The 243,793-nt window shown below is 36.3% G+C and overlaps 34 protein-coding genes, 1 non-coding gene and 1 pseudogene across 37 annotated transcripts; 21 read left to right on the top strand and 15 right to left on the bottom strand.

Moving 5' to 3' along the window:
* Positions 1–2,224: 2,224 nt before the first annotated feature.
* On the top strand, positions 2,225–2,737 carry LOC148830170 (olfactory receptor 52K1-like; the record flags this gene model as incomplete). Its single annotated transcript, XM_088921863.1, has 1 exon — positions 2,225–2,737. A coding segment is annotated over one exon (513 nt), but the record flags the coding sequence as incomplete, so codon positions are not given.
* Positions 2,738–9,458: 6,721 nt separating this feature from the next.
* On the top strand, positions 9,459–10,424 carry LOC148830171 (olfactory receptor 52K1-like). The gene has a single exon (XM_088922177.1). It carries the CDS (start codon positions 9,459–9,461, stop codon positions 10,422–10,424), a length of 966 nt encoding a protein of 321 aa, XP_088778303.1.
* Positions 10,425–16,155: 5,731 nt separating this feature from the next.
* LOC148830172 (olfactory receptor 52E8-like) lies at positions 16,156–17,139 on the top strand. The gene has a single exon (XM_088922129.1). The coding sequence runs from the start codon at positions 16,156–16,158 to the stop codon at positions 17,137–17,139; it is 984 nt and encodes a 327-aa protein (XP_088778255.1).
* A 1,992-nt stretch (positions 17,140–19,131) lies between these two features.
* On the top strand, positions 19,132–20,115 carry LOC148830173 (olfactory receptor 52Z1-like). The gene has a single exon (XM_088921886.1). The coding sequence runs from the start codon at positions 19,132–19,134 to the stop codon at positions 20,113–20,115; it is 984 nt and encodes a 327-aa protein (XP_088778012.1).
* A 2,508-nt stretch (positions 20,116–22,623) lies between these two features.
* Positions 22,624–23,628, top strand: LOC148830174 (olfactory receptor 52E8-like). Its single transcript, XM_088921891.1, has one exon. It carries the CDS (start codon positions 22,624–22,626, stop codon positions 23,626–23,628), a length of 1,005 nt encoding a protein of 334 aa, XP_088778017.1.
* Positions 23,629–27,093: 3,465 nt separating this feature from the next.
* LOC148830175 (olfactory receptor 52E8-like) lies at positions 27,094–28,077 on the top strand. The gene has a single exon (XM_088921905.1). The coding sequence runs from the start codon at positions 27,094–27,096 to the stop codon at positions 28,075–28,077; it is 984 nt and encodes a 327-aa protein (XP_088778031.1).
* Positions 28,078–35,082: 7,005 nt separating this feature from the next.
* On the top strand, positions 35,083–36,060 carry LOC148830176 (olfactory receptor 52E8-like). Its single transcript, XM_088921916.1, has one exon. It carries the CDS (start codon positions 35,083–35,085, stop codon positions 36,058–36,060), a length of 978 nt encoding a protein of 325 aa, XP_088778042.1.
* A 2,732-nt stretch (positions 36,061–38,792) lies between these two features.
* Positions 38,793–39,803, top strand: LOC148830177 (olfactory receptor 52K1-like). Its single transcript, XM_088921919.1, has one exon. The coding sequence runs from the start codon at positions 38,820–38,822 to the stop codon at positions 39,801–39,803; it is 984 nt and encodes a 327-aa protein (XP_088778045.1). The 5' UTR covers positions 38,793–38,819.
* Positions 39,804–48,249: 8,446 nt separating this feature from the next.
* Positions 48,250–49,233, top strand: LOC148830178 (olfactory receptor 52K1-like). The gene has a single exon (XM_088922337.1). The coding sequence runs from the start codon at positions 48,250–48,252 to the stop codon at positions 49,231–49,233; it is 984 nt and encodes a 327-aa protein (XP_088778463.1).
* A 3,354-nt stretch (positions 49,234–52,587) lies between these two features.
* Positions 52,588–53,580, top strand: LOC148830179 (olfactory receptor 52K1-like). Its single transcript, XM_088921925.1, has one exon. The coding sequence runs from the start codon at positions 52,588–52,590 to the stop codon at positions 53,578–53,580; it is 993 nt and encodes a 330-aa protein (XP_088778051.1).
* A 10,898-nt stretch (positions 53,581–64,478) lies between these two features.
* On the top strand, positions 64,479–65,471 carry LOC148830180 (olfactory receptor 52K1-like). Its single transcript, XM_088921927.1, has one exon. The coding sequence runs from the start codon at positions 64,479–64,481 to the stop codon at positions 65,469–65,471; it is 993 nt and encodes a 330-aa protein (XP_088778053.1).
* A 4,822-nt stretch (positions 65,472–70,293) lies between these two features.
* On the top strand, positions 70,294–71,241 carry LOC148830181 (olfactory receptor 52K1-like). Its single transcript, XM_088922297.1, has one exon. The coding sequence runs from the start codon at positions 70,294–70,296 to the stop codon at positions 71,239–71,241; it is 948 nt and encodes a 315-aa protein (XP_088778423.1).
* A 1,754-nt stretch (positions 71,242–72,995) lies between these two features.
* LOC148830182 (olfactory receptor 52L1-like) lies at positions 72,996–77,245 on the top strand. Its single transcript, XM_088921929.1, has 5 exons — positions 72,996–73,029; positions 73,372–73,427; positions 73,620–73,717; positions 74,027–74,624; positions 76,190–77,245. The coding sequence occupies exons 1-5, from the start codon at positions 72,996–72,998 to the stop codon at positions 77,243–77,245; spliced, it is 1,842 nt and encodes a 613-aa protein (XP_088778055.1).
* Positions 75,187–75,258, top strand: trnac-gca (transfer RNA cysteine (anticodon GCA)). Its single transcript has one exon. It is a non-coding gene; the product is annotated as a tRNA-Cys (tRNA).
* A 10,410-nt stretch (positions 77,246–87,655) lies between the features above and the next one.
* LOC148830184 (olfactory receptor 51E2-like) lies at positions 87,656–88,663 on the top strand. Its single transcript, XM_088921936.1, has one exon. It carries the CDS (start codon positions 87,656–87,658, stop codon positions 88,661–88,663), a length of 1,008 nt encoding a protein of 335 aa, XP_088778062.1.
* A 3,928-nt stretch (positions 88,664–92,591) lies between these two features.
* Positions 92,592–93,548, top strand: LOC148830185 (olfactory receptor 52L1-like). Its single transcript, XM_088921939.1, has one exon. It carries the CDS (start codon positions 92,592–92,594, stop codon positions 93,546–93,548), a length of 957 nt encoding a protein of 318 aa, XP_088778065.1.
* A 4,162-nt stretch (positions 93,549–97,710) lies between these two features.
* On the top strand, positions 97,711–99,735 carry LOC148830186 (olfactory receptor 52K1-like). Its single transcript, XM_088921923.1, has 2 exons — positions 97,711–97,922; positions 98,534–99,735. Exon 2 carries the CDS (start codon positions 98,569–98,571, stop codon positions 99,538–99,540), a length of 972 nt encoding a protein of 323 aa, XP_088778049.1. The 5' UTR covers positions 97,711–97,922; positions 98,534–98,568; the 3' UTR covers positions 99,541–99,735.
* A 2,943-nt stretch (positions 99,736–102,678) lies between these two features.
* LOC148830187 (olfactory receptor 52K1-like) lies at positions 102,679–104,412 on the top strand. Its single transcript, XM_088921945.1, has 2 exons — positions 102,679–102,756; positions 103,434–104,412. The coding sequence occupies exons 1-2, from the start codon at positions 102,719–102,721 to the stop codon at positions 104,410–104,412; spliced, it is 1,017 nt and encodes a 338-aa protein (XP_088778071.1). The 5' UTR covers positions 102,679–102,718.
* Positions 104,413–109,184: 4,772 nt separating this feature from the next.
* On the top strand, positions 109,185–110,150 carry LOC148830188 (olfactory receptor 52K1-like). The gene has a single exon (XM_088921949.1). It carries the CDS (start codon positions 109,185–109,187, stop codon positions 110,148–110,150), a length of 966 nt encoding a protein of 321 aa, XP_088778075.1.
* Positions 110,151–112,311: 2,161 nt separating this feature from the next.
* On the bottom strand, positions 112,312–113,322 carry LOC148830189 (olfactory receptor 52K1-like). Its single transcript, XM_088922024.1, has one exon. It carries the CDS (start codon positions 113,320–113,322, stop codon positions 112,312–112,314), a length of 1,011 nt encoding a protein of 336 aa, XP_088778150.1.
* Positions 113,323–121,000: 7,678 nt separating this feature from the next.
* LOC148830190 (olfactory receptor 52Z1-like) lies at positions 121,001–122,011 on the bottom strand. The gene has a single exon (XM_088922230.1). It carries the CDS (start codon positions 122,009–122,011, stop codon positions 121,001–121,003), a length of 1,011 nt encoding a protein of 336 aa, XP_088778356.1.
* A 3,581-nt stretch (positions 122,012–125,592) lies between these two features.
* Positions 125,593–126,570, bottom strand: LOC148830191 (olfactory receptor 52K1-like). The gene has a single exon (XM_088921953.1). It carries the CDS (start codon positions 126,568–126,570, stop codon positions 125,593–125,595), a length of 978 nt encoding a protein of 325 aa, XP_088778079.1.
* A 1,594-nt stretch (positions 126,571–128,164) lies between these two features.
* On the bottom strand, positions 128,165–129,175 carry LOC148830192 (olfactory receptor 52K1-like). The gene has a single exon (XM_088922141.1). The coding sequence runs from the start codon at positions 129,173–129,175 to the stop codon at positions 128,165–128,167; it is 1,011 nt and encodes a 336-aa protein (XP_088778267.1).
* A 2,922-nt stretch (positions 129,176–132,097) lies between these two features.
* LOC148830193 (olfactory receptor 52K1-like) lies at positions 132,098–133,108 on the bottom strand. Its single transcript, XM_088922169.1, has one exon. The coding sequence runs from the start codon at positions 133,106–133,108 to the stop codon at positions 132,098–132,100; it is 1,011 nt and encodes a 336-aa protein (XP_088778295.1).
* Positions 133,109–135,760: 2,652 nt separating this feature from the next.
* On the bottom strand, positions 135,761–136,771 carry LOC148830194 (olfactory receptor 52K1-like). Its single transcript, XM_088922242.1, has one exon. It carries the CDS (start codon positions 136,769–136,771, stop codon positions 135,761–135,763), a length of 1,011 nt encoding a protein of 336 aa, XP_088778368.1.
* A 3,798-nt stretch (positions 136,772–140,569) lies between these two features.
* Positions 140,570–141,580, top strand: LOC148830195 (olfactory receptor 52E8-like). The gene has a single exon (XM_088921954.1). The coding sequence runs from the start codon at positions 140,570–140,572 to the stop codon at positions 141,578–141,580; it is 1,011 nt and encodes a 336-aa protein (XP_088778080.1).
* A 3,661-nt stretch (positions 141,581–145,241) lies between these two features.
* On the top strand, positions 145,242–146,228 carry LOC148830196 (olfactory receptor 52E4-like). The gene has a single exon (XM_088921960.1). It carries the CDS (start codon positions 145,242–145,244, stop codon positions 146,226–146,228), a length of 987 nt encoding a protein of 328 aa, XP_088778086.1.
* Positions 146,229–152,132: 5,904 nt separating this feature from the next.
* LOC148830197 (olfactory receptor 52E4-like) lies at positions 152,133–153,074 on the bottom strand (annotated as a pseudogene).
* Positions 153,075–156,973: 3,899 nt separating this feature from the next.
* LOC148830198 (olfactory receptor 52E4-like) lies at positions 156,974–157,936 on the bottom strand. Its single transcript, XM_088921968.1, has one exon. The coding sequence runs from the start codon at positions 157,934–157,936 to the stop codon at positions 156,974–156,976; it is 963 nt and encodes a 320-aa protein (XP_088778094.1).
* A 4,349-nt stretch (positions 157,937–162,285) lies between these two features.
* On the bottom strand, positions 162,286–163,248 carry LOC148830199 (olfactory receptor 52D1-like). The gene has a single exon (XM_088922518.1). It carries the CDS (start codon positions 163,246–163,248, stop codon positions 162,286–162,288), a length of 963 nt encoding a protein of 320 aa, XP_088778644.1.
* A 3,000-nt stretch (positions 163,249–166,248) lies between these two features.
* Positions 166,249–167,217, bottom strand: LOC148830200 (olfactory receptor 52E8-like). The gene has a single exon (XM_088921972.1). It carries the CDS (start codon positions 167,215–167,217, stop codon positions 166,249–166,251), a length of 969 nt encoding a protein of 322 aa, XP_088778098.1.
* A 3,322-nt stretch (positions 167,218–170,539) lies between these two features.
* LOC148830201 (olfactory receptor 52E4-like) lies at positions 170,540–171,505 on the bottom strand. The gene has a single exon (XM_088922462.1). It carries the CDS (start codon positions 171,503–171,505, stop codon positions 170,540–170,542), a length of 966 nt encoding a protein of 321 aa, XP_088778588.1.
* A 4,364-nt stretch (positions 171,506–175,869) lies between these two features.
* LOC148830202 (olfactory receptor 52E4-like) lies at positions 175,870–176,835 on the bottom strand. Its single transcript, XM_088922428.1, has one exon. The coding sequence runs from the start codon at positions 176,833–176,835 to the stop codon at positions 175,870–175,872; it is 966 nt and encodes a 321-aa protein (XP_088778554.1).
* Positions 176,836–179,853: 3,018 nt separating this feature from the next.
* On the bottom strand, positions 179,854–181,024 carry LOC148830203 (olfactory receptor 52B2-like). The gene is made up of 2 exons (XM_088921974.1): positions 181,012–181,024; positions 179,854–180,838 (listed from the first exon to the last, which is right to left on the bottom strand). The coding sequence occupies exon 2, from the start codon at positions 180,808–180,810 to the stop codon at positions 179,854–179,856; it is 957 nt and encodes a 318-aa protein (XP_088778100.1). The 5' UTR covers positions 180,811–180,838; positions 181,012–181,024.
* Positions 181,025–183,703: 2,679 nt separating this feature from the next.
* Positions 183,704–184,669, bottom strand: LOC148830204 (olfactory receptor 52E4-like). Its single transcript, XM_088921596.1, has one exon. The coding sequence runs from the start codon at positions 184,667–184,669 to the stop codon at positions 183,704–183,706; it is 966 nt and encodes a 321-aa protein (XP_088777722.1).
* Positions 184,670–186,753: 2,084 nt separating this feature from the next.
* Positions 186,754–238,244, bottom strand: arrb1 (arrestin, beta 1). 3 transcript variants are annotated; one of them, XM_088920953.1, is made up of 17 exons: positions 237,736–238,192; positions 221,074–221,148; positions 206,365–206,395; positions 203,206–203,266; positions 202,619–202,663; positions 200,606–200,802; positions 200,024–200,083; positions 198,971–199,038; positions 196,778–196,913; positions 196,147–196,231; positions 195,715–195,787; positions 194,939–195,076; positions 194,712–194,795; positions 194,325–194,348; positions 192,106–192,176; positions 191,461–191,512; positions 186,757–190,093 (listed from the first exon to the last, which is right to left on the bottom strand). In XM_088920953.1, exons 1-17 carry the CDS (start codon positions 237,753–237,755, stop codon positions 189,982–189,984), a joined length of 1,332 nt encoding a protein of 443 aa, XP_088777079.1. In that variant the 5' UTR covers positions 237,756–238,192; the 3' UTR covers positions 186,757–189,981. The 3 variants fall into 3 exon arrangements, with proteins under 3 accessions (XP_088777077.1, XP_088777078.1, XP_088777079.1); XM_088920951.1 differs by lacking the exon at positions 191,461–191,512 and having other exon boundaries at positions 186,754–190,093; XM_088920952.1 differs by lacking the exons at positions 191,461–191,512; positions 221,074–221,148 and having other exon boundaries at positions 186,754–190,093; positions 237,736–238,244.
* Between the last annotated feature and the right edge of the window lie 5,549 nt (positions 238,245–243,793).

A 243,793-nucleotide genomic window follows, 5' to 3' on the forward strand; every position in this document is an offset into this window, starting at 1 on the left:
AATATAAAATTCAAAATTAATTTGCCTGTGATTAAAAACATGGATAGGTAAAAAACACAAGAAGTCACAGCGATGCCCAAGGACTAAGACTGATAGCTACTGTTGCAGTATAAACTCGTGAACTAAACATATGCATTAACAGTCTTATTACTTCCTTTTCTGGATTTCTAATTTACTCATATAAGAGTAAAGAGTCTGTTAGCAGTTCAATTCATTATATTTTCTATCTGTATTTAGGTAGAAATCCCAGACAATTTAGCTTATGTAATGATGTAACCTTGCTCAATGTACAGTCTTTATCAAACAAAGCTTTCTTTCTTGATGACTTCTCCCCCTGATATTTTTTTTTTAATGATGGCAGTGGGGCATTACGCGGGGGCATGTTCAGTGTGGAGACGGAGCCCTTTGCTAAAAGTGACGCGTTGCCTTGTCTACTGCATCCAGTTAATTTTGGATGAGCCACATCTGTGGGAGCTGGTTAAGAACACACTGAACACTTCCCCGGAGGGACCAGCTAGCAGGACCGCAGTCCAGAGTTTCTGGTGGCTGAGAGAGTACGTGGGAGAACAGCTCTCCTATATGCAAGGCTCAGCTGGGAGAGAGAGCCGGGACGAAGCAGGACCAAAGCAACAGTCCCAGAGGGGATTGTGGAGAGAGAGAGTGTAAGGCCATCTTTTTTGGGGTCTCCTGCCCCACCGTGAGTACTCACCAGGACAGGCTGAGAATTCAGGCCTCGCTCTGTTCTACTTCAGCCTGAGCTCCACTGTTCAATGTGGCTCTTTTTTTAGTCCGTTCTGGACCCCAATGTCACAAACGTTTTTTTCCTTTTTTTAAAAAATCCTTTCCTCCCACCAGTGCCTCTGCCCCCTCAAACAGGGCAACGACTTCTCCTGAAGTTTGCAGTGGCTCCTTCAAACCCTCACTGTTACACCAGCCTTTTTAAAGCTATACCCCCCTTTCTGATGATGTCCCATTTTTGTTAAATTACAAAGGAGTTATACTGTATATAATTTTAAAGTTTAAATGTGATCGTCAAAACTTGCTCAGAATGTAACTGATGAAATTAAACTATGTTGACTGCATAATTATTCATCAAAATATGACATTATACTGTGTGATGAGGTTGAATACTTTGCACAGCATTCTAATTCAGTCTTTAATTGCAATTAAACAATAAAAGTATTTAAATTATTAACTCACTGTTTGTGTAATATTAGTTATATAATCACAGATTTATAATATTCACAAACTCTTCACAAAGACTGCTATCTTGTCAATTATAATTTTCAATAAGTGTAACTGTTCAAAAAAGATATGTGGAAACATGACCTAGTTAACATAGCTTCCTCTGGCTACCAGCTTAAATAGCTAGTGATGGCTAGACACATGAAATGTTACAGTTTGCACCACATTGCTAGGCTTGAGTAGGTAAATTAAATTAGGATAAATAAATTAGGATTTATAGCTCTAAAAAAAGTGAGGCAGAGCTTTGAAATGAAACAGGAATGAATGAATACTGGGTGTCATGGTGGCCCAGTGCTTGCAAGGATGGGCTCTGGTTTCTCCATCACCCTGTGTTGGATACTGTCAATGGAAAGCATGGTAATACATGGTAAAACCAACAACGTAATTTTAAATTATGATTATAGTTATAAATATGAAATAATTATGAAATATGGAATCTGGGACCCTTAGCTCCAGGACGGAACTGGCAACCAACCCCCTAAAGGACAGGGGGGGCACACAGATCTGGGAGACGGCCCTCCAAGCAGGCCAGCTAAAGCCCAGACCACTGTGCGGAGCATCTGCCCGGGGAACAGGAGATCGGCTCCCAGACAGGCCAGCAGGGAAGACAGGATAGTGGAAAAATAAAACAGAATGGAAAAAAGTGCAGAGATTAAACTAAAAGAGGGTTAAAATAACAATGGTGTATCACCTTTGATCCGGCCTTCAATAGAGAAATTGAGTAATAAGTAGGGAATGGAATAATTGGTAATTAAGTACAGATCACGTGAGGGGAATTCAGTTTATGCAGCAAGCCCTGGAGAATCGTGAGCCCTCATGAGAATGTGACAGTTTCCCAGGGAAACCGCTAGATGAGAGATGTCATAATGGGCACGATCAGGACACGAAAAAATCATTTTAATGAATTGCTTGGATTATAATTAATTATTTGATGCCAGCATATTCTGTTTTTCTTTACACATCCGTTTAAATCCATTTCATTCTGGTTATTATCATCCTCGCTGGTTATCTCTCTTACTGTTCCTTCAATGTCATTGATCATTGTTTCTGTGAACACATGGCCCTGGTAAGTTTGGCCTGTGGAAGCACGGCTGTAAATAGTATTGTGGGGTTGACCACAATTTTCTGTGTAACAACACTTGACTGTGTGATTATGGTTGTCTCTTATGTCAAAATTTTCATTTTGGTCTTTAACACAGCATCAGGAAAATCTTCCCGAAAAGCAATTCATACCTGTATTACCCACATAATAGTCATGTGTGTGTCTTACTTCTGTGCTATGACAGCTTTTTTTGTATATAGGATTAAAAATTCTCTCTCTCCCAATGTCCGTGTATTAATAAGTACAATGTATTTACTTTTTCCCAGCTGTTTCAATCCAATTATTTATGGCATCAGAACAAAAGAGATAAGAGAGCAGATACTCAAACTAATTAAAAGAACACAAATAGCACAGACCTCTGTTAAAGTGTCAAGTGTGACTCACAACTGACATGGAGGAATGATGAACACTTTATTGTTAATAATAGAAATATACTGATTCAGCATGAATAATTTCACATGATTAATTATTTTTAATTGCATGGTGATACAGTCATATAAAAACTGAGAAGTACAGTATGTTAGCAATGTCCTTCCAACATCGACTGCAACAGTCCAAAAATTCTGTACCTGCTTTTATATCATCTTTAACAAATGCATTTAAAACTCAATAATTATTTTTTATTTATTTTTGGTCTTATTTTCTTCATTTGAATTTTTTTTATTTTTGTACAAGACCAGGATTAACTGTATTCTTGCTTAATTTAGGTCTGATGACATTTTCCAAAATGGAACATTCTGTCAGGATTTCACACTGTAGTACTTTCAGCTGGGTCCTTAATCACTGGTGATCATTGATGCATGTTATTGATCTGCTTCATTGTTTAGATGTCTTTCTGTATTTTTCTCCTTGGTTTAAAAAATACCCTGAATAAATTTTGTTTTAAATAACTTCAGACACTTGGAGCAATTTGGTTTGGACATGGTTTTGTCTGCTGGATTCAGACCCTATATAATAAAATAATAATATAATATAATTCTCCTAATGCCTCAGTTATTACTAATGTCATGATATCCAATCCTTTTACAATCTGTCGTGAAACCAGCCCTCTCTCCCCTTTGTTATTTGATATTTTTATTGAACTATTAGCCTTAGCAATTAGACAATCTGATTACATTACTGTTATCACTGTTGTACATACTGTACCAAATACAAAATTAGTACTGTATATATACTAATGATACTTTACTTTATTTACAAAATCCTAATACTATGAGGTACCGTTTAGGACATTATTCAAACTTTACCTCTCATACACAAACAAATTGCTCTCACATACACACAAAATGCTCTCTCTATTTTACATCTCACATACACACAAAATGCTCTCACATTAACTAGTTTTACCTCTCACGTACACAAAAAACACAAAACATCTGTATGTGACTCAGTATTGTGCTGCAAAATAAAAATAATATTAAATAAGAAAAATACCTCAGTGGTCCCAAGTTATTACAATCTCAGTTCTCACATGTCTCATGGAAAAGGATAAGAACAAAAATTATAAGAAAGAGAATTTAGATAAAGCAGAGGAGCAGGGCAACTGGTTGAGAGTGAAGGGAGTAAGTAGATTTAATTTACTAGTCAGTTATTGTGCCAAATAAAAATTATATCACAGTACAGTAATGCTTCATTTTTAATAGTGATATGCAATAATTTAATTATAGAGGGCAACAATGTTTTTTTTAAGTTTTCAGTACTCATTTTCAGTTACTACCAGTAATTACTAGCACTATTTCTTAATCAGTTAATAGTTATAACAAAAAATACTACAGAAATGCTTGTTTTGCTAGTCACAGAACCATACCCTATTTTTCCTATAAGGTTTTAAATTGCATATTTGTTAACTTACAAGTATAGGTACCTCAAGGTACTGAACCCTCACAAATTCTGAGATTTTACTGTATACATTTTCCTACATGTAGTGTAGGGGTTTTGTGCATGTACTGGGACAATTATTAATTGTAGCAGTAAATCACAAAATGATTCTTCGATGGGTATTATAAAATCGACCTTGCAGAAAAACTCAGCAATGCACACACATGGATACTAATACACGAGAATAAATTTATTAATACATAAAATGTGCATATAAACATAACAGATTTTAACGTGAGGGTAAGCAGAATACAAAAGTATACAAAACTCAATCACGAAAAGTTATAAATACCAAGTGATACATACATTCAGTATACGATTCATTTATACTGTTTCGTTAATTAGCTTTTTGATTAAAACTTCTACACTTCATACTCAAAAGCAAGTACATCACTCATATGAATTAAATTGACATCAACTGGGATTGAGATAACAATTGAATTCTCAAGCTGTAATGCAGAATGTTGAATACTCATCCAATCTCTGTGGATTCGTATCTCCCGCGGACACAAAGGAACAGCAACAGGCTGTTGCTGCGTCCAATCAGCGTCCTCTGGCCCGGTGCCAGCAAATCCTGCTGTGGCTGGAGGTGTGGGGGAAGGAGGGAGAGATTCCTGCTGCGGCGCGCTGGCAGTGAATCTCTGAAGACCTGGCTAGTTAGTCCTGGAGCATTCCTGCTCCATACTGAAGCCCGCGGTCGTTACAATATCATTCAGTTCTGTGTTTCATTGTGTAACAATGTGGGAGTGGGAGGAGCCGCAGTGAACACTGGTAAAAGTTGATACCCCATCTGAGGGGGCTGAAGCACCAGTGTGAGGCTAAAAACACAAAAAGGAAAAAGAAAAACACACGGCTTTGTACAGCAGCATCCAGGCTGGACTGTCCCTACTTAGCAAGGTCCAGCCTGGGGAAAAGGAACCGCTTGGGACAGCAGTATAAATCCAGTCTGGATCCCACTAAATAGGGATAATCCAGACTGGATTTATTTTATTATTTAGTTTATTTTAACTACATCTCCCATGAGCATTTGCTGTCTGGTTTTTTTTGGAAAGAATTAACATGCCCTTTTTAACTACATTCCCCATGAACACTTGCAAGGTTTAAGTTAAAAACAATAAACAGGATATGATTGAAAAAACATACTGTAAGTTTGTTACTTAAAGTATGTGTAAACTTGTTTATTTATTACTTAAACATAGGTAATCATTAACCACCAAACCCGGGCAGGACCAGCTGGACCCATGTTTTTGGGCAGTTTCCCAATGAGCCTTCTTCTACTCAGCTTTTTCTCATGTCATTTTGCAATAATCTATTTCTTCTCTGATTGATTCACTTCTTAATTCCATTTCCTCTCAAATATTATTTTTTTTGCACATTTTAGAACTCAGTGATATAAATTAATTTTAATTAATTATTACTGTTGAGAACTACTGTATGTTGCTTTTGTGTCAACCGTGTTACCCTCATTTCAGCTATGGTACTTTTACATGTATTTGTCTGCAATAAATAATATTTTCATTACATCTACCTGGGTTGTATGACACAAAAGGGATATTATCTAATTTTCTCAAATTGATGAAAATTTTCCTTTTAAATGTGTCTTTTGTGAGAAAACGGTAGTACCACAATGTTTGTTTTTGTGAATTCATATTTAATAGATGTTTAATCCAGGTTCCTTTTTTAGATAAGAACAAACAAAAGAACTTTTTACAAAAGTAAAATTAGGTCAAAGGAATAAACATGTATGATATTCAATGAGGAGAGAGCATTGGCATTAATTTCCCTGCCAGCTGTTGGCAGAAAGCTGTCAAATTGCTTGAGAGGTGTCTTTATCATGTCAATTGACCTGTTACTTTTTGTCAATGGACAACAGGTCAGTGATCTACAGTATACCTACCATATCTAAAAGGGGAAATACGGGTGGATCTCTGCAATATAGTGAACAGTGTGATGATGCCTTTCCCCAAGAAGTTTAGTTAGTGTTTTAAGTTAGCAACACAGAAATTTATAAAAATAGACCTGTTTTAAACTACCAATGCCTGTTTAGTTAATGTCTGTGTTATAACATTCTGGGTTTTAACCAGTCCCGTAAAGATACATTGAGCACCACAGGTTCTCTTTAAAGTGCATTAATCACACTTTCATCACAATGCCTTTCAAACTACGGATGTTTAAAATACCACTATTTGTGATTTATTTCAGAAAACTTTATTTAAATAACATCTATTAGTTAATTGCATTTTTAGATGAGATCAGATCACTTTAATAGCCATATATAATTTCTTGCATTAAGAATTTGTCTTTTTGCACACCCCAGCTTGTTCTCCATGAGACACACAGGCAGACAGACAGGGAGAGTGAAGCTTGGGGTCAGAGGACAAAGTCAGACATTTATACGGCGCCCCTGGAGCAGCTGGGGTTAAGGGCCTTGCTCAGGGGCCCAACAGAGTAGGATTTCTCTGCTGGCCACTGGATTTGAACCAACAATTTCCAACCACAGGCGCAGATCCTTAGCCACAGTGCCACCGAAACCTTAGCTGTTTGTTTATGCACAGTTACACACATGCTAGAATATGACATAACAGCAGTGTACATCAGTGACTCTCTGAAGACCTAGTTAGTCCTGCTTGAACTTACAGAGTTTGTGCACATGAAAAATGACTGCGGGTCCGAGCAAGTTAGACGGGACGTCTAGAACTCTTTAGACGGGAAGAAGACCGGTTCGTTCCCGATGTAGCGCTAGTCCTGAATCCTGAGATTCAGCTGTCGACAGTTCCGACCGTAGTTCACTCGTTGATCAGGCGAACGTTCGTGGTGGGGTACCGGCGGTTCACGAGGCTTGCTGCTGGGCTAACCTAACCTCGGGTGGATCCATTGGTTACGCGTGGGCGACCTCCTGTCTCGACGCTTAGAACAAAGTAAAGTCCTGGCACTTTGACACACTGGCCGTCACGTGATTGTCCGAGATGAGTCTGAGAATGTCCTGGAGGGGCGCTCTGGGCTCTTTGTTGCCTCTTTTATCTGGAGCAACTACGGTCGTTCATTGGTTAAAAGTTTCGTGGGCATTCGAGACCCAAGTGAGGTTACCCTGCCCTACCAGTTCCTGATTGGCTGATCAAGGTAGAGGATGAATAACAATGCTCTCTGACCTTAGGATTATAAACACCTTGGGATGAGATTCTCCCTTGGAATCTCCCAGACAGAAAGGCGCCAGAGATGACCATTCGTTAGGGTGGCTGGAGAATCTCAGCCCTAGGAGTCGTTCCTTATCAGGAAACTCTATCAGGCAGAAAAACACCTTAAATCTGAACCACATAGAATGGCCTCTCTGTGTCCAGCACCACAGAGATGAGGGAGAGAGAGACTAGCAAGGGGACAACAAACTTAATTCCTGTATTATTAATAAGCATTGCCGCTACAGTAGGAATACATAGACAAATGATGCATGAGGTGAAATGCACGCAACAAAAATGCAAAAAGAGGCATTCGCATAAGATACACAATGTATAAATACACACCCGAAGACGGCTCCATAGCCAAAACATTGTGTTTATTTCCTTTATTAAACTTTACTTGTTCCTTTGCATGTTTTGTAATTTTGTTTTTGTGAATAAAAATAATAGTGATTTAAAATTTTGCATACTGTAATATAAGGTTAAAAATTAATAAAAGGCTAAACAGTATACAACTTAAACTCTATAATTGGAACAGGCTTGTCCCTCAGCTTTGACCAGGATTCAAAACCAGGCGTTTTCGGGCAACAGTTCAACTGCTACCACAGGCCAAGCGGTTTTACAAAGTAGAGCAGTCCAATCAAAAAAAAAAATGGTGTGTTACGGCGATGTGCATTGCAAAGTGACATAGTATCTGGCACACATTCTGAATGACTGAGTGTGTAGTAAAAGTCAGTGATGATTCTGATTCGATAAGCTGGGTGAATTTGGTTTTGTCTGTTGTTATCCTTTCCAAATTTCAGTTATGATCTTCCATGACAACATAATGACTATGTACAGTTGATTCCTCAAAACAGACATTTATACATGTCAAATCCCGAGCAGACATTAAGCTTGAACAGGAAGTGATCATCATCTCATTTCCTGCACCTTTTAAGGTGGAAATCTACCTTTGTATATTGAAGTCTGCAGATCTATTCGGCCTTTGTCTGTTGTCTCTAGCTCAGGAGTGCTAAACTGGAAAAGTTTTTGACTCTCTTTAAATTGAATTAAATCTACGTGTTATAGACCAGGGGAAATTACTGCATTTGTTCAGTCAAGATACAAGTTCAAACTGAAAAATTAAAAGAACTATCATTGGTTCTCATACCTAAATAATGCAAACACCTAAGGGAGCTTTAATTTTCCTCTAAAATCTAATAATCTGTCTCAATAGATTGATTAGCATTCAGTTTATAGATTTGTGTTCCTGTCTGAGGCCTCCTGTTGCTGATCTAAGAATTATTACCTCATATACTGTATGACTGTTAAGGTTTATTTTTAACAGCATGCTAGTGCCTCATCAAGGGAATTTGAGAAAGGCATTTAAGATACAGTAGCTACTGAAGAAGTTGTATTAAAGTAACAACAAATGGTGAGTTCTATTGCTCTTTATCATTAATATTGTCAATGATGTCTCTGCTGCAGTTATTCCACACAACTACTGGATCTCACATACAATTCTACTAACAATATACAGATAGTAAAAATGATTGTTTCATTATTTTTAATATATTTAATGTTTCTGATATTTAACTCATATCAGTTTAATATGTCTAATATGAAAATATTATATCAGCATTGAAGTACAGTATGATTAAATGCTATTGGAAGATAATTAAACCTGCATACTGTAGGGTGTGCTTTTTTCATCTATCATATGATTTCTTTATTTTTTTATTTTGTTGACGCATACAGTATGTGTTGAATTATTCTTGTAGTTCTTTGAAGACTAAAGACATAAAGGATTTACTATACTTTCATGGGATAAAATATTCATTTATCTATTGATTTATATTATTATTATTCTGAACTGTGTAACAGATTAATGTAATTTCTATTTCTGTTTGCCACTCAGAATTATAGAAAGTATAATATATTGTGCCATCACATTCTCATCTTAAATGTTTAGCTTCAAATGATCATTGTTTGACAGCTGGTTATAATCTGTATTAAATGTAATAATGGAAGTGTTCTCTGATTTGCAGGTGAATGTGTTATTTGGAATCTTCAGCACTGAGATGCAGGATTACTCAGGTGGAAATATATCCCACACCGAATTTCTTTTAATGGGATTTTATGAACTTAAACAGCATAGATGGCTTCTTTTCTTCCCTTTCTTCCTGATGTTCATGTTGTCTAGTATTGCTAACTCAATTCTTATATTTGTCATTAAAACGCAAAGGAGTTTACACTCTCCAATGTGTGTTTTAATAGGTGCCATGGCCTGTGTAGACTTGAGTCTGCCAGTATTTATTGTTCCCAAAATGATATTTAGCTTCTTATTTAACTGGGATGGTATTTCGCTACTGGGGTGTCTGGTGCAAATGTTTTTCATTCATTTTGTTGGCTCATTCCAATCATCAATTCTCCTTTGGATGTCTTTGGATCGGTATGCAGCCATATGTATTCCTTTGCGCTATAATGATTACCTGAATATTTCTAGCTCTCTAAAATTTGTTCTTGCAGCTATTGTTAGAAATGGAACATTTGCTGTTATTGTTGATATCCTTGCAGGAAATCTTTCTTTCTGCTCCTCAAATGCCATTAATCATTGTTTCTGTGAACACATGGCCCTGGTAGGACTGGCCTGTGGAAATACAATTGTGAACAATGTTGTAGGTTTGTTAGCAGTTTTTTGTGTTACAACCCTTGACTGTTTGTTCATGGTTATTTCATATGTCAAAATCTTCATTTCAGTCTTTAAAACGGCATCAGGAAAGTCTTTCCACAAAGCAATCCACACCTGTACTACCCACATTATAGTCATGTGTGTGACTTACTTCTGTGCCATGACAGCTTTTGTTTCATATCGGATTCCGAATTCAATCCCTCCTGACATTCGTATCATAATTAGCACAATGTATCTACTTTTCCCCAGCTGTTTTAATCCAATTATTTACGGAATCAGAACAAAAGAGATAAGGGAGCAGATACTCAAACTGGTAGGAAGGACAAAATTTGCTCAAATATCTGTTAAAGCTTAAAGTGTGATTCACAATTAACACAAAAAAGGGGGGGGTGGGTGATGGACTTAACATAAAATTATTTGATATTATTAATACTGTATGTTTAAAACTGCACGTGCTGCATATAATGTAAATATATTTTTGAAAAATGAAACTATTGAAAATTATTTTTATAAGTATGCTTTCAAAACGTTTAATAAAACACAACTGATCAAACTGCATTTTCTTTGCTTTTTAAGAGATCAGGTTAAGTTCTGTAGACTTGCTTAATTCAGGTATGACATTTTTCAAAATGTTACAAAGGTTTGCCATGTGTACATACTGAAGTATCTGTTCATTAACTCAAATCACATTTTAGTATAACAATCACAATGCAATCTTCTCTGAAAAATAGTTTTTCTTGCATTTCAGTGGAAATCTACTTTTTCTTACCTGAATATAATATTGTATGCCAAACCTTGTGCAATATTGTGCCTGACGTTTGGATGTCGCTGGCTGTAGTTCATTGTGAGCCATTAAAATAGAGACATGACATTATTTTTGCTACATAGTTTTTATTTATGTTTGATGTATTACGTTAATTTCAGCATGGCAGATACTTTTGGTTATTTTTGTTTTATTGCACTGTACAGATGATGTACCATGAAAAACACTATGTAAAATAAAGGTATGTATTATTATTCCTTTAGATTTTAATGTATCTGTTTTTCCCTTTATAAAAGATAGTTCAGTATCACTTTTTTTATTTGAGGCTACATTTTGCAAAACATTCTTTAACCACAATACATTATCAATTTGTATACTGTAGCGCCACGTGGGGTGCTTTTGCCACGCGCACGCAAGGCGGACTGAGAACAGCACCTGGGGGCGGAACTACGGGACTGTACGTAGTGGGACGGAGGCTGGGAGACGGCCTCTTCCCTTCTGTGTCTGTGCTGGCGTAGGTGCAGCGCTGTAACCCCTGTCCCTGTGTGTGTAGCCTTCCCCGGTTCCGGTTAATAAATATGGTGTTTAATCCCTTATCCCGAGTCCTATGCCTGCTCCATTCCGCGCTGAAGCCCGCGGTCATTACAATATCATTCAGTTCTGTGTTTCATCGTGTAACAATGTGGGAGTGGGAGGAGCAGCAGCGAACACTGGTAAAAGTGGATGCCCCGTCTGAGGGGGTGGAAGCACTAGTGTGAGGCTAAGAACACAAAAAGGAAAAAGAAAAGTGCACCGCTTTGTACAGCAGCGTCCAGGCTGGACTGTCCCTACTTAGCAAGGTCCAGGCTGGGGAAAAGGAACTGCTTGGGACAACAGTATCCAGTCTGGATTATCCCTATTTAGCGGGATCCAGACTGGAAGAAGAGGAGCGTAGGGCGAAAACTGAACACATCCCCACATATCCTCCCCTCATGAGGGAGGCCACTCACCCCTCTGAAAAACAAACCAAGGGAGGGAGGGTGGAAAAAGTTTTAAAAAAAGAAAACGGAAAGAGAAAACTAACAAACGCCGCCTTACTGCAGGCTCCAGGCCAAAATAATGGGTGGGACAGCGGAGGAAAGTTTCCGCCTGGTGAGATACACGGTAGGACAGGAGAAAAGGAAAGGAAAATAAAATGAAGGAAAAATGTGGACACAGCTCTCTCTCCACAGTCCCTTCTGGTGCTTTTGCTGGAAGGTTCTCCCCTTGCGGGGGTCTACACGTCCCTCATCGAGGTGTTCAGCGTGTCTTAAAGGGCCCCCACAGCTGCAGCTCATCCTTAACTAGCCAGGGCAGCTGTGGTTGCTAAGGCAACGTGTCACCCTCAATCCAGGGCTCCACCTCCACACTGCACATGCCCCCAGGTAATGCCCCTAATACAGTAAACCCTCAGTTCAATGGACTAATCAGGGAGAAGGGGTGTTCGTATTGCTTAAATAACTGTTACGTTACAAAAGATGTTTTCAAGGCCCAAAACACACTACTATATGAGAAAAAAAACATTTACTGAGATGTTGAGCATGTTTAAGCAGTTAGAGGAAGGGGGGAGGCAAGGAAGCTGTTCTGGCTTGTGAGGAAGTTTTGTTGCCTTTTTTATTTTTATGGCAGGTGTGCTGTTCACTGAGGGTAGGAATAGCAGGGTGAATAGGAGGAGAGGAGAGAGAGAGGGGCTGCTCATATATGATTTCAGGAGGTAAGAGAGTGAACACTTGTCTCTCTTGACAGAGGGATAAAAGGCAGAAAAGAAGGGCTTGAGGAGAAAGGTCAAGGAGCACAGGAACAGTCCATTTTTGGAAGGCGCAGGTTGCTATAATACAGTACATACTGTATACAGTATGCGTATGCATTCTGGATTTTTTGACATACAGTATTTTTAACTATTGCAATCAACACAATCAATAACAATTGTTCCTGTGCCTTTTTATTTTATATTTTATTTTTTCAGAAATATATTAGATCTTTATTTCATGTGTCATAAATATACAGTAAAGTATTTAAAACACAAACAACACTCACTGTAAGGAATTCAAATACCTCTAGGGCACCATTGATACAGTATTCTTGAATTAACTACATTCCCCATGAACACTTGCAAGGTTCAAATAAAAAATCATTTATCTGTTTGAATTTTTCTAACTGCATTTATAACTGCCTTTGTTATGTCCATAAATCTATCCAGGACATTTTGATTCTATCGGTAATGCCTAAGGCAGTGTCTAATCAATGGTGGTACTGTACCTAAATAAAATATATTTCTCAATAGTAATAATGGTACTGGTGTCACAGGTGTATTATGTACAGTATACTGGCATGGTCCTTTAGAGAGCGCTCTGACACTTTTGTATTTTAGTTTTTTCACTTACACCTGTCCCTGGTTTTCCCAGTCACTTCCCGGTTATACTGTCCACATAGGGTCCTAAACAACGCACTTTACGGGAGTCAGGACCGGCTCCCGTGACACCATTTAAAATTCAGACCTCCTCTGAGGTCAGTACAGGTCAGCATTATTCAAGTTCTGAATAGTTTGGCTCTAGAGTGTGTACTTAAGAAGAAGATTGTATGACCTGAAATGTTATCAGGTCATCTGAAAAATCCAAATATGTTCAAATTCACTCATTTGGTATGCAGTATAGTATTATTAGGTGAGCTACACAAAATTGGGCCTGTGTAGAAAAACGCCCCAATATGTGAATACAATTTCCAGAGAAGAAAGGAGTGACCTGTGCAGAATATCCACATGGTATAGTATTTCAGGGAAATTTTAGCCATTGCTCTCTCTCCTCAGTTTTTATATTATTACTGCACATTCCCCATTATTCTTTGGGGAATGTGGTTCAGGCAAGAACCCCTGTCTTTTTTCCATTTGCCACTTTCCACTGTGCTATAGTATCATTTAAAAGATTCAAGGCTACATGTATAGTGGCAATCTTACCTACAGGTACATCTTGCCACCATGGGCTGAAATGGCTGGAGATCTGCAATAGAAACTTCAGAATTTGAAATGTCAAAAGACAGGCCTTCCTATATATAAAGGTGGTTTACAAGGCCTGAGCACATTGAAACTCACACTGGGCTGAAGACTGCAAGACAAGGAGTCCTGATTCAACAAAACTCTTCTCACATTGTTCAGTTCAGTTCAAGCTTTATCATCTCCTGGGGGGAAACTTGTTTTATGGCACAGCCCATTACAACGATACAAGGACAGAAAACATTACACTTATGTTAGACAGTTATACAGTACACAAAAAACATGCTGTACAACAACCCAGCACCAGCTTACAGTCTGCTCAGCCTTTATATCCCAAACGTACAATATTTCCACCCACGTGAAAATGTGGTTTTATAACCCTTCACTATTTATCTTTTATTTTAGGAAAATGAAATAAGATATTTTAGCATTTATACCAATGTTCTCCTACAAAAATTAAAGTACCGAAAACTACGGATAGTGCTACACCACCCACTGATACTGATTTCTCTATACCGGTTGAACTGAATGCTTATTATGAACCACCGGTGCCACTGTGCCCAGCCGCTGATGACCTGTCAATGGAAAGAAATATACTCTAGGTGCCCCTAAGGGCTGTGTGCTTCCCCCCCCCCCACTGTATTCCTTGTTTACCCACAATTGTGAGGCCACACACAGCTCCAACTCCATTTACAAGTATGCTGATGACACTACCATCTTTGGCCAAATCACCAGTCATGATGAGACGGCCTACAGGGATGAGGTCAGGAACCTGGTGGAGTGGTGCCTTGACAATAATATCTCCCTCAATGTCAGCAAAACCGAAGAGCTGGTCATCGATTTTAGAAAACAGGGTGGGGACCACACCCCTCTTCACATCAATGGGGTTGCTGCAGAGATGGTTAGCAGCTTTATTTTCCTGGGCACCTTCATTACTAATGATTTAACGTGGTCCCAGAATGTAACTGGAGCTACAAAGAAAGCACAACAACGCCTTTTTCTTTTTACAGGACAGGTGCGAGTGAGAGTGTGCTCACATGTGGTTTTACAGTGTGGCTTGGCAGCAGCTCATTTTCAGACCAGAAAGCGTTACAGGGGGTGATCAGGTCAGCCCAGTCCATCATTGGAGTACAGCTCCTCTCTATTGTGGACATTTTTATAACTCACTGTCTCAGGAAGACTGAAGGTATCGCTAAGGATACCAGTCATCCTGGTTCCTCACTTTTCTCTCCCCTTCCCTCTGGTAAGTGATATAGGAGCATAAAGGCACAAACCTCCAGATTCAGAGACAGTTTCTTCCTCTAAACTGTCAGATTACTGAACTCTACCCCTGATGTTTTTTTCTCTTCTCACACTGCTCTTGTGACTTGTTTTTTTAAGTTGTATGTTATAGAACATGCTACTGCTGTTCTGTGTTTATGTTTTGATGTTTCCTTAAAATATTAAATTGGTTTACTATTACCCAAGCAGCCAGCTACAGACTGTTGTGAGGTCTCTAATGGGTCTCACATTGAGCTATTTATTATAATGGTAGTGTTACAATATTTTTGTAATTATGTAAGCACTAGCTCTGGCACAAGACTTGTGTTCTTGTTATTATTGTTAAGGATTATTTTTAACACCATGCTCGCACCTTATCAAGGGAATATGACACAGGGATTTAAGAGTAGCTGCTGCGAGGCCTGGATTAAAGTAAACTGAGACGGTGAGTTGTATTGGTCCTTATCGTTAATATTATTGTTGTTGCAGTTATTTCACAGAATTAATGAAAATCATCTACTAAAACAAATTTACAAATGTAAGCACAGACATTTTGGTTTTCAGTCTTTCCTTAGGTAAATGCTTATTAAATGAAAACAAATTCTTTAGGAATGAAGCATGACTAGAAGTTGTGGGAAGGTGTGTAAATATATTATGGAGTGTAGTTCTCCATGACAATATATCTTCGTGTATATTTTGAGTTTGTTGTTAGCACGTGTTGAAACATTCTTACATTCTTTTATAATTCTAATGAGATCACCTGTGGCACTTTCACAGGATGAAGATTCGCATATTAATTTTTTTACTTTGGACCATGAATAATGAATCTTATTTTCACCTTAATTTTAATATAAAAATTATTTCAGATTTCCAGAATTTTCACTTATTTCAACTGCATTGGCATATACATGGTTTAAACATGTGGAGTCATATGCTATTTATTTGCCTATAAAATGTACAAGAATCTGGTATAGATTGTTAGTAATCAATGGAAATGTCTCTGATTTCCAGGTGAACTGGTTTTTTGGAAACTCCAACTCTGAAATCACAGCGGACATGCAGGGATATCAAGGTGGAAATTTTTCCCACACTGAATTTCTCTTAATTGGATTTCATGAACTTAAAGAGCAACGTTGGCTCCTGTTCTTCCCTTTCTTTCTCATGTTCATGTTGTCTACTGTCGCAAACTCAGCTCTTATATTTGTCATTACAGCACAGAGGAGTCTGCACTCTCCGATGTGCGTTTTAATAGGAGCCATGGCATGTGTAGATCTGAGTCTGCCAGTATTTTTTGTTCCGAAAATGCTGCTGAGTTTCTTATTTAACTGGGATGCTATCTCTCTACTGGGATGTTTGGTGCAAATGTTTTTCATTCATTTTGTTGGTTCGTTCCAATCCTCCATTCTCCTCTGGATGGCTCTGGATCGGTATGCTGCTATATGCATTCCTCTGCGCTATAATGAATACACAAACACTTCTACTTCCCTAAAGTTTATTGTTGCAGCAGTTCTTAGAAATGGTATTTTCATTCTGGTTATTGTCATCCTTGCTGGTAATCTGCCTTACTACTCCTCCAATGTCATTGATCACTGTTTCTGTGAACACATGGCCCTAGTAAGTGTAGCCTATGGAAGCACAGTCATTAACAGCAGTGTAGGATTAGGTGCTGTTTTCTGTGTAACAACTCTTGATTTTGTCTGCATTGTTGTTTCATATGGCAAAATCTTCATTTCAGTCTTTAAAACCACTACAGGAAAATCCTCTCGCAAAGCAATTCACACCTGTACTACTCACATAATAGTTATGTGTGTGACTTACTTTTCTGCCATGACAGCATTTTTTACTTATAGGGTTAAGAATTCAATCTCTCCTAACATCCGTGTACTTATCAGTACAATGTATTTACTTTTCCCCAGTTGTTTTAATCCAATTATTTATGGCATCAGAACAAAAGAGATAAGAGAGCAAATACTCAAACTACTTAAAAGAACTAAACTTGAGCAAACCTCTTTTAAAGTGTCAAGTGTGATGCAAAACTAAGAAGTTAAATAAGGGAGGAGGATAGACTCCATATTATTAATTATGAGACGTTGACTGATTCGATATGATATTATTTGATATAGTTAAAATCTTTTTTAATTGCATGGAAATATGGAAATATTGTGCTTCATAAATGCTTAATAAATTGCATGTATTCAAAACATGTTTTATCACATTTATGATTTAAAAATAATCAAGAATGTATATTAATTGGCTGTGTAAGAGATCGGCAATAGTTGTAGAACAGTTGGTAATATGTCATTTTTAAAAATATTGACAAACTTTTATCAAACTTTCATGCAATAGTTTCTGCTGAAAAATAAAATGAATAAAGCTTCAAGAGAAACATATCAATCCATAATGTATGCATATTTTTAGAGTATATACATAATCTTAGATATTGCTTACATATTTTTGGTATCAATTTAATTTTTGATCATCCATGACTGATCATGACACACTACAGTGGCCTTGTTGCATAAGCACTAATACACCTCATTATAGAGAAAACTGATGTTTAGGTGGTGAGCTGATTTCAAATGTTGAATGTTAAGCCTAATGAAAATCCCACAAAATTTTTCAAATTATTGTCAAATCCACAGAATGACTTTTAACTGGATAAAGCACAAACCCATTGATCACAAAAAAAAACGTCTTCACTCTCTTACTGGGGAAATTATGAGATCTATCATTAGGTCTTGGTGACCTCTGAAAGAGAATTTAATCAAGGTGGCTTCAGTGGGATCAGATGTGAAATCTGAGCCACCACTGATGTAATATACACTGATACTTTTAGAATTTATCTGAAATATTGCACAAGGCTAAAACTTGTCCTCCAATTATAAAACTGTTTAATAATCACCATCCCAGATGCTACTTAATATGTAAGACATACTGAAGGCAGATGTTGGATATCTTATTGCTCTTACCAATTGGATGATAATTTGCTAATCATCAAAATTTCTTTTTAAATAGAAGGATTATTATTCAGTTTGTGAACCTGTTTCTCAGAGGTGTTCTGTAAGGTCTTACCTTGATGACTTAAGAATTGTTACCTCATGTATTATTGTTAAGGATTATTTTTAACACCATGCTAATACCTCATCAAGGGAATATAGAAAGGGGATTTAAGAGCAGCTACTGTAAGAGCTGGATTAAAGCACAATCAAAGAAGACAAAGAAAAGAAGGACTTCCTTTTGAGATGGTGAGTCATTAAATGTGTCATTGCAGCTGTGGTCATAATATTTTACTTAATACTGGAAAATCGTATAGACTTGTACCAACCTGTTCTATAAAGATATTCATGGGATCTAATGGCGTGATTTCTTCTGCATTGCTTACATCTGTGTTTATATTTTAGTGCTGTATTTGTGTAGAATTATTCTTACATTTTTCAGGGATATAAAGGCATTAACTCAAAATAAAAATATTCACAATTTTTTTTCATAGATTCATGTAATTTACACTTTTATCTGAGGTTTGGAGTATTATTTTATCTGACCTTCACATTTCAAGAATTATGCAAAATGGTGCTATTATCTTTTAATACATTTAATAAAATGTCTGGATTTTTATTTCACTTTGACATTATAGAGTATTTTGTGTTGATGAGTGGCAACAAATCTCAGTTAAATATGTCATGGTTCCATGCTGTAAGACAATAAAATGTGAAAAAGTCAGGGGGGTGAATACTTTTGCAAGACATTGTATTTTGTATCATGAGAGGATGATAAATAAATATGATAAAAATAAAAAATGAATATATCTTTCTTTCCTTTTCATTTTTATGTAAGGATACTTTTATTTTAATATTTACAGAATGTTGACTCAGTTTAACTGTGCGATCAAATACAATGCATAAAATTAATTGCTTATTATTTTCCTTCTTGCTTATTATTGTACATAAAATGGCAGTAATAGTAATTTAAGTTTTCTCTGATTTCCAGGTGAATGTATTATTTGGCAATTCCAGCATTAAAATTGCAGCAGGAATGCAGGAACGCCAAGGTGGAAATATTTCCCACAGCGAATTTCTTTTCATTGGATTTCATGAACTTAAAGAACACAGATGGGTTTTATTCTTCCCTTTCTTTCTGATGTTCCTGCTGTCTACTGCTGCTAACTCACTTCTTATATTTGTTATTAAAACACAAAGGAGTTTACACTCTCCAATGTGTGTCTTAATAGGCCTCATGGCATTAGTCGATCTGAGTTTGCCAGTATTTTTTGTCCCTAAAATGCTATTAACCTTCTTATTTAACTGGAATGGTATTTCTTTACTAGGCTGTCTGGTCCAAATGTTTTTTGTTCATTTTGTTGGCTCATTTCAATCATCCATTCTCCTCTGGATGGCTCTGGATCGGTATGCTGCCATATGCATTCCACTGCACTATAATGACTACATGAGCCCTTCTTCTTCTGCTAAATTTGTTATAGCTGCTGTTCTCAGAAACGGTATTTTCATCCTGAATATTGTCATTTTTGCTGGTAATCTCTCTTATTGTTCATCAAATGCCATTGATCATTGTTTCTGTGAACACATGGCATTAGTAAGTTTGGCTTGTGGAAATACTATCATAAACAATGTTTTTGGGCTGGTCACTGTTTTCTGTGTCACAACCCTAGACTTCATGTTTATTGTTGTTTCATATGCCAAAATATTCATCTCAGTATTTAAAACAGCATCAGGAAAATCTTCCCAAAAAGCAATCCACACCTGCACTACCCACATAATAGTCATGTTTGTGTCTTACTTCTGTGCCATGACAGCATTTCTTGCATACAGGATTAAGAATTCAATCCCTCCAAACCTTCGTGTCTTAATTAGCACAATGTATTTACTTTTTCCCAGTTGTTTCAATCCAATTATTTATGGTATCAGAACAAAAGAGATAAGAGAGCAGATATTCAAATTAATTAAAAGAACTGAACTTGCTCACACCTCGATTAATGTATCAAGTGTGATGCACATCTAATATGGAAAACATGGGTAAATGATGAACTCCATACTTGTCACGATTATAGTTCCCCCTCCTTAAGGGTGCTCCAGCCCTTTCACTTAGACTTTATTCTGTGCACCTGTTTCCTATTCCCAGCCCACCTTAAAAGCCAGGCGCTGACGCTCATCCGGGCTCCGCATCTGATTTCCGTATCGTGCGAGTCCAGGACCTGGAAGCACCTGGTCCCGTTAAGGTTTTAACCTCGGTTCCCGTTCCTGTTCCCTGTCCGCCGGTTCCGGCCCGGCCTTCGTGTTTTAATTCCGCGTTTTGATGGATCTCCTGGTTTTGGACTTACCTTTCTGTTTTGGATACTCTCTAAGGACTACTCTTTTGGATTGTTCGCCTCGGCCGCACCTCCCCCGTGCACCAGCGCACTTTGGACACGCCCCCTTGTCTTCAGCCCCGTATTCCTGCATGACGTTTCCCCAGTGTTTCCCCACTTCGTCGGATTGTGTCGTCCGCATAGGGTCCGGAAAGAACTGTTCGTTACAATACTATAATAAATGTAATTGTAAACCTATTCAGCATCCAATCATTTAATATAATTCCAATGTCTCTTTTAATTGTGTGAAAATATATTTAGTATGTGCTTTTTACAATGCTGAACAAAGTGCAACAGTTTAAAATATCTTTTTGAATCACCTTGTATGTAAATGCACCAAATGCATTTAAAACTCAAGACTTCATTTGTTTGTTTGCTTGTATAGGATGTTGTATGAGGCCAAGAATACATCCAGTAATTCAGTTAGGAGGACAAGCTTTTTTCCGAGCTTTCACACTGAGAATCAAATATATTAAGCTTCTAAATAAACACGACACACCATGTTAGTGTTTTTACAAAACAAACATACAGATTTGATTTTAGACATGGATTCAATGATTTTGGCATCGATCTGTAGAATGGAGTCAGGTGATAAAATGATGAAACCTGTCAAGCCTGGTAAAATTCAAACAAAAAACATTTTTATTATATTTATTATAATTTATTACTTAATATACTTATTTTGTCAAAATATGTTTTTTATAGAAATAGGAAATACCTTAAATAGACCGAGTGGGCGAATTCAGAATTAATTATTATGGATTAATTGATTAATTAATAATTAATCCATGATTAATAATGAACCAATATCATTGATACTGTATGTCATTTAGAACATAAATGGAAAATTGATAAATAGGACATAAAATGATAAATGGATATGGTTGATATTGAATAATATCTCCAAATAATGTGACAAGGTAATTATCTAAATACTGTAATACCAACAAGAGAAGAGTATGCTACGGTATACAGTAGCTAGCAAGTAACTAGTGTAGCATTTTTTTTTTTACTTCAAACATTTCTATCCTAAGTTTAAGCACCCTTCTGTATTTATATTTGGTTATTTTGCTTATGTTCAGTATACTCAAAATCTTTATTGTTATTAACAAATAATTATGTCTCACCCACCAGTATCCACTGGGGTTCTAAATAGTGGCATGATTAGCATGTTTTTATAGCATGGTTCTCATAGTTGTCCTATCAAATATCTTCTACTTCTAGATGAGGATGCAGTCTTCAAAACACACACTCACATTGTCAAAACCCGAGTTCACATTAAAGTAGCTAATTTCACGGTCCCCTCACTAGACTGTGTGCCAATATCTATGCATGAATGACACCTGGGCCTGGTAGGTGTCTGCCTGATCTGAATCCAGCTCAGGAGTGCTGGACTCTCTTTAGATTCATCTAACAAGATGCAGGTATCTAATGTTTTTCTGTGATGGGCTGATCAATTGTTTTTCATTAAGAATGAATTGTGCCTCACCTTCATGATGAAAACATTATTACTGTACCTCGTGTATTATTGTTAAGGATTATTTTTAACACCAGGCTAGTACCTCATCAGGGGAATATAGGAAAGGGATTTAAGAGTAGCTACTGCAAGAGCTGGATTACAACACAGTCAAAGAAGACACTATGACAAGAAAACAGATAGAATAAAGGTTTCCTTTTGACTTGGTGAGTTATTAATATGGTATTGATGTTGTGGTTCCAGTTATTTCATAAAAATAAATATCATATATACTGTATACTATCTGTAGCAAAATCTGAAACTGCTCAAAGAGTAATTAACTATGATTAAAAGCAATCGGAAGATGTAGTATATTAAGATACTGACAGTGTTTGTTTTACATTATCTACTGTACCTAATATGTTTTTTATAATAAAATAATTTATACATTATTTAAGTTATATTGAATTCTGATTTTATAGCAGATAAATAAAGATTTAACTTCTGTTTAATATTTAGCTTTTTTTCAAAATTGTGTGAAACTGTGCCATTATATCTGCAGCCCAAGTATCCATTTGCAAATGTTCATTGTTTGCCAGTTGTTCTTTATAACACAAATTAAATGGGATCAATAGTAATCAATGGAAGTGTTCTCCAATTTCAGGTGAATGTACTATTTGCAGACTGCACTGAAATCGCAGCAGGGATGCAGGGATTCCAAGGTGGAAATTTCTCCCACACTGAATTTCTTTTAATAGGATTTTATGAACTTGAAGAGCAACGATGGCTCCTGTTCTTCCCTTTCTTACTGATGTTCATGTTGTCTACTGTTGCAAACTCAGCTCTTATATTTGTCATCAAAACACAGAGGAGTCTGCACTCTCCGATGTGTGTTTTAATAGGAGCCATGGCATTTGTAGACCTGAGCATGCCAACGCTTTTCATCCCCAAAATGTTGTTAAGCTTCTTATTCAACTGGAATGGTATCTCTCTACTGGGCTGTCTGATCCAAATGTTTTTTGTTCATTTTGTTGGCTCATTTCAATCATCCATTCTCCTCTGGATGGCTCTTGATCGGTATGCTGCCATATGCATTCCTCTGCGCTATAATGACTTCATGAACCTTTCTAATTTTCTAAAGTTTACTGTTGTAACTATTCTCAGAAATTGTACCTTTGTTGTGATAGTTGTCATCCTTGCTGGTAACCTTCCTTATTGCTCCTCAAATGTCATTGATCACTGTTTCTGTGAGCACATGGCGCTGGTAAGTGTGGCCTGTGGAAGCACAGTCACAAATAGCATTGTGGGGTTGGTAGCGGTTTTCTGTATAACAACTGTTGATTGTGTGTGTATTGTTATTTCATATGTCAAAATTTTTTATTCTATCTTTATAAAAGCATCAGGAAAATCTTCCCGAAAGGCAATCCACACATGTACTACACATATAATAGTCATGTGTGTGAGTTATACCTGTACCATTACGGCCTACTTATCGTACAGAGTTAAGAACTCTATCCCCCCAAACATTCGTGTCTTAATTAGTATAATACACATTCTCATTCCCTGTTGTTTCAATCCAATTATTTACGGTCTCAGAACAAAAGAGATTAGAGAACAGCTAGTGAAACTTGTTCAGGCTCCAAGAATTGGTCAGACCTCTGTTAAAGTGTCCAGTGTAACATACGATTTACATGAAAAGACTGGGGAATGAGGGACTTCATCTTATTAACATCATTTATATTTGTTATTCAATATGAAATTATTTGATGAAATTATTTGAAGAGAATTGTCTTTAAGAAATGTGTGAGTATAATGTAAAAAAAGTATAGTGTAAAAGAAAACACACCATGAAAACTTCAGTAAAATACCCCTGACAGAGTATCTGTACTAACAGTATGACTGTGTTTTAGAGAAATATGAACTGTAGACTTTCCTTATAATCCAAGCAACATTTTCAAACATTTCAACTCAGTAGTCTAATATTCACACCATGGAAACAGACACATGAAGACAAAACCATTAATTCCTTAAAATTAATTTGTATTGCATATGTCCACTGTTGCTACATCATTAAGTTACTGAATGCATTTTGTGAGAAATTAATCTTTTAAATGAGACTGGTAGATAATTTATAAAGAGGAAATATACTCTTTTAAAAACTTGTGTTTAAGAATTAGTTTTCTCATTTTGTCTATCATCTTTACAGTTTGTACACTGAAAATAAAATTAAGAAAAATATTCAGTACAATGTGCTTATGTACTGTAGTTCAGGTGGGCAGCTGCGTCAGCATGCGTAGGCTGCAAAGGAACAAGTAACATGTTTATTCCATGTTGAAAAAAAGAAGAAAGAAAACACAATGTTCCGGCCGTGGAGCCTTCTTCAGGTGTGAGAAAGACAAGGCAGTAAGCAAAGGTAATACTTACTTGTAGAGGTCAGGGACATAGCCAGTGTCGGAAGCCAAGAACCGTTCTTCTACCCAGCCGACAAAAATATTGGCATAGCTGGGTCCCATTCTGGTGCCCATGGCAACTCCACTCACCTGTTGGTAAAAAAAGGTTATTGTATATAATACAGCATAATACAGCATTTATTTAATCTAATTTATTTCTTTTAAAATAAAGTGTATTGCTGTATATCTATCAATTTACTGTATAATTTAGCCTGTCAATAAACTACTGTTCTCTAGTGTGCTACATTTTCTTACTATTATTTTTTCTTTTTGTTTGAACTGCTTTAAGCATAAAAGGCATACCAAAATGTTGTTAATTATTATTAATAATATTATTTAATGTTTGATTTGCTGTCATATGTATTTGTTTCAAGCTGCAGAATATATGACAACACTGAACCAGGAAACTGTAGACTACTGTATATAGACTGACTTGTGTTATTAGTAAAGTCATGAAAATATAAGTGGTCAAATATAAAAATAATTATATAAAACACAACAGTGGAATTTTAAGAGATAGACAAAATTTGATTTAGAGTGGAAAATATTTAGTTAACTTGCTAATTTTTTTAACAAACCCCAAAAGACAGGAGATAACAGTAGACCATATAAGATTACATATTTAGATGTAGAAAAAATCTGATAATGTCACTTATGAAAGTTAGGTTTTCAAATTAAAAGATTAAGAAAGCAAGAAACATTTTAAGGAGAACTTGTTACGCCTCCCGGCATCCCCCCACAGGCTGCCATGGAAACGGTCCATGCTGGAAGGTCAGAGCTCCTGGAATTGCTTTGCAGACATGCCCTGCCCAGGTGCAGAGTTCAGTAACATCTTACATCAGATAGTGCTCGTGCATGGCTACTGTATGTCATTCTGCCTTGAAGCTGGGCTCTTCCAAACCTGGTTTCTGGTTTCTGGCTGTTGGCCTGCCTCTCTCCCGCCTGTCCTGTTCAGTCAGTCCAGCTCTGCCCTGATCCAATTTCCATGGCAGCCTGGGTCTGGATCTCAGCCCCCGTCAGCACAGGCGGGGCGGGTGTCTGTGTGTGTAGGAGGGTGTGGCGCTGCGTCCGGCTGAGGGTGCGACTCAGCTGCTCTGAGACTTGTGATTGGGTTCTTCCTGTGCCCCGAACCGAACCCCTACCACCTGGCACGCAGAGTAACAGAACTAGTTTTAATTTGAAATCTTTCATTAGTTTCAGTAAACATGGAGGAGGTTGCTATTTAACTATCTCAAGTATTAAACAGGAAAAACACATGCAAAGTTCCAACCAAGGCAACTTGTTGGTTCAATAGAGGATTCATTTAAGCAAAAAAAAAATCAGCTGAATTAAACCAGGATCCCTAGGACTAGAATTGGGGACCCCTAGTATACAGAAAATTCAGAAGATTTATATGAAGGGAATTAACTGTATGCTTTGGGTCCCCTGCAACCCTGAACTGGATGAAGCAGTTAGAAAATGGATGGATTAAATCTACTGTATGTTGAAGCTTTGTAACATCTCCTTCAGAAAATTGTATTAATTTCCGGTTACAAAAAAGATATTAACTCTAGAAGGATTTCAAAGAGGAACAGAGCTAAATAGTTTGTTATATCCCTAATGCTATGCATTTGTCAGGAGCAGGGATCCTAGATCCAGTTCCTGGGAGATCTAATGTCTTTTGATTTTTGTCATTTTACAGTATATTAGTGATCTATAGTAATTAACTGCATAACTACATAATTTTATATACTACTTAAAACTAGGCTCAAAGGTGATATTACCTTTTCTGAACTAATTATAAGATCCCTCTTATAAACTCTGATCTATCACATAACATGTTTTTATTTAATTTATAATTTAATCATTACACTTGCTCAACTTTAGATTACAAGGATGGGCTTTGTCCTCTAAATACAAAACTAGTGCACAGTATAAACTGCAGGCTACGTTTGAGTATCTAATGGTTCTCTGTTATGGGCTGACAATTTGTTTTTCAGTAAAATCTTATTGTGCTTTTCCTTTGTGTTGTAATTATTGTTACCTCATTTATTACTGTTAGATTTATTTTTAACACCACCTTAGTACTGTAACTCATCAAGGGAATATGGGAAAGGGATTTAAGAGTAGCTACTTCAAGAGCTGGATTAAACTACATACAATCACAGCAGACAGAAGAAAAGTTTCTTCTTGACCCGGTGAGTCATTAATATTGTTATGGATGCTGTGGCTACAGTTATGATATTCCATAAAAACATTGGAACTCAAGTACACTTGCACCAACTAATATAAGGACAAAGATATTTGTTTTCTTTCTTTTACCTACTGTATATTAGGATCATCTAAATTGAAACTATACAGTCAGTAAGAAATTATGATTTTGGAAGTTATTCCACGATAAAAACTGTTCATCTGTGTTTTTTTTAATTTTTGAAAATGTGTTGAAATATTCCAGTATTCTAGATTAAAATGTAATGATGAGATTACATACTGTACAACAAAAAATGTATTGATCTACATTGTATTTCTAAATATGTGACAGACAGATGTTATCTTCACTTACAGTATACAGTATCTGAGCTATAGTACTGTATATCAGGCTGAAATCTCACTTTCAAATGATCATTGTTTACAAACTGTCCTTTATATCCTATATTAAATGTTATTAAAAGTAATTTAAGCAAGTGTGCTCTGATTTCCAGGTGAATGTGTTATTTCGAAACTCCAGGATTGAAATTGCAACAGGGATGCAGGGATTCCAAGGCGGAAATTTCTCCCACACTGAATTTCTTTTTATTGGATTTTACGGACTTAAAGACCAGCGGTGGCTCCTGTTCTTCCCTTTCTTCCTCATGTTCATGTTGTCTACTGCTGCTAACTCAATTATTATATTTGTCATTAAAACACAAAGGAGTCTGCACTCTCCGATGTGTGTTTTGATAGGAGCCATGGCCTGTGTGGACCTGAGCATGCCAACAATTTTCCTACCTAAAATGCTGTTAGGCTTCTTATTGAACTGGGATGATATTTCTCTACTGGGATGTCTGGTCCAAATGTTTTTACTTCATTTTGTTGGCTCGTTCCAATCCTCCATTCTCCTTTGGATGGCTTTGGATCGGTATGCTGCCATATGTATTCCGCTCCACTATAATGACTACATGAACATTTCTAATTCTGTTAAATTCATTATTGCAACTTTTCTCAGAAATGGCATATTTGTTGTGATTACTGTTGTTCTTGCTGGTAATCTCCCTTACTGCTCCTCAAATCTCATTGATCACTGTTTCTGTGAACACATGGCCCTGGTAAATTTGGCTTGTGGAAGCACTTTGATAAACAATATTTTTGGGCTGGTTGCAGTTTTTTGTGTAATAACTGTTGATTGTATTTGTATTGTTATTTCATATGCTAAAATTTTTTATTCTATTTTTATAAAGGACTCAGGAAAATCTTCAAAAAAAGCAATCCACACATGTACTACCCATATAATAGTCATGTGTGTGAGTTATATCTGCACTATTTTTGCATATTTAGCTTATAGAATTAAGAATTCTTTACCTCCCAATATTCTCATTTTAATTAGTATTATACACATACTTATTCCATGTTGTTGCAATCCAATTATTTATGGCCTCAGAACAAAAGAGATCCGAGAGCATATAGTGAAATTATTTCAGAGTTCAAAATTTCCTAAAACCTCCGTTAAAGTGGCCAGTGTATCAAAGATCTAACCTGAAAAGAAAAGGGAATTAGGAATTAATATGATTGATACTGCTACTGATTCCTATTTCAAGATGAAATTATGTAATATACAGTAATACTATAATACAATTTTTTAATAAAATGTGTAAAACATTTGTATAATGTTAAATGAATAAAATTTCACTGCCAAAACCTTATCCTTATTAATCATTTTATTCCTTATTTTAACTTTTTATCAGCTTACGTTTACAGGATAAACCTATTCATTAGCTTTCTGAGAGCAAGATAGACTACTGTAGATTTTCTTAAACAAGTAGCATTGTGAAATTTCTGTTAATATATTTAGGAGTCATTCCATTGCTATTGAGATTGGGGAAAAAAACAACTTTCCGTTGCTTATACAGTAATTTGTTGTATTATGTTTTTTGTTCTTCAAATTTCATCATATGCATTTCACAAGAACTTAGTCTTGGGTACAGTGTTTCAGGCTATCTTTGATCAAAGATCATTGCCTTGTTTTTCGTATTACTCCACTTTAAATTTATGAAAATGTTGTAAGTAGTTTAAAATACTAAGTTTTTTAACTTGCTCATAAAATCTATAGTCTTTCAAGTTCCTTCTGAGAAATTAAAATGAAAAAAAAAACACAGGTCTGGAGCATCTAATTATTTGTTATTTCCATACATGAGAAACTGGTATTTTTCAAATAGGGATTAGGAGTCAATTTTTGCTAAATTGTAGGTTTTCCGGTATAATAACTTTCACCTTATATATTTTAAGTATACATTTCTCTGAAGCAAACATACTCACATTCACACTCAGACAGAAAGTATATTTCTACATATACTCCAAAATATATTTTTTGAATGTCCACATGTGTTTAGGTCTGTGCATTCTAAACATGTATATTCCTTTTCTCTCCAAGTTGTTTTATAGATGATGACTGAGGTTGGAGGTATCAAGTGCTGCTGCTGACTGCTTATTGCACAGAGCCTTTGTGGCAGCTCTGTGCGATCCTTGAATTCTGGTCCTTAGCTAAAGAACCTGGAGATTGACACCACTGATGTTAGTGAGGTGTGAGTGTGTTTAGTGGGGAAACAGGGGAAACAGGGAGGGGGGACAGAAATGGTGCATGATAATTTTTGTTCTGTTTCTGGAAATGTATATCTAATAAAGATAATTCACAAAAAAACTTGTTTAACAATGTGTTAACATTTTCTGCCACCTTTGATTGCAGTTTTATTTACAGATCATACCTGGAAATTATAATTAATATCCTCCTACTCCTAAAAGGATCTGACTTAAACCCCATTGAAAACCTTTTGGGTGAGCTCAGGAGGAGAGTCCACAAGCAAGGACCAAGGTCTCTGAAGGATCTGGAGAGATTCTGTATGGAGGAATGGTCTCAGATCCCTTTATACCTGCAATTTCCCTCACGGGATCAATAAAGTATCTATCTATCTTATATGTGTTCTCCCACATCATCCAGCATTATAAGAGAAGACTCCGTGCTGTTATCTTGACAAAGTGGTGCACAAAGTATTAAATGCAGGGGTGCCTTTGAATTCCTTTCCTTTGAATAATTTTACCTCACTGCAAAGTTAGATTTCTCTCATATTTTCAGTGTAAGATCAAGCTGATAAACAACAAAGACATTTTTTCATAGCCTTTTTAGCTCATCTTTACCAAGGGTGCCAATAATTCTGGAGGGCACTGTACAGGTATAAAAGGGATGCAAAACTGGGGATAACTATTTCACAGGAATCTGGGCGACCTTTACAAAGTGTACACCTGTTCTGGATGATCAGCAGCACTGGCCAGTGGCCCCCCCTAGTCCCCACCCTGGCTACTGTTCCCATCCTGCCCTTCGCCGCGTACTTTAGCTGGGCGCCGTTTGGCCGCAAGACCAGGTGAGGGCGCCACACTGCTCCCACCTGAGACATCTGGAGTCCTGCAGACGTCGAATAACTTGGTTACATCACATACAAAATCCTCCAGGCCCCGCGGCACCTGGCAAGTGTGCCCAGTGAGGCGAGGTGGAGTCTGGAGGTCTTTCCCCACAGCTCCCCCACCGGGCTGGTGAAATCTGGACCTAGCTGCTCCCAGGGCTCCTCTTCTCCCTCCTGTTCCAGTGCCCCCCTCGAGCCCTGAAGGGAGCCAGGCAGTCTCGGTGGCTAAGGCTAAAGAAATTATTAACTTTGATTACATATTAAAATATCATTTTTTTTAATAGACTTGCATTATATTTAAATTAATCCTCATCTTACATATTTAGTCTCAAATGTTCATTGTTTATTGTTTTGCAAATAATGTAGTATTTAAATTGTAATATAAAATATATAAAATAATATTATAATAATTAATGGAAATGGTAAGTAATGACATATCAGCTGTTCTCTGATTTCCAGGTGAATGTGTTATTTAGGAACTACAGTACTAAAATTGCAGCAGGGATGCAGGGATATCAAGGTGGAAATTTTTCCCACGCTGAATTTCTCTTAGTTGGATTTTATGAACTTAAAGAACAGCGGTGGACCCTTTCTTTCTGATGTTCCTGCTGTCTACTGTTTCTAATTCAATTCTTATTTATGTTATTAAAACACAAATGATTTTAAACTCTCCATTGTGTATTTTAATAGGAGCCATGGCATGTGTAGACCTGGGTATGCCAACTATTTTCATCTCTAAAATTTATCGTACAGAGTTAAGAATTCTATGCCCTTCGATAACCATGTCTTAATTAGTATTAATACACATTCTCATTCCCTGTTGTTTCAATCCAATTATTTACGGCCTCAAAACAAAAGAGATTGGAGAGCAGATAGTGAAACTTGTTCAGGCTCCAAGAATTGGTCAGACTTCTGTTAAAGTGTCCAGTGTAACATACGATTTACATGAAAAGACTGGGGAATGAGGGACTTCATCTTATTAACATCATTTATATTTGTTATTCAATATGAAATTATTTGATGAAATTATTTGGAGAGAATTGTCTTTAAGAAATGTGTGAGTATAATGTAAAACTAAATTTAAATCAAGAAAACACACCATGCTAGCACCAAACTAGTTCAGAGTCCAAAAATTGTTAAAACCTCCGTTAAGAGTCCAGTGTAGCATAGTGCTACAGTAGCATACTGTATAACAATAAGGTAGTAGTAAAGGTTTATTCCATGCTAATAAAAGAAGAAAGGAACCATGCTCCACAGCCGAAATGTTGTGTTTCTTTTCTTCCCACTTCAGCATGGAATAAACCTATTACTTGTTCCTTTGCAGCCTACGCATGCTGACGCAGCTCCCTACCTGAACTACAATAAGGTAATGAGGAGATTGATTCTGCATCAGATAGACATAATTAATGATTCAAGAAGAAAATGACAAATATGACAATGTTTTAATAAAATGTAATATTAAATTGAAATCCAAAAATAAAACAATAGGAAATATTTTTTTTATTAAACTATTAATTAGTCCTGCATTTATAGGGTCAACCTATTTATTATGTGGCTTCCATGAACCAGGATAAGGTATAAGTTTCCTTAATTCAAATACAGTGTAACATTTTTAAAAATTATTTTAATTGTTTTCATGGAATCAGAAATGCCATGCCATTTCCCTACAACCCCTCAGAATCGCAAACTCTAAACTATCATCAAAAGCCTTTGTCATTGCTGTCAGTAGTCACTAAGTGGTCTCATTGTTAATTTATGAAGAATTTGTCATAAAGAATATTCAAGTTTTTAATATTTGAACACTGAAATTTAAATGAAAAAAAAATGTGTGCTGTATTCTGTTCATGTCTTAAGTGTCCAGTTATAGGCATTCAGAGCCACAATTCTATATTATTTTCTTAAGAAATAAATAGTTAATATAATTTTAAGTATCACCTAAAAATCTTGCTGGAAAGTGGCTCTTTAGAAAAAATATATATACAGCTCACCATGCAAATTTTGTGGACACATCATTACACACAACATATTAACTAAATATTTTTTTTTGGAATGTCCAAATGTGTTCAGATTTTTTGAAACAGATTTTGTCTTCTTCGTCCCCCTGTAGTTTTACTAAGTGATAACTTGGGGGGGGGATGTTGGAGGCGTGAAGTGCTGCTGCAGTAATAGCTCAGCAATCTTTGATTCATGGTCTTTTCCTTCTATTAGATAGTTTGTGAACTTGTATGTGCAGTTAGAGCACAGAGGTAGAGTAATATCCCCATACAATGGAAGTGTAAATGTGTGGCTGTCTCCACACCTTACACTAGAAGACTGCTTAAAGAGTCTGGTTAGCAGAGACCTGGTACTCCAGGCTGTAATGCACATTGTGGTGTTCTAGCACAGTAAGGGAACTTGTCAGCTCTTTACTGTGTCCTTGACAATTCTTGAAATCCTCCTTGTTAGCTAACACATACAATTAGATGCTTTAAAACATCAACATCTTAAACACTATGAGGAAAAATAGTCAAAATAATTTAGTAAGCTGTGTAGTTAGGAGGTTTAAGGAAATGGAAGCTACTTAAATTCAGTATCAGACCTTTCCCAAATTAATAGACTTGCTAAAACAGAATGACAATATAAAAAGACCTCTATAAGGTCTTTGCAATAAATAATTTAAATTCAAACTGTTAAATGCATAGTTAAAAAGTATAGAACATATTTGGAATGTTTTCATATGTATGTCCAAAATTAAAAATCAGGAAATATTTATAACTACAGTATGGCAGCCATTAAAAGCTCATCATTTGGGATGAAATAGGTTAATTGAGGTGATTTCTACAAGCACAGCAGTTTCAAACATCAGGTGGGCTGAAGCAGGCATACAGTAGCTGCTACAGGAACAGCAGTAGTTGCCATGGTGGTAAGGGTGGGATAAATTGTAGCAGCTGCACTGTGACAATACTATCTGAAACACAAATCTGCTCAGCTTTTTAGTGCCATATAGAATATACCCCAGGATTCCTATCTTTCTAACCCGATTTCTTTCTGTTATTATTGAAATGTCACAAATACTGTACTTTCTGTTTATTTTTTCTGCTTTGATGCACTGTGTAGTATGGAGAGGCAATAATAATTGTTCTTATAAAAAACTCATTCTTTTCCAGATTCCTCAGCAAGAGATGACAGACTCACAAACAATTTCCCCGTATAGAAAACAGCTTCTGATTCTCACTGGGGTAATAAGGGATTCTGTGGAAAAGACACTTTAATGCATACTGTTAGAACTTTGTATTCACCTGACCAGGTGAATGCATATCTCCTAGGAGGTGCAAATCAAGAAGATTGACTTTAAGCAATCAGACAGATGCCAACTAGGTCAAGAAATGTTATATGCTCAGACACAATATACACAAAGGAGTGATAAATACGGGAAATTAGGTGATCTTACAGTACTTTACTTACAGTAATATTTGCTTTGGGTTGAGAAATTGTGGTTGTGTCCATTGTGATCACCGTTAGTTTTAAAATGTTATAGACTAAAACACCAATATTTATTCCATCTGTCCATCCATTTTCTAACTGCATTATCCAATACTGAGTCCAAAGCCTATCCTAACAAGTTACAGGTGCAAGACAAGATACACCTTGAACGGGATCCAAGTCCATTGCAGGGCTCACACACACAGACATGCACACACTCACTAAAGACCAGTTTTCACAGAATGTCTACTAGTATGTCTGGACTGTGGGAGGCAACTGGAGCACCCAGAGGAAACCCACACAATCATTAGGAGAACATAGAAACTCCACGCAGAGAGCTGAATGGAGGGCCACTAATATTTATTTTGGTTATTTTATTTTTTTCAATTCATTATTTTATTTTAGGAATACATTTGTCTGTAATAAGATCATCAGTGCAGATATTAGGAATAAAAGATTTCCTTAGGTCTATTTTTCTAACAACCCTCTCTTAGAAATGGACATCTGTCTGCATTCACAATACAGTAAGATCTTCTGCAAAGGTCTTTCTCAACAGACATAAAGTTTATGCTCCTGTAAATCTGTGTACTGTTCATGTAAGGTCATGTGGGGTCTGAGATAATTGTAAGAGATGTGGAGAGGTTATTCTAATCCACCAGTAGGTCTTACTGCTTTGACCTCTAAAAGATGTTGCAATTCAATTCATGGAGCTTTAGTTAAGTGTCCTAATCGACACTCACTTGCTTAACTTTTATACTGTAAGACTAAGTCTAAAAACTAAAATGATTTTATAATTTGAATTGGAATTAATAGCTCCTACTACGGTGGTAATTTCTAGTTGCATTTCTTTCTGAATTCACTGTGTAACTTTTTGATTGCTGTCCAGTGTTTCTGTGTGCTGTTCATGTAAGGTCTTATCTGGTGACTTAAGAACTGTTATCTCAGGTATAATTATGAGGATTATTTTTAAAACCATGCTAGTACCTCATCAGGGGAATAATGGAAAGGGATTTAAGAGTTGCTACTGCAAGAGCTGGATTAAAACACAATCAAAGACAAGAGACAGAAGAAGGGTTTCCTTTTTACATGGTAAGCTGTCGTTAAAATTGTTATTGATGTTGGGGTTAATATTATTTCACAGAAACACTGGAACTCGTATACACTATTACCAACAATATTGGATTATCATTTATTTTTTCCCTCTTCACCTTAATTATATACAGTATGTTATAAGTATCTAGGGTCAAAATTATACTGTAAGTATGTAAACTGATGGGGTTATTTTACTTTGCAATTTCTTTTCATTTGTGTTTCAATAATGATTTAAAACACTCTAACAGTTTTTCAAAGCTTAATGATATAAATAAATGATTTTCTATGATTTTCTATGATATTTATTTAGCATTCTAAATATGTGACAGACCATTGTCCTTTTCATTTCATTAGAATTTCTAAAATAATTCTGACAAAATGAAAAAAAATACTAAAAGTTTAGTCCTGAATACTGTTTACTTTGATGTAATTCATATACTGTATAAAATCATAGTAATAATAATTAAAGTGTTCTCTGATTTTTAGGTGAATGTTTTATTTGGAATGTCCAGCACTGAAAACACAGCAGAGATGCAACAATATCAAGGTGGAAATTTTTCCCACACTGATTTTTTTTTTACTGGATTTTATGGACTTGAAGACCAGCGATGGCCCCTGTTCTTCCCTTTCATACTGATGTTCATGTTGTCTACATTTGCTAATTCAGTTCTAATATTTGTTATTAAAACACAAAAGAGTTTACACTCTCCAATGTGTGTTTTAATAGGCGCCATGGCATGTGTAGACCTGGGTATGCCAACAGTTTTCATCCCTAAAATGCTGTTAGGCTTCCTATTTAACTGGGATAGTATTTCTCTACTGGGATGTCTGGTCCAAATGTTTTTCATTCATTTTGTTGGCTCGTTCCAAACATCCATTCTCCTTTGCATGGCTCTGGATCGGTATGCTGCCATATGCATTCCTCTGCGCTACAATGACTACATGAACATTCCTAATTCTATTAAATTTATTGTGGCAACGGTTGTCAGGAACGGCACATTTGTTGTGATTGTTGTCATTCTTGCTGGTAATCTCCCTTACTGCTCCTCAAATCTCATTGATCACTGTTTCTGTGAACACATGGCCCTGGTAAGTTTGGCCTGTGGAAGCACGGTATTAAATAGTGTTTTTGGGCTGGTAGCAGTTTTCTGCGTAATAACTGTTGACTGTATTTGTATTGTTGTTTCATATGTCAAAATTTTCTACTCTGTATTTAAATCAGGAAAATCTTCAAGAAAAGCAATTCATACTTGTACTACCCATATAATCGTTATGTGTGTAACTTATACCTGCACCATGACAGCATTCCTGTCTTACAGGATCAGGAATTCACTTTCTCCCAATGTACGTGTCCTGATCAGTATAATGTATATGTTTCTTCCCCGTTGCTTCAATCCATTTATTTATGGCATCAGAACAAAAGAGATAAGAGAACAGCTGTTGAAATTGTTTCAAAGTCCAAAAATTATTCATTCCTCTGTGACAGTGTCAAGTGTAATAAGTAAATAAGTTAGGAGGAATTTAGGATATTATTAATATCATTAATGGCAGTGATTTAACATGAAATTTTGATATAAAGTTTTTTTTTTTCAAAAATTAATGCATGCAGAAATTGTTAGAGAAAGTGCATGCATTCAGAAATTGTTAGAGAAAGTGCATGCATTCAGAAATTGTTAGAGAAATTGAAATTAGGATCAAGCATGCAAACCAAAATTTTATAAAATTGCTCCTGTTAGAGGGTCTTGCATTTACTGTACAGCCGGAATCTTTTTTTATTGTGTGGCTTTCAAGGGCCTTGACTGGAAAACTGTATAAATTAAAATATATATATATATTTTTAATAGGTCTAGAGTGGCTGGTTATGGCCCCAAAGAGCCACAGTCCTGACTAAAGTACTTAAGTTATCACTGTACATTGTTGCATATATATATATATTTTAATTTATGAATTAAGTGAAATCTGAAATATATGGTTCTTCAGGAATATCACTGGCCACCACATAAATATTTATTTTTAAAATATAAACACAATCACAGACTGAAACACTTAACCAAACGTTTTCTTTAACATTAATTAAATATCCTGGGTAATTACCAGAAATCATCTAGAAATAAAGACTAGCTTTAAAAGGTTCATTAATCTCCTTTGTCTGTGTATCAGAGAGACAGAGAAACTCTGCTAAGTCAGAGAACACTTCTGAAATGTTATTAATGTGACTGTTACCTGGAAATACAGTAAATGGATCTGCTGTGTCCTTATGTTTGCACAAGAATCAAATCATGGCTTTTTCAGATGTAGCATATTTGACATGAAAACAATTTTTTAAAACATATAGAATTACAGAAAATATATAATAATAGATTTAACAATCTTTAGGAAATAAAATACTGTAGATGTATATGTATTTTCCTTCCACAGTCCAAAGACACAGGAGTTATTGAAAGTGGATGAAGTGAATGAGTAACTTGATTTGCTAATGGATTATTATACTGTAGATATCCATATTATACTGTGGATGTCAGGAAAATATAAAGACTATTAATATTAATATTAATATTTTATATTTACATTATAGAAATTTTAATTATATTAATATTAATTACTATTAAGTAGGAGTTAATACAAATTATAAAATAACTCAGACAATGATGAAAACTTATATTTGTGAAACTCATCCATTTTTAATATCAGCCATTCACTAAACGTGGTAATACTGAAATGAGTGCAGACTGAATACTGACAACTTTCGATCCAACGAAAAAAGCTCAACATCCTAGCAGCTGGACGAGGGTTAGCCCGGGCTCAGCAGTTCAGGAGTCGTATAGAAACCTATGCCCTCAGGCAGTGTCGTGGGGCGACCTGGTGCTAGGCAGGTCTCAGGACATCTGAACATCAATGCTGAACGAAGAGAAATGAGTGACTAGGAAATATATAGCCCCAGAAAGAGAGACACCGGAAGGAGAGCAAAGCACAGGAAACTAGGGACAGGATAGAGTAGGAGTGCCCTCTGGCTGCAGAGGGCGTGACACAGACATCTCACATTTCACATTATAACCTTTTTAGATCAAACAACAGAGTCATCACATCCCCTGTCTCTCTCATTCTTCCTGCACTTCATTATAGTTAGCTTAGCTACTTCCAGGAAAAATAGCCCGTTGTTGTTAGATTTCCCCTTTTGGGGTACTTAGGTGAACACTATGTCAGAGTACTCTATGTCATGGTTTGCAAAAATGTCCATGAGAGTCTCAGGCAGTGGCTTTAATCAATTGTGGGCAATATGTGAAGCAATAGAACACTGTTTCCCCCTGGAAAAAAAGAAGCACTTTTCTTCATTAAACCATTCAAACAACTTCAATACTGGGGAGACTACACCAATTTCCTGGTAGACGTTTGTGACCTCTGACCTGTGACTGGGGATGCACTTTAATTGAAGCGGCTCAGAAAGTGAGATCCACTGTACAACAGTCTTAATCAAAATTCATCACTCTTTACCTTTAAGATGTAAGGCTAGGACTTGCTCCTAGAGTATGCAAGTTTAAAAAATGGTTTATAGCCACCAAACTAGATGCTATTGTCAGGTACCCAGTGGCTCTCATTGATGGGATGCTAGTTTGTTTATCATTATAATTACTTTCTGTATAGATTGATTAACATGTAAGCTGTAGGCCTGTGTTTTTGTGTCTTGGTCCTGTGAGGCCTTACCTTGGTGACCTAAGAAATATTACCTGTATTACTATTAAGGATTATTTTTACACCATGCTAGTACCTCATCAGGGGAATATGGGAAAGGGATTTAAGAGTAGTTTTACAAGACTATGCTGGATTAAAATATGATCAAAAACAAGAGACACAAGAAGGCTTCTTTGTGAAAGAGTGAGTTGTATTACTCTCTGTCATGAACATTGTTACTGATGTTGTGGCTATTCCATGAAGTTTGTCTTATTACTGTAGGTTTAATTTGCAGGTGGTTTGATTTATTCTTTGTTTTGTCTGTTTGATATATTCTTTTTTGAGCTCTAATGAAGTACTGTTTGCTCACTAATGGTATTGTATCACTTATCTAGTTATGTTGTAACTCGTGTTAATATTTTAATGTTCATATGGGTTCATTCGGTTCATTTGTGTATTGAGATATTGTGTCACTGCTGCTCATTTCAAGATGTAAGGTGGTATTAGACCTTGATTTTATTACATAATGTCCTTTTTATAACTAATCACTTTTTTCATTTATTGCCAGATAAATGTGATGTTTGAAAACTGGAATCAACATGCAGGGATACCAAGGTGAAAACTTTTCTCACACAAATTTTTTTTTGATTGGGTTTTCAACACTTAATGAACAGAGATGGCTGCTTTTCTTCCCTTTCTTCCTGATGTTTGCCTTGTCTGTTGCAGCCAATTCAATTTTGATATTTGTTATTAAGAAACAAAGAAGTTTACACTCTCCAATGTGTGTTTTAATTGGTGTCACATCCGTTGTCAACCTGTTTCTGACCACGTCTTTCATCCCTAGAATGTTGTTAAGCTTTTTATTTAACTGGCATGATATTTCACTGATTGGTTGTCTGACCCAAATGTTTTTTATTAACTTCACTGGTTCATTCCAGTCATCCATTCTCCTCCTGATGGCTGTAGATCGCTATGTCGCCATATGCATTCCATTGCACTATAGTGATTATATAAACACTTCTAATTGCCTAAAATTTTTTTGTGCATCTTTTATCAGAAGTGCTTTTTGCTTTGTGGTCCTTTGTTTCCTTGATGGCAGGCTCTCTTACTGTAACTCAAATGTCATCGATCATTGCTTCTGTGAGCATATGGCCCTGGTGGGACTGGCCTGTGGAAGCACAGCAATCAATGGCATTGTAGGACTGTTAATAATTATTTTCATAACAATTCTGGACTGGATATTAGTCATGGTATCTTATGTCAAAATCTTTATTTCTGTTTTTTTAAAAGACTCTGGGAAGTCATCCCGTAAAGCAATCCATACCTGTACTACCCATTTAATAGTCTTGTGCTTGTCTTACATGTATGTTGTATTATCCACTGTTTCATATAGGATTGGCAATGTAATGTCTCCTAACGTTCGTGTCTTCTTGAGTTTAATGTATCTACTTTTTCCCAGCTGTTTTCATCCAATTATTTATGGCTTCAGGACAAAGGAGATATGGGAACATATAATAAATTTACTAAGAAATATCAAGATCACTCCATTCTCGGTTAAAGTGTCAAATGTAACTCAAAAATAATTTATTGTAAGAATGTAAGTATCTCATTTTTTATTAAAAATATAAGTGTTTTTAAATAAAAATTATCTGAAACAATATTTTTCTTCTTTATGCTTTAATCTTACTGTATATATTATGATTTGTTCTACTGTTTTTCATTTAAATTTTCAATAAAGTGAAAATTGTATACTCATTTATTTAATTATGATTACATTTTCAAAACTTCAATCTATCATACAAACCTAGAGTAGTATCTAGAGTATTCATGTCATAAAACACAGATATGTTTTATGTTTTTCCTATTATGTAAAACAGTTTATTGTATTATATCTGCTTTCTGTTAGTAATTCATTAAAAATCAAATAATCAAAAATTGTGCATTAAAACCTTTTGTCTTTGTTTTTTTCATTAGAACTGGTTACTCCTACTTTACTGTGCTGAGTGAATGATACAAAATTACATTAACTTTTGGATGTTATTGCTCTGTAGACCATTTCATAAAAATGTTTTAATGAACATTTTAAATGATAATTGATTGTAATTGTAATTGATTCTGTAAGTGTTCTGACTTTCAGATAGTCATTCCTAAGGACATTTTAATTACTACACTCAGTGTTAGTATTTCCCTTAGAGGAAAAATATGTTGCATGGCTTTAAAATGTGAAGATTCACTTTGACCATATAGTCTTCATCACAGCACACACACAAACTGAGGGACGGCAGGTCACCTCGTAATAATCACTTTACTAAAAAACTAACTGATGTTAATATACACATATCTTGGTGATTCAGTTTGTCAGTGCTCAGGGATACAGAGTGTTTTTCTACTAATTCTTTTATATGCTCCTAGTAAAATTACATTACCATTTATTTGGTATTAGTGAATATAGAACATGCTTTTTACAGTTATAAGCTTCATATTTATTAATTCTGTATTGAGTTTTGTCATGTTCTGCCACAACTATCCTCAAAAAATATTATCAGAATTGTATTACCTAGAAAATATCCCTCGTATACATTTTCTTCTGTTATGATGAAAGTATAAAAGAAGAATATATAAGAAAAAAATTGAAATAGAAATCCTGTGGCTCTAGAATCACAGCAGATGATGAATTAAAATGTCTTTTAGGCAACACTTTAGATCATACGCCTTAACTACTTTATGCCGCTGCAGCTACTGTACTGTAAACTGTGCATCATCACAATACAACTTTACTACACAGTTTATTGTAAAATTATGAGAGACCCCACCCTAAGACAAGAATTATGATGCTATGACCCTTGAACATGAAGACTGTTACTTTGGCATCAATAGGCTGGACACAATTTTCCTTAGCAAACCCTAATGGTTCCTTAATCAACACAAACTGATATACTGTACTGTAAAACAGGATTTAAATATTGTCTACACTAAAGGAGTCTGTCCATTTATTTAAGTTATAAAACTGTGTTAATTTATTTGTTATTATAATTTCTTTCTGAATGGACTGAATAACATTCAGGTTGGTCTTACAGTGTGTTGTTCATGTAAGATCTTGCCTTGCTTACAGTTCCCAAATGGGAATTTGGGAAAAGAGTTTTGTAGCTTTTACAGACAAGACTGGATTAAAGTGTCATCAAAGACAAGAAACAGAAGAAATCCTTCTTATGAAACGGAGAGTTGCATTTCCATTTGTCATGAATGTTGTTATGGATGCAGTGGCTATTCAACAAAGCTAGTGAAACCCAGATTAATTTCCACTGTCCAATCTAAAATTAATTTGATTTTTGGCCTCCTTATCTGATCCCATTCTATCTACAAACATTTCTAATGAAGTGGTATTTGCAAATACAGCGATTTGCTCATTTGCTAATACAGTATATGTTAAAATGTTAAATGTCACTTAATGTGCTTATGTTGTAATGGTGTTATATTTATAATGATATAAATACTGTATAATCAAACCCATTTAATATACTGTGAATGCACAAACATGCAAATTGTTCTCCTGTTAGGTTATTATGCGATTCTACCAACAACACTGAAATAATTGACTTGTGATCAGTTAATATATAGTATGAAACTTTTATGCTGTTTTTAGAATTTTAAGCTTCATATTGTATATATTGATTGTCTAATGAGTACTGTGATATTTTGCCATTTTCCCCCCAATATCCATGTCCTAATAAGCCTATTATATTTACGTAGTTAATATCAGAATTTAGTTAAAATTAGAATAACTGACAGTAGTTAAGGCGTATGATCTAAAGATTTGCTCCTACAGTTTTCACGTTAAAAAAATGGTTTATAGTCACCAACTACATGCTACTGTCAGGAACCCAATGGCTCTTATTGATGGGATGCTAGTTTGTTTATCATTATAATTACTTTCTGTATAGATTGATTAACATGTAGGTGTCATGATTGTAAGCCCCTCCTCTTATGGACGCTCTGGCTTTTTCTTGTTCGTCTTGATTTTTTGCACCTGCCTCCTCTTCCAGCCCCTCCATACAAAAGCCAGATGCTCCCACTATTCCAGGCTCAGCTTTGGAAGATGGATGCCCGGAATCCCGCCTACCAGTGAGTCCAGGAGAGGCTCAACGGCATAGGCTTCGCAACGATGTCCTGACCATCTGGGTCTGGGGCTGGGAGCTCCAACCCCTCCAGCGTGCACCCACAGCAGGGTCGCAGAACAGCAGCATCAGATGAAAAGGAGGTATGTCAGATCCCACATGGTGAAGCCACCTGAAATCGATGTTCAGGATTGCGTCTGGATACGAAGACCCAGTCAGGAGCACAAGCTCCAGTCTTTTTGGTCTTCTCCTTTACAGGTTACAGAGCAGTTGGGTCCCATCACATTCCGTCACATTTTCCACTTTTCTTTTCCGTAACTCACTTTTAGCGGGAAAGTCCACATCATACGTTTTGTGTGCAGTTTTGAAATGTTGTTCTATATTTCCCTTTTTCGCGTAGATGCTAGCTTTGCAGATTTGAACGCGAAAGTACAAAAAAATAATCATGCTCCCATTCCTTGTGGTAATGGTAAGTTTTTGGTCTCTTAGCTTCATCATTTTCACTCCAACACTACAACTATCAAATAGGCAATCAAACTTATGAAACTGCTGACGAATTTGTCACGGCCAGTCTGCTTCACTCCAATATGCACTGTAGCGAATGTGGGGTTCGTGCGGCAATAACCAAGAAAACATTCTTAGGTAGCACACACAACACTCTCTATTTAGGGAGCTCCTGACTCCTTTTCTTCAGTGTCAGACAGCACTCAGGGAAGAGACCTTTACAACCCGTTCAACAAGGGTCAAACACATACAAGGGCGAAAAAATGTATGACATTACATGCACAGATCAGAATAAATTTTTAGACTATCGAAAAAAGTAAATAGTCAACCATTTATTTTTTGCCAAACATTCCTGCGATCGATCGACTATCAAGCACTCCACGATCGACTGGTAGATCATGATCGACTGATTGGGCACTCCTGATCTAAATCAACAAATAAGCAATTGTCTTATAATTACTAAACATGTCCGGCACATCCTCTACATTTGCAATAGAAACTGTCTGCTGGGGAGTTTATAGTGATCCACCAGCAGGCATTCATGCCTTCTGACCTCTTACAGAGGATGCGCTTCAAATGAGTTTCATATCAGTGACAAAAGGGAATGAGATCTGGAGCCACAGCTGTCTTACTGTCACGCCCTCATCCCACCACATTCTCACACGGAAGCGCAATCGCGCCAATTACACTCCAGCCCCGAGCACTTCTGTCAAATGACACCGCTCCTGCCAATCAGCCAACCATGACACTACATCAATCAGCGCACCTTCTCCTTCGCACAAAACTTAAACCCTCCAGAACCCTCTGCTCTTTGCCCGGTATTGGTCAATCTTTGGAGCTCCTATCTTGCCATAGTTTACTAAACATTCTCCGTGCTTTTCTCGTTACGAACCGTGGAACATGCCTTTGACCACGTCTTTCGCCTAGCCCCCTCCTGGATTGGAAGCCTACTCATTACTCTTCACGATACGAACCACAGAACTTCCCTTTGACCACGTCTCATGTCTAGCCCTCATTTACTCTGGAAGCTACCTTCTTGTCTCTTAACCCCCTAAGGTACCGCACAGGGTCCATCCTCCCGTTTGCATAGCGGGTCATTCATGACACTTAGTCATCACTCAGAACACAATGCTCTGCAAGCTGAAGCTTGGGCCTTATCTTTGAATTACAAAGCTGGTATATAAAATGAAAATGGATTTCTCAATGCACTGATTAAGATTCGTGGGCCTCTGCTCCCATTGAAATTTCACAAGATGTCATGCCGTGCCACCCTCACAATTCCTACCTTGTTTATTACTACAAAGAATTATTTTTAACTGTGTTGTAGGACGTCATCTGGGACTATGATAAAGAGATTTAAGAGCAGCTCTTGCAAGATCAAAAACAAGAGACAGGAGAAGGGTGTCCATATGAAACAGTGAGTTACTCTGACTATGCTCATTGTTACTGATGCTATGGTTATTATATTTATATGATATATGAAGAATATTTGATTATTCTTTTTTTAATTCTTTATATACACCTCACCAGAAACCATTATACCTACAGTGACTTCTGATGCAGTGTGATTGGAAAATGCATTACCTCACTGATGGCAGCGTGTTCCACTATGATATTTGTTATCTGGTTATGTTGTAACTAAAGTTAATATGGTCAATATTAGAATATATTATACTAATTGATAACCAATTAATTGGTCAATATTATACTATTAACAAAGGTTTTAATTCTTGAGTTTACCAGAATGCATACTGATATCCTACTAAACCTTTATATGCTCCTAATAATATCATGGACAAAACCATTGATTTGGAATGATTCAAGTTATGACATTTGGATTTTTAAAATGCGTATTCCTATGAAATTCTATAAAGTACTGTATGTGATACAACAGTCAATGTTTACCAATATTTTCATTTTGATTAAATTGAATATAATTAATATACTGTAATGAATAGAAGTGTTCTCTGATTTCCAGGAAATCAACATGCAGAGATACCAAGGTGGAAATATTTCTCACTCTGAATTTTTTTTAATTGGATTTTCAGGACTTAAAGAACACAGATGGCTGCTTTTTTTCCCTTTCTTCCTGATGTTTGCCTTGTCTGTTGTGGCCAACGCACTTCTAATATTTGTTGTTAAGACACAAAGGAGTTTACATTCTCCAATGTGTGTTTTAATTGGTGCCACACCAGTTATAAACCTGTTTCTGACCATGTCTTTCATGTCAAGAATGTTGCTAAGCTTTTCATTTAAAAAAGCTGATTAAACAAAAAATAATTTGTTCATATAATGTGTAGTAAACTGAAACATATCTCTTATGAGCTACCAAATATATTAGAAAGCAAACATAATTCTTGTATTTCTCACTTTTAATACATTTACAGTACATGTTCCCATACTCATCATTAATCTGTCATGACAACTCACTGTGGTTTCTATTCATGACATGAAGATCAACATATCTTTTTCTACCTATTTTAATTTATTTTCATTTTATTTATTTTCCTCTATTCTATGTGCTTTCTGCTGATACTTTGTTTTCTTGCATTGCAGTGGATATTAAAATGTGTCTTTGCTCTTAATTTCTGTCAGATGTTTTTTTTTATCGAGCAATAAAAGGTTATAGAAAAGAACTGAGCTACCAGCACCTATTGCTACTATGTTGGTTCATTCATGTATTAAACAACCTCTTTAAAAAGTTGCAGTATTGTTTTTTCTCTGCATCCTTTATACATTAAAATGTACCTTCACTGTAATCACACCTTCCAAAAAATCACTGCTCCTCTTGTATTTTTCAGAGAAAATATTCAATGTTCTGTGAATTAAAAATATTCAGACTATTTTTCTTAAAGTAAAGATGAAGTGAATTTTTAGTTTAAAAAAATTCAAGCACCAGCAACACAAGACTTCTTTCAGAAGGGCTCCATTAAATGCCACTGTTTGTTGGGGTGAGCAAGGCCCTTAGACAAGCCTGAAAAAGGATGGGAGAGGGTCCAAGAACTCAGCTGATAGAAAATTAACATGTTATGATTTTATGTTATGTTATGATGTTATGTTATAACATAACATAATATCAGTATGTTATGTTATAACATCATAACAAATCAGCAGCTCTTGCTGCTTCCAGTAAGTTCACGTGTTGCCAACATCTTTTTTAATGGGGTTTTAGGTCAACTTGGTGATAAACCCACCCTCCTCTGTGGCCAGACTAGCATACATCAACCTGGATGGGCACCTCCTTCTGTCAGCAACACAGTACAATGTAACTTAAACCAGAATTGATATCACTTATGGACGGCAAATGATGAGCTACGGTAGACAACAATTCTAACTCCTACAAAATGGCAAAATACAATTCACAGCAGGGGCTCCAAAACCTTTAAAAACTGAAAATGTGTCACATTTAGGAAATGTATTTTACACGCACGCGTTTAGTTACCAGGTTTGTCACTTCATGCAAACTCACTGTGGTATCATTTAATGAAATAAAGATCAATAATAATTTGCCTACTGATCCTTAAATAATAACTTTTTCTTTTATATGTGCTTTTTGCTAATACTTTTGATCCATTTCAAGTGACATTTAACTTTGTCTCTGCCCTAAATTTCAGTTGTGCATATATTAAATAGATAATTGCAAAAAATAAAATAGATAAGCAAGTGGATAAACAGTGAGAGAGATTTTAAATTGTTGATTTTAATACTTTCATGTAATTAAATAAGCCTGTAAAAATCCTTTCCCTTCTGCATAATACTGTATGTAACTACAAAACCCTCAGCCCCAACACAGTCTAGCGCCAATAACAGTCACCCTCAATATACAGTCCAACTTAAATTTAAAAAAAAAACTTCTACACGGTCAAACATCTCACTTCCACGTCTCACATTACAACCTTTTTAAATCAAATAACTCTTCTTCAAAAAAGGAAATAAAAAGTTGGAAACCACCTGTCTACCATGCTTACATCAGCTTCTAGTCTTGCACAGTGCACAACATGTCCCTTACCGGAACACTCCAATCTGATAAGAGAGTCTGTAAGAAACTCCATCTTTACCCTGGACAGCACTAACACCCTAAACAGAGTCATCACATCCCCTGTCTCCCTCTTCTTCCTGCACTTCACTATTGCTAGCTTAGCTACTTCCAGGAAAAATAGCCAGTTGTTGTTATATTTCCCCTTTTGGGGTACTCAGGTATGTCAGAGTACTCTATGTCATGGTTTGCAAAAATGTCCATGAGTGTCTCAGGCAGTGGCTTCAATTGATCTCGGGCAGTATGTGAACCAATAGAACACTGTTTCTCTCTAAAAAAAGGAGCACTTTTCTTCATTAAACCATGCAAACAACTGTAAGAATACTGGCAACACTACACCAATCTCCTGGTTGACTTTGGTGACCTCTGACCTGTGACTGGGGATGCACTTTAACTGAAGCAGCCAGAAAGTGAGATCCACTGTACAACAGTCTTATTCAAAACTCATCACACTCTACCTTTAAGATGTAAGGCTAGGACTTGCTCCTACAGTATACAAGTTTAAAAAATGGTTTCCAATAGTCACCAAACTAGATGCTATTGTCAGGTACCCAGTGGCTCTCATTGATGGGATGCTAGTTTGCTTATCATTATAATTACTTTCTGTATAGATTGATTAACATATAGGCTGTAGGCCTGTGTTTTTGTGTCTTGGTCCTGTGAGGCCTTACCTTGGTGACCTAAGAAATATTACCTGTATTACTGTTAAGGATTATTTTTACACCATGCTAGTACCTCATCAGGGGAATATGGGAAAGGGATTTAAGAGTAGTCTTACAAGACTATGCTGGATTAAAATATGATCAAAAACACAAGACACAAGAAGGCTTCTTTGTGAAAGAGTGAGTTGTATTACTCTCTGTCATGAACATTGTTACTGATGTTGTGGCTATTCAACAAAGTTTGTCTTACTAGGTTTAATTTGCGGGTGGCAATACTATCTTATTTGATTTATTCTTTGTTTTGTCTGTTTGATACATTCTTTGTTGAGCTCTTATGAAATACACTTTGCTCACTAATGGTATTGTATCACTTATCTAGTTATGTTGTAACTGATGTTAGTATATTCAAAAGCTGTTAATGTAATGTGTGGTGGTGTGTTATTATGTCCACCATGATCCCAGTAAAGTCAGTGAAACAAGCAATGGTCAGGAAAAAGTGAATATATAAATTGTTTTTTTTACAGTTTTAATGTTCATATGGATTCATTGAGTTCATTTGTGTATTGAGATATTGTGTCACTGCTGCTCGTTTCAAGATGTAAGGTGGTATCAGACTTTGATTTTTTTACATAATATCCTTTTGTCACAGATCACTCTTTTCATTTATTCACAGATAAATGTGATATTTTAAAACTTCAGGACTGGAATCAACATGCAGGAATACCAAGTTGGAAACTTTTCTCACACAAATTTTTTTTTAATTGGGTTTTCAACACTTAACGAACACAGATGGTTGCTTTTTTTCCCTTTCTTCCTGATGTTTGCCTTGTCTGTTGCGGCCAATTCAATTTTGATATTTGTTGTTAAGACACAAAGGAGTTTACACTCTCCGATGTGTGTTTTAATAGGTGCCACATCCGTTGTCAACCTGTTTCTGACCGTGTCTTTCATGCCAAGAATGTTGATAAGCTTTTTATTTAACTGGAATGGTATTTCTCTGTTGGAGTGTCTGGTCCAAATGTTTTTTATTAACTTCACTGGTTCATTCCAGTCATCTATTCTCCTCCTGATGGCTATAGATCGCTGTGTCGCCGTATGCTTTCCACTGCACTATAGTGATTATATAAACACTTCTAATTGCCTAAAATTTTTTGTTGCATCTTTTATCAGAAGTGCTTTTTCCTTTGTGGTTATTTCTTTCCTTGATGGCAATCTCTCTTACTGTAACTCAAATGTCATGGATCGTTGCTTCTGTGAGCATATGGCCATGATGGGACTGGCCTGTGGAGACACTACAATCAATGGCATTGTAGGACTGTTAATAATTCTTTTTCTAACAATTTTTGACTGGATTTTAGTTGTTGTATCTTATGTCAAAATCTTTGCTTCTGTTTTTTTAAAAGACTCTGGGAAGTCATCCCGTAAAGCAATCCATACCTGTACTACCCATTTAATAGTCTTGTGCTTGTCTTACATGTATTATATATTAGCCACTATTTCATATCTGATTGGCAATGCAATGCCTCCTAATATCCGTGCCTTCTTGAGTTTAATGTATCTAGTTTTTCCCAGCTGTTTTCATCCAATTATTTATGGCTTCAGGACAAAGGAGATATGGAAACATATAATAAAAATACCCAAAAATGTGAAGGTCACTCCATTCTCGGTTAAAGTGTCAAGTGTAACTCGAAAATAATTTATTGTGAGAATGTAAGTCTTTAATTTTTCATTAAAATATACTGTAAGTGAAATTAAATGATTTGAGACTATTTCTCCTTCCTTCCTTCTTTATGCTTATAATCTTACTGTACATACTATGCTTTGTTCTACAGTTTGCCACTTAATCTTTCAATAAAGTGAAAAATGGTATATATATTTGTTTAATTATGATTTCACTTTCCAAACTTTTCACTATCATACAAATCTAGAGAAGTATACAGATACGTTTTGTGCCTATTTATATGTTAAACACAGTTTATTGTATTATATCTGGAATTCATTATAAAAAATAAAAATTGTGCATTAAAACATTTTTTTTGTTTTTATGAGACTTGATTATTCCTACTGTGCTGTACCTGCCAAGTGAATTATATAAAATTACATGAACTTTTGGATGTTATTGCTGCTCTATACATTAATTCATAAAAATGTTTTTACTGCTTTAAAATTCCTGTTACAAAATTGGCTTTTCCCTTTATGTTTGTCATTTCATATAAAAAAAAAACAAAGAATGTTGCTCATAAGTTCAGGGATGGATACAAACCATACAAGTCAGTTATATAACCTTTAATAATGTGTCAAGGACTTGCTTGTAGAATCTAAAGTTTTCTGATGAACATTATAAATGATAATTGATTGTAATTGTAATTGATTCTGTAAGTGTTCTGACTTTCACATAGTCATTCCTAAGGACATTTTAATTCCTACTTTAATTTTCCATTAAAGGAAAAATGTTGTGTAGCGCTCTCGGGTTCATGTGGGTATGCACCCTCGCCGCTGCCGCCTCACGTCGGCCCCCCCACAACCAATGGGGACTCGAACTCAGGCCTTCGGAGTCACTCAACAGGGACCCAGCCACTTGAGCTAAGGGGAAATCTCCAGTCAGCCCAACGGCTGCGGTCCATGCTATTCACAGGGAAGGGCGGTGACGTCACAACCTGCAAGGGTGGCCGTATGCGTTACACTTGCATGGCTTTAAAATGTGCAGATTCACTGTGACCATATACTGTAGTCTTCACCACAGGATCAAGTAAAGGTTTATTCCATGCTGAAAAGAGAAGAAAGGGAACACAACGTTTTGGCTGTGGAGTTTCTTTTTTCTTATTTTTTTCCCACAAAAAATGCTGTTTTGTTTCTTTGTAACCCACATAAGCATTTCTATGCATTAGACACAATCAATTTGTGTGCCGGCAGTCTTTTACTCTGTCTATCTGATGTGGAAATATTGAGTCCTGGCTTTATGTTATCAGGACGGGTTCATAAGAGACCAGCTAGCAGAGCACACGAATAACATAAAAGTCCGAGAAAGACTGCTGACAACACTCGATGACCTCACGCTGAACAAGGCAATTCAAATAGTGTTTCAAACCAGCCCAGAGTGGCTCGCACAAGACGCAGGAGTGCTACACATGCGGAAGCAGCGTGCATCTCCTCCCAGGCGCTACGGGAATTGCAGTTCACCCTCTCACGCCACCAGGGCTCAGAACTGCCCTGTGTTAACAATGCGGCACGTACAATCACTTTGCTAAGGTCTGCCGTTTAGCGCAGGATTGGCACTCAACCTGTCGTTGAGGCCAAGGCTGCCCCATCCGGCAAGGGGCTATCTGCTCTAGTGGGAGAGCAACCCATAGCCCCTTCTCCACGGCCAGCCAGGGTCCTGTCCAGACCAGCCTGGCGTAAAGACTTTGTTACTGACTTTCAATTGCTTTTATTGTGGTTGCCGGTCTAACTTCCAGCAGTCCTATTTACTGTCTGGAAAAACTGTGTTTTTTTCGTTTTCTGAAGGGTGGGAGGGGGGGTGTTATGTCGCACACAGCGTCGGCGACATACTGTAACATGCCTTGGTGGGATTCCGCAGTTCTGTGTCGGTTAAGAGTTATGCACAATAAAGAGCAGACATCTGTGAAACCTGTCCGCCTTAGTCCCTGGGTTTCTGCTGTGTAACAATGTGTGTTATTATTTCTTATGTCAAAATGTTCATTTCTGTTTTTTCATAGACTCTACAAAACCATCTGAGGAAAAATCCATACCTGTACTACCCATTTAATTGTCTAGTTCTTCAGTTATGTCTGTGCATTGGTAGCATTGCTTTCATAAAAGGATGAGAACACTCTCTCACAATATCTGCACCCTGAATAGTAGGAGATGCTATGCAACATCATTAATTCTCATGATATTTCATGAAGTGAGAGTAGAAAAACGTCTCTTCTAAGCATGTCACATAAATATATAAAATAAGACTCATCAAATATATCTTCCTCTCCTGCCTCTACATTTACAATACTCTCTCCCTGCCCAGGAGATTATTGTGATCCACACACAAGCCTTCATGACCTCTGGCACATCAGTTGAGTGTGGCTGCAATACGAAATGAAAATGGGATTTCGAGCCACAACTATCTAAATTAACAAAAAAGGAATTGTCCTAAAATTAGTAAACATGTCTGCACATCCTCTACATTTACAATAGTTATTGTCTGCTGGGGAGTTTATAGTGATCCGCCAGCAGGCTTCTGACCTCTGAAAGAGGATGTGCTTAACCTGAGTTTCATCAGTGACAAAACGGAATGAGATCTTGAGCCACAGCTGTCTTAGTCATCACTCAGAACACAATGCTCTGCAAGCTGAGGCTTGGGCCTTATGTTTGAATTGCAAAACTGGTACTGTATATAAAAAACATAGCCTCTTACATACACTAAACGGCTCTCACAGAAGGCTGTGAGAAATGCTGAGTATTCGATTTTGTTCATGAAAATGGATTTCTCAATGCACTGATTAAGATTCGTGGGCCTCTGCTCCCATTGAAACTTTACAAGATGTCATGCCGTGCCACCCTCACAATTCCTACCTTGTTTATTACTACAAAGAATTATTTTTAACTGTGTTGTAGGACGTCATCTGGGACTATGATAAAGAGATTTAAGAGCAGCTCTTGCAAGATCAAAAACAAGAGACAGGAGAAGGGTGTCCATATGAAACAGTGAGTTACTCTGACTATGCTCACTGTTACTGATGCTATGGTTATTATATTTATATGATATATGAAGAATATTTGATTATTCTTTTTTTAATTCTTTATATACACCTCACCAGAAACCATTATACCTACAGTGACTTCTGATGCAGTGTGATTGGAAAATGCATTACCTCACTGATGGCAGCGTGTTCCACTATGATATTTGTTATCTGGTTATGTTGTAACTAAAGTTAATATGGTCAATATTAGAATATATTATACTAATTGATAACCAATTAATTGGTAAGTATTATACTATTAACAAAGGTATTGATTCTGCTAAATTGAAGTGTTCTCTGATTTCCAGGAAATCAACATGCAGAGATACCAAGGTGGAAATATTTCTCACTCTGAATTTTTTTTAATTGGATTTTCAGGACTTAAAGAACACAGATGGCTGCTTTTTTTCCCTTTCTTCCTGATGTTTGCCTTGTCTGTTGTGGCCAACGCACTTCTAATATTTGTTGTTAAGACACAAAGGAGTTTACATTCTCCAATGTGTGTTTTAATTGGTGCCACATCAGTTATAAACCTGTTTCTGACCATGTCTTTCATGCCAAGAATGTTGCTAAGCTTTTTATTTAACTGGAATGGTATTTCTCTGTTGGGGTGTCTTGTCCAAATGTTTTTTATTAATTTTATTGGCACATTCCAGTCATCTATTCTCCTCCTGATGGCTATAGATCGCTATGTTGCCATATGCATTCCATTGCGTTATAACGACTATTTGAACACTCCTAATTGTTTTAAATTTGTAATCGCATCACTTCTCAGAAGTACCATTTTCTTTGTGGTTGTTGCTTTCCTTGATGGCAGTCTGTCTTACTGTAACTCGAATATCATCGATCATTGCTTCTGTGAACACATGGCTCTGGTGGGACTGGCGTGTGGAAGCACATTGATAAACAACATTTTTGGACTCCTAATAATTTTTCTCATTACAGTTTTTGATTGGGTGTGTGTTTTTATTTCTTATGTGAAAATTTTCATTTCTGTCTTCTTTAAAGCCTCTGGAAAATCTTCTCGAAAAGCAATTCATACCTGCACTACACATATTATAGTCTTATTCTTGAATTACATATATGTCATGATAGCATTGCTTTCATATAGAATTGGGAATTCACTTTCTCCCAACATCCGTGTTCTCATTAGTATAATGTATCTACTTTTCCCCAGCTGTTTTCATCCAATTATTTATGGATTCAAAACTAAAGACATAAGAGAACAGATACTGAAAGCACTTAAAAGTGTCAGGAATAATCAGGTCTCCGTTAAAATGACCGATGTAATGTACAACCAACCTAAATAACATTCTGCAATTTCCCTCATGGGATCAATAAAGTATCTATCTATCTTATGAAAACAGATGGATCTTTTCTTTAACAAAAAAAATTAAGTACAGTTTTTCTGCTTTGGTACATATACATTTGAATACATTAAAACCCTGGTTTGCATGTGTTATATGTACATTTAATGAAAAAAAATCTATATTTATATCGGTCTGCAATTTGATTTATGTCATAAGTTTCAGACATTTAATTTAAAAAGAAATACCAACAGAAAGAAAATGTTGGTTTGATCCTGATGACTATTATAGAGGAACAAAATATGTACAGAGTATTTCTCATGACTCACCTAGGTGAGAGAATAGCATCCTGTCTGTTGGGAAGTGAAATTAGCTCCAGGGCCTGCACTGTGAAACTGTTTGCATGATTAAGGTCTTGTAATAAAGAGTGAGCTACTGAAAGACTGTATGATCTCCTTTTAACTCATATGTTCATCTTATCACTTTTACAGTATTTACCTCCTTATGTTTGTTTCCTAATAAACAGTACATATCTCTGTATCACTGGCTTACTCAATCTAATATTTATGTTATGAAGATAAAGAATATGAGGCACAAACACTGAAATGTTAAACTTATTTAAATTGTCACATTAATAATACTGAGACACTAAGTGCAGAATCCTTAGATTTGCTGCTGGGAAGAACACTCTTCATAATCCTGCGTTCAAGAAAATCATTATAATGTATTTTAATAGTATTTTGACATGGTGCAAAATATGCCCACAATAAATCTTTTATTGTTTCTGCACAACTGTCTTATTTATTATAATTGTGTAAAACTTGTTTGTTAGTGTTGCATTAGTTAGTAGTACTAGCTATTGATTACCTATGTTAAAATATTGTTACATCAAATTACACCTGGGGTAATTCTGGCTGTCAGGTAAATACAGATCTTGATTATTCCTCATAAGTATCTGTATCTGAGAACTCATGAGACCACTCTTAATAAAACAAAATTGTTGTTGTCCTTGAGCTCAAGAGGGTAACTTTCTTTAAAAGTGTAATTTAAAAAACTAGATCTGAATGAAGTGTGTAAATGCAGCAGTGTGCCACAGCTGATTACAATTAAATAAGTATAGTGAACATTCGTGACAGGGTCCATGGTGATTTCTGAGACTGGTGATGCAGAAATACAAAGAATCAAGGTGGGGACATTATTTCCCTGATGTATCGCATTATCCCATCTCAGCAGTATTCATTATTTACTCACTCACACAAAAATCCTTTATTCTCTAAAGAATCCATGTTCATACTGTGGCTTTCAGAAACATTTTATTTTCAGCACATCTAAGCAGCCGCCATAGAGTTTGTCAGATATAACTGCAGAAAATGTCTCTGTCTCAACCCCCATCTCCCTGAGGTGTTATTGTATTTTGCTAGAATAAAAAAAGCACAATTGCATATCAATTAGAACTCTCTTGATCTCTGTTTAACCACCATGAAAAAAATAAAAATATGCGCAAGCACATTTTTACCATGTGGCAGAAAGCTAATCACATATAAGTAACTTGAATCTAAAACATCCATAAATATAAAAAAACCTTCAAATTGTTTCAGACTGTATCAAGAAAATAAAGAAGCCCCATTGATCTTACTATACATCCAGAAATACTGTACCATAAAAATCAGCAGGCCTAATATAATAACTAATATACATTTTATTTATAAGTCCAGATCTCAGTTTTGAAAATCACTAAAAGAGCATTTTGTCCATGTTAACTACAGTGACAAAGAACAATACAGGGAGGATACAGCTGCCCACCAGCCACTAGAGCCTTTCTTATCAGACTCGAAATGAGCAACAGAACAAAGACACACAGTGTTTCCAGGGTTGTGTAAACCTTCTGCCTCTAGCCGCCTAATATTATTTACTAAATAAATGGATATACTGTATATTAATGCAGGCTTCTAAAATACTGATCATTCTGCTGAACGAACTCTTATATTAAAACTCTAGGCACCACTGCAATATTTAAGACACTACAGTTGTCAGCCAGTACATTACTACAGTACTTGTACTGTATATTATCCAGGGAATACAGAAGGGACTGAACGCTAGCTCTTGTGATGTTATAATACAGTATGAACCAATGAAACACTGAAGGATACCCTCTAAAAGATATATCACACCTACTTTACCCCTTATTACCCTTTTGTGTCCCAGTAAACACCTCTTGCCTTCTATTCACTGCTTTCTCCAGTAATTTATGTTGTCAGGAAAAGGAAAATGCTGTCGTTTTGTCCGAACATTTCACACCTAGTATTCGAGTGTGTGCGTTGCTGAGTTATTCCGCAAGGTCCGTTTAATAATAGCCATCAAAGAATTGTAGTGGCAAGGCTTATTAAAATACAGAAATAAAGTTTTCTGCTCCCTTGCCAGTCCCTCTCTCCTTTATCTCAGTGGTGCCTTATACAGAGGCCATTCCATTAGGTTCACATCTAAGGTGTTTTTCTAGCTGATAGAGTGTCCTGATAAGGAACAGCTCCCCAATTCCTGAGATTCTCCAGAAACCTTAACAAATGTCATTTCGGTGCCTAAAAGTCTGAGATTCCAAGGGAAAGTGTTATTCAAAGTTGGTTTACAACTCTAAGGTCAGAGGGCATGGTTACTCATCATCAGCCCATCAGGAACTAGTAGGGCAGGTTAACCCCACGTGGGTCTCTGATGCCCTTGAAACTTTCAACCAATGAATGACCTGCAGTTCCTCCAGGTAAAAACAGGCAACACAGAGCGCCTGGGAACGGTTCCGGAGGGCAGAACAGTTGGGAAGTGCAGAACAGTTCCCAAGGGAACACAGTTCCCAAGCACAGGACATTCTCGCAGCGCGCCTGCTGGACATTCAGCATCAGGGCTCCTCCTAAACATCCTCAGACTCAGCCTGGACCACCACATAATGGCCAGTATGTCCGAGTGCCAGAACTTTCCTTTGTTCTAAGAGTCAAGAGCGGAGGTTGCCAGCGCGTAACCAAAGGATCCACCCGAGGCTAGCACCAGCAGCAAGCCTCGTGAACAGGTCGGAACTGTGGACAGCTGAATCAGTATTCAGAACTAGCGCTTCATCAGGAACGAACCAGTCCTCTTCCTGACCTGCTGGGACCCACAGTCACTTTTCTCCAGTGCACAAACTCTGCTAGTTTCAGTCAGCACCAACTAACGAGTCTTCAGTGAGCACGTTGCAAGCCGCGCCAAGCACTGCGCTCCTTTCTTTCCTTCTGACTAGAACACAATTAAATTGCAGCCAAAGAATAGATATCTCTATCCACATACTTCCCGTTTCCTTCTATACTGGTTGAAAAACGTTTTTCACTGTGTTTTTTTTATTGTACCACTACAAGCATGGCCAACCTCTGAAGCTTCAGCCCGTGTCATGATAGTCATCCCTCCTCTTAAGGGCGCTCCGACCCTTTTGTATTTTTCTTTATTACGTGCACCTGCCCCCTGTTTTGTCGGTCACTATTTAAGCCTGGTACTCTGGCTCAGCATTGGCAGATGGACACCTGGAACCCTGCCGGGTTCAGGAGAGACCCGTTGGCATAGGCTTCATCATGGCCTCCTGACCAGCTGACTCCGGGGCTCGGAGTGCCTGGCCTTGTTACCCTGGTTTTATTCTCTGTTCCTGTTCGGATTTTAGTGTCTTTTCTTGGATGGATCCCCAGTTCCTGGACTCAGAACCCCGGATTTCCCCCTTGGACTGTCTGGATTTGTTTGCCTGCGCCATGCCCCCCCAGGCACCAGATCACCACCATCACGCCACCCTGTCTGTCATCCCGTCCTGCTCCTGCTTCCATCCTGATCCTCTATGTCCATGGTTCTCAAACTATGGTACCCCCAGGTGGTATGCCATATGACCCTGGAAATTTGTTGTGTGCATTGAAAAATTGGGATGGTTTTCATATTTTCTATTTTAATAAAATTAATTTGTGTCAAATACGAAGCCTACGTACTACGATACAGCACATGCTAATACTTGAGGGGACACAGGAGCTATTATTTAATTCTATACCATTGTATAGGAATGCATGCTACGGATGTACTGTAAGTGACCAATTGTATAAGTTTTCTCCAGCAAATAGGAAGGTAGGAGAATGTGTGTGATTTTGGAAAAATGCCAATGTTGTAAGCACAGGAAAGCGTGATGGATAACAGAAAAATATTTAAGAACTGTTCGAGGTTAATTTGAGAAAAATACACTGAGCGTCTGTGTTTTGCTCCCATGCACATGAAATAATTTCTTTTAACTTCTGAGACTGACTCCTGAAATGGAAAAGGGGAAAAATGCGGGCTTGCAGATTTGGTAAAGCAGGTAAGCCCCACTCTATTTGTGAAGAACTATTTGTTTACCGTTGGCTAAAGAGCTGACACTTATTATGTGTGGAGAAAAAGCTGCTAAACAGCTCGACCTGGTGCCCCCTTCGAAAGACGCTGTCACTCACAGAATTATTGATATGGCAGATGATGTCAAAAGTACGCTGATAGAGCGCGTTAAGATGAGCAGAGTCTTTTCACTGCAATTAGATGACTCTGTAGATGTCGTTGATTTAGCCAATTTACTCATTTACGTAAGACATGAGTTGGAGGTAATGTCCCATGAGGACTTTCTGTTCTGTAAGCCGCTACCAACAGGATCTACAGGAGAGCACATATTTCAGCTTCTGAATGAATTTATCGAAGAGAATTGCATAGACTGGATAAAATGCGTCGCAGTTTGTACAGACGGTGCTAGGGCAATGACAAGCCGACACAAAGATGTAGTTTCACGAATTAGAGAGGTTGTTCCAGATATGAAGTGGACGCACTGCAGCATCCAACGCAAGGCCTTGGCTGTCAAGAAAATGCCTGAAGATCTAAAATCTGTTGGATTGCTGTGAATTGTATGAAGGCTAGACCAATTAATTCACATCCGCTTTGCTCAACTAAACAGGCTCACCCCTCTCACTGAAATGGTGCTTTATTATTATTATCATATTTATTATGTGCGTATGTGAGTGTGTGCACGCACGTGTGCTCATGTTGGTCAATGAGATTTTCTGGGGTTCCTATGAGAGGATGACTTGTAGGTGGTACTTGAATGCTTTGGTTTGATCGGGGGTGGTACTTGGTCCAAAAAGTTTGAGAACCACTGCTCTACGTCTTTTCCCTGTTGTCCTTCTCCACTTACTTCCAGATTATACCGTCTGTATAGGGTCCTGAACTACATTTCACGTTACACCCTGTGCAATAAGACAGGTTAAAATAAGACAGGAGGTTACACTTAACATACTTAATCCTCTCCTTCATCAGGGATTTTAAAAGGAGGAATGCTTGACCCCACCTTTTCCAACATTAGCCTGCATTCTTTCAGCAACAGAATCACTCTTCAGACTCTGTATTCTTTTTTCTCAGAGCTATTGATAGGAGAAAAAGAAATGATCACTACAACAAGTCTGTCTCCTGAAGAATCTGCCATTCAGAGTTTGGATGTGATTCACCATTAGGCTCGGATAAAGTATGTGTGATCTTTTAGCACCAGATCATTTGTATTGGACTTACTACCCAGCAAGTCAGGTGTGTGGCCTGGTGACTCTGATGCAGCCTGACTAGTTCTCTGAACCTCCATTCTCTTGTCTTAATTTTTAAAGGCAGTGAATGTGCCCCTCTTTTAGATGTGGGAATGTGCCAACTAAAACACTTCATCATTTCAAAACAATCTAAAAACCACATAGCCCCAGCCCTTAATATAAAACCCAAAGATAATCTTCTCTCAGAGTTTTGAGCAACATTTACACTCCAACATGTGAAGATAAATCATGGATAAATGTAGTTATTTGTACATTTAATTTTCTATAGTAACTAATACATCAGCTAAACATTTGTTTCTGTGCCTGTGTTTTGAGTTTTAAAAATGTTGTCAGATTTCCAGGAGGATATTCCAACTCTGACCAGTACAGTTAAAAAAGACAAGAAAAAGCAAACATGTCAAGCAAGCTAAAATATAGGAAAGAGAAAAGGCACTTACTCTCACTTTCTAGCACACTGCTCACACGCACTTCAAATGCATACATCAGTAGGCATCTCTAACAGACAGATAAACAGATAAACATATACATTTCTGAGTGACATTTTTAAGTTGTGTCAAGACAAAATGTACATAAATGTGTGAAAGTTCAGAAGCCAAATTTTTAAAACGCAGATATACAGTAGGTAATATGTGACAAGAGGCCATTCAAACCCACCTTGCAAATAAAGGTTTTTCATAAACGTAGCAAAAGGTGCATTTAATGAATTTTATAGTAAATAGATTCATTAGTCCTGTAAACCTCTTCACATTTTTAGGAACCTTTTGTCACAGTTCACATGTTATTTGGTAACATGTTGTATTACTTAAATGTATTTGTGACTCATCTTGTGTTTATCAGTTACACAAGTCTCCATTGTGGTAAGATTTGCCAATCTGATACACTTAATGTAACAAAACATTACAATTCTGCACTGGCCCATGTGTGTTAATTAACTCAGCCAGAAGTAGCCAGCCAGCAGACGCTGCGTCACCCGGGGAAAACACAGGGGACTGAAGGTGGACATTAGAATACAGCAGGAGGAAACTAAAGGGTTTCCTTTGTAAATTGTATCAGTCCTCTTTTCCCCCTCAAGTCTGTGTCCCAGTAAACACCACATTCCAGGAAAAAGAAAGAGCTGAAAGGTTAAAACTGTCCAGTCTAAATATTTAAATAACAAGAAACAACAGACACAGATCATTTTCTATGCTCTACAACAGTCAGTGACTGAGCATGATTAAATCTTGTTTCAACCTGGTACTGTACAACATAAACATACACAGTATATTTTGAAAACATCACTTGAGCTTTATTTTAATTTGCTCACAATTTTTGTACATTGTAATCGATAGTTTAAGATACAGTATCTGCTTCCTTCAGAGTTGTGGATTTATTACATAATATAAATACAGCCAAATCATCTGTGTCACACTTGAAGCTATTATTTCCATCATGACAGTAAATGCTACAAATTCCGCTATTATATTTTAAGAAGCTGGAATTATAATTTTTCAGAGTTATGGCAAATAATTCATTTTGTAGTATGCCTTCCTTGCATTTTCACTAAATACTTTGTACTTAAAGGGCTACTGTGAGACATCTGGCAAAACACAAAAAAGCAGGTCTGTACCCTGGCTGAGATGCCAGTGGATCTCATCACACTCACATGTGAAGAGATATCAATCAACCTGCACAGCATTTTCAAAATGTGTTAGGAAACCGGGGCTCCTCGAAAACACTTATGCAGAGATAAAGAGAGCTAGCAGACGCAACACAGAAGGCAGAATGTCAGAGGAAGACCAGTATTCAAGAGCTGTGAGGAAAAAGCAAACTGTTAAATGACTGATTAATATCTGGCCATTTTACACTTTAAAAAATTAAGTTTTATCTATCATAGTTCTATCATACTTAAATAAACTAAGCACTTTTGTATTATACTCTGTATTATGGTTTTGTTTTGATAATAAGGACACAAATCAACGACTATCTGCAATTAAGAAGGGTTTTGGCATTAAAGAATGGGTGTGCAAATTTAACTGAATAATCTTTTCATTCAGTGCAGAAAACATGAAGCCTTTTATTTTTCAATTATTTGCAAAGAAGAGAATAAATTTAATTTAACTATTAATTTATTAAATGTAACTGCAACATTTTATTTAGGTAACAGATGTCTGGAATCAGAAATATCGACAGTATATCAAAATCAGAAAACAATTATTTTTCAAGATGAAGCAATTGTTGTTTTTTTTTTGTCAAAATTATAGGTAGCGTGTTATGTGGGCTTCAGTAGACCACTATAATGTTATGTGTGCCAAAATGATTTTTTGTGAGTGTGTACCTCAGTCTGATCATACTTTTCAACTATTTTGTGATTTTCTGTGAGTACTATAAGGGAACAGACACAGTAATCTACAAGACACCTTACTGATACATGCCCCCAGAGCCAGTTTCAGCCTGGAATTTTCTCCCTTTAAACATCTTGTCATATCTCTTCAGCGGAACTGTCATGGATGTCGGAAGGGACGAACCGTGGAATGGCAGGAGAGCGTAAAAAGACCCGATGCGAAGCAGCGGAAAGGGGAGTTAGCCCGGGCTCAGCAGTGCAAAGAGTTCTGGAAATGCCGTATAGAAACCTATGACTTCAGGCTACGGACGGAGCGGCTACCTAGTGCTAGGCGGGTCTCAGGACATCCGAACGTCAATGCTGAGCGAGGTGAATTAGAGACCCGGAAATATATAGCCCCAGAGAGAGAGACACCGGAAGGACAGCAGAGCACAGGAAGCAAGGGACAGGACAGAGTAGGAGCGCCCTCTGGCTGTAGAGGGTGTGACAGGAACATAGCAGAAGCCTTGTTTAAGTCTTAAATTGAAGCTCACCCCTTTGGCATTAAGAGTAAATAATCAAATTTCTTTTATCTCTTAATGTGTCCACTCAGCAGACAAAATATACAGAAACAAACAGCAGGGATTTTGTTTTATGTCTTCAAAGATTTTTTTTTGGGTGCCTGCCAAACAGCTTTCTGTAGGCCCTGCCCTAGGTTTCTACTAGCTTGGATAAAAAATCAAGACAAATTGACGAATTTGAAAAAATTCTACAAAGAATTCTCCCATTGCCTTGGGGCTACGAATGACTGAAAATACAATGAATGACAGCGTTTTCCACCAATCAGACCAGCTTTTTCAAGGCGGTCAGTTTCAAAATTCAGTTGCAACAGTTAATACCTTTCAGCTTCCTCCAAGTATGGAGATGAGTAAGGTAAGCCTGTTGGATATATTTCTGATCTTGCGGATGCCTTGAACAAGGTAAAAACATGGGATATATATTTATTTTTGTTGCTGGTTTAAGTTTTTGCAGTCATGTTTTGCTGGATTATTGATTACTTAACTACGCACTTTGGAAATTTTGCTTCAAATTCAAATTTGCTGAAGTGTGTCATCAGATAAAAAGTGTTATTGTGATCAATAGCCTTGGTGTACTTTGGTTCTGAAAACGGTTTTGTGAAGCTCCGGTTGTCTATTTCCGATTGATATAAGGTTTTCTGAAAAAGATTTTTGGGTTTTGTTGGTGACATATTGTGAAATGTGATTTGGTTCCCATTTATAGCACTTGGGTGCCTTGGTGGGATTCTGCAGTTCTGTGTCGGTTAAGAGTTATGCACAATAAAGAGCAGACATCTGTGAAACCTGTCCGCCTTAGTCCCTGGGTTTCTGCAGTGTAACAATGTGTGTTATTATTTCAAAATGTTCATTTCTGATTTTTGATTGACTCTACAAAACCATCACAGAAACCATCACCTTTGCAGCCTACGCATCCTGACGCAGCTACCCACCTGAACTACTACCCATTTAATTGTCTAGTTCTTCAGTTACAGTATGTCTGTGCATTGGTAGCATTGCTTTCATAAAAGGATGAGAACACTCTCTCACAATATCTGCACTCTGAATAGTAGGAGATGCTATGCAACATCATTAATTCTCGTGATATTTCAAGTAAAGAAGTGAGAGTAGAAAAATGTGTGTTCTAAGCATGTCAGATAAATATATAAAATAAGACGCATCAAATATATCTTCCTCTCCTGCCTCTACATTTACAATACTTTCTCCCTGCCCAGGAGGTTATTGTGATCCACACACAAGCCTTCATGACCTCTGGCACAGAATTCACATCAGTTGAGTGTGGTTGCAATGAGAAATGAAAATGGGATTTCGAGCCACAACTATCTAAATCAACAAAAAATCAATTGTCTTAAAATTACTAAACAAGTCCTGCACATCCTCTACATTTACAATAGTAATTGTCTGCTGGGGAGTTTATAGTGATCCGCCAGCAGGCTTCTGACCTCTGAAAGAGGATGTGCTTCACCTGAGTTTCATCAGTGACAAAACGGAATGAGATCTTGAGCCACAGCTGTCTTAGTCATCACTCAGAACACAATGCTCTGCAAGCTGAGGCTTGGGCCTTATCTTTGAATTAAAAAACTGGTACTGTATATAAAAAACATAGCCTCTTACATACACTAAACGGCTCTCACAGAAGGCTGTGAGAAATGCTGAGTATTCGATTTTGTTCATGAAAATGGATTTCTCAATGCACTGATTAAGATTCGTGGGCCTCTGCTCCCATTGAAATTTTACAAGATGTCATGCCGTGCCACCCTCACAATTCCTACCTTGTTTATTACTACAAAGAATTATTTTTAACTGTGTTGTAGCACGTCATCTGGGACTATGATAAAGAGATTTAAGAGCAGCTCTTGCAAGATCAAAAACAAGAGACAGGAGAAGGGTGTCCATATCAAACAGTGAGTTACTCTGACTATGCTCATTGTTACTGATGCTATGGTTATTATATTTATATGATATATGAAGAATATTTGATTATTCTTTTTTTTATATACACCTCACCAGAAACCATTATATCTGCAGTGACTTCTGATGCAGTGTGATTGGAAAATGCATTACCTCACTGATGGCAGCATGTTCCACTATGATATCTGTTATCTGGTTATGTTGTAACTAAAGTTAATATGGTCAATATTAGAATATATTATACTAATTGATAACCAATTAATTAGTAAATATTATACTATTAACAAAGGTTTTGATTCTTGAGTTTACCAGAATGCATACTGAAATCCTGCTAAATCTTTATATGCTCCTAATAAAATCATGGACAAAACCATTGATTTGGAATGATTCAAATTATGACAGTTGGATTTTTAAATCCAATACAGCAGTCAATATTTACCAATATTTTCATTTTGATTAAATTAAATATAATTAATGTAATTAATAGAAGTGTTCTCTGATTTCCAGGAAATCAACATGCAGAGATACCAAGGTGGAAATATTTCTCACTCTGAATTTTTTTTAATTGGATTTTCAGGACTTAAAGAACACAGATGGCTGCTTTTTTTTCCTTTCTTCCTGATGTTTGCCTTGTCTGTTGTGGCCAATTCGATTTTGATATTTGTTATTAAGACACAAAGGAGTTTACACTCTCCAATGTGTGTTTTAATTGGTGCCACATCAGTTATAAACCTGTTTCTGACCATGTCTTTCATGCCAAGAATGTTGCTAAGCTTTTTATTTAACTGGAATGATATTTCACTGACCGGTTGTCTGACCCAAATGTTTTTTATTAACTTCACTGGTTCATTCCAGTCATCCATTCTCCTCCTGATGGCTATAGATCGCTATGTTGCCATATGCATTCCATTGCGTTATAACGACTATTTGAACACTTCTAATTGTTTTAAATTTGTAATCGCATCACTTCTCAGAAGTGCCATTTTCTTTGTGGTTGTTGCTTTCCTTGATGGCAGTCTGTCTTACTGTAACTCGAATATCATCGATCATTGCTTCTGTGAACACATGGCTCTGGTGGGACTGGCGTGTGGAAGCACATTGATAAACAACATTTTTGGACTCCTAATAATTTTTCTCATTACAGTTTTTGATTGGGTGTGTGTTTTTATTTCTTATGTGAAAATTTTCATTTCTGTCTTCTTTAAAGCCTCTGGAAAATCTTCTCGAAAAGCAATTCATACCTGCACTACACATATTATAGTCTTATTCTTGAATTACATATATGTCATGATAGCATTGCTTTCATATAGAATTGGGAATTCACTTTCTCCCAACATCCGTGTTCTCATTAGTATAATGTATCTACTTTTCCCCAGCTGTTTTCATCCAATTATTTATGGATTCAAAACTAAAGACATAAGAGAACAGATACTGAAAGCATTTAAAAGTATCAGGAATAACCAGGTTTCTGTTAAAATGACTGATGTAATGTACAACCAACCTAAATAACATTATGAATACAGCTGGATCTTTTCTTTAACAATATTAGTGCCTCAAATTGGAAAAAAATTAAATTACATTAAATTTAAAAGGAAATACCAACAGAAAGAAAATGTTAAAAGTTTTCAAGTATAAATGGAAGATCTCTGTGTTCACTGACAAGTGCTGTGTTGTGTGAAATGATGTTTTTTCAGTGCTCCAGGACCTACTGTAGTCATAGTACAGAAACAATAAGTTTAGAAGTTTGGTTTGATCCTGATGACTATGATAGAAAAACAAAATATGTACAGAGTATTTCTCATGACTCACCTACAGTAGGTGAGAGAATAGCAGCCTGTCTGTTGGGAAGTGAAATTAGCTCCAGGGCCTGCACTGTGAAACTGTTTGCATGATTAAGGTCTTGTAATAAAGAGTGAGCTACTGAAAGACTGCATGATCTCCTTTTAACTCATATGTTCATCTTACTACTTTTATAGTATTTACCTCCTAATGTTAATAAATAGCACATATCACTGGCTGGCTCAATCTAATATTTATGTTATGAAGATAAAGAATATAAGGCACAAACACTGAAATTTTAAACTTATTTAAATTGTCACATTAATAATACTGAGGCACTAAGTGCAGAATCCTTAGATTTGCTGCTGGGAAGAATACTCTTCATAATCCTGTGTTCAAGAAAATCATTAAAATGTATTTTAATAGTATTTTGACATGGTGCAAAATATGCCTACAATAAATCTTTTGCCTCTGCACAACTGTGTTGTTTATTATAATTGTGTAAAACATGTTTGCTGGTGTTGCATTAGTTAATAGTACTAGCTATTGATTACCTATGTTAAAATATTGATTCATCAAATTACACCTGGTGTAATTCTGGCTGTCAGGTAAATACAGATCTTGATTATTCCTCATAAGTATCTGTATCTGAGAACTCATGAGACCACTTTTAAATTAACACAATTGTTATTGTTCTTGAGCTTGAAAGAGGTTAACTTTCTTTAAAAGTGTAATTTAAAAAACTAGATCTGAATGAAGTGTGTAAATGCAGCAGTGTGCCACAGCTGATTACAATTAAATAAGTATAGTGAACATTCGTGACAGGGTCCATGGTGATTTCTGAGACTGGTGATGCAGAAATACAAAGAATCAAGGTGGGGACATTATTTCCCTGATGTATCGCATTATCCCATCTCAGCAGTATTCATTATTCAATCTCTCACACAAAAATCCTTTGTTCTCACAAGAATCCATGTTCATACTGTGGCTTTCAGAAACATTTTATTTTCAGCACATCTAAGCAGCCGCCATAGAGTTTGTCAGATATAACTGCAGAAAATGTCACATTGTGTCACACAACAGTTCAGAAAAATATCTGATCTGTCTCTACTCCCATCTCCCCTTATCTGAGGTGTTATTGTATTTTGCTGGAATAAAAAAAGCACAATTTCATATCCATTAGCACTCTCTTGATCTCTGTTTAACCACCATGAAAAAAATAAAAATATGCACAAGCACATTTTTACCATGTGGCAGAAATCTAATCACATATAAGTAACTTGAATCTAAAACATCCATAAATAAAAAAAACTTCAAATTGCTTCAGACTGTATCAAGAAAATAAAGAAACCCCATTGATCTTACTGTACATACAGAAATACTGTACATTAAAAACTTGACAAATAATTCATTTTGTAGTATGCCTTCCTTGCATTTTCACTAAATACTTTGTACTTAAAGGGCTGCTGTGAGACATCTGGCAACACACAAAAAGCAGGTCTGTACCCTGGCTGAGATGCCAGTGGATCTCATCACACTCACATGTGAAGAGATATCAATAAACCTGCACAGCATTTTCAAAATGTGTTAGGAAACTGGGGCTCCTCGAAAACACTTATGCAGAGAACTAGCAGACACAACACAGAAGGCAGAATGTCAGAGGAAGACCAATATTCAAGAGCTGTGTACAAAAAGCAAACTGATAAATATCTGGCCATTTTACACTTATTTATCTATCGTTTTTACCTTTTTTAAAAAGTTTTATCTACTGTATCATAGCTCTATCATACTTAAATAAACTAAATACTTTTGTATTATACTCTGTATTATGGTTTTGTTTTGATAATAAGGACACAAATTATACACAAAAAAACAGCAGGAATTTTTTTTCTGACTTCAAAGATTTTTTGGGGTGGCCTGTCAAACAGCTTTTTGTAGGCCCTGCGCTAGGTGTCTACTAGCTTGGATAAAAAATCAAGACAAGTTGACGAATTTGAAAATATTCTACAAAATTTTCTACCATCGCCTCAGGGCTACGAATGGCTGAAAATACAATGAATGACAGCGTTTTCCACCAATCAGACCAGCTTTTTCAAGGCGGTCAGTTTCAAAATTCAGTTGCAACAGCCAATACCTTTCAGCTTCCTCCAAGTATGGAGATGAGTAAGGTAAGCCTCTTGGATATATTTCTGATCTTGCGGATGCCTTGAACAAGGTAAAAACACGGGATATATATATATATTTTTGTTGCTGGTTTAAGTTTTTGCAGTCATGTTTTTGCTGGGTTATTGATTACTAATCGACGCACTTTGGAAATTTGCTGAAGTGCTTCATCAGATAAAAAGTGTTATTGTGATCAATAGCCTTGGTGTACTTTGGTTCTGAAAATGGTTTTGTGAAGCTCCGGTTGTCTATTTCCGATTGATATAAGGTTTTCTGAAAAAGATTTTTGGGTTTTGTTGGACGACATACTGTGAAATGTGATGTTCGTCCTCAGTAAATATTGACTTAGTGTGTCAAGCGCTCCGTCCCTTGGGCAGTTCCGGGGGACATTAATGGACATTAATTAATAATTAATTAATTAATTATTTTTCAAAAAGTTAAACTGTGTTGTGTCACAGAAATGAGAAGCAAACTTTGTCCCAGCTGTCCTGGCCCCTACAGGGAAGGCAGTTCCAGTGCACACCCATTTATGTTTTTAATTTAAAATCGACAGCTTTGCTACATACAGCTAAGCTGGAAACATGGTTTTTTTTCATGTCTTGGGAGAATGAGGCAGTGTAGGCAGACACCTCCAAATCTTCGAGCCACTCAACATTTAACATGTCACAGACAGCAACACCCTGTATTGGTGATTCAGCACGAACTGGAAGATAAACTCCTCTCTCATCAACAGTACCAAATACCTGTGAGAGCCTTGGGAAACCAAAGGGATAGCCGTTTTGCTGAGAGCAGAGAGAGCTCTGCTGGCCTATCCTACCCTTGGCAGCTGTTGTCTGTCATTGCTTGAGAAATCCCAGTCAAACCTGGATAGTGATATGAACCAGGCTTGAACCCATGATCATAGATCTCAGCCTGCAACCTTACCAGTTGTTCTTCTTGAAAGGGCCCCAGTCTTTATATGCTGTATACTGTATCCGTCTTGGCTAACAGGACTACTTCTAAGTCAACACCATGCTACCAGCTCTGGGTTCTGGTTGGTAACTTCACTCATAACTGCTCATCAGGCCAGCGGTTGTCCTTGTTTCTAAGTCTTACACTGTAACTTACTCTCTGGGCAGTAAACTACTTCAATGAAATGACAACAGCAGTATCTGGGAAAGGGACTTGAACCCACAACCCACCAGTTATGAGTCTGTATACTTACCCATTATGTTACACAGTACATGTGGCCCTTGTTAGTTGGCCCTCTTCGTATGTTAGCCCTATCATTGAAGACCTCATTGGTCTGTCCTTTACATTATGCCTGGTTTAAAGCAGGTCACAACAATAAAGAGCTCTAGAGAACATTTGGGGATTTAGGTCTACTGAACTACAGTCAGACAGATTAATTGTTTTCATGCACAAGCATTTGTACACAGGTTAGTGGGAAGTGAAGCAAATAAGCTGACATCTGTTGTTGGAATTGATTATTTCCTTCGCTTTGGACATTTGTGTTTTGTTTTACCATTTTGAGCATTGCTAACGATACACTGCTGTAAGTTACTGCAGCTTTTCCTGGCCTCATGATGGAACAAGAAAATAAGAGTCCAGAAAGAATTCTTTTCAGGTCATGAAACATAAAAAAATATTTCCGGCAGTGCTACATAAGGTGATTCACTAGTATGCCTTGGATAGCTTCCACAGAGGATGCATTTAGTGTTGTTTAAGTGGGAAACAAAGGGGAAAGATCATAACTCATACCTGTCTTAATGAACACTCCACTAACAGCTCCAAAAACTAAGGCTGGGACTCATCCTTGAATAAAAAAAATGTTTATAATAAAAAACTGATTTGGTGTATTTCTCAATTAGCTTTCTCAATCTGTGGGCCTCTGCTTCTCTGTGAATTTGATACAGAGTCTTGCCTTGTTACTTTATGATACATTATGTCATTCATTACTGTTATTTTTAGCATCGTACTAGAAGTTCATCAAGGGAATCTGGGAAAGGGATAAGAGTACCTCTGGTAAGACATGTCTGGATTAAACTGTGATCAAAGGCAAAAGACAGAAGAGGGGTTTTCTTATGAAACAGTGAGTTTTATTGATTTGCTGAACACTGTTTATTCATTTGCAGCATACGATAAGGAAATTAATTTATTGAATCTTTTGTCTCCTTATTATATATTTCTTTCCTTATATTTTATTGACATCAATATCTAAAGAAGTACTCATGTTCACTGACTAATCATAATATTTGCCTTTTTTGCTATTTTAAATTTCATGATGTATATTATACTTTTGTATCACTGGTATGCACCATTGTTGATTATAAATTATTTTTACCTATAATGGAAATAATCTAATTCCCAGAAAATTCTTATATTTAAAATCTCCAGGTCTGGAATCGAGATGCAAGGACATCAAGATGGAAACTCTTCTTACAATTATTTTTTTTTAATTGGATTTTCTGGACTTAAAGAACACAGATGGCTGCTTTTCTTCCCTTTCTTTCTGTTGTTTCTGTTATCTCTTGTGGCCAACTCACTTCTAATATTTGTTATTAAGACACAAACAAGTTTACACTCTCCAATGTGTGTTTTAATTGGTGCCACATCAGTTGTAAACCTGTTTCTGATTATGTCTTTCATGCCTAGAATGTTGTTAAGCTTTTTATTGAACTGGAATGCCATTTCTCTGTTGGGGTGTCTGGTCCAAATGTTTTTTATTAATTTCATTGGCACATTTCAAACATCTATCATCCTCCTAATGGCTATAGATCGCTATGTTGCCATATGCATTCCACTGCGCTATAATGACTATTTGAATACTGCAAATTGTGTTAAATTTGTTTTTGCATCACTTATCAGAAATGGCTCATTTCTTGTGGTTATTGCCTTCCTTGATGGCAATCTCTCCTACTGTAAATCAAATATCATAGATCATTGTTTCTGTGAGCACATGGCCCTGGTGGGCCTGGCTTGTGGAAATACAGTAATAAACAGTATTGTAGGTTTGCTAATAATATCTTTTATAACAGTTGTTGATGGGTTGTGTGTTATTATTTCGTATGTCAAAATTTTCATTTCTGTTTTTTTGAGGGGCTCTGGAAAATCCTCCCGAAAAGCAATCCATACCTGTACTACTCACATCATAGTCTTAGTCTTGAATTACTTCTCTGCATTGCTCGCATTACTTTCATATAGGGTTGGGAACAATCTCTCTCCCAATATCCGTGTCCTGATTAGTATATTATATCTGCTTTTTCCCAGTTGTGTACACCCAATTATTTATGGCTTCAAAACTAAAGACATAAGAGAACATTTACTTAGACTTCTTCAAACTACAAAAATGTCTTAATTGTCTACAAGTGTACCAAGGGTAATGTACAGCAAGTTTTAGGAAGAATAGACAAAGAAAGGATTCCATCTGTGTACATCAACAGTGTGATTCAAAATGAAATCTCAAGAAAGACCTTCAGAATAACTATAGCTCCAGCATATAGTTGTAAGTAAATGTAAACTTTTTTGACAGAAAAAAAACAGAAGTACAATTAAAATATTTGAAAAGGCAATACATTTTTATTTAGTACTTTTAAGAAATGTTTTTCATTGTATTCAGTTTTGATGATTGTAGCTGATCTGTCATATAAGCTCACTACAGTGTCTATTCAAGACATGAAGCTGAGTTTGCCTGCTCTTCTAAAACAATTTCTTGTAATATGTAAATTATATTGATATTAAACTTTGTCATTTAAATTCTGTCTTGTTTATCTTGGCTAAGGATTATATTTAACACCATGCTAGTACCTCATCAAGGGATTATGGAAAAGAGATTTAAGAGTAGATCTTGCAAGACTAGAATGGAATCAATTTCAATTCAAGTTGGTATTTTTACTAATAAGGTCAAGGTAAGGCTCTGTTGGTAAAGTCATGAAGAGGTTGCAGCTGAAATAGAATCATCTAGTTGAACTACACAACTCATCTTCAAGACAGAACAGAGAGCATCATTAAAACAGCATATTTATTTAAATGTGCCATGATTGTGTGAAACTTTAAAAGTATGACAATTGAATGCATCATCCCTGAAATCAGAACTATATCTTGATTGATGAGGTCAGCAGTTCTATTTTTCTAGTTGAACCACATAATAATACTAACAATACAAACTTTGTTTGTGCACTTACTGTAGGAATATCTACAAATTGTAAAACAGTTTCCTTTAAAAAACAATCCCAACCAGGCAATAAACTGTTTGAGTACAATATAAATATGTTTCTGTCTAGCACAGTATCTATCGTGCTCTTTACCGACTCCCTGATCAGCACACACACTTGCTAACCATTAAATTTCAGTAAACCCAGGTGAACCTGCAGTTCTGCTCTCCTCTTCCTTCCCTCTCCAAAAAGCCTTAGCTGATGACCTGTCGCATAGTAATTTATGCTTTTCTACCACATAAGGGTTATCCCTTTCTGTATGGCTATTTACTTGAAGTAGAAGTGTAGAGGCAGATTATTTTAGAGACATCTTTTCTAGTCTCTTTCCCAGAAGGTGTGAGCAGATCTGATACTTAAAAGACCTGTTCAGTTGTAGTTAAAGATATTTAAATGCACCTCTGCTTCAAGCCAAGAGTCACATCTTTGCCAGATCACAAAGTTTGCCAGTTTCCAGCCTTCACTTTTCTGTTGCCATAAAAGGACCTAGAGAATGTACTAGAGATGATAGGTACTGTACAAATCAACTTTCATGTCATCCATGTCCTGACAGAACATTATTCCAGGCAGTACATGTTCTGCCATTGAGGACTTTAATGACAAAACCCTACAAGAGTCGTGTTTGTTGAGAAAGCAGGTGTCAGAAATACTAAACAGGGCTCATGATAACCAAAGCTGTTCCACATTTCTCATGTCCATATTGATCCTACAGTACATTACTTACTGCAGAGATTTAACAGTGTAAGTGGTCTTAGGACCCCCGTTGTATAACATGATCTAACACAGGGTAGTGTGCCATGCTCCAGTAATATTCGTATTCTACAGAAATACTAAATCCTTATGAAAAAATAAATTTCCCTTCTAGAATGACCATTACTGTCAAGTTAATGTTAAGACTAAGATGGCAGCGCGCATGGACGCAGTGGCTGATCGGGGTCTGGAAAAAACGGAGCAAAATGTTGTCCCAGTGTTAAATGTTGTCACTTGTCCAATTTTTTCAAACGTTTACGCTCGCCTGACCCTGCTGGGAATTGAAATATGCTGCAAGGACTTCCCACTGAGTATTCTCATGGAGAGGCTGAAGGAGAAGCTGAATAGCCTTGGCTGACGGGACAGCAGTGAGACCTGGTGCAGGTGTCCGAATGAGGAGGCGGCAAAAGCAGTGTGAAAGAAATCAGAAATGAGGCAAGAGGGCTGGAATCTGTTGCAGGCTAAAAGCCAACCCTAACAGTCTGGCTCTCCCGTCAATTTTTCTTTCCAACGTCCATTCTCTGTAGAACAAGCTGGACTACCTAAGATTGCAACAGGCTGCTCAGCGAGATATGAAGGAATGGTGCGTCTTTATTTTTACTGAAACAAGTCTAAAGGACAATATTTTGGATGCGACCATTCAGCTAGATGGACTGACTTTCTTCAGCGCAGACAGCAAAGTTTCAGAGAAAAGTTTCCCTACTATTTACCAAGGGAATTTACTATGGTTATTATCGTGACTGTGTACATCCCACCCAACGCTGACTCCAAATAGGCGCTGCGAGTCCTATACGGGGCCATCAGCAATCTGCAAACTGCTCATCCTGACGACTTTGACATTGTTGTCGCCGACTTCAATCACGCAGATCTTAAGTCAGTTCTCCCTAAATGTTATCAATATGTTAACTTTGCAACCAGAGGGTTGAACACACTAGACTTAGTTTATACAAAGATCTGTGACGCATACAAAGCTGTCCCCGCAAGGGTTACTCTGACCACATCTCTATTATGCTAATCCATGCATACAGACCGCTGCTCAAATGGGGCAAACCAGTTGTGAAACAGATCAGAGTATGGCCAGATGGAGCCATCTCAACATTACAGGACTGATTTGAGCACACAGACTGGAATATGTTCAGGGAGGCTAATACCTATGAGCATTTGAGCATTTCATCAATTTAGAGGAGTGCAGTATGCAGCATCTCCGACTGGCTACATCAGTAAGTGTATAGATAACGTCACTGTTTCCAAATCCACCATCACACGGGCCAACCAGAAGCCATGGCTGACTGCAGAGGTCCACATACTGCTGAGAACCCGTGATGCTGCATTCAGATCAGGAGACAAGGCAGCCCTCAGGACTGCGAGGGCCAACCTGTCCCGTGCCATCAGGGAGGCAAAGCGCACCTATGCACAAAAAATCCATGACCCCTTCCTGGACACCAGAGACAGGCAGCGCATGTGGCAGGGCATCCAGGCCATTACTGATTATAGGACTACCCCACGTATCAGTGACGGTGATGCCTCCCTCCCAGATGTGCTGAACAACTACTATGTATGGTTTGAAGCAATTAACCTTGTGCCTGTGAGGAAAACCACACTTCCTCCTGACGATCAGGTGCTTTGCCTGTCTGCAGCTGATGTAAGGAGGACACTAGCCAAAGTTAATCCATGTAAGGCTGCTAGACTCAGTAATATACCTGGTCACGTGCTCAAGGAATGTGCAGTACAGCTAGCCGACGTCTTCACAGATATTCTTAATATCTCCTTGTGTCAGGCGGTAAATCCACCACTATTATACCACTGCTGAAGAAGTCAGCTGTGTCCTGCCTCAATGGCACTCACACCAATTATCATGAAGTGCTTTGAGAGGCTAGTCATGAGCCACATCAAGTCCAGCATCCCTACCCCCTCTGGACCCACTTCAGTTTGTATACCGCCCCTACTGGTCTACTGATGATGCTATATCTCTTTCCCTTCACCTGGCCCTGTCCCACCTGGATAAGAAAGACTCTAATACTGTTCACTGACTTCAGTTCAGCATTTAATACAATCATCCCCCAGAAGCTGACAGAAGCTGTTACACTTTTAATAAAATCAATTAAGTTATTGAGGTGTTCACAGAGTCGAACTGTTGGCAGAAATATTGGGCAGTTAAACAGTATTACATGGTTTACTGTGCAAAATCATGGATTTTAATCTCTGCGAAATACTGAACTGACACAAGAATGTCTTTTAATTTTAAAAAGTTTCAAAATCCCAACTGGTAACAAAGTTCATATCCGAACATGGAGACACCCTAAGTGTGGCCCTGCTGGTGACATTATGGTAATCAACCAGTAGGGGGTATAGCTCAGTGGTAGAGCATTTAACTGCAGATCAAGAGGTCCCCGGTCCAAATCCGGGTGCCCCCTCTCCACTCCCCCAATGTAGCTTTTTTCTGCAATTTCCCTCATGAGATCAATAAAGTATCTATCTAGTTCTTAGTGAATTCTGATCTTAGACGGAGGACATGCTTCTGCAAAGTGTCTGAGATCTTGAGCCATGCAGAATATTATGCAACACCATCAGTTTCGAATGCTAAGACTGCCTTGTTTTTTTTAATTTAAAACAATGAAATTCTCAATAGATTAATTATAGGTTAAGGGCCTGTGTATCCATGCAGTTCTACACAGGTTTATCCTTTAATGCCTTAAGAATTGTTATCTTGTTTGTCTTGGCTAAGGATTATTTTTAACACCCTGCTAGTACCTCATCAAGGGATTATGGGAAAGGGATTTAAGAGAAGATCTAAGACTAGAATGGGATAAAGTATGATCCTGGACGAAAAAGTAAAGAATGCGTTCCTTATGAAACTGAGTTCTATTTTGTACTTTGCATTTTGCTGTTGATGAGGTAACATTTGGAATGCCGAAATGAATATAATTTGAATTGGTCTTTGTCTTGCCTATTTACACCTTGCTTGAAAGCATTTTATTTGTAGTGTGATGTTATGAAGTGATATTTGAAAATGCGTTCAGTCACTAATGGTGTTATACTAAAATGTATGTTTACTTTAATGTTTTGTTAGTGATGTAATTGAATTCAGACTTTCGTAATGTAGTTTGTAATTGGTCAAGGACATGTAGTGGTGTCCTGCTATTCTTTTCTGTTCTTCTTGTAAAATCACTAAGAGGACCATTGATTGTTGATTAGTAAATATGACAGATTAATGTTGGTTTTACAGTTTACATTTACCTATTGTTTGTCTGTGTATTGTGATTTTATGTCACTGTTATACTCTTCAAGATGTAAATTGGTCTCGGAATCTTACTCATAACTAAATATCTTTTTTACCTTTAACAGACTTATTTTCTCATTCTGACGTACGTAGCTGTGATGTTTAAAAGCTCCAGTTCTGGATTTAAGATGCATCAAGGTGGAAATTTTTCTCACACTGAATTTTTGTTAATTGGATTTTCTGGACTTAATGAACACAGATGGCTGCTTTTCTTCCCTTTTTGTTTCTTGTTTGTCTTATCTGTTGTGGCCAACTCACTTCTAATATACATTATTAAAACTCAAAGGAGTTTACACTCTCCAATGTATGTTTTAGTAGGTGCTGCGGCATTTGTGTACTTGTTTCTGACCATGTCTTTCATCCCTAGAATGTTGTTAAGCTTTTTATTGAACTGGAATGCCATTTCTCTGTTGGAGTGTCTGGTCCAAATGTTTTTTATTAATTTTATTGGCACATTCCAAACATCCATTCTCCTCCTGATGGCTGTAGATCGCTATGTTGCCATATGCATTCCATTGCACTATAGTGATTATATAAACACTCCTAATTGTTTTAAATTTGTGATAGTATCTCTTGTCAGAAATGGCATTTTCTTTGTGGTTATTGCCTTTCTCGATGGCAGGCTCTCTTACTGTAACTCAAATGTCATAGATCATTGTTTCTGTGAGCACATGGCCCTGGTGGGGCTGGCCTGTGGAAGCACAGTACTAAATAACATTGTAGGACTCCTAATAATTTTTTGTATAACAGTTCTTGATTGGATGTGTGTTCTTGCTTCTTATGTCAAAATTTTCATTTCTGTTTTTCTGAGGGACTCAGGTAAATCATCCAGGAAAGCAGTCCACACCTGCACTACCCATATTATGTTCTTGTTCTTAATTTACATCTGTGCATTTGTAGCATTGCTTTCATATAGAATAGGGAATTCACTTTCTCCAAATATCCGTGTCTTAATCAGTATATTGTATCTACTTTTCCCCAGCTGTTTGCATCCAATCATTTATGGCTTTAGAACTAAAGACATAAGAGTCCACATAGTGAAATTTTTTTGTCAAAGTCAGACACTAGCTCACATTGCTGTAAAGGTTTCAAGTGGAACATCACAGCACATCATAGCTTAGAATGTATGAGAAATTGTGAATTTAGGTTTATATTGAAATGGCTACAAAAATATTCAATAAATTAAAGAAAATCATGTATTCATCAGTTTTAGTAATATATGTTTGAATCTAGTTATTTACTGTCCCATTTTGTAAGAGGTGAAGATGACTCTTGGCTTTCCTAATATATAGTACAAGGACATTTTGAGAAATTCCCACATTACACTCACTGTAGTAACTGTTGATTCCCACCTATTTTATCCGTCATCAGAAAGTCAAGTATCCTGGTAAGAATGGGAGCATATTGAAAGCATAGTGTTAAATCCAGGTGGACTGGGAACACAGCACACTGTATACCTCACCCAGGACTCCAGCCTTTGCTGAATAAAATATATGTGTTCTCTTTGCAGTTTGTTGATTTAGAGCATTTTAAATTTTGGATTGGCTTTTAATTTCCATCATGTTCTTGTTGTTTCCCAAAAAATGCTTGTAAACCTCTTAAGCCCCAGGTGTTAGCAGTAATTTTTTTTTTCTGGTTATTGGTTTGGCTGATTCATAAAGAGACTCCAGAGCTGTCAGCTACCTGGATTTTGCCTTAGACGTTTTACAAATTTAACTGGAAAAAAAGGTGTTGAGCTAAACCTGCAATAAGTCTAGAGCATGTTATTCAGCCCTTGTTGTAAATAAGTCTAAATCAAATACCATGAACTTTAGTAAAGTCTTTTATTGTGGCAGGCATTAAAGCAGGCTGAGAAATGAAGATTTTTTAATGCAGAATTTATTTGTCCCTGTACACAGACCATTTAGACTTAAGACATCAGTAATTATTGGCTGATTATTAATGACACAGTTTGGATTTTATTTTTAAATGTGAAGTTCATGTTAACAAGTCATTATATTACAACAGCAAGCCCTTGTGTGCTAATTAACACAGCGTATTGGTTAACCAACAAATTCTGTATCAACCATGGAATAAAGAAGGGACTGCACTCTAGAACTTGTTGGTGTTACAATACTGTATGAGCTACTGAGAGGAAAAAAAGGTTTTACTGTGAATGCACAATAATACATCTGTCTACCTTTACCCCTATTTTACCCTTTTCATCTTTGTATCCCAGTGTATGCCTGTGCATTCTCTACAATAACTGATTTTTCTAATTACTTATTCCATCAGAATAAATAAAATGCTCAGGTTACTAAGAAATACATTTATTTTATCTGTTAATTGTTTTGAATAGTGTAATCAACTGTTTAATTGTGCTTATTACACAGATGTTATGAGCACTGGTTATTGATCGTCTAGCTTAAAATACAGTACCATGTGGCAATATAAAATTAACCTTCATGTAAATTTGGTGTAATCTTGGATCCAGAGACACTTAAGGATTCTATTTGTACATTTTGTTTATAATAAATTTTTGCAACCCCTAGTCTGAGCCATGCACTGTATTTATTAAAAACATTATCTCTGAAATAAAATAAATATATAGGAAATTTGTTTCTGACCTTGATTATTGTAGGTTTTTGCTTTAATTATCCACAGACGTCCTCAGAACGGCAGATCTTTGTCCATATATAGTAGTTACATGTGCTGAACATATTTAATATTACAAACAAGGCCATTTGTCTTAGATAGATGAGATAGGTGAGGTACTTTTGGAATCTAATATTATGAAATCTGAATGATCTATACAAAAAAATGTAAGAATGTGATAAGGTCAGACAATACGACAGCTTGCTGTCTCCCAGAAAGAGAATGAACTAGATTTTCTGGTTGCCTAACACCCTAGACTTTAAAATATGAAAATATTTTTACACTGGACAAAAGTAAAACATCTCCAGCCCCTACCTTGAGGTTAGCTTAGTAACATTTAATATAACATCCACTTTTTCACTGTCACTAGATGGCACTAAATGCTTTTTAACTTAGAAAGCATGAATTCTAGGTGAATATTTTACAGAGATCAAAGCATTCGTTTTGAATTGTTCAGATTATAGGAAGTATTATATATGCTACAAGACAATACAATTTTAATAGATGAAAAAAGTTTTTATAATTGAGTTCATGTCTTATCAGATTAACTTTTGATTCAGCTGCTGTGTCTAAGAGGTATAACTTTATTCATTAGTATAACGGGTATTATAAAACGGACAGTTCCTGTCCTGAAATCTGATTGGCTTCGTTTTCGAAGCCATGCTATATTCTCTGATATACGCACCCCCCGGAAGGAATTTTGACTTTTTACTGTGTGATAAAGAAATATCAATGTGCTGACTGATAAATAACTGTCAATCAAATAAATCACATAGGTTTTCAAAGACTACTTCTTAGAGCGGATAGGAAAGCTTGGATTCTCAGGTATTTGAAGTATGTATATTCTGTAGCTCTCTCTGTTGCGCTGTTGAGGATCCTTGTGAGTTTTTGTGCTCTTGTTGAATGATAGTGTCGCCTAGTTTAAATCATTATAATTCTTAGAAATGATCAAACGCACAGTTAAAAGCAAGGGAGATTATGTCAGTTATAGTTAAAGCATGAGTTTGCTACAGCGTTACTGGAAACCCAATTTTAATGACAAAGCGCTGGAGTGATATCCTGGCAGGCACCGAGACCAGCACCAGTGGGAGCACTTCCGCAGTGAAAAAGAAAATGCCTGACAAACTAGGGACTGGACAGTTTTTCAATGCTTGTACGATCAATGGAAATGTTCAAATAAATGTGCTAAAGAAATAAACAAAAAAGTAATTTATTCCTTTATCATATTGGCTAGCTAATATCCTCTCTTTGCTAGTTAATGTTACTTATTAACTAGGGGCGGAGTGGTGGCTCTGTGGCTCAGGATCTGTGGCTGGTAGGTTGCCGGTTCAAATCCCATGGCTGGCAGAGGAATCCTACTCCGTTGGGCCCCTGAGCCAGGCCCTTAACCCCACCTATTCCAGTCGTATATATGGCTGACCATGCTCTTTGACCTCAAGCTTCTCTCCCTGTCTGTGTGTCTCATGGGGAGCAAGTTTAGGTATGCAAAAAGACTAATTCCTAATGCAAGAAATTGTATATGGCTAATAAAGTGATCTTATCTTATGCCTGATGGACTATATTCTCAGGAAGAGGGATGTAAACAACTTAATTTTCATGTTAAATAATGTTTTAATTAAAGTTCATTCTATACAGCAATTGGATATATATTTGGGGACCGTTTTATAAAAGCAATAAGGCACTCGAGGCCTGTGCTATATCGTGAATATAGTGTAAGAGGACCAGAGGAAGGGTATCCAGGACAGGAACGATCTGCTCACTATACTTGACTTAGACCTGACCAAGATGGCCGCTAAGAGAAACCAGCTGACCCGCAGATGGAAAGGGCTCAGTCTGAAAGGCAACGAGACGCAGATGGGTCTCATCAGGAAACAAAATATATATGCCCCGGAAACAGCGAACCAACGTGGAAGCCAGTAGGTGAATGCGTTTTGGAGGAGATAGTGGTGTTTGGTTGGTATGGATAAAGATTTAAGGACAACGGATTTACAGAATAAATAAAGGATAACGGTATACGGTTTGTGATTTGGACTCGGCATGGATTTGTGGGATTTTATGGACTTTTGGAACACGGACTGAATAAGGATAGAGAAAACGGATTGCGGACTGGTTTGGAAGACGGACAAACAAAAGAAAAGGTGAAAACTTCACGAAAATAAAAGAAGAGTGTGTGGTGTGAGTACTTTCGTATTTAGTACATAAGCCTATTCCCCCGGAGGCACCACAATTGGTGGAGGATGCGGGCAACCAGCTGATCGGGACTAATACTTGTGGAAATAAAAAGTGGACTTTTTTTTTCTCTTCTCTCTCGGTTTGGGTGTGAACTCTCGCTAAGAACAATGGAACAATTGATACAACAATTGTCCCAAGCCACCCTAACCCAGTTCCAGGCTTTAAAGGGACAACAAGAAGCCATACAGGCACAGCAGGAGGCTAATAAAATTCAAACGGAGACGAATCAACGAATTATAGAAGAGCAGAATTTGGTAAGAGAGGAATTGCAAAGATTAGGAGAAGAAATTAGACGGTCCTCAGTAACAGGGAGAGAACCCAGTAAGATGGAAGAAATTGGGCTTCAAAAGATGACAGAGCTCGATGATGTGGAAGCATATTTAACCACTTTTGAGAGAACAGCTGCCAGGAATGCATGGCCCAGAGAGCAATGGGCAGGGAGAGTAGCGCCTTATTTAACTGGGGAAGCCCAAAAGGCTTATTATGATTTAAAAAAAGAGGATGCTGAGAACTATGAAACTCTATAAAAGGAGATTTTGGTGAGTTTAGGGGTAACCACGGAGATACGAGCAGTCCGGTTCCATAACTGGAAGTATCAAATAGACAAGCCCACTAGATCTCAGATGTTTGACCTGGTACATCTGGCAAAGAAATGGCTTCAGCCAGAAGAACTAAACTCGGGGCAAGTGGTAGAAAGAGTAGTATTGGACCACTTTGTGAGGAATCTGCCTGTTCACTTGAAAAGAAAAGTGAGTGATGGGGATCCCCAGACCTTAGACCAAGCGGTTGATTTAGTGGACCGACAGCATGCCACAGAAGCCTTGATTAAGGAAGAGAGAGGGGAATTTCGAAGAGAGGAGAGGAGGAAACCTGAGAGTTCAGGAAATGGAATGAAGTTTCAGTCACTAAAGTACAGGGACCATCGAGGTCCTCCACAATTGAAGACATCTTTTCAGGAAAGATCGGTTCATAGGCCCCGACCATGAAAATAGTCCCGTAGATGTTTTAAGTGTCATGAAGAGGGACATTTGGCCAGTAATTGTCCCAACTGGGGTGAACCTATGCAAGTGGACACCAGAGAGGAAGCCAAGTGCAACTACCTCACGGCAAGCATCCCGTCCTGTGAGGCTCCCCACATTGCTAAAATCAAGATAGGGGAAAAGCCTGTCGAGGCCCTGTTAGACTCTGGAAGTATGGTGACCCTGGTGACCTCTACAGCACTACCTGAAGGAACCAAGGTCAGGGGATACCTATTACGTGCATTCATGGGGAAACTAAGGTGTATCCAACTGTGAAAGTTTCCATCACTACAGAAATAGGAATGTATAGTTCGACTGTAGGGGTGGTTGAACAATTGCCTTACCCTGTGGTGTTGGGACGTGACTGTCCCCACTTTCTCCAAATTTTGAATACTGTCCAGTTGGCTAGGCAAGATCCACTCCCCTGTCCAGGAGATTCAGACGATAACACAGATTCCCCTGGAGAGGCGGACCAACCAGGAGAAGGCTCTGAACTTGGAGATGAGTTCTTAAATATGGATTTACCGGATTGGATGCCACCTGAACATCGAGGTAGGTTCGGAACGGCCCAGTTGGAAGATGGGAATTTAAGACATGCATGGGGACATGTGAGAAAAATTGAGGGGGAGTTGTGTAATAATAATAGTCCCCTGGATTACCCTTATTTTATGGTAAAAGACAATCTCCTCTATCAGGTGCAGAAGAGGGGACAAGAAGAAGTGGAGCAACTCCTCATTCCCCGAGCCTACCAGTCGAAACTCCTCAACTCGGCCAATAGCCACCTCTTGGGAGGACACCTGGGCGTGAAGAAAACGGCTGAAAGACTACTTTCTCAATTTTTCTGGCCCGGAATATACAAGGCTATCGAGAGATATTGTCGGGAATGCCCAGCATGTCAGAAAACTGCCCCACGATCTTATTATAAAAACCCTCTGATTCCCCTCCCAATAATAGATACTCCTTTTGAGCGGATTGGGATAGACTTAGTGGGACCCCTGATTAAAACTACAAAGGGACATCAGTATATACTGGTAATAGTCGACTATGCCACGAGGTACCCCGAGGCCATTCCTCTGAGGGCAGCTATGGCCAAAAACATAGCTAGAGAGCTAGTGCACATTTTCTCTAGAGTGGGAATCCCTAAGGAGATCTTAACCGATCAAGGGACTCCTTTTATGTCAAAGGTCATGCAAGACCTAAGTAAGCTTTTGGGTATTCATCAAATCAGAACCTCAGTTTATCACCTGCAAACAGACGGACTAGTGGAGCGCTTTAATAAAACCCTGAAAAGCATGCTGGGAAAGGCCATGCAAAAGGATGACAAAAATTGGGATCAATTGCTTCCTTATCTAATGTTTGCTATCCGAGAAGTACCGCAGGCCTCGACTGGGTTCTCTCCTTTTGAGTTATTATACGCTCGGAGACCACGGGGATTATTAGACCTGGTCAAAGAGCCCTGGGAGCATCAACCTTCACCATTACAGACTGTCATTGAACATGTGGAACAAATGAGGGAAAGAATCAACATTGTTGTTCCCATTGTGAAGGAAAATCTGGAGAAGGCCCAGTCGCAGCAACAGCAGATTTATGATCGGGGAGCTATAGTGCGAGAATTTCAGCCAGGTGACAAAGTATTGCTATTGGTCCCGACCCTGGAATGTAAATTCTTGGCCTCCTGGCAGGGGCCTTATGAGGTGGTGGAAAAAATGGGTCCTGTCACTTATAAAGTTAAGCAACCTGACAAACGACGACAGCATCAAATCTACCATGTGAATTTACTAAAGAGATGGCATGGTGCAGAAGTTCTGCTCACCCACTTCTCCCCTGACCCTTTGGAAGAAGAAACGGGTGCCGTCGCCGTGGGGGACCTGGCTCTGGCGCAGAAGCAAGAATTACAAGAGTTCCTGTTGCAAAACAAAGATTTTTTTTCCCAAAGTCCTGGTCGAACCCCTCTAATTCAACATAAGATTATCACGGAACCAGGAAAAAGGGTAAGGCTGGCCCCCTATCGAGTACCTAAAGCCAAAAGGAAACTAATTAAGGAAGAGGTAGAAAAAATGTTAAGAATGGGGATCATAGAAGAATCCCATAGCGAGTGGGCTAGTCCCATCGTACTGATACCCAAGCCAGACGGAACTATTAGGTTCTATAATAACTTCAAAAGATTAAATGAGATCTCGCTGTTTGACACATACCCTATGCCTCGTATAGATGAGCTAATCGAGCGATTAGGTAACGCCCGATATATCAGTACGCTAGACCTTACGAAGGGATATTGGCAAGTACCCCTAGCCGAAGAAGCTAAAGCCAAGACCGCGTTTGCCACCCCGGAGGGGCTATACCAGTATCGGGTCCTTCCGTTTGGTTTACATGGCACTCCTGCTACGTTTCAGCGATTAATGGACCGAATACTCAGCCCTCATCGAGATTTTGCGGCTGCCTACCTAGATGACGTCGTAATTCATAGCACGACTTGGGAACAACACCTACTACACTTGGGAGCAGTAACGGGAGCTTTGCGAGAAGCAGGATTAACCGCTAATCCAAGCAAATGTTGTCTAGGGACCCAGGAAGCCAATTATCTCGGTTATACGATTGGGAGGGGAATGATCATGCCATAAGAACAGAAGATGCAGTTAATTAGAAACTGGCCTAAACCTTCTACAAAGAAGCAAATAAGAACGTTTTTGGGATTAGCAAATTACTATCGTCAGTTCATTTCAGGATTTACCTCCATTGCCGCCCCATTGCACGACTTAACAAAGGCGAGTTGCCCTGAAAAAATAAAATGGACAGAAAGGGAAGAGAGGGCCTTTCAAGAACTAAAAAGGACTTTATCATCTCAACCGGTCTTACAGGTACCTAATTTTAACAAAACATTCATGGTACAAACTGATGCATCTGACACTGGGATTGGAGCCATACTGTCGCAAGAAGTTGAAGGATTGGAGCACCCCATTTTGTATATTAGCCCTAAATTAAGCCCGGCGGAAAAACATTATTCCACAATCGAAAAATAATGTCTTGCGATAAAATGGGCCCTGGATTATTTAAGATATTATTTATTGGGAAGACGATTTATCTTGTATACTGACCATGCGCCACTAACCTGGTTGTTAAGGAACATGGACAAAAATGATCGGATTACGCGATGGGGCCTTAGTCTCCAGAGGTTTCAGTTCCAAACGGTTTATAGACCGGGAAGAAAACAAGGTAATGTCGATGCCCTCTCGCGAATGCATTGTTTCTTTTCCAGACAGCCCGAGGATGGGGCTGATCTCAGGGGGAGGGTATGTAAGAGGACCAGAGGAAGGGTCATCCAGGACAGGTATTTTAGGAACGATCTGCTCACTATACTTGACTTAGACCTGACCAAGATGGCCGCTAAGAGAAACCAGCTGACCCGCAGATGGAAAGGGCTCAGTCTGAAAGGCAACGAGACGCAGGTGGGTCTCATCAGGAAACAAAATATATATGCCCCGGAAACAGCGAACCGGTGCGGAAGCCAGTAGGTGAATGCGTTTTGGAGGAGATAGTGGCGTGGATTTGTGGGATTTTACGGACTTTTGGAACACGGACTGAATAAGGATAGAGAAAACGGATTGCGGACTGGTTTGGAAGACGGACGGACGAACGAAAGAAAAGGCGAAAACTTCACGAAAATAAAAGAGTGTGTGGTGTGAGTACTTTCGTATTTAGTACATAAGCCTATTCCCCCAGAGGCACCACAATAGTCACAGTTAAAAGGGTTGCTGAGTGCAGTGCAACATTATCTAGCACAGAGGTGTGCAGCTCCTGTCCTTAAAACTATTTAATAGCATTTTTAAATGACAGTTTATCAATTTTCTTCTCTGAGTTTTTGCACGAGAACAGATTTATTTTCCATTTTCTTGAGCATACAGTAACCTATAGCTCATTACCTGTGCTGTTTATTTTGGAGGTGATTGTACAGTACTGTATATCAACAAACCAGTAGAGGTAGTGAGTAATCCTCAACATTTCCCTCCCAATACTTGCAACTCAAAACACTACTCATCATTGCACTGTCTTCCCCTAGTGGTATGAAATAAATAAATATTGCATCACAAGCTGGACCCCTTCTGTGCCTCTTCCTTACATATGCTTTTCTCTGATACAGAAAAGCAGTGAAGAGCCTTCCAAAGAGCTTCCCCTTCCCCTGCTCCAGTACTAATTAAGATCCATATAATAGCGCCTCCATGCCAAAGAGATGAAGTTGATTCACAAGCAGGGCTCGATGACCTCTGACCACTGACAGCTTATGCATTTCAGTGGTGGAAGTCAGACATTCAGAATTTAAAATCAAAAACCAGGCCTTAAATTTGAATTAACAAATGATGATCCAAAACATCCTGTTGCAAGCTAATGTCTTGCACCTTGTGGCTATTGCAGATGGGCCGATTATTTGTTGTGTGAGATAATGTGGTTCTTAACAGACTGATTAACTGTGTTTTCTATGGGCCTGTGCTTCCATGGGAATTGTGCATGTAAGTTGATGCCTTGTGCAGGAATTCCTAGACCCACACCTGCTGCTTTAGTCACCTTACTTGATATAAAAAGAGATTAATTTGATCTATTTATTTTTCATGCCAAAACATGGTGTACTGTAAATCGTCTTTTAACCATTGTATATTATAAGTAATTTAAATATCTAAAACTACCAACTATTTCAGTAGAGAAAAAGAATAAAGGTTCCATTCAAACAACTTTTCTTTTTAGTTCGATGATTCAATTCAGTTAAGTAAAGAGCTGAGCTGGAACAATAACCAGGAGGTGTATGGATCCACTGCAACAGGGTTGGGAACCCCTGCCTTCATGCTCTAAGAATTGTTGCCTCATCTGCTACTGTTAAGGATTATTTTTAACATCATGCTAGTACCTCATCGAGGGAGTATGGGAAGGGGATTTAAGAGTAGCTACTGCAAGAGCTGGATTAAAGAGCAGAGGAAAGAGACAAAAGAGGGTTTCCATACCAAACTGTGAGCTGCCTTACCCTATATCTTTATTACGGTAAAATTGATTTTTGAATAGAATAAGAATGGTCTTTTTAAACTTTCTTAGTATATTTTTTAATTGATCATTCTATCATTAATATTCTATTATTATTAGATTAATATTGAAAGATACAGTATTTTTTTATTTTTCTGCCTGTGTTCCTCTACAGTATTTTATTGGATTATACTTTTATGCCATAGAAGTATTCATATCTTCCATAATAGCGTAAAATTAAAACAATGATACAGTGTATGTTGTGCTTTCCTATTGAAAAAATTGTGATTTTGTGTTAGCTTTGTACCACTTCTACAGTATATATGATTGATGTGTGTAACCATGACTTAATGATAAAGTCAGAAATGCTTATTAAGTCTGAAACAGGGGTCCAAAGTCCCCTCTTCGGTTCTAAAGAACAACAATCCAGCAGGTTGCAATTAAATCTCTAATTTCTAATGAAACTTGGAAATTTGGAACGGTTCTATTAATTGAACAGATTAATTGACCTATAACTGGTGCAAATCTGTAGAAAAGATTACCTATTTTAGACTGAGAAGAGCTTTCTTGGACCAGGCTTATGTATAATCTTACAGAAATTGGAATGATTAATTAATTTGTTCTGACCCCAGGAAACTGATGTTTGAAAACTCCAGCACTGGGATCAACATGCAGGCATACCAAAGTGGAAACTTTTCTCATACTGAATTTGTTTTAAATGGATTTTCGGGTCTTAAAGAAAACAGATGGCTGCTTTTCTTCCCTTTCTTTCTGTTGTTTGTTTTGTCTACATTTGCCAACTCAGCTCTTATATTTGTCATTAAAACACAAAGGAGTTTACACTCTCCGATGTGCGTTTTAATAGGAGCCATGGCATTTGTAGACCTGAGCCTGCCAGTATTTTTTGTCCCAAAAATGCTGTTAGGTTTTTTATTCAATTGGGATGGTATTTCATTTCTGGGGTGTCTGGTCCAAATGTTTTTTCTGCTTTTTGTTGGCACGTTCCAATCATCCATTCTCCTCTGGATGGCTCTCGATCGATATGCTGCCATATGCATTCCTCTGCGCTACAATGACTACCTGAACACTTCTACTTGCCTAAAATTGATCATTACAGCTGTTCTCAGAAATGGCATGTTTGTCGTGATTGTTGTTGTCCTTGCTGGTAATCTCTCCTACTGTACTTCCAATGTCATTGATCACTGTTTCTGTGAACACATGGCCCTGGTAGGGTTGGCCTGTGGAAGCACATTGATAAACAGTGTTTTTGGGTTGGTGGCAGTTTTTTGCATAACAACTGTTGACTGTATTTGTATTGTTATTTCATATGTAAAAATATTTTACTCTGTATTTAAATCAGGAAAGTCTTCCCGAAAGGCAATCCATACTTGTACTACCCATATAATCGTCATGTGTGTAACTTATACCTGTACCATGACAGCATTCCTGTCTTACAGGATCAGGAATTCACTCTCTCCCAATATACGTGTCCTAACTAGTATAATGTATATACTTCTTCCCAGCTGTTTCAACCCAATCATTTATGGCATTAGAACAAAAGAAATAAGAGAACAGTTAACGAAACTAGTTTGGAGTTCCAAAATCACCAGAGCTTCTGTTAAAGTGTCAAGTGTAACATGCAAGTAACAAGGATAATATTATAATCAATAATGTAATCGAGAGTATGGATGTGAAACCTGGCTTACTCATTCTGGCCTCCCTAATTATCGCCCTTTTTCAACTGATCTACGGAGTGGTGGGGTTTCTGGAGCATATTGTGCGTGTTACATTTCAGTATTGGAAGAAATAGGTTCCTTACCCTTGTGAACTTTGAGATCCTTTGGGGTGAAATATGTTGTATGCTATTTATTATTATTAATAATATTTATACTTCTCAACTTGATTACCTTGCAATGATGGTTTGGAAGAATGGGAAGTAACCATGATGGCAAAAGAAGTCCTAGTAATTTAATAAATGCAGGACCATACCAGGAAACATGAGAGCAAGGAAGAACAGACAGCATCAGAAGTGATGCTGTGAGAGAGCTGCTCTTTTCAACCAGAGCTGTAATTAACTTTATCTAGATAATATGAATGTTGAAAGAATACCAGACTCTCAGCTTTATTATAGAAGTGATATTGCTGTATTGCTAAATTTGGGAATTGTTGGCTAATTAGTTTTTCTCCTATTTTGATGGTTTGTGTAGAAAAAAAGGGGTTCCCATTAATTTGTGAGCATCTTAGTCCTGGTTAGAATCCATTCTGTTTATTACGATGCGGGCTCCCTCCATATAAATCATTAGGGAACAAAGTTGTTTTGTTTCAGATTATAAGAATATAATGAATCTGTAAATGGCTGAAACTCAATGAATTGTACAGTTTTTGTAACCTTTGTTTGCATTGTATCTGTTGTATGTTGAGCTGTCTTATGTGTAAATTATAGTTAATAAATTATGGGTAATAACACACATGCTCAGTAGTTATTATTTATTAGTACTATACAAATGAATGCCATTTACAGACAGGCTAAAGAATGAAATCTTTTTAGTCTTGAACACAGAAAACTATATTGGGGATTAAAATACTTAAAGGCACTGATATTGTCAATCCAGTGAGCTTCTTCTGAACCAATTGTAAAGCACAAACATGAGAAACAAGCATAAAAACGACTGTATGAGGAGGTGCTTAATACTGAGAACAGGGGGCACTTTTTACACAAAGGTTTTGGAAGTCTGGAACAAGCTAACCAGGAATGTTGTCGAAAGTTGACGCTCTGTTTTTCAGGAAACAGATGGATCCAATGGAGCACTGGATCAATTATATTCTATTAACCAAATGATCTGTGGAAAAATGACCTTTTCCACCTTAGATCATCACTTTTCATAAAGTATGCTGAAAAGCTGCCCATTCTTGTCTTGACCTTACACATCACCTACTGGACTGTATGCTGTAGGTATCTGTAGAATTGTATAAATTGGGACCTTTAACTTTTTATTAAGAGTTTATGTACTGAAACAGACAGTTCTACTCTGCAGTGTTGTATTATGATAGGGGATATGCAATGGTTGTTATTAATCATAGGTCATTTTTTTGTATAATTTTATATCCTATCACAATGCTGCAAAGAACCATTTGAAGAGACAAGTTGTTACAATGCTACATTCTGTTTGGTCAGTCAGTGTTCCAACATATAGAAATGATTGGAACTACGTAAGCAAAACTGCTGGAATACACATTACATTGATGGACCAATAAGCATGCATTGACATACAAACTAAGAATGGATCGTGAAATATTCTACTACGCTATTTATGCCCTATAAAAATACATTATCCATACTTATTGTAATGGCTGTCAGTCACTTTACTAATGATACAAAGCTAAAAATATAACCAAACAATGTTATATATTTATATTGAAAGGTAAATTGTTAAAACATCTTTACATACAACTTTAAAAAGTACAAAGTTTTATGGTTTCTCTTTTTATTAAGGATCTATAAACAGAGTCATATCTAGCTGGTTATTATGTCAGTTAGTTGATTATTGTGGATAAAAGCCTTGATGTTATGGGGCTGCGGTGCGGTGGATCTGCGCCTGTGGCTGGAAGATTGCTGGTTCATATCCTGTGGCCAGCAGAGGAATCCTACTCCGTTGGGGCCCTGTGCAAGGCCCTTAACCCCACCTGCTCCAGGGGCGCCGGATAAATGGCTGAACCTTCGCTCTGACCCCAAGCTTCTCTGTATGTCTCATGGAGAGCAGGCTGCAGTATGCGAAAAGACAAATTCCTAATGCAGGAAATTGTATATGGCTAATAAAGTGATCTTATGTCCTCAGGTGCTTTATTGCTTTGGTTAGTGGGTCTTACGAAACTGTCAATTCTATATGAGGATATACTGAACCTTTAACTGAGTTTCAGAGCAGGGATCTGGAAGGATCTATTGCTAGAGCGTGAAGGAAGGGATTTCAGAGGAGAGAAGATCTTAATGTGGACGCCATGCTATACGAGGCATTACACTGAGGTACTACTAGGCCATTAAAGATTGCTTTTTGAAAAGCAATTTTCAAAAGAGTGAAAGATTCCACCATGGTTTATATAATCAAGACTTCCTAAAAGTCTCCTTCAGTTAAACTGATGGAGCTATTTCTAACTTACCAACTGATGTGTTATACGGTGAGTTTGCATATACTGCCTGTGTTTGTATGATACTGTATATATACTGTATAAAGACCCTTAGGATTATTCTGAATTAAAAGCACTAACTGTAATGTTATAACTTTTTTTATTAGTTGTAGTATGATTTAGTGCAATTGGTATACAAATTTTGTGGCTGTCGAAGGGCATATTTTTAATCTTTGCAGGTCCCTTATGTATCAATATGCATGTACACATACAACATATCTAAGTCTATTGCTATAATGAGTTACTGTGCAACGTATGACCCTGTTCTCCTGTGGCTGAGCACCAATGATGGAGGTACAGAGAGAGACTCGTCAAGGGAAAAGGAAGATGGATTTAAAAGTAGCACTAGAAAAGTTGAGATCCGTGTTTTATTTAAAGCAAGACAAGGACAAATGGATTCCTGTTGAAACAGCGAGGTAATATTGTTTAATATCTTATATGCACATTGATACAATTGATACAAGCAGGACTACTTGTTGCATGTTTGTATATTTTAAGTATTTAACTAATCAATAGGACAACTGTCAGTGTTGCATTTCTTTTTGAGTAATCATTTGTATTTGTTTAAAACAAAATGAATGGAAAAAATACGTTTCTCCTTCAGTAAGTAATTCAAACATGAGGGTGCCCATATAATAATTTAACAACATATTAAATATTTAATGCTTGCTTTGGGTCTCTATTTTTTATATTTTCCAAGGGGATTTTTTAAGGTTCCTCTATGTTTAAAAATATTACACTGTATGTTACCTAATAGTTTCATATCTGTGAAGATTTCCCTCACATTCTTTTTGCTCTTTTATTTTAGAGCAAAATGAAACCAATATCCATCTTAACATGTTAAAGATTTGCTTATTGAGTATCGTTGAGAGTTAATTCTCTTGTACAGAACACCACTTTATCCATTCTGCTTTATTCCTGTCGATACCTTAACACTATTTTAACACATCTACTTAGGCTTAATAAACTTGTTGCTGATGCACTGTCTATTACTGCCTGACTAAATCCTGAGCACGTTTGTATATAGCTAATATTCATCAAATAAATTACTATCTTTGGCTGGTTGTTGCTTAAATACCAAAACAACCAAATATTTTAAGTGCACCTCACCAGATATAAGCAGGATGTAAAAGATGTGTAAGGAAAGAGTGTGTACATCAGATTTATGGGTATAAGACTTCCTGTGGAAGGGTTTAATTGAGAGCTGCATCATTACTGTATGTGAGTATTAGGCAAAACTTATTTCTGTGCTCCACTGTTCTGTTTTTTCTTTCTTTTTACTTTTCACTGCAGAACTAACCTTTACACTGACTTTGTCAACTGTTAAAAGAATATTTTATTTTGATTTTCCAGGTAATTGCCGTGTTTTCATCTATAACACTGGAGTAAAAAAATGCAGGAATATCGACCTGGAAATGTGTCTCACACGAACTTTGTATTAGTCGGTTTTTCTGGACTTAAAGAAAACAGACGATTCCTCTTTATTCCTTTTTTCCTGATGTTTCTGTTGTCTCTTGTTGCCAACTCAGTCCTGATTTTTGTCATTATAACTCACAGGACACTACACACCCCCATGCATGTTTTGATCAGTAGTATTGCATGTGTAGATCTCATCTGGCCAATTGTAATTACCCCCAAAATGTTGCTGAGCTTTTTACTTGATTGGAATGAGATTTCTCTCATGGGTTGCCTATCTCAAATGTTTTTTGTAAATTTTATCGGAGGATTGCAATCATCTATCCTGATGGGGATGGCTTTAGATCGCTATGTTGCTATTTGTAATCCACTACGGTACAATGACTATGTGAATATTTCTTCTTTCTTCAAGCTATTCACTGTAGTTATTTTGAGAAATCTCATTTTCAATGTGATTGTTGTAATCTTAGCTGGTTCCCATTTCTTTTGCTTGTCTAATGTCATTGATCACTGTTTCTGTGAACACATGGCTCTGGTATACTTGGCCTGTGGAAGCACCACTAAGAACAGCGTTGCTGGACTGGTAGCAAGTTTCTGCATAACAAGTGTTGACTGTTTGTGCATCATTGTGTCGTATGTGAGAATTTTCTGGGCTGTTTTCAAAACTGCATCAGTAAAATCATGCCAAAAAGCCATCCACACCTGTGGCACTCATCTAATTGTCATCAGTGTGTCTTACATCTGTGCCATGACAGCATTTCTTACATACAGGATTGAAAACTCCATGACATCCAATATTCGTGTTTTCATTAGTATAATGTATATACTTTTCCCTGGTTGTTTTAATCCAATTATTTATGGGATCAGGACAAAGGAAATAAGAGAGCAGATACTGAAAATGTATAAATGCAGAAGAATGGTCTTGCTGCAATGAACTCTCATATCAAAATGTATATACAAATGTGATGATGGTGGTTATTATTATTATTATTATTATTATTTATTATTATTATTATTATTATTATTATTATTGACCATAGATTATTCAGAGTTCTGTACAGTAGCTTCAATCATAACCTTTTCCTTACTTTAGTATAACTGCAAATCCATCAGCTTGGACTAAATATAGTTTATACTGTATATAATTTGCATTCTTTACATATTTTTGAGAGAGTTGTCTTGAAGACAAGAAAATTATGAAGAAAATTATCTGTTCATTGTTTTACTTGAAAATTGATCATTTGTGCAGTACATTTAGACTAGAGGAACTGGTATACTCTGAATATAGTAGATATAAAAAATTATATACATTGTATCAAAGAAAACTTGTCATTGGTAATTGATGATAAATCTCTTCACTCTGAAGATTCACGTCTCCCTCCCATCATCTCAATTTCCTTTAGTATTTTCATATCAACCAATGTCAAGAATAATTCAGTGCACAGACTAAACCTGAAATAAAGTTAAGTTCTCTTGCTGCATAAATTTATACAGTGTTATCATTTTCAGTACTGAGAGCTCTAGATATAGTACATCATTGATTACTTTTACATTGATAGCTTTTACAATTTTACACGGTAGCTTTATGGAAATCTGAGATGGTCACTAATAAATCACACGTCTTATGACACAATTTATTATTGTCACCCTGTAAATGTGTATGATACCACTAGAATCAACCTGTTAACAACTTTGCTCAGAATTTCATAAGAATTTCATTAGATGATAATTTTGCACTTTCAACAGTGTGATGAAATGAGGGTTGTGGTCATCTGTTCAGGTTCATAAGTAGGCAGGACTTGAAAGAAGAAATCTCTTTGGGCAAATTACAGTTAAAAACAATAAATCTTTATTTTACAGATAAAAATGAAACATCATTCACTTCAGTCTTGTGGGTATATTCTTCAAACATTACCTCTATGTCGTGCATCTCAATAAAATAAAAAGAAGCCACAAAACAAAAAAAGTTGTTGCTGTGACCATCGCGGTCCCGCGCGGGCTCGTGCCCTCCGCCGCCCGTTCCGTCCCGCAGCACCTGGGGTGCGAACCCGGGTCTCCGGTGTAACACAACAAGGAACCAGCCACATGAGCTAAAGGAGACCTCCCTCAGCCCAGGCAGCTGAGGTCCCTGCTACGCGCAGTGAGGGCGCTGACGTCACCATATCCGAACCAGCTCCGCTACATTGCCAACACAGAAAAATATTTACACTCAAATTTAGAAAAATAAATCTAGCCATTTTTCTCCCTAAAAATATAGATCCAATCTTGCCTTCTTAGCAGTAAAAAAAAAAAGTGCCTCAGACATGGGTCTTCATTTATTCCTTTTCTTAATAGTTGTTAATCCTCATTTTTTAATTAAAAAAACAAACTGTGTGTGTTTATTAAGCCTGTTTTGTCTTACTCCTTTTCACATCCTCTTTCAGCCTCTTCTAAAGAGTGGCTTTTTTTCTTTTTAGTACTTCTCTGTTCTTACCTTGTGCTTCCTTTCTTTTTTTGCCATGGTTTAATTTAATACCAAAACTTTATTTTTCCTTTTTCCTTCCAACAAGTTCTCTTTGTCCTTTTCCAAAATCGAAAACCTCTGTTGCCTTCCCTGATTCTATCTCCAGACAGTTGAGCTTCTGCTGAATCTGTGTCAGCTCAAGGGCCAGAGTGAGCCGCTTTGAGAAAATACTTCAGTAAGCAGGGTACCTTCTACTCTGGCATCTGTGGGTTCAATTTACTGTACAATATAGAGCCAGAGATAAGATCATTTTATTGGCCATATACAACTTCTTGCATTAGGAATTTGTCTTTTCACATACCCCAGCTTGCTCTCCATGAGAGACACAGACAGGGAGAGAGATTTATACAGCACCCCTAGAGCAGTTGGAATTAAGGGCCTTGCTTAGAGGCCCAAGGGAGTAGGATTCCTCTGCCAGCTGCAGGATTTGAACTGGCAACCTTCCAGCCACAGGTACAGATCCTTAGCCACAGAGCCACTGCTCCGCCTTGTATATATGTCAGGTAGGTTGGACCTCACCTATGTCTTGTTCATAGTCTGACATCACAGCAGTATTCTACCATCCATTCTGCCATCTTAATCCAATCGAAAGTCTCAGTGAAAACTGACACTCTTCTTAAAGAACCTGCCGCTCAGTACAGCGCCCCTAGTGGCATCAAAATAGATGTTAAAAAATGATGTGCAGTGAGTAAACTGGCCTTTTATTAAATTGGTAGCTGTTGCCTGCCCTGGCCAGACCAGGACCTGTGAGACATTGAGACTGTGGATCAGGTTGAGTTGTGTGGCTTGTGGTGTGTGAATGACAGCGTTAAGTGGGGTTTCTTTACAGAAATAAAGACACGTTCACTCATGGCTGGAGAGACTCCATTTTGTCATCTTTTACTTTAATACCCAAGAGCATGTATGGAATGGGGGGGGGGGGGGTTCTGCTCTGGCTGTGAGCTGCAGTAGGAGTAAACAAGGGTGACCTTAGTAAGTGATCTGTTTACTATCTGAGTTCATTATTTTCCCTTTCACACTGTGCCTGGGGCCCAGAGAAGGACTGCTAGCCTTGGTAACCTGTTTCCACTGAAATCACTACTTTCATCACCATATATACAACCTCTAATTAAGAAACAAACAAATGTAACATCACTCTAGGAATTTAAAAGTGATTTAAGAGGAGTTTTATGAAGAGAGAGCACAGCTTGAATTTGGAATTGTGAGTTATCTCCTAACTTTAAGTAGCCTTAACATTTATTATTAATACTGTAAGTTATTTCAGCTACCCTTGTTCGTATGACTGTTTTCACATGCATAAAAACTATTGTTTTGTATTTAACTGTTTTTCTATTTGTCATCCACTTACAGAGCCTATTTAAAATGTACATCTGTAGAATGTCAGAAAAAAACTTATCTGTAAACACAAAGCAGTGTTCTGTACGTACTCATTGCATTATCACCAAAATAAAATTTGTTACACTGCTTACCACTGCTTACAAATGGTAACAAATGAATAGAAAATACTTAAAGAGCATGACAGATGTATTTTAAAAAGACAAAATGTTTATATTGTGGCAAAACAAATGAAAATGTAATAGCTATTTGCACTCATGAAACAGCACAACTTGTTTTATTTGTGAATCACTTATGCACTGTACAGATTAGCAAGCATTTTTTGCAAAGATCTTGTTAGGAAGTGTGTAAGATATAATTAATGAGAAAGGAATATTATTAACTATCTATACATGTCAATTGCAACCTATTCAAAGACAGTCTGGACCAGGATACAAGTATGTGAACAGCTGAAGAATGGAGAATCATTTATTTAAAGGTAAAACTAGATCAACAACAAAATGCATGTGTGCAATGTTCTACTGTTTGATCATGTCTTTATTATAAAAGTTATAACTTTATAACCAGAAAAAAAGGGGCGGTGTGGTGGCTCTGGATCTGCACCTATGGCTGGAAGGTTGCTGGTTCAAATCCCACAGCTGCCAGAGGAATCCTACTCCACTGGGCCCCTGAGCAAGGCCCTTAACCCCAACTGCTCCAGGGGTGCTGTATAAGTGGCTGATCCTGTGCTCTGACACCCAGCTTCTCTCCCTGTCTGTGTGTCTCATGGAGAGCAAGCTGAAGTATGCAGAAAGACAAATTCCTAATGCAAGAAATTGAATAGGGCTAATAAAGTAATGTTTTTTTATAGTTTTACACTGAGAAACTCCAAAGAAAGTTGTTACATGGCTGAATACCAAGTGCATGCTTATGGCCCACAAACCTGTGCAGTGAGAAGTAGTGGTTAGGGCTCTAGACTCCTGACCTGGAGGGCCATTGACTAAAACACCAGTTCTTGGCACTACTGCTATAACCTTAAGTAAGGTTTCCTTTACTGTAGAAATGGGAACTCTGTCATGGCCAGAGAGAACCCAGCGTGTCATCTTTTGCTTTAATACCATAGAGGGTGCATGGAATGAGGGGGGGGGGTCTGCTCGGGCTCTGAGCTGGAGTAAGAGTATACAAGGGTGACCTTCGTTGTGTCTCTGTCCGCTCCAGCGCTCTGTTTAGTAGCTGAGTTCATTGCTTTCCTTTCACACTGTGCCTGGAGCCCAGGGAAGGACTGCTAGCCTTGGTAACCTGTTTCATCCTCAGAGCCCACTGAAATGACTACTTTCTTTACCATATACTGCAAGACTAAACAGCCCAGCCTCTAATTAAGAAGCAAACATAACCGCCTCTCTAATATAATATCACTCTGGGAATTAAAAAGTGATTTAAGAGGAGCTTTATGAAGAGATGAAGAGAGGAGCACGGCTTGCATTTGGAATTGTGAGTTATCTTCTAACTTTAAATAGCCTTAACATTTATCATTCATTAGTTATTTCAGCTATCTTTGTAAGTATGTTTTCAGATGCACAAAAACTATTATGTCTTCTTTTTAACTTTGTTTTTTGTCTTTCACTTACAAAGCCTATTTAAGATGTACACTACATCGGCAGAACAATTTTTTTTATCTGTAAACCTAAAGCAGTGCATTGTACATATTCATTGCATTATCAACAAAATCAATTTTATTAAGTTTTATAGATGCATTTGTTTAAAAATAATAAATGTGTGTATTTTTACAAAATTGATGTAAAATTAATCGTTCTTTGTACTCATGGAACAGCACAAATACTTTTATTTGTGAATCAGTTATGTGCTGAGCAGATTAGCAAGTATTTTTGCAAATTGTTAGGAATATAACCAATAAGAAGGATATTATCAACTATTTGTACTGTACATGTCAATTGCAACTGTCCACGACAGTCTGGATCAGGAAACAGCTATACAAACATCTGAAGACTGGAGAGTCATAATTACAGGCAATCAAGACTAACAATAAGATGCAATTGTGCAATGTTCAATATTAAAATCATATCTTTTTTTTATTCTTACAGGATACTTACAGTACAAACTCCAAAGAAAGTTCCACATGGCGGAATATCAGAACCAAAATAATTCTCACACCGAATTTGTATTTCTTGCATTTACTGGCCTTAAAGAATACAGGCGATTACTGTTTATCCCTTTCTTCGTGACACTGGTGTCTTCTCTTGTGGGCAACACCCTGCTGATTTTCATTATCGGAACACAGAGAAGTTTACACTCTCCTATGTATGTTTTGATAGCTGCCATCGCGTGTGTAGATCTTAGTGTGCCGATAGTGTTTGTTCCTAAAATGTTACTCGGCTTTTTATTTGACTGGAATGAAATTTCTCTGTCTGGATGTTTGGTTCAAATGTTTTTTATATATTTCATAAGCTCTTTCCAGTCCACTATTCTGCTCTGGATGTCCTTGGACCGCTATGTTGCCATATGTATTCCTCTGCGCTACAGTGACTACATGAATAACTCCACCATATTTAAACTATTCATGGCAGGTCTTTTGAGAAATGGTTTGCTAATTTTGCTTATTGTTGTTCTAGCTAGTCCACTGAATTTTTGCTCATCCAATGTTATCAATCACTGTTTTTGTGAGCACATGGCTCTGGTGAACTTGGCTTGTGGCGATACGACCAGAAACAGCATTGTGGGATTAATTGCAATCTTGTGCATGCCAAGCATTGACTTTGTGTTCATTGTTCTCTCCTACATCAAAATATTCTGTGTGGTTTTGAAAACAGCTTCAGGAACGTCCCACCAAAAAGCCATCCACACATGTGGCACACATCTTATAGTCATAGGCACATGTTATGTCTTTACTATGATGCCATTATTGGCTTATAGAATTAAGAATTCAATTCCCACTGATGTCCGTGTCCTGTTAAGTGTAATGTATCTGCTTTTTCCCAGTTTTTTTAACCCTATCGTGTATGGTGTCAGGACAAAAGAAATAAAAGTACAGATTCTGAAAATATTTCAACGTGGAAGACTTGCTCCAGTAACTTTTGAACTGTCAAAGTAATGGGTTAATGAATGTGATAGCTGTAGGTCTATAATGGTTTTAGTTATTTTTGCATAATGAAATAATTTGCATTTAAATATCAAGCACATTGCATGAAGCACAAGACATTTATAGGTTAGTATGGTATTGAAGTCATCAATGAAATAACATAAACACTGTACTGCATGCTTGTACAATAAACATTTTTATCTTTTATTTCAAGGTTTTAATAAACTAAAATACTGTATCACCATGTGAAAATTTGACTTAGTTTTCACTGTATATTTATTTGTAGTGATATAACAGAGTACTAGTCTGGCTGACATACCATACAAAATGACATATTTTACTTAGTCAAAGTTACTTCTAACAACTTTTGTAGATCACTTGTCTGTACTTTAATTTCAAGAAATGTTCATATGCTAAAGACCTTACAATTTCTCTCTCAAACTTGTAGATTGAAAAGAGTAAAAACAAGGAGGTAGTTTTGACACACACTACTTTACTTTTTTCTTTCTTTTTCACTCACCTACAGTATTCACCTTGTCTTTTTAAAAGTTACATTATCACTTATTTTATGAAGCAAGTTCTCCATGTTCCACAAGAAGCTGCTTTCGAGTTGTAGTATTAGACCCCACATGTTTTGTTTTTTTAATACTGTACATTGCGGAGTCTATTTCTCTATTCTGTGAATTTTTCACATGGGCATGTTGTACCATACGTTTTTTGGGCAGTGTGGACCAATGGCAAAGTCACCCTTAAGACATTGTTCAGAAACAGATGAACAACAAAACGAGTTGTGGTCATTTATTTAAAAAAAGCAGCAGGATGTTGGGAACAAAGGTGAAAACTGATGTAGGAATCACAAAACTATTTACAAGCAAAATACACATAATCGAAAAATAATTGTCAGATTAAATAAGCACAAGAAACCATACTGTAAACTTACCTGAAGGCCAACAGGTTTCATGATTTTAATACACTTATTCACAGCTGTCTCGATATTCTTGATTTAAGGCCCAGATACCTTTTCTTACCTGGTTCTTTGAACTCACTTCCTTTAATCCATATGAGGCAGACAGGTAAGCAATTTGACAATACATCAATCTCTTACAAATTTCAAAATATATACATATTAAACTGTTCAAAGGTGACATTCACAGTTTCATGGTAAAATAACAGCCCTCTAATACTTGGGGTTTCCCCTGTCCATTTTACTGGGTTCTTGTCTCAAGAATAAATACTAACCTTACATCTGTTTATGACCAATATACAGTGGCAATGCTCTATCTCACCTCTGTACTAAAAACTACAGATTTGTTGTTTGTATCATTGAACAATGTGGCTATACTGAAACAAGCCGAGCATACTATAGTACAGTCTAGTACTCACTACTGATGAAGACTCTACTGACGAAACATGGTGTTTTTCCTTTATATTTTTCAAGATGGAATTGTTCTTTACTTGTTCCTTTGTAGCCAATATACTGTATGCACAGTGTATAGTATAAAAAAGAGTCTTAATATTAAAAATCAAGATACAAATACAAAAAAACTAATACAGTACAAGAAGCAAGAACATTATGATTCGTCTGGCAAAACTCAGAAGTACATGTTTAAACATTTAAATAGTGTTATTGCTATGAACTAAAGATAAACCAATTTGTAGCAGTTGTGACAGCACTTGAGGAAAGGAAAAACAGGCATGCTCATGGCCCACAAACCTGAGCAGAGAGGAGTAGTGGGTAGGGCACTAGACTCCTGAGGGTCATTGACTGACACACCAGTTTTGGGCACTACTGATATAACCTTGAGTACAGTACTTCATCCATATTGCTGTAGAAATGGGAACTGATTATTGTAGAAATGGGTCCAAATGTAAAAAACAGATCATTGTAAGCTCTGTAAGTGAACCCTGATAGAAGTGCCAGCAAAGTTAATAATAATTGCTATATTCTTTGCAGCTTTATTGTATAGTCTTGGTAGGCGCTAAAGTTTCTGGCAGAACACTTCTCATAAGGCCATCAGTTGTCTGTGTACACTATGAGTTTGCCTAAGAGTGAGAAGGTGTGACACTCAAACAGTCTTTGTATTCTCGGGAGAGCAGATCTGGCAGGAGGGAGACCAGTCTCTCTTGAGAGAAGGCAAGAGGACACCCCTGAATAAGTGGACTTGAGGACATTCTTAAAGGCAGCAGATTTGTTCGTTTTAGGAATGTAAAAAGTAACCATTTAGCCCTTTAGATGTGAGAAAGGGATTCACTTACATTTCTCAGGCACACTAAAGAAATGAACAGATTTTATTTGATCATTACATTACTCCAAAATAATGAGTATGTTTTGTTTGATCACCTGGAGTGATTGTTAGAATACCTTTAATGCTCAATTATTTGATGTCTGAGGACTCTGAATACTCTGTGTACTCATTGTGAGCAACCTCATAAATAAACCAACTGTTATGCCACCTAGAATCACAGAAGACTAATTGTAGAAATCCAAGATGGTCACTGATAAATCACGTCTTAACATACAATTAATTATAGTTACCCTGTAACTGTGCACGGTACAACTAGAATTAACTTGATAACATTTTGCTGAGAACATTGATTAGAAGTTCTCAATTTCACATGGTAATGTTACATTGCGAATGTAACATTTTAAAATGATTGGCACTGGGCCTGTTGATGTACAGTACATTGAGTACTGACCCTTTTATTAAATTGGTAGCTGTTGTCTGACCAGACCAGGATCTGTGAGACATTGAGACTGTGGATCAGGTTGTGTTGTGTGGCTTATGGTGTGAGAATGACAGTGTAAGTGGGGTTTCTTTACAGAAATAAAGGCAGGTTGTCTCATGGCCAGAGAAACCCCATTGTATCATCTTTAGCTTTAATACCCAAGAAAGTGTATGGAGGGGGGTCTGCTCAGGCTCTGGGCTGGTGTAGGAGTAAACAAGGGTGACCTTCGTCAGTGTCTTATGTCTGCGCCACTACTGTTTACCAGCTGAGTTCATTATTTTCCTTTCACACTGTGCCTGGGGCTCACGCCTTGGTAACCTGTTTCATCCTCAGAGTCCACTGAAATGATTACCTTCATCACCATATACTGCAAGACTAAACAACCCAGCATCTCATTAAGAAGCAAACATAACCACATTACTGTGGGAATTCAAAACTGATATAAGTGGAATTTTAAGAAGAAATGGATGATAGCAAAACAGAGGAGTACGGCTTGCATTTGTGAGTTATCTTATTACTGTAAATAGTATTACCTCTTGTTGCAGTTATTCTTATTAGTGTGATTGTTTTCACATGTACAAAATGCACTTGATGAAACAAATTTATATGTGTTCTTTTTACTTGTTGGTTTTTATCTTCAACTTATAAAGCTTATAAGCTTTGTACATCTTCCGAATGACACCATTTTTATCTGTAAAACTAAAATAGCATAAAAAACATTTTTAGCAAACTCAAAGTTTTTACTGCACTGTTTATACCAGGAATAATAATAAAATGAGCAAGAAAGCCTAAAAGAGTTTGCAGACTTATTTATTTTAAAATAATTACATATTTTTATTTTGAAATATTAAATCTAAATATAACAGCAATTTGTACTCAAGAAACAGGACACATACTTGAAATTGTGATTGGATTTTTTTATTGTTGGAAACCATTCTTTCCACTATATGTGTAACAGAAGTGTATAACAATATAACCAATGAGTAAAGAATATTATCAGCTCTTTATCCGTGTGACCAAATCCAAAAACAAAAAAATCCAATCACTGGTTTTAAGCAGTCATTCAACTCTACTGTAGGTTTTTAGAGTCATCTTTAAAAACACACACACAAAAGAATGACAACAAACAACAAATTGCTGGTGTATAATAAAGTGATCGTAACTTATTTTTTTTCCAGGTCTCACTTCAAAGAAGATTTCCATATGGCAGAATACGGAACTGTAAATAATTCTCACACAGAATTTGTTTTTAATGCATTTACTGGACTTAAAGAACACAGGAGATTACTGTTTATCCCTTTCTTCCTGACACTGGTGTCTTCTCTTGTGGGCAACACCCTGCTGATTTTCATTATCAGAACACAGAGAAGTTTACATTCTCCTATGTATGTTTTGATAGCTGCCATCGCGTGTGTAGACCTTAGTGTGCCGATAGTGTTTGTTCCTAAAATGCTACTCGGCTTTTTATTTGACTGGAATGAAATATCTCTGGCTGGTTGCCTGCTTCAAATGTTTATTATATATTTCATAAGCTCTTTCCAGTCCACTATTCTGCTCTGGATGTCCTTGGACCGCTATGTTGCCATATGTATTCCTCTGCGCTACAGTGACTACATGAATAACTCCACCATTTTTAAACTCTTTTTGGCTGCTGTTTTGAGAAATGGCTCATTTGTTTTGATTGTAGTCATCCTAGCTAGTCGTCTGAACTTTTGCTCATCCAATGTTATTGATCATTGCTTTTGTGAGCACATGGCTCTGGTGAACTTGGCTTGTGGCGATACGACCAGGAACAGCATTGTGGGATTGACTGCAGTCTTCTGCATACCAAGTATTGATGTTGTGTTCATAGTAATCTCCTACATCAATATTTTCTTTGTAGTTTCAAAAATGGCCTCAGGAAAGTCTCGTCAAAAAGCCATCCACACTTGTGGCACACATCTTATAGTCATAGGCACATCTTATGTCTTTACTATGATGCCATTGCTGGCTTACAGGATTAAGAGTTCAATGTCTACTGACATCCGTGTCCTGTTAAGTATAATGTATGTTCTTTTCCCCAGCTTTTTTAATCCTATAATTTATGGTATCAGAACAAAAGAAATAAAAGAGCAGATTCTGAAAATATTTCAGAAGAGCTCTTCCATCATCGATTAAACTGTCAAAATAATATAATAATGAACCTGAAAACTTTGGGACTACAATTGTAATTATATTTACATGTTCTGTAAATTTCATGACATCATTCCAATGTAATGCTGTGCGATGCACTTTTTATCAGTTTGTGCTCAAATATTTAATGAAACTTCAAATGGAGCCTTTTCATTTATGCTATTGAAAAATGCCCACTTTATTTTGATTTAAGATGATTTAACATACCACGAGTTTTAGAAGCCTTGAATTAAAATGGCAAGTTCAACACAGCCCTGCGGAGTTCTTGGTCCTTGGATCAATTAAGCAATGGCACTTCTTTGAGGTGTAAGCAGGATCTGCTATATTTGTGTGGGGTTTTCCAGAAGTTTCAGTTTCCACCAATCTTTCAAAGACATGCTGGCTACTGTAGGTCAGTTTCTGTCCCTAATTAGTCCATGTGTGTTTGTGTGTGTGTGCGCATTGGCATCCACTGCATGGTATTGGTCACGCCTTCCATCTTATGCTTCTGGATGAGGTTGCTAATCCCTTACCCTTTTTTACTTCAAGAATTCTCTCCAAGACTGAAGATTCTGAATAACTAAACACTGGTAGAGGATGCTGTCACTGTACTTTCCTCAGATTTCAGGTTCTAATGTTACCATTTTCTACTTCCTTCTTGGTACAATCAATTCATGCGAACGTCCTTATTATCACTCACCTGCCGGTTGTGTTTCTGTTTGCACCGCTAAGCTTGTGCAGCATCTCAGCTCTCCTTTCTGCACTCAGGTGCCCAGTGCAGTGACAGACTCCCCATGGGAACTACTTCTTTAAAATGCACAGCACCTAGTAGAGCCTGTTTTTTTCGGTGTGAATGTTATTTTTTTAAGGAAGATTAATATGATAAGAGCATTGTAGAACCCAGGACACAGGGTCAGAGGGTTATAAATTCAACTTTTCTTGTGGTAAGAAAATAAACAAAGTCAAAATAAAAGCAAAGCTATTCTACTGTCAATTCTCTAGTGTTCTTAAGATGTGTATAATTTGCTCATTTAAAATGTACTGTTCTAATGTTTTACACATTCTAAACCAAGGAGCTGTACAAATCATTAATTTTTAATTCATGATTTTTTAAAGTTTAACAATTAAAAAGATTGTGTGCTAATTTTCAGACTCCCTTATCAAAGCATTAGCTGAATGTCTTTATAAAATATTATGCTTCAGAAATTTACATGAAAGTGATTTTCTAAACGCAGGTAACTTAGACTGGAGTAAAATAGTTTTTGTTTTACTTGTCTTTGAATCACGTCTTTGCAGCTGAGATGGTATTGATCCAACTACTCTACCAGCACAAACAAAAAAGACCTGAGCTGTCAAACATTCATATCAAGACACTTATGAAAATGCCAGCCGATATATTGCAGACAAAAATTCAATATAAACAGTTCGAATACACAGCAATAAAGCTGATTAAAAAATTAGCTTTTAACAAATTTGCAAAGCAAATCTGGAGAATTTAAAAATGACATACATGGAAACCTACAGTACAGTAAGAACCAAGGATTTCCCTTTCAGCACACCTAATCTTCCATTCAATTATTTTCTTTTCTGAATACATTTGATTTACTGGGGTGTGAGTACAACTGTTATAAGGAGTGCAAACTCTTAAATGCTTTAAAAACCTTTGTTTTTTGAGCAGTCTTATCTGAATAAATTAAAATGCCTGTAACTGTAGTGTAATTGTGCATGAACCATTAAAAATGCTTAGTTAAATGGTTGACCACTAACAAGTCTAGTATAAATATAATATAAATCCCCCTTTAATATAAATATACATTTTAAATATAAAACCCCCTTTTATGACTTTTTACATTATTCAATTGTGAAAATCAGTCCCAACTTTTTTTTTGGGGGGGGGGTTTAAATTTACATTCCTGGTTATTAGTAAGGGTAAAAAATAGTACTACATTAATTTCTGGAGCGTTTAGAGGCTTATGCTGAGAGCAGAGTATCATGACCCCTGAAGCGAAAGATGACACTACAGTATACTGTACTTCAAATAGTTTTCTGTCCCCTGCTAATTAGCAGTAGAGGTCTGGTGTGTGCTTTTTAGGAGACTTCTGTGGGTGTTAAACAACAACCAACTCCTCCAGACTCTTCTGCCTTTTAACTTTTTCAGCCACATACACAGGGCCTGCATTCCTGTGCCAGACAGGGAACCACATTTACTGTAACTGTCTTACCCAGTGATCCAGTGGTAGGGTTTCAGTCACTTAAATTTATATTGAATTTGCACTGACGTATTTTGATTTCAGTTCGGTTAGATTCTAATTGTGATAAATGAGCAAACAAATACAGAGCGATACTTTTGCATTACCTTGCCTGGCTAAGAAATGACAGCACTGGCAGAAGATCAAGATCAGAACCTGAGAAAGGATTCCCAAAACACTAATGTGGAGCTTAAAGTGAATCAGTTCGGCTGAATAGTTTCACAGGAAGCAAGTAGAATGTATGCCCATAGTGTGGAATGAACAAAAAGAGTAAAATGATGCAGGCATTTGGTTTGTGTGATCAAGTACATTTGGATTGTGTTGAATAAATAAAATAGATTAAATAGGTTATGGAGATTTGGATATGTTTTGGAGTAGCACCGATAGAGAATGAACACATTGAGAAGCCCTTCTGATGAAGGTGATGGAACACAAGTCAGCGTACAGGTGATAATTAGCCAGTGAAACCTAGCTTGCTTGTGTTTCGAACTCTGTGGTGGGCAGTGGAAGATACTGCCATGACACAGAAGAGTAGTCTTAACTGATCTTACACAGAAGTAGGAATGGAATAGCAGTTATCAACTGCTAACTGCTGAAGTTTTCTAGAAATTAATGGATAAGGACGGATTCTTAGTGGAACGCCCAAAAGAAGAGGAAATATCATTCACTAATGGAAACTTGGGGATGAGAAAGATTCAAGGGCCAACACCACACCAGTTGGACATTGATGGAGTGGAGAGGGTAAGGAAGAGTAAATTAAGTGGTAGGTCCCATCACTGAACAAGGAGGCAGAAAAAAGGGTGAGCGAGAGAATGGAATTGGTGGGATCAGGAGAAGAGAGACTGGTGGGGTGGGAAGCCTGAAAGAAAAGAACAGGCAGCATGTCAGGTGCAGAAACAATTTGGTGACATGCAGGTTGAAATGTTGCTTTCTTTGAGAAAAGTCAAGAAAGCAGCTCTGGCCCTGGCTTGTAGAAAGCTAAAATAGCAAAGGTATGGTCTGAAACTGAAACACCAAAAGCTAGAAAAGGTGTGCACAGTGTTGTGGGTAGATTAGTGCAAGTTTCCTTCCTAACTTCTATTAAGTACCTACACAAGTATTTTACTGATCATTTCTAAACATGCATTTTAAAAATAATATGGTGAGTTTGGGGTGTTGTCATACTAAAGTGTAGAACAGTTGAGCTTATTAATTCATGTTTTAAAAGTGATACACTGAAAGTGGAGGTATATCTGTGATACGAGCCTTGAGAAGGCATTTTAAAAGGACAAAGTACCCAAAGTGAAGCTTTACTAAAATAAGACTCACAATTAGATTATACAAGGTACTATGGGTATGTTATGCTTGAGAAAACTGTAACAAAAGCAATGAGTCCAAAGTTATAATGTGGTAAAGGGACATTAGATATACTGTATATGCATATTCCAGATAAAAGATAGTTTTAGAAATCAGATAGCATTTATTAAATGTTTTGTATAAGAATACTGTTGGTACAGGGTCTTGAGCCTGACAAATAGTAAGCTGCATTTGGAGTAGTTATACCTATACTTCATAGCAGATCAGTATTCTTTAATTAAGTAGAAATACACGGGTCATAAACAGAATTCTATCAAGGGAATAGGGAAAGAGATTTAAGATGTGCTGCTGCTAGAAAGTAATTAAAACACAACATACAGGGAGCGAAGTAAGGATTCCCTGTTGCAATAGTGAGTTCGTGTTATCTTTTTTCTTGTGTGGTAAATTTTATGGATGTCACATTTCCTATTTTATGGCTATACTTTAAGAATAGGATAAATAGTACTTGTATACTGTATATAAAAAAAATGTTCTTGCTATCTTTTGTTCAAGGTGTCATTTAATTTTAATTAAAAATGTTGATATGAAAATTGCAATATATTGTATTAGCAGCACAGCTTTGGATGGTTACACAGTGCACATGACAATAAAGGTTTAAATACTGTACAGCAGTGATCTATTGATGTGTAGTTGCAACATAAAATGGTTTATATAAATATTTTGTGAAATTATGTGTTGATATATCTGAAACCTATAATTCCCTCCAAAAGTTTGTGAATTATAATTTAGGTATTTTGCACTGTAAAATTAGTACTGTTGCTGTGGCATGGTATACTTAAACTTATTGATGCAATAATTTAAAATAATATTCATTGAATTAAAATATTAATTGATGTCAATGGAATTCACCTAGACTAGTCTTAGTCATCTTGTGCATTTTTATGCAATTTTTACATTCCTTTAAACTATGAACTGGTGTATTATTGGTTATAACAAAAGTAAAGGGATGACATTTCAGGCAGTATCTGAAATTAACATAAACACATTCAAATTTTCCACATACAGTGCATGATCGTGCCATGGTGGCAGTTGTTTTCCTAAGAAAATTTTAAGCATTGAAATGAAAAGCTTGACTTTCAGATAATGTTCATTTTGTGCTTTCAATGTAAATTAATGGTTCATGCATGTTTTCTAGGTGAATGTGGTATTCATGTTCCATCTCTGGAAGTGAACATGCAAGAATATCAAGAAGGAAATGTGTCTCACAAGGAGTTTATTTTAATGGGATTTTCAGGACTTAAAGGGCACAGACAATTCCTTTTCATCCCTTTCCTACTGCTTTTCCTGTTGTCATTGTTTGGTAACTCACTTCTTATTATCTCTATTAAAACACGAAGGACTTTACATACTCCCATGTATATGTTCATATGTGCTACAGCATGTGTAGACCTGACTTTGCCCATTTTATTTGTCCCTAAAATGCTACTTGGTTTTTTGTTTGACTGGAATAAAATTTCTCTGCTAGGCTGTTTGGTTCAAATGTTCTTTGTTCATTTTTTCGGTTCGTTCCAATCCACTGTTCTCCTCTGGATGGCTCTGGATCGTTATGTCGCCATATGTATTCCACTGCGCTATAATGACTACATAAATAGCTCTGCTTTCTTCAAATTATCTGCCATAGCTCTTCTGAGAAATGGGTCTTTGGTTCTGGTTGTTGTAATTCTAGCTGGTTCACTTTCATTTTGCTTGACGAATGTCATTGATCATTGCTTTTGTGAGCACATGGCTCTTGTAAGCTTGGCTTGTGGAAACACAGCCAGGAACAGTGTAATGGGGCTGCTTGCAGTATTCTGTGTAGCCATTGTTGATGGTGTGTTCATCGCCATTTCATACGTCAAAATTTTCTTGGCTGTTTCAAATACAGCCTCAGGAAAATCCCGCCAGAAAGCAATCCACACTTGTGGAACTCAATTAATGGTCATAAGCGTGTCTTATATCTTTGCCATGACAGCATTTCTTGCATACAGGATTAAGAACTCCCTCCATCCTGATGTTCATGTCTTAATAAGTATCATGTATCTTCTCTTCCCCAGCTGTTTCCATCCAATTATTTACGGTATCAGAACAAAAGAGATAAGAGAGCAGATGCTGAATATACTTCAGTACGGAAAAATTGTACCTATCTCTGTTGAACCTTAAAATAAAATGGAACATTAAAAAAGTGGCCTCTTTTGTAGATGTCATAAGCACTGGGTGCATCAAAATGGCATACTGTACTCTGCCTTAAGTAAATCGAGCAGGAAATAATTTAAAATTATGTGATAAAAAATTAAGAAAATGCTTATTTGTACTTTACATAATTTGTTACCCCTTTACATAGCAAATGCACACTAAGATTAAGATGTGTGATTCCTTTCATTATTTTTTGTCGTTGTTGTAGTTTCAACACACCACAGGTGAAGTCAGACTTGGCTTCAAATATTTAACATAGATTTTTCTAATCAGAGTCTGCAAAAGTAAACATATTTTTCCCTTTATTTTGGCAGTTAATTCACACAACAAGACCAAATTAATGCCGCATGGTAGGTTTATATCAGACACTGTAAGTTTTTTACAATAGGTATCAGTATTTTCACATCCTTGTAAATACAGTACAGTAGGTGTGAACAGGAGATTCCAGAGCCTGAGATTTCACCAGGGATATTAATGGTGATGCCTGAGATCATTATCCCTCTCCTTCCAAACTCCTCTTCATAAAAATTGCATCCAATTGCTGTCCTGTGTCCTTACCCTTTAGATTTATTGTTTGAAGTATTAGAAAAGATCCCCTATTGTTTGCATTAAAAAAAATGTGAAAATATAACTTTTTGGATTTAATTTGAATATCCTCCTTCCAGTAGCAGTATCCACACCGGAAGTCACAATATCTATGAATATACAAAACACAGAGATCGGCCTCAGGAGTATGGGTGTATATTTTACCATGTGATTTTTAAATTATATCACTAGAAACATTTAAGCTTTTTTATTATTTAACTATTGTTTCACCCTTTAATTTACTGCACAATCTTCTGTGTGATGTGCCAACACACATGTCAAAAAGCTGTATAAGGTAATGGCAACTCCCCTTCACCACCACCAATGTGCAGCCCCACCTGGATGATGCAATGGCAGCCAAAGTGCGCCTGTATGCTCACCACACATCATCTTAATGAAGCCAGTTCATAGATGGGGATCATTAGGAGGCCATGATTGGTAAAGTCCAAAGAGAAAATTGACCAGGACACTGGGGTCCAATTTCCTGTGACTGTGGGGAAAGAGTGCATGCTATTCCAGTAGGACTGCAACTGTTGCAAAGCCCACAGGAACCCAAATAAGCAACATACATAATGGCGCATCTTAGCCAATATTCTCACAACAATAGGGCTCAGAAGTCAAAGCTGTGGAAGCTGCAAAGCTAAAAAGGGACTAAAAAGAGATTAATTAAATGCTGAAAAGTAAAAACTGGGATGTTAGAGCACATAATAGTTCAGATGTGGGGCCTTCTTCAAATCTCAGAAGGCTTTACGGACGAAACCTGCTACAGTATGTTGAACTGACAATAAAACCAAGAACTATCCTGTTTATTTGTGTTTCTATCACTGCATCTCTTGATCTGAGATGTAAATGCAGCTGGGCTACCAGAACTGTCAGTCTTCCACATGAAATTCCTTATACAGTTTCTTAACAGCAGTAGAAATCTATGAAACAAACCAAAACCTCATGCATCCACCCTTATATAGCAGTTTTCTTCCCTTCATGACATGAAAATGCAACTCCCCTGGGAAATCTTGTTGGATTAATATGGTTTTAGAGGAATATTAAGTACTTCGATTCATTGAGAATTTTTATTTGAGTACTGCATTCATATGAACGTAACTGTAATAACTAAATATATTAATAACAGTTAACAGAATAGTATCTTTATTAATTAACAGCAGATATTCTATATGAGAACTGTACAGGATAATGTGATTAATCAGGTTAGGGTGACTTATATTAGAAAAGCATATACTGCTATTGGAAGATGTTTTATAAGCCTGTCTCAGAACTGATAAAAACACTGATCAGGAGATACAAAGTATTGATTGTTCAGTTTTCTACTGTAAATTCAGATTCAGATTTTAGAACTGAGGCTTAAGATGAAGGTTCCAGATTTATTTTTTTTCCTTAAAAAATCAAAACAAAAATCAATTAAATAGAAACATTTGAAACCCAGGCAACATCTCTCTTATAATAAATATACATAGCATTTTTAGGGCAAAAACTGTATTTCATGAGTAATACTATTTTATGGGTGATTTTTTTTCTTATTACATATTTACTTCGTTATACTTGCTACATTGATTGAAATTACATTGGATTTGGTCTTTAGCATTGTTTTCAGAATCTGATCTCTTATCTCTTTTGTTCTGACACCGTAAATAACTGGATTGAAGCAACAGGGAAATACAACATATATCACACTGATCAGAACATGAACATCAGGAGGAACTGATTTCCCAAACCTATATGCTATAAAGGAGCACATGGCTAAGGTATATGATACAAGAATGACTATTAAGTGAGTCCCACAGGTGTGCATTGCCTTATGGCAAGATTTACCTGATGCCGCTTTGAAGACAACAGAGAAAATTTTAAAGTAAGAAAAGAATATGAACAGCAGGTCAAGACCTGGAATACAAAAGACAACAAGCAAGCCCATTATACTGTTCTTTGTTGTGCTCCCACAAGCCAACCCTACCAGCGCCATATGTTCACAATAGCAGTGCTCAATCACATTGGACAGACAATAGGAGAGAGACCCAGCTAGGATGACAATGAGAGAAATTAAAAGGCCACTTCTTATGAGGGCGGCAACAGACAGCTTAAGGAAAGTGGACTTGTTAATGTAGTCATTGTATCGTAATGGGTTGCAGATGGCGACATATCGATCCAACGCCATCACCAGGAGAATGGTGGATTCGAATGAGCTTACGAAATGAATGAAAAACATTTGTACCAGGCAGCCTAATAAGGAGATTTCATTCCAGTCAAACAAAAAGTTTAACAGCATTTTCGGGATGAACAGCACTGGTAAACTCAGATCAACAATTGCTATGGCACCAATTAAAACATACATAGGTGAATGCAAACCAGAGCCAGTTTTAATTATGAAAATGATAGTTGAGTTTCCAATGACAGCAACAATAAGCATTATAATGAAAGGGATGGACAAAAATCTCCTGTTCTCATAAAAGCCAGGGAATCCTATTAAAATGAAATCCGTATGAGATGTATTCTCTGCTGCATGTCCTTGCATATTCTCTCCAGAAATTCTATCTTCCACCATATGGTCACTGCAAAAGGGAAACTTTATGTGAGGTTGGAACTTGTTAGATTCTCATTACACAGATTCTTAAACATGCTAAGAAAGGATTTGCACTGCCTGGACTGTAATAAAGACTGCTCTTGTCTATGTTATGCCTTATTAGCTGCTTGTACATACTATAAAAACATAAGTGGCCCTTCCAGCTTGTTTCATAGTTAGTTCTTGATGCAAGGATGTTTTTCAGCTGTCGTAAAGAAAGTCAGAGTATCAGCTTCAACAACAGGAATGGGTACTCTTTTTCGTACTATCACAATAAATAGATGTCTCCTGTTATCAGTTTTAAATTGACTTTAACATACAATGATTATAGGTGATTAACATTTTGGTAATAGAGCAGTAAAATAATGGATATTGCACCACACATAGAGCTGGACTTGTTTTCTAATAAATATATTAGAAGGAGTCTATTGGCAATGAATTAAGAGTTTAGTTGCCCATATTTTGAAGTAAGGTTACTTTTCCTTTATGTAAGAATTTTGCAGAATCATGTAAGTGATTAATAGAGATTTTTGCTAAACCTATTCTGAAATGAAGGCTATGTTTGCATACAGTATGTAAAAACCTGACAACTATCATAATATGTACAGTACCTAAGACACTATTACTTGATGATTATACATGATTCACTATAAGCTTTTGCACTAAATAACAACTGCATAATAAAAGCTTAACACTTATTGCTTAAACTAAAGTGTTACCAAAACATTTGCAAACTACACATTAAAATAAATTAGGAACGTGGGAATCCAGACGTAAGAATCAATAGCTTTGATGAGTTTAAACAATTCCTACCTTAGGCCAGAAAGCATAATTGAATTCTTAAGTCTTACCTCGCAGCTAAAGAAGATAAAACTTTCTATAGAGTTGTTATGTGTTTTAACTCCCTAGAGCTGTTAGATACAAGGCTGTATAAAGATGGACCTACTGTATTAAAAGGACATTCTCTTCCCTGCACAAATCTGATAATACTCACAGTTTTATGGGTGGAACGCGTCCTTCGTTGTCTTTTACATTGACTCTTGTTGTTCTTTAACTCACTCTGTATGTAGCCTCTTTAAAAAGGCTTTTTCTATTCCCCTTGGGTTTGCAGTCTTCATTTCTGCTTGTTAATTAAGGACAAATTATCATCCGCTTCCCATAACTCTTAAATCAAACAATCCTGGCACCTGCCTAATAAGCAGCCTTAGTTCACTTACAACCTAATAAAGTTTCGAAAGTTGATGGAATATTTGTTACTGAGAAAATGCATTGTTGCTTTAGATGTTGAGAAATGAAATAATTCATGGATTCTTAGGCATACAGGAAGACAACCCATTTCAGTCTGAGCTGTTCAAGGATAATGCCGTACCTACAGAAAAAAGTGTGTTCCAGAAATATTTTCTATATTAATCTACTGGGAAATAACACTGTAGACAGCACTTTTTAACCCTTATCTGGTAAGTTATATTTCATATACATGGTGCAGGAAGTCCACTTCATTATACATACAGTATAATGGATGGATGAGTCCACTTTACATTATAGTGATAAGGCTATTTAAATAATCTTTCTGTGACCTTGAATAAACAATAACTAATTTGAACAATATGCCACATGTCCGGAGCTTTTAACACAAACCAGGAGATCATAAATTGGGGCCACTTCGATACTTCTAGTGATTACTGTTCAGGTATCTCAGTGTCTGAAGACACACAGACCACCACATTAGGTAAGATGGCTGTAGCTGCAGGTCATAGTCAATCACAAGAGATGATCAACCAATGAGGAACTGAGTGGAGTGGAGCACTAAACCTAATGACATCACAACCAATCACCAGCTGTAATAGCTGGCTTCTAAAAGGTATTGTAAAATCATGTTCAGGTGGGTAGCTGTGTCAGCATGCGTAGGCTGCAAAGGAACAATAATAGGTTTATTCCATGCTGAAAAAAAGAAGAAAGTTCTCTTTCTTCTTTTTTTCAGCATGGAATAAACCTATTACTTGTTCCATTGTAATATCATGTTTACTCACTTTCTCTACCCCAGTCTATCATGTGAAACTTGGCTGAAGAATTAGCCAAGTTCCAATAAAGGAACTTTATTTCAAGACACGAAGCCAAGAGAGAGAGAGTGAGTCGGTATGTAACCATAATTATGCCCTGGATTTTCTCTACACAAATGAAATCTTATGTTGAGCTAGTCACTTGTAAATGATCAATTTGAATCGACACAATTGGATCTTTTTTCAGCAGCCTGTACATCAAAGCACATTCCGTAATAGTGCTACATCTATTCTCTGTGTCTGCATAACTTAACTGCTCCTGAGCCAAACTCTGTGCCCAAGCTGTTAGAAAGCCCAGCCCAGCTAGCACCACAGTAAACAGGGATTTGTTCCCAAGAAGCTGTCTTTGGCAATGAGTCTAAGCAATGCTCTTCCTCTCTCTGCTCCTTGGGACATCCCTGAGCACTGAGCCAGCTGCAGGAGATTGGACACCTGTTACAAAACCATCCCACCTCCATCTCTGCACAGGAATTTTAAAACTGCTGATTGAATTTCTTGGCCACCATGTTCAGATGAATAAAAGACTGATATTCTTGATTGAGGTTTTACTTGTCTTTAAGAATAAGGAGTTCTGGATGATGTGTGTGTGAGGCTGATTTAATATACTTGGCAGACTATAACAAATTTTATAATTGATGTATGTTTAACCCTTAAGGTAAGTTGTGTTTTTGTCCCTGAAAGACTGATAAGAAATTTGCATCAAGGCAGATTGATTCTTGTATATAATATTACTCTTGTTGGTTTACTATGCATGTTCTTTTGCTGTATTAATAAATCCTATAATACTGTATATTGTATAAATTAAACCATCTCATCACTACAGTGTGCAATTTTGATTCCCATCTGCTCAAATCCCAATGATTGACAATATGAACATTGCTGATGGGAACCCTGAAATGTTCTTTTTTTAGAAAAAGAATGACTGGATCTTGGCAAAAACTGAACTGCTGACTTACATTCTTGAAAGGGTTTCTGACCTTCTCTGTGTACAACCCGCCTGTAATTGATAAAAAAAAAGTGCTTCTGGCACTATTTCACTCTCATAGCTTAAAGAGACAAGGGTGAGAATTCTGATTAAAGGAAAATTCAACATGTGATTTTTATGTTGTTACGACCCCAAGTGTCTAGGGGAAAAGGGGTGTAACATTTAGGATAATTCTTTTGGAAGCAGGTGGGTTTTGGTGAGGGACGAGGAAGCGTGATAACAAGGGTAAGGAACTAGAGTGGTGCCAAAGAAAAGAAAATAACAAACAAAATGGAGCTGGCTAGGACAGTGAGGGAAAGCTAATCTGACTACAAAAGAAAACCCGAAACACATGGTCTTCGGCGTCTTCAACACCCTAGCTAACCTGCACTGACTACCCAAAACCATACAAGACAAACGGCACTCACCCGTACTAAACTAGTGTACTAATACAAAATCAACTAAGTGTGTAAGTGTACCCAACAACCTAAACTAACCTTATATACAAAAGTTCACACAAAAACACAGGTGAACCAGGAATACAAATAAGGGAAAACAAGAGTAATCAACAGGATCAGCGTACAAAAGAACACAAAAGTTGAACATGTAACACGTTAGGGCAAGGTAATGGAAAAACAAGGATGAACACACAAACAAACGAAAATACAAAGAAACTAACAAAAAAAACAACAAAACAACAAAGCCAAAGCTATACGAAAATACACACACACAAAGCAAAACAAACCAACAAACGAAGCCGAAGCAATAACCAGAAGCGAAGCAAAGCGATAACCAAAACCAAACGGGACCGAAGTCAAACGAAAGGCCTTTTCTTCCTGAAAGCCTCCATGTTATATAGTGAATAAAATGAGTTCTGATTGGCTGAGGGCTGATTGATGGTGACATCATATTGAAACAGTGGTGTGATGGTTGGCCAATGGGGAAGGGAGAACAATCAAGGGTCAGCAGTGTGGACATAACAGAAAAAACACACAGAACACACACTGGGACGTAACATATGTACTCATGTTGTGTGTTACATGCCAAACTGTCTTGAAATTCATATACTGGTAAAGAAATTTTAATGCTTGCACACACTGTGGATATTACAGTATGTAGTAAGTGCTACAGTATGTGTGAGGCAGGAAGAAATACGACTGTACACACAGAGAATAAAGGAAGAATAAAAAAGGAGAAATAATGGAGAAGGCAAAATCAAAATGCATCCTGGGCCAATCTTAAGAACATACTGTAAGTAAGGTTGCAAATGAAAAAAAAACATGTGGTCCATTAAGATTCCAGAATTTCCCATAGCTCTCTAAATTTAAAGAACTATGTTCCTCCATTTACTCTAATCATTTCATCCCTGTATGTACACTTTAGGAAAATCCATTTCTTCCTGCATTCTTTTGATCTTGGTTCAGGATGCTTAGGCAAGGAAATAACAACCATCTGGTTTCAAAGGCTACATTAAGCAAACTGATATATGGTTCCTGTGGCTCTGTACGTGCAGTATATTAAGATATCCACCATCCAGCAAATGTTCTGTAGATGAAAGGAGAGCTGTTGTTGCTGTCTGTTTTTCAGCTGGAAAATATGCACTATACATTTTGACATTTTATGAAAGACATTTACAGTACATTTCAGCCAGTCACGTGGGTAAGCTTGCATATTGTACTTTGCCAAATCATTGTCATTTCTAATGCTTTGTACAAAATAAACTGTAGAATGTGTAAGGTGGTTATACAGTACAGTGCGTAATCATTAACACAAACAAATCACCTTTCTTTTTTACTTCAAGGAAAGCACTATTTAATGAATTTACCAATTACAACCATTTTCTGATGAAATGACTAACTTTATAGCTAGAACTTGGATTTGGATCACAGCCCCAATTCATAAAGTTTCAATTGTGTCTTTGTTACTGCATTTTGAAGGCTATACCTGTACTGTATGTGCATCTGCATTTGTGTGTGTAGGGAGTGGCAGAATGGCTTCATCTGCTAATTACATTGTCTAGGCTATCCTTTGTCCTCTAAAACCGGACTACCTGAGGGACCACATTCTGCTGAGATAATTAATGATGTGTGCAGGACTCTTTTATTTTCTCAGAAAGCAAGCTGGCTCACTAATTAATAGCAGGACAGTTTTCATTGCCCACATAAAGGTGGATCTGTCTGAGTTTGTTTTGTTATAGCTCTAGTCTGTCAACACACTCCTATATTTCTATTTTCAGATGCCCATGTTTATTTTACATAAATATAGTATATTAACAGCATTGGCCATAAACATTAGTATACTAGATATACAGTACCCTATTTTTTATTTGAAACTTTTTACCCTAATGCTCTATTGAAATACCTGCAAGTCTTTAGGATTCCCTTAAAAATATATATCTTTCCGAAACATAAGAAATGCTTTATATTTCAGTTTTGTTTCAGTAGTGTTTGGGGCACCTATCAAACCAACTGATTTAAATGGACCAAAGGGCCTCCTCTGGTTTTTTTTGCTTATTTTTTCTTACTGACCAGTTACAGCACAACACTTAAACAAGATAATAATGCAATTGTTACTGTTTGTAATATACTGTACACAATTATGTATTTTTAAAAATAAATTAATTCTAAATATTCACTTGTAATGGAATTAAAATAGCAAAAATTGTATTTAATATTCAATACAAAATATTATTACACTATTCATAAATAAAATATAATTATTGTATTAAGTGATATTATAACCAAATTGATTATTTTAAAAGGAGTGTAAATTCTTGCTCTTCTTTTGTCTTTAAATAATGTATAAAGTACGGTGAAATTGCTTTTTACAGCACAAATTGTTAGTGCAGGTAATGTGTATATACAGACAACACTGTTCAGGATCCTAGGAAAACTTTAAAAGGGAAAAATTGCCAAGAAGAAATGTATTCCACACTAAGTATTAAAAAGTATATCACTGCTCATGGACTACAAATTGCACAGTTCAGCCATCACATCTGTAGAGGGTGCTAGTCACATAAATATGGATTTATTATTATATTTCAAGATTTCTTATGTTTAGTAGTTAAATTCATCATGTTTATGCCACTACATTTTTAAACACTACATTAAATGCCAAAGATGTTGAGAAATGTATGATTTTTTATTTACAGTTTTTCAGACCTGCCAGATTGATAATTGATGGGCTCCTTCGTACAGACAGAACAGAGACAGCAGATGCACTACAAGCTCACCGACACTGACAGAGCCGCAGAAGTGTCTTTTTTTGCTTGATGCTGTCTTTAAGACTGCACAAATGACAAAATACTAATAAAAGATGGACATGGGGTCCATATCTAACCTATACCATACATGTCATACCTCAGCCAACAGCAAGCAAGTCCATTATGCTGCTCTTTGCTGTGGTTTCACAGGCAGTGTGTTCATAATAACAGTAGTCAATAATGCTGGACAGGCTAAAAGAGAGCCAGCCTGGATGGCAATTAAAAAAAGAAAAAATGCTGCTGTTTCCTATGGCAGCAGCTATAGACACTTTCAGGAAAGTTGACATGTTAATCTAGCCGTTGTATTGTAACAGGTTGCATATGGCAACATATCAATTTATAGCTATCACCAGAAGGATGGCACACTCAAGCATGTGAATGATGAAGAACATCTGTACATCAGGCAAGAACATTACGCAACCCCACGACAAAATGTTGGCTGTGTCAAACAGAAGTTAGGCACAAATACCACTGGCAGACTTAGATCCACCACAGCTAAGGCACTGATTAAATAAAATCTATAATGTAACCTGTGTGAGATGTCTGTCCTCATTATGCTGGTCAGGTTTTAAATCTTCTGCAGAAGTCAAAATTGAGTGAACCTAGATATACAGTAATTGTTCAAATTTTTTAAGTTTTATAGGCATGACCATAATAACATTACTAATTCAACTCTTCAACTGACTGTTTTATAACGAACAAAATGAGGTTTCCAAAACTTCACAGGACATCCTGGGCTTCACTACAAAGCCTTACACCCTGCTGCCTTTAAGGTATTTTTTATTTTCAGCTCATTTATGTTCTGAATATCATGGTACTATAACACGACATTGGTCATAGATAAAGAAGATGTATTTATCTTCATCATTAAACAGCAGATATTCAGCAACAGGCTTTTACTGTTAGTGTACTACAGGTATATTCTGCACAAGCAACGGTGTGTCAAACACATTAAGAACAAAAAATTAATAAATGAAAAAACACATATAATAACTACAATAGTTAGGTATGGAAACTCACAAACTGTTCCTGTTAAGAGATTCTTTATTAACCTGTAATAGAAGTGGTATATACAGTACACTGATTAGGAGAAAAATTACACTTTGCACAATAGTCTTATATAAGCTTTAGAAAATAGGTTTTAAGATGAACCTTTCAATTCTGGCATATTTTGGTTTGCCTAGTACCAAAATAATTAAATGAAAACATCCTTGGGAGAATCAATAATCTTTCAACACAATTTTGTATAAAGCTATTCTCAAAGGAGGCTCTAAAGCAACAGAACTGACTATTTCAACACAAGCAAAGATTTGAAGACTTGACTTTCAAAACTAGATTATACACAAATATTTTCCTTTTCTATATCGTATATATTTACTGTGTTATACTTTCTACTTTAGTAGAAATAACATTTGATTTTCTTAACCCCAGTGTTTTCAGAATCTGATCTCTTATCTCCTTTGTTCTGGCGCCATAGATAACTGGATTGAAGCAACATGGAAAGATAACGTACATCACACTGATCAGATTGTGAATATCAGCAGGAAGTGATTTCCCAAACCTATACGCAAGAAAAGAGCACAATGCTAAGACATAAGACACAAGGATGACTATTACATGAGTACCACAGGTGTGCATCCCCTTTTGGAATGATTTACCTGATGCAGCCTTGAAGACTACAAAGAAAATGTTAAGATAAGAGAAGCATATGAACAGAAAATCAAGACCTGGAATACAAACAATAGCAAGCAAGCCTATTATACTGTTCTTTGCTGTGTTTCCACAAGCCAACCCAACTAGAACCATGTGTTCGCAATAGCAGTGCTCAATCACATTGGACAGACAATAGGAGAGAGACCCAGCTAGGATGACAATGAGAGAAACTAAAATGCCATTTCTAAAGAGGGCGGCAACAGACAGTTTAAGGAAAGTGGACTTGTTAATGTAGTCATTGTATCGTAAGGGGTTACATATGGCGACATATCGATCCAACGCCATAACCATCAGAACAGTCGATCCAAATGAATTTATAAAATGAATGAAAAACATTTGTAATAGGCAACCTAATAAGGAGATTTCATTCAAGTCAAACAAGAAACTAAACAGCACTTTTGGAACAAATAGCAAAGGTAAAATAAGATTCACTGTTGCTAAGCAACTTATCAAAACATACATAGGTGCGTGTAAGGTGGGTCCAGTTTTAATGACAAAAATGATGGTGGAGTTTCCAACAACAGCTACAAAAAACATGAAAAAGAAAGGGATAGACAGAAATCTCCTGTGCTCATAAAATCCTGGAAATCCTATTAAAATGAAATTTGTATGGGATATGTTTCCAGTTACATGTCCCTGCAAGTTCACTCCAGTGCTCCTGTTGTCCACCATTCGGTCCCTGCAAAATAGAAACTGTTAGCAATCTAGTTAAATAAATAGAGGTTTCCGTAATAGTGTGATTACTGTATGTAACTGTTTCATTAGTTCTGTTTTAGTGTTCTAAAATTAACTTAAAACACCTGCAAACATCACATCTGTAGTAAAAAAAACCTCAAATATCCAAACCAATACATTGATAGCCTTGGAAATTGTTTACATTACATTTTCTATTACAATTATTCCCACTCTAGCAGAGAAACGACTTTGATTCTTCATTTGAACAGCAAAAACATTCTGTAGAACCGTTAGTAACACTGCTCGTTAGAGATAAAAGTAAATCAAAGATACACTTTATATTTGTCACTGCTGATAATACTCACAGTGTTCTGACTGGAAAGCGTCCTTCACTGTCTTCCATTGGCTTTACTCTAACCTACACTGTACTGCATCACATTTTTATTACTTTTCCTTTTTCCCTTGGGTTTGTTGTTTGATTTTGCTCCTGAGAATGACAAATCATCAGTCTATCCCCATATGTTTTGCATCAAAACAATAAATCCAGCAGCCATATTGCCCTGCAACTCACAACTGGCAACCCACTAAAGCTAAGCAGGTATGAGCCTGGCCACTACCTGGATGGGAGACCACCTGGGGAAAACTAAGGTTGCTGCTGGAAGAGGTGTTAGTGGGGCCAGCAGGGGGTGCTCACCCTCTGGTCCATGTGGGTCCTAATGATGGGGATGATATATTGTAAACAGGCGCTGTCCTTTGGATGAGCTGTAAAACCGAGGTCCTGACTCTCGGTGATCATTAAAAATCCCAGGCTGTTTCTTGAAAAGAGTAGGGGTGTAACCCTGGCATCCTGGCCAAATTTCCCTTTGGCCCTTACCAATCCTAATAATCCCCATCTATGAACTGGCTTCATCACCCTGCTCTCCTCCCCACTGATAGCTGATGTGTGGTGAGCGTTCTGGCGCACTATGGCTGCCGTTGCATCATCCAGGTGGATGTTGCACATTGGTGGTGGTGGAGGGGATCCCCATTACCTGTGAAGTGCTTTGAGTGGAGTGTCCAGAAAAGCTCTATATAAGTGTAAGCAATTATTATTATTATTAAATCACATGCTTGGCTTTAATGGCTTTGCAATATTTCACGTTTCTGCTTGTTTCATTCTCAAACGTTCATGGTACAGTATGTATCTAATTAGCAAATGAAGGCACGGACTAGACATGCAGGAGGAAAATTGATCTCAGTAGTAGATTTCTGTTGTTGCTCATGTAGAAATGTGTTCTACAAAATATTGACAGGAACTTGTGTGAGAATCTCAATTGTGGAGGAACCTCTCCATGAGATTTATATGCACTTTTGGTTGTGGGCATAATGTGGTATTGGTATACCTGGCACACAGGCTTGAAATTTTCTACACACTGACAGTGACTAAGATTTAGCTACTCCGGGCATGACTTTGGCAAATCAGTGTAATTTCTTATATTTTGAAGAACCCGTACAACATAATTTGTAGGTTTTTCTGAGCTGGCTATAGATAAATTTAAATAAATATAGATACATTTTCTGAACCAGAAAGTATATGCCCATAGCTAGTCACCTTAAATTAACAGAATTCTACAGAACATGTGTCTTTGTTAGTGCATTTTGAAGGCAATGTGTACAGTACATCTGCTTTTGTGTGTGTGGCAGAAAAGCTTCATCAGCTAATTATGTTGTCTAGGCTATCCTTTGTCCTCTAAAACCGTAACACCCGAGGGACCACATTCTGTTGAGATAATTAATGATGTGCACAGGAAGATTTTCTCAAATTAGTGAGTCAGCAAACTCACTCTCACTAATTAGTAACAGGACAGTGTCCAGATAACTCAAAGGTGGATCTGTCAGTATCAGAGACATCAGGTTTTTCTTGTTATAGCTCCAATCTGTCAACACATGCCTACTTTATGTTGAGATTTCAGTTGCCCATGCTTATCTGACATATGTTTACTTATGTAAGATGTTAAGTTGTTATAAGCTATTATTAATAAGCTATTGTATATTAAGCTATAGTATATTAACTAACAAGAATGTATCTGATGGTCTGTGGGAACCTTTAGCATATCACTCTGAGACGACAACCTTCTCTTGTTATCTCCATTTATTCAAAAGAAACAAAAAAACTTAATCAAAAATATGTTTATTATTGAAATGTATGGAATCCTATTATTTTCAAAAAAGCTTCTTGCTAAATATCAACCTAACGTTCTGAAAGTGGCAAACTATTCCAAATTCACAACAAAATCCGTGCATCAAAAGTACATGACAAGACTATAGTACAATCATACTGGTAAAAATAAAAAAACAACTACTGGAATAACAATATTATACAGGAGATGTGTCCACTTAACACTGGCTATGCACTGGTTACATTCATTGACACTGTTTTACATTGTATTGCTTATGTACAGTATATTATTTTTAAAATTTAGGAAAATGTTTTTACAAAGGTTTGACTTTTACAGGTCTTTCGAAATAGATAAAATATTCCAATTGTGTTTTGATTTACATGCAATCATTCTTTGCAAAACATTAATTATTCCTGTCTTTGATGTAATCTGAAACATGGAAGTATTATGGAACAAAACTCTGAATATAATGAAATAAGATGCAAAATAAAGACGGCTCCAATATACAAGAAACAATATCGTACAAAAACATTGGATCTATACAATGGCAAAATAATGACATGGTTTCAAAGGAAGAATACTTTCGATTTTTGTACATATAATATAATATAATAATATAATATGAGAAACTTTTAATGTTGTTTTTCTTTTAGCTTCTATTATAGCTTGTATTATAGTTACTATTATAATGGCTATTATGTAATGAATAATCAAAAGGACAAAGAAATTGCTCATTACGTCACACATTTTTAGTGGAGGTAGGTATATACAGTATACAGACAGCACTGTCCAGGATCCTAGAAAAACTTTATCAGGTAAAGATACTAAAAAGAAACTAATTCTAGAGAGAATATTACAATGTCTATGATAATTGACCATATAGTTCTTTTTATAGATCATAGATTTTTCTGGAGATTTCAACATTGGTTTCAAGAGTGATTACTAATTAAGTCCTTCATGTTTATTAATGCCGCTAACATTAATTTTGTTAATGTCTGTTATAAAATGGCTGTTTTGTTGAGATTTTTTTTTAAATTTTGAAATTAAATGAAGTTGCCAAACTGATAATTGCCTTGACGCTTCTTCAATAGTAAAAATGGCACTGCAGGACACTCAACAAGCTGCAGAGGTGTCTGATGTGAGACAAAATAAAAAGACCCAGTTGTGTTTGTTGTTCTTTCTTCCTGCAGACTTTCAAAGTCTTACTAACCCATATGGTGTGTTTAAGCAGTCTGTATGGAAGAAAGCAAAATATGCAGTTATTGCATTGGCAAACCTGTGCTAAACTTCCCTTTCACAGTGCTTTGTCAAACAATAATAAAAATGTCATTTTTATTCAGTTTTACAGCTGAATAACATACCACAACTTTATTCATTCATAATAATTAACATCATTAAATTACTTTTATAATGTTTTCATCAATTTATGCTTACTACTGCAAATGAAATAAAATTAGATTTCTTCCTTTTCACTGTTTTCAGAATCTCTTCTCTTATCTCCTTTGTTCTGACACCATAGATAACTGGATTGAAACAAGAGGGAAAGATAACGTACATCACACTAATCAAATTGTGAACATCAGGAGAAACCACATCTCTGAACCGGTACACAAGGAAAGAGCCTATCGCTAAACTGTATGACAAAAGAATGACAATTAAATGAGTACCACATGTGTGAACTGCTTTTTGCCGAGATTTGCCTGATGCTGCCTTCAAAACAGCACAGAAAATTGTGCAATAGGAATAACAGATGAACATGAGGTCTGAACCTAAAATGCAAATAATAGCAAGCAGGCCTATTATACTGTTCTGTGTTGTGTTTCCACAGGCCAAATTTACCAGCACCATGTGTTCACAATAGCAGTGCTCAATAACATTGGACAGGCAAAAGGAGAGTGAACCAGCCTGGATGACAATGAGAGAAATAAAAAGGCCATTTCTAATGACAACAGCGATGGACACTTTCAGGAAAGTTGACATGTTGATGTAGTCGTTGTACCGTAATGGGTTGCAGATGGCAACATATCGATCTATAGCCATTACCAGAAGGATGGCAGACTCCAGTGAGGCGAGCATGTGAATGAGGAACATCTGTACCAGGCAACCCAGCAACGAAATGCTGTTCCAGTCAAACAGAAAGTTCAACAGCATTTTAGGCACAAATAGCACTGGCAGAGTCAGGTCCACCACTGCTAAGGCACCAATTAAAATGTACATGGGCGACTGTAGCCCTGATCCTCTTTTAAGTACAGAAATTAACACAGAGTTTCCAACTGTAGCCACAACAAACATTATTAAGAAAGGGACGGACAGGAAGCGCCTATGTTGGAAAAATCCCGGGAATCCTTTGAAAATGAAGTCTGTGTGAGATGTGTTTCCTTCCAAGGGTCCCTGCATGCTCAATCCAGTGCTACTAGCTTTCATCACAATCCATCTGTGCAATGGAAGATATTACGAAAAAAACATGTTATGCAATTTTAAGCATTAAAAAAGCACTTAAGTTCTACATTGATTTGGAGTTTTAAAATTGTAATTTATTAGTATCATATATAATAATAAGACATTAGAAAATTAATGCTAGAATATATTTGCATTAGGTATTCCAATGCAGATTATTTTAACAGCTCTTTAAGGCTTTTGTTTTGTATGCTTTTCCCCTAAATGAAAAGATCCCATTGTAAAAATGTTATTCTTTGTCTGAAAGCCTTAATACTCACAGCATATATGTAAAGCCCCTTGCTCTTAAATGTGCGTGCTTTAACTTGTACTGTCAGGACACAACCTTAAATGCCTTTCATAATCCCCTGAGTTGCACTGTATTTCTGCTTCTTAATTAATAAGAATATATCAACAGTATTGCATAACTAATACAACAAATAAGCAAACCTGACAGTACTGATACCGTATAATAAAAGCTGCAGTAAAAGCTGATTATTTTTTGCTTGTTTTGTCTAGAAAAGCTATGGAATCGTAAGTCTCTTTCTACATGTGGTTGAGAAACCAGAGCAAAAAAGAGAATCTGGGTTATTATCTCAAATACTTGGGTGCTGAAATTAATGGAGTGAAGTATCTAATTTTATGTTTTACTTCCCCCAATCCCAATCTTTTAATCATGATTCTTAGGATAATTCTTGATTAGGATATCTACGGTAAATTCTGCCATTCGGTGGATTCCAAGGTATAAGTGTTAAAAATATATATAAAATGTATTGGGTTTGTCATTAATAGTATTGCTAATTGAACTACTCAGCTGTTGCCTCCGGATCTAACCGAGTCAATACGAAAAACAACTCAAGACTTCCTGAGTTTAGACCTCCTCATTAGACCTCTGAAGATTTTTTATCATCTCTTTTTTGTTTTGAATTTTACATTTCTATAGTACAACTTCGTTGGTCACAGTTAAAGGAAAATATTGGTGTTACACGTTAAAAAGCAGATATTCTGCAACAAGCTTAATACAATCAAGATGAATATTTTCTGTCATTTTCTGAATTTACTAATTTCTAGATTGCCGGCACATTAATTTCTTCGTGTGTCACTTCATGAATATTCTACACAAGCTGCAATGAGTCAAACAAATCAATCCACAAAAAGTACACAAATCAGAAATTACAATGTACATGTATAATTACTATTTGTAGAGCTTCAATGTCACGAGTTGTTGCTTTCAAAAAGTATTATATTAATGCATTATTACTGATGAATATACTGTATATATTGGGAGAAAAATTACAGTTTTCACAGTACTCTTTAAAGAGGATTCCAGGTTAGAAAATATAGATATAATATTCAATTTTTTGTCATATCTGGTTTTGCTTTCTATCAGGATAATGAAATCACAACATTTAGATTGAAAATCCTTGAGAAAATCAATAATCTTTTAATTAAATTTTAAATGTTTCTCTCAATGGGTTCTAAAGCAACAGAATTGTCTAATTCATCATGAACAAAGCTTGCAAGATACAGTGTGAATATTTGGTTTACATTATGTTTATTGTGTTATAGATGCTACTTTGGAGGAAATTACATCTGATTTTGTCCACCTCACTGTTCTCAGAATCTGATCTCTAATTTCTTTTGTTCTGACACCATAGATTACCGGATTGAAACAAGATGGAAAAATAATATACATCACACTGATGAGATTGTGTACATCAGGAGGAACTGATTTCCCAAACCTATATGCAATAAAAGAGCACAGAGCTAAAGTATATGATACAACAATGACTATTAAATGTGTAATACAGGTGTGCATTGCCTTTTGACAAGATTTACCTGATCCTGTTTTGAAAACTTCAGAGAAAATTTTTAGGTAAGAGAAGCATATAAACAGAAAATCAAGACCTGCAATGCACACAATGCCAATCAAGCCCATTATACTGTTCTTTGCTGTGCTCCCACATGCCAACCCTACCAGCGCCATGTGTTCACAATAGCAGTGCTCAATCACATTGGACAGACAATAGGAGAGAGACCCAGCTAGGATGACAACAATAGAAACAAAAATGCCACTTCTTATGATTGCAGCAGCAGACAGTCTAAGGAAAGTGGACGTGTTAATGTAGTCATTATATCGTAACGGCTTACAGATGGCGACATATCGATCCAATGCCATCACCAGCAGAATGGTGGATTCGAAAGAGTTTACAAAATGAATGAAAAACATTTGTACCAGGCAGCCTAATAAGGAGATTTCAGTCCAGTCAAACAAAAAGTTTAACAACATTTTCGGCACGAAGAACACAGGCAAAATAAGATTTACGATGGCTAAGGTATTTATCAAAACGTACATAGGTGAGTGCAGAGCAGATCCAGTTTTAATTACGAAAATGATAGTGGAGTTTCCAGCAATAGCAAAAAGGAACATTACAAAGAAAGGGATGGACAATAATCTCCTGTGCTGATAAATTCCGGGAAATCCTATTAAAATAAAATCCACATAGGATGTGTTTCCAGCTGCATGTCCCTGCAAGTTCACTCCAGTGCTTCTGATGTCCACCATTCCGTCCCTGCAAAAAGGAAACATTTCACATCTAGTGGAATAAACTATTGGAAATAACACTAGTGGTGCTAGCATTAATATGTAACTGTTTGATTATCTCTGCTTAAATATTCTAAAATCTGAAGACAGCAATATTTCACAAAAAGAATCCAAAGCTATACATCAATAGCTTTCAAAATGGTTATGCTACACTTTACTTTACAGTTATTCCTACTGTCGAAGTGCAGTAGACTTTGATCTTTAATTTGTATATCACAAACCTTCTGAAGACCTGTTACAAACACCACTGAAAACAAATGGAAATGTATAAAAGATTTGCACCTCCCTGCTCAAAGCTGATAATACTCACAGTGTTCTGACTGGAAAACGTCCTTAACTGTCGTCCATTGGCTCTTTTTGTACTTTAACCCACTCTGTGTGGTTTCACATTTAAATGGTTTCTCCTACCTCCCTTGGGCTTGACATGTTTGTTTCTGCTTCTGAATGGAGCACAAATGATCAGCATTTTCCCCTATGCCTTAAATCAAACAACCACAGTACATGCCCAAGTCTGCTTTTTTCACCTGTGTGAATAGGGAGGTCTCAAAAGCTAATGGAATATTTTTAACTAAGAAATTGCATTTTTGCTTCTGATGGTAAGAAATCACATTCAGTAATTAGAGGATTCTTAGGCATTCAGGAAGATGAAATATTCAAGGGTAATGCTGCACCTATAGAAGTGATCCTGTAAAATAAAATATTTATCACGTAATATTGAGAGGAATGCTTTCTATGTTAATATACAGAGAAGCAAAACCTCATTTGAGAGTGTTAAATTATATTTCTTATATATGGTGCAAGAAGTCATTTTGTTTGTTTTTCCATACGGTATATATACTGTACTGTATACTGTATAAGCTATTGTTCCGGGATGGCTGTGGGAGTTTGACCTACAGTACAGGTACATATCCAATGCAATTTTGATCTTAAAAAGCTCATATCTAGTGTTGTGATTAAAAATATCAATATCGCTCATAAGGGGAAAAATCAATTTTTATAATATCCAGATCCCCTTATTTGCACTGTATTTATTTCTGCTTCTTAATTAATAAGAATATACAGTATCAGCAGTATTCCATAAATGTTACAGCAAATATTTAAACTCCAACAATAATATCATCACTTTATTAACCCTTTACAATTTCTTGCATTAGGAATTATCTTTTCACATACCCCAGCTTGCTCTCCATGAGACACAGACAGGGAGAGAGCCTGGGGTCAGAGCACAGGGTCTGTCATTGTATGGCACCCCTGGAACAGTTGGGATTAAGGACCTTGTTTAGGAGCCCAAGAGAGTAGGATTTCTCTGCCAGCTGTGGGATTTGAACCAGCAACCTTCCAAACACAGACACAGATCCTTAGCCACAGAGCCACTGCTCCACCCCGAATACTGGTATGATAAAAAATAAGTAAGCAATACATTTTTTACACTTCTGACCCAATTACACAGAAAAGATGACTTGATTTTTTTTTCTTGTCTGAGATATAATCACAATTATAGTCTAAGACTCTTTCTGTATGTGCTTGAGAAACCAGCTCGGATGAGTCACTCTAGGTATTGAAGGCAGTTGCGTGAGGTATCTTACCGCTGGAAAAGAGGAGACCAGGAAAAGAATGAGAGTCCAGGCTACAGAGGTGAAATGACCATCAGGCCTTTATTGCAGCTGAAGTTAAGGCATCATACTGCAGCAAGAGAAGAAGAAAACACTTTTCTCTTTCTTTCCCTGTCAGTTTCCCCTGGCAGAGCTCTCTTTATAGCCAGATAACAGATGTTACATTTCTCATTCCCATGCAGCCCCCTCTTCCAGCAGCTGGATGAATTTCCTTTCTTGCTTTTCTCTCATCAGAAAATGAACGAGTTGCTACCTGCCGTCTATGCATTATGTCAGAATTACAAGGACGCATTGTTCACAAAAGAAGCGTTTTAAACACAAATATCTTATTGCAGATGTGAGGTCATTGGTGCTTTGAGTAACTACTTAGTTACACAGAAAGTACATGCATAAGGTTACAAGTATAATGATTGCAATGATCTTGAGATTATCTGCTGCACAGGAATTTCATTTTCAACATAAGCCCAATTTGTGGATACCCAGCTGTAAATGTTAAAAAATATCTAAATGTTATTGGGTTTGTCTTTAATAGTTTTGCTAATTAGACTAATCAGCTGTCACCTTTGGAACTAGGAGAGCCCAAGAAAGGTTTTCAATACTTCACTGATGAGGACATTTTGAGTTTAAGAATGAAGTATTTAGTTATCAGACTGCTGCTGTACTCAGGACATTTTATCAGCTTATTTATGTTTTCAATGTCATAGTACTATATGAAACTGTATAGGTTGTAGTAAAAAAGGAAATTAATTATCTTCAGCATTAAATAATAGATATTAAAGGCTTGTACCAACAGTGGTGTAATTTCTGCATTTGCTAATTTCTAGATCACTGCAAATTCATTTCTTCTTGTGACGCTTCATAAATATTCTACACAAGCTACAACGTGTCAATCAGATTTATCCATGAAAATTACACACACCGGAAATCAAAAGGATAATGACTAAAAGGAGAGCTTGAACATATACCTGTGTTAGTGCTGGTGAATACACTGATTAGGAGAAAACATACAGTTTGCACCATTTTCTTTTATACAGGACTCCAGGCTTCAAAATACAGATTAAGGATTAGCTTTTCATCATATCTGGTTTTGTTTGATATCAAGATAATGAATTGAAAATATTTTGAGTGAACATCCTTGAGATCATCAATAATCTAAATATTATAATGAAATGCTACTTTCAATTGGTGTTCTAAAACAAAGGAATCTGCTATTTCCTCATAAACAAAGCATGTAAGATACAGTATGGATATTTCCTTTAGATATTTATATTTATTGTACTATAGATGCTACATTGGTGGAAATTACATCTGATTTTGTCCACCTCACTGTTCTCAGAATCTGATCTCTAATTTCTTTTGTTCTGACACCATAGATTACTGGATTGAAACAAGATGGAAAAATAATATACATCACACTGATGAGATTGTGTACATCAGGAGGAATTGATTTCCCAAACCTGTATGCAATGAAAGAGCACAGAGCTAAAGTACATGATACAACATTGACTATTAAATGCGTAATACAGGTGTGCATCGCCTTTTGACAAGATTTACCTGATCCTGTTTTGAAAACTTCAGAGAAAATTTTTAGGTAAGAGAAGCATATGAATAGAAAATCAAGACCTGGAATACAAACAATGGTAATCAAGCCCATTATACTGTTCTTTGCTGTGCTCCCACATGCCAACCCTACCAGTGCCATGTGCTCACAATAGCAGTGCTCAATCACATTGGACAGACAATAGGAGAGAGACCCAGCTAGAATGACAATGAGAGAAATTAAAAGGCCACTTCTTATGAGGGCGGCAACAGACAGCTTAAGGAAAGTGGACGTGTTAATGTAGTCATTGTATCGTAACGGCTTACAGATGGCGACATATCGATCCAAAGCCATCACCAGCACAATGGTGGATTCGAAAGAGTTTACAAAATGAATGAAAAACATTTGTAACAGGCAGCCTAATAAGGAGATTTCATTCCAGTCAAACAAAAAGTTTAACAACATTTTCGGCACGAAGAACACAGGTAAAATAAGATTTACGATGGCTAAGGTATTTATCAAAACATACATAGGTGAGTGCAGAGCAGATCCAGTTTTAATTACGAAAATGATAGTGGAGTTTCCAGCAATAGCAAAAAGGAACATTACAAAGAAAGGGATGGACAATAATCTCCTGTGCTGATAAATTCCGGGAAATCCTATTAAAATAAAATCCACATAGGATGTGTTTCCAGCTGCATCTCCCTGCAAGTTCACTCCAGTGCTTCTGATGTGCACCATTCCGTCCCTGCAAAAAGGAAACATTTGACATCTAGTGGAATAAACTAGTGGAAATAACACTAGTGGTGCTAGCATTAATATGTAACTGTTCGATTACTGTATCTCTGCTTAAATATTCTAAAATTAATTTTAAAAATCTGAAGACAGCAATATTTCACAAAAAGAATCCAAAGCTATACATCAATAGCTTTCAAAATGGTTATGCTACACTTTACAGTTATTCCTACTGTCGAAGTGCAGGAGACTTTGATCTTTAATTTGTATATCACAAACCTTCTAAAGACCTGTTACAAACACCACTGAAAACAAATGGAAATGTATAAAAGATTTGTACCTCCCTGCTCAAAGCTGATAATACTCACAGTGTTCTGACTGGAAAACGTCCATCACTGTCGTCCATTGGATCTTTTTGTACTTTAACCCACTCTGTGTGGTTTCACATTTAAATTGTTTCTCCTACTTCCCTTGGGCTTGAAATGTTTGTTTCTGCTTCTGAATGGAGCACAAATGATCAGCATCTTCCCCTATGCCTTAAATCAAACAACCACAGTACATGCCCAAGTCTGCTTTTTTCACCTGTGTGAATAGGGAGGTCTCAAAAGTTAATGGAATATTTTTAACTAAGAAATTGCCTTCTTGCTTCTGATGGTAAGAAATTACATTCAGTAATTAGAGGTTTCTTAGGCATTCAGGAAGATGAACTATTCAAGGGTAATGCTGCACCTATAGAAGTGATTCTATAAAACAAGTATTTGTCACGTAATGTTGACAGAAATGCTTTCTATATTAAAATACAGAGAAGCAAAACCTCATTTAATTTAACATTTGAGAGTGTTAAATTATATTTCTTATATATGGTTCAAGAAGTCATTTTGTTTGTTATTCCATACAATATATATACTGTACTGTATATAAACTATTGTTCCAAGATGGCTGTGGAATTTTGACCTACAGTTCATATCCAATGCAATTTTGATCTTAAAAAGCTCATATCTAGTGTTGTGATTAAAAATATCAATATCACTCATAAGGGGAAAAATCAATTTTTATAATATCCAGATCCCCTGATTTGCACTATATTTATTTCTGCTTCTTAATTAATAAGAATATACAGTATCAGCAGTATTCCATAAATGTTACAGAAAATATTTAAACCCAGACAATACTGATATGATAAAAAATAAGTAAGCAATACATTTTTTACTCTTCTGACCCAATTACACAGAAAAGATGACTTGATTTTTTTTTCTTGTCTGAGATATAATCACAATTGTAGTCTAAGACTCTTTCTGTATGTGCTTGAGAAACCAGCTCGGATGAGTCACTCTAGGTATTGAAGGCAGTTGCGTGAGGTATCTTACCGCTGGAAAAGAGGAGACCAGGAAAAGAATGAGAGTCCAGGCTACAGAGGTGAAATGACCATCAGGCCTTTATTGCAGCTGAAGTTAAGGCATCATACTGCAGCAAGAGAAGAAGAAAACACTTTTCTCTTTCTTTCCCTGTCAGTTTCCCCTGGCAGAGCTCTCTTTATAGCCAGATAACAGATGTTACATTTCTCATTCCCATGCAGCCCCCTCTTCCAGCAGCTGGATGAATTTCCTTTCTTGCTTTTCTCTCATCAGAAAATGAACGAGTTGCTACCTGCCGTCTATGCATTATGTCAGAATTACAAGGACGCATTGTTCACAAAAGAAGCGTTTTAAACACAAATATCTTATTGCAGATGTGAGGTAAGTAACTACTAAGTTACACAGAGAGTATATGCATAAGGTTACAAGTATAATGATTGCAATGATCTTGAGATTATCTGCTGCACAGGGATTTCATTTTCAACATAAGCCCAATTGGTGGGTACCCAGCTGTAAATGTTAAAAAATATCTAAATGTTATTGGGTTTGTCTTTAATAGTTTTGCTAATTAGACTAATCAGCTGTCACCTTTGGAACTAGGAGAGCCCAAGAAAGGTTTTCAATACTTCACTGATAAGGACATTTTGAGTTTAAGAATGAAATATTTAGTTATCAGACTGCTGCTGTACTCAAGACATTTTATCAGCTTATTTATGTTTTCAATGATAGTACTATATGAAACTGTATAGGTTGTAGTAAAAAAGGAAATTAATTATCTTCAGCATTAAATAATAGATATTAAAGGCTTGTACCAACAGTGGTGTAATTTCTGCATTTGCTAATTTCTAGATCACTGTAAATTAATTTCTTCTTGTGGTGATGCTTCATAAATATTCTACACAAGCTACATCGTGTCAATCAAATGTATCCATGAAAATTACACACACCGGAAATCATAAGGATAATGACTAAAAGCAGAGCTTGAACATATACCTGTGTTAGTGCTGGTGAATACACTGATTAGGAGAAAACATACAGTTTGCACCATTTTCTTTTATAAAGGACAGGACTCCAGGCTACAAAATACAGATTTAGGATTAGCTTTTCATCATATCTGGTTTCATTTGATATCAAGATAATGAAATGAAAATATTTTGAGTGAACATCCTTGAGATCATCAATAATCTAAATATTATAATGAAATGCTACTTTCAATTGGTGTTCTAAAACAAAGGAATCTGCTATTTCCTCATAAACAAAGCATAAAAGTTACAGTATGGATATTTCCTTTAGATATTTATGTTTATTGTACTATAGATGCTACATTGGTGGAAATTACATCTGATTTTGTCCACCTCACTGTTCTCAGAATCTGATCTCTAATTTCTTTTGTTCTGACACCATAGATTACCGGATTGAAACAAGATGGAAAAATAATATACATCACACTGATGAGATTGTGTATATCAGGAGGAACTGATTTCCCAAACCTGTATGCAATGAAGGAGCACAGAGCTAAAGTATATGATACAACAATGACTATTAAATGCGTAATACAGGTGTGCATCGCCTTTTGACAAGATTTACCTGATCCTGTTTTGAAAACTTCAGGGAAAATTTTTAGGTAAGAGAAGCATATGAATAGAAAATCAAGACCTGGAATACAAACAATGGTAATCAAGCCCATTATATTGTTCTTTGCTGTGCTCCCACAAGCCAACCCTACCAGTGCCATGTGTTCACAATAGCAAAGCTCAATCACATTGGACAGACAATAGGAGAGAGACCCAGCTAGGATGACAATGAGAGAAATTAAAATGCCACTTCTTATGAGGGCGGCAACAGACAGCTTAAGGAAAGTGGACGTGTTAATGTAGTCATTGTATCGTAACGGCTTACAGATGGCGACATATCGATCCAAAGCCATCACCAGCACAATGGTGGATTCGAAAGAGTTTACAAAATGAATGAAAAACATTTGTACCAGGCAGCCTAATAAGGAGATTTCATTCCAGTCAAACAAAAAGTTTAACAACATTTTCGGCACGAAGAACACAGGCAAAATAAGATTTACGATGGCTAAGGTATTTATCAAAACGTACATAGGTGAGTGCAGAGCAGATCCAGTTTTAATTACAAAAATGATAATGGAGTTTCCAACAATAGCAAAAAGGAACATTACAAAGAAAGGGATGGACAATAATCTCCTGTGCTGATAAATTCCGGGAAATCCTATCAAAATAAAATCCACATAGGATGTGTTTCCAGCTGCATGTCCCTGCAAGTTCACTCCAGTGCTTCTGATGTGCACCATTCCGTCCCTGCAAAAAGGAAACATTTGACATCTAGTGGAATAAACTAGTGGAAATAACACTAGTGGTGCTAGCATTAATATGTAACTGTTCGATTATCTCTGCTTAAATATTCTAAAATTAATTTTAAAAATATGAAGACAGCAATATTTCACAAAAAGAATCCAAAGCTATACATCAATAGCTTTCAAAATGGTTATGCTACACTTTACTTTACAGTTATTCCTACTGTCGAAGTGCAGTAGATTTTGATCTTTAATTTGTATATCACAAACCTTCTAAAGACCTGTTACAAACACCACTGAAAACAAATGGAAATGTATAAAAGATTTGCACCTCCCTGCTCAAAGCTGATAATACTCACAGTGTTCTGACTGGAAAACGTCCTTTACTGTCATCCATTGGATCTTTTTGTACTTTAACCCACTCTGTGTGATTTCATATTTAAATGTTTCTCCTACTTCCCTTGGGCTTGACATGTTTGTTTTTGCTTCTGAATAGAGCACAAATGATCAGCATCTTCCCCTATGTCTTAAATCAAACAACCACAGTACATGCCCAAGTCTGCTTTTTTCTCCTGTGTGAATAGGGAGGTCTCAAAAGTTAATGGAATATTCTTAACTAAGAAATTGCATTTTTGCTTCTGATGATAAGACATTTAGGTAATTAGAGGATTATTGGGCAAACAGGAAGATTTCTGTACTAATCCAGGATAATGCTGCACCTCTAGAATTGGTCCTATAGAAATATATTTCACAGAACAGTTATGCTACATTTTGCTTTCTATATTAATCTACAGAGAAGCAAAACCTCACTGGAGAGTGTTAAATTATATTTCATATATGTGGTACAAGAGGTTCTTTTGTTTGTTTTTCAATACAGTATACAGTATATATACTGTACACTATGGTCCCTGGGTGGCTGTTGGATTTAGACCTTCATATCCAATGCAGTTTTGATCCCAAAACGCTCTTATCTAGTGTTGCGAATAAAATATCAATATTGCCCATGGAAGCCTTGAGAATTTCCATTTTTTACAATATCCAGAATTTAGCAAAACTCAGATACTGTCCTTGGGCCCTATAAGTTCTGCTTGAGTCCGAGCTGGAGATAGATTGCAATAGACATTGTACTGTGGCTCAAGAGAACGTTCTCTGAAATGTGTTTCAAAGCTCATTTGTATTTTTGATTACAGGAAGAAGCTGTTACAAAGTCTGGTGGAGCTAGCCCGTACACTGCGATATCTTTTCCCAGATGGTAGGAGGGCAAAGAGTTTATGGGTGGGGTCATCTACTATACTGGAGTCCCTGTGTAAGCAGCGTTTGTGATAGGTGACAGAAATGGAAGGGAGGGAGGCTCCAATGATCTTTTCAGCTGTTTCCACAATTCGTTGCAGGGTCTTGCAGTCTGAAGCATTGCAGTTCCCCAACCAGACAGTGACACAGCTGGTCAAGGTGCTCTCAATGGTGCTTCTGTAGAGAGTGGTAAGAATGGGCAGGGGAACGTTTTCCCTCCTCAGTCGCTGCAGGAAATAGAGACACTGCTGTGAGACACATACTGTATCAATGATATGTTGGAAGGATCTGTCAAATGTCCAAATACACAGATTTCAGCAAGTGCTTTTCTAGGGTATTATTGTAAATAAATATTAATTTTGAGAAGAAACACATATAAATTGAATCTAAATTAAATTGAATTGGAACTGAATTTAATTATTTAGATCTAATACTGTACATCATAGACTGTAAGAGATTCTGTTTATTCTCAAATAAAATGGATCTTACAGAGACTCTTGTAGTTGGACCTTAATCATAACTTTCTTTTTTCCTTTTCAGTATCATCACATTTTAATTAAATTAAAATCGTTCTCAAGCAAAAATCTTTCCTCAGCCTCATAAAAAAGCAAAACCGAAATAGTGAAAGCAGAATGCTGCAGAATAGCTAGATCAAAGTTACTTTGCCTTTTCTCCTGAGCGACAACAGTATGTTCAGATGGTTAATAATGTGCGGAACTCTTCTCTGCTGTTATCAGAAAGCACACAGATGCTCATTGATACGAGAGAGGATAGTTTTATACTCAGGATTTATATCTCTGTATTCTATATTTATATTCACAATATAATTTCTTTGGTAAAATTCTCATTAGAGCAGACTAATTATTTTGAGTGGACAAAATATCATAATCATACAATATTGTAAATTTCAACAGAGAATGTCCTTTATTGTGTTTATTCATTTAATTGTTACTTCTGTATGTGTGTGTGGTGACTAGGGGAGGCCTGAGGGTCTCATAACTTCAATAGGGTCCTGCTACTAAATACCTCCAGGCCATCTCTTTTTCCTCTGTGTGGAAACACTCCTCTGATATTTTCAATACTGTATATCTTCCTGATGAGCAGACGAAATGAAAAAAGGAAGACACTGCAGGTGTATTTGTTTTTGTACTGTATATACAGTAGAGCCGAACCTTTAAAAGGAGATAAACGTTTTCAGCACATACTGTGCAAAGATATGTATAATTTTATTTTTTAAAAAAAAAAACAGAGCAATCTATTGAGATTAAAGTAGCATGGTGGTATGACCCTTGTAAGTTTCCTGACCGCTTACTACCCTTGCTCAAGAAAAAGGTCTTGGATTAAACAGGACTGGATGCTTATATTGTGCTTATCCAATTTCAGAAATCTTGTAGACTTGCTATAAAAGCCATAATTTGGTCATTCTTAATTTTCACAGTGTTCAAATTGTTTGTCAATCAGTCAGATGATTGGGAGGAGTTATAAAGGATTTTAACCTGTAGCTGAAAGACTGTGGGTTCATGTGGCAGATGAGGGAATGCTGTTGTACCCTTGAGCAAAATTCACTGAGGTTGCTAATGTAAAATTAAAACACAAAAAGGGTTGTCCAAAAAATGTTATCATAATAAAAGAATTGGGTAATTCTAACTCATGCAAAACACCAAAAACAATTAAGGTATAAGCACTACAGCAACATAAGATAAAAGAAAAAGAAAGATGCTTAATATTAATTACATGTGTTTATAAAAGAGGTAAAGCAGACAGACAAGAAGGAAGCCATTACTCTGTGTTTACAATAAAGAGTGATCCATGCAGCTCTCATCAGGGAGGTTTCCAAATAAAAACCAATGAAAGTATTACAGTAACTCTTCTGAGAATAGGCCAGAGCTGTATAAAGGTTCTCACACTTTAAGCTTCATTAGAAGATCACGTTTTATTTTAAACAGGCATTTACGGCAAAAAAAACACTTAAGCACAATTTGCTATCTCCAGGTATGTACTACACAAGGTAAATCATACTGTATACTGTACATGTTATTGTATGAATATTATTACAAATAATTCTGTCTGTTAAAAAAAATAAAATTATTTAATTTTAATATTGTATATTGAATTAAACTCTAAGCTAGTACATTTTACCATGATTTATCAAGCTATTATTTTTTTAACTAAATGTGAATATGGTATTGTACTGGTAGCAAAGGTTTTTCTGTTTCACCTCGTTAGGGTTAGGGTTAAGTATTTAAAAATGATATGTTAATGTATCCATACAGTATATAAACATCCAAATATTATTAACATTAAAACTTGGTTATATTTAAAAGCATATAACATTAAATAAAAACTCCTACTTAATTACAGTAAAGCAATAATTAGTTTGTAAAAAAATGAAAACAGGCTCATCGTTAACTTGTCTTCTCTCCTGAAAAGTGGCAACGAAAGTGACATTTACTGTTCTAATTATTCAGGAAAGTCTGATCATTTGCAAGTGATTCTTCCTGATCCATGGCTGAAGAATTACAAGGAGCCAATTTCTCTCACACAAGGTTTATATTCATGGGATTTCCAGAGCTCTACAAGCACAGACGTCTGCTCTTCTTTCCATTTTTTATAGTATATGTGGTCATTCTGGTAGGAAACTCCACAATCCTTTTTGTGATAAAAACCTGTGAGAGCCTCCATGGCCCCATGTACATTTTAATAGCTGGCATGGCCCTTGTAGATGTGATTGTCCCCACAGCCATTATTCCCAACATGCTGCTGAGCTTCTTATTTGACTGGAATGAAATTTCCTTGGTTGGCTGCCTCATTCAGATGTTTGTCATTCACTTCTTCTCGTCCTTTGAATCCACAATCCTCTTGGCCATGGCTTTGGATAGGTTTATTGCCATTTGCATTCCCCTGCGCTACACTGAAATCATGAACTTGACGATCTTCAAAAAACTCAGCATCTTTGCTCTAATAAGAAGTGGATCACTGATGTGCAGCCTCATTATTCTTGCCAAACCCCTTCCTTACTGTGGATCAAATGTCATAAAACAGAGTTATTGTGAGCACATGGCTCTTGTTACTTTGGCTTGTGGTAGTATTGCCAAAAATGACGCGATGGGATTAGTGGTGGCCTACTCAATTGTTAGCTTTGATATCTTAGTTATTTCTTTTTCATACATTAGGATTTTAAACGTAGTCCTAAAAGCTGCATCAACAAAGGAACGTCGAAGAGCCTTTCACACATGCGGCACTCATTTGATAGTGATGCTGTTCTTTTACCTCTCAGGTAGTGTCACTTTTTTAGCCTACAGACTCAAAATTAATATCCCTACGGACGTTCATACGTTCTTAGGAGTAATGTACTTAGTTTTCCCTGCCGGTGTCAATCCAATTATTTATGGAGTCCGAACAAAAGAAATCAGAAATGGGATTGTGAAAATCTTCACAAAGAGAAAAATTAGTTTTGTCCAGAACAATATCACTACTGTGACACAAGCAGGCTTATTAAGGTCAATTAAAATTTAGATTTGTACATTTTGAAAAAAACTGTGTTGTAGCATCATGGTTAATATGTATGCATTTATACTACTTCTCAAGGAGTAAGACACTGTATTAATCAAACAAACACTATGCTTTATTACAATTTTAATTGTTAAAGCATTACCAAAGTATATTTTTACTTAAATTTGAATAATTGCTTAGGTTGATTTTGTTTAAGGATGGCAAATGTACATACTGTATACTACTGCTCCTAAATGGTAAAACATAATTTAACTTTACCTTCAAAATAATGACTGAAACAACAAAGCATCTTATAACAAGCTATTACCCATGTCAGTGAAAAGTCGCTGTACTGATATAAGATATTCTGGGAAATGTGTGTTATTGTTTATAGAAGCTGTAAGAATAATACTGAAAGCAGTGGGTTTTTCCACGTCAGAATCAGCTATGACTTTTTGAAGTACATAATCAAAGAGAAAAGAATGTACAATGACAAGACAGAGAAAGGACAGAATGAAAAATGTTGTTCTTCAATTCACTATGCATTTTTTTCAATTCTAGACCCACACTTCCGGTATACTAGTAGATAACACGCAATTTTATAAACAAAAGGGATCAGTTAAGACAACAATATCACATAATACAGATCTAAAACAGATACACAGATAAGAAAACGTTCTGCTGTACTAAAGCAATACAACACCAGGCAGAGAAACTGCAACAATTATTAAGTAGAACCTAAAGGCAGAACATGAATAGGTGGGACTTGAATGGATGCTGAGAAGCCATAGTCTTGATTTTTAAATTTCCTGAATTAAACCAAAGAATTAAAATATAAAAGATTGCCAACAACAGCCTCACATACCACAATATCCATACACCACACCAGTGCTACTTAAGCTCCATGTTGTGCACAGCTTTAAGAAAAAAATCCACTCCGATCTTTTCAGAGGCTTAAGTATCTTATTCCTCCATAGGGGTGAAGGAGACGATAATGAGCAGCTGCAGTATAAGCGGCAGGATAAGGAAGAAAACCGTAACTCAAAATGATGAAATAGCTGTATTTTTTAAAAAAATATTGCTTTATTTTGTAAATAAAAATCAACTATCCAATTTTGCAAAATAATAAAAAATAATGGTATATGTCCATTTGCAATGGAAATGATGCAATATTTCTAAATCTGTATTGTGGATTTTTCTTTTATTTCCCTCACTGTGAAAGTACAAATGTTGTTAGTAATTTGTAACAGTTGTGGAGTCCTTCAATAAATATTTTTTAAAGACAATGGTCAATTGTGTCTCTGCTGGTAGCTCATAGATTTACACACTGCTGAATTTATTCATATCAATCGCCTTTACTTTCACACTGTCTATCTACCAAGATGGGTACAGAGCTGCAGTTCCAGGGAATCAAAAACTGTGTGTCCTTGAATATTTTATTGAGTCAGGAGACCTCATGTGATGAAATAGTATTACTACAGCCTAGAAACCTAAATGCATAAACATAGTTCTGTATTTAGCACAGATAAGGATTACTATTCTTTCGTGTTTTTACTGGGTTATTGTTTGGGCTACAATCTATGTGTGTGCTGTTTGTGACCAGTACACATCAGTTCAAACCATATTTGATCAGCTTAGTGCATGGGGGCCAAAGATCAAACAGTGCAGTCATTTAAATCTAAATTGCAAATTCTGGGTACCTTGAGCACGGGAGTTTGAAAGAAAATTTGCATGATTGCAACTGGGTTTTGCCCTTGTATTCTGATTTCCAGTCTGTCTGTATCTGCTGTACCCAGGAGAGTATGGATTAGCCAGGTGGTATGAAGGTGTTTTCTGAGTGTGTGTGAGGCTGTGTCCTGTGTGTATGACATCCTTTTTATGGGATGGTGCTACCCCAGTGGCTCAGAGCAATTAGGCCTTTATGCTGACAAACCCCATAAAGAGTATAATATCCTGGTTTTTGATAACTTTGTACATCCAATGTTTTTTCGATGTCACATTTGATTCGGTTGGTTTTCCATTATCAATAGGCTTACCAGGTATTGCTGCAGGCAAGAAGTGTCTTTAAGGGCTGTGCAATGTAAGTAGCACATCCAGGGAACACTGGAACAAAAGCATAAGAACATTTGAAAATGAGAGGAAGTCATTCTGCTTGTAACCTGATCGCATCTGATTTCAGAAGTTACGCAAGGCTGGTACCAGTCAATACTGGTCTGGGGCAATGCGAAAGAAAGCAAGGTAGCTCGTGTGAGTGGTGCTGACAGAACTATAAGTGGCAGACTTCCCTTTGGACTAGATTTTCCAAAACTAATGCCCCATCATGGTGACCCAGGACACTGTGCAGTTGGAAGTGACATCCTTGTTATGAGATATAGGATCTTTTTCGTTAAAGATCTCTTGAGACCTGTTAAACAAGTAAGGTGTTTCATCCAAGGTGCCTTGGCTAAATTCTACTCTGTGCTTCTACAGGTTGGTCTTCCTCTAATCAGACAAGCTGGGGCTGCCAGCTGCTGTACCGCATGTCATCCAGGTGGATGAAGTGAATCAGTTGGGATGAAAAACCATATATATGAAGGATATGTATAATGGATATTTTTTTTACTCCAAAAGAATCTGAACACATTTTTCTTTTTCCATATGCACTGTATATACAGTAGTACATATGGAACATGATGAATGTACTGTATATTTTCTTTGCAGTTTTTGCTCATGTTTATTGTCACACAATAAAATATTAAAGTGATTCACTGTAAATAATATGCATACATCAGTTGTAATTCAAGAAAGTGGGACATTATTAATAATTTTGCAAGGCACTGTATGTGGTGTAACAAGTAAAATTACATTTAAATAAATGGAAGAAAAAATATTTTGCTCTCATTGTGCATGTCTGCTTGTGAGCGATACAGCCGGATGTGAAAGTCCTGTGCAACAGCAATTCCCAAAGAAAAACATAAAAACAGGGATGAATCCATTTCTCTCAAAGTGTATAGAAAGTGATCCAGGGCTTTCTAACCAGGGAGGGATTCATATGAAAGACAGGAGAATTATCGTAACTCTACTGAGAATTGGGCAGACCTTTATAAACACTCTACTGGCCTGGACTAGAAGTAATTAGCAAAAAGGTTTCGTAACAGATATTCGAATGTCAAAAAAGAAAAAACGTGTCTCCAAATCACTGTATGAGGGTATGTACAGTACAAGGTAATATATATAGTTATTATGTAGTTATATCTATTATTTAATACATTTAAAATGTTCTTTGTCAATATCAAATTCTTAACCTGTGTTTCAAGATTAGCTGGGAGGTCGTAATTATGTCATTTACCTCTTTTAATTTTCTTTTCTGTGTGTGAAGTTGGAAAACTAGTGAAACAATACAGTATTGATTCTTAATCTTATTTTGATTCTTGAACTACTATATTCTATTAACATACTACACATACTCTTGTATAAATTAGTCTTAGTGCAAAACAGAAAGGGGACATCTATTGCCCTTTTTACTTTACCCTTCTTAAATGACTTGTTGTATTATTTAATTAAATGCATTATCTTAATAAATGTATTATATTATTAAGATGCAATCATTAGTCTTCAGTGTCTTAAACTCATGGTGTATAGCATTTTTAATAAGAGTTTTAATATCTGTCTTGATTATTTCAGGAAACAATATTCAGTTAGATCCATGGCTGAAGAATTACAAGGAGCCAATTTCTCTCACACAAGGTTTATATTCATGGGATTTCCAGAGCTCTACAAGCACAGACGTCTGCTCTTCTTTCCATTTTTTATAGTATATGTGGCCATTCTGGTAGGAAACTCCACAATCCTTTTTGTGATAAAAACCTGTGAGAGCCTCCATGGCCCCATGTACATTTTAATAGCTGGCATGGCCCTTGTCAATGTAATTGTCCCTACAGCCATTATTCCCAACATGCTGCTGAGCTTCTTATTTGACTGGAATGAAATTTCCTTGGTTGGCTGTCTCACTCAGATGTTTGTCATTCACTTCTTCTCCTCTGTTGAATCCACAATCCTCTTGGCCATGGCCTTGGATAGGTTTATTGCCATTTGCATTCCTTTGCGCTACAATGAAATCATGAACCCGACAGTGTTTTTAAAACTCAGCATTTTTACTGCGGTTAGGAGTGGATCAATAATGACCAGTCTCGTTATTCTGGCCCACTCCCTGTCTTTCTGTGGATCCAATATCATCAAGCAGTGTTACTGCGAGCACATGGCACTGGTTTCTTTGTCTTGTAGCAGCACTAGCAAAAATGAAACAATGGGATTGATAGTGATTATTTGTTTTGTAGGCTGTGATGTCTCGGTTATTGTCTTTTCTTATATTATGATTTTGAAAGCTGTCCTAAGAACCGCGTCAGTAGAAGGGCGCTGGAAAGCCTTCCACACCTGTGGCACCCATCTGATAGTGATGCTGTTTTTTTACCTCACGGGCAGTGTCACGTTTTTAGCACACAATCTCAGAATCGCCATTCCAACAGATGCACACACTTTTCTGGGGATAATGTACATAGTCTTCCCTGCTGGTCTCAATCCCATTATCTATGGGGTACGAACAAAAGAGATTCGAAACGTGATTGTGAGATTGTTCAGAATGAGGCGAAAGTTGGTAGTACCAGTCAATACCAATAAAGTAAGATATCAGTGAATGTTTCTTTTCTTCAGAATTTCTCAATCTCTTCTCAAACTGTCAAGCTTCCCAACAATAATCCCCATCTATGAATTGGCTTCATCACTCTGCTCTCCTCCCCACTGATAGCTGATGTGTGGGGAGCGTTCTGGCGCACTATGGCTGCCATCGCATCATCCAGGTGGGGGCTGCACACTGGTGGTGGTGTAGTGGAGTCCTACATATAGGAAAGTGCTATATAAGTGTAAGCAATTATTATTATTATTATTATTATTATTATTATTATTATTGTTAACAAGGAAATACCATGCAAAAATCCTGGAACATATATTACATTTCAGTCTTTATAAGGTGCATGTGATATTGTTTATATATACCTCATTATATTTTCTTAACAAAAAATGTAAAACCAGTAGGAACCTGAACATTTCTCTAGTATACTCAATAAAACCATACTCTGCAAACATTGTATGAACATTGAAAAATGTTCTGTGTTACACAAGAAGACATTGTACATGAACAATGGGTAATAAGAGTGTGGAAGATTTGTTTATAAGCACATATACAAGGGTTTAATGTACTGTTTGTGTACTGTTACTTGCACACAGACATATCTTACAATCGATTTACCTTACAATGCTGTGATGAATTTTAAGACCTAGCAGTCACAATGGATTATGGGAATGTGAATTAGCACTGATTTCCAACATTAGAAAACAGAACCATCTGAATATACTAATATCTATTATTCTATTTCCAAACAGCTGTCAGTACCTAGATTTTACAAACCCAGAGTGGAATTAGAAGTGTATTTAAACGGCTACATTTTCTAAATGATGTGTTACAGTAATTAATATTTACATTACCATAATTCATATCTCTCCAACATTTTCAAACATTTCTAATGTGGGTGAAAATAATAGATTTTAATACCCTAGCTATTTACATTTTTCTTTGTATTTGCAAAAGTTTAGTTTGTTTACTGTACGTTATACTTTTTAATAAATAAAATGTACCCAATGATTTGTAAACAAAGCTAGTTCTTCATCAGTGTCATGTGTCATTGTCGATGCTGGTGTCATTTACTGTACTTCGCAATGCTGTGTTTAGTGTTAAAAGCAAGCTCTGACCCATGAAGTAATGCACTGTGAAAAGAAGGTACTCATCTATGACAACAGACAGAGCTCCAATGCTTGTTTTTAGAATACATCATAGTTAAATATCAAAGCATGAGCAGAAAATGGTCAAAATTAATCTTTATATATTTGTACATCATCATTACACACCTGCCATGGAACACAATGGTATTTTAATAAATATGTGCATCCCACTGATCAGACACAGCACATTGTGTTTTTGAGGTGGGGCCCTTTAATCGGAAAAGTGCTTGTGATATACATGACAAACCTCAGCCTGAAGATGCACTAGTGGCAATGTGAGATGAGCTTTTTAAATTCTGGGTGTCTAATGTCTAGTGCACTAGAAAAACAAAATTACAAACATAAAGCATAATCAAGAATACCTGTTTTACAGACAGATGAGATTAATATTGTTTTAGTAATAGTCTAAGGAATAATATTGTTGATGAAAATAAATTTTTCATTCATGAGGATTTGTGTATTATGGATTTATACAGAGCGATTAAATATTACATCATGCATTCAACTTCAGCCTTGCATGTGTTATTAGAAAAAGGAGTGCATGATATGTTCCAAGAAATTAACTTTTATGTAATGCAATTTATAGGCATTTTTCAGTACGTTTATCGAACACTCAGATATTCTGTTTTGGTAGCAGGACCCAGTATTTGTGAAACTAGTCATGAAAAGTATGTCAGTTGAGGCCTGTATCACTTAAATTATTTTTCTGGATAATTGGCTTAATAATTCTTTAATATCTGCTGCACAAGATGTTACTATCACATGGATAATGCTTTACTGGGACTGTGCAAATGACATAAAGTGCATGTTGTCATGATATTTGTTTTAGCATCATTTATACCACTTGTTACAATTCCTGTGTCCATGTAAAGCACTATGCACCTAATAGTGAATAATAATAACATTTATTTTATATAGCGCCCCTAAATGTGTTTTTTTAAGCACTTAATAATGTATTGTGTAGCAGTTATGAAGGTATTATAAATATTCAGATAAGGAATTGCCAATATTTCTTAATACAACCCTTTAGCTTTTGGTCAAATTGACAAACAATTATTTGAGCTGCAGAATTAACCCTGCTGTTGACAACTCTTTCTCAATCCTGCCCCCTGCCTTGTTCTATGTGTTCCATTTTCTCCTGCAAGTTCATTATAGTAGGATGGCAAGGGATTTGATCTGTGTACAACAGTAACTATGGCTTAATGACCTCTTACTTTGCAAACAAAACAAAGATACATCTTAATGACCTGTTGCACTGGTATTAGCAGCATTGAACAGCAAATTGTTAACAGCCACTGGACACTTAACTGTTGCCCCAATGAATGTGGCAGGGCACAGAAGAACCAATTATTTCTGTACAGTAATTACTGTGAAAACCATTGCATATTCCACAAGGTATAAACTGTCCTAATGAAAGATGCTTGCAAACTGGAAAAATGCAGGAGTCAGACAAACATTGCTTCCTCACAGAAAATTATCTTTTTTTTACTCTTTATTCTCCTTCAATTCTGTCAATTAAGTTAATCTTTCACCACGTAAAGGAAACATAAAAGCAGTATGGCACTTTAAAAAGACGGGGTGCTTTTGAAAAAGCATATAAAAGTCCCAAAGAATAGAAATTCAACCAAATATCACTTGCACCAGTAAATCTTGAAATTCATGAGGATTTCCAAGCAAATGAAAAAATGTTTTCTATGAAAGATAGTATAATTATAAAATATATAATAAATATTCCCCAAAAAATAAGCTCATCGTTTGTTATCTTGTTTCATAATAATAATTTAGGGAACATAAAGTTATTTTCTGTTTTTGTTTATATAATTAAAAAAATGTCTTTATTAGTTCTTATTGCTGTTCTGTCTTCAATAGAAGGGAAAGTTTAGTTCTTAGGAAAAGAATCTTTAATTTTCTCAACTGCTCCTTCATGTGTAAATTAGCTACACTGAATGATAGGAATCTGCATGCCTGGAGAAACAATAAATGCAGTGTTGATTCATGCACCTGAGGTGTGTCTTTGTGTGTGTATTTGGTGTGAATTGGCTATTTACACACCAAAAATTAACTCAGTATTGTACACCAACAGCCCTATTGCTTTTGATCAATATTTTTTTTTAATATATAGAACTGGCCTCTGGCCTTGTTGGTGCTGACATACTCATTAAAAGAGTCTGTCCGTGTTATTTCTCCTAATGAGCAGTTGCAGCCTGTGTAGAGTAAATAAATTAGCTAAGGACAAATTTTATTCCCACAAGAAAGGAAAAGAAAACCAAACAATTGCTTCACAATAACAACAAAGCCAATTAGACTTTTGTAGTGGAGCAAGTACTTGGAAACTAGGACATACATAATTGGTCACCAAAGGTACACTTAACAAGGTAAATATAAGTGTAGCAATTAAAAAAGATTTGATATAACAAGCTGTGTTTATACAAGCTGACCCTTGATCACTTGTTTGTTAATTAGATTCCTAATGAAAAACAACTTTTAACAGACCTTTTAAAAACAGGTTTAGTGATGTTTTACAATGTTCATTCACTCTTTAGTCAGTGATACAGTTATCCACCATACTAATACACTCAACCTAGGAGAGGTCATGCATGTATTTTTCTTACTTTATCTTCCAAACAGCTTTTCTAATCCATTACTGTATTTCAGAAAGAAATCAGATCGGGTAACAAGAAACCTAAATAAATTCACGTGAATACAACTTCCCCCAACCCACCTGACACTCAAACACAGATATATAAGTATTTCTCTTTCATCTTAATGTACATTTTGTTAATAGCAATAAAAACACAATGTGAAAGCTTTTAGACTGTATAACTGTTGCTTACCATTAGAGAGTACAAATTCATGGGGAAATGGTACACTGAGTGTGAAACACTGAGTATCTATTGGAAAACAGACAAAACAACATGAATTCAGTAACACTTATCAAGTTTTATAAATGTTTATGCTTTAGAAAATGTTGAAATCCAGAGTGTTTTATGCATATCAACAGAGTGGCTTTTACAGCACCTTTGACTGTTTTTATGATCAATGCACAATATTTAAAAAATATATATTTCCTTTATCACAGTTATCAGGCATGAATCCTGTTATATTGGCTAGCATGCATCTGTGAATAGGAGCTAAAAGTTACCTTTAAATAAATGAAACTGATAAGTAAATGGGATGTTTTGTCATATGGCATAGGTAAGTGGGAATTAATGGCATGTGGCTTATGTTGTGGCACATTCTTATGGCACCTGCGTGGTATCAGGAGCTGATATATGACATGCCTGCTAAGGGGTATATCACTGATATCCATTTCAACAAAGCAATATACTGTACTGTAAGTCTAATCATTAACAAGCCTAACACTAGAAATTAAAGCAATTCCATTTTAATAGTAACCCAATTTATCACACAGGATACGCTTTTGGCCTAAAAAGAGTCACTAGAAAGCTGACTTCAGGTCTAGAAATTCCAGTGGATGGATGGACAGATGTTTTCATCCAGACCACTTACAGTAGGCTGACTCAGAGCTTCTTCTTAAAATCAGTGCAACACACATACAAAAAATGTCCTGACTTTTTGAATGCTTTCAAGATGTTTATTTGATTCCCATATAATAATACAATAGTGCATTATGCATAATTTTAGATAATAATGTATGGTGTCATAATACAGAAATAATGCATTATGACACCAAAACTGGATATTCCAGTTCACATTCCTCCATCTTTATAATAATACAGAATCACTAATTATTTTTGTTACACTTACAGTATCTGATATTCAATAGCCTTTTGTGCATTTTTGGATCTTCTCTTGTACCTGTAAACCTGCCAAGCATGCAGAAATGGATTGAGGAGGTTTAGGTGACTCCTCCAACCCATCAACTTTCAAGCCATTTACAATATCTTTAAACATGGTGCTCAGTCAATTCTGCACTATGGCTTGTGGTGTCCCAGCTACAGCTGGCTAGTGACATGACCCAGGCAGGAGCCTGACACTTGGATCACAGAGCTTAGCCTGCACTGCAGCGAGCATTTTGCTGCTTGAGCCACTAGAGAGGACCACATTCTCCAGCTTTTATTCTTCTGTTGTCCATCACAGGGTTTGGAAATATGTGGAATTAAACTCGTTTAGTGATAAACTGTATACTGGATGGTGTACTGTATATCAATCTAGAGACTGAGAGCACAGATAAATCAAACTACCCAGTGTTAAAGAACAACACGGTAATATTTCATTCAGTACAGTACCCTTGAACTGTGAAACACCATTGATCGCCACATGAGAGGCTGATGATGGGCTACTGTACATTTACAGAACATTTTTATTTTTCTCTGTTTTATCCACTACAAACTGCTGTACACTTTCATGAGGTTAAACTAATGAGCTCTGTTAGCATTTAGGCTATAAGGGAAAAAGTGAAGATTTCCTTCAACTAAAAAGACATTTATATTTGTTTGAAAAACTGTGATTGACACAAGGTTTTTATACTTAAATGATATGAAATTAAAAGGTAACTGTTCAGGCAATTTTATTTTTAAATTGTACAGTATGTTTTAAAATCATATTCTTCACATAGTAATGCCGTATGTTATGTCATCTGCAAAACTCATTTTTACAGACATCTTGCACTGTAGTTTCCCATCATTATTATTTATTTGTAGCATTTATTTTATAAATAATGTTAACTACATGCATCTTGATCAAGCTCTTATAAACCAAAAGCACTGCCTCATCTCATTACTAATGCCTTGCATATGGGTCAACTTCTCCTCATGAGGTGTTTCAAAAATGCTTGATGGATTTCTTTAGTCCTAATAGAATAAACAATGGGGTTTAATACTGGAGGGATGATTAGATACAAAACTGAAAATATATTGTGTACATGAACAGGAATTCCACTACCAAACATGTATACAAAATAATTAAACATTAAAGTTACGTAGAAGGTCAGGATACAAAACAAATGAGCTCCACAGGTGTTTAATGCTTTCAAACAAGCTCCTTTTGATCCAAGTTTTAGCACTGCTGTGAATAGCATTATGTAAGAAAAGATAATCATTACAGAATCAATGCCTCCTACAGAAAATACCACTGACAGTCCGTAATAACTATTCATGGTTATATTAGCACAGGCCAGTTTTGCTACAGCCATGTGATCACAGTAGCAATGGGGGATAATATTAGAAGAACAATAAGGCAATCTGGATGCTAATATAGGTATCAATCCAGGTAAAATGATGTCTCTCATTTAAAATGCAACAAACACTTTTGCTATGTGAGTCCTTGAGAGTATTGCTGTGTAGCGTAAAGGGTTATAAATGGCAATGTATCGGTCACAAGTCATCATCACTAGAACTGAGGATTCCAGTGATGCATAAACATAAATGAAGAACATCTGAATAAAACAGCCTTCAAATGAAATGGCCTTGTTGTTGAGCCAAAGCACTTCCAGCACTTTTGGTAAAGTACTTGTGCATAAACCAATGTCCACCATTGCCAGCATGCAAAGGAAAAGGTACATGGGAGAGTGCAGACTCTTCTCTAGTCTGATCACTAGAATTAGGATGCTGTTAGCTGTGAGGGCAGTGATGTAGAGGACAGTGAGAGGGACAGACAACCAGTGCTGCAGGTTCTCTAGCCCAGGAAATCCCATCAAAATGAACACTGCTGGACGGAGGCTGGAGGTGTTGACAGCTGGCATCCTGTTGCTTCCTGCAGACACAGCTAGATAGAAAGCATGAGTTCATTTACACACAAATAAGCACTTGAATTTTTAAAACAAATTAATCTTTTTCAAATATTTAAAGCCAGCAATCATTATCAGTTTTATTTCAATTTTTTAAGCATCAGTGCACATTTTACCATGCATCAATTTCTTGGGAAACTAATAACGGAAATCTTACCAAACTGACAAGTACTTGCCTGGATCTTCGCAAGTGGGTCTGGGGTGCTCTTTCACGGTGAGCAAACATTGCAGCAAACATTATTTATGACATCCGAGAAAATACTCTGAGGAATAATTTGTTCTTTCATCGCTTTGGCTGCATCTCATTTGCTTTTGGTCAAGACATCTCACAGGAGGCTGATTGTTGTGTTTTGACAAATAGACATCTCTGTCAAGAAATACATGAAGACAAAAGAGAAGTATTAACAAAACTTGTAATAAGACATTTTAATACAATGTTACCTTAATTCTGACTCTCTGAAGGGCACTTGTACTATTTTTTAAACAGTGTTCCTTTAGCCTCAGTAATAATATTACCAATATTGTCAGCATTCTTAGTGTCTTCTCTCTTAATCAAGTGAAGAAAAGGAGGTCATAACAAGTGTCTATATTACAATTTCTACAGGCACTTAACCACTCTACCAGCTTGGTTAGAGTATAAGCTACATAGGCCCTGCTAACTATTCAGACTGTGGTTGTTTATTAACAATGTGAAAGGATGTACAATCGATTATTTTTGGGGGGAATACTCAAGAATTTTTACACATTTTCTTTCTCTTGCTAGACATTTTTCAGAAAGGTTAAGCTTTAGTCTAAACCAAAGCTGTCAGTTTTTGCATGTGTTGGATCTCACCACTTTTTAAAAATGTAGACTTTTGGTTGCCAATATTGTCAGCATTCTCAGTTGTGACACATTAATACAGATGCAGCCATTCAAAATGATCGGGTTATACCGCGGTAAAATGTGGTGGGCGTTTCCCGGTATAACACGGGTTACCGTATAATACTGTATAATACCACATAATACCGCAAGTAAGATAATAGTATCCGGAATTACCACCAGGTCGAGCTAATAAGGCTCAACCTCTCATGTACAGCGTTTGAGCTGTCGCCATCAAAGTCTTTAAAAAGATAAAGACACTAATAGTATTAATAACGAATGACCTTGGACAAGCTGTAAACTCAAAATATTACCCTGGTCCACATTCTTTGTAACCGTCTTTGTAACCGAAAAGACTTCATTTTTTCATTGACAAAAAGTAACACCACAGCATTTAGTTGATCCAATCACGTATTCGTTTCCAATCATACAAAGTAATTCTTGAGAATCTCCGATTCACCATGCCTTTCACATGCTCATAAAATATATTAATTTAGGAACATAAACGTATTACTGTATGTAAACTGTGCTGTATATGGCTGGTCTTGGTATGTTAAAGAAAAAATACACACCAGTATTCCATTTCTCCCTAAACATTTTAAGCATCAAAGTCTTACATGTGGTTATTTTGGAAATAACCACGTGCTCCTTGCTCCTTCTGACCATGTCACTGTACGTTTATACAGTCTACAGTACTTTGTAAGGTCCAACTTCACTATGTCCTCAGTTTTCTTTTAACATTTCATTTAACATTTATTCCTTTGCTTGTGGTCTGGGTAATTGGAGACCACGCTGTTATGCTTCCTATGGTGATATACGGGTTTTTCGCACGAAGCCGTATTGAGCAGTATTTCTTGTGTTAAGAAAGTTAGGTGTTAGCATAAACTATAAGTAATCAATAATATTAAATTTAGCACTGTAATAAATTGTGCTAATAATAAATTCTATTCTACTCTGAGAATGTAAGGGGGAGGAAAAATGCCCGTGGTCTTTTCACTGATAAACTTGTGTTAACAAAAACTACAGTATGCTTAAGAGTTGTTCAACCGTTTTTTTTTTCAGCACAGCACAGACTGTGCCTGCTAGAGCACCACAATTCACATTCAACATCACAGATCAGTTCCAGTGTGTGAGATCTTGCTTTTTGATCTGTGCTTGATCTTTGATCTGAGCTTTAATAGAGAGTTTATCTCTGTAAATATAATAATATCGAGTGGTATTAAACGCAACTTTTTTGTATAGATGACACTTTTCTAAAATGTCTTTAAAAATCAAAACGATTACAATTGGCACGACTGTAGCTTTTCACGATAACTCCTAGGGTTACGTAAAAACTTTGTGTGCATACAAAATACTTGTGGCTGTTTTCACAGCCTTCACTATGTCTTTTTATTTTATTGTCATAGATTTGTTAATCTATATTAATTTGTTGATTTGTTAATTACTGTTATTGGGCAGCGGAGCACTAGCAACAGACTGCTCCAGCTACGGTGTTCGAGGGAACGTTTCCGCAGGTCTTTCCTCCCGGTGTCTGTCAGGGTGTATAACGCTGCCGTAGGCTAGGACTGTTAGCTCGTCTATGGACAGCATGTTGCTCCATTGCACTTTTGGGACACTCAATCTGTATATACCTATGCACATTTTGCACATATGTGTATTGTTTTTACAGTGACTATGATCATATTTTGCACACACGTATGTATTTATTTTTATTTATTTACTTTATTTTATATTTATTTTGTATTACTGTACATATTCTAATCTTTTGTCTATTCTGGTGTCTGTTTTTTTTTTGCTTGTCTTGGATGTCATGCCCTCTGCTTCCAGAGGGCGCTCCTTCTCTGTCCTGTCTCTCATTTCTGGTTCTCTGCTGTCCTTCTGGTGTTTCTCTCTCTCTGGGGCTATATATTTCCAAGTCTTTCATTCTGTCTTGGCTCAGCATTGACGTTCGGATGTCCTGAAACCCGCCTAACCATCCATGTCGCCCCACGTCCGCTGCCTGAGGGCATAGGTTTCTACCTGACTCCTAAACTGCTGAGCCCGGGACTTTTTCCCGTTCCGCCGCTACGCATGTGGGTCTTTTTCCGCTCTCCCGCTCCACGGTCTGTCCCCTCGGACATCCTTGACATTGGACTGCTATAACACATTAATTTCCCTATGGGATCAATAAAGTCTTATCTATCTATCTTAAAAGACTGTGTAGGCCAGGGGTTCCCAATTCTGGCCCTGGAGAATCAGTGCGTCTGCAGATTTTCCAGGTCTCTTCTTAGCATCATACTGTACCATCATAAAGAGCAGAAAGAACCTGTTAAACTGGTATAATTTAGCCAGAAGGACCCCAGCTGCACTCAAACCTGTAAACACAGCAGCCCTCCAGGACCAGGATTGAGGATCCCTGGTGCAGGCTACAGGATCAATGGTTTCAAACCACTAACATACTGAGAGACACAAACAGCACAAAAAATGCTACAATTTATTTAAATTATGAATCTCTATATGTACAGTACAATGCATAGTTAAAAGGAACGTCTTTGTTGACGGATTTCATTTTATTTAGGGGGCACCAGTAATGGGTAGGGGACAATGAGGGGCGCCGTATAAATGGCTGACCCTACACTCTGACCCCCAGCTTCTCTCTCTCCTCTCTGTCTGTGTGTCTCATGGAGAGCAAGCTGGGGTCTGCGAAAAGACCAATTCCTAATGCAAGAAATTGTATATGGCCAATAAAGTGATCTTAAATCTTAAATCTTAAAAAATGCTTGTCTTATATTTGATATTTCTATTTATTTTTCTGTTGTACAGTATGATTTAAAATCATATTCTTCACATAGTAATGCCATATGTTATGTCATCTGCAAAACTCATTTTTACAGACATCTTGCACTGTAGTTTCCCATCATTATTATATATTTGTAGCATTTATTTTATAAATAATGTTAACTACATGCATCTTGATCAAGCTCTTATAAACCAAAAGCATTGCCTCATCTCATTTCTAATGCCTTGCATATGGGTCAACTCTTCTCCTCATGAGGTGTTTCAAAAATGCTTGACGGATTTCTTTAGTCCTAACAGAATAAACAATGGGGTTTAATACTGGAGGGATGAGGAGATACAAAACTGAAAATACATTGTGTACATGAACAGGAATTCCACTACCAAACCTGTATACAAAATAATTAAACATTAAAGTTATGTAGAAGGTCAGGATAATAAACAAATGAGCTCCACAGGTGTTTAATGCTTTCAAGCGAGCTTCTTTTGATCCAAGTTTTAGCACTGCTCTGAATATCATTATATAAGAAAATGAAGTAAGTACCACATCAAAGCCTGCTATAGATAATGCCACTGACAGTCCATAATAACTGTTCATAGTTATATTAGCACAGGCCAGTTTTGCTACAGCCATGTGATCACAGTAGCAGTGGGGGATAATATTAGAAGAACAATAAGGCAATCTGGATGCTAATGTAGGTATCATCCCAGTTAAAATAATGTCTCTGATTAAAAATAAAAAAAACATTTTTGCTATGTGAGTCCTTGACAGTTTTGCTGTGTAGCGTAAAGGGTTATAAATGGCAATGTATCGGTCATAAGCCATCATCACTAGAACTGAGGATTCTAGTGATACAAAAACATAGATGAAGAACATCTGAATAAAACAGCCTTCAAATGAAATGGCCTTGTTGTTGAGCCAAAGCACTTCCAGCACTTTTGGTAAAGTACTTGTGCATAAACCAATGTCCACCATTGCCAGCATGCAAAGGAAAAGGTACATGGGAGAGTGCAGACTCTTCTCTAGTTTGATCACTAGAATTAGGATGCTGTTAGCTGCAAGAGCAGTGATGTAGAGGACAGTGAAAGGGACAGACAGCCAGTGCTGCAGGTGCTCGATCCCAGGAAATCCCATCAAAATGAACACTGCTGGACGGAGGCTGGAGGTGTTGACAGCTGGCATGGCTCTCTGTTGCTTCCTGTACACACAGCTAGATAGAAAGCATGAGTTCATTTACACACAAATAAGCACTTGAATTTTTAAAACAAATTAATCTTTTTCAAATATTTAAAGCCAGCAATCATTATCAGTTTTATTTCAATTTTTTAAGCATCAGTGCACATTTTACCATGCATCAATTTCTTGGGAAATTAATAACGAAAATCTCACCAAACTGACAAGTACTTGCCTGGATCTTCGCAAGTGGGTCTGGGGTGCTCTTTCACGGTGAGCAAACATTGCAGCAAACATTATTTATGACATCCGAGAAAATACTCTGAGGATTAATTTGTTCTTGCATCACTTTGGCTGCATCTCATTTGTTTTTGGTCAAGACATCTCACAGGAGGCTGATTGTTATGTTTTGACAGATAGACATCTCTGAAATACATGAAGACAAAAGAGAAGTATTAACAAAAATTGTAATAATACATTTTAATACAAAGTTACCTTAATTCTGACTCTCTGAAGGGCACTTGTACTATTTTTTAAACAGTGTTCCTTTAGCCTCAGTAATAATATTACCAATATTGTCAGCATTCTTAGTGTCTTCTCTCTTAATCAAGTGAAGAAAAGGAGGTCATTAACAAGTGTCTATATTACAATTTCTACAGGCACTTAACCACTCTACCAGCTTGGTTAGAGTATAAGCTACATAGGCCCTGCTAACTATTCAGACTGTGGTTGTTTATTAATAATGTGAAAGGATGTACAATCGATTATTTTTGGGGGGAATACCCGAGCATTTTTACACATTTTCTTTCTCTTGCTAGACATTTTTCAGAAAAGTGAGGCATTAGTTTAAACCAAACCTGTCAGTTTTTACATGTGTTGGATCTCACCACTTTTTTAAATGTAGACTTTTGGTTGCCAATATTGTCAGCATTCTTAATTGTGTCACATTAACACCTTCTTAGTTAAGAGAGTCTCCAACAGACTACTGAGTTATATTGTTGAGGATGACATCCTGGTCCTTTGAAGAAATTGGTACTGTAGATGAGATCTTTAGATCAATTACATCCTAGCAACCACACAAGCTAATGGGTTGAAAGGCCTCTTCTTGTTGTGCAACGATTCTAATGGTCTTTAATCACCTGACATCACTAAGTAAGATGTAGGCATTCGTTTTGTTTTATTGTCATAGATTTGTTCGTCTATGTTAATTTGTTAATTTGTTAATCTTTGTTAATCTATGGGTCCACCGTCCATTCACCTCACAGGCCTTCACTCCAGACACCCTCTTCATGTCCTCAGTCACCCCATCATGTGATCCCTCCTACTCCTACTCCATCTTCCCCTGCCCTCCTCTGCTCCATCACAGCTGACCAGGTCAGAAGGGAGTTGAGGAGACTCCATGCAGGGAAGGCAGGGAAGGGTCCTGACAGTGTCAGCTCCAGGGTGCTAAAGATCTTCGCGGACCAACTGGGTTTAGTGCTGCAGTACACCTTCAACCTCAGCCTGAGATTAGAAAAGGTTCCGGTGCTCTGGAAGACATCTTGCCTGGTACCAGTACCCAAAAAGGGGCACCCTAAAGTCTTGAATGACTACAGACCAGTGGCACTGACATCACACCTAATGAAAACTCTGGAAAGGCTTGTACTGGACCACTTCAGAACCCTGGTGAGTACAGCACTGGACCCCCTGCAGTTCGCCTACCGGTCACACTTGGGAGTGGAGGATGCAGTCATCTATCTGCTACACAGAGCTAACTCTCACCTGGAGAAGAAGGGGACCATTGTGAGAGTTATGTTCATTGAATTCTCCATTGCCTTTAACACCATCCATCCACTTTACCGAGAGATAAGCTAAGGGCGGCGCAGGTGGACACTCCCCTGGTGTCCTGGATTATAGACTATCTGACCTGCCGGCCACAGTATGTATGGCTACAGAGCTGTGCTCCACAGGGGACTGTCCTTGCTCCATTCCTGTTCACCTTTTACACCTCTGACTTCAGGTACAACTCTGATGCATGTCATCTGCAGAAGTTTTCGGATGACTCTGCAATTGTGGGGTGCATTAGAGAGGGGAGGGAGGAGGAGTATAGGAGCTTGATTACCAACTTTGTGTAGTGGTGTCATCTTAACCATCACCAGCTAAACACCAGCAAGACCAAAGAAATGGTCATGGACTTTCAAAGGAATAAGTCTCCGCTTAACCCTGTTTCCATCCAGGGTGAGGACATAGAGGGGTTGCAGTCCTACAAGTACTTAGGAGTACACCTGGATGATAAGCTGGAGTGGTCTGGTAACACTGACGCCCTGTCCAAGAAAGGTCAGAGCTGACTCTATTTTCTTAGGAGGCTCAGGTCCTTTGGTGTGTGTGGAACACTGCTACACATTTTTTATGAATCAGTGGTGGCGGCGGCCATCTTCTACGCTGTTGTGTGCTGGGGCAGCAGCATCATGACGAGATGCAAATAGGTTCAATAAACTTATCAAGAAGGCTGGCTCTGTGTTGAGGCTGATCCTTGACCCCCTGGAGGTGGTGGCTGAGAGGAGAATGCCGACCAAGCTCACAGCCGTCATGAACGCCTCTCATCCGCTTCATGGGACTGTTATTGGGCAGCGGAGCACTTTTAGCAACAGAGTGCTCCAGCTACAGTGTTCAAGGGAACGTTTCCTCAGGTCTTTCCTCCCGGCGTCTTCGGGGTGTATAACGCTGCTCTAGGCTAGGACTGTTAGCCCTTCATTTGCTCGTCTATGGACAGCATGTTACTCCATTGTACTTTTTGGACATTCAATCTGTATATACCTATGCACATTTTGCACATATTCTTATTGTTTTTACAGTGACTATGATCATATTTTGCACACACCTATGTATTTATTTTTATTTATTTATTTTATTTTATATTTATTTTTTATTATTGTACGTATTCTAATGTTTTGTCTATTCTGATGTCTGTTTTTATTGCTTGTCTTGGGCTGCTGTAACACATCAATTTCCCTACGGGATCAATAAAGTCTTATTGTCAATAAAGCCAGGGGTTCCCAATTCTGGCCCTGGAGAATCAGTGTGTCTGCAGATTTTCCAGGTCTCTTCTAAGCATCATACTGTACCATCATAAAGAGCAGAAAGAAGCTGTTAAACTGGTATAATTTAGCCAGAAGGACCCCAGCTGCACTCAAACCTGTAAACACAGCAGCCCTCCAGGACCAGGATTGAGGATCCCTGGTGCAGGCTACAGGATCAATGGTTTCAAACCACTAACATACTGAGAGACACAAACAGCACAAAAAATGCTACAATTTATTTAAATTATGAATCTCTATATACAGAATGTACAGAATATATATGCACAGTACAATGCATAGCTGAAAGGAACGTCTTTGTTGACGGATTTCATTTTATTTAGGGGGCACCAGTAATGGGTAGGGGAAAATGAGGGGGGTGATGCTCGTCTTATATTTGATGTTTCTATTTATTTTTCTCAATAACATTAAAAGTAGTAAATGTGTTCACCAAATATAATAAAATTTAACTTCTTTGGTCAGAAGTTCAATACAGCAAATTTCACTTCTAATTCAGAAAGGTGTGTGAGAGTCAGGTTCAGTTTCATTCACAGCCTGGTTTGAAGCCAGTAGGTACTCGCATCACCCTGCTTAAATGCTTCATAACATCATTGCCTGTGAGACTGGAAATTTTAAACCACAGGAGAGTACAAATGTTTACTGTAAACAAGAATAGAGATTAACCAAATTAAATGGTGACTCATAAAATACAGTGCATTCACATACAGTATATAATTGTGTACAGCATATATAGAAGGATTTTTTATGGTGTACACAATGTTTTAAACCAGTTATTTCAGTTAACCTTTTTGTACAACATAAAATATTCTATTTTTCACACTCTTATGTTTTCACTCTCTGCAGTTTTAACCTCCTCTCTCTCATTTTCTTTCCATATACTGCATATATTGGGCATTAAAAACACAATAATTGATATTATTTCCAAAGTTAATTTCTAGTATTATAATAAATAAATGTATGTTTTAAGAATTCTGAAATTACTCAGTGTACTATAGCTTACAGTTTCTAACTGGAATTTTACTGGCTGTAACATCAAATAAACAATTTGAAATCACTTCACCTCTGGCACTTTTTTCCCTTTAATTTGCATTCTCATACTTACCAAATTTAATTTCTGCTCAACTCTTTTTAGAGTCACATTTTAATGTTAAGAAAGCCTGATTCCATATCTTAGTTTTACAATTTACTTTTGTTTTCAGCAGTGTTTTGTTTATGTTCCTTACATTTTTCTTTACACAGAGAAGTGAAATTCAGAAAATATTGGAATTATTGCTACATTAATCAGTGAAAATTAATTTTAGGCTCAATTGTTCTTCTTAAAAAGTGTTTCTGGAATGCTTGACGAATTTCTTTTGTCCGAACTGCATAGACAATAGGGTTTAACACTGGAGGAATAAGAAGACACAAAACTGAAAAAATATTGTGAACATGAACAGGAATTTCATTTCCAAATCTATATACCACATAATTAAATATTGTAGAAATGTAGAAGTACATGATAACAACCAAGTGAGACCCACAGGTATTTAGAGCTTTCAAACGAGCTCCTTTTGATCCAAGTTTTAGCACTGCTCTGAATATCATTATATAAGAAAAGATAATCAGTACAAAATCAAAGCCTGCTATAGAAAATGCTGCTGCCAGTCCATAATAACTGTTCATTATAATATTAGCACAGGCCAGTTTTGCAACAGCCATGTGATCGCAGTAACAGTGAGGAATAACATTAGTAGAACAATAAGGCAATCTGGATGCAAATATTGGTATCAGCCCAGTTAAAATGACATCTCTGATTAAAAATGAAAAAAATATTTTTGCTATGAGAGTCCTTGATAGTATTGTTGTGTAGCGTAAAGGGTTATAAATGGCAATGTATCGGTCATAAGCCATCATTACTAGAATTGAGGATTCTAGTGATGCAAAAGAATAAATGAAGAACATCTGAATAAAACAGCCTTCAAATGAAATGTCCTTGTTGAGCCAAAGGACTTCCAGCACTTTTGGTAAAGTACATGTGCATAAACCAATGTCCACCATTGCCAGCATGGAAAGGAAAAGGTACATGGGAGAGTGCAGACTCTTCTCTAGTGTGACCACTAGTATTAGGATGCTGTTAGCTGCGAGAGCAGTGATGTAGAGGACAGTGAAAGGGACAGACAACCAGTGCTGCAGGTTCTCTAGCCCAGGAAATCCCATCAAAATGAACACTGCTGGACGGAGGCTGGAGGTGTTGACAGCTGGCATGGCTCTCTGTTGCTTCTTGCACATACAGCTAGATAGAAAGCATGAGTTTGTTTACACACAAATAAGTACTTGAAGTTTGAAACAAAATTATTTCCTTAATTATAAACGGCATTGTTTGTAATAAGGTTTATTTGCATTATTTTTAAGCATCACAACACATTTTACCATGTCATGGTTTCTCAAGAAATTAACAAAAAGGAATCTCACCAAAATGAGACGTGCCCTGTATTTCACTGGATCTTCACAAGTGGGTCTGGGGTGCTCTTTCACAGGGAGCAAACGTTGTAGGTTATTTATGATATCCGAGAAAATACTCTGAGGATTAATTTGTTCTTTCATCGCTTTGGCTGCATCTCACAGGAGGCTGATTGTAGTGTTTTGACAAATAGACATCTCTGTCAAGAAGTGCATGAAGACAAAAGAGAAGTATAAACAAAAATTGTAATAATACATTGAAATACAGTGTTGCTTTAATTATGACTCTCTGAAAGGCACTTGTACTGTTTCTAAACAGTACATTTAGCCTCAGTAATAATATTATCAGTGTATTCTGTCTTAATCAAGTGAAGAAAAGGAGGTTATTAACAAGGTTCTATATTAAAATTTCTACAGACACTTATACAAATGCTGTACAGGTATAGTCACAGGCCAAAATACTTGGACCTCAATTCAACTTACCAGACTTTCTTGGAGGCCTTCTTCAGAAGAATGATACATGCTTTCATTATCTTTCCTTCTAGAATAAATGCCAAATCCACTTCAAGCTTTTCTTGCTACCTGCGGGGGCTCAATACTTAATTGTATTCAGTTTTTGATAGAGACGGTTCAGGCAGAGAATGTTCTGTATATAGGACATTTTACTGCAGAGCAATAAAACTGACCTCTGTAGTGATGAAACTACAGAGCACTTTCTCATGGCTTTCTCATAGATCACAGTGCAAACACACATGGGTTAATTACTCAAGGTATGGTGCCCATCAACAGCTCAACAGTAGTCACCATTGCTGTACAAGCTGATGATTAGAATGTGTGATTTTCCAACACACACTAGAAAAGGTATTTTATGTGCAGGTGTCCTCTGGCAGAGGCCTTGATGTAGAATCACAGGGAGGTGTGAGATGTAGCCATGTGCTTATGAACGTTGTGTTGAGCTCTTTGCATTTTAAAATGATGCATTAGTAATTAATATAGAGCCACTCTACCAGGTTGGCTACAGTATAAGCAACCTACAGGCCCTGCTAACTATTCAGACTGTGGCTGTTTATTAATAATGTGAAAGGATGTAAAATCAATTATTTGTTTGGGAATACTTAAGCATTTTTACACATTTTCTTTCTCTTGCTAGACATGTTTCAGAAAGGTGAGGCTTTAGTCTAAACCCAAGCTGTCAGTTTTTGCATGTGTTGGAACTCACCAATTTTTTAAATGTAGACTTTTGGTCGCCAATATTGTCAGCATTCTTAATTGTGTCACATTAACACCTTCTTAGTTAAGAGAGTCTCCAACAGACTACTGAGTTATATTGTTGAGGATGACATCCTGGTCCTTTGAAGAAATTGCTACAGTAGATGAGATCTTCATATCGATTACATCCTAGCAACCACACAAGCTAATGGGCTGAAAGGCCTCTTCTTGTTGTGCAACGATTCTAATGGTCTTTAATCACCTGACATCACTAATTAAGATGTAGGCATTCGTTTTGTTTTATTGTCATAGATTTGTTAAAAGACTGTGTAGGCCAGGGGTTCCCAATTCTGGCCCTGGAGAATCAGTGTGTCTGCAGATTTTCCAGGTCTCTTCCCCTGCATTATACTGTACCATCATAAAGAGCAGAAAGAAGCTGTTAAACTGGTACTGTATAATTTAGCCAGAAGGACCCCAGCTGCACTCAAACCTGTAAACACAGCAGCCCTCCAGGACCAGGATTGAGGATCCCTGGTGCAGGCTACAGGATCAATGGTTTCAAACCACTAACTTACTGAGAGACACAAACAGCACAAAAAATGCTACAATTGATTTAAATTATGAATCTCTATGTACAGAATGTACAGAATATATATGTACAGTACAATGCATAGTTAAAAGAAACGTCTTTGCTGACGGATTTCATTTTATTTAGGGGGCACCAGTAATGGGTAGGGGACAATGAGGGGGGTGATGCTCGTCTTATATTTGATGTTTCGATTTATTTTTCTCAATAACATTAAAAGTAGTAAATGTGTTCACCAAATATAATAAAATTTAACTTATGCAAACATTTTAGTCTTTGGTCAGAAAGTTCAATACAGCAAATTTCACTTTATTTCAAAAAGGTGTGTGAGAGTCGTTTTTTTAGTTTCATTCACAGCCTGGTTTGAAGCCAGCAGGTACTCACATCACCCTGCTTAAATGCTTCATTGCATCATTGCCTGTGAGACTAGAAATTTTAAACCACAGGAGAGTACAAATATTGACTGTAAACACAGATTAACCACATAAAATGGTGACACCTGAAATGCAGTGCATTCATATAAAATATAAAATACACAAGGTTTAAAATCAGCTGCTTGAGTTAATATTTATTTACAACTGTATTTACTTTCTTTTGCACACTGTAGCTTGACCTCCCCTTTTCTTTATTTCCATATTCATTCTTAAAATAATTAAAAATATAACAACTGGTATTATATCCAAAGTTCATTTCTTGCATTATAATATACTGTAGTGATGTGTGTTTTAAGAATTCATAATATAGTCAGAATTCAAACTGGATTTTACAAGCTAATGTAAGAGAAATTAGAGAAAGAATATGAAATCAATTAATCTTCTGCACTATTTTTCCATTAAATGTTTAGAGTCACATTTTGATGTTAAGAAAGTCTGATTCCAATTTATTTTACAATTTACTTTTGTTTTCAGCAGTTTTGTTAACATTCCTTACTGTTTTCTTTACACAGAGGAGTGAAATTCAGAAGCAAGCAAGACGACATTGGAATAATTGCTAAAATAATCAGTGAAAATTCATTTTAGGCTTAATTGTTGTAAAATAATTGTCCTCCTTAAGAAGTGTTTCTGGAATGCTTGACGAATTTCTCTTGTCCGAACTGCATAGACAATAGGATTTAACACTGGAGGAATAAGAAGACACAAAACTGAAAAAATATTGTGAACATGAACAGGAATTTCATTTCCAAACCTGTAAACCACATAATTGAATATTGATGTAATGTAGAAGTACATGATAACAACCAAGTGAGACCCACAGGTATTTAGAGCTTTCAAACGAGCTCCTTTTGATCCAAGTTTTAGCACTGCTCTGAATATCATTATATAAGAAAAGATAATCAGTACAAAATCAAAGCCTGCTATTGAAAATGCCACTGACAGTCCATAATAACTGTTCATTATTATATTAGCACAGGCCAGTTTCACAACAGCCATGTGATCACAGTAGCAATGGGGGATAACATTAGTAGAACAATAAGGCAATCTGGATGCTAATGTAGGTATCAGTCCAGGTAAAATGATGTCTCTGATTAAAAATGCAACAAACATTTTTGCTATGAGAGTCCGTGACAGTATTACTGTGTAACGTAAAGGATAGTAAATGGCAATGTATCGGTCATAAGCCATCATCACTAGAACAGAGGATTCCAGTGCTGCAAAAATATAAATGAAGAACATCTGAATAAAACAGCCTTCAAATGAAATATCCTTGTTGTCGAGCCAAAGCACTTCCAGCAATTTTGGTAAAGTACTTGTGCATAAACCAATGTCCACCATTGCCAGCATGCAAAGGAAAAGGTACATGGGAGAGTGCAGACTCTTCTCTAGTCTGACCACTAGTATTAGGATGCTGTTAGCTGTGAGAGCAGTGATGTAGAGGACAGTGAAAGGGACAGACAGCCAGTGCTGCAGGTGCTCGATCCCAGGAAATCCCATCAAAATGAACACTGCTGGACAGAGGCTGGAGGTGTTGACAGCTTGCATGGCTCTTTGTTGCTTCCTGCACACACAGCTAGAAAGCAAGAGTTCTTTTACACACAAAAAAACACTTGAAGCATGAAATTCATTCATCCCCTTAATAATAAAAGTCACTATTTGTTTTGAGTTTTATTTCCATTAATTTTGAGCATCACAGCACATGCTACCATGTCACAGTTTCTTGAGAAATTAGAAAAAGAAATCTCACCAAAATGACAAGTACTTCCCTGAATTTTCACAAGTACATCTTCACAAGTGCGTCTGGGGTGCTCAGTCACAGCAAGTGAACATTGTAGGTTATTTATGATATCTGAGAATATACTCTCAGGATTTGTTCTGTTATTTTTTTGGCAGCATCTCATTTGCATTACGTCAAGACATTTCATAAGAGGCCAACTCTCGTATCATCACAAACAGTTACCTTGAATGTTAATACCCTCAGGAATGTAATGCAAGAAGATGAAGGAGGAGTATCCACAGATATCATTTTAACAACACCAACAATATTTTCCTATTAATATTTGGACAAAAGCAGTATTACTGTTTTTTAAATGTGAGGCACATGTTGCAAACACATGCAAACATATTGTAATCAGTGTATTTGACCACATGGATTTATTTTGTAATGCAGCAAATAGTCTGTTCAAAGCAGGAGAAAGTTATGGATTCAAGGTTTTCTTTCTAGAAGAGTTTACATTATATTTGAAAAGTACTGTACATGGGATCATCTTTAGCAGTGTAATGAATCTGAATTACTTACAGCCCAGAAATCGAATTTCCTTTGTGAATACTGAAGTGAATAACATGAGAAGTCAAAATACTACACATAACATGAGAGTGATGTCTGAAGATTTCAGTTCTTGCGTTGTGGTACAAGTCAGACAAGGACTGACTACAAGTTTAAGTTAAACACACAGTAAGGTATTGTCTTCATTATCCATTCTTCACCAATCACAAATATAGTACATGCTTAACAAGCTGGTGAACAGAAAGCACAATCTTACTGCACAGAGTGGAAAGGTCATCTTTATGAGCAGAATACACTGTGCACTGGGGAGTTAACAGAGAACAGAATCACACAGGTCTGCAAGGTCTGACAAGGTGCTGTGTAAGTTCTTTGTGTTCCATTAGAGTCATCTTTGACACTGATTGATAAAAATTCAAATTGATCTAGAGCACAAGTTACTGTAGATTTTCATTCAGTTATGCATTTTTTTGGAGCCCTTTCAGTGTGGAATTTTACCATTACATGGCAAGGTGGGAGAACAAATTAACAGTACCACTATACTGTATCAATCTTTATATTAATTGATTTTTTACGGACAACCGCACTGCACACTGTTTATTACCAATACGGCAAACTCTGTGTGGTAAACATCTGCTGTTGTATTGAAAGCCAAGGCATGATGATCTTTTGATTATCGCAGAGTGCTCAGGTTGTATTGCTTAAATAAAAGCAAGAATTGATTATTAAGTAAGCTTTAAAGCGACAATATGTAAACAGCTTATCACTTATTGATATTTTGAACTGTAAATTGGTTTTGTAAAAGCTATTGATTTTATTTTAAATAGACCACAATTCTACAATTACCAATTCAGCGAAGGATTCTTCTGCATTCCAGGCTGTGTTATACTGTATATCACTGGTATTTGGTTTTCATAATTCTCAGGTGTCACTAAAAAGTCTGTAAAGTGGATACATGAGGAAACTTAATACTTTTTAACACTGAAAGTGGATCATCTGTCTGTTTTACATCAAATTAAAAAAAAACTCCACATGGTATTTCAAAAAAAATATTTTTGATAATCATTAGCAAAATAAAAAGATGACAGAAAGGACTTCTTTGATGCACCCCATAGTTTCTTATGGCACATCTATTCTTTGAATCAGACTTTGCTTTCTATACAAACCTTTTAAAAATGATTTCAATTACTACAACAGCTGAGCATGGTAACAGAAAACATGTGACTTTAAACTGAAAAAAAAACTGTACTGTTCCAGTATGAGTGTCACAACCTCTGTTGCACCAGTCCTCTCATAAAGTTTCAGATAATTGGACAGTAAAATCGGTCATGCTGCAAACATATCACTTGTTTTTTTTTAATTAATTAAATAATTACTTTACATGCAATGTACTATATAATGGAACAATTAATAGGTTTATTCCATGCTGAAAAAAAGAAGAAAGAGAACACAAAGTTTCAGCCGTGGAACCTTCTTCAGGGGTGGGAAGCCTGAAGAAGGCTCCACGGCCAAAACGTTGTGTTCTCTGTCTTCTTTTTTTCAGCATGGAATAAACCTATTACTTGTTCCTTTGCAGCCTACGCATGCTGACGCAGCTACCCACCTGAACATGTACTATATAGTGCTTACCATATACTGTATAAAAAGACATCACCACTCATGACAGTTTTTGCCTAATGTGTTCCTTCGTCTTCAGAAGTACAAATGAATAACCCCTCCTTTCAATTTTAATGACTGTTAGGAGTATGATCCTAAATGAAAAGATGCACAGTGCATGAAGATATATAAAATATTTTGAGTCACTAAAACATACACAGCACACATATAAAATGTATAAAGATTCAAATTTAAATTTTATGGGATTTTGTATTTAAATTTACTCAAAAATAGTAGCCTTGTTCTAGACAATCTATGTTCATATTCCTCAGTCTTTAATCCTGAATTGCTGAAAGATTACAATTCTTTAAACGTTCAACAGCTGATGACAAATTTAATATACACAAATATGAACACAAACAATCCATATTATATTTTGTTCCTAAGGCCTGAAGTTTACCAGTCCTGGATGAATCACAAAACTAAAAGCATTATTTCACACACAGTACATGACTCCAGCACAGTAATTCAACATGCTCATAGGATATACTGAGGCAGCTATGAGATTATGTAGTCAGAGAAGTTCCTCATATCAACTGTACTTCAATATGAACTAGAGTTTTTTCATCAGATGTAAACCTACTTATTACACATGTTTTGAAATTGTGATATTCATAGACTGACAAAAAAATCACTTGGCTCTACGTACTGTAGCTCTTGTAAGTTTTTTTAAGTGGGTTTCATATTCTACGTTATTATTTACATCACTTCGGTTTAGTCTCTATTTACATTTATGAATGTCTCATTTGTTTTTTTCAAAAATAGCTGAAGGTAAAAACATTATTTTTCTCACATAATTGAAGTTGGCATTCACTTTTCATAATCAATTACTTTTTAAGATTATTTACTACCAATATTCTAGTCAAAATGCTCTGGAATTACCTGATATGTCTATAGTAGTGGCTTCAAGCTTGTGTATCAAAATAATCAATGATGGTCCATGACCGGGTGAAGTTTTCTCATTAGGAAGTGTTTCAGAAATGCTTGACGAATTTCCTTTGTTCTAACAGAATAAACAATGGGGTTTAAGACTGGAGGAATGAGAAGATACAAGACTGAGAAAATATTGTGTACATGAGGAGGAAAACCATTTCCAAACCTGTACAATAAATAATTAAGCAGAGACATTATATAGAAGCAGAAGATAACAAACAAGTGAGACCCACAGGTGTTCAGAGCTTTTAAACAAGCTCCTTTTGATCCTAGTTTTAACACCGCTCTGAGTATCATTATGTAAGAAGAAGCAATAAAAATCACATCTATAACCCATCCAAAAAATGCCACAAACAGTCCATAATAACTGTTCATAGTTATATTAGCACAGGCCAGTTTTACTACAGCCATGTGATCACAGTAGCAATGGGGGATAACATTAGAAGAACAATAAGGCAATCTGGATGCTAATGTAGGTATCAATCCAGGTAAAATTACATTTCTGATTAAAAATGCAACAAACATTTTTGCTATGAGAGTCTGTGACAATATTACTGTGTAGCGTAAAGGATAGTAAATGGCAATGTATCGGTCATAAGCCATCATCACTAGAACAGAGGATTCCAGTGCTGCAAAAATATAAATGAAGAACATCTGAATAAAACAGCCTTCAAATGAAATGTCCTTGTTGTCGAGCCAAAGCACTTCCAGCACTTTTGGTAAAGTAGTTGTGCATAAACCAATGTCCACCATTGCCAGCATGCAAAGGAAAAGGTACATGGGAGAGTGCAGACTCTTCTCTAGTCTGATCACTAGTATTAGGATGCTGTTAGCTGTGAGAGCAGTGATGTAGAGGACAGTGAAAGGGACAGACAGCCAGTGCTGCAGGTGCTCGATCCCAGGAAATCCCATCAAAATGAACACTGCTGGACGGAGGCTGGAGGTGTTGACAGCTGGCATGACTCTCTGTTGCTTCCTGCACACACAGCTAGATAGAAAGCAAGAGTTCTTTAACACACAAATAAGCACATGGAATAAACTAATTTCCTCAGTAACAAAATTCAGTGTTCATTATCTGTATTATTTTCATTTTCTTTGACAAAATGCAACCTGTTACCATACAGTGCAATTGTAGTTTTTAATTGAAAAAGAAATCTCACCAAAATGGCAAGTAGTTCACAAGTGGTTATGGGTTGCTCTACCATGGCATGTGAACATTGCAGATTATTTATGGTATCTGAGAAAATACTCTGAGGATTAATTTGTTCTTTCATTGCTTTGGCTGTATCTTATTTGCTTTGGTTCAAGACATTTCACAGGAGGCTGATTGCAATGTTTTGAAAAATACTCACTTTGATTATTAATACCCTGAGATATGCAATGCATGAAGGCGAATCATGAGTGTTCACAGATATAACTTAAACATGTGCTAAAAGCAATAGAGAGCTGCTCCTACTAATTTTCAGATTCAGGTTCAATTATTGCTTGTTTTCAAAACTAGGGCATATCTTGTGCAAATATAATGTCTTTAGTCTGAAACATTAAAATGTTTTGTAATGCAAGAAACAGTCTATAGTACTCTGAAGATAATTTTTTTTCTTGCAAAAGTATGTATGAAATGTCACCTTTCGTGTACAGTGTGAAGCAAAAATAATACAAATGACATTAAAATGATGTCTGAAGATTTCCATTCATTTGCTGGCATATAGATCAGACAAGGCAGGACCTTAAGCACAAGTTAAACCTACAGTAAAGTGTGATATTCATTATCCATTCTTCACCATGCTTAACAAGCTGATCAACAGAAACCACAATCCTACAGCATAGAATGGAAAGGTCTTCATTATGAGCAGCACAGACTGTGCAAAGGTGACAGAATTACACAGGTGTGCAATTCCTGACAAGGTGCAGTGTAAGCACTAATTATTAAATAAGAATTCCATATGACTCAGGGCACAAGTTACAAGTTACTCGAGCTCATTTTAGTGTGCAATTTTACCATTACCTGGCAAGGTGGGAGAAACAATAAACAGTATCACTATATTAATCTTCCTATTAATGTGTTTTTTTATGGACAACATTACTATTTATTACCAATGGGACAAGCTCTGTGTGGTAAACATCTGCTGTTGTGTTGAAATTCAAGGCACATTGATGTTTATTTTCTTCTGATTAGCATAGATTGCATTTGTAGGGACAAGGCCAATTATTTCACTTAGAATTAAGTGTTATTAAACATTTCTAATAATCTTTGTGTGTCTTAACCAAGCAGCCTGGTGCCTATCTCTGTGTGAGGGCACATGAATGTACAGTAGCTAAAGAGGCCTCTCTTTGTGATCTCAGTCACAGAATGACCTAGTGGTTTTTGCATGTGGGAAAGTAAGGGAGCTGAGTTTGTCTTCTGCATAATGATCTTTCTCAGGACAGCGATGGTTCTAGCACTAATAATGGATATCCACTGCTGGTGCCTGGATGTCTAGAAGAGAGATGGGTATAGTCAATTGCCCAAAGAAAGATCCACCAATAAGTATTCACCAGGGTGGGTACCAAAACCATACCTGATAGGAACCCAGTCAATAACCAACTTGTGATGTTACCCCATAAAATCTTTAACCCAACTCATTTTTGCTGGTTAACTCACTGGCTTCTCAATATCTGTTCAATTGAACTGGCTATCTGACTTTTCCAGCCAAGTGACTACAAGCAGTCTGAGTCAGCACTTTTCTTCAAGAAGCCGGGCCAAATGGCTGAGTCAGTAAAGCACAGAATTCTGTCCAAGATGTCCTTTCAACAAACAGAATAAATCTTGTGTTCCTGAACCCACTGTTATTTTAGTCTGGTCAACAAAATAAGACAGCTGGACTCTTTCTTTTTGTCAACATCCAGAATAGCCAAGCATATTCTGAAAAAAAACTGTACCGGAGACAAAATGAGTTCCCTTTTGTCTATGTTGCAGCTGCAGTCCAAGAAGACAAAAGAAGTTTTTAAAGATTGTTTTTAAAGACTGAAGTCAAAAAGATGCAGAGTTGCCCAGCAAAGAAAGGCAAAGCTGCTCCAGGAACTTCCCAGCACAAAACGGCTGCCAAAGTTGGATGTTCGCCCAGTCTACTAAGCTCTGTTTTACCAGCAGGAAGTTTCACTCATCAAGGAAGTGTGGCCAATGAATATTTTGAGTATAAACTTCATTATTTACATTATAATTCTCGGGAGCTGATCTGTTATTCCAAACAAATGTTTATTGTTTAGTTCATGATAGTAAATGCATAGTTACTTGTGTTTGAGAATATAAATGTGATTTAATTATATAGGATTAAAAGAACCTAAGAACTACACTGTACCATGTTATAGTTATTGTATTTTAACTTTGAAGTTTACTCTGATCTTTCTAATTCAGTGAACAATCAACTTTTGTATCATAGCAGATCATTTCTCAAATATATTCTATTACTGTACATAAGTTGTTTGTTATGTATGTTTTGGTGTCATGTCAACACATTTATATTAACAAATTGTATATAGTATATTCTGTGTGTGACTGTAAATTATTATGTTTGATTTGTTCCTAAAAGTCATCAAGGAATCTTGCAATTTACTGATACAATTTTTATTAAACCCAGACTTCATCTACATATTGCTTAAATAAAAGCAGAAATTTATGTATTAAATATAGTTTTAGCATGTAAATACTGTATGTGAAATGTTTGTCTCTTATTGACATTTTGAACTGTAAACGTTATTTGTAAAAGCTCTTTATTTTCTAAAGCATCACATTTATACATTTAGCATTTCAGGAAAAGATTCCTCTGCATTTCAGGGTGTGTTACTGCATGTCACTGATTTTCAATATTCTTAATCATCAGCTGTCACTAAATAAAATTTATTTAAGGGGCAAGCAGGAGAAAACCTATTGGATTTTTAAAAGGAGATTATTTTTACGCCCTGTTTAACATCACATATAAAAAATTCTACATGGAATTTCAAAATGTGTTTGATAATTATTGTAGTAGAATGGTAATAAGATGACAAAAAGGACTTCTGTTATACACTCCCATATGTGTTATGGCACATGTCTGAATTACACCTTGCTCACTATGCAGACCATTTTAAAATGATTTCAAGTACTACAGTAGCTGATAATAGTAACAGTGATTTAAAATTAATTAAAATTCTGTTTCAGTACAAATGTAACAAACTACATGACAGTAGTTCTGTTGTCCATTTCTCATCTCGCATTCGTAATAAAATTGATCAAGCATTAAACATTTTCAGAACTTTTTCAGAAGAATATGAGGTAGAACGTTCCTGTACATACCGTGTGCAGTATATTAAACATAGACGGACATCACCTCTGAGAACCTTTCTTTGCTTTACAAAAATGCAACACCTTCAAGTTTCATGGCTGTTCAGAATATGGACGCTCTTACTTTTAATCACATACTGAAGGTAAACACATAAATATTATTTTGAGCAATGAAAAAATACACAATGCACAAATAATAGTTTGAATTTACAAGCGTTTGTAACATTTATTATTTAAATGTCTTCACACAGAGTAGCCTTGCTACAGATAATCCCTGTTCACATTACTCTGTCATTAATTCTGAATTTTACCAAGGGCTGAAAGCTTGCAATTCTTCAGACATTTAACTGTTGATGACCACAATAATTTACACAAATGAAAGCACTAGAAATCCATAAAATATTTTGTTTCATGAGGACAAGAGTTGTGAACCCCTGGATGAACCCCAAAACTAGGGACAATATCTCACACACAGTACATAATCCCAGCACTGTGATCCACAGTAATTCAACATGCTCATTGGACATTCTGAGACAGCTGTGAAATTATTTAGCCATAGAAGGTCCTCATGTGAAGTGCACTTAAATATGAACTAGGTTTCTTTTTTCAGACATACTGTATGGCTACATTTCATGCATCTCATCACAATCGTGAAAAAAGGCTCCTTTCAACAATTCATAATGATGAGAAATAAATTAGCAGTTTCTTCCTCACTGTTCATAGAATGAAAAGTAAATCACCTTCCCCCCATAGTGCTTTTTTGTTTCTTTAAGGTGTATTTTATTCTTTATTACATACATAACTACTCTTACAGTTTATGAATATTTAATTCATGTTGTTCAAGCCTAGCTACGGTAAAAACATTTTGCTCACATAACTGACGGGCACATTAGGTTTTGAGCGGGTGTTTTTTTCATAATCAATTACCATTTTAGATTATTTACTGACAAAATATGCTACTAAAATGTTCTGGAATTACCTGATATGTCTATAGTAGTGGCTTCAAGCTTGAGTTTTAAAATAATCAATGATGGTCCATGACCTGATGAAGTTTTCTCATTAGGAAGTGTTTCAGAAATGCTTGACGAATTTCCTTTGTTCTAACAGAATAAACAATGGGGTTTAAGACTGGAGGAATGAGAAGATACAAGACTGAGAAAATATTGTGTACATGAGGAGGAAAACCATTTCCAAACCTGTACAATAAATAATTAAGCAGAGACATTATATAGAAGCAGAAGATAACAAACAAGTGAGACCCACAGGTGTTCAGAGCTTTTAAACAAGCTCCTTTTGATCCTAGTTTTAACACTGCTCTGAAAATCATTATGTAAGAAGAGGCTATAAAAATCACATCCAGACCTAATATGGAAAATGCCACAAACAGTCCGTAGTAACTGTTTGTTGTTATATTAGCACAGGCCAGTTTTGCTACAGCCATGTGATCACAGTAGCAATGGGGGATACTATTAGAAGAACAATAAGGCAATCTGGATGCTAATGTAGGTATCAGTCCAGGTAAAATTATGTCTCTGATTAAAAATGCAACAAACATTTTTCCTATGAGAGTCCGTGAGAGTATTGCTGTGTAGCGTAAAGGGTTATAAATGGCAATGTATCGGTCATAAGCCATCATCACTAGAACTGTGGATTCCAGTGCTGCAAAAACATAAATGAAGAACATCTGAATAAAACAGCCTTCAAATGAAATGTCCTTGTTGTTGAGCCAAAGCACTTCCAGCACTTTTGGTAAAGTAGTTGTGCATAAACCAATGTCCACCATTGCCAGCATGCAAAGGAAAAGGTACATGGGAGAGTGCAGACTCTTCTCTAGTCTGATCACTAGTATTAGGATGCTGTTAGCTGTGAGAGCAGTGATGTAGAGGACAGTGAAAGGGACAGACAGCCAGTGCTGCAGGTGCTCGATCCCAGGAAATCCCATCAAAATGAACACTGCTGGACGGAGGCTGGAGGTGTTGACAGCTGGCATGGCTCTCTGTTGCTTCCTGCAGACACAGCTAGATAGAAAGCATGAGTTCTTTCACACACAAAAAAAACACTTGAAGCTTGAGACAAATTCTTTCCCTTAATAATTTAAGTCACTGTTATAAGTTTTATTTCCATTATTTTTGAGCAGCACGGCACGTTACCATGTCAACATTTTTTGAGAAATTAGAAAATCTCACCAAAAGGACAAGTACTTCACTGGATCTTCACAGCTGCGTATGGGGTTCTCTTCAATCGCGAGTGAACACTAAGTTATTTATGACATCCGAGAAAATACTCTGAGGATTAATTTGTTCATTCATTGCTTTGGCCGCATCTAATTTGCTTTGGTTCAAGACAATTCACAGGAGGCCGACTCTAGTGTTTCGAAAAAAACTTACCTTGAATGTTAATAACCTCCGATATGTAATGTATGAAGATGAATCACGCGTATCCACAGATATCATTTACTGTATATAGTGCAAAAAGCAATACAGAGCTGCTCCTATTCATTTTTAGATTAAGGGACAATTTCTGCCTGTTTTTTTAAAGCTGGAACATGAAATGTGCAAATATACACTGTAACCCGTGCCTTCGATCTGTCACATAGACAGGATTTGTAATGCAGCAAACAGTGTACTCTGAAGAAGAGAAGGTGTTTTTTTAACAATAGAGTCTTAAATCTTGCCTTTCTTGTACAGATCTCATGTCTGAAAAATGCGTAATCTTATAAGCACACTCTGTAGCAGTGTAATGAATTGGATCTGGTTAAAGCCTAGACACCTTATTTTCTATGTAGTAAGTGTGTGAAGCAAAAATTATACACATGACATTAAAATTGTGTTTTAAAATTTTCAGTCATATCCTATCATATCGATCAGACAAGATCAGGGGTAGATCAAGGAGGTACTGTAGATCAGGTAGATCAGGGACTACCTCAAGCACAAGTTAAACACACAGTAAGGTATGGTTTGTTTTCATTATCCATTATTCAGCAACCACAGATACACACTTATCAAGCTGATGAACAGAAACCACAATCCTATTGCACAGAGTGGAAAGGTCATCTTTCTGAGCAGGATACACTGTACACTGGGGAGGCATCAGAAGACAGAATCACGTACTGTAAGTGTGCAAGGTCTGACAAGGTGCAGTGCAGGCAGTGAAGTTCTTTGTGTTCCATTAGAGTCATCTTTGACACTGATTTTTTTTTTAAATCCCGGTGACCACATTTACTGGTGGTCTTTTTAATGTGGTATTCTACCGCTGCATGGCAAGATGGGAGAACCAATAAACAATATTACTACATAAATCTTCCTATTAATGTATTTTTATAGGCATTGACATTGGTTTGTTACCAATGGGGAGCACTCTGCGTGGTCAACGTCTGCCGTTATATTGAAGGCTAAGGCATGCTGATGTCTAATTTCTTCCTCTCTGATTAGTGCACAGTGCTCAGGGTCCATAGCTGTCACTGATCTTCGGTATTCTTAATCCTCAGCGTTCACTAAAAAAAATATACAGTATACAGTGTATGCATGAGGAAACTATTGGATTTTCACAAAGAAATTGTTTTGATTCTCTGTTTAAACCAAATTTAAAAAACTCCACATGGAATTTCAAAACATTTTTGATAATTACTTTAGTAGCGGGGCACAAGACTACAGAAAGGGCTTCTGTAATAGATTCCAACGTTTTATGGCACAACCTTTTTCTAAATCACTCTCTGTGAATAGTAATTTCAATTACTAAGAAAATATGCATGGTAACAGAAAACTTGCCTTAAAATTGATGAAAATACTGTTTCTGAACGAATGTGACAAACTACATGACAGAAGTTCTGTTGTTCATTTCTCAGCTAACATTCATAATAAAATTGATCATGCATTAAACCTTTTCAGAACTTTTTTCAGAAGAATCTGTAGTACAACTTTCCTGTACTGTACATATGGTGTACAGTGTTTAGAACATAGACAGACATCACCACTGAGAACATCTGTTTTCTTTCAAAAAATGCAACTCCTTTGTCTTCAGGAAGACAGATTACTGGCCCTGTCCCCTTCAGGTTTAATAGCTGATAAGAATATGGATGCCCTTAAAGTTATAGATGTAGATAAACACAGAAACTTTATTCTGAGTAACAGAAAAATTCATAATGCACCAATGACAGTTTGAACTTACATAAGTTTATAATATTTTATATTTAATTTTCTTCACACAGGTTAGCCTTGTTACAAACAATCCCTGTTTACATTCCTTGTCTTTAATTCTGAAATTTACAAAGGGCTGGAAGATTGCAATACTTTAAACATTAAACAGTATATGACAAAAATAATTTACACAAATGAGAGCACAAAAAATCCAATGATTTGTTTCATGATTACAGTTGTGCACCCCTGGATGAACCCCAAGCTATGGGCATTATCTCACACAACACCTGACCTCAGCACTGTGAACCACAGTAATTCAACATGCTCATAGGATATACTGAGGCAGCTGTGAAATTATGTAGCCTGGGAAGCTCTTCATATGAAGCGCAAGGTTTCTTTTTTCAGACAAATGGCTGCATCTTATACATCTCATGAACATGATGAAAAGACCCTTTTCAACAACACCTATTGATGATCACAATTAGCAGTTTCTCCCTCAGTATTCAAAGACTGAGAAACAAACCTCTACTGTATATATATTCTTCTATATTTCTATGTTGTTTATTTACATTATGTTTTATTCTACAATTTATCGCATATATCACTGCTCTAATAGTATACATCACTACACTATTCTCATTCAGTTTGTGAATATTTCATTTATGTTTTTCAACCTTAGCTGCAGTAAAAACATAATTTTGGTCACATAATCGAAGGGCACATTAAGGTTTTGAGCTGGTATATGCTTCTTCTTAAGCAATTAACTTTTAGATTATTAACTGCCAGTATTCTAGTCAAAATGCTCTGAAATTACCTGATACTGTATATCTATAGCAGTGACTTCAATCTTAAATATTAAAATAACCGAAACTTCACATGGCAGGGTGAAGTTTTCTCTTTCGGAAGTTGTTCAGAAATGCTTGACGAATTTCCTTTGTTCTAACAGAATAAACAATGGGGTTTAACACTGGAGGAATGAGAAGATACAAGACTGAGAAAATATTGTGAACATGGGGAGGGAAACCGTTTCCAAACCTGTACAATAAATAATTAAGCAGAGACATTATATAGAAGCACAAGATAACAAACAAGTGAGACCCACAGGTGTTCAGAGCTTTTAAACAAGCTCCTTTTGATCCTAGTTTTAACACCGCTCTGAGTATCATTATGTAAGAACAGGCTATAAAAATCACATCCAGACCTAATATGGAAAATGCCACAAACAGTCCATAATAACTGTTCATGGTTATATTAGCACAGGCCAGTTTTGCTACAGCCATGTGATCACAGTAGCAGTGGGGGATAATATTAGAAGAACAATAAGGCAATCTGGATGCCAATATTGGTATGAGCCCAGTTAAAACGACATCTCTGATTAAAAATCCCAAAAACAGCTTACCAATGAGTGTTTTTGATAGTATTGCTGTGTAGCGTAAAGGGTTATAAATGGCAATGTATCGGTCAAAAGCCATCATCAACAGAATTGAGGATTCTAATGTTACGAAAACATAAATGAAGAACATCTGAATAAAACAGCCTTCAAATGAAATGTCCTTGTTGTTGAGCCAAAGCACTTCCAGCACTTTTGGTAAAGTAGTTGTGCATAAACCAATGTCCACCATTGCCAGCATGCAAAGGAAAAGGTACATGGGAGAGTGCAGACTCTTCTCTAGTTTGATCACTAGTATTAGGATGCTGTTAGCTGTGAGAGCAGTGATGTAGAGTACAGTGAAAGGGACAGACAGCCAATGCTGTAGGTGCTCTATCCCAGGAAATCCCATCAAAATGAACACTGCTGGACGGAGGCTGGAGGTGTTGACAGCTGGCATGGCTCTCTGTTGCTTCCTGCACACACAGCTAGATAGAAAGCAAGAGTTCTTTTACACACAAATAAGCACTTGAAGTTTGAAACAAATTCTTTCTTTAGTTATAAACATCATTGTTTGCAATAAGGTTTATTTGCATTATTTTTAAGCATCACAACACATTTTACCATGTCATGGTTTCTCAAGAAATTAAAGAGATCTCACCAAAATGAGACGTGCCCTGTATTTCACTGGATCTTCACAAGTGGGTCTGGGTTGCTCTGCCGTGGAGAGTGAACACTGTAGGTTATTTATGACATCTGAGAAAATACTCTGAGGACTAATTTGTTCTTTCATTGCTTTGGCTGCATCTTATTTGCTTTGGTTCAAGACATTTCACAGGAGGCCGACTTTAGTGTTTTGAAAAATACTCAAAGTGAATGTTAATAACCTCAGATATGTCATGCATGAAGATGAATCAGTAGTATTCACATAACGTAAACAAGTACAAGAAGCAACACAGAGCTGCTCTTAATAATTTTCAGATTAAAGCTCAATTAGTGCTTGTTTTCAAAGCTGGGGCAGGTATTGTGCACATACTGTATACTGTAACCAGTGTCATCGATCTGCCACATGCAGATATTTTGTAATGCAGCAGTGTACACTGAAGAGGAGAAGGTGTTTTCTAGCAGTAGAGTGTCTTACATTTTGCCTGTCTTGTAGAGATGTTATATTTGAAAGATGCATACTTTTATAAGCATGCTCTGTAGCAGTGTAATGCATTCAATCTGGTTACAGAATAGACATTTCATTTTTCACACAGTGAGTAATGTGTGAAGCAAAAATAATTCACATGACATTAAAATGATGTCTGAAGATTTCCATTCATTTGATCTCATATAGATCAGACAAGGAAGGACCTTAAGCACAAGTCAAACACACAGTAAGGTATGGTGTTCATTATCCGTTCTTCACCAGTAAGGAAGTGAAGTTCTTTGTGTTTCATTAGAGTTATCTCTGACACTGATTTTTAAAAAAGAATTCTCAGGGCACAAGTTATTGTAGCTTTTGTTTCAGTTATGCACATTTTTCTGGAGGTCTTTTTAATGTGGTATTCTACCACTGCGTGGCAAGGTGGGAGAACCAATAAACAGTACCACTACATTAATCTTCCTATTAATGTATTTTTATAGACATCGCTCTTTATTACCGATGGGACATGCTCTGTGTGGTCCACATCTGCTTGTATTGAAAGCCAAGGCATGTTGATTTTTATTTTCTTCCTCTCTCTGATTAGTGCAGAGTGATCATGTTGCATTGCTTAAATAAAATGCTGCATTGATGTATTAAGTGAAGTTATAGCATGTGAATATGTGAAACGTTGGTCCCTTACTTTCTTACTGTAAACTCTTTTTGTAGAAGCTGTCCATTTTCTAAAGCACCATATTTCTACATTTAGCAATTCAGCAAAAGCTTTTTCTGCATTTCAGGGTGTGTTACTGTACGTACTGTATGTCACTGATTTACAGTCACTAATTAAAGCTTATTTAAAGTGCATGCATGAGGAAACCTTTTGAACTTTCACAAGGAAATTGTTTTGACTCTCTGTTTTAAATATAAAAAATTCTACATGGAATTTCAAAATATTTTTGATAATTAGTAGCAGAGTTACGATGACAGAAAGGACTTCTGTAATAGATTCCAACGTTTTATGGCACAACCTTTTTCTAAATCACTCTCTGTGAATAGTAATTTCAATTACTAAGAAAATGAGCATGGTAACAGAAAACGTGCCTTAAAATTGATGAAAATACTGTTTCCGAACGAATGTGACAAATTACATGACAGAAGTTCTGTTGTTCATTTCTCAGCTAACATTCATAATAAAATTGATCATGCATTAAACCTTTTCAGAAGAATCTGTAGTACAACTTTACAGTACTGTACATACGGTGTACAGTGTTTAAAACATAGACAGACATCACCACTGAGAACATTTTTCTTTCAAAAAACGCAACTCCATTGTCTTCAGGAAGACAAATTACTGACCCTGTCCCCTTCAGGTTTAATAGCTGATAAGAATATGGATGCCCTTAAAGTTATAGATGTAGATAAACACAGAAACTTTATTTTGAGTAACAGAAAAATTCATAATGCACCAATGACAGTTTGAACTTACAAAAGTTTATAACATTAATTATTTACTGTATGTTTCCTCACATGGAGTAGCCTTGTCACAAACAATCCCTATTTACATTCCTTTGTCTTTAATTCTGAAATTTACAATAGGCCAGAGGATTGCAATTCTTTAAACATTAATCAGTAGACAACAAAAATAATTTACACAAATGAGAGCACAAAAAATCCAACATATTTTTTGTTTAATGATCACAGTTGTATACCCCTGGATGAAAGCTATGGGCATCATCTCACACAACACCTGACCCCACAACATCTGTGAAATTATGTAGCCTGGGAAGCTCCTCATGTGAATCGCAAGGTTTCTTTTTTCAGACATATGGCTGCATCTTATACATCTCATAAACCTGGTGAAAATCCCTTTTCAACAACACCTAATGATGAGCAAAATTAGCAGTTTCTCCCACAGTACCCACAGACTGACACAAAAATCACTTGGCCCTACATAGCTGACATATGTTTTTTAAAGCGGGTTTCAAATTCATGTTATTAAATACATCACTTTGGTTTAGACACTATTTACATTTATGAATATTGCATTTGTGTTTATAAAGAATAGCTGAAGGTAAAAACATTATTTTGCTCACTAACTGAACTTGATGTTTGTTTGTTAATCCATTACTTTTTTAGATTATCTGCCTCCAATATTCTAGTCAAATTGCTCTGGAATAACCTGATATGTCTATAGCAGTGGCTTCAAGCTTGACTATTAAAATAATCAATGGTGGTCCATGACAGGGTGAAGTTTTCTCTTTAGGAAGTGTTTCAGAAATGCTTGACGAATTTCCTTTGTCCTAACAGAATAAACAATGGGGTTTAACACTGGAGGAATGAGAAGATGCAAGACTGAGAACATATTGTGAACATGAGGAGGAAAACCATTTCCAAACCTGTACAATACATAATTAAGCAGACACATTATATAGAAGCAGAAGATAACAAACAAGTGAGACCCACAGGTGTTCAGAGCTTTTAAGCAAGCTCCTTTTGATCTTAGTTTTAGTGCTGCTCTGAAAATCATTATGTAAGAAAAAGCAATAAAAATTACATCCAGACCTAATATGAAAAATGCTGCTGCCAGTCCATAATAACTGTTAATGGTTATATTAGCACAGGCCAGTTTTGCTACAGCCATGTGATCACAGTAGCAATGAGGGATACTATTAGAAGAACAATAAGGCAATCTGGATGCTAATATTGGTACAATCCCAGTTAAAACGACATCTCTGATTAAAAGACCCACAAATACCTTACCAATGAGTGTTTTCGATAGCATTGCTGTGTAGCGTAAAGGGTTATAAATGGCAATGTATCGGTCATAAGCCATCATCAAGAGAATTGAGGATTCTAATGTTACAAAAACATAAATGAAGAACATCTGAATAAAACAGCCTTCAAATGAAATGGCCTTGTTGTTGAGCCAAAGCACTTCCAGCACTTTTGGTAAAGTAGTTGTGCATAAACCAATGTCCACCATTGCCAGCATGCAAAGGAAAAGGTACATGGGAGAGTGCAGACTCTTCTCTAGTCTGATCACTAGTATTAGGATGCTGTTAGCTGCGAGAGCAGTGATGTAGAGGACAGTGAAAGGGACAGACAGCCAGTGCTGCAGGTGCTCTATCCCAGGAAATCCCATCAAAATGAACACTGCTGGACGGAGGCTGGAGGTGTTGACAGCTGACATGGCTCTCTGTTACGTCCTGCACACACAGCTAGATAGAAAGCACGAGTTCTTTTACACACAAATAAGCACTCAAGCAAATTCATTTTCTCTTCATTAGAAAATCACCCTCATTGTCAGTATCTCAGAATTTTAAGTAGGTAGCTATGTTAGCATGTGTACGTGGCAAAGGAACAAGTAAAGGTTTAATCCATGCTGATAAGAGAAGAAACAGAACATTTCAGCTGAGGATCCTTCTTTAGGTGAGAAGAAGACTCCACAGCTGATTCTTTTTTTTCTTCTCTTTTCAACATGGAATAAATCTTACAATTTAGTTTTTTTTCCCTTTCCTGAAAGGAATAACACATTTTTTTTTTGTATTTTACAAGTATCATTTAACCTTCATTTGGGCACATGTAAAATATAAAACTTCTATGTCAGTGTGGCTATCATTATGAAAAGCAAAACGATAGATGTAGAGAAGAGAGAACTCACCAAAGTTACAGGTTCTTCAAGGAACATCCGTAAATGCAGCAATATAAAAGACTTCTAAATTCCTTCTGGAGTATTGAAAAGTACTCAGAGAATTACAGCCTGTTTGTTTTGCTGCATAGAATACCCTTTTGGGTCATGACTTCTCAAGAGACATGACTTCAAGTGTGTAGGGTTTTTTTTTTGTTTCTGCATGAATAGCTTATAGTAATACTGTGAATGAGTCACATACGGGTTACATGAAATACATTTCAAGCACATTTCAAGTTATTCATTTGTGATTCAAAGACTCAGACTCTATTAAAGTATTTATATCCCATGTAAAGTACGAAATCTGGATTTTTATTTTTTTAGCCAATATTAAAGTAACTAAGAAAATAGCGAAAAACACACCTTTTGCTACAGTACATTTGTGCAATTTAAATCTTCCCCTTTCAGACCCAATTTGCAGAAAATAATTTTTATCCATTAATTTTTAGCTGCACTATGTACAGTAGATGAGGTCTGTTGATATACTGTATGGCATGTTTCTAAATATTTTTATTTATTTTTGTTAACCACAGTACAGTATGTGTTCCTCTGTATTCTAAACCAATTGAAGGCCAATGTACACAAAATAAGCAATTAAATTGTTTGTTGTTTCCCTGATTATATACAGTATACATAATGTAGTTTACTCCTACAATAATCTGCAATTACAGCCACAACAACGAGATTTGCCTAATGCCTTAAAGAAGTATTGGTAGAAAGTTATAAAGTAAGAACCAAACAAATAATTTATTTTGTCCTCTGTATAGTAGAGGCCTCGCCAACAAAATATTTCTTTGTGATGTAATCTTATTTTTACTATATTTGTACAACAATATAGCAAAAAAAGTAGATCTTTCTCCTGTTTTCCTCACCTCTAACCATGTCCACTCCATTCTAAGAAATATTAAAATTCTGCTTTCAATTAAATAGACCAACAACAATCAATATTTAGCTGAGAGTTCAATTGGAACTTGTAGGAATTGTGTTTGAGTATTATAGAGGAATTTGGAAAATTATAAGACTAGACACTATACTGCTAGTTTGTTCTTTTAAGAAGTTGTGACTTCTTAAGACAGAAGCACAAGCACAGAGTGATTCACAAAGTTCATAAACTTACCTTGTGTTTCACTTTTTTAATTTTTCAATAGTCCTTTAATATTTATTTATTCTCAAAGAGTACAGCCACAACAGGCATATTTTTATAATGATCATAGCAACATGAGAAATCGAAATGAATCAGTGCTGATTAGTACTGATAGTATAAAGAACTTAGGATTTGCTGGTAAAACTTTATATAAGGGGCTATGCATTTTGTTTATATATTTTTATAAGCTGTAAGATAGTGAGAGATTATAAATAAATTGTTAATAAAAGGATAAAAACCAGTCTCACAATAAAAAAATAACCCCTAAATGCTTTATTAATGAATGTTTATAAAGAATAAAAATGTTGTTTATATATTTAAAAATGGTTGTATGCACCTCTTTAACTAAAATGTTTTGTAAAACCTGATCAAAAGTTTTGCATCGTGACTACACAATGTATATTAGTTTTAATAAAACAATGTAAAGGAGTAATTCAATACATTATTTAAACTATAATTATTTATTAAGACTTGACAGAATAGTCAAACATCACAAATACATCCCAGAACAAAAAGAAACAAAGTGATATTTTGAACATGGTACAGAGAAATTGCATTACAAAAATATGATGCGTTTGGAAACAAGAAGCATATAAAACCACATTTTCGTCTCATAAATACTAAAACCTTCAATGTGTTTGATAGTTCCAAACACTAGCTCTAACACTAAGCTCTATTATAAATAAGAAAGCGTCATCTTTAAGAAAGATCATTCTAAGTAACATGGAGAGCAGTCATAGGAATGGAAGAACAATAGGCATATCTATTCAATGTAAACATTTTGCTTTATTTTCTTTACATTAATGGGCTTAGGGATTACTGCACTTCGTATCAGTGTGGAGTGCAATAAAATAAGAGTTTCTCATTGGTAAGAAATTATTAATTTGTTAAATTAGGCACATTTTTCATTAAGTGATATGCACTTGGAATTACATTTGCAGAAATAATTTCCATTTTTTCTTCAGAACGTACAACAACAAACTGGGGAGTTAGTAAGAGATCCCGTAGTAAGTAGTGTTGCAAAAAAGATTCTTTTTTAATTTTTCCTTGAGGCTTTTTTAAAAAAAGGTATGGAGAATATACATACTGGTTTATTGTCAAAAATGTGTTATTCTATAAAAAAGGACATTTTGTGACATTCAGACGGAAATATTAGCAAGGAGAGTGTTTTCTTTGCATTCAGCATTTGTGTTAGATCTACCAAACTGGGAAGTACTGACCATGTTTAGAGTTAAAGATGTTTCTGTTTTGATCATTTCAAAATTTTGCATTTTTCAAATAACTGAAATTGTTTTGAAATGTGTTAAAATTACAATGCCATTAAAAACAATACATAGTAATAGATGTTTGGATACTGCAATACAGCTAATAGATCTTATGAAACACAAAGAAATTTAAAGACTATAATAAAATTCTGATTGAAGCTTCACTGTGATATAAATGCCAGTATTAAAAACATTTTAAATCAATATTAAAATGACACCTGACTGCACGCCAAGTCTGATGCATTTACATTGTTACTGTTCCTTTTTTTCTGTAAAGGGAAAATGCTTTAGAATATTGTGTGAGACTTTTAGCATAAGATGAGAAATCAAACTGAATGCTATTTCCTAAATATTTTTTTTTAAGTTATTTAATACTGAATTTATTTTTAAAAAAACTAAATTTCAGAAAGAACACATTTGACGTGAAAATGGAGAAGGAATTTGTTTAAAATGTCCCTGCAGAACTGTACCACACTTCTGTTCTGTTGATGAGTATGTGTATGGACACAGAAACTAAACTCCATAAATCCAAAAACCATTTGAAATCTTGATAGTTATGGACCATATGTTCAAACAAAAGTTGAATGCTGATATTTATACTCTCCTTTTTAAAATGATGGTGAGTTCACTAGTGTTTCTGTTCCAATTATTTTCAGATGTTTGGAAAAGCTCTTTTAGAATAATGTCATCATAGTGGGGGGCTAGTTGTAGAGAAGATGTTAGTTACAATGGGTGTGCTATTAGAGGCCATAAGGCTTCTATTGTCTGTGTAGAAGTTCACATGAGGTGCATTGTTGATTTAATTAGTTAATTAATGGAGAGCCAAGAGCCACATTCTCACATGGGCATAATTTAGACTGGTATATAAAAGGACTCATCGGGGCAGTTGGTGTTGTCTTTCTTTAAGAATAAGTTTTATTGAGGTGCATGAAGACAATTTGAAGTAAGCAGTAAACGGGTTCACTGAGCTAGTATCGATCTAAATAAAATTTAAAAAACCTGTCTTAGCAGAAAATAATGTAGATGTAGAATACAAAGTGAAACGCTGACATGGTTTAAATCTACCACTCTTCATTTAATTTTCTGAAATTTTACATTCCTTTTTCACCAGACATAAAGTCTGGAACACATGTTACAGCAAGGCCACCCTTAGTGTACTCAGCCAATGTAATGAGTGATAACTCCAAGCCAGACTGCACCATCTCCCATCCATGGCTGCTCGGTTTGTCCACATCACCAACAAAACTACTGACACTGACGCAGTGTGACTGCTTTCTCTTCCCCAACCGTTTCACTTTAATTAAATGTATATTGTATCCACGTCTTCAGATCTCTTCAGAAAGCGGAATTGCAACATTATTGAAACTACATTTGATAGTCCAGGATAGAACCTTCTGTTGATTTATTTTTGCTTTTTAATGTACAGATTTCTGCTGTTATTTACAGGAGCAAATCTTGGTCTGTATTTAATGTTGCACTTTGCCATTTTTTATGTATCCATCCACCAAAAGTTGGAAGAAAACAAAAGTGCCAATAACAGCAAATCATTGAGTCTAACTACTCCTTTGTTAGTCCAAAATATGTAAATTGGTTTAGAAAAGTATCTTGAGATGCAGTCACTTCTAAACAGATCTACATTTTTACCAGTCTGCTGAAGACAGTATCAACTATGGTTGGTACTGTAGTTTGATATGGTTTCCAAAAAAAAGATAGTTTTTCACTTTTATTATTTATTTGTTCATTTTATTTGATTGGTTGTATAATGTAAGTTTTTAGAAGAGTATTTTACTACATTAATAATGCTTAAGAACAGCTAACCCTTTTTGACGGGCTTACTGGAGATACACTTCTGTGACAATCCTTTTGTGCAAAGTCACATGTTTTGTAAAGGCAAAGGCAAACATTACTGACAAGGGACTCCGTTCTTCATCCCTCTTCTGAACTGTGCATGTCTCCCATCTGCCCTATGACTTGTAGACTGGAAACACGTATATAGTGTTACAAAAAGCAACAGGAAGTTAGTCAGTATTTCTTAATGCTTGTACTGTATTTATCCTCAATCAGATTCCTAAAAACAAATGAAAAAATCTGATATATTCCGTTTTGAGTCTCACAATGAAATGCAGGTATAACAAAGTGGCTCAGAGGAGCACTGTGCTGCTGAGTGCCCCTGGGTCTGGTAATCACAATTCAATTGATATCTTTTCTACCGCTTGTATTGAGAATGAGTTCTTTTTGTTTGCTTGCCTTATATCATTGTGTTAATTCAAAGACAAATGTGAACATGAACAAAAGAATGGCACCACTGTTTAGAATAAAAGGATTCCCAGGCTCTAGGTTATCTGCAGCTTCTGGTACCTCTGCGTACCAGTGTCACAGTACAGAACAGAACTAGTCCCGCCTGTTTATCTGTCATTTAGTTTGGGCGAGTTTGCGCCTTCGTCTTCCTCATCCTTGTCATCCTTTGCACCTTTAAGTCTCTGCCGAGCAAAATCTTCGAATACGATGTCATCATCACTAGGAAAGAAGAAGTGACTGGGCAGGTTATTTTTTGTGTACATGATACAATTTTCTTTCCAATCCGTACAGATTGCACTGTGTTGGAAAACAGTGGGATTTATTACAGAGTATCCCAGCGAAAATGTACTTGCTATTTCACAACACAAGCCCTTACACAGAATAATACAACAGCAAAGGAACAGGTGAAGGTTTGTTCCAGTCTGAAAGGAAAAGAAAAAAGAAACAACCTTTCAACTGTGGAGCTTACACCTGAAGAAGGCTCCATGGCCAAGAGATTGTTTCTCTTTCTCCTTTCTTTTTTGTCTCTAGTCCTTTTTTCAGCATGGAATAAACCTTCACCTGTTCCTTTGCAGCCTATGCATGCTGATACAGGGGCAGAGCGGTGGAACTGTGGCTAAGGATCTGCGCCTGTGGCTGGAAGGTTGCTGGTTCAAATCCTGCAGCTGGTAGAGGAATCCTACTCCGTTGGGCCCCTCAGCAAGGCCCTTAACCCCAACTGCTCCAGGGGCGCCGTATAAACGGCTGACCCTGCGCTCTGACCCCAATCTTCTCTCTCTCTGCCTGTGTGTCTCATGGAGAGCAAGCTGGGGTATGCAAAAAGACAAATTCCTAATACAAGAAATTGAATATGGCCAATAAAGTGATCTTATCTTATCTTATAGCTGCCTATGTAAACTAATACAATTACAGTTTTACAAATATCATATTTCGCTAAATTACTTACAATAACATTTTATTACCTGCTGTTAATCAATAAAATAAATAATATTGTTCTTAATTAAACTTAATATAATAAATTAAGATTAATACAATTTCAAGTCACTGCCAGTGGCACCATGTTCAGGCTCTTTAATTCTGGAGTGTGCTCGATATTAAAAATGCAACAGAGTTCTTCCCTTTTCTCTGTCACTGGTGTGGAAAATTAAACAATTTCTGCCTGTGCTGATTATATTTCTGTATTTTAGATGTTTAATTTGTTTTGTATAAGACAAGGATTTGTCTTATCATTTTAGTAAAGACAGAGACAAAGTTAGAAAAGATAGCGTTTGACTTTAAGACTAAGCTGCTTAATACGTACTGCCATGTTCCTAGAGTGTGCAAGCCATCCCCAAATGACAGTGTCTCACATAAAACCAGAAACGCATGCCCAAATCTGTTACCATAAGACAAACGTGCATCAGTGCATACGTACTTGCGTTTATCCGCTGTTAATGCACATGCAAGATGGTGAAGAAGATGAGAAGAAGAAAGGAGATGCAGTTTGGCCAAAGGAATAAAAAGAAAGAGAATGAAGTGCAATGCAAGGTTAGTTAGCCATGCAACACCTAGGCTGAGCAAGCTTCACTCACAAGCAGACTGCTTACTTGGTATCGAACTCTATCAGATTTGTGTCTATGGGTGCTTCGTTTTCTGGAGCTAAGATAAAAATAAAAGGAAGGCTGATGACACAGCAGAATATTTGTTGTGAAAATTAAGGCCAAGGTAAAGAATGTCTTTAAAACAACTTAATAAATTATACAGAGTTCATCAGGCCTTCAGTTTGTTTGAAAGCATCTACCGTATAGCCTCTGTGAAGTACACTTTAAATAAAAATATAAGAAAAATATCTTGGTGTTTTGTACCACATTTCCTGTTTGTTGTACTGTACATTCAGCACTGATAGAAAAAGATCAGAAATGCTTCACCATTACATATGAAAGAACATGTGTCTAATTTAATATAAGATATACTTTATTTCATAGCAAGAATTCACTACCATGGAATTTCACATTGGAATCACACGCATTGTCCTTTACTGGCTCTGCTCAGAACTCGAAATATTTTGAAGTTTTATCTAAATGTTTTTTTAAGGTAGTAAAAGTAAACGACCCCCCTACCTATAAGTTGTCTTCTGCACACTGCTTTGGGATTTTTATAATGAATTTACAGATGGCATTTTAGTGTAATTTATGTATTTCTGCTGAATGGTGACACTTCAGTGAAGCCCACCCATCAAGAGCTGTACGTACCATCTCTGTAGAAGCTTTCTTCAATGGGTTTAGGATGCATTAATGTGAAGGGAAGCTCAACAGCGACATCGCTGAAAAAGGAGAACAGAAAGCCATTGTAACCTTTGCTGATAGATATAAAATATGCATATTTGCTGTCTATGAAAATAAATAAAATTAAAAAAATTGTCTCCTTTAAAAAAGATTTTCTTTTTCTGTCTGTCAAATTGAAGAAATATTTTCTTTGTCATTGAGTGGAAAAAAAACAACATAACCCTAGAAAACATTGGTAATGATTACAAACTTTAATCAAGGATATGGATAAATTAGCATCCAATTTTGTTAAGTAAAGTCGATTAATTATTTTAAAAAATAATAATACTCTTTTTTATTTTAAAGCTAAGAGTTTGCCTTAATAGAACATTATCCCCAATAAGACATAAATCCTATTCTAAATACAACTTATGATTTTAAATATTTTTCTTTAGTTTTAAATAATGGGGTATTAAATAATTTACAGTATCCATTGAACAAGATTATATGAGATACATTATGGCACTCCTTCCTAATAAAGAGTTTTTAAATGAAAACTCCTACTGTATATAAGAAGTCTAATAATCACGGGAATCATCTGATTTAAGTAAGGTCTGCATTTCCACCTATAGATTAAAATTTCACCCGCCTTGGACCATGGTTTTATGTTGAAAAATGCATGCAGCATGCTTCATGGGGGACAGAAGAGTGCTGCCTGTTTCTTCAGAAATGAACGAAATGTTTTCTTGAGTCATGGTTCAGCTCCACACCAGGAACACTCAGTGCAATGATGCAATGATGAACATGCAGATGGCTTGAATTGTACTGTCAGCAGTGGTTTCAAACCTGAGTATCTCAAATATTCATTTTAATGGATCAGAAGTAATGATCATTTATTTAAATGGTATAGTGTCAAATGGGATATTTACACTGTCAGAATTTTCAGGAGATTGTCAGATCAATGGAAGGTAAATATAAATTAAACTGGACATCTTTGCTTGTGCGCATACATTGCAAAACTGGTAAGACATAAAGTAATAAGTAATTCATTTTGTTTTAATCTCCTAACACACATTACTATTACAGTGTTTCAAAAGAGTAATACTGTACATGAAGAGTTGGTTCTAATAACAGCAACTTGCAAACAGTTTACTGCAGCTTCAGTCCTTCTGTATAGTGCTGATGAACTGCAGAGAGGGGTTAGGGTTAGCATTCAGGATAAAGAGATGAACACATCTCAGTGCTGTAATTACACTGAATAGTGCAATTATCTCTGATGATTATTTCTTGATCCCAGTTGAAAAGCCCAAAATGTTTGTTCTTCACAGGGCACCGAATCAAGAGGATATTTGCCATTTTATTAGGAAAAGACCTTGTCATATTTCTGAAAAAACAAGCAACTAGAAACCCAAATTAAAAACCACTGATTTATGATGCATGATGAAACAGCATCCCTTTATCAACTGTATTAAGACTGTTACTTACAATGTCAATAACTGTTAAGAATCATGGATATGTGCAAAAACAGGCTGAGATATTTCTAAGGAAAAACTAGAATATACAGTAGTGCTCTGACAAAGATTTTTATCTGGTAACACTTATTTTAAAGTAGTAACATAATAATGTTAATTGCATTATTTATGTAATATATGTCTATGAATTAAGTTACTGATGCTCCATAACTTAATACAGATTATTTAATGTTGAAATAATAGTTTTAATGACTTCTCTGAAAAACAAATACAATATGTGCATTATTGATGACCTTATTACTGTATTTCAACTAACACATACCTGTATGCACCATTTTACAGTTACTTTTAAACCTTTTTTTATTTACCATCTATTAAAATATCCTAAGGGGTCACTTAGACTAACCTAGTCTAGTCTACTATAACTGTACTGTCCTTGGGAGACAAATCATGTACTGGGTCATTCCCTTTACTTTGAACAGAACGAGTTTCTCCTGGGGAACATTCAGTTCTCTAATAATTTGGTAGGACAGCAGTATGTAAGCATAACAAAACTTTTAAATGGAGGATTATAATATTAAATGGTATCATAAATTATTTGTTCTAATGAAACACTACAAGGTGACAGTCCTAATAGAGTTTTTAATATAATTAATATTGGTGTTATTCATTAGCAATGAGCTTGAGTAGTGGCATGCAATCTGTGATTACATTAAACAAAGGTTTTCAAGTTACCTTGATGCAAGGTCTCCCAAGAGTCTGAAAGTGTTGAAATATTATCACAACATATTGAAATATTATTACAACAGACAACAAAGATGTGCAAATACAATTATCTGAATATTTACATTTGAGGCTAAAAAGGAGTGCAGCACTTTCTTTAACAATTACTCGCTAAGCTTATCTACAAATATGGGCATCTGTAGTTTAAGGCATCTGCCAATGACAAGCTACCTATGAAAAAAACATTGTACATTAGAGCAGATGATGTTTGTTTCCATATGAACTGAAATATGAAGTGTTATCGTACAGTATAACGTGTGCAGTGTTCTATTTGTAATGTGCAAATCTGCAGAAAACTATTACAATGCAATGAAGCAACAAACAAAAGAAAAAACGCACCCCCCTCGAGACACAACCAGCTTCACTTTGACTTTATAAGACACAATGATGCCCAGGATCTCCTTGTTTGCACCTTCCCTTAACCTGTAAAAGGCAACAACACATCGATTACAGGGCAGCACCATCACTATGCCACTTGCTCTTTGAGGTACTGGGTTTCATGCTCGTCTCTGCCCAACGGGCAGCGGTCTTTCTTGGGACTCGGAGAACCGCACAGACATACTCACAAGGTGCTGGAAGCCAGATTCGTGTCCTCGTGTTTGAGTTTTCCATCCAAGGCCAGACCACGCTTCTCGCGGTTGTTGGCGAGAAAGGGGGTGAGCGTGTAAACTTTGCAGAAGGTGGCACTAGGAGCTACGATGTCACTGCAGAAACAGACCGTGTGCTGTGATGGAAAAATTGGCTATGCTGGCTGATATCACTGAATATCTTGTTTTTATGGAGCTAAGCATCCTTCAAACAATCATTTCTGTTCTAAGGGTTTATCAGCACGTTCTCCTTCTACACACAGTGTACCTTCCACTGGGTGATGTTTAAGACAAAAGGAAAATTCTAAACATCCAATCATTTATTAACCTATATCAATTATTTGTACTCAATGATCAGTGAAGAAAAGGAAAGCAATCTTGAATGATGATCCTGGTTGCCATCAAAATCTTAAAAGCAGTTATTGCTTTTGGCAATAGCTGATAGCAACATTTGCCGTCATTAACTGATAGCAATGAATCGTCAATAGTTTTTTCTAACCTACAGTTTTCAACTTTTTAGCATTGTGCTGCCAAAATTCCTAGTAATTATTAACTTCATCACATACAGTATTTACAGTATATTTTACCAAGAAATATGTTGGGGTGCTTCTAAGCGGTGTGTATAAAGCCAACACTGCAACATGTTAAATTAAGCAATACCCAAACCTTAATGCGACACACAGTCTGACTCTGTAAACATCCAAACAGCATTTGAAAATAGAATTAGTATATGACAAAGTTCACAAAAAACTTACTCTGACTCTTCAGTTGCAACTGGGCACTTGTATTGTGCTGTGTTGAATAGGCAAATATCTGCATACTGACGCACTGCATGGGCAGACAAATGAAGGATTACATATACTGTATGTACTTTCAATGCAGAGAACAAGGCGAAATGAGAAAAACTTAAGCAGCTCTGTCTCCTGTAGTGTTGTGATTTGAGTCAGAAATATCCCTACCTATAATACTGCAATGGTGTTCATATTAAATTACATATAGTACAGCTTTCTTTAAAAATCCACAAAAATACACAGTTAAGGTAAGGTAATAATCATTATATATAAGTATTTATAGAACTGTTTACAATATATAATACAGTTACGTTGTTAAAATTGATTAACATGATATTGAAATTGTTTTCATTATATAATATACAGTATACATAATTTCAGGAACTAATAAGATACCTGAGATCTTAATTTTCTTCACTGTCTTGTTTGTGTTGTTTGTGACATGAACATTTACATTAATTGGTTCCCCATGGTAGTAAATCTGGAAGGTAAAGAGGAAAACATGTCTTTTCACACATAATGTGTGTCATTTTTGTTACGTATAAATAACACACTTTTTTTCTTGGTTGACAATATCTGCTTCATAAGTTTTTACACTTACTCCAAAAATAAGAAAAACTGATATTTATGTTTCATATTCTCTGGGAATTATTTCTCAGTTTGAAAATCATGCTATTTGTCTGGTTTGAATTTACATCTATGGGCCCACAGAGGTCAGTATTGTCTAAAACAACAGTCACGCTTTCTTTTAAAATCCATTGAAATCTACAGAAATGTATTCCAGTTCTTTGAAGGTATACTTCTTTATAATCATTATAAACTATAAAAAATTATAATCCTATAACTTTATAGGTATGTATATGTAGTAAAAGTCTTACTTTGATAGTGCACTATTTTAACCGTTATAATTTAACAACTCTAATTATATTTAAGTACTGGAGGTCCCATTAAGAAGCAGCATTTTAATTAGTTCCAAAGGGTGTAATTCATTAAGAAATTCAATTTCTCACAGTCACTGTTGTCTCACCTCTTTGTCTAATGAAGCCTCAAGATGAAGAGGTTTATCAGACATCAGAAACTGCCGTGTTGTCTCCGCCATTGGCTGCGGTCCGGGTTTTTCTGGGGCATATTGCACTTTACGTATCACAAGACGTACTGAATTCCTGTATGGCAGAAAAACACATTTCAGAATTTACAGCATTGCAAGCAAAGTATAGATATTATAGCCAAAAACATATGGTGTCCAGCAATATAATTAGAGTTTTTTTTAAGACTTTTTTTCTGCTGTGACTGTCAGTTGTACTGTCTAGCTCAATCATAGATCTTTAAAAAAATCACAATGTAACTTACAGTGAGTAAAATATGTTGATAAGAATCTTGGAAGCTTTCAATTAAACCTGATCAGCAGTAGATTTACTGTAGATGTGATTTGAACACTACAACATGTTTTCATCCACTTTTAAACCACCCCTTTGTTCTCTTAATTACATTCAATTAACTTGTAAATGAATTACAAATTTTAAAGTATTGGAAAATATATGCAATTATTCATTCAAGACAGTGAATCAAACAAGGTACTGTAACTGTTAGTGCTTGAGGTATTTTTCATCTGTTTTAAGTGATGAAAAGCTTATAAAACTGAGTAATATAGCACACATGAATTACAGTGCCCTACAAAAGCAAGGTAATTGTGAAGTCTCAGAAATATAAACATGAGCAAAGACTGTTCTGAAACAAGACATATGTTTACCAAAGTGACGGAAGCGTTAAATTGTGGAGAAAGAAAGGAGCAGCAGATGCTACAAAACCATTTGTTTGGCATGGACACACATGTCCGCCTCTGGAACTGGCCCACTTTTATCTTTTATTGATCATGTAACTAATGATGGAAGCAGCTGAATAAATTCTGAAGCTTACAGAACCACTTTGCCTGCTTATGTAGACCAAAATGCTACCATACTTATTGGGTGTCACTTCACCACTGAGCTTGACAAAAACTCAAAACATATGGTTCATGCAATCAAGGCCAAGTCCATCTCCAGATTTCAATCCAATTGATAGGAAATTCACATGCTGAAGAAAGAAATGAAGTCAGAACACCCCAAGAATATGCAAAAACGCTGTAACTGGACCACAGGCTTGGCAAAGCATCTCAAATGATTGTACAAAGAGCTTGGTGAGATCAGTGGATTACAGCCTTCATGCTGATATTGTCAACGCAATACACATCCAAATACTGACATTTACTCTTTGAGGCTTAAAGTTAGTGTGTCCCAATATTTATGGTCATTTGAACACAAATTATGTTTTTTTTTAATAATATGATCACATGTACGCATGGAAATACACATAATCTCTTGATTACAAATACAAATGCTTGACTATAATAACAGTAGTTGACTTTGCTGTCCCAATTCTGTACGTGAAGGAAAAGGACAAACTACATATCAGAATCATTTAGCCACCTCAGAAACAGGTAACAATATGGCAGTAGCTGCAATTTTTACAAGAAAGCCTGCGCATACAAAAACACCCACTTTGGCTAGAACACCCCTAACAGACTCCAAAGGCAGAAAAGGAATGCCAATCATTTTAGGTGTATTTTGAAATAATTGGTTGGAAATGGCGCTTCATTTTTCAGCTTATTAGAATGCACTGGTTACCTCAGGATGCAAGAAGGCTGGCTGGATTTATATCTTACCCATTGCAGTAGTAACTATTCTTCATTACGATTCTTCTCATCTAGCAATTCACATGCTAATTCTAACTCCCAGAAGGTGCCACTATACTGCATGATACATACACAAGACTGTGGAATTTATAATGTAATGTTTTCTGTCTGAAGCTCTGTATATCTCGCTTTTTTTAATGCTGCTATGTCATACAAGAGCAGTTTTAGTAGTTGCATCTGTTTAACATTTAATTTTAGCATTGTTAGAGGTATTTTGGGTAGAATCTTCTCTTTTCATTTTATCTGAATAAATCATATATTGTAAACTTTCAGATGAGTAAAATGGTAGTGCACTCTATAAACTGTGGAAGACTACTAAAGTTTAAAAATGGATTGAATGATGTCAGCAAAAAAATACTGAAATACTGAATCATATCTAAGTACAGATGACAAGGGTGGACAGTGATACAGAACTAAAATTTGCTAAGGATCAAATGATAAATTCCACTGAACACTGGATTTCTTAGTTGCACAGTGATGCCTTTGTACCTTTTATGGATCTTTTCTTCAAGGTTCTCTGCACAGAAAGCTTTCACTTCAAAGTCTACGCCACACGCCTTCAAAAGCGAAGCAAACAAAAAGAAGAACATGGCGAAGGAACAAAGGAAAGACAAGAGAAGTATTTCTTAGTAGGGAAATAAAATGTCACAGCATGCTTTTCTGTCCAATTACAAAAAGGAACTTCAGTAGGACTTAAGGAGGCAAGGCCAGCTAATTCAATCATGTGGCTTAGAGGTCAGTCCTGAATTCAGTTTCAGACTGCAGCAAATTCTGTCTGGCATTTGCATGTTCTCTCTTGTGTGGGTTTTTCCATGATCTCTTACCTTCCAGAGACATGCTGGCTAAGCGAATTGGTGTCTGTAAATGGTCTCCATGAGCTTGTGTGTGTGTATACCCTCTGATGAACAGTGCAGGCATCCCATCCAGAGTGTAGTCCCACCTGTACCCTCTTCCAGGCTAGGTTCCAGGTTGCCATGACATTGATCAGACATGACTCATTTTCTGATGTATTGGGAGACTGATTGTATAAGAGTGTATAAGGTATTTACTGACACACTCTGCTAATAGCTCTAATTAGAACTAAGACAAAACTGCATTATGTTATCACAGGAAATACTGTATTATGTTATGACTTGAATCCTTAATTAAGGTTTTTTTATTTGGTGGTAGAAGTGAAAGAAGAAGAGTAGAAGTTCATAAGAAAAGATTCAGAGACTGTAAACGCAAGCAGCAAAACACTAGTCTAAAAAATAGACCTCTCTGAACTCCCATAAAGTACAACAATATTCATAATTTCCTCTTCAAATCTGTCTCCTGCACTCATACTAATATTATTTCTGGATGAATTTGAAACATGAAAAATGTGTAAACATGAATAGTGAGGTCCCACAGCACAATTTTATCTGTGTTGTTTAAGGTTTATTCAATTGCACGCTATCTAGGAATGTGTAACCGCTGAGAATACTTTGTGGAGTTGACAAAGCACAGAACTGGTTCAAAATTTTAGTTATTCTCAACACAATGAAATTAAGTCCAGGGTACCTTTCCCGTGTCTTCTGGTCCAGGCTGAAGGGTGACTGAGCAAGGTAGGTTGGGAGGAATCTGCAGAAATAAAATGGAAATCTAAGTAATGATTAATGTTACAGATGAGGCAATATCAGTATTTCAGTGCTCAGAGTGTTTCCATACTATTGATTTACTTCTTTGCACCACTATTTTGTCACATCTCACACTTATAACGCACCTTTGTCAGCATTTAATCAAGTGAAGAGCAGTTTAGTGTCGAGAACAGTCTTTTTGTAAAGCAGGTAATGAAATTCAGGTTAAAATTATAGAGTATGTGTGAGATCCAGAGCAGCTGGCAGTTTTATATTTTGGAAATTAGATTGCCCAACATTTTCCAATAACATCTCTTTAAAGTTCACAGAAAACTATTTTTGGTCTCAATTCCATCTGAGACGTGTTTATTCTAAAATCAAAAGATTATCCTTGACACCTTGTGGCGATTCTGCGCTGTGATGCATGCAAGCCAAGGTGAGAGAATGCAAAGCTAAGCAAAGGAGCATAAAGAAAAACTGACTGGCTGAGAAAGGGAAAAATGAAGGAAATGCCACAGATTAATACCTCAAAGGTAAATGGGTAGGCGTGTTCCCCCAGCTTTTTAATGAGGCGCTCCTGCAGACGGGTCAGAGGCTTCTTTTCTTCAGGCACTGGAGGGAAGGCCTGAATGTTGGCCACAAAGAGGTCCTTTCGGAAGGTCAGACCCAGGACATCCAAGTCCTCACGTCCATAGCGGAACGCACAGGTCAGCGTCACAAACACTGAGGCAGAATGAGATAACGTTTTCTCCTGGGAGCGGTTTAAAACATGGCCTGTTTCGTTGTTTCATGTTCACTTAATGTCCCCAGCTATTGCTACTAAGACAGTGAAGTCACAGTGAAAACAGTAACACATTGAAAACTTTTCACAATGAGACAGTGAAAACTACTGAGTGTCTCTGTAGGGTTTGATGTAAACTTAACTATCTTCATGTTAAAGAAAGAGGACAGACCAAACCTCATGTAGAATGTTTATTTAGATGATTCTCACATTCTTACATCCTCACACAGCTGGGTGTCCAAATTTACATCCTGTGTTGGTGTCTTAAATCTATTTTGTGTCCTTGTCATGAACCTTTATCTCAACACAAAAGAAACCAGGCAGTGCCTGGCTGATAAAATGCACTGGGAATTGTTTGTGTTTTAGAGCTGAGAAATGTCAAAACAACACTGAGCTACACTGTGACTTCATGCATCCATTCAGTAATGTGGTTCCATGAAGTAATTTAAAACTGCACTGTGTTGAAATGTCTTCAGGTCACATTTTACACATTCCAAACATTTTGTACCTCAGAAGAAGGGTCATTATGTGTGTTGGGCATCTCATGAAAATGATAGGTTTGTAGGAAGAGAGGATTGGTGAGCAATTCAAGATTTACCATGTCACACATCTGGTCAATAGCTCACAGTTTTTTTAATTTGAGAAACAGAAAGAACAATTTCAATTAAAACATATGTTACAGTAAATTCTGTACATAGCCAAATACAATTACAAAGAGCACCTTTTTACTCTTATTCCAGGTAAGAAAGCACTCTGAAATTAAAATTAACTCTGATCTTAAACCTTGGTATAAACAACAAGCCAGGCTGTGAAAAAAGTCCAATTTAAAGCTGCATAAAAAGATATTCATGGCAAAGGGGATATTTGCTGAGATGTAGGGGGTCCAGATACAGTGATCAAAGCAACAATAAAGTTTACCTTAGTTTACCTTACTTAATTAGGTTTTGGGTAAATTATTAAGTGTCAATCAACAGTCCAGAAAGATACCATATAGGATAATATTAAGACAGAACAGAGGGGAAGAATAGACCACAGAGAGAGAGACAGAAGGAGACAGACCATAAGGCATATGCCAGGCAAGAGGTCCTATTTAAATCCTTGCTAAGAGAGCTTGCTATTCTCTGTTTTTAGGGAACTCTGATTTCCTGAGTAAAGAATCCCTTCATGAAAAATGTCCTCTCCTGCTTAGTGCATGCATTTTAGAATAGGGAGATAGTTACTGTTTATTTTGTGGCATCTTGGTTTTCAGAGAGAGAGATTTAACCACAGGTTGTATTCTATTGAATTCTGAAGGCAGCATATCTATTATTCTGGTCTATGTAAGCGTAAAGAGTTAAATACGTGGTAAGAGTCTGGAATTTGTCTGGATGGTTAGGACATTAGGTCTGAAATCGTGTTTTGTACATGGAGAAACTTATGTGTTGTATGTTTATGTTGTGTGTAGTGTAGTGTGTGTTTTGTCATTGTTATTTAATATTTGTTTAACCAAGTGTCCCTGAATTATTTCTTTTTTCACCAAAGCTGTGCCAGAGATGCCTTAACTATACCATATACCATATACCACTATACCAGATATATTCATAGCAAAAATCCTTACAAGTTGCTTGGTCAAGTTTCTGATATTTCTCTATATTTGTAACTCCGCTTTTGTAACAAAATTATTCAGCTGACAAACATATTACTGTACATCCTATACTGATAATGAGTTATTCTCTGGTATTCTAGATAATACCAACCAAAAATGTATTTGTCTTTTACCTTTTCTTTCCTTTAAGTATTCTGGGTCAATCAAAACAACGCCATCTAAAAGACAAGATAAAAAGAAACATCCGCAATCTTGAAATGTAACACACTCCAAAGTCCCAAAGTGTTAATTCCTTTTGAAATGAAGTTAATCTTCATTTAATCGTGCTTCATCTAAGATTCTCCGTAATAAGTCCCAACTGTTAAATTCACCTCAGTAGACACCTCAGGGGGCTGTTAATTTGTTAAAATCACATAGAAGTCAAAAGCAGTCATCCTACAATATGTGCAAATGTAACACAGCTAAAGTGTTAGGTCTCCGAACCCATTGCTAAATATAGCTCCAAATTCAAAATTGTTCTTGCCTATGTTAAACAGACAAGGTAATATTTGTAAGAAATATTTGTACAATATGGCATATTCTGGATTTTCCATCCTATATTCTATCCCATATAGACCAAGACTACTCATCCAACAGTCAGACTGATTTCCCTCTCAGTGAGAACACGGCATCCATATGTTTCTGCTGGGAGATTCCTCTTATAATAATTTAACATAATCACTTGTAAAATCCCATTTATATGTACATGGTATATGCTTACCAACGGGTTCCACCACATCCACATGGTCAACAAAGTCCCTCTTTCCAAGATACACTGTAAGCTAAGGAAATAAACACAGCAAAGATAATAGCAGAACTGCAAAAAAATTGTGTTGTGTCAGCTGCCATAAGTAAGGACCATGGATCCTGGGAAGCTTTGACTTGTAAGCTTTTATTTCTTTGATACCTTTTCAAAGAAATTAAAGCTTAAAAGTTAAAAGAGCACAAACTCTATCTTACAACAGGCTTTAGAATCTATTTTGATGGAGAACTGAAAATCGCATGCCTGGTCGGAGCCCTGCTTATGCAAAATGAAACCTCTGAGACTCTAGCGAGTGAAATTGAAAATTCAATTGAAATATGACAAAACCAAGGAACCATATAAGTAAGAAGAAAGCAGTGCTGAATGTGCAAATGAAAGATCTTTCTTTAAAATTCATACACATTCCTTCAGTATTTCATTCAGATTCTATGTCCTTCACATCCAGGTTAAAGTTGGCTTTAGCAGGGTACTGTTAGTAGAACAAAATACTCATACATCCCAAACTGCTAATAACTCAGAAGCCACCCACAGGGCTGTTTATTTGTAAGATTCATGTACAAGTCAAAAGCAGGTAGCCTACATACAGAGGTAACACAAAAAAGATTAGATCTCTGCATCCACTACTAAACATGGCTTGAAGAGTGCAGGACAGGACATGACTAGAGAACTCACTTGGGCATTCATAATTTTCCTTGCCTATACTAAACAGAAGAGGAAATATGTGTAATAACTAATGCATGCAATATTCAGCATATTCTAGGAGCTCATTTCCGGGTACGGAAACGTGCATAGTTATACAGTATGCAAATATGCAATTCGTTACTTAATTCCTTTCTCTCACACAATATGGCTTACTGTGGTAGATTAGTGCATTTCATATAATTTCCATCGCTGACAAGGTCTTCTCATAAGATATGTGATACTAATATGTATCTGTAAAGCTATTGTTACAGGCAACATAATAGTTTACTCTTTGCTGAAACCAAAGTAGAAACAACAATTTTATATGTTACAATGTGTTGTGGGAATTTCACTTTTTATGTGTTGCCTTTGTATATTTCTTTTCAGCCATTAAAGTTTAATAGGAAAGATTCCAAGAAAGCATGAACTAATTAATTTGCATTTATAAAAGCAGTGAAAAAAATCACTTGAATATGTAGCTAGCCTTGAACTTTATTACTATAATTAATGAAAATATACATTGACTTTTCTTTTCTATAATCAATATGGTATTTAAAATAGAAAAAATAAAATCTTTCTCACATAAAGTGTGACCCAGAGTTTCTTTTTGTCTTCATTACATCTTTAGGTTGCCTCAGGGACCTCAGTAGAAAATGACTTAACAGATCTCAAAGCCAGAGAACCGCAATATCTCTGAGATGACTCACGCTTTCCCATTTCACATTCTCCTCACGATTACTGCATTCTCAAGGATTAATACAACTTGTTTTTGCCATCTCCATTACTGAGCAGTGTTTCAGCACAAACTGATGAAGGCTACCGGCCTTTCATGTAAGAGTTTCAGCACACTCTTAGAACAACTTTGGTAACAAGGCTCCTCTGCGTTTTTCATTTCTTTGTCTCCCTAGAATACCTCTTCACAGTGAGCCAGTTGTCTATGCAGTGCAAGGTCTGACATCACAACCAGCTTTTCAGCCTCCTTTCCTTAGCTGTGTCCTCAAATATGGATTATACAGTATATACAATTTTATTTTTCTTTCTAGATGTAGTTAGACATGTCTTCTTCTTTCCAAGGCATGCTCTGTATTGTGAAATTGTTTTTGTGTCAATACAAAATGGAAGAATGCTGTGCTTTTATACTTCCTGAAGATTGGGGCTTTTTTATGTAACTTTTTGTGTCTTTGTATTGTGACCTCTGAATCATTTAAAAATAATACATTGGAAATGTGTGTTTTGGCAATATAGCCTACAGTATATAAAGGTAACGAATTCTCAGGTGCTTACAGACAACTGATGTCAGAGATGGACCTGATGTGCACAAACATATTTAATGTCTTCTGAGGTCTGGAGTTTAATCACTTTGTAGGATACTGGAAATGAAACATTCCAAATAAAATTAATCAGCCCTCCAAATCATGTAATGTAATTTATAGTAGGATGCCTGTTGATATTTTCAGAACAATGTGGCACAAATAAAATTAACTTTCATATTTAAATGTGAGATGTACTGCATATGGTTCATATTGATTAGCGTGCCATTGTAAAACCAATTTCAGGGCCCCACTGTGTCATGCGTTGATGCATTTCCTGTAATGAGTATATTTCGGCACATTGTTAGCTTCTAGTAAACATCCCTCATGTGGTTATTTTCCTGAAAATCTAGGACATGTAAATGTAGATATGGAAAAGATGATTGCAGCTGAGGCATAGCGTACATATTGTTTTCAGTATTTTCAAGTAGTTTTAGAATATTTATTAAACTTGGTATCATTAAAGAAAGGCTGAAATTTTGTAACATAGCAAAAAGTTTTGAAACTTTCTTCAGACTACACCACAAGATGTATACATGACAACCACTTGGAGAGGAAGTAATCTGTATTTGTCTAGTCTGCTAGAGGCAACCTTCTGCGAGACACAGATGTGAAGCCTCAGCCACATTTGCTGTTTGTTCCATGAAAAAGCACAAGAGCTTCTTGACAGAAGGCAAGGCCTCTGGGCTTTATTTTGTTCGATTTGAAGCACAAATAGGTTCACTTTGTACTGTAGGGAACTTTACCTTACAGGGCATTAATTATGCACAGGCCAAGATCTAAAGATTACTCCATAAAATGATACATTTTTACAGCACATTTAACTTTTAAACAGTACGCTTAGAGTCCAGTTTTTAATTTCCAGTAATTTTTGCAGGTGAAAAGTAACATAAAGATATTATATCCTGAGAAGCAGTCATTTGAAGCACAACATATGAATAGCGAACTAAATTCTCAGTATATGTCAGTAAATTAACAAATAAATATGATTATATTATATATTATTATATATAGTTTATATGAGATGTTTTAAAACATTTATAAGAAGCTTTGTAATATAAAACGTTAACTAAATGTATATCCTATACAGTACATTCATGACAAAGGTTATAAAAGAATATCCTACCTTTCCATTGGGGCTGGCTTTCTTAAAGACTCTGGAATTCAAGGAAAGGCACAGTAATTAGTCATTTTCCTTAATATTTATCTAAAATCAGGCACTTTTTACATAACACTTTTCCATCCATCATCATTTTTCATAATTGATTATTTAATAATTGATCGATTGTATCACATGGCACTATGTAAGGATATGCTTTGCTACTTAACGAAAATCCTTTTTTTTTATCCTTTGGAATGGATTCCAAAAGAATGACAGAACAACCAACAGGAGTTTAGACAAGACATGGAATAAACAGGTTAATTCCTTGAAAGCAACAACAATTTGGCTGTTAAACCATTTTAGGGTGTTTTTGGTTTTGACTTTTGTAATGTGTGTTTGAAAAGACCCTATTCTAGTAGGATTAAGGAAACATTAATCAGTTTATCATTAAGCTGCTTTCTAAAGTTTCTCCAGGTGGAATACAGAATGCTTTGTTCCAAATCCTTGGAAACTACTGGTGAATTAAATACATTAATCATTTAGACCACATAAAGACATGCTTTTAAATATGCATGGGCTACAGCTGCACTTCCCGTAAAGGCATATTGTTACAGTATGTACACACACATCCATAGCCCTCTAACACAACTCATGATATAAATTCTGAGACCAGATATGAGAAATTGACGATGTGAATGGTAATTCAGATTCTGTTTGGGCGAAAGTCATGCTCTCTGTTTGTTTAACAGTAGTCTCGGGACCTGGTTTTGTCATTGTTAATTCTAGGTCACATCATTAGGTGATTGTTTTGACCTATATATCAGGAGCTTATACAGTTGATATACTCCTGTGAATCACTCCTAAAATGATTGGATGTGATTCAGTTGTTTTACAGCCCAATTTGGCCCTTTTTAGGAAGTGCACTGTATCTTCCAAAATGACAAGTGGATGTTAACATTTCTACAGTAAATTGTTCAAACATTCTTTCCAGACAGCAAATTACTGATATGTATTTAATGTTATATTGATAGATGAATATGAGCACTTTAAAAGTAAACAAAATGCAAGTCACATACAAATGCACATAAAAAATTGCTCAATGTCATCATAAACATTCTTTAAGAAATCATCACCTGGCACAGCTGGCACAGCTATACAAAGTTTAGTAGCTAGCTACGTTTAAGGGTGTAGAATTGTTTGGTGAAATTATTAAATACCTGCTTCGATACAAATTTTTATGTAAAATGATATCTTTGCTCTGCCTTGACAATCTTTCTCTGGGAGAGCAGGACCTGTATTAGATCACGAGTTATCGAACTGCAGTAGCTGTACTGTATAATGACTGTGGCAGTGTGTTATGCCTGATTTAATTTGCCCTGGGACATCTTTGATTCTAGGGTGCTAGCTGAGATATAGGTTGGCTGGAACATGTTCCAATCTTCCACCAACAAGGGAAATATGAACATATTAACAGGAAGGCTGTCCTCTTATTCTTCTTTCTAAAAGTAATAACACTAAATAAACTAATACTATAATTAATAACTTTTATTTTGGCAATTCAAATGCTGTAAATATATACTAAAGGACCATTTAGATACATATTTTGGAAGCATTCTTATTTGACAAGCTCTTTATTTTCCAAAGTTGCTTAAGCTTTCTCACATACTATAGATTGTAGCCCAGAGACTTAAAATCTCTGACTTTCAAAATAGTATGCTACGCAAAATGATTTGAAAGCAGAGTAAAATGGGCTCGTACCTTAGCACTTTACCATCATAAGCTGTACGTTTTATAGGTATTGTTATGCATTTATCTACTTCATGTGGAAACCCAACTTCAAGAGGCAATTATGTTTTGAAAACACCTGCCTGGGAGCAAGGTAACAAAACCAAATCATTATAAAGGAGGCATAATCTAGGACTCTACACAAGGGGGAGACTATTTTTGGTATAACCACTTCAGAAAGATGCCAAGCACAGTATTGAGTGTCTTCTCAGATGGCAGTCCATTGATTACTGGTAGTAACTGTGATGTATCTATAGCAATGACCTGTCTTCACCCAGCAGAAGAAAGACCTCAAGCACAGATCTAAGCAGTCAGTAGGGCTGATTGATTGAAACGATTTTTTTTTAATTGATAGAAAAATTAGTACCAGAGTGTCTCTGTGGATATTATATTATTTTTTCTATTCAAATCACAAAGATCTCTTTCAAACTGAAGTTATTCAAGAAGTTCTAATTGAGAACCATAGTTTATACCTTTATACCTATAGTCTATAACCATAGATTATCTCTTCTCTTGAAGAAGTCTGGGAATCAGTCTCAAGCTGGTCATAAGCTTACATTTGTCTATACATTAATATTGAAATATTGTATTCATACTGTATATACAAACTTCAAAATGAAGTTGACACATGGTACTGAATTTAAACTATGTTTTTACTTCAAAAATATCTTTTTTTTTTGTCTTTATGGCTTAAGCAATAGTTTCTTTACTACAAACAATAAAAGGATTCCACTCTACACAGTAATAGTAACAAATATGCTTTTTGTACAACAAGCTTCACATGAATAGTTCATTGACATACTGTTTATGGTATTTATGTTAGAATTGCCAGGATGAGTTCATTAAGAACCAGCATAAACTGTAGTTCAAAAAGTACAGTATGTTTAAATAGAGAGCAGCAAAAAATATGCCTCACAAGAGGAATAAAGACAGCCTGGCTACTATCAGCATGACTGAAATCATGCTAAAATCATCTGTGAGAAATATTCCAATTCAGCAATCTGAAGAGTAATCAAGAAAAACCAGGAAACAGGAAATTATGGGCCGTGTCCTAGGTAGAGGATCACCAGAATGGACCAGGGTCATCATATCAGTGTGAACCATTCATTCTCAGGCTTCAGTCACTACAGTAGAAGGACGTTTATGATGACAGAAACCACACATCAGCTGGGAGGTATCTCTTTTAACACAAGAATACCTTTTGTGTTGTTTGAGGGCAATTTTACTGCTCCACTGATTCTGTGTTCCAGCAAGCCAATTTGAAGGCCTGGATTTTCAAGCAAATAATGCAAGACCTCACCCAGCTACAAATACAGCAGCACAATGTCAAGAAAACAGTGTCAAGGTCTGTTGAATTAATTCCCCAAAACCATCAATAGGAGACAACTGTGACTGTCCAACCTTCAGCAAGTTAATGCAGATGCACAGTAAGAATAGTGGAAGATCTCACAGCAGGCAATCCACAGGCTGGCTCATCAGTTCAGTGCATCACTGCCAGGAACTGTGTTAAAGCTCATTGAGATCATACCCAACACTAATTTCACGTTTCATTTTGTGTCACAATTTGGTTTAAAAGAAATATAATCATAATTCTTTTCATTGTATTTTTCTTCTCCTTTATTGTAATATTGTCTGTTACCTATATTTACATTATTAAAAACAGATCTGAGTGCTCACTATTTTTTTGCATCAACGTGAATTGACTTAGAAAGACACGACTTAGTTGACAACTTGTCTTGTGTAATGATAACCAAATCAAAAGGAAATGCACAATTCTTCATAACAACACAGTAATGACTGTAACAGAACCTATTAATAAAACTAATATTAGTTTTATTAATAATTTTAATAGTTTTTATTCTTTTCAATAACAAATTATTAATCTTCAGACCATTAAACTACTAACTTTTAAAAGAACAAGACAGGACAAACAGCTTAATTTTGTTTCCAGCCATTCATAGGTTCAGAACAAGATAGATACAAATTATTTAGCTAATACACATATGTATTGTACTTTATACAGTAATCGTAATTATATTTCACAATTCAGCTTTCTACCTTTAGAGCTGTATAGAGAGTGCACCCAAAAGAAACAGAAAAATTAACTTTTATTTAATTAATTTTAATTAATTTTTTCTGTTCTACTAAAGCTATTGATAAGTGTAAGGACATCTAACCTACTGTATATACAGTAAGACTCATAGCTTTCACGGGACTTCCTAATGTAACTTGTTGTTTTAAATTTTAAAATTAGGCATAATGCATCAAGATGCGTATGAGAAAGTCCAGGTCTTCAATTCTAATTCATGTTCTTTTTACCTAAACCCGTTCCTTCACAGACATTTAACGGAAATGGATTCAGATGCTTATAAACTAAATTAGATTTCATATCTTTTACGTTTTGAAAATGCTATTGGGTCCAATAATGTACTACTGTTGGGGACAAGCAGATTAATTAGAACTGAACAAATAGAATCATTATCAAACAAGTGTACCAGCTGAGTGGATCAAATTCTGAAGTAAATTCTCGTATCTCAAAATTAGTTTTTGAAACCACATAAAGATCTTTCAGATTTTATATTTTGTTTTTCCATCGGGTTGTACAGTTGCCGGAGGGTGATATTTGAGTTTTTAAAAAAACATGTTTCAGTTAAATTATTATATACTGTATTTATTCTTTTCTGTCAATGTACTGTAAACACGAGCTCAACAGCGTGGAAGTTCATCAATACAATTTCATTAATCCATTCCGTTTGAAAACTGTCACACAAGAAGAGTCTTCTTTTGAAAGCCAGTTTCTTTCTAGTACAATTCTGTGAAAACTGCATATTGCGCAAAACCCCACAGGCGTGCTCCTACACAAAATATTCTTATTAGTAGTAGCTTACAGGTAGTAGATTACAGGACTTCACACTGGTCATACTGTATTAGGAAACTAATTAAGTCTTAGTGCTTCTTTTAAAGTCTGCGGTGCTGTAGACTGCTACCATTTTAACATTAGATAATGGCTCTAAATGCAATTACTTCAACTCCCCACCTGTAAAGCTTTACTGCTGTCATAAATTAGCACTCTTCTATTTGGGAGCCTCATTAGATTTCAGTACTGATCATATAAGCTTCCTTCACTAATGAGTTGAACATCTCAATTGACACGGTGCAAGAAAAAGTTGAAAATGTACAGCAATGTTTTTAAATTCTTGCCAAGTCAGCACAGCTATCACATTATTAAAGAACAGAGATATGTGGACATCAGTAGTATCTACAGAAAATTGGACACCGTTTGGTGAATGAATAAATAACATCCATACTGTGTCAGAACACACTGTGACTTAGAACCTCTTTTTCAAAATCAATTTGTGGAAAATTAATAAAGAGCTCAGAAGAACCCGGGAGTATGGGTACATCCTGGAAAGATATGTTTGTTATATTGTTCGAACAAGTGCAACTGTCTGACTAAAATGAGCCATTTACAGTATGTGTTAAAGAATGAACTGTGCAAGATACAGTATGTGCCCCTTTTCAAAGTGTTTTTTTGAGAAAATGAGGTTCCCTAACTTTAAACAAAATTGAGCATAGACATCAACGCAAATGCTAAAAGGCCAGAACACCAGAGTGTCAGACAGTCAGCTTCAGATGATTTGTGGTGACCAGCACCTTATCTAGAGACTAGTTGTAGTTGTAGTGTTATTCCTTGGTTGGCTGTATTGTCATCTGATCAGTCCATTTATATATAACTCTCAAAATAGTCCTGTTTCCCAGCCTCTGGCCCCCTTAGCTGACAATGTCAGACTTATAAACCCCTCTTGCATGTGGTTCCATTTTCTGCTGGTATCCAAACTGACAAGTGTCAAGATGAATACCTAGGTACAGTTTGTATTGACTGGACAGTTTCTGAACTACGACTGTGTTAAAGAAAGGCTAATTTTGAGAATGGTTGCTACTGACATTTGCTGAAGGGAACTTAAGTGACACTTTTCAATACTTTACAGAAAATACAAATACATTTTTAAACGTCTTCTTGCCCCTGCAGGCAAGCGAGAATACCTTGGTGGATGTCACTGGCCACTTTGACACCAGCATAAAGTAAAAGCACATTGTTTAAGTAAACTACATTCAGGTATTCTCTCACTTGACATTTGGTGGTCATGGGAGCATAAAAAATAAAAATAATACCTGCATAATATAGTAATCACCGATATTAATCTTACTATGGATTGTGTGCTCGATCCTTTAGATCCTTTTAGCAGTACTCAACGAGAAATGAATCAAAGTGTTAGGGTTGTGTAATCATGCTTTGTGACCGCAGTAAAAGAACACAGTAAATAAAGGTGTCTCTCACTTAAGAGATACAGAATTCTTTTCCGTGGCTACAACACAGTGTTGTTGTTTTTAATTAGTAAGAAACCTTGCATGTTATATTTAAACTCCCATGCACCTGATACTAAAAATGCTGTGTTTTGTTATGCTTGAGCCCAACTGACTTGCAGCTCATCTTAGTTGCAGGGCTCTTTGTAGATCAGCTATGCTAGAAACACAAACATCAAGAGGACAAGGTGAGAAATTAAGGCTCTGATAAGGGAGCATCGGCAGATGTTAGAAGGAACTCTATTAGCGATACGGTTGGCATGGCAACAGTAGATGGCATCTGCTGTTTAACACTTCCATGCTAATTAAGGTAATCGCTTTGATATACAAGAATATATGGAGTGTGTGAATTGACTTTTTACATCTTGTGAGGTGAGTGGATTAGCTCAAATTCAAGAACTGTGAGTGTGAACATCCTGATATCCTGAGAGGCTACGATAAAGGGTTGATAATACTTGGGGTGATGGCCAATGGAGAGGTTGCACCTGACCTCACATGAACATGTGGATCTGCTATACAGATTTTCCCCTCATCATCATTCCCATACACAAAAATGTATTTAAAGAAGCTGTCTGTAATTATTTGTAATTATTCAGTTTTGTTACTTTTTTTATTAGCACGGGAACTACATTAGCAATTTTCCAGTCAATGGGTATCACCCATCTTGAGAGACAACAGTTTCTTCGCCCTTCACACTTCATAGCTGTAGTTCACTGCTGTCTTCTTTTACCACAGGGATCCCTGATTGTTCAGTGTACCATGTTGATAATAATTGCCCCTGGGCTTTACGACTAGCAGACACTGTACTCTAGCCTGTGGAAATCATTCTGCTTCAGTTGTTACACTTCATAACTTAAAAAGACACAGGGAAAGTTCAATTTTGCCCCTGCTTACAACTGTGACTGCACTTGTAACTGTCTTATTTTAATCACATACAGCTTCTTTAAACTAACAATTGACATTTAGACAGCATAATTAAACAACAAAATACTGTGCACTCCTCAGATTTGATTGTGACTGCATTGTGCTACAAGTATATCCCATAGACAATTTCTTGTGCTTTTATTTTTCTAGTCAGAGTTATTATTTGAAGGATAAGATGATATTTTGCTATTGCTGCATGCATGTATTTGTTTTCATTCTAAATGGAACATTGAAATATGTCTAATAGCTAAATAAAAGCAAGCACGATCAGCTGGCACATTAATTTGATTAGCATTTGTGTTGTGTTAAACAGGCATCACAGACGGCACTGAGCTTTAACTTGTCAGACACTGATTTTTAGACGCTCTTTAGACATTTTATTTTTTAGATGGAAAATGGAAGTCTGCTCATAGAAATAGAGCCTCTGATGATTTTGACAAGAATGTACAAGTGAACATGAGGACTAGAAGCGCTAGTGAAATGTACTTTCCAGGTCTAGACCTAAAGAGCTTTATGCTGAATGTTTTAAAAACAAGAGAACTACACAGCAGCAAAGCTGTAATGAAACCTTGTTTGATGCACAGCTGTCCTATTCCACCCCTGCTCCACTTACTGTATATTATGTCAGAAATAACACAATAAAATTTTATTTTTATCACCATCTACCTATCATGATGTCATTGTCCATCAAAATGAATAATGTGAAAATGTTCATCTTATGAGTTTTAATTATTCATTATCATTTTAGTCATGGCTGTTCATGCCTTAGCAAGATGAACCAGAATTATATCATTCTGATTAGGAGAGAGTAGGTACTCAAGCTTGGCTGCCTGATTGTATTAATGTGCCATGGGAATATTTTTAGATTATAGGTGCTTCAGAGAGCATCAGATCCCCAGATTACAAAGCATTGCATTGTGATGCAACAGCAATATCTGTTTAATTACATTTCAATTACATGTATTCATTTGACAGTTGCTTTTTTCCAAAGTGACTTACAACTGCATCCAATCCGGATGTAAAGATTGCATAAAACAATTGCATTCTTTCCTGTTTATCTTTCTACACATAAAGTAAGATTTGTAAGTATGATTTTAATGATTCTATGTAAAGACTGCTTTCACAAATATGAACTATTAAACATTAAAAAAACTCTTTCTATGAATGAATCATTTTGCTTCTCATTTTCACTGACACTTCAGACACTTCAAATGTATTTATCTTATATAGAACTTACATATGTTGCCTTCACTGACAATGGCATCTCTAGTCTCTTGGGTTCCATGATCATGTTTCTGATAAATTTCTACAAGATAGGTTTCCTAATATCTGGTTTTGTTTAAACAAAAATGGAATTGGAAAAGGAGTTTTAACAACTTCTTAGATTTCTGTTTATTTTAAGTCAACACAGGAACATCAAATCCTATAGAACATTACCAGAGAAATGTATATTTAATGTGTTGTTCATGATGTGCCAAGTTCTGCAAAATTCACCCGAAATTAAACATTTCCAGCAAAAAGGTTAGGAGTGAAAACAGTGGCTATTTTTTTTCTTCTGCAGCAGCAGGCTGAAAAGACAGGAACTCTGAACATTTCTTTGCCCCCCAGGCCTGTACGCTCAATTTATATTCCACTTCATTGCTGCAAATGAGCAGGAGACAGATGCACAGTGAATTGCCTCTGGAGTCATCCGAGGAACTTAACAAGCTGCTTTCTACAGCCCGACATTCTGCACTAAGACAATGTCCTTTCATGGGAGCCCAAAGGTCAGTCTGGCATTTCTTGTCAGCCAACTAAGGATTTATTTCTTCACTTTTTTGTTGAAGTCCCACATAGAACACATAGCTATCCCCTTAGTTTGACGTGATTCAACACTGACTTACATAAGCATTTAAAATTCAGAGTGAGCTTTCCTAACTCCATTGATGTCATGTGCTGTGCTGATTACTCGGCATTGACTGAGTGCGAAGAAATTATTGGAACAACAGAGAGGATCTGAGAGTTGTATCGGGTGTAATCAGAGGAGATATGCTATCTGTGCTCCTAGAGCAAACGGTATAACAATTTTCAAAATCCGCCCATCTAAAGCAAAAATTAAATAACAGCACAAAGGAAATCTTTAAATTGTTTTCATTATTTAGATGAGTTCTCATAATTGGTAGGCATGTGAATTGTTCATAATTTATCTTTATAATCTAAGATTTATCTCCTATTCCTCTTCAGTTGAGAGGTTTAATTTTGAATACAGCTTCACATTTTTGCCTTTTAGTTGCTTACTGTATGTGTTTTTGTACGTAACATTGTTCAAAACATTTAAAATTATAAAGCACAAAGTATTTTAATTGGTATCTCTTCTGTTCTATCATTTGAAAAGGGGGGTTTATGTGGTGAAATTATTGATGTACAGTATTTTGGGGAAAATATTGTATATAAAAACTTTTCAGTGTTTTGTACTTTCATCTTTTGTTCTTGTTTCATTGTAGTACTTTAAAACTGATCCTGGTATTTTTAATTATTTATTTTTAACATAAAACATCCTGCTTTGGTCTCAGGTCACTCCAAAGGGTCCTAACAGCTTGCATTTATTTCTGACATTTCTGAATAATTGAACACATATTTCAGAAGAGGAGAAAAACTGACCTCAAACACCTGTTTTATAATTAATGAGTCATCTGAGGTATACTGTATGCAGTAAATATCAAACAGATTTTAATTGCTCTAACAGCATCTGTTTCTTAGTTTAACCATGAACATGCTACAGTTTAATTATTCCATACCAATTTGCCCAGGAAGAATGAGCAAAATCAGTTATGCACTGATGACAAAAATGTATTAAGGGAGCCACAAGAGCTCTTTAGGGAATTCACTTCAAATGAAATAAGTTAGTGTTCAGAACTACCCTTCATTTTACAAATGTTCATATAAAGCAATTGTATAATATTGATTGGCCATGCAAAGACATGATTTCCATATTTCCATAGACAAAATAAGTGGTTTGCTCAGTTTATTGATTGAGCTGATTACGTTTAGAATAATCCAGATCCATTTGATAAACATTACTTTGTGGCAAAACAGTGGAGTGATTCCACAGATTTGAAAGATACAAGAACTGTCACAAGCGGATGATTACTCAGTATAGATTGCTGTACTGTAAATGACATACAGCTAGGCATTTAATCTGCACCAGGGGAGTATTGCCATTGCTCATAGAGGTCAGTCAACAATTATTAACTTATTAACATCTACAGTAAATTCACTATTATTCATGTCACTGCTAGTGGTTTTTCTAAACAGTGCAGCAATTCTGTTGCTTTAATGTGAATAACTCAGTTGTTCACAATGGTATGGTGTTTAAGGACTTCAGTGCAGAAGGCTTTCTGATACCTTTGCCCTTATAAATAGCATCCTGGTTGAAGTTAAGAACTACAGAATAAACATACCACTCCTTCAGCTGTGACCTCTTGTGGAGTTTAGTTTCATTTATTATCATGCATATCCACAAATACCTGTTGTTGGAGGCATAAGAAATAAGAGTATCTAGTGTGATTATGTGAGCTTTAAGCTAACACTGTTTTGTCATTCTGTGTCCTAAGGCTTACTTGCTTTTCTTCCTAACACTGTGGTCCATCCTATTAATACACAAAGGTCACTGCATTATACATCAACACTGTACTTAAATGGAAAAGAAGAGTTTTAATTCCATAATGAAAGCATTGTACTTCTAATGAAATTAATTTTTTGTAAAATGCAGTAGCCTTTGAAAAAATTAGGAGTTATGTTGTATTGTAAGTGGCTTTATAGAAAATCAAATTAAATGTCATTGCTTAAATAAAAACACATGAAATACATTTTGAAATTGGAGGACAAAGGGAATACTTCAATGTGTAGCCTAAATTAATTTGACAATGTGATGCTTTTTCCCCAGTCTAAATAGCATTTAACTCCTAGAGAGGTCCTGCGTCCTGGTTAAACATGCATTCAATTCATCTGTGTTTAATGAATGCATCCTAGTATTACACTTGTCAAAACAGTGATCAATTTTTAATGTGCTTGAATATCTGATGCTCTGGATTTGTAACTGGGAGGTTTTTGGTTCAGATACTGGGTTGGGCACTGCTACTGTACCATTTAGTAAGGTGCTTCATTGAGATTGTTTCATCTGAAGAAGCACCATATTCCATTTATGCATATTTTCATAAAAATAAAGCATACCGATTCTGTTCTTGGCATAGAGTAGACTGATCATTTATGACTGCAATTGATACACATGCATAGCTTTGACTAGCATGAGCATTAAATCATCTAATTAGTGAGAACATTGTCTGGGCCCAGGTGATTCAATCTGTTGAATATCATGTCTGGGGAAAATCGGGAAAGAACCATTATGTTGAATTATCAAGAGAACAACATCCTTGTGCATCCTGTATGTTGGTGGCACCTCTTATGTGATGAATCAAGGTTCCATGTAGACTACTTGCCACCCTTTCTGTGGCTCTTCTTGACATGGCAATATTCCAGCAGGACAGTGCATACAGTATCTGCATGATGTTTGTGGAGCAATAACTTTCTTGCAAGATGACAGTGTGAGTTATTGGATGGATGATCTATTCCAATGACCTGAGCTTCATTGAACACTGGTGGGATGAGTTAGGGCAGCGTGTCATCTAAAGCTCAGAGACCAGTGAATAGGCACTTGTCCAGGCTCTACAAGACAAGTTGGACAAAACCCCATAAGACAGCATTTGCAACCAGGTGCAAAATGTGAGTCCCAGATGAACAGATTATATTGATTCCAGTAAGTCATCCTACAATGGCTTTCTGTGACAATTGGGATCCCTCCTCTTCAGAGCGCTCAGACCCTTTCATATTTAGTTGATTATGTGCACCTGCCTCCTGCTTTTTTTGTCATTATTTAAGCCTGGCGCTCTCCCTATTCCTGGCTCAGCATTGGAAGATGGACGCCCGGAAGTCAACCTTCCAGCGGGTCCAGGAGAGACCTGACAGCACAGGCTTCCTCAAGGCCTCCTGACCGTCTGAGTCCGGGGCTCGGAGCGCCTGGCCTCATTACTTTCTTTTAACTTCTTGTTCCAGTTCTGGATCCCGTTCCGAATTTTAACCCTGTCTTGTCTTGGATGAATCACCCGGTTTTTGGACTTTGGACTGCACCCCAGATTTCCCATTTTTGACTTCCCTAGACTAGTTGCCTTCGCCACGCCCCCCGAGCACCAGATCACCGCCGTCACTGCCCCCTGTCTGTCAACCCATCCTATCCTGCTGTACCTTCTCCTGATGTCCTTCTCCACTTACTTCCAGATCATACCGTCTGCATAGGGTCCTGAACTACGCTTCACGTACTGTATGCTACGCTACACTTTCACAGTAAAAAACGCTGAGATCAGCACTGTGGCTGATAAATGTTCATAATGAATTTTTGCATGTTTAATAAAATTTCAATCCACTTGAAACAAAACAATTGTCATTTTCCCCAAAAATATTTTTCTATTTGATAAAAAAATATATATATACAGTATAAGTTTAAAAATAGTTCAATGGGAACATCATTCTAAAAAAACAGAAATACACTGGGCTGCTAATGTACTGTAATTCCTGAGCCTTAAACTCAGCAAAACTTCAAAATATAATGATGATGAATGTGCTAGGTTAGTTGTTTCAGATCCCTGATTCAGTGTTTTCTCAAGTGTCTGGAAATGATTCATCGTTCGTATTATAAGCACCACTATAGAAACCTATAGGTTCATTCAGTCAGAATAGTCTGGCTCGTGATTCAACACGACATACCTCTTCATTATGTATGTCTGATGCATTAGCATCTCCCTATAACTAGTATAATTGCCATCTGTCACATGGTGTAATGACTGAAAAGAGAAATACTGGTTATTAAATATTAATCTACGTTACTTCCCTATCACCACTGCTGTTACCATTCCTTCCTTCTCTCTTGAGGTAAATACATTCCAGTTCAGAAAGATGTTCTGGTTCCTGGACCTGGGATTCTGAGCTGTTCAAAACCTGTTTGTTGTCCAAGATAGCACTCAGTCAGATTTACACCATTGATTTAGACTTTAAACTTTAAAGATGTACATTTTATTAAAAAAAAAAATTGAATACTGTTTACTCCAGTCCATCATTGTTATGAAAATGAGATAATAATAAAAATGAATGCAGAGAGTGGGAAAATTACACTGTAATCTGTGTTTCAAATTTATGTTCGGTAAGATACTGTATACATCCTGTCACTGTTTATAATTGGAAACCTAAAATAATGTATCATTAAGTCAGTGACCTTTCTTTATGTAGCCCTTACTTTTAAAAGACTATTGTTACAGACACCCCACTTCCTTTTACAAGATTTGAAGTATTTGTGTACTTAAAGTGAAACCTAATGTTGTACCACATGAATGTATGTAAGATTTTGCTATCTCTTGGAAACAGAAAAAAGCTTATTTTTTGTGGCTCTAACCATAAAAAATAATTATAGAAAACGCTGAATACCCATGCCAGTACTATGTGTTCCAGGGATACAAATAGCTCTTGCAAAGAAATTCAGCTTGATCTCATGAGAAAGAAGCAGCTGATTATATATCCATATATTACATTAAGAGCACTCTGATACTCTCTCTGGTAATAATTATATACAGCACTTTCTACCAAACACAGAGACCATTTCCTCTGACCTGAGAACCCACCTATCAGCACATGTTCCTGTATTATTAATTCACTGCAAACCTCTTGGATCTAAAGCTCATTTTAGAAAGCACCATCTTCTGTTGTGTTGTATTTTCACATGGTTTTAAACAAAGATAATACTCTCATTAACAGGCTTGCCTCTCTAATTGTTGCGTTTCATTAAATAAACCCTAGAAAGTCCTCAGTCCAAACATCATACCTTTATGTACTATGGCAAAATAATTGAAAGTGAAATAAATGGAACAAAGTATCTGGGTTAGGACTGAAAAGTGTGTTGTCTGCAGTGTCAAACAATCTCCTTGCCTGTGGCCATCATGAGCCATCCTGAGCTTACAGAGAAATAGGAATTAGGACATGAGAAATGTTGTCACATTTTATAAATTAGTTGAGCTTACGTTCATTGAAAGTGCCATCTCTGGAGAGAAAACTACAAGGCAAATCTACCAGATGAATCACGTATAGTAAACCTTGCAGAATAACACACCAAATACTACATTTTGTATTTTATTTAAAAAATGTGCAACATGACTGTTTCAAAGTGACCCCAAATGTTTGTGATTTTCTGCAGGAAATCCCAAACTATGCACTGATGCTTATTTTAAAGATAAACTAATTCTTTGAAAGTTAAGGGACTGGTAAAATAAAAACCAATATTTATCTTGCTTTATCTGTTCTGTAAAGATCTTAAAACCTGTGATCCTCAGCAAAAGGTACAGATTTCTTGTGTCAAATTCCATTTTATCATTGATCTGAAATCCTACTGTATAATACTTAGTTCTTGCATATACAGTATGCTATACTTACACTTTATGGTCAAAAAGCTATTATAACATTTTGTTAAGTTTTAAATTAGATAATAAACACATTTATAAACACCATATAAAGATAAGGAATGCTAGACTAATTTTTCTCCCAAGAATAAAAATCAAAGTATGCACATTGCACTCATACCTGTAAAGTCCAGCCATCTTTGAGCTGCTTATATTATGGGTTGTAACAGCATTTCCATTTAACTGAAAGACTTCTCTGCAGAGGAGACAGCATTTTATGTATTAGCAATCACAGAGACGGATGGAACAATTTGCAGAGAGCTTTATCTCTGCCTAAACAAATGGCTTTTAAGAAGCTTCCAGAGCTGGCATAATGATGATGAAGGATGGCAGAATTAGAGAAAGACATCCTTTCATTGCAGGCAGAGTTATTCCACTGGGTAAACACATGACATTAACTCCATGGGACCCTCTGACTACCCTGATATGAAAATTCCAAACTATAAGATTTCCTCATTCCCCACAAAGACAGCTGGCCTAGTTCAAGCTGCTTCAACCATTCTCCTTTTCTGGGTTTTATTCTTTAATCTAAAGCAGATTTCATTAAAGTTCTCTTTCGCACTATTAAGAAGAAGCAGAATGTCCCTTAGTGTCTCTTTGAATGTAACTGAGAAGGAATTTCACGCTGTGACTCTGGCTAAAACTGGCTGTGCCAAAGATCACCTTAAATGACCATTGAGATTACAGGGACCAGGGTATCAGCTGACATCCAATCTTACATTCTTATTTGTGAAGCACACTGGATAATTAATTTATGCTTACAGTTTCCCAATCCATGAAAAGTTAAAAGGAATAATACTGCTGTTTCTGTAAAAATGATACCCTTTCAAAAACATATCAAAACGTTTGATTTCATTTTTCACTTGCCATAACTCTAACCTACTGTAGGTTCTGAGGAAAACCTCCTAAAGATCGTGTACAAGAAGAGACAAAACCTGACAAGCTTTCTTTGTTTTAGTTATTTTTTTATTTAATTTAATGTACTTTATTAAACATGCTTTTGTCTAACATATTTCTCTAATACAAAAGCCCAGCTGCTATTCAAAATAGCAATATTTGCAATATAAAACAGGTCAGGCATCATCAGACCATTTATTATACCTATTAATTACTTTATCCCATAAGGAGGCGTAAAAAGGAGGGGTCCTCGTGTACAGTATAAGTTAATTCAGTCTACTACAATATTTTATTCTCATGTGATGTCATGAATTTGTGAAGTATGGAATTAAACAATCTCATCATTTTTACCATCACGGTGTGATTAGCCTGACTATTAGTTGGGCCCTTTCTAGGGTCTGGACATGGGTCTGGTTCTAACTAATTAACTTGCAGTGGTGATATGGCCATAGCCCTGCTTCTAGTCTCATTTTTGGTGCATAAATACTGTAGACAACAGCAGCATGTCTGGGGGTGACTCAGCTACAGCAAATCCCTTCTTGCCCAGAATATAAAATGAGAATTTCCAAGGGCCATCTTCATTACAGATGTGCTGTTCCACTGAAGCAGTTGCTCTGTATTCAAAACAACACCTGACACATCGCAATGCTTTTTCAGTGATTATAAAGAATCTGGCATTCCCATCATAATATTACTGTCAGCAGCGCAGCCAAAATACAGCTCTGGCCAAGAGCATTTCAAAATGACACCCACCATTTAGAGAAATAAGGTTACAGAAGCACAAGCCTAGGGAGTAACTGAAAACAACGGGTAACTTGTCTGAAATAGATATATCTCTAGTGACCGCATTTCAACAAGTGATTAGTACTCATGTCTCCTAACACATTTACACTTTATAAGATGTCTCTGCCCTTTTCTCTCTAATTAGGGCTCACTGGTAACAAAGAAATTAAGTCTTGATGAATAATGGCATATAGTACCTAAGGAATTGCACTCACGTCAGGAAGCACTTTGGCACTGACATACACCCACTGCAGTTATCCTTGTATAATTAGGTTGATCCCTTCCAGCACCATTTCACATACACCATCAGATGCCTGCTTCCGCAGACTTTAAAAGAAACATGTATCTCTAAAACCCTATGCAGTAGGAAGTATTGCATAGTGCATAAGAGGTTCTCAAAGGGTCCTTTGTGCTATCTGAAAGGAGGAGCATACTATAAAATAATGAATACCCAGGGTAGGCAGTATAGAAGGGTAAGTGGGAGTTGGGACACATCCCAGGTTTGTGAAATCACTGTTTCCTCCATTTCACAGCTTCTGGCAGATTGGCTAAGGTTTAATTCAATATGAGTCAATTCCAAGCTTCTGTTGACTGGGAGATTAAATGCATTTGACATTCCTTTTGACTCCAGTTCATGCGCAGGCAGAAAATGGGGATAATTCAATTCCTTTCTCAATTGTGTCACTTCTTTTTTTTGTTTTGTCCTTTTCAGTTGATGTCCAGTTCAGGATAAGCTACTGTACCTTAAATTGTGTAATGTAGTGCGGTCATACCATAGTATAATGAGAGTGAGACAGAGTTGCGAGACAACAGCTCAAAGATATTGATATTGGCAGGAGATAAACTATAGAAAAATCATGACGTTTTTGCTATGCGTTCATTGTTCGTTGATGATAATGTGACGTTTTATCTCTTTTACCACAGAGATAAAAGAGTTCTTTTAAGAAAACAATAAGACAAGAAGAAGCTTCACAAAAATACAAAAAGATAGTCAGCTAATACTTGGATGTGCCTAATTTTCAGAAACAAATCTCTAGTCTTTTCCGGAGCTCTGTCTGGATTTGGATGAATTATAGATGATCCTATTAGGTGAACAGATGCCCTATTATTGAAGTGCCTTAACTTATCAATGTCTGTACAAATTCATAGATTGCAGCTGTTGCTGATGACTGGTAATTGTTAGGAGGCAGGAGGACCTTAAGATGTTATTTTCTGTTAAATCTTCATCTTATTTCTTTTACTTCTCTGTTCCACTTTCTTTCGTGGTATATTGAATTATCAAATATAATAGCTTTCTATTGTAACATAATTTCACAGTAAAGAGTGAACGAAAGCTACCAAAAGAATCCAGCTTTTATTTTCAATTTAATTTGACATTTTCTGATACTTATGATATGTGTTGACTACAAAATAAAATGTGATTTTTCGCTTAAGCTTTTTTGTCAATTTCTTGTTTCAGTTTTTCCAACAAATGTGCCAAGCTAGTATCTCAGATGTTTAAATGTTCTCTGGAAGTTACTGTATCTGAAGACATTGATCCCTCTTAACCAAAGACTTCATACAGTATGCTTCCATGCCCAGCAGAGTAAACATCAGAATCCAATACAGTCCCACTGTTAGTTCTCGGCTCAGTAGCTGTATCTCAACATTCATGGCCATTCCACTGCATCTAAATAAGAAAAAACAGCAAATCCAGTAAAAATAAATATATCATTAAGCAGGCTATATCAATTTCCTTTCAGGATCAATAAAGTCTTATCTATCTATAGAGTATTGTGGAAAAACGTGTGTCATTTACACAAATTTGATTCTCTAGTTTAAAAACTACATACTTCTTTAATGTTATTATAGTATTGGGTAAAGCAAAAGAGAACAAATTAATGGAGAATTAAAAAAATATGCATTTATGTTCTCTAACGGAGAAGTTCTTGCACTTTGGTAAAGATTTTCTTTCGTAAACTTCAAAATCTGTAACATTTATTTGAAGGAAAAGAAATGTCTGTTGCTATTTTAATGGTGTTACAGTAAATGCAGTTTTCCCTTACTAATTGTGCTCTATCAAACACCTAGTTACATAAAAGACATTTGCTTACATAGTTATGATTATAACACATTGATATGTGTATATTTATATATTACATTGTAGGTAAAACAGAATGTAGGATACAATTTTTTAAGGTTCATACATTGGACAGTTAATATAAAAATGGTACTATCTGAAGTATACTGGAGTAGGGTCCATATTCATTTAAGGCAAGAGGGATAACATATTTCTGAAATTATGCAAGACTATGTTTCAGTCGGTTGGAAAAATGAGAAAAAATGTTTATTTTAAATCAGTATTTTCAGCTAGTTTTAAGGAAAGGGGTCACTCTTTCACCTCAATGCCTGTGCTCCTGCACTGGTACTGTAGTTCTTCCTGTCTGGTACATCACTATAGCAACTGTGCATTAAATGGCTTGCTGATGTGATTGAAACTTAGCATGTAGTAGAGCAGAAGAGCTCAGGAACATTAACATTTTATCAGTAAGTCAATTACCATTTCAAGTAAAACATAAGAACATTTGATTGCAAAGCAGAGTTTATACATGGAGGCAATCAGGCTTGTAATTGGTGAAATGTGTCTGAATCTCTAGCTATACATAAGTCAATACGAGTAAATAAAACGACGATAAAATTTTGATGAAACCACGTGTGGCACATTCACCTTGTATCAGAATGCCAGGGTATCAGACTTCTCAATGTCAGGTATCATCTTATGCCTCATTATTGTTCACAAGGTAGCACCAAAAAGATAATATTAGCGTATATTAGTGTATGTATTTGACTGCATTTATGTAATCGTAAACTATTAAAAAAGACAAGGGACCAAAAGTATCACGTATAAGATTACATATAAGAGTAATTCTGTAGGGAATAGGAAAACACCCTATTAGTCTTTTATAACCTGTAACCCTGTTCTGCACACTGCACACTCTTTCCCATTACCTTGATGGCTTTTAATGAACAAAATCCTCAATAAAATAAATCTGTTCTCATTTTATTCAGCCATGTCTATATTCGCTGATTTAATACAGCAAACTGGTCCATATTAAAATATTAAGCTAGTATGATGCTTTAAGTTTGTAACACCATTGGCCATTGTTAACAAGCTTGTCATTCAGGAGCTCGGAGATACAGTATAAGCCTTTAAAGCAAACTTGAATACAATATAGTTACTTTGTGTTTTTATACATTTTACTCTCCAATATTGTCATAAATATATTATAATTACTCCTAATATACCGACTTAACATCCTTATCTCCACATAATGACTGTGATATCTTGAAGAGCAATAAATAAGTTTACTGAATAATACAAAATACAAATTAGTGTATAATTAAATGTTAAAAGGTCCATATCTATATGTCTATACAGTATGTCTACTGTATATCCTTCATAATACAATATCCTTCATGTTTTAGTGCCTCAGGCAGAAAACTCCACTTCTTCACATACAAAGCTATCATAAATATACCACACAGTTAATGTCCTAGCTATTTACTCGGCTTCCTAATTTAAACAAAATAAAAAGCTCCTTAGAAAACGAACGGTAATTTGCTAGAACAAAGCACTACTGGAGCAGACAAAGGCAAATAATAGAAGTATATATGTTTACCATAACATGAAAATTAAATCCATAAAGCCATTTTTCACAGAAAAAAAGCTCAATAAAGTCCTACAAAATAGTTTTGGAAGTCTAAAAATAACCAAACTAATGTAGCATTAAATACATCTAGTCCTGAAAGCATAGTTTCAAACTAATTCACACTTGGTGCTGGAAAATTCTGTTTTTCCACAGTTCTGCATTGTGACTTTGCGCTTATGTGACACAGTCAGATATGTGTGACACAACCCGAAGGATCTCCAAATACTGTCAGGCAGCTGTCAGGCTCAGAGAGCCTCTGTGTTCTTATTTGTCAGACAAGTTTTGTTATTGGACATCAAGATTTTTTTCACCCTTCACAAGAAATGATATAAATTGAAGATACTTCATTCAAGGATTGTTTTGCAGCTAAGGACAGACAAGAAGAGGGCAATGGTTACTGAACCTTTCTACAGAGAGGTTCCTTGATAAAAGAAGCATTTAACTTGTATTTATCATGAATATCACACGTTTTGTGCATTATATTATGACTATACACTTTACGAAACAATGGGTAAAGCATTACTATAAATTAAGACACCTCATCATGATTAATTAAATGCCTGGGCTGTGTGGCCACTTGGCATTAATGTGATAAAAACAGGAAGTCATCTACAGTAGAGAAGTTTTCACAGCCTGTCCTGTGGTGAACATGTGATGGTCCAATGCCCTATGATCTACATGTGTAAGGACATCTACGTTGTGCATAATCCTATATTTCACTCCTCTTACCTTTCCCTTGGCCCTAAGATGGGTTGAATTATTCACAGATCATTATTCTCCCATTGCAAATCCTTGGCACTTGATTACCACCATAATGTTTCACACCGATATTTGACTTACAGAACGTGCAACCTTAAACTGAAATTTCTATGTTTGCAAGGCTTTGCAGATCTTACTGTCAGAATCAATGAAGTTCACTAAATTATTGTAAACCCATCTGTGGGTCGGTCGTGGGTCATGGGTCAGAACCAAGAGGCTGATAAAAGAGAGGTGTCGCCTGAGCCCCCTTTAGAGAAACAGATGAGCCTTTTCTAATAGTTCAGAATATATCCTGAGGTTGTGATACATCCAAAGCAGATGTTTTAAAGCTCATATTCCATCTCCCATCTCTAGCCTGGAGGCACAATACTGTAAATTATTAATGTACATCTAGGGAAGCTGTTAATATGCTAATCAGTGTAAATTACACACTTAGGATTTTGCAAAGATTGGAGAAAGGAAGCACTACGTCTTCCCAAATGTAGGGGAGGATGTCAACTATAGAAATCCTAAAGCATAAACAACATTACTTTTGTTTTTCATTCCTGAAGAAATTAGGTTTATATCTCCTGCATGTCAGAGCCTGATAGACTTCCATGCACTGAAGTCATTGTCACAAATTGTATGTTCATCCTGTAGTCACAACCACAACTGCTAATACTCCTGTGTCTGTGTTAGCCAAGCCAAGAGCAAAGTTTTATGCTTATACAGCAGCAGCATTACTAATAAAAGCCTCAATTCAGATGAAATTCTGGAGGTTATATCCTTACAAGTAAGTTACTTCTATCATGCAAATAGAACATGTATCCCATTTTTAATTGCAACAACATTTCAGAAAGAAAGGAAAAATATGTTTTTGCTCATTGTTGATGGTTGATATAAAAATATTTGATATCAATACACTGGGAAAAATCCTGAAAGAGGAGTGGAAGGTAAAGGTGAATATGATGTGGTTTGTTCTGAGGCTCACAAATTATAGTGCCTTTCAGGTCTTTCGCCACAGTATATCTCTCATCTCTTCCCAGACATCACTCTAATTAAAATAGCCTCTTGCTTCTTATTGGATATGCTTTGCTTTGTTTTTAGAACATTCTTGTATGACTGATTAATGTTGCCTGTCAGTGTAAATTTTAAAACATTTCTTAATATATTGAAATTCAAACAGGAAAGGTGGCTATGTAAGTATGCAGAGATGATGGACTAGGGGATAAATTAGCAGGCAAAAAAAAAAACAGAATTTACTTGAACTAATGTAGTATCAAGCACACACTCCAAAACTAGAGTTAACAAAAAATCAGCTTCAAGAGATGTAATATCTTGTATTCAGTGCACTGCATGTTGAATCTAAGCTCCTAAAATATTATTCAGTGTCTTCAGTTTATAAATGGGATTCTTGCCAATATCTGAATCCCAGCATTTTTAAAAAGCTTTCTGTATAACAAGATTTCCAAATCCATTCTCCATGGCTATTGCCATCTGCATGACCTGCATACTATATAATTTATAGCAGTCAGCAAATTTTTGTGTTTATCGTCATAACCATTGAAGAGGAGTAAAATAAACAAAAAAGTGACAAACCACTTACATCTTTCAACCACAAGATAAAAATTAGAGTGATCTAATATGATATTGTCTGGCTGTACAGGATAGTAAAAACAGTAAAATTAATTAAGTGAGATATGAATATTTCCAAGAAATGCAAGACGCTATGAGAGTATTTTCAAAGAAAATACTTATAACTATCTGAACAGTAGCAGCAGTCTCACAGCATTAGTGATATACCATTGTGAGGCAAATACTTGGCTCTAACTGGAGATTATTCCCAGAAAAAAAAATATTGCATCAAAAGTGTGCAATTACTGTATATTTGGAACTTTTGTATTTGTTTTAAAGAAACCACAAAGCCATTATATTTTTAATAAGTTGATTAAATACATTAGTTGCATTTTGTGCATATAAATTTTGCTTTTATTAATCATACATCCATTAATAGAGAGCTACTTGGCAAAAGATACAGTAAACCAAATATCCCATGCAAACTCCACACAGAGAGCACCTCCAGGTAAGTGTAGAAATGAATCCAGGCTATCACCCATACTGTTGTGTTTGCTGTTTCTTAATCATTACAAATTATATTAATAATATAATTTTATGTGTCTATTATGCACATTAAATATATTATCTGTAAAAATGCTAGGTATTCTTTTTTACTCAGTGCTAAAAGGCGATATTTGAAAGCTGTTACTCTTGGGTGTGTCATGCTTTCTCAACATTTTATTCCTGAGCAGTGCAGAAAGAGACACACTATTACCCTGCTTGAGAGGCATGCCACAAGTGACATTGTTTATAATTGAAGCATAAACAATTGTATAGGAGGTGTAGAGTGCTTTTGTTAAGATCTAGACATGAGATCAAGGCTTCCCTGTCTTGAGACTTTAATTATAAAGTCTCTACTAGTTTATTATGCTTTGTTCTGTTCAGTTTGTTTGTATAGCAGTTGTGATTTGCCAGTATCCTGAAGTCTGAAGTATTAACACAACCCATGCAGAAAATGCATTAGTAATAAGGAGTTTTTTCATTAGGGTGTTATTTAAAAAAAATAACTTTTACATTCTGTCTAGTAGATTATAGTAATTAACTGGTAATGTGACAGATTAAAACACACCAATATTTAGAAAATTTAAACAAAACAGGGCATCCCTCACTAAATATGAATCAATGGATTATATACAATATCTCATTATTACCTAAAGACTACATTTATTTCAACTACATTTATGTTTTGTGAAATAATTGGTACAGTACCACTTTTCCATATCCTCTACAAACGCATCACTAAAACAGCAGAAACACCAGCTTTGAATGTAGACCAATTTTATTAGATCTCAGAAGCTAATGACACATATACCTCTGTAAAAACACCAATTAGCCACTGAATACTGAAATGTGAAATGGGAAAGGGAGACCTCTAAGGAAAAGCAGACTGCTGCTGTACTTGGTCTTAGCAGACCAGTAGGTGGCGCTCTTCCAAAATTTCCAAACCAATGCCTCAGTATGGTGTCAGGGAAAATGTGTAGTTAATTCTTTGGAAGAAGAGCTATAGAAATGCAAGTACTGAATTAAAAATAAATAACACATCACAAAGTGCACAAAGCTTTTGACAAAGAGCAATAACATCACACTACACATTTACAGTACAGTAAGCACTTGAAGCATCACTGGTTTCACATTCATGCTGTAAAATATACATGCATAACACTCATTTTGTATCTCATTTAAATTAACATTGTTTTATGACCTGAAGAGTACCTGATGATGCAGAGGCAGGGGTCTGTATTCCCCATTAACAAAAGAAAATTTCCACGGCAACTGTTTGCCTTTAGTACTTCAGCATCACACATGAAATGCAGAATTCTCTTTGCATTATATCGTAATATTTAAATGGTATTTCAGGCATTTCCGGCAGCCTGCAAGAGCCCTTCTTCACTCTGTTGTAACTCAGGCCTTTATTTCTGTTTTAGACCATCTCTTCCCATATACACCTATCAGAACGTTTTTCCCTGTGCTAACTGACACATGGTATTGCACACGTGCATAAACTGTGACAGCAGGTGACCAAATAATACTAACCAAAAAGGAGTTAACTGTAGTATAACTGGAACTAGACTTGTTACTTGCCCTTTAAGGAGTGAGCCTATAAGACATAAATAATTTATATAACAGGAGAAAGGTCAGACTTATGATTCCAGAATAGATGGGATAACTGTATTTGTTCATAAAAAAATTACTTTTGTGTCTTTGACGCACCATTCTTTAGATAAAGTAAAGGATGTCTCTTTGGTGGAAGCCAAAGATTAGACATCCTTATAACTCAATTTAAGGAGCAATTCATCAGAATGCTTTTAACACTTCCAGCTTCTCTGAGAGGATGATGGTGTAATCGTGAAGCCATCAGCCATTTGTGTGAGTCACCTTATGCATTGCCTTGATATGGAAAGATGAGAGGCATTAAATCCATTAGAAGAGATAAAGAACTAAGTACAATACATGCCATGTCTAAGGCTTGTTTCCCTCATTATCATGAAACACAGACAAGGAGGCATTTTATTTTCTTGAAAGCAAAATTAGTTTACAATGTAAGTCTCTGTCACAGCATACATGTAGTCATTTAAACTATGTTTCCAGAAGGCTGGGAACAGCACACTATGTACAGCTCAAGTTAACATTATGTGTACATTTACAAAACCCTTACTCTACTGTAGGTATAATAGATGATTATTTTAAAACAAAATATTGTTGGTAGATACTTAGACATTAGACAACACTTTTTGAAAAAAAAACATACATGTACTGTAGTACATTACACTTCCAACACAACACTGCTGTGAATTATTTATACAGCTCATTATTCTAAAGCTATCCAAACATTTGACCATACAGTACTTTCCTTGCTATCTACTTAAGACATTTTATTTTTAAGCATTGCATTTAAATATGGTATTTAAATTCATCAAGTGTGCCAAAACGCAACAGTGTTAGTCACCGTCTCAAATTTGATCTGATCCCCACTGAGGAGTGTATCTCGTGTAGCTGACAGAAACAAACAGCAGGGATGTGCTGTTTGCATTATCTAATTAAAAAGCAGCACACGTTCAGCATTACTGCCTTTGTCAGGATGTGTGTGTAAACTTTCTGTTTTCTTAGAACATGTTTAAATGTCCTCGGCGATGGGTGTGAAAGGCTGATGAAGGGCAGTGATCCATGAAGGAACAGACTGTCAACGGGCAACGGTGGGGTTATATAACTCTAGCAGTCAGCACTAAACCAAAGGCTTTTTTACCAACCAGTAGAAACTGGTAAATAGTTCACACCCTGGGCTGCTTTCTCACACTCTTCAGGCTATTGATTTCCATCTTTAGAGCCGTGTGCAGGCCAGCTGAGCTCAATGGAGTGCATTAAAACAGACTGCAGTGGCTGCAAAACCAGTCAGCTCTAGGGGTTATATTGATGGTTCAGGTCAGCATGAGTGTTTTTGTTTATGTGAGAGGCATAAATAGCTGATGTAACAACAATGAACACAGTCTCTCTCAGATACACTGGGCCTACGCTGTTCACATTATTACTCAAAAGCAAGGTTTATTAAGCTCGAAACTCTAGGAGAATGACAGTTCTTCCATCAGGCTATAAAAGACTTTGTTAGAGTTTCTCTTATCTCCAGGGAAACCATTTCAAACATTCAGATGCCTAAAAACACAATGTTCAACACGATCCCAAGCAGGGACACAGTTAGAAGCAGTGGGAGATGGCTGTGGTCCTGAACAAGAAAATTGCTCAGAATTAGGATCTTATTGGTAAACAAGTTCTGGACATGGAAGTAGACTTTTGCAGTAACCAAGAGTTAGTAAAAACAACCAAGTAAAGAAAGAAATAACCATATGAGAATGACAAAAATGTAACAAATCATTCCCTTTCTATTTATTCAGAAATACAAAAGAGACCTGCGATGCACCACGATGTCAAAACCACAGGTCTTGATCCAAAATGAAACAACATAAATAAATAATTCAAGTTTGTACTGTCCCATGAACATTGAACTGGTCTAAAACTGCTGATCTATATTTAAAAAGAAGCATGCAAAAAATCATGTGGTTAGGGATATTTCATCACTGTTTTGGGGAACAAAGAAAAAAATATTATACTTTATAAAAAACATTGTTAGTGAATTTTGTTGACCATGGAATTAATATGCCACCTAATGAGACAATGGATCCTGGGTAATTTATTGAAAGTGACTCAAGCTTGTCAAGCTTTTGTGTGAGCCTTACACGTGAAGATAGATCTTGTTCAGTTATGTCAGAAGCTTTCAGCCAGGATCAATAAAGCAATTTAAAGCTCTTAATATGAAGTAACAATTGAGCCATTTAAAACCATCCAGACTGTAAAAAGCATGCTGAAACAAGAGTATCACTTTGCACAGCACATCTTGTACTTGTTCATGGGCATTGCAGTATACAAGAGTGATGTTTGAGCTGTCTCTTCAAAACTGCTGTCTGTTGCTGATACTGGTCATTTTTTAAAAATATTATGAAGCTGCTTTAGACAATTTGAATTATCCACTGGGTTGTAGATGATGGGGGTGTTTTAAGATCTGATTTTGTGTACGTACTATAAATGTAATGTATTTGTAGGAAATGGAACTAAAGTAAATCACGTTAACCATTTCATCAGTCATACTCACAGATTAAATTGAAGCCGTTTTGTTAAATTAATCAGGAAACCAGGATATAGTGCTCTTTAGTTCAAATAGCTTTCCTTAAAAGCATATGCTATTGTAAATAAAGAAAGGAATAGGACAAAACAATTAAATGAACTCTAGATGTAATTTATAGTCATTACCTGCAACATTTTAAAATGAACAGAGTTATTCATTCTTATCTTGCCCTGCAAGTTAAAACACCTTTGGACTCTACAACAAATAAGAAATCGTGTTGCTTTTCTTTAACCCTTCTACAACCTACAACCAATGAATGAAACTCTATCCAACTCCTAAATGACATGAACATTGAAAGGAGAACCTAATCAACATCATGGCATTCAGTGAGGCTCTAGGAGATCTTGAGGATCCAGGAGATCTTAGAGCAGCATGTCACATCCCGGTTTGGGGTGCACAGGGGTTTAGGGATGTTGATGTCAGCTAAGGAAGTTAAGAGACATTAGAGAGCACAATGTCTGAAATCTGTAACTCGGACTGCAGCAAACTCCAGCTGTCTGATGTTAACCCTCAAATAAAAAAAAAACATCATGACTCTTAAAGTAATCCTTACTAAGAATGTGAGATAAATAATCCAGATGAATATTAAGCATGAAACCAGGTATGAGACAGCAAGGCTTATGAAATGTGTGGCCAATCCGTTTAATGTTTCAAAAGAGAATTGCTTTGTTTTTTGTAGGGTACTACTATTTAGTTTAGAGTGTAAGAGTTCTTAAATCTTACTTCTTCTTTTTGGCTACAGTGATTTTTCTCATTTCACTTCTCTTTTTTTCTCTCCATTTTTTCCTATGGAACTCACCATAGGTTATATAAACTCTGGTGATGCAAAATTTTGACTTTAATGGGAATCCAGCTCATTTAAGAAAAAACATTTAAGAACCAACATTTTTTAAAATAACCCCTCCTCAGCAATTGGAATCACTTCAAGTGTAACAATTTGTGTAATTCTCCTTATACACTTACCACCCTCATAAAAAGTATGCAAGAATAGAACATAAAAACTTAAATCACTGTTTTTTACTCAGTATGATATTTTTTTAAACTAAATTCAATATTGTACACTGTCTCAGCTGTCATTTCCATTTGGAAATGTTGTGTATTTTACAGTGCTGCTACACAGAACCAAGCAAAATGAAAAAAAAACAACACTGAATAATACATCAGCATACAATTCTGAAAAGCATTTTTTTGCTGAAATTACACGTGACTGCAAATATTGTTTTCTTGCCACTCAAAGCCAGCATTCATTTAATTTATTTCCAAGGTGTGTCACCTTGGAAAGAAAAGCTATGTTTATTGCCATCAGTTTGATAAGCGACTTTGTTACAGAGGATGACAAAGATCCATGGGTGCATGCTACATAACGGGCTTTCAAATCAGAGAAGAAATTGAATAACAAGCTGCTCAGTTCTCAATTAGTGTGCACTGCAGAGATTTGGTGTGATGCATTGGGAAACAAAGACCCTCTGCCTTCTCCTTAGGGAACTCTCATTATCTGCCTGTAGGTTTGTTAGCTTTTCTTTTGTTTATGAAGTACATTATCCATTGTTCTAATATCTAACTCCTGCTGAGCCTTTGTGGGATTGTAACTTAGTTGCAATACTGAAGGCTTTACGTTAATCAATACCAAACACCAACAGAGAACCAGATCTGATCATTACAGGTTAGTTTCCTGCTCTCAGCAACAGTGGAAAACAAGATATCACAATACACAAGTGGAAACCAACTGAAACTGGCTCACATTTCATAATGATAAACAGTTCTTGTGTTTCAACTAATTAAGTGATTAAGAACTCCAGGGACTGATTAATGTGCCTCCATTCTCAGGATGGCATTGAACAGTGAACTAAGGGTCCTAATCTCTCTGTAGATCTCAGTTTCAAGTGGTAAACACCTTCCTGACGTTTTTTGTTATCATTGTTATTTTTCTTTGCTCATCTATGTTGTTGAATCTGATACTATAGGATCTTGAGCAATCAGCAACCAAATGAGCTAAGAGGTTCCTGTTGTTTGTAGCCTTTCTTCTGTTTTAATTTCTTTCTTGTTGCCCCACAATCTGAGGAAAAAGCCCAAGCTAAGGATCAGACATGGAAACAGGTGTTTCTTCTGCCTCACATCTGGGTCAACCTAGGTAAGCTTGCTGCTCCACCATGACTGTTTCTGAAGATGGTGAATAAAGAGTTTCTCTTGCTGCCTAAACACTGCTAATGCCGTTGTTGCAAATACTCCTTCAGGTTGGGACAATTTCTCAGTTCTCTGCATTTCTTTGCCCTATCTGTATGTTGAATCTGTTTGATACTAATATCAGATTTTGATAAGGGCAAGTATTGCTTTTCAGTTCTTTTTATATATAGGTACAGTACAGTTTACAGCACTGTCCATATGGAGCAAACAGGAATATAACAACCAGGAATATACAAAAAAAAGGCCACAGTCAAAATCTTTTGACTCTTTAAGTGTATCATCACTCTTGCAAAATACAGATAACATTCTATAAGTACAAGTTAAAACTGTTACGTTTGCTGTACAACATCTGTAATAAGAAACATTTACTTTTGTCATGTAACTTAATCAAAACCCTCAAACAGTGAACATATAGTAGCTATTGGAACACATTGTTCATAATGGTTTTCCCAGAATTGTTGTGCATCTGCTTCTGTGACAAGAATTTCTGAATAGTGTCATGTAATTTAAATTAGCTTTTGGCAAAATATGATCAGCCTGTAAATTATATGTCTTAGTTTTTCAAACATTGCCATCATTGTAAACACAAAATCAATTTAATCAGGGGTTTGATTGAAAAGAACGAACAATGATTTGAAGAAGAATAGACTGGAGATGGCTAACCATGAGCTTCACTTCATTAGGTATGAAGCAGTGTTTTTGAGCAATGCATTTCCAGGCAAAATGTCTCACAATGTCGTAGATAAAAGGCTTTTAAAATACCTCCAATTTGTTAAAAGTGAAGTGATTGAGTGAGTGAAACCACACACAGCATCAGGAATAAGAACAAAATAAAAATAAGGAATAAATAAAATAGAGAAACAAAGCATTTATCCAGAGACACCTATTTCTTGGCACTTTAAACAAGTGTTGAAAACTGGGCGGTATCAATGGTGAAAGGCTAGAACATTTGGTGAGATGCAGTGTTTGACTAGTGCGGTATTACAAGTTACTTTTGAGCTCACAAGAACAGGAACTTGGACTGAAACAAGTGACGTGCAACCAACCAGAAAGAAGCAAATTGCAAACGCATTCTGCTTCAAGCAAATTGCCCTTTGCATGCCTTTTTCCTTCAGAAAGAGGAGAAATTATGTACAGTAAATCATATTATGAGTCTCCAATCAAAGCTGTAAATCAAACTTTGAGTCACTAGTCAGAGCAATTTCTCATTGAAATCGAATGTTTTGCTTTTAATTCCTTAAGTTGCTCAAGTTCTAAAGGAATTCAGTTAAGAAAAGCTTGCCTTACTAATGGGAGATCATGATACAAACATTACATGATGCTATGATCCTTGAAATCTAGGCCTAATGGTGTCGTAGCTGATATACAGACCCTCAAACTATCTTAAATCCCGTGAGAAGGATGTATATCCTAGATTCCAGAGAGACCAGTATATCAAAGGGAATGTCAAACAATTCTGATGGGTGTCTGCCAAAATCTGTGTACCAGAGAAAAACGTTCCTAATCTCAGAATATCTCACTAGATCACAATGGTTGTCAACCTACAGTGTGAAAAGACATGAAGATATGTGAACATTATCATATGGGTCACTGATAAGAGCATGCTCACTGCCGTCCAAACTTTGAAAAGATAGTTAAATCCGATTTAAATACCTATGTATCCGCATCAGCTTTTTAATGTATCCATTAAAAGGAACACACATAGTGAAGCATCAGTTTTCTGACAGACCCTCAATGAGCTGCTAATTGTGGTGCCATAACAACCTGGCAAATCTAGCACATACATGATTAGTTGTGCACACCTGCTGGCGGAGTTCTATCAAGGCTTATTATACCAATACTGATGGTCCTTTATGAGGTTCCATAAAAATACGCAGCAAGCCAGCAAGCATGAGCACTTACAGTCACACAGACCCATAATGAGGGTGTGAGCAGACTAACACATCTTACTGCATGCTTGCAGAGTGATACATCATTCAACGTTCATGCAAGGAGATGGGGGACAAAAACTTATACTGCCTTAGGCTGACAAACAAAAGACTGCATCAAAAACAACACAATTACGACATCAAAGGATTTAATTTGGCATATGTTATATGAATGTATGCTACTGTACATAGAAAAAGCAAACCACATATGAACTAAAGCCCAACAGAATACATGCATAATACATCCCGACCCATGTCAAAGAAATCCTTACCTTGTACCTTTATCACCCATTGTCAGGCTTGCTGTGTTGCTGAGAGCAGCCTTCAGTCTTAGTTCCAATGTTCAAGGAGGAGACTAGTCTGCTGTATGGAAAAGGATGCAAGAGGTCTTGCTTATGTTTAGGCAGCCACTTAGAATGTGCAAGTAAATGCAAGTGGAGCTCCTGTTAAACTGCTTTTTTTGTGCTGTTTACTCTCCTATCCCTGTGAATGAAATTAAACAGCGTCCCTGTTGTTCTTTTAAAACATAAATTGTTAGAATCTCCTCTTGCTCTTCCTCTTGCTCCCCTTCGTCTAGTATATATGGTTAGTATTGTTGAATTGCAGTGTAAATCCAGATACGCAGATTAAAGCTTCCGTGCAGCCCAAATCCTCCAGATTACTCTTATTAATGTGTATCCTCCATCAGAGTTCCGTTCTAGCTCTCTGCCTCCCTTTCTCTGCTGCTCTGTATCCCTCCCTCTCTCACTCAATCTGTGTGTGTGTGGTGTCTGCGTGTGTGCCGGTCAGGATGCAACATCCCTCTCATTCAAGCCATAGCCTCCCTTGCTCAGCTTAAAACTACAATGCTGAGGAAAGGCACCAAAAAAAAAAAAAATACAGCAGTTCCATGCTGACCTGACTGCAGGTCACTGAAGGAAAAGTGCTGAATGGGATTAACTTGAGTTTTGATATTCACACCATTGTATTAAATCCATGGTTTGTTGTGTCACAGTGTATCTCTCCAACAATAAATTGGGCTCGCCTATCTCTGTCATTTCAATTGATAGTGTGCCAAACAGACTGCAAGGCTGCAAGTCACCTTGAGGATGTAGGGGATAATGTCATGGAAGATGATACACATCATATGCATAGTTTGCAAACCTCTGTGAGAAATATGTTAATTGACTAGTGCATAGCACATCAGGGGAATCGCATAGCACAAACCTTTACAGGCTGAATATAATACTTTTCACATTAGTGATTACCAGCAGTAAGACAGCTATTCAAAGACGAGATTGAATTAAAGTTTGATTTCTCTGATTGAGTCTGTGATTAAACTGTATCAGTTTTAAGTGTCATTTCTTCAAACAAATAGCAAAGAAAAAAGGCAGCAAGCTATAGACCAAGGAACAGAAGGTCACCCTGGATTAAAGAATCAAATGCATACGGACCAAGATCCTTACTAAAGGAAATTGTAGCTTTTGTGTTGACTTTAGTCCTGGAGCACAAAATGTAATGTGGTCTATAATATGCAAAGGGTGTTGAAGAGAGTACTCTGCAGATCCTGATTGAGAACTGTTGGGAAGAGATTCAGACACTATGGAGAAAGAATGAATTGGGCTGCCATGTAATGTGTCTGGTTCTCCAGTCAAACATCCAAATTGCTGTGTGTTCTATGTTCCATGATTACAGATACATAAATGCTTGAATTTGGCAGAAATTTAACTTCATGTATTGATGCATCAGTACAGTATTTACTCTGTATGTTTGAGATCATACAGGAATAGTGTGTATGTGCTCCATCCATAATTTTAATGCAACAAGTCACAGTTATCTAATATAGATTATGAATTGATGTGATATAGGCATGACACAGATAATGAAAAGATACCCATTTGATACAATTTATTTATAAAACTTAACACAGTACCATGCCAAATATAATTTTACTCTATTATCTAGTGCAGATCCATCATTTTATATTTATTTTAATTTAATATTCAAAACCCTGTGGAAAAAAAACAAGCACAAAACATTCAATTTAATTGAGTATCTTTTTTTCTTGTGCACCAACCTTCATAGAGCAGCAACCCACACAGAACTATTGTCAGCGTGCAAAGCAGCTTTTCTACCGTAGACAGTGCCTTCGTGAGCAATCAATATTTTCACTAATTCCAGCAAACAAAGCTGTCAAACACAGGTTTTGTGTTCCGTAAGTTGTCATTTCTTTCTCAGCACTTATTTTCAGTTAATGCCAAAGACTTTGACCTTGGATTTCTGCAGCAGTGAAAGTACTGTGTAGAGAGTTTTTCAAAACGCCCCAGGCAAGCACAAAAAAGTGCTACAGCATTGTATGACACATAGAATATGACCCATATAAAATGTACACCAGCATTGTCATGAGCTAGGAAGCCTTAAGAAGTGTCACATTTTCCTTAATACTTTTCTTTTTTCAGCCTCACATCTAGATCCTACAGTAAACCATAAAATCATTTATAAATATGATTTCCACGCAAACAGCATCTTTCCTCATTTGCAATTAGATTATGCCACACAAAATTCACAAAAAGCTTTCAAAACTCATCTGTTGCGTGGCAATTCTCTTTTCACGGGTAGCTCTACATTTCAAGTGTTGGCTCAATCCCCTTTCATCAAAGGGTGAAACTGTGAGCCGTGCTTTCTTTTTGGCATTCAGATTTCATTTTAATCCTAGCAGGTCATTGAAATTCCCACAGTGGTCAAGAGTGCATTGGAATATTGGGCTTTGTGTCTCCCAAACTTAAATCCAGATTTGTCCTCCCCTCCATATACAATACGATATAACACCCCAGACCATATATTCAATTATCTTTTAATAATTATATATTTTTCACTATCCTAATAATTGTAGACTTTCACATCACTTGCAACAGGTGTTTTTAGAAATGTAACAGTACAGTAAGTCATAGCCCACTGCCCTGCCCAGTAACTTTCAGTTAAAAAATCTGTTACTCCAGATGCTTTTCCACAGTTGTGAGCAATGAATATCAGCTCTCACATATTGATCATAAGAGAGATTTTAAAGACCCAGAACTGCATAATAATCAAAACAAATTGACACAGGTGGCGTTGCCATTGACTTCCAGATATCAGCATCAGTTGTTATCTTTAAAACATCTGGGGTATATTTACCTGATGTCACAACCTCCTTACTTTTTTATCAGCAGGTATATCCGACTTAACGGATTTAGCTTTGAATGTACAGCTTCACATTGATCAGTGTGTTCAAAAATTGTAATTTACATACAGTATGTAAGTGGGGAAAATGGCTATGAATACCAGATTGGTTTTTAATCGTCAAGGAAAAGCAGTCACAAAAGATGCCTATTGACATCTGTAGTCAGAAAGGCCAAGAGTATTACACTGGGGAGAAAAGATTTTTTATCTTTTATCAATTTAACAAGAAAGCAAGCTGAAGTCCTTCATTTTAAATGCCTACAGTGGGAGACAGTGAGATACAGATCAATGACATGATGACTTTCAGGTCAACACCCAAGTACCGTGTTTAAAAATTATAATCCTTTCTCTGCATATTTAGCCAACAAAGAAAAATTCTTGCTCTGTAAATGATTATCAATATTAACAAAATCATATCTCAGATACACTCTGGTAAAAAAAATTTGAGACTCGTTTTTGACACTATAATGGGTCATTCACTTTAAAAACAAAAAAAAATTAATGAAATACAACATCTTAGAGCAATCATGGTCTTTATTGTGTGTCAACAAGATACAGATTATATCCAAATAAAAGCAAGCCTTTGTAACAGAAAGGCTAAGGTCTTTATTTACTAAAGAAACAAACATAATAAAGAAAGTGCAAAAGGGTGTGCTGCCTAATTAATATCAAAATAATCCCAGTATGCTTCCTTTGCAGAATAATCTTTTTCAAATGCCCTTGTGCTTCATACACTATAAAACCAAGCTGTAATTAAAAAAAAATATCAGCAATAAATTCAGAGAATGAAAAGGCAGCAGTAGCAGCAATGGACAGTGCTGAGGTGTCGTTCATGATAATATAATTTTATTTATAACCCTTTTTCACCAAACTGAAACCTCTGTGCAATAGCACACAACATATGCAAAAGGCAGGTCTGAGTTTCGGGAGTGTCGACAGTGACAGTCTCTAATGGGACTGTGCAGTGAGCACAAAAGACGTGGCGATGCACACGAGAGGCCCCGGCACTCACAGTGGGGTTCGTTCTTCGGCAGAGCTGTAGTACAAGTTTTGGTTCCTGTTATTCATTCTTTCCTCAAAGTCTTCTCTCTACTTTTAAGGGCTGATTTGCTCCTCTAAGTATCATTTCAGAGTGCAGCCCATCTGCTCAGGAAAGATTCCCTTCAAATCCTGTGGCTACTTGCAGTCTGCTGGTTGAGGAAAATCGCTCTCATGTGTGTCAACATGTTTGAGAGGATTCTTTTAACGACAGACAGCCCGGCCCCAGTCCGTCAACCACAGAAGTAATCATGATACTGAGAACCCGTTTGGGAGTTCTCATGAACAGCAGAAACCTTTAGTATAAAGCTGGTTTTCAGTTTATTTTCTTTATAAAACAATTACGGTAACATTTCCTGTCCTACATGTGCCTCAGTTTACTGGATTTGTAAAACACCCTCTTTCTCTGAAGTGTGATTGTGGTTTCGTCTTTGCACTTTATTGCAAATTCTTAATAAAATACTCTGTGTGGAACTACTTGCCCACATCCAGAAGCAAAGAAAACTTGTTTATAGGTTGAAGATCTACAAAATAACAAAATATAAAATCGCTAAATGGATGTGTGGCTTTCCTGTTGGGCACAGGGCTGTACCACAAAAGTGCTGGAGCTTTTCAGTTATGTTAATTACCCTTTTCAGAGCCATTAAAGATATTCAGCATGCTGGAGTGCAGTCAGGCATGATAATGATATTATATACAATCTACAAGTAACAATCCTTCTTTGTCTGGTGTAGTGATGCTCAGCAATCTTTTGCAAGGATGTTACAATAAATGATAAATATTCCCAACTGAATATGTTTTTAACATTTAGGGTACCATGATGCAAGAACAACAATTTTTAAAAAGCAGTTTTGGTTTTTAACAAAGTGTATTAAAATTCAAGACTACAATATCAAAGACATTAATATCTAACCTTTATGCTACAAAAACAAAGAAACATTTTGCTCATCTTGTGTAGTTTAAGTTTTTACAGAAATATCAATGGATTCATGTAAAACATAACAATATTCACATTATGGCTGATAGGGGTCGTTTTGAAGATACAATCATATATAATTGTAATCACTGTAATATGCAAAGGAAAAAGTTCACTGAAGAAGGCTCCACAGCCGAAACATTGTTTCTTTTCTTCTCTTTTCAGCATGTAATAAACCTTTACTTGTTCCTTTGCAGCCTAAGCATGCTGAGGCAGCTCTCTACTTGAATCGCTGTAATATATCTTGTTTATAAGTATACATCTTTGATACCCATGGCTTAAATGGAACCAAGTAAAAAATGAGAAAAACAATATATAAAATAATGACAATATTAAAGAAATCTAAATCTGTATATCTTTTTCAGTAACTTTACTGAACTATTAGCAAGCAAACATCAATATTCTAACTGCATCCGCAAGTCCCTTCCAATCTGCTTTTTCTCCTCCCAATTTTACCAAAAAAATATTCACTTTTTAGCAAAGGTGATTGCTTAATTAAGGCCACTTAATTTCTCTCCATAGCCATTACCTTCTCAAATATTATTGCACAGGCATTAACAATACACAACAGCAATGGAATCCTAGTCATTTGACTTCACCTACAGAATACTGCAAGTGTCATATTGCACCTGGATGATTATTTTCGGAGAAAGATTTGGAAAATATTCCCTGGATTTGCATCAGCGTTTACTGTTTCAGTCTACAGTGCACTCCATCTTCCCGCCATTCCCACCTCTTCTCAGGGATGGATAATTTCCTTAAAGGTAAAATGTGCTGAGGTGGCAAACTCTGCCGTTTCTCCAGGCAGCATGGGTGGAGAGCCCTGGATCACAGCCCAGAATCATGTGCAATATTACCAGAGGTTTATGGCTGCCCAGGGAACTCGTCGAATGAAGCATTCTGTGTCTAAGTGTGGGTCTATTCAACCAATGTGGTACTTTAGCAGAGCAATATCTTTTTCATAGTGTTCAAATATTTCAAATAGTGTTGATGGTTTCTGTAATAATGGCACTTCTGAATGGAAGACACAGCTGATAAAAACTAACAAAAGCAGAAGAAAAAATGTTTACCAACATGTTGGAAAACCTAAGCTTTCAAAAGAACAGTAAAAATAATAA

The sequence above is a fragment of the Atractosteus spatula genome, chromosome 7, assembly GCF_055471065.1.
Source record: "Atractosteus spatula isolate fAtrSpa1 chromosome 7, fAtrSpa1.hap1, whole genome shotgun sequence".
Classification (NCBI taxonomy): domain Eukaryota; kingdom Metazoa; phylum Chordata; class Actinopteri; order Semionotiformes; family Lepisosteidae; genus Atractosteus; species Atractosteus spatula.

Bases quoted from the DNA above. Each gene is read 5' to 3' on its own strand.
- LOC148830191 (XM_088921953.1), bottom strand. From the start codon at position 126,570: ATGCAGGGACCCTTGGAAGGAAACACATCTCACACAGACTTCATTTTC.
- LOC148830189 (XM_088922024.1), bottom strand. From the start codon at position 113,322: ATGGTGGAAGATAGAATTTCTGGAGAGAATATGCAAGGACATGCAGCA.
- LOC148830196 (XM_088921960.1), top strand. From the start codon at position 145,242: ATGGCTGAAGAATTACAAGGAGCCAATTTCTCTCACACAAGGTTTATA.
- LOC148830194 (XM_088922242.1), bottom strand. From the start codon at position 136,771: ATGGTGCACATCAGAAGCACTGGAGTGAACTTGCAGGGACATGCAGCT.
- LOC148830187 (XM_088921945.1), top strand. From the start codon at position 102,719: ATGGATGATAGCAAAACAGAGGAGTACGGCTTGCATTT. The intron at 102,757-103,433 runs GTGAGTTATCTT...TTTTTTTTCCAG, and splicing joins GAGGAGTACGGCTTGCATTT to GTCTCACTTCAAAGAAGATT.
- LOC148830178 (XM_088922337.1), top strand. From the start codon at position 48,250: ATGCAGGAATACCAAGTTGGAAACTTTTCTCACACAAATTTTTTTTTA.
- LOC148830185 (XM_088921939.1), top strand. From the start codon at position 92,592: ATGCAGGAATATCGACCTGGAAATGTGTCTCACACGAACTTTGTATTA.
- LOC148830190 (XM_088922230.1), bottom strand. From the start codon at position 122,011: ATGGTGGACAACAGGAGCACTGGAGTGAACTTGCAGGGACATGTAACT.
- LOC148830181 (XM_088922297.1), top strand. From the start codon at position 70,294: ATGCAAGGACATCAAGATGGAAACTCTTCTTACAATTATTTTTTTTTA.
- LOC148830174 (XM_088921891.1), top strand. From the start codon at position 22,624: ATGCAGGGATTCCAAGGTGGAAATTTCTCCCACACTGAATTTCTTTTA.
- LOC148830200 (XM_088921972.1), bottom strand. From the start codon at position 167,217: ATGCAAGCTGTCAACACCTCCAGCCTCTGTCCAGCAGTGTTCATTTTG.
- LOC148830175 (XM_088921905.1), top strand. From the start codon at position 27,094: ATGCAGGGATTCCAAGGCGGAAATTTCTCCCACACTGAATTTCTTTTT.
- LOC148830202 (XM_088922428.1), bottom strand. From the start codon at position 176,835: ATGCCAGCTGTCAACACCTCCAGCCTCCGTCCAGCAGTGTTCATTTTG.
- LOC148830188 (XM_088921949.1), top strand. From the start codon at position 109,185: ATGCAAGAATATCAAGAAGGAAATGTGTCTCACAAGGAGTTTATTTTA.
- LOC148830193 (XM_088922169.1), bottom strand. From the start codon at position 133,108: ATGGTGCACATCAGAAGCACTGGAGTGAACTTGCAGGGAGATGCAGCT.
- LOC148830176 (XM_088921916.1), top strand. From the start codon at position 35,083: ATGCAACAATATCAAGGTGGAAATTTTTCCCACACTGATTTTTTTTTT.
- LOC148830199 (XM_088922518.1), bottom strand. From the start codon at position 163,248: ATGCCAGCTGTCAACACCTCCAGCCTCCGTCCAGCAGTGTTCATTTTG.
- arrb1 (XM_088920953.1), bottom strand. From the start codon at position 237,755: ATGGGTGATAAAGGTACAAG. The intron at 203,267-206,364 runs GTAGGATATTCT...TTATTTCCTTAG, and splicing joins AAGCCAGCCCCAATGGAAAG to CTTACAGTGTATCTTGGAAA. The intron at 196,914-198,970 runs GTACAAAGGCAT...TCTGCCATACAG, and splicing joins GAAGAAAAGATCCATAAAAG to GAATTCAGTACGTCTTGTGA.
- LOC148830179 (XM_088921925.1), top strand. From the start codon at position 52,588: ATGCAGAGATACCAAGGTGGAAATATTTCTCACTCTGAATTTTTTTTA.
- LOC148830177 (XM_088921919.1), top strand. From the start codon at position 38,820: ATGCAGGGATACCAAGGTGAAAACTTTTCTCACACAAATTTTTTTTTG.
- LOC148830203 (XM_088921974.1), bottom strand. From the start codon at position 180,810: ATGCCAGCTGTCAACACCTCCAGCCTCCGTCCAGCAGTGTTCATTTTG.
- LOC148830172 (XM_088922129.1), top strand. From the start codon at position 16,156: ATGCAGGGATATCAAGGTGGAAATTTTTCCCACACTGAATTTCTCTTA.
- LOC148830184 (XM_088921936.1), top strand. From the start codon at position 87,656: ATGTTTGAAAACTCCAGCACTGGGATCAACATGCAGGCATACCAAAGT.
- LOC148830192 (XM_088922141.1), bottom strand. From the start codon at position 129,175: ATGGTGGACATCAGAAGCACTGGAGTGAACTTGCAGGGACATGCAGCT.
- LOC148830182 (XM_088921929.1), top strand. From the start codon at position 72,996: ATGGCAGCGCGCATGGACGCAGTGGCTGATCGGG. The intron at 73,428-73,619 runs GTGCGTCTTTAT...GACTCCAAATAG, and splicing joins CAGCGAGATATGAAGGAATG to GCGCTGCGAGTCCTATACGG. The intron at 74,625-76,189 runs GTAAATCCACCA...TACCTTTAACAG, and splicing joins ATATCTCCTTGTGTCAGGCG to ACTTATTTTCTCATTCTGAC.
- LOC148830186 (XM_088921923.1), top strand. From the start codon at position 98,569: ATGGCGGAATATCAGAACCAAAATAATTCTCACACCGAATTTGTATTT.
- LOC148830173 (XM_088921886.1), top strand. From the start codon at position 19,132: ATGCAGGAACGCCAAGGTGGAAATATTTCCCACAGCGAATTTCTTTTC.
- LOC148830204 (XM_088921596.1), bottom strand. From the start codon at position 184,669: ATGTCAGCTGTCAACACCTCCAGCCTCCGTCCAGCAGTGTTCATTTTG.
- LOC148830180 (XM_088921927.1), top strand. From the start codon at position 64,479: ATGCAGAGATACCAAGGTGGAAATATTTCTCACTCTGAATTTTTTTTA.
- LOC148830201 (XM_088922462.1), bottom strand. From the start codon at position 171,505: ATGCCAGCTGTCAACACCTCCAGCCTCCGTCCAGCAGTGTTCATTTTG.
- LOC148830195 (XM_088921954.1), top strand. From the start codon at position 140,570: ATGGCTGAAGAATTACAAGGAGCCAATTTCTCTCACACAAGGTTTATA.
- LOC148830198 (XM_088921968.1), bottom strand. From the start codon at position 157,936: ATGCCAGCTGTCAACACCTCCAGCCTCCGTCCAGCAGTGTTCATTTTG.
- LOC148830171 (XM_088922177.1), top strand. From the start codon at position 9,459: ATGCAGGATTACTCAGGTGGAAATATATCCCACACCGAATTTCTTTTA.